The 288358-nt window shown below is 36.8% G+C and overlaps 3 protein-coding genes across 3 annotated transcripts; 1 reads left to right on the plus strand and 2 right to left on the minus strand.

The window, feature by feature from the left end:
- Window positions 1–7331: 7331 nt before the first annotated feature.
- LOC129245173 (prostatic spermine-binding protein-like) lies at window positions 7332–7613 on the minus strand. The gene has a single exon (XM_054883194.1). The coding sequence runs from the start codon at window positions 7611–7613 to the stop codon at window positions 7332–7334; it is 282 nt and encodes a 93-aa protein (XP_054739169.1).
- Window positions 7614–9454: 1841 nt separating this feature from the next.
- LOC129244179 (uncharacterized) lies at window positions 9455–122827 on the minus strand. The gene is made up of 10 exons (XM_054881793.1): window positions 121936–122827; window positions 118240–118582; window positions 111060–112069; window positions 49235–49386; window positions 48370–48511; window positions 43260–43397; window positions 17951–18118; window positions 16576–16741; window positions 10629–10795; window positions 9455–9777 (listed from the first exon to the last, which is right to left on the minus strand). The coding sequence occupies exons 1-10, from the start codon at window positions 122825–122827 to the stop codon at window positions 9455–9457; spliced, it is 3501 nt and encodes a 1166-aa protein (XP_054737768.1).
- A 130071-nt stretch (window positions 122828–252898) lies between these two features.
- LOC129244180 (calcium-binding mitochondrial carrier protein SCaMC-3-like) lies at window positions 252899–253804 on the plus strand. Its single transcript, XM_054881794.1, has one exon. The coding sequence runs from the start codon at window positions 252899–252901 to the stop codon at window positions 253802–253804; it is 906 nt and encodes a 301-aa protein (XP_054737769.1).
- The last annotated feature ends 34554 nt before the right edge of the window (window positions 253805–288358 follow it).

The raw sequence follows: 288358 nt of genomic DNA on the forward strand, positions 1-288358 counted from the left end.
AGTCTTTTAGTGAATACTAATTTTCATATACATACATACATATACACTAACAAATATGCTGAAAAGCTTTGATCTCCATTTTTGTTTGTGTTTTTATTATTTACTTCAATTTGCCTTTATTTCTGTGTTTACTTTTTTGCAACTATTTTTTTTTTCATTTAATTTTCATTTGTTTTTATTTTGTAATTTGTTTGTCTTCTTAACTCATTTGTTTGGCAGTTCTTTTCCAATAGTACAAATTTTTTGGTATTGAATTGGTTTTATTTTTATTTTTTCATGCTTATCAGCTAACTAGTTTCAAGTATTTTTCGTGGTTAAAGTAAATCGTTTCCAATATACACAAGACATATATTTTAATGTTTTACTGTGATTTTAGTTTTCTTGTTACTTTGATTTTATTCTTATTTAATGGGAATTTCATTTGATGAATATGAATGCTTTTCTAGTGAAATTTATTAATATAAACCATTTTCGAGTATAATTTAATTTGTATTTTTTAATTCCTCAATGCTAAATTACATCATACAACTATACGTAGTTCTAATTAATATTTATGAATTTGCCTTAAGAGTTTTTTGTATAACTATGTAAGTACCTAAGGATGTATATTTTTTACAATCATGACTTTTTACCTATGCATGTATGTGTGTGTGTGTGTGTAAGTATGTGTTTAGTTGCCTCTTGTTTATGTTGCAAGTAGTTATGAGTACATTTGAGTTACAAATACAAATAGCACAATAATGCACTTGGGCACCCCAACTTGACACACCCCAAGCTGTACCCTCTTAGTTGTACTTGATTATAAGTATATGCGACAGTGTGTCCAAGAGCAAAATGGTTATGTCCAATTAGAAAAATTTCTAAGATGATTATACAATATTTACAGCAAGCTTTATATGTATATTTAACTAGTTTTTACAAGGATTACCCGCTTTGTTTGTATGTGTGTTCGTATTGATTACGCGGCATTCGGTATTGTGGTGAAATTCTTGATATACTTATGTGTACTATGCATATGAATATCGTTTGGTGCTCGGAGACCTCTTGGTATGGCAGTGTCAGATCTCATTCTGAATTGATGAAGCCTATGCTTGATCTGTGCTAAGAATTTGTTGAGGACATTTCTATAAAATACAATACAAAAAAAAAACTGAAAAACCCATATCAAAACATTTGCAAAACAAAATGAGGCCCTGTGTCTTCCAGTTTTATTAACAATGGGATGGAATCAAAAACCAGGCTAGAAAAGATTTTGCAGCTGATAAATGGATAATCGAACGAGACTCAAGTCTAAGAAACGAAGATGAATGTGTAATGAACTACTTGCAAACAATACAAACAGCACTCATACCTATAGCAACATTTTCAGAGTACGCATATCATTAAAAATCTCAAACTTTACGACGGCAATGACGAATATGACAAAATTAATGGAAGCAAGATTGCGCCCATAAAAGAACTGACGTAACGTTTCAGTAGTTTGAATTTACGAAATAAATTAAATTGAAGCCATGTAATATTAAAAAAAAAATACAAAAAAAAGCTGAAAAAAATAACGACCTTTTTGAAAACGGAGTCTCAAATATAGAAAGAAAGTGCTTTACGACCTTTTTTTTAAGAAACTCCCTTAACATAAATTTTAACTACAATGATGGATTTTAAAACACTGTTTTTTCAATACAGTCTATAGTAAAATATGGGCTGAAAAGTCTCGGGCCTAACACATAGATGACACTAGTTTTCTTGCATTCACCTCTTTTTCAGTTAGTACTAACCTTAATTTGGAACTTCGTGTGTTAGTTTTACCTTGCTTCTTGATCGGAAAAAATACCGTTCAAGCGAAGCAATGGCTTAAAAAGTGCTATGGAGACTTTGCTCCATCAGATACAACAATTAACCATAGTTTAACTTCAAACGTGGTTGTAAAGACTCCGATGACGCACAACATCCAAATGAGGCGGTAACAAAACAAAACATCAACAAAATCCAAAAAATCGTCTTGAATGATCGAAAAGTGAAGTTGCGTGAGTTAGCTGATATCGTGAAGATATCAAAAGAACGTGTTGACTGTATATTGCATGAGCATTTGACTATGAGAAAACTCTGTTCAAAGTGGGTGACGCGTTTGCTCACTGTTGACAAAAAACAAGAGCATATAGATGATAACAAAACAATACCAAAACCACATTAATTAAACTTCGAATTGCTCCCACATCCATCGTATCCGCCAGATTTGGCTCTAAGCGACTACTGGCTGTTCGCAGACCTCAAAAAATGTTCGCTGGTAAGAAATTTCGTTAAAATGGAAAAGTTATCGCTCAAACTGAGACCTATTTCGATAAATCTACAAAAGTGGTATTGAAATCTTAGAGCGGCGCTGGAATTATTGCGTTGTTCTCGATGGAAATTACATGGATGAATAAAGCTAATTTTGAACAAAACACCATAAAATATTTGTTTAAAAAAACTGACACACTAAAGACAACCTGTTACGCACACAAAGCTCTTTAAGTGATTCAAATTCAAATTTGGTATTTTCACTGCAGTTGCGAGAGAGATTTCACTGCTCGAAAAAGAAGAACAAAGATGGAAAAAGATATAAATAAATCTAAGAAACATAAACAATAATCGCAATCACCAATAATGTGACAAGTTGATGAAAAAAAAGGAAAAGCTAAATAGGACTGAGTAAATTATTAAACTAATTTAAAAAAACATATTTTACATAATTATAAACGTCATATTTTAATTAGAATAGGCTAGAAAAATGTCAGAACTAAAACTCGGAGCTAGATAACACAAAAAAAAAGAAGCTAAATCAATTTACGAAAATGGTAATCTTGTCACACTGATCACCACCAATTAGACGAGGGTGACGTCACAAAAATCAGTTGATATTGTCAAATTTGCCGAGGGCAAAGTAACGGTACCACGATAGGCGCCACCGCATTATTCGCTCCATCGTGCATACTGTATGTGAAGTATTCATGCTAGTGTTAATTTATCTCCAAATATAATTAAAACATTTACAAAGATGTGGATACGGTCATACGGTTAACAGCCTCTTAACGAATTTGAAATAATCAGCTGATTGGCTGACGTCACATAGGTCATGACAGCGGTTTGCTTACGAAAAAAAAAAGATTGTGTTGGTGATATACGCAAAAAATCAACACAATTGACAAGGTTTTGTTTTTTATTTAATTTGAATAATTTTTTTATGGAAACTTAGTTCTGCCTCCCACAAAACCCATATGAATCCAGACTTGTCACACTGTGCAAATTTGAAAATAATTCAAAAAATTTGCATCACACTTGAAATTTCACACTTTTTAATTACAACTTCTAGTATGATAGTTGAGCGTTCCTTACATGTGAAAATTGCACAAAAGAGAAAGCAAAAAAAAATCTCAAAAATCAGTACGATTCTTGCGATTCAAAATTCCTTGGGCTATAAAGCAACATCCTCACGATTTTTCTAAGAATTCTGATAGAAAAGTGTGGAATTTGTACGAAAATTTTAAGCATTTTTTTAATGGGCACAAGGGTTGAAACTTGGGTTTGCATATATGATTTTTGTGGGAGAATCAACTAAATTTGTATAAAAAGTTATTAAAATGAAAAAATTCGAATTATCATTATATACAGGTTGGCGCACGAATCGTGCTACAAAAACAAAACGTAATAACTTTTTTTCTGTGTGAGTAATCGGCTTTTTTTTTTTTATTTTGCAGATTATTATTTAGATTTATTATACAAAAAATGGAGGCTTGCGATACCGAAAAGAGGATTTGGGTAGTGCAGCGGTACCATGCTTTGCAATCCATCATTTCCGTCCAAAGGGAATTTAGGCGGGAGTTTGGCGGCACTCCCCCGAGCAGATGGACCATTATGAGGCTGGTGAACATGTTTGCTGAATCTGGAAGCATCGCACGCAGACCGTACTATCGAGATCCCCATGTTCGGGTCGAAGCCACAATCGCGGCTGTAGCATCGTCAATTCAGGCAAATCCAAGAGTTTCGACTCGTAACTTGTCGGCGCAAATTGGAGTTAGCAGACGGTCATTGCAGCGGATAGTTCATGATGACTTAAACTTGTTCCCGTACAAAGTTCAAATCACAAGCAAATTAAACCCTCTGGATTTGCCTATTTGCCTGGAATTTTGCCAAAAAATTATTGAAATGGCCGAAGAAGACAACAACTTCATAAATTGCTTGTTTATGTCTGATGAGGCCCATTTTGATCTAAACGGCAATGTAAACAAGCAAAATTGCCGTATATGGAGTCAATCAAATCCGCAAATACTCCATGAGATGGAATTGCACCCAGAACGAGTCACAGTGTGGTGCGCAGTTTCATCAAGGTGCATTGTCGGGCCATACTTCTTCGAAGAAAACGGTGTAACAGCGACTGTAAATGGGGACCGTTATTTAAACATGTTGAAGGAGTTTTTTTATCCAGAACTGCGGCGAAGACATATCCCTTTTAACAGCATTTGGTTCCAGCAAGATGGAGCAACTGCACATATAGCCAGACCGGTTATGGAGGAGCTCCAACGAAAATTTAGAAATAAATTGATATCCAGAAATTCCACTTTCCGCTGGCCCCCAAGGTCACCTGACCTCACTGCACCAGATTTTTTTTTATAGGGTTATCTCAAACAAGAGGTGTATAAAACAAAACCAAGTAATTTGACTGAATTGAAGCAGTCCATCACAAGAATAATTGAGGCGATCCCGACTTCAACCCTTCAGTGCGCAATGAACAATTTTCTCATCAGGTGTCGCATATGCGTGAATGAGCATGGAGGTCATTTACGTTCTATTATTTTCAAAACTAATTAGTTACATAAAATAAAATTGAATTATCTATACAATAAAAAACAAAAAGTTAAATACATTGATTAGAAAAAAAGTTATTACGTTTTGTTTTTGTAGCACAATTCGTGCGCCACCCTGTATTATTTGAAGCACATAAATACGCGAAAAATAACAAAACAAAACTAAGCCAGCTCAAGGCTATCGGCTGAGATAAAATTCAATAAGAAAGAAATTAATTGTCAAAACTTGTCAATAAAAAATCAATTTAATGCAATGTATACGAGGTGGTATAGTGTGGTGTATTGCTAGTGAAACCAGAACCAGAAGTACGAAAACTGGGTGAGCCAACTGAAAATATTTCCAATAAGGAGCTGTAAGTGATACTAATTGCCGTTAGATAAGTTAGTTAAGAGCTTTTCTGGCAGAAAAATAGTCACGCTAGATGTACCACTTGTATTGCTTTGAATCTCCTATTTAAATTTAGTGTTTATATCAAAACAAAAAAAAAAAATTTTCCAAACTTACTTTTCAAATTGAGGTTTTTTTGCGATTGAAAATTTTTTTGTTTACATGTTTTCATGTTTTTTACCTCTATTAAGAGCATCCTCTTGACAACATTACAAGTGCTTTATAACAACGTATGCCAACTATGTTTTGTTGAGTTCTGCGCCTTCAGCTCTCTATATAAGTCAAACAATCCACCTGGCGGAACACCAGGTGCTAAGCAAATTCAGCAAATATTTAGGCAATCCCAAAGGAAGAAAATAAATTTTCAACTTTGGCCATTGAAAACATAAAGAATTGCTTTCCGTGAGTAACGCGCTGTGATCTGGTATTGGCTCCTAAAGACAGTTAAAAAAGTCACTACGCAAAGCTTTTCCAAATGAAATATTAAACAATTTCTATCCTAATTATTTTCAGGAGTTTCCCGAATACCCTATCAGATGAAACTAGTGACTTTCTTAGATGAGTATATAGTTACTAATATAACGCGTAGAGCTATCTAGTTGTAGGCACTGACCCATGCGGGTCAAAGACGAAACATTTGTTTGGACAGACATTTTCAATTAGCTTGTGAGTTGGAAAGAAATGTGAATTTATCAATGGTCGTGACTTCGAATATTTTACATTACTTATGAACGAAATTCCTGGGTAATATGTAAAAATCGGGTGACTGGCTACTCTAAAATGGGTCATAGGTATAGCTATAGCTATAACGGTCATGTGGAGCGGCCGAAAAGAAAAATATTGCCAATTAGGCACATCTTTCATTGACCTATTATTTCTTGGTGTAAGCAAAGTTCGTAGCGAATGGTAAATAATGAATAGGAAATATGGCAGGGGTGACTTCGTCAGGCTATGCGTTTTTTCGGTAAATTATAGTCTCTCTGGCTGCAGTAGTGATGTATGATATGAAAACATTGATGATTTTTACTATTTCGAATTTGCTTTATTGCGTTCTCGTGGGTAAATTTGACGCTAGAAAGCCCGAAAATATGCTTCTAACTCTAACTACTTGTCTAATAAATTGCGGCTGCAAATTTCTAACAGAGAATAAATTGAAAAATTTAATGTGGTGAACCCAAAGGCAATGGTTTAAGAGGTATTGACATATTTTCGAACATTTTATTTAAGCCGCTCAACTTAATCCTCCTGTCTCACAATTCTTCCAAGAATTACTTATGTCTGCAGCTAAGGGCTTGGGTGTAACTAAAGATTGTGGGTAATAATTCATTTCTGTGCTTCAAGAAGAGTTGTGGTGCACATTTAACGCATAATGAATTTTAGACTAAAAATATGATGAAATAGAACACAAATATAATAATTTCAAAAATTTTCTTGTATTGAATTCCTAAAAGAAAATAAGTGGTCTGAATCACGCTGCACATTATTCGAAGAAAAGTATGTTAAGCAAATTCCTTTTCTAATCTGAGCCAAAAGCCTTTGAAATCTGAAATAGTTAGTTCCTGTAATCTCTGTAGAGCTTTGAATGGGAAAGTTATACTTGATAAAGAGTTTCTCTTTCTCTACAACGATAAACAGAACCAAATAGCGGTAAGTGCAAAGCGATTTATAAATCACATATAAAATCAGAGAGTTGTGCACTACAAAGGCAAAAACGAAAACGTGAAACAACAATCACAGGTTTGACTAACTTTTTTTACAATACCTACATATTCACACCCCTGAATTCATATGTGAATGTATATGTGTGCATGACTGGGAGCTTGTAGAACCCTCTTTATATGCTATGCTTATGTAAATACAAACATTTTGTGCCAACTAGATATGTGGCTCGTAAATTGAATTCGATAAATATCTATCTCCAACGCTAACACATACAAACGAAACTAATGGAAAGTAATTACAAATACATAAGTATATCTAAACTCTAACTAAACATACCCACATGCATGTACCCAAGTATGTACAAATGCGTTTTAGTGACTTGTTTGCCCCCCTCAAGTGAATGCACCAAACGATAGCTGCCATCGATATTCCAGAAATTCTCAAATGGAGGAATACTTGGCTGCCCGATCAGCGTGCCGATCATGAGCTTTAGCACCGTCCGAAGTGGAAGCATGGGGCTTACAACCGTCATTACCACCAACACCAGCAGCCTCACAATCTGCATCGGAGTCAATCAAATTGTCATTTTCATCATCTTTGCTATTGTTGTCATCGTTCTCGTCATCATCATCATCATCATCATCGTCGTCATCACCATCTTCAGCGCTGTCCACTTGCATACAGGGCTGATGGCGTCGCGAGGGTGGCGTTTGTGTAGCCATATTCAAGTGCCGCGACCACGTATATTTTGTGGACTCTACTTCTGTTGTGGCAGTAACAGTTGAAAGTTTTCTAGTTGCGGTTCGTATTTCCGTTGGATTTGATGTTGTTGTTGGCGCTGCTCCTGTTGTTAGTATTGGTGTTGTTGTTGTTAACACATATAGGTGAAGGATTAGGGTGGGTTTAGTTGTGTGAGTTCATTTTAGCATTTCATAAGCAGTATATAAGTACATATTCATGTAAATATTTTTTATTTTTGTTGGTTCCCGCAATTGACAGTAAAAGATTTTTATATTGAACTAGCAGTGCGTGTTAACAGTAAACATCCATAGTACATTTAGAGTTTGAGTTTTTTTTGTGTTAGAAAAGTGAGTTAATTTCAAAATAAATTCTACACATTTATATCAGAGACTGTTTCTGGTGGCAAATTAATGGGCGAGAAAATAAAGAATTCGCGGAGAGGCCGCTAAGTCTGCTGAGGGCTTGCTTAAGATTCTTTTTTTTATGGTGAATATAATATTAATGAACAAAACGTTAGCATATTAACATCAGCACCAGTTTTGATTTTTTTTTGTTATTCTTTTGAATGTGCATTATTTAGATTCATTGTCTAACAAAAATCATATATGTTAGTCCAATGTTTACATTTTATATAAAATTTAGGTTAGATTTTCTGAAAAGATATTTGGTATGCAGTCCAAGGTTTAATGCTTCTAAAAAATCCCGTTGATTTTTATAGTTGTTTCCCCTGCCGATGTTACGCATCCACGAAATCTTTGATCTATATGAAGTAAATGCGCCACACCATAAGGACAAAAACTTATAAAAAATCAGCAGGCTTCTTAGCAACTTGAAACTTGTACTGGAGACCCAAAATTGAATAAGCTATTAAACTGCATACCAAAAAATTCGAAAAAAGCAAATGAATTTGGAATTTAGGAGTCGGTGCATGATTGAACATAGAAATTTGATACTCTGGCTCTTGGATTTCTTTGGCTGTTAACTAATGTTATATTCAAAATAATTATTTTTCGCTACAGTCTCTGATACTTTATATTCGTTGAAATTTAGTGCATATTTGAGAAAAAAAAAACACATATACATACATGTACGAGTATGAAGTTATTAAAAAAATTCGAATTTTGTGCAATGACAGTGACGGAGATGGCCACGATGACGTTTTCTAAACACTGATATTGATAGCGATGATGATGATGTGGTTGACGATTATGATGATGACAATGTTGATGGTAGTGACAAAGGCGGCAATGCAATCAGAAATGAAAACATTGTTGCAAGCGGAAATTGAAAATGTTGCCGGATAGTTGTTGGCTTTTCCCACAGCAATGAGCAAACATAATGAAACGTTGCCTTTTTTGTAGTATCGTAATTGTAGTGGTAGTAGTGGTGTTAAATGTGAATGTATGTACATATGTATGTTTGTATACGAATATAAACGCGCTGGTATATCGCATTGATCAACGAATTTCTGAATATAAAATTGAGTGATTGACAGACATGCGATACTTCGAAACATACACACACATACAAATTAAATTTGTTCTGGTTCATAGGTAAATAAAATCGAGTGGGCGGCTGGCGGCGATTAAAAGTGTAGGTGATGCAGTGATGCAGTAAATATATTGCATGGAAGCCTCCACTGTTGGTGACAGTATAGTTGGTAGTGTTTATTTGTAGTAGTGGTAGTATTGGTGGTGATGTTTTTGTGTACAACGACAATGTTAGCCACAATTTTAACATTTAACGACAACAACAATGCGAGTCATGTGAAACATGATATGTACATCATACCGATCGACTGATGGGGCAGCTCGCTCCCGTGTTATATGATACTCTCACGATTGCGTTCCATCTCCTCGGTCTCGTTCTCCGGATCGAGACTGGATGTTGATGAGACGCCACATATTTGCATCTCAATCTCGGCCAGTCGATTCTCTAAGTCCCATTGTTGTTGTGAGAGCTTCGTATTAAGTGCTTGATTCTCCGATTCTACGGTATGTAAACGTTCACGCAACCGTTTGATCTCGTCTTCTAAGGCTTCATGTGAACCAAGTAATGGCGTAGTGCCGCCACCACCGATGCCACCGCTGGCAACGGACAGGCCGCCACCGTATTCTAAATGCGAACTGGAATCGCAGATGTGTCCTAAGTAATGGCGGCAATTAAATTGTTAGTGAGAAATAAAGTAAAGAGAGTGATGAGAAGGGAGAGACAGTAAAGAGGAGAATTGCTTTAATGAAATTGTTAAATATATTTTGAAACTTTTTTCATTGTACTAAATAATACATTAGCAGGACATTTAAAAAAAGTATTTTTTTCAAATATACTGAAAAAGATTAAAATACAAGTTAATAAAAATTAGTGATGAGCAGCATCGATAATTTTGAATTTCGCGTATCTCGCTATCAACTATTTTAAGTGCTGGTTACTTCATTTTTAATCTGCTTAGACTCTAAGGGCTTCAATGCGGAAAGAAAACAATTCAAAAAGGAACCAATTTAGTGTTACTGGCGCCAAAAAGGGTAGCAGAGTAAATATACTCATCTCATAACTTTTTATCGGTACTGTAAGTCAGCACTGAGGACAAAGTTAATGCCTACTGCGGAACTGACACTGAGTACCATGAATTTATACTGTACTAAATTTTCGATTTTGAAATACTCAGCATCGATTATTTTCAAAATCGTATATTTTGTCGACTATTTTGAAAACCGAGTACTTACTACCTTAAGTATCGATTCTGCCGAGCACTAAAAAAATATGATGTACTGCGACTTTTCTTAAATCAATACAGCTAATATAAAAAAGTGACATATGCTATTTATCAAATTAATTAACCAAAAACATACTTTAAAATTGGCGAAAAAACCTGAATTTTTTAAAACTACCACAAATTGAATAACTTAACAAAAATGAAAAATTATTAATACATTTTTCAATTTAATATAGTTTTTGTAAAATTCGTGTCTTTCATTTAATATTTAAAAAATGCTTACCTGTACGACTAGGCTGCGATTGGGGGCGTGTCGAGGGATGCGATGTTGCCCTACTGCGCGGTCGATCATCTGAACTGTGCACACTAGGGCTGACCGAGCCGGGTGAGTCGGTGGCACGTGTGATGCGTTCCGTATATGTAAGTGTTGAGCGGGGACTGGGAGCACGACTGAAAATAAAGAAATGGGAAAGCGAATATACATTCATATATATTCCGAAAAAATAGTAGTATGAATAGCTATATTTGATATCAAGAGAATTCCTTTTATCGCTTAGTATTGAAATCGCCTTTGAAATGGATAAAATTTATTGAGGAAAAATACACATCTCTAAGTTAAATCGGACAGTCATAACTACATCCAATGAAACTAATCCAAGCTCCATATTTCTTCTACATTTTGACTTTTAATTTTGACCAATTTTTGATAAAAATATAGCCCTAATTTTTAACATAAAAAAAGACTCACGAGAAAAAAATGTTGTTCAAACGTGGAAGTCATCGCCGAGACAGAGGCGTATTTTGGAGAGTTCGACATATCCTAGTTTTTGTTTTTTTGTTAAAAATATGATGGAGCTTTGGGGGAAGTGTATCTTTCTAAAAGGGGACTATGGTGAAAAATAAATACTTAAATTTTTGAAAAAATTCTGTCTTCATTTTTAACACGAGTACTTATTGAACCCCTCTCATAATGTGGCTACTTAAAGAAATTTTCGTATCGAACAAAACTCCAATATCTGTAAACTCTGTTACACCTTCTAATAAATTATTATAAATAGTGTGGAAAAGTGTTAAAAACTCCTTGTTTCTATTTTTCAAAAGTGGTTTGGAAGTGGGTGATGTATGCTGCCACATCCCAGATCAGGTAAAACTTTTGTTCAGATATCTAAGGAATTTGTTTAACGCACTGCAATTGGTGGTAGTTGTGCTACTCGGGAAAACACCGGTCTATTTGTGAGGTAAAATATGCTGGCGAAATCGTGTTGGGTATGGCCACACAATTCGCGCAGGCATAAAATAAATAATAAATAACGAGGCATCGCCGCAGACCTTGTGGAACCTTTGTCTGAAAGCTAATGTAAAATGAGGGGGAATAAATTTCATATTGGTATCTTCCAATTCATTCGAAAGTCTTCAACGAAGCCGTTTTTGCCTTTGACACAGACGTTACTCATCCCTTAGACGGTGGTAAGAGGAAGCCTTCTATTGCAGCGGTTGTTGGGTCAATGGATGCTTATTCATAACGCTATGCGGCCACAGTACGAGTGCAGCAACATTGCCAAGAAATTATACAGCAATTAAGCAGTAAACAGTTAACGAACTATCGATTATATTTTATAAATCCACTGGCGGTTATAAGCCTCATCGTACCACAAGGGCGTCTCTGAAGGGCAATTCCCTTACGTATTGCCACATGAGCTGATCGTTATAAGTGGGGCATGTATCAAACTGGAAGCAGAAAACCGCCCTCTTATAATATTTATTATTGTACATAAAAGGCATCATAGTCGTTTCTTCTGTGCTGAGAAAAAGGAACAGAGTAGAAGATCTGGTAATATACCAGCTGGTGCCACGGTCGACGTTTGCGTTACATATCGAACCCAGCTTGATTTATATTTGTAGCCAACAAGGAATACAAGGTACAAGTCAACCTTCACATTATCACGTTTTATGGGATGACAATCACTTTGAATCCGATGAATTACAGTGCTTAACATATAAACTATGTCACACTTATGTGAGATGTACCCGCTCAATGTACCCAGTTTACTAAATTCGTCTTGCGGAATTCAGAGCCAGATAAAATTTAATTGAAAAGGAGTATGATTCTGGCGAAAGATCTCATTAAAGCGGTACCTCAGAAGATCGCACACCTGGTGCGATGGTGCACGCAATATCGGTACATGCTCACACAAATTAAATAATGCATTTTGCTTAAGCCCATTTTGCGAACATTCTTAACTTACTTATATAAGCTTCTGAGTTGAACGTTCCCGGATGACGCTGCCGTACTCACAATTGACCCCGTGCTCACAATTGACCTCTCCAAAACCTCTAGAAAGAACTTGATGAAATAACTCATTGATTGAAAGAGTGGCGCATTAAGCCAAACGAGACAAAATCTTTCCATGTCCCTTTTACACTAAATCGAAAAACGCGGGTGAGCAAGCTCACTAATATAAGCATCCCATAAACTAACGTCACAAAATGTTTCGGCATGCATCTTGATAGAAAAGTCACATGGAAAACCCGTATTTTCTTCAAATGGAAGGCTATAGGAATACAACTCAGACGCCTAAATTCGTCATCATGTTTCTCTCGAAAGTAAACTTTACTTAGCTATCTTGAAACCGATATGGATATATGACAATCAAGTTTGGCGCACTGCAGCTAACTCCAACACCGAAATACTTCAAAGATTCCAGTAGAAAACCCTCAGATTGATCTCAAACGCTCCTTATTATATCGCATGTGTACAAATTCATTGTGATCTCAAAGTATCCACAATAATTGAAGAAATAAGATAATATGCCACATCACACAACATACGAATCCAATCGCACTCAAACCTTTTTGTCACAGAAATAATTGCAATTCCCATATCCTTCACCAGACTCAAGAGAAAATCTAGAACATACATCATATTATATGTTAATAAATTAGTGTAAGTTATTATTTAAGGGGGGAGCCTGGTTTATAAGGTAAAAAAAAACAATTTTTTTTTATTTCGTTTTAAGCGATTCCTAATATATTTCAGAATATTCACACAAAGTTACAGAGCCTAATTCTCAATATTTCCGTAGATACAAAGCCAAAGGTAGGCGAGCGTTAGGTAGTTACGCTGTGACCGGACAGCTATAGCACATACTTTATCTTCTTTTCTCGACTTTTCATTTTTATGATTTCTTTGAATTGGCGTACATGAATGAAAAAAAAACTAATGAACCTTTTGAAATGAATCATAGCTTGTTCCCTTCAGTATTAAATTCTCTTCTATTTGAACTAACAAAATATATAAAAAAAAAATTTTAAGATTTTTATACCAAGTTGAAGTGAATTTTTTTTTATAGCAAGGCATTTTTTTCTTTAAAACCTCCAAAAAGTTGAAATTTTGGAATTTCTCTCAGTTTTCTTAGTTCATCTAGAATAAAAAATCATGATAATTAGAAATCCATTTGAATTCTTTGCTTTAGATAATAATTACGAGCTGTATCTTGTACGCCAGTTGGAAACTCCAGCGTTGCAGCGCTCTACTAATTTCTACATTCTTTTCAACTTATTTTAACCAGTACAAACATTTTTTATACTTTTTAAATGTTCATTAGAAGATAGAAAAAACTTTGCAGTGCTAAATTAATTTTTTCCTTAAAAAAAAAATCGCAAAGAGATGCAATTTTTAGACCTCATAAAGCAGGCTCCGCCCTTAAAGTAATATTTATTATCTTAAAATAAATTAATGAAAAATTAATGAATAAATTAATGCTTAAATGAATATAAGAAAATTTGTTTGCAGCAAAAATAAAAAAATGGCGGCGCTACCGCTGCTCATACGGGGCTCCTTTAATTTGTGCCGTGAAAGGTACAGCCTCTTGTAATTAATTGAAATCAACCAGACAAAAGTGTTTGACTAAAATAAATTAATTCGCTTTGCACTAACAAAAAAATGAAAATTTGAAGTGAAAATGAACAAATTTACACTTTTTTTAATAAACAAATTGGTCAAAATAGTGATAATTAATAGAAAATTTGAGGTACATGCAAAGACTAATATGTTGAAAAATATTCCGGTGAAATTTTAAGTTGATATCTGGATTATTTTTTTAGTTATCATTTTTCTTTCGAGGCTCATTACTTCATTGACTTTATAGGGGCCTTTTAGACTTTCTATTAAAATATTGAGAATATATTCCTTAGGTTGCAAATGAATTCTTAAACCAGAAAAAAAGAAGAAATGGAGTAATTGAAAGTTCCAGGAGTGCCTCCGTTAACATAAAATTGGTAAATGATTGCACCACTGGGTGTATTCCATAAATGTTTTTTCTCTTACATGAATTAAATAGCTTTGAGTAAAAATAGTGCTTAATGTTTAAAAAATAGATCACTATGAGGAAATGGATTTAAAAAAAAAAAACGAATTTATATAGATATACTTATATACATCATTAACACAAAAGTTTCGATTTTTAACCAGTAAAATATTGGTGGATTTCATTACGCATTCTCCTACTCGACTTTTTACTTTATTCGAAAATTGTGGTCTGTGATGCTTGAAACATTCGAATCAGAGATTATATTATAAAAAATAATATCAAACCTAGACGAAACCAAAACCTCCTGTAGAATGCGGATAGCGCTCAAAATACCTAAATAAATCCAATCAATATTTTATTGGTTTACGTAGCTAGAATCGCATCAAGGCAGTCTGAAAGTAATGTGAAACTTCACAAAAAATGAAAAATAGTTTCTAACATGAAACTCAAGCCTTGCCTAATTATAAAATTTCATCATAAATTGTAATAATTTTTTAGTGAGTTTAAGCTTCTCGCATATTTGTTACATTGAGAATAAGGTAATAGCGTCTTTATATTTTCTTTTATTTTACAAAACTATGTTAATTGTGTTTTTGAGTTATTAATTTTTTATTTTAATTTTAGAAATGGAATATGCAGCAGGCAAGAACATTTTCGACACCTGCTTCTTCTTTGCTTTTCCTCGAGGTCAAACAGCTGCCGAAGCAGCCCGGGTCATTTGCGACGTGTATGGAGAAAATGTCGTATGCGAGTCTACTGCACGGAAATGGATTACAAAGTTCAAAACTTGCAACTTTGACACGTCCCGCAGCGAAGGTTTTCTGAATTGGATGAAGAGCGTCTCAAATCACTTTTGAAGGAGAACTGTCGACAAACCAGCCGTGAATTGGCGGAAAAAATGAACTGCGATCACAAAACTATTCTCACTCACCTTCATTCAAAGGGATTTCCTGAAAAAGCAGGAGCCTGAGTGCTTCACGAGCTCAATGAAAAAAAAACAAAGAAAGTCGCCTTCAAATTGCTTCGCAGCATCTCGCCGGCCATCGAGCAACATGCGGTCATAAATAACGCTTTTTGTACCGAATCGACACGCGAGATGAGAAATGGTGCCTATAGGTACATCAATATGAAGAAAAGAAAGTAGTGAGTGTCTCCAGGAGATGCGCCAATGCCTAGAATCAAGCCGGATCTTCATCCAAAGAAGATCATGATATGAGTTTGGTGGGACTAGGAGGACATGGTGCTCTGCAAAATGCTCGAAAATAATGCTACGGTCAACAAGGAGCTCTACATTGTTCAGCTGCACCGTGTGAATGAGACTATTCGACTGAAAAGACCTGATCCACATGGCCAAACGTATTACTTCACGACAACGCCAGGCCCTACGTTGCACAAGTCGTCAAAGCCGCACTCCACGAGCTCGAATGGCGGATCCTTCAGCATCTGCCGTATTCCCCGGACTTTGCACTGAGCAATTACCATGAGTTCCGCTCCCTGCCCAACCATATTGAAGGCGTTACCTTCGATAACAAAGAGGTCCTTAAAACTGGTACAACAACTTCTTTGACACCAGACCAGGCGATTTTTGGCCGAGAGATGGCAGAAGATTGTGAACAGCAACGGCGAATATAAACTTGATTAACTTATTCATATATTTATGGTTTTTTGTTTAAATAAAAGTGTTCGGTAAAAACGCTACGAACTTATTCCCCAACCCAACACTTGCCACAAAGTAATTACTACTAAATTATTTTTAAATCCCCAGTAGCAAAAAAGGTAGTTATAAAAGTGTAAAAATCATTTCAGTTGCATGTGAAGTATATTAATATTAATATATAAGAGGAAAAATAAATTTTACCTCAGTTAACAGTTTGCCTGACTTATCAAGGTTAAAGAGTATTAAAAGTTGTCGAATCTTACCTGTAAGGTACACTTTGCTGTTGCTGCTGTAGCTGTTGCTGTTGTGCAAAAGTGAGTGCTGACGGTGGTGGTAGCCACATATCTTCCAAAGTTGTGCGTCCGCAGCTCTCCACCAAGCCCGGCGTCGATTGGCATCGTCCCATGGCAACTACATTAAAGTATTTTACTATGTTTTCAAACACAATATATACAAATAATAAAATACGAATCAATTTTTCGGGTAGGAAACAAATGATGTGCTGATAAAAGATAATATAATATTGTTTTTTGTAAATAACAAACAATCAAAGTGGCATTTTGGTATTGGACTAAGTACTAAAATATAACTAAAACTAAAATTAAAACTACTTAATTTAGAACTACTTGATGGACTAAACATTAAACTAAAAATTCATGTCAGGTGTTTCAAGTGTTTTGGACATTGACGTAAATTCTTTTCAAAATTGGGTTATTTGTAGGCTTGAGTATAATAAGAAGTAAGTACACAGGAAAAATTTAGTAATTTTAAAAACTGAATTTGAAATTTTGAAAATTTGGTATTTAATTCCAATTTATTATTTTGTATTTTGTATAATTAAGACAACTTAGTCTTTTATATGTGCATCAACTAATATTTAAAGTTTTACTCGAACACATTAAAAACACATTAAGGAAGGTAAAAATAGAGTTACATATACATGTAAGTCTAGAATTTGTAAAGAAATAAATATTTATATATCTTATCCCGGAGAAAGTAGATCGGAGGTAAAGATAAAATGAAGAGAAGAAAAGGGCGCAGATGTAGTTTCCAATGAAGATTGTTGTCAAAGTTTTTTAAAGTGAAATATCTAAAGCGTTAAGCTTTAATAATTTTTGTGTTTTTTTAGCTTAAATTTTTTTTTAAGAGAGAGGAGGTATTTTTGAAAAATTACGAAAAATAAATTTATGAAAAAATTTATATTTTTTAGAATGGTTTTTTCAAAAACTACCAAAAAATTAAATTTTTTTTTCAAAAATAAAAGAAAAATATGTGTAATTTTTTTAGAAGTCCCATTTAATTATAAACAATTTAATAAAAAAAGTAAGTTTATTTATTATTATATTTCACTTGAAGAAAGTTTATACCAAAAATTTCAACGCTGAATAATTTTGAAGATAATTGATTTTGTTTTAATATTTTCAGTTTACTTCTCATTATATGCAAGCCTACAAATAAGCAAATTTTTAAAAGAATTGACGGCAATGTCCAAAATACTTGCCGACTTGACATGGAATCACGCTATAGTAGTTTAACGAGGCGGGAGACTAGGTTTATAGGGGAAAGTAATTTCTGTTCCTTGGTATTCGTGCATTATTATTTTACTTGAATAATTTTTGACATTTTCAATCTACATACCTTTTTCGAGAGGCGCCTTTTTGTATTTCTCCAAACGTTTTACCGCTATGGATTCGAGTCGCACGCGCGCCGCCGGATACTCTTTCAACACGTCCCACATATCCTTTTTACTCAGCACAAAGAGATCACTATAGCCAACCGAGCGTACCGAGGCAGTGCGACGATTACCTTCATAATTTTAGTGAAATATATTTACGAAATACAAAAATTGTAGAAAAAATTAGTGGCTGTATAGTATTAAGAGATATGAATATGGCTGTGAGCTAATGTAACGTGCAAACAGAAAAAGAAGACAGAGAAGAATGAAATGCTGCTGCTGAATGCATGTTCGTGTATGAATTCATGTGTTGGAATGTGCAAAATTATAATGTTTATGGTGTTTTAGCAATAATTCTTGTAATTTTTGTTTTTTTTTTACAAATCAGTAACTAATTATATGCTACTACTTTAAGCATACTATAAATATTTTCCTCGTCAAGATAGGATATTTCTCATTTTAGTTTTATGTGTATAGAGTTTATTACCTTGACAGCTAGGATAAGCCAGAGAGATTTCATAGATTTCATAGATTTAGCTGGAATAAATTTATAACTTTTCCACATGAATATATTTTGGTCTAAAAATTTGGTTGTGAGTCGCTTGAACAACAGCAAATCATGAGTTGACCACACTGTTTTCGAAAATGGAATAATGGGCATTTAGACGCTGCACTTTGGCTCCATTGGATTACTTGTTTCGCAGGATTTGTAAGTATAAAATTTGAAGGAATGAGAGAGAGGGAGCTTTACACATCGGTCTTATGATCTTTTGTGCCCAAGAGGAGATATTTCGTTAGCCATTCGCACACGGTTCAAGAGCCGAAATATGAAATTGAAGTTGGAATTAGTGAGATAACTGACGAGACTCACGAAAATGTATTAAATAACTTAATTGGCCGCATGGATTACTGAAAAGCCGGTTGTGGAAGTCATTTTAAGCTTTCTTGCTTGTTTAATGGCAAAATATAATCTTTCCCAATATTTTCCAATCCCACAGCGGGTTAACAGATGTCTGTCGTAAGAGATGGCAAAATACCCAGCTCAACTTGTTATTATGAGCATTAACTCAACGCTAATAGGCTGAGTGAAAAGGCTTGGTGACAATGAGGAAACTGTCGTCATTGCAGCTTCATTTTATTGAGGAAGTTGAGTTCAGAGAAATACTCTGAATGCCTGAAGGGGACACAATAGATGTTTGAAGTCGCAATAACAATAACAACATGGGTACACAGCAGAGTGGGCCGAAAAACATTTTTTTTAGGATCGAATTCTAATATTGCGGAAAAGTTGCACTGTTAGACTAATAAAGTGTGTGCAAAATTTCAGTCCAATCGAACTATATCTTCTGTCGCCAGCATTGGCCTCAAATTTTGAAATTTCAGTTTAAATTCTGAACAATTTTAATTTTTTTGAAAATACTATTTGTTATCATACCGGAATATGTTAAATACAAATTTTATATGAGAAGGCCCACCGAAGCAATTTAATTCATTACACTCCACTCTGTTTGTTTGATCAAGCAATACGTTTATGGAGCTCCCAGTAGCTCGTCCTTGTACTGCGAGTTGAATTGACGTTACAGCAATTACTTTGTCTATTTTTTCTTCCGCTTTATTTGAAAGATATTGTTTCGTATAAAAGCATTTAACTATAATCTTTTATTAAAAGTTTATATGACGACAATGGCATTAACCAAATTTCCCCTAAGACAAACGTTTAATTCCCATTGTTTGGAAGTCCTAAAGATTTGCCATATCATCAACTACCAAGTTATGAAGATGTTATGAGATGTTGTTTTTTTCAAAGACGGGAGTCAGGAGGAAACAGAGAGCCGGCCTTATCGATCATACCCGGACAAGTTGCCAAGAAAATCATTTGTATTTATAACAAGGCTTCTATTCCCACAGTTTCACATTCACGCATAATATACATGATAAATGAGTACAATAAAAAGTACAGAGAAATTAAAAAGGGTTTGTATTCTGCACATAGAAGTCCTGCTTTGAAAAAACGTGCTGATGACTTCAAGGCGAATGCCTCCCGACTTTTTGATATTTCAGCTTGTAAGTGTCAATATTTTACAACTTGCTCATGTCCAAGAGAAAAAAAAGTTCCTCAAAAAGAGCAAGCTTTTCTGTTAGACCAAAGAGGTGCTCGCATAGGCCTTATCGGAATGGTGGACATACCTGAAACAAAGAAACTTATAGAAAGACAACGACGCCACGATGAGATGACCAATCAAATTACTAATCAAAAATTCTGTGGTCCAGAAAACTATCCCTCTTGCTCTACGTTCGGCTGTAATATATTGGAAGTGAATGATGGGTTAGAAAGTGACACCTCTAATTCTGATACTAGTCAGCCGAACTTATTCATTGGTTTTGATTCCCCCTCTACTTCTCAAATACGCATGAGATTACAGGAAACTGGAGTTATAAGCCAGCGATATGGCGTGAGTGATAGAGCGACGGCAATGCTTGTTAATTCAGTACTTAAAGATGTTGGTTTGATCTCTTCCGAATCACGTATATTCAGGTCAAAAGGGGAAACAAATTCTACCGTCAGGTGATCAAAGAAGAACATATCGATGGCTTTCGAGAAAAGTGACACAATTTAAAAATACAAAATACTGAGTTGGGTCAGTTTTCTAGATAAGTGACGCGTCAATTCGATCACCTGACAAAACGACACTAACGCCATCTCTCAGAATTGCTTCAAGATTCGCTTATGACGCTTTTCCAGATAAAAATATATAAACTCTGTAGTTGATTTTTGCTTTTAACGGCAAACTCCGAATTTTGAGTTAATTTTGAGTTGTGTCGCTTTTCTCGAAAACCATCGATATTTAGATTTATCTGAGCCTGGAGCGCAATATTTGCTCACGTTACACCGAAATCAGGCAGCGCTGTGGATGTTACATACAGCATTTATGAAGCGGGTTTGAAAGAGGATGGTTTCGAGGAATTAACAATGTGCTCCGGAATGTATGCATAGAGAAAAAAATATCCTGAAAAAATAAAATTTTTCAGAATATCAACTGAATTTTCAAAATTTGAGGCCTCTGCTGGCGACAGAAGCTATCGTTTGATTGGGCTGAAATTTTGCACATACTTTACTAGTCTAACAGTGCAACTTTTCCGCACTATTAGAATTCAATCCTAAAAAAAAATTGTTTTTCGGCCCACTCTAGTACACAGCGTACCCACAATATATACAAAATTCGTTTTTCGGCGCCATGTACAGATTTTGAGGGTCCATATAAAATTCTGAGTATGCAGTTTTTTTCTACTTGACTAGACTTACAGTTTGATGTGTATTTCGAAGAAAGTATATTTTCATTTTTCAAATACAATCTGACCAAAAATCGTGTACTGAATACTAAGTCTTGCAATTACTTATTTTCTGCAAAGAATTTGATCAGCTGTAAGGAAATAACCTTTCAGTGTCAATTAAATTGAAATATTTAACAAAAAAGACTGACGTTTAATGCTAGAGAGAGAATTTTATGCAATTATTTTCAAAGTGTTGGTGGAATTAAGCACCCTATACTGTTCTATCATTTCTTACACATATACTATTTTATTCTCGTAACTACTTTCAAAAATAATCACTTAAAAACCGTAGAATATGCAAACAAATTTTTGTAAATTTTTATGCGAATATTTTATTTATTATAATCACTTGTGAGCTTTTAATATTGCTAATATGTTTTTCTACCTACACATATTTGATTACAGAATAAATTAAAATAAATGCATTCTCTGTTGATTTTCGCATTTGCTTCAATAATGTAAATTGAGTGCGATAACATATTTTTTAATGCTGATGCGCGCGCTTGAAGAAAAAATCTATGTAATCTAAATAATAAGGAAAAAAAATGAATAAAAAAATGGTGTAGGCATGTAAATGGCAAACATTAATGCACACACATGAATTTATGGAAAAAGTGCTCTAAAATGCAGGAACCGGAACGGAAAAACGATTTATTGTATGTGGTTGCATTAAAAGTGGAATAAAAAATGAAAATAAATGTGTCGATGCAAGAAAAAATGTTGTACTAATTAAAAAATAAATAGGGATAAATGCTGGAAAAACAGTTCAGTTACTGCCAGGCAAAGCAATACAACGAAGAGGATTAACGCTAGTAAAATATGCAATGTAAAGTTGGAATATTTATGTTAACTGTTTTTTTTTTTTAATATTATTTGTTGTAGTTGTATAACGGCCACGCAACACCGAAGAGCTGCTTATTGTTTGTACCGGTTTTGTGGTGTAAATGTATGGGTATTGTCTTACTGACGAATATAAATGATAAGGATTAGTTCAACAACAATTTATTAACATTTATAAATATTTGTTTGCTAATTTAACCATAAATTTAAAAAAATATAAATTTACTGTATATTCGCTACTGATTGCGGAGGGACACATACAAAACACACAGTCAAATAGAGAGAGAAAGTGGAGTAAGCCAGGGTCTTTCAGTGCATACTGGTGTAAGTGCGATAACATTCATACAGTTAAAATAAATTAAGAGTATATCACAAATAAATATCAACACACACAAAATTCTAATAAATTCTAATAATATAAAAAATGCAATATAAAAAATTAGTAAAAGGATCGCAAACAATCTATAATGATTATCAATATGGGTTAGAAAAAATAAAATAAAAATTAAACTAATAATAAATAACATTTGATCCACTAATTTTTGTCATTATGTTTGAAATGTGTAAGAGGTTAAGTACTTGGAACTTATCGTTGAAAGAGGGCTAAAGTGGATGCTCAACATTGAGGAGAGAATTATGGAGCAACAGTCGCTTTTTAGATGAAGCCTCCTGTAAAGTTACGTTTTCGCTTTATAACACAATTATAAAGTCACTTTTTCATTGTACGGAGTCCTTGTCTGGTTGGGCTCGCTGGAAAGGATGACATCAGTTAAAAAGCTGGAGAGGGTCCAAAGGTCTGCCCTCAATGAAATCAGAGGAGCACTTCATAGCACTCCTATTCTAGCGCTCAACGCTATTCTGAATGTGGCGTCCATGGACATTGTAGGAAAACTGCCGCTGCACGCGCCGCAATCAGATTGGGGTTCGGGCCATAAGCTAGACTCAAGCTACGAACACTCTATTTATATATATAATTGGCGCGTACACCCTTATTAGGTGTTTACCCGAGCTTCTCCTCCTATTTGTGGTGTGCGTTGGTTTGATGTTGTTCCAAAAATGGAGGGACCTACAGTTTCAAGACGACTCCGAACGGCAGATATTTTTATGAGCAGCTTTTTCATGGCAGAAATACACTCGGAGGTTTGCCATTGCCTGCCGAGGAGCGACCGCTATTAGAAAAATATTTTTATTAATTTTGGTTTCTGTGTGAACTCCGAATGGTAATCACGCACCAACCCATTCTGCTACGGCGGACGCCAGTACGGACACTCTAGTATTCTTAATATATTAATATTCATTGTACAGTCTCGCTAGATCTGAGCGGATCGTTGGGATCGTTGTTTGTGCGTTCGTAAATAGTCAGAAAATGCCTCTATACGCGTTTTTTCACAGACTATTTATATAATAGGACTATGAATAAGTTCGTGCGGTTTTACAACAGATGGCGTAACTTGATTATTATTCCATCGATCCACATTTCCAAATATTCATTGGAGAGCTACTGTCGTAAGGCACAAACGTCAGTATAAGTTTTTTATTTGAAGCGTAAACAACAATATTTTTACCACACTTGAAAATGTCGAATTTCGTACCAAATAATGTGTTTTTGCGGGGAATTTTTTAATATGAAGAAAAAAGCAGCCGAAAGTCATCGTATCTTGGTGGAAGTTTATGGTGAGCATGCTCTAGCTGAGCGAACGTGCCAGAAGTGGTTTGCACGCTTTAAAAGTGGTGATTTTGGCTTGGAAGACGAAGAACGCGAGGGTGCGCCGCCAAAGTTCATGGATACCGAATTGGAGGAATTGCTCGATCAAGATCCGGCTCAAACGCAAGAAGAGGTTGCAAAAACTTTGGGAGTTGATCAATCAACCATTTCCAAACGTTTAAAAGCCATGGGAATGATCCGAAAGGTAGGCCATTGGGTGCCGTATGAATTGAAGCCAAGAGACGTTGAACGCCGTTTTATGGCATGCGAACAACTGCTTCAACGGCACAAAAGAAAGGGTTTTTTGCATCGAATTGTGACTGGCGATGAAAAGTGGGTCCATTACGACAATCCAAAACGTCGGGCAACGTATGGATACCCTGGCCATGCTTCAACATCGACGTCGGCGCAGAATATTCATGGCCTGAAGGTTATGCTGTGTATCTGGTGGGACCAGCTGGGTGTTGTGTATTATGAGCTACTGAAACCGAATGAAACGATTACGGGGGATGTCTACCGACGACAATTGATGCGTTTGAGCCGAGCACTGCGAGAAAAACGGCCGCAATACGCCGATAGACACGACAAAGTTATTTTGCAACATGACAATGCTCGGCCACATGTTGCACAAGTGGTCAAAACATACTTAGAAACGCTCAAATGGGATGTCCTACCCCACCCGCCGTATAGTCCAGACCTTGCGCCATCCGATTACTATCTCTTCCGATCGATGCAACATGGCCTGGCTGACCAGCACTTCCGTAATTACGATGAAGTCAAAAAATGGATCGATTCGTGGATTGCGGCAAAACCGACCGAATTTTTCACAAAGGGAATCCGTGAATTGCCAGAAAGATGGGAAAAAGTAGTAGTAAGCGATGGACAATACTTTGAATATTAAATTTGTAACCATTTTACGTCAATAAAGTTTCAAATTTCGAAAAAAACCGCACGAACTTATTCATAGTCCTATTAACTGACGCTTGCACCCTATTTTGGGTATTTGGCCGAGCTCCTTCTCTAATTTATGGTGTGGTCGCCTTGATGTTTTCCACAAATAGAGCGACCTACAGTTTTGTGATGCCTCCAAACGGCAGCTGAGGAGCTTCTTCATAGCCTAAATATATTTCAAAGTTTGTCATTGCCCACAGATGGGCGACAGTTATGGGGAAACAAATTTTTCTATCATTTGGTGTTTCGTGTCCGAGGTTTCGAATCTGTCTAATTCCGAATGGTAGTCACGCGACAGCCCATTGGGCTACAGAAGCCGCCTGACTAAATAACCCGGACGAATAACGAAGCTAACGTGGGGCCCTCCCTGTTCATACGCTCAGCGGTAAGGGCAGAAATTTTAAATTTAAAACCTAATTGTTTTACGGGACACCCTGTACTAGACTATTTGGATCAAAGGGAAATTAGCGATTTGGAGCCTCCCCCATTCCATTAGCGGCATGCCAATTCAAGCAGTTATGTAGTTAATTTATGCTTGAGACTTAGACAATTTCTAAATACATAATTATAGTATTCGGGGCAATTTGGCGTGGCACAACATTAGAATGGTTTGAATCGATGCAATAGTTATTTGTGCTCGTACGTAATTTGCATGAAATTAATGCCTTAAGTGGAATAGAACTCTTGTTCTTGTTCTTAATATATACAGATGCAAGGAAGTTAGGAGTCAGCCCCACAAATCGTGCATGAGTGAGGGGTGAAATGTGTGGCAGAATAATGCACGACTGAGGAGCACTAAATGGGTGCACTAAATTCACCGTTAGCTTAGTTCAATTGCGCTTCGGCACAGTTGGCAGAAGTAATATCCGAAATTAAAAATGCATCGATTTATAGCGCAAAATTCGCCATTCACGTGGGGGTTATTATGTGCGAGTATGTGTGGGTATAAGCATATTCGGGGGCAATGGAGTTTAGTAATTAATTGTACCTTCAGTTAAACGGCAAAATGAATTGCGAATGCTTAATGTAATGCGATGAATGGGAAGTGGTATGGGAAGATGGCACATCTACGAAAATTGATTTGTATGCATTGAATGCATGTAAAGAATTTTAGACAAAAAAAAATAAATTTATTCCGTTGAATATTTCGGATGCTTAGGTGTGGCAATATATTTTGTTGTTTTTAGCGAATATCGTATAAATTTTTCTTCCGAAATACTCTACTTGTTTCCTTTTAAAATTAAATATTACGAATTTTGCCAATTTATCTATACTAAAGGGGAAGACTTGTGTGTTTGTATTTTTCGAGTAATCTATGGAACTACTAAATCAGTTCGGATCTTGTCTTCTCTCTTGAGTGCTCTAGGATTTTTTATTATTTTAATACCTCGAAAAATGTACATAATAATACGTAAAAAAATGGGACCGAGGATACTATAATTTAAACTTTTGAACTAATATACAATATGGGTTTTATATTAGAAGTGGTTGCACAAAATTTCATTCCAAAAATACTTTGAGACTTACCACCTTCTTTAATATAAGTTTGAATGAAATCCGCATTAAAATAGTTCAAGAGCTAAGGGGCAGTGTAGGGTTATCATCTTAGAGAATAGTTAGATTTAAAAATATTGGTGTTGTCAAGTGAAATCAATATAAGAAAAGTCGCTTAACAGAGTCTTTTATCATTAACGTTTGTAATCCAATTGTTTTAGATATAGCAGCAAATATTGGGAATCACTTTTTTCCTTATTCACCCCACTCGGGTGCATAGGGCCTCGAGAAGACAATTTCATCGCACACGGTTCTGGGCTGTCGTCCCATCTGATATTGGCAATGGCTACCTCGCACAACTTCCGACCTTCTCCAACTAATCTTTGGCTGACCGCGACCTCTATTCCCTTGCGGGTTCCAGTCCGATGCCATTCTCCTGATGCTATCTGCTGATTTTCTAAGCGTGTGGCCTATCTATTGCCACTTTCTGCGTTTGAATTGCCATAAGCCGGGTTCCTCATTCGCTGATCTCCATAGCTGTTAGAATATTCTACAGATGATGGAGCGTCATTTGTTGATGAAAGATTGTAGTATTGGTGTGATGGTGTTAGAGACCAGCCATGTTTCACTTCCGTACAACAATAATGACTTCACACATGAACTGAATATTCGCAGTTTAGAGAATTCGCTATTGTATGCATTCGCCCGAACGCCACTCTTGCTTTGTGTAGCCTGTCATTGACACCTTCATATGTTGCACCGTTTGCAGAGATATTTCAGCCGAGCTAGCAGAAGGTTTCGACAAATTTCATCGGGCACCCCTCAACCATTATTTGTCTTGCATGTAGCCTTCGTCTTGCTCTCCAGTCCGATAGTGCGTGCCAGCGAGACTAGTCCGTCCGCCTTCGCGTGCATGTCACTGAGTTTGTGAGTGATAGTTGTAATGGCGAAGAGAAGAGGCGTTGGTGGTGAATGGGTCGCTGCTGTTGCTATTGAGAAGCACTGACAGTTCGAAGTTATCGTAAAGGGCTATGATGAGGTGGATAATCTTAGAGAGAACTCCTTTTCTACTCAACGCCAGCCATATTTACCATCGTTTGATTGCGTCGAATGCCTTCTTAAAGTCAACGAACAACATGTTAAGCGGGGAACGTCACTCAACTGATTGTTCTACTATGATGCGAAGAGTGCTGGCTTGGTCAGCACAGCTTCGGTGAGGGCAAAATCCAGCTTGTTCGTTCTTTAAGGACCGTTCGATACATTGGAGTCTGATATATATTAATTTTATTGCCAGAAAACTTACTTTTCCAAGTGTTTTTTTAACCGCATATAGATTTTTTTTAATGTCGTACATTCTAAACGTATTCATTATCGGTACGACAGTTATAATTATAAAACTTACAATCACAATATTCTCTTTAATCCTTTGTTTTATGTTGATTAATCCATTTACTAATGCAAACCGTTACTGAGTATTTTACGTCTTAACTTGAACCCAAAATTCTGGAGTAGACCGGGTGGGGTCAGTATTATTGGGCATAGGCATAAGTTTCCGCCTTCGTAGAGATGTTGCTGCTGATACTATTTTTGTGTTCGCCCTAGTAATATACTGGTGATTTCAAGGTGTATATGTGAGGTCTCGATCGCATTCGTTTGAAGCGTTAAGATCCCTTTTTATCTGACGTTAGAAATGTTTACGTTCGCATTTGCGGGAAGTAATGTCTCATTATTACCTTTTCAAGAATAAAAGGTAGTTTCGCTCCATCAAATACAACTTCCAAAAGTGGCAATTTAGACGTGAGTGATAAAGATCGCGAAAGGCAACCAAAAAAATTCGAAGAACCTTTGTCTAAAGAGTTGGATGTTGACAGATCATCCGCCGATAAACGTTTGCACGCGAAGGGAATGGTCCAGAAAGCAGGGAACTTGATGCCACATCAATTGAAGGAGAGGGATATCGAGATACGTTTGGTGACGTGTTAGATGCTTCTTGAACAGGAGAAAATAAAAGATTTTCTTCATCGCATCGTTCCTGAAAAAGGGATCTATTATGATAACCCTAAGCGTCGAAAAATTTGGAGCCTGCCAGGTGAACCAGGTGCAGGGACAGCGAAAAAAAGTATTCATGTTTCAAAGGTTATGTTGTGCATCTGGTGGGATCAGAAGGGTGTCATCTATTATGAACTCCATAAACCATCTGAAACCTTCACTGGCGATCGTTACTGCAGATAGACTGCAGCTAATGCGTCTGAATCGAGCTCTCAAAGAAAAGTAGTCGAACTGGGACGGTATACAAGACAAACTGATTTTTCTTCATGACAACACCCGGCAATACGTTGCTAAATCGGTCCAGAAATATTGCCCCATCCGCTGTATTCCCCAGACATTGCACCTTCAGGTTACTATCGATTCACTTCTTCACTTCTTGCGAGAGCATCTTAAACTGGCTCAATGAATGGATCAAGTCAAAAGATGTCGAATTTTTCATCAGAGGAATCTGTATGCTGCATGAAAGATAATATTATATAATATTATATCATGTATTACTTAATTTTTTATATTATTCATAACTTTGGCTAAGAAAGGACGGACACTTTTTCCCATGCCCAATAAATGAATATTTTTTTAATCCCGGTCTTAATTTAAATATTTAAATTTAAATAAAATTTTATAATAAAAAAAGAAGATACAACCGCGAGTAAATACATATTTAATAAATCCGGTACTCTGAAAATAATTTGAAAAGGTAATAATGTTCGAAAGTATTAAATTTGGGATTTTAGTTTATTAAACTTTTATTTCCCTTTGTTGTGTTTTAATTTATTTCTATGTTTTTGTACGCTTACAAAAACTAATTTCAGCCGCAAAAACCTACGAAAAGACAAATGCGAATTTGAAAGCATTTTCCATTCGTACTATTTGTATCATTCGCACTTCACCAGGTACTATAAACGCACATCGTATGCTTTTCGAACTAGTTTGAGTTGCATTGTGACATGTCAAGTTAATAAAATCGAGGTAAAAATATTCGCCAATTGCAAATTGCAATTCTATTTTCACTCATTTACCGTTGCAAACGTATATATTTCATTAACGTTTGTTCATTATCAATAGGTAATTTTAATGAAAGAAATGCAATGATAATTATGTACCAATAAACTTTTACACGAGCGTGCACTTGTGTGTTCATATGTATGTATTTGTATGTGCCGATTGTGAGCAATCGCATATTGCAGCGGAAAAACGGTTGCATCAATAATTTGCTATCAATGAGCAATTGTTGCAAATGCGCTCGAGCGTGAATAAGCAGACACATTCAATTGCGAAAAAATATGCACAAATAGATGCACACATATATCGTACATATACATACATATATATCTATAGAGAAACATAGCTTTATATTTACGATACAATACTAGAGGAAGAGTGCTGTCCATTTGTGAAATTATTTACCTCACATTCTTGCAGAGAACACCTAAACTAACCAGCAAAAATTTTAGTTCATGAACCGGTACTTGAAGAAAGAAGTCATACTAGTTTGAGAGTGGCTAGAAGTGTACCAGTTGCAAAATGACTCAATACGGATATATGCAAAACAAATATTCTTTTCTTATATTTGTTGATTTTATTGTTTTCTTTTTTAGTTCTAAATAGCATTGTTTAATAATTTTTATTTGAAGTTGATTTCATTCAGTTTTGAAATAAATAAAAATTTGTAATACGGAATTTAAACAAAAAAAACCATCGACTTAAAGTAAACAACTCAATTTAATGAGCAACCAATTTAATTATAACAAGCAATTTTATGTTATATTTTTTCAGTCGACACACCAATGGTCTCTGTTACTTCTCGCACTTTCTTTCGTTGAGCAGCGAGAATCTTGTCGTGGATTTTTTGAATGATTTCCTCGGTAACCACCTCTGCTGGGCGTCCTGGTTGGTGCTCATCAGGAACATTTGCTTGCCCACGTTTAAATTCGTTGAACCAAGATCTAACTGTGGTCATAGATGGTGAAGCGTCTCCATTGGCAGCATCCAACTTTGCTTTTATATCCACGCATCTTTATCCCATCCACAGGCAAAAAGCGAATTACCGAACGATGTTGCTCTTTTTCCATCTTAGCGAAAATCACGAAACACGAATAGCTGCCAAAACCAAACTAACTTATCAATCAGTCTGAAATTTGTTTTGCCGTCGTTTGATAGATGGCAGCCCACGATGCTAACACCAACTTCCCTCAGGGACGTCCTCTGTTTTCAAACAAGGGTGTTTATTGAACCGCCCGCGTAAAATTTATTATAGTAGTTGAGTAGGTTTGACTAGGCGATGCCATGTCTTCCACCAGCAGCTCACAATCTAACTAATTTGCTCGCGTGGTTGTTTTTGTTCGTTATATTTATTTTATATTAGTTGATTTATTTTTTTATTTTTTATTTATTGTGACGTTACACTGTGACTGTCCTCACATAGTCCTTCTACTGGATTCTTCTATCTGCTGTGTTCACTTTAAGGTGGCACAAAATTAATCATCTTTCGAAAGATTTATAATTTTTGCAAATGGCGTCGTACGCCAATCATATTTGACATTTGTGAACTAGACAGTTGCAGTATGCAAGCAGTCAAGCAGTGGAGCGCGCAGAAGTCAGAAAAATTATTTCTTTCACCTAAAATTATTATTTTTTATTTAGTAAAAAAGTTATTTAAAAATAAAAGTGGTTACTTTGAATCTTCTTCTTACGCAGTTTTGGGCCGAGTGTAACAAAGCGTGCCAGTCGTTTCTTTCTCGTGCTAACCGGCGCGGGTTGGAAGCACCAAGTGAAGCCATGTCATTCTCCCCCTAATCTTTCCAAATATCATCCGCAGCATCTTTATTTCAAACACTCCAAGGGACGCCTCATTGGATGGTGATTATGTACTATATGCTTTACTTAAAACACCGATGCGATAGATCGTTTTACTGCAGGGTTGTCGCACAACTACCTGTATATGTACTATACTTGTATGCCTGCCTCGCGTGTTCTTGAGTGCATAAAAGTGTCTATCTACCTTTAGGTGAGTACACTTGCGTGTTGACAGCAGCTTTTGTTTTATTAATTGTTACTGCCATCATTAATGAAATTGTCCTTCCATAAACGTTCATACAAACGCTTGCTGTTTTCACAGGTATACCTGCATACACTCATATACATACGAACAATTTCATGATACATTAATTGCACTTTGCATACTTAGATATGTAGGCACATTACACGCCACGCATACATATGCACGCAGGTTCAACAGCTAACGCACAGTTAAATTAATTAATTAATTAAAAATATTAATGCGCCAGCAAATTTGCAAATGAAAATAAAGTGAAAAGTGGCAACAGCAGTGACAATACACAAACAAAAAAGAACTGAAGCCTTGGAAAAGCTTGATAAAAATTAACAGCGGGACTTCCGTCACTGTGAAATTATCATATTTACGACCCGTTGCCGTATTGCACATTTGTTTCAATTAAATTTGAGCTTTTCCCCGCTATTCACTCCCAGCTGCTTTTTCGCGATTAAACGCAAACTATACAAACTGTCAATTCAATGTATGTTTTCGATGCATTCAAAGTAACCGAAATACCATAATTGCTTTAAACTTCTTGCGCTCGGTGATTCTATAAGAATAATTTAAAAACTGCTAAACATTTTGCTCTAAAGCAATGCTGGTTTGATGTGTGCAGCAGTGTTTTCTTTAACATCTATTAATTTTTAAAAATTGAAAATAGTTGCTAAGGCGCACGCACCCGCCGTTAAGTTTATAAGTCAGGTTTGTCAAATAGTGGAAAATAAAAGTATTCACAAGGGACTTTGTAGAGGAATTTTTCAGTGCAGTGGCATCGTACGGCAATCGTATTTGATGCTTGTGATCTAGACAGCCACATTGTATGATACAAATATACAAGCAATGCAGGGCGTAAAGGTCAAAATAAAGATTTCCACCAAGATGATAAAATTCAACAGCTGTCTGATATTCAGGGTTGCTATTTCTGTAGGAGTATCTAAGCAATGAATGCAGGAGCATGAATGCAAGCCTCGAAGAATTGGAGCAGTTGATAAGGAGGTGCTGAGATGAAGGGGTGTGAAGGAGGTGCGGGTTCAAAATAATACCAAATCAGTCTCACTGCGTGCATATTTAATGGGGAAATGGCAGTTAGAGAATTCACCACATTAGAAAGTAGATACTTTGTTAGCATTAAGCCGTGGTATATGCGGCTAGCCAAAGGAATCCCTTATTGTACCAGAAAACTAGCAGTCGAATCCTTTTCCTAGCCCACTGACCTGCCAAATAGTTTTCTGAAACGTCTCTGTGGCCGAGAATCAATATGAAATCGAATGAAAAGTGAAACATTCCACGACCAGTCTTAAGTGCACCATCAAAGAACCCAGCTACTCCAGCTCGACACTTACTGCAGTGGCACGAAGCCCAAGTTTTAGCTTTATGGAGAGCTTCTCTCAAACATCTCCTCCCAAACTTCAATGCTCAACTTCGCGTATTCCGGAAAAAGTCAAGAGGGACCTGCCTTCAACTTTTACACTAAGCTCACTCCTCCCTCGAGGGTATGTAGATGGTGAAGGTTCCAATTGAATGAAATGTTAGTGTACATTAGTCAGTTATCGCGGGAGTGAACTCGAAGCTTAAAAGAATTCTTCAAGGTCCGTAGAAATCAAGGTTACGACCCGTGTTTCTCAACCTGATGGCGCTATATGCAGCGGCAATTTTGCCATGTTGCACATGCAACACATTGTGCATTGCCTTAAGCGCTAGAAAAGGGTTCGTTAGAAACTACGTGCTCATCCCAATGAGAGCAGAACTTTGCATTCTCTCCAGCTGCTTAGTTATGCCGTATTTTCCAGAGAGTGCCATATTTTTCAATGACAGCTCTTTAGTCACATTCAGCGTCTGATGCCTTCTTGATACTCTCCTCGATAATGGACTTCCAAGTTAAGATTCTGCCAAGTATTTTACCGAGGAGCTTCACCTTCACCGAAGGGCCTGCCATTGAGAGGGGAGGAGTTCTATATCTCTTCATACATAAGACGAGGACTCCCAGATAGCTTGAAGTCAGCGGCCAGTTTGGCCACTAACATTAAGTACCAAATCGTACGTGAAGGCAATTATCCGACACTTATTTTTCTCCAGTGCCTGTAGGCAGCAATTAAAAGCGATCATACACGGTATGATGTGAAGCTCAGTTTTACCAGCTCATTGGTAGTTCCAAGCTTTTTTCCATTTGAATTTACTTTACAAATTACTTGAAATTCTTTTTAAACAGTCAGGACTAATGTATTGGAAAAGAAACTCAATTGAATCAGAATAATATTGATGGCCCTATAATGAGTTAATGATAGCGAATGTACATATGTACTTTTTATATACTATGTATAGTATATGTATGTGTGCTATCAATTATACAAGGCTGATTGAAGGCATTCAATGAAATTAATGCAAATTTGATTATTCTCGTAATATTTCACAACGAGAAATGTTTCTCAAGCGACTGGCATGGGATGCAGTAATTTTGCCGTGTTTTGTAAAAGAATGCTGCAACAACAACGTTTACAAATATGCGCACACATACACTCTCATGTTCATCAATACGCAACGGAAAAGTGTGCGGAAACAGGCATTACAGGATTTTAATACGACATAAAAATATTCGTTTCCAATTCGATTACTTTCCGTTATAATTGTTATTATTAATTACAAACTGATAATGAGCGAGTGTATCGAGTTGTAAGAGATTCAGCAATTGCGGAAATTTAATATACAGTGCCGGAAGAAATAATATAGACGACTAACCGATAATTTTTTAATCGCACATTTAAAATTGATTGCATAGCATAATTTGTGGCTTTTTTACACAACTTTTTATGCCAGTATTTATATTTCTATTTCTCAGTGCCGAGAATCTGCATGCGATCAGCTCCGGTTGAAAAAATAGAAACAACGCGCGTTTGGTGATATTTTGTACAAAGCAAATATTTTATATTTAAAGTTTATTTTTATAATTTAATAACAAAATATACACCAAGAGTATAAATGAAACAGAAATCCTCAATCCAATTCTTCCAAAAATTGGTTTATTTGAGTAATAAAAATTTAACTGAAAAAATAAAAAAATTAATAATTTTTGAGATTTACTCCATGTTAAAAATCTTCAAATAGAGTTTTTAAAGTGACATAAGGGAAAAACAAAATTTGTTTGTTAAAAATGTTTAGGGATAAAATAAAATTTTTTGTTGAAAATTTTTTGAATACTTCTTTTTTTGTCATTACCGAGGAAACTTCTCAAAATTTTTTTTTATAGTAATATAAGATCAGTCCAGTGCGTATTTTACCCATAACTTCACTTTTGTACGATTTTTGCATACAAAAAATTATTCGCGGAATATAACGGAACTATTTATATTTTCTTTGATATATTGTGCATTCAACAAGTGATTTTAATCACGTATAGAAGCACGTGTTGTTAAAAAATAAAATGGAATCTTCGAACGCGTATAAGATGAATATTTTGTATTTTTTTTATAAAAGTGATAAAAATGCAACAACTGCTGCTGCAGAAATAAACACTGTTTACGGAGAGGATACCGTGAGTGTAAGGACTGCGCAAAAGTGGTTTTCAAAATGCCGAAGTGGTAACTGCGGCGTGGAGGATGCCCCGCGCGCTGGTCGTCCTGAAGTCTTTAACTCCGACGTCTTGCTCGAACTCGTGGAAGCTAAGCCAAGTTTGACAGTCGATACGATAGCTGAGAGGTTAAATTTATCGCATGAAACAGTTTACAGGCACCTGCTTCAGTTGGGAAAGGTTTCAAAGCTGGGAAAATGGGTTCCGCATAGACTTTCCGCCGCCAACCTTCAGCAGAGAGTGAATGTGTGTTCTCAGCTGCTGCAATGGCTCGAAAATGAAAATTTTTTGAACTGTATCGTTACTGGTAATGAAAAATGGGTCCTTTGCAATAATCCTGTTCGCAAACGCCGATGGTTAGATAAAGATGAAACACCAGAACCGACCCCTAGAGATGGCCTTCACCCAAAGAAGATTCTCATGTTTATTTGGTGGGATATGACCGGTATTGTTTATTATGAACTTCTGGACCCAAACCAGACGATAACTGCTGATTATTATTCCCATCAGTATCAAACCTGAATGAGGCACTTAAAAAAAATCGACCGTCTTTAGTGAAGAGACGCAAAGTTTTGTTTCACCACGACAACGCAAGACCTCATACCGCAAGGCAAACATTAGGTAAGCTGAACGAGCTCGGAGCTAATGCCGCATCCACCATACTCTCCGGCTATTGCACCATGTAATTATCACCTTTTCCGTGGACTTCAATCCCATATGAGTAAGGAGAACTACTACTCAAAAGAAGCTATAAAAGGGATATCGAAGCGTATTTTGGCTCCAAGGAAAAAAAATTTGTTGAGCAGGGAATTAAAAATTTGCCCAAACGTTGGGAATACATTGTAAATAATGAAGAAAAATATATTATTGATTAATAAATACTTTAAACATTTTTTTTATTAATTTTAAAACCACCATTAAAAAACGCACGAACTTATAGACTGACCTGATATATAAAGGCTTTTTTGTAACTTATTTTTGGAAATATTGTACAGAAGTCTCACGGAGCTAAATCTAAAGAATCCGAGGAGTAGTTGATAGACTGTATGCCATTTGTGATGTTAAAGTTTGTTATTAAATTTAAACGCTGACCCGACGAGGTTTTAGACAGGATGCTTTTTTAAATAGATGTTGGAAAAGATTGTGCGAGCCGCAGAATTTAATCTCTCAGAGAAACGCATATAATTGCTGGCGTATGCCGATCATATTGACATCATCGAACTTAACAACGGCACTATTATGATAACATCCGATGAGGCGTCCTTGATAGCATTTGAGAGAAATATTTTACACAAAATGTTTGGATGAGCGATGAAACAATGAGCTATATGAGCTTAATGGAGCCACAGACATAGTGCAGCGAATAAAGATCCAGCAGCTTCGCTGACTAAGGGTGGATACAAATGCCTCTGCTCCGAAAGTATTCGATGTGGTACCAGCTGGTGATGACAGAGAAGGAGAATGGTATTCTCTGCTTTGTAGAATACCAGACTTGGTTTCATTTGGTGTGTACAACTGGCGCCGGTTATACGAGAAGGAAACGGCTGGCGCGCTTTTTGAAACTCGGCCAATAACGCTTAGCCGATAGTTATTGTGCCAGTAATGGAAAATTTATATTTTTGAATTCTCTTGAAATTCTGCTTCCATTTGATACCAATATTCCAATTTTTTAGAATTAGGATAATTTTGTTTTTTAATGCGGGATCCTAACTGAAGCTTTGAGGTATTTTCAAAAAGATCCTGGCGTCATGGGGAAATACACAAATTTACTGAGTTTGAGTCATAGCATTGCGCTCATATCGATTTTCTCATATGTGAGAAAAAAAGTTAAAATTTGTCGCATTGGGAAATATTGCATATATATTCACACAAGCTAATCAGACACAAATGTGGTATTGAATACGATGTTGTTTTGAAAATTTTTTTTTATTCAAAAATTTGTTTTAAAATTTTCTTAAATTTGGTTTTTTTAAAGAAAATATGTTTTTTCATTCTAAAAGTTTTTTTTTTTACTTTTTATATACAAAGAAAGAGCGTTTAATCACATTTACAACAAGACCAATTTTTTCAAAATCGGTCACAACTTTTTTTAAATGTATGGTTTTTAATTTTTTGAAGATTTAATCTTTGACCCCTAATGGCACCTGTAATTAAATTCTGTACGGAAAAAGTGATATGCTATTTAAATAGATGGAATAAGCGGATCACGACCATATTTTTACTGTCTCGTTTTCGGAGGCTAACTTTGAAAATCGGAGAAATTTCTTTTTTACTTATGACTTAAGAAAAAAATTGGTTTGGTCTAATACCCAGCCGAGTGCTGTACAATGTTAAAGCTGAAAGATTGGATTATTAGATCATTATTTTTTTGTTTATTTTCATTTCGTATAACTTTCGGAACTATGAAAAAATGATATATGGTAACTTTTGAAAAAAAGGTCACGAAGTGTAAGATGGAAATATTAAGCTAAAAAAAAAAAAGGTAAATAAAAGAAAAATTAATATATTATGCTTTCTTTAGGTTGCACGGTTAAATCACAGCCTCAAAGTAGAGTTACGAGATAAATCGTCAAAACCGTAAAATTTTTTACTCATTTCGTGCATCCCAGATGAGGTTTTATCGATTTTAAAACAACATTTAGAATTTGCTCTTCGTGCGAAGCTCATTTCTCGACCGACGGTTCAAAAGTACGACTCCATTAGATGCAATAATTCAGCTCCTACTTAACGAAATGTTAAGACTGGTTGCTGAGGTATGAAGGCAGCCCGCAAATTCCTGCGACAGACCTTGTGTAATGATATCAAATGCAAAATATCGAACCAAATTCGAGTGGCTCTATTTCACTGAAAACTTTCTGTATACATACCATATACTCGTATGTATGTACATCAGTACTCATGCATTTACAAGCATAACGTTAGCACAAGTAGACAAACCACAAACGCTTTTACAGCTACGATAACAATTATAGGCTGGAAAACATAAGTACCTATTTATATACAACATATTCACATACATATACATAAGTATGTATTGGTTATAAATAGCAAATATTCACAGAAATACATACTCGCCCATTTGATTGAATAACTATGCACATTAACTCACATACAGACATACATACACTTGAAGCAAGCATGCTTGTGAGTTCGAACTTGGCTTTTGTAGCATATTCGCCACATTGCGCCTGCAATTATAATGCAATTAAATTACAGTTATTTTACGATTAATGAGGATTGACATGTACTCATTGGATGGCTTAAACAGCTGCAATTATGTTTGCACAAAACACTCATCCCTACTAGAATGCATATTCAATTTAATGATAACAATTACGTGAGCGCAAGTGACTATATGTATGGCAATGCGTCTGAGCGGCTCGTACCCCAATGGAGTTCCAAACCGTTAAAGGAATTTATGTGTCATGAAAAATTGAGGGGGAATTTTATAAACGAGCAATTTAGTGGCAGTAAATATGTCGAGATGTTCAAACAACTGAAAAAGTGTTGCCAACCAACATCTAGAATATGAAACATTGTAATGTATAAAAATAGCCATGCTCGAGTGAAACTCTGCCTGAAAGAAGCATACAACTGCTTGGCTCTATGTTTTGAGGATAAAATCGAGATGCTAAAAACAAATTGAAGAAAAAAGATATAGTATGGTTGGAGGATGGTTCCGTACTTAAGCGAGTTTGGTCAAATTTTCTTCTCGCCGTTCATTTGACGAGCAAATCCCTGCAGCACTCAAATGTCTATGTCAAATTAAAATCGTAATCTACGTATATAAAATAGCTATGCGGTGAAGCAATGAGTAACTTAGTAAATATTCCGAAGTTGACTCAATGACTCCAACTCACTTTGACCACTTTTGGGGCTTGCTTTTTTTCATAAAAAAAATTAACCAAAATAAGGTTTCTTTTACTTTTATTTAAAAATTTTATATGTATTCTTTAAAAATAAAAATAACAAATGACAAGTAGTGAGTGGCAAGCACGATTCGTTCATGTGCCGAAATCTGTGAACACCACTCGAGTTGGTGCGTTAAAGTATGTCCACCAGATGCGAGCACTGTTCGTTCAAAATCAATAAGCGGTTAAAAGCTGACAACTTTTAAAACTTTTTAAGACGATCAACTAACACATTTGACCCTTTGTGTGCATTCATTTTGACATTAGACTTTACTGATTTGTGCTGCCTTGCCTTATATTTTGAAGCCTAATGACGACGTTACAATTTGGATCGCAAACTAACGTGAATTTGTTAAAATTTTCAAGCACTTATCTCCATTGCCTCAAGCACCAATTATATATAAAAGTATATCTTTATTCTAGATGCTACGAAAAAGCATTGATGTGTGCAAAATATTTCGGAGGCAAACAAATCCTTATATAACTTTTTTTGTAAGCTTTGTCAGGCAAGACCCACCAATAAGAGTCGACCCGATAATAATGGCAACACCACTCCCAAGACGCAAAGTGTGAGTGTACTAATATATTTATATATTTATATTATATTATTATTTATATATTGATATGAACAGAAATGTGTCTCAATCAGCTGAGCTTTTGATTCACTAAGTAAATAAACTCAATAACTGAGTTGAGCAATATACCTCTGATGCATTATAGCAACCTCTCCTAATAAGAACCACTCATTCCAAGAGTCACACGACTCAATAAATTTGGGGAACTAGCCCTTATCCCTCCTAAAACCAATGTGTACTTTTCAACAATTTTATAAGACAGAGCTGAGATCTTCTAATTCATTAAAGGATTGTCCACCCAAGATGACGAGTCTACGTTTGGATAGAGCAGGGCAGTGACACAGAAGGTGCGGGATCGTCTCTTCCTCTTCCTCGTCTAGACAACTTCTGCAGAAGTCATGTGGTTGCACATCCATTCTCTAGGCGTGCCTACCTGTTAGGCAGTGCCCCGTAATAACTGAAATCAGTGTGTTAAGACTGTGCTTATCTCTTTTTAGTAGAAGTTCCGTGCGTTTAGCATTGAGAGTCGGTCAGAGCTATAGCACGATTTTACAAGTGGCTTCATTACGCCATCTTTCACTCGCTGTTCTTATAATTTCTTCACGGATACTTAGTTTACATTTCGTGGCCCCTCATGGCTACCTTGGAGGTTGTCGATTGTTTTGCGAGGGATTTTATCGCCGCCTGGCTATCAGTGAAAATGTAGATATCATCTCCAGGTATCGCATCACACTGAACCATGTCACGTGCGACAGTAAAAGTTAACCAGGAAAAATGGCATGTACACTTGAAGCTGCAGGTTTAATAAGTAAGGAATACTCAGTTTTTTTTTCTCATCAATTTAATTTTTTAAGTGACTTTAAGACTTTGGAGGACTAAATTTTCAAAAACTGGTTTTTAAATACTTATATTCACTTTACGATATTAATATGGACATCAATAGAAGGAGGATATATCGAACTATTGAAAATGATTATTTGTCAGGACAAATACAGTACAATAACGTCCTTTTAAGAATTATTTAATGACAACAATTTTTGAAAAAATATATTTGAACTTTCATTCCATGAAATAAATCCGTAAGCTTACGTTTTCCGCCTTGTAAATTTTAAGTCGTTTAAAAAAATAAATTGAGCCCAAAATGAAAAACTAAATACGCAGCACTACTAAGAATAGAAAAACGACGGCATTTCAGTAATCATTAGGCATGTTCTTTTGAGTTGCGTAGAAGAGATAATATCAGAGAATTAATATCAGAGAAATGAAAGAGAGCTAAAGCAAGCCCAATTTCGAACAATTTCATTTAAACATATTTACACACATTTACATTTTTCACACTTTTTGAGATCACGCCTTCTACCGAATTTCTTACTTTTTTTAGTTGGCTATTTGGACTACGCACTTTTAAAAATTACGGTTCGATGGAAGATGACTGTATTTACGACCAGGAGGATCCTACAGAAAAGAACGAAACTTACCTATATGCACTATCACCATTTCTTTTTAAATGGGATATGTTATTACTTAGTGATAAAAATCTAAATCTTTGCGCATTACGAACTGCTTAGAAAGTCAGGTTGTCTATTGCGGTTAAGTTCATTTTTAGTCATACCAACAGAAATATTAATTATGGAAAAATCATATTTTAAAAGTTTCTAAAAAATTAAATTGCTTATAAAAATCTAAAATGGGTACAAATAACATACAGATATTAATGAATAATATAAATAGTTGTTACACGCACTTTCATACTAATAACATTGAGGGAGAGGAGTCACATACATATGTATATTATAAAAATGATTTGACCAAAATAGCATTTTATAAAAAATCTACTTGTGTAGCTATATTGTTAACGTTTTGCTGTTGCATATTAATTAAAGACAAATAGTTTTTTCTTGTTTTTGTGAAAGACGTTTTGTTGAGGAAATTGCTTACACAGAGTGGCTTAAAAATACCAGATCAACTTTATTGGCATGTGTAGGTGTGTTATTATTTTAGTTTTAGGGTCTCGCAAAACAACTTTAAAAGTAAAATACTATAACAAACGAAACTCTTTCTTAGAGTGTAATTCATGTCTAGTGAAGTTCCCTAGAAGATGTCATAGGCAGTCAGCCTCTTTAGGGAGCGAACAGCAATGTATTTAATGAATTCAATCATTAATTCCTCAAGGTCTCTTCCTAGGCCATATTAAGTATAAATGAATTCAAAAGTGATGGAACTCAGTGGCTTAAAATTTCATAAGAGCCAATTGTGACTAATTTACGTGGATTTTCCATCAACATTATACCTTCGGTGAAGAAGTGGCGGAACGTTAATAGTGAAATCCAAGATACAAGTGTTTTATGAAATACTTTTTTTTAGCCAAAGATAATATTTCTGGAATACTCTAGAGTGTCTTAGATAGCTATGGGAGATATCAAAGACTCAATAAATTTTGCTGTAATGCAATAAATATTTTTTCATCGTAATCCAAAAATATTTTTTCCTTATTTATTTATGATTATCGGACTCTTTCACCAATTTGTGAGTATCTACTAATTTTTCAAATTAATAAAGGCCCAAGTAATTATAAAGAAATTGAAATTAATTGGAAGTACTATCGAAGTGGCTTCTTTGAATTCAACGCTACACGATTTTTTTGGCTTCGTGACAGTCAATTTTTGCAAAGCGGGGTTAAGAAAATTTTTTTTTTGCGAGTTGATTGGAGACGGTCAGTCAGAGTAGCTTCCCAAAGTAAATGAGGCAAGGCTTGGAAAAAATGTTTACGAATTTTCATAGCACATATTGGTAAATCATATACAATCAGCCGTGAATATAGGAAATAGACCCAGTGGTCACCTAGAAGTATTTGTTTATTTTTTCATTTATAAGTAATATAATTGTAAAAGATTATACCACACATATAAGCCAACTAGCTATAGAGGCAATTGGCCTGAAGAAGAATTGGCAGTTAAGCCTTTCGAATGGCCCTAAATAGCTAGCCGTATGGAGTCAAAAACAGGAACCTCAGAAAGATTTCTTGGGCATGCGCTGATTGTGTATGCCATTGTAGAGAATTGATATTTTACAGGAACGAACACTCCTCTAATTCATAGTCCTACTATAGCCACATATAACAACTATGGAAGAAAGTAAGGGAGGAGTTCATAAGGTTTTCATACCTTCTACCCTAAAATAGCTGAGATAGATAAAAGTGCTGTTCACCTTAAATTTAAAATTGGTCAAAATATTGATGTGCTATTATTTCGTCGCGGGGTGTATAAATAGCACCATATTTGTTTGTGTGTTCATATGTATGTGAGGAAGGATACCTTTACATTATGTTATTTATTTTTGTTATTGTGTGCTATTAAAATGTAATTGGGATTTTTATTATTGCCTACGGGTTGCACAATTTCAAGAAGAATTAACTCGGTAGGGCATATTGTAGAAAAATGAATATTTGAACACCTAAGCGAATTATAAAAAAAAACATACACACATATATGTAAAAAATTTATAAGATAACAAATACAAGCACCATTAAATTGCACTTAAGTTGTGTGTCGTAGATTTAGAGGGTAATGATTGTTGTTTTGTATGTGTTTAGCTACTAAAGTTAAAGGTACTTGTGGAAGGTAAGCAGTTACACAATCTAATGGGTGTATCGTGATATTTCTGCTACTTTTCTTTTTTTGAAAAGGTGTAAGCATCGACTGCTAAGGGAACTCTCACAAATTTCAAAACATTCTTATTTACGTGTATATTGTTCCGCCTGGCGCACTAAAACTGATATTTACCAAGTTCTTTACCTGCTGTGCCCATATTCAGTATACTAATCTCGCCAAAATAGGAACCTGCCTTCAATGAAGCCATCACCGTCTTCCCATTATCGGCCACCACCTGCAGACGGCCACGATTTACTATGTACATCTCCTTCCCAACCTCACCTGGATTGAGTGGTAATTGGCAAAAGTAGGTGGAGTGCAGAGTGCCAGTGTTTGTTCAGCATAAATGTAGTTGCCAGCAGATAAGAGCGATGATGTCCGGTAGAGTGGTTGAATGTAGCATTGGTTACCGCGCAGTTGTAGAGGGTTAACAGTTTGAGTGGTTTGCATTGATTTCAGTGGTTTATGGTAGTTCAGTGTTGAGTGTTGAGGATTTCGGCGGTCAAGTGGTGCACACATAACCATGGCAATGATAGTCGTTGTGGTAGCCGAGTGTGGATCACGAAATCCCCAATAGCGTTGTTAAGATGTTCAAATGGGTAATTTATTGGTGGTGCGAGAATGCGAGGATGCACACATAGCGTTATTGTTGTTATAATACCAGCATTTGTGCCGAATCACATGAAGCCATAGGAAATAAGTAATTGCAGTAACAGTGGTTGTTTTTGTTGGTTGTATTGTAGGATGCCAGCCAACAGATCATTCATTATTGTCGTCGTCAAGTGCGTAAGGACATTGGCATTTATGTTTGCATAAGAAAGTTGCATGAAGCACAAAACAAACACACACACACACATGCCCGCGCACGCATACATATATGCACATAAGCACAAGAATAGCCAGCATGTCATGTTAGTATCGTATGGCAGTTTGTTTGGTAGCAGAATTTCGTGACCAAAATGCAACGCGTAGTTCATTAGTCAAAACGTCAGTTCGGACGGGCAGCCAAACGGACATAGAATTAGCACGCATGTGTGTGTGCCAAGCATGCATATGTGCATTTTCACATCCCATTATGCGGGTGTGTGTGCGTTTTTGGCACATCATTTGGGTTTTTGCACATTTTCGTTGTTGGTTTAGTTGTTGTTGGCGTTGTTAAATTTTCGTGTACATTTTTGTTATATCCAGTTTCCAGCATTAATACATATCCGTGAAAGTATTGTTGTTTTTATATTAGTTTACGATGGCATCATCGTTGGCGCCACAGTTGGCAGAGTAATTAGTGGTGTAACAAAAACAAAAACAATAACAAAAACCAAGGGCACAATAGTTTGTTGTTATAGCGTGCGTTTGGCCAATCAGTAGCGATTTCACGGTGTCGTTGTGGTGTTTCAGCGTGTAGAATAAATGAAAAGAAAATATTTGTTAGTAAATTTGAGTAGCTAAGGGGTATTTATTGTTGATACACACACATATGCATGGTAGATTAATGGCTCATACAAATATTTCACCTGACTTATTTTTGAAGTGGAAACGGCTATTAGCTTTCCAAGTACAGTGTTCGCTAGTTGAGCTTTCTTGTGCCAGATGGGAAGCACTAATACCTAAACGACTAATAATGCGTTAAAAACTATTAGCACGCAATGTGTATTTGTAGCATGCCTATGTGTTTGTATGTTTGTCATCCAGTATTCACTTTGTTAGTCAAAAAAAAATTTTTTTTTGCAAATATATGACAATTTTTGATTTATGTTGGAAGAAATACTGCCATGGTTCAATGAAAGTGCATCACATACTGCAAATTTTTATAATTTATTTATTTATTTTTTAATTTCGCTTACTTTTTTATACATATATATAGCTTATACTACACCAAAAGACATATTACGCAAAGCTTAGAACTTTGCACTAAATTTATAAAAACTCAGCAAATTTGCATAAAAATTTCAAACTTTTTACTAGGAATTTATAAAAAAAATGCGGGTATGCAGTTTTGTAGACGATTCAATTTTGGTGTAATAAAGTGCAAAGCTCAAGTAGTTTAAAAATCTCACTGATTTTTTGAGAATTTTTTTTAGTCGCGGTCTTGTGCATTTTCGTCATTTAACACTAACTCCACATTTTTTGTTATATGAAAGCAAAAAACTCAACGCCATCAGCAAAAAAAAAAATTTCAAAATCAACGCAATTTTTTAACCTCTTCAAATTTGCACTGATCTATAAAACTGCATATCCAAAATTATCAATTGATATGAATAAATGAGTATTCAAGAATCGGTCTTAGTTGACTGTGGTACCGTAATTTGATAGTGAAATTGTACAAAGGATCTCTTGAATTTCTTTTACAAATTCTAAATTTGAGTCTGATTTCGAACATAAAGGATAGCTGAGCAATAAAGGATAGCTTGGGGTCAAAAAAGACATTAAGATCTTTAAAGTTATTGCCACTATTAAAAACCGATCCACTGTTCAGCAAATTATTGTAGAATACGCGTAAAAGTGTACGAGAAAACTACCTGAAGTGGCGTTTTCAATTCCTAACACAACACTCCACAGAGGGCCAGAAGGCATGCAACAGCGGCCAAAATTCAACTTTAAAATTTTCATATTTTCTGCTAATATATAAAATATTCAGTATTTAAAGTAACTGTTGGTTAAAGCACTCATTAAATGAATTTATGACATTTTAGAAACCATTGTATCTTTCATTTGGTTTCTCCTGTGTGCACTTAGGAAATGTGCTTAAAATGTATAGTTAGGTTAGCTGAGGTTAGGTAGTGATGGTTGCCCAGAGAGTGCGCCCACTTGGACGAAAGAAGTGTGGTTCATCCTTTGTGATACCATTGCAAGAGGGCTAAAAGGACGATAGGACGAAAGGGAAAGGGGTGGGGAGGGTTGAGTGTTTGTGGACTATGAACGGTGACTAGTCTGCGGTTGTATTAGCCTCTTTATGCTGCTGATGAAGTTCAGCAAATTTTTGTTATCAAGACCTCCTATATATCAGCAGGCGCGGAAAAGAAGTGAGAACCAAGATGCTTAAATCTTAGTCCCGCGACAGCTGGGCAGCTAAGGAGCAGATGCTCATCCTCCATGCAGCTAACGCAAAAAGGACTCGAAGTATTTCCGAGTCTCACGGCATGTGTACCCCGCGGGCAGTGTACCGTGAGGATGCCCACGAAATTTGAGAGATGAGATTTTGTCATCTTCAGAATATCCCTCGAACGCCGCCTATCCAAATGTGGCCAGAAGGACTTCGCGACCTTACACGTTCGTGTACTTACCCATTCCCTGGCCAGTTTCGAATGCACCATAATAGAGCCTGAGGTCCTAATTGTCGCTTAAATATCGGAGTAAATATTTACCTTCTTAACAGTTATTACGCAAGTAAGTAGCCAGTCAGCTGCTTCTTTAATTGCGGCCACCTCTCCTTGGAACACACTGCAGTGATCTGGTAACCTGAATTTGAGTTTGATGGGGATCTCTTTGCAGAATACTCCTCCTCCAACCCTACCGTTCAACTTCAATCCATCCGTGAACAGGTTAACCAGGCCCTGCCCCAAGTGTTGCCCCCGGTCCACTCCTCCCTTGATGGAATATGGGTGGAGAAAGTTTCGCTTGGACTAAGCGAAGGCGCGCACTGATCCGTCGACGAGGGGATGAACTCAAAGTTTCTGAGGATGCTTGAGTGCCCATATGTTAGCTTGAACTTATAGCCCAAGCCCCTCAGTCTAATTGCGGTACGTACAGCGGCAATTCTGCCTGCGATGTCTATAGGTACCACATTTAACATTACATTAAGCGCTAGAGTAGGAGTAGTTCGAAGCACCCCACTGATTCCAATGAGTACAGACCTTTGAACTATCTCTAGCTTTTTAACTGATGTCGTCCTCTCCATTGAGTTCCACCAGGCAACGGCTCCATATAACAAGATTGGCTTTATTATGGTATTATAGAGCCAAAATAAAACTCTAGGCGAGTGGCCCCGTCTTTTGCCAATTGCGCCCTTTTATCCATACAAGGCGATTGTTGCCTTCCTTACTCTCTCCTCATTGTTGGGCTTCCACGTTAGCTTACTGTCATAGATTAGACCTAGGTACTTCACCTTGCCAGAAAGCACCATCTTAAAAGGATTCACCCGCTGTACCTCGAACAATTACAATTATTAAATCGTACAGGGTAGAGTTTTGTTAAAGCCTATCAATCTTAAGGATAAATTATTATACTTCTAGCACGTAACCATAACTTAACTCCATCTTTAATCAAACAGGTGAAATAATACCATTTTAAAGTGGACTATTAGAAACAAAAAGGCGTATCTACTTCAAACTACCGATGCTTGTCCTAGCATCTTATCCACATCTTAAAGCTTGAAATATTCAAAAGTATTGATTAGCCCGGAAAATTTTCATATGCACGTGAAATTATAAGCTTTTGGGTTCCTCATTAATTTAATTTTTGAAATGGTTTTAAAGTTTCGAAGGACTAAATTTCCAAAAAAAGAATTTAAAGCATACTCCCTGATACTGATTTTAGGTGACTTATTCGGTTACTGAGAACAAATTCCGTTTAATTTCCAACTTCGTTTTTTTGTGAAAAAATAGTTGGATTTCTACGTAAAAAAAAATTGAACTTTCCTTCTATAAAATAAAGTATACTTAAAAAATGTAAACTTGTCTTAGCGAAAAGAAAAACAAGTTTTTTAAAAGCTCCACATTAACATCATAGAGTGAGCATAAGTATATTTTTTTGTTTTTGAAAATTTCGTCCTTTGAATAAATGACAATCTAAGTACGCAGCATTACTATATAAAATCTATAGCTCCACATGCATATAAAATTTTCCCTGGATACATTTTATTGTCTCACGGTTCAATATAAACTAATTCCAAGTGAATTTTCCGAGATTTCAGATAAAAGGCGTAACTCCATTTGAATAGATAATTTGAACTCTTGTGCTTTTCTGCAGCTCTGCAAACTATTACTTAAAAATCAAGCTCCGTATAGCAGTTTAAAGACTCACTAATTTAATTGCTTTTTTCAAAATGATTCACCAAATGTAGTAAACCCATTCTAATCCCCAATTGGAACTGAATTCGAGGCAATGCATTCGTATGGGCGATTAGTATCAATTACCACTACCAGGCACTAGGCATTGCGGCAAAAACTCCCAATAGCCATTAAATACCAGCTGCCTGCATATGTGTGTGTGTATATATTGCAACAAATTTTGTGTGTATGCCTTTGAAATCACTTACCCTTCCGGCAAATATAGTCACCGGGTGAGAAGAGTACCGGCCGCAGACGTAGCACCAATTCGCATAGGAAACCCGCTTCGGTATTTTGAAAAATTTCAACTCGCTTAAGTGTATCTAAATGGACGTTAATTGCTATTTCAGCCTGCAAAAGCGCAATAAACATTTGAAAATAAATTTGTGATTGGTAGAGAAAAAGAGAACTCGCTTCAAAATTAGTAAGAGAAAAAAAATCAGAAAAATAGCGATGAAAATAGAAATGTGAAAATTGTACTCGAAATGCGAAACTCGAAAATATAATTACGAATAAATCAACTCAAACGAAATGGCAATTTAGTTGTAAATGCGTGCGACTGCAAACACGCTAGGCTACGTGTTGCTGCATACGCGTGTGTGTGAGTATGGATTTATGTGTATTAAAGCGGCCACTATGTCACCCGTAGGGAGATGGGGCATCAAATAAAAATACGACAATTGCCAAATGATACCAAATGCAAATTTTCGTTGCCCAATAACCAATAGCCGTGTTCAAACCATTCGTTCGATAGAATGCGAAATGCACAAGCCAATACTAGGTATGCACGTATGTTTGTATGCATCTAAAATGTGGGAAGTGCATGCAGGCGAATGTCTGAAGTGTCCTTTTACCAGTAGTTGATTAGATGTACGTATCGCCAGAAATGTTTCCTACAGCAATGTAAAAGCAGGAACTATTCATTCGCTATAGGTTCGAATCGCCTGCATTTACGTACCATCAAGTGTTGCCTATATATAGGCGCCACTGCTTTGTTGTTTTTTATTTTTGTGTATGTATGTTTATGCTGGTGGATGTGTGCGTATGTACATGAATGCATTTGACCATATTTACCTTTAATTTATCAGGAAGACAGGATACAGCTCGCTCCTCGTCGGAACATTTTTGGGTCAGCCACAGGTAATCAAACCATTTAATGACTTTCACCTGCAGATGATTGGGCACACGACGCATACGCATATACGTTTTCACGCCATCCAGTTTGGCTGCATTCGATTAGTAACCAGTGTAGCAGTGGTAGTAGAAGTATTAATAGAGGCAGTCGTATTTCGATGAGACGAGATGTTGCATTGCGGCGTTGCAGGTATTGAGGTACCAACGAGCCAGGTAAGCATTGAATTCACCAGCACAGCCAGGGAAGCAAGAATTTTGCAATTCAAATATAAGTTTGCCATTTACGAACAAGCAGCAGTCAGCATATACGAGCGCGTGTATTTAAAAAAACGACAAGTTGCATTAATTAGATTTTTTGGGTTCATTAAGTAAAGGTATAAATTGAAAGTTTTGATATATTTAATTTCCATGATTTTACTTGGCATAAAAGAGTCAATACTCGATATACAAGGTGGCGTTAAATTAATAATCCAATTTTTGTTTTTGAACAACCTTTTTACTAAATAAAAAAATTTATTTTTAGTGATGCAAATCTTTAAGTGGACTTTTATGCGCTCCATTGCATGTCTGTTTGTATACCACAGCCGTCTAGTGCACAAGTGTCAAACACGAAGATCGTTTGAAAAGTCCATGAAAAATCAGACTACTGGTACATATCGAGGTTGTGTTTCGGTAGTAGCATCTCTTGGAAGAACGTGCACCGAGTTTCAGCCAAATCGGCATATTTCTTTGTGCTTGGCATTCGTTTAAAATGAGGAAGTTGGGTGATTTTCCATTACCATGATGACAGCGCACCAGCTCACTCCTCATCACTTGTGGTCGCAAAATTAATGAAAATAGGGTTCCAATTCGCTTCAAATCCCACCTATTCTCCATACTTGGCTCACTCGGATCTCTCAAACTACTACTTGCTCCCCAATTTAAAGAAATGGCTGACGGGAAATGATTTTTTTCAAACGAGGAGGTGATAACAGAAATGAGTGGCTATTTTTCTGAATGGACAAAACGTATTATGCGAAAGGGGTAAAAAAACTAGAATAGCGGTTAATGAATTGTTTAAGCCTAAAAAGAGACTACATCGAAAAATAAAAAAAAGTTTACCCCAAACAATTCATTAGTCTTTATTTTTGCATGGATTTTCAAAAGACCACCATATGATTGTTGTACGACGCCACGGGGTTATTAATTTTGCGCCACCTTGTGTATATAAAAAAAACATTTTGAAGTGAATAATTTTGAAATTATTTGTGTAGTGGTTTTTATTTGTGTCATTAATAACGAACTCATTTTTATAAAATAACTAAATGAAAGTGAGAATATGAAGTATCCTTAAAAAAAGGTAATCCATTACACTGTATGACAAAATCAAAGTTTTTTCAACAACAAGGTTCTGTTACTTGTATATTTGAAATTTTTCTAAAACATTGTTTTCAATGTACGCAAACGAAATTAACCCTTACGCATTTGCCGTTTTGTCCTATTTCTGACATTTAAGTTGTTATTTGAGAGGTGTGTTAAGAGATAAGTAGTAGAGTTTCAAGGCAAACATTTTTGTGGAAAATGTTAACCCTCTAACTGATTTCCTATGTCGATTTGCCATAAGAATGCATAATAGGACGAAAACTTTTACTTCTCTTAAATCAAAATTCATACGTAAACTTTCAAATATACTTATTCTGTCCTCTCTGCCAAAGCCCATTATCGGAGGTTTCTTATTTTCTTTCCGTGTTGTACAGTGCAATCAGCAGTTACTCGATAACTTGCGGTGCATGTCCCAAGAATTATGAAACAATAAAAAATACGGAAGAGAAATAAGTAGTGCTTTAATTAAACCTTGTAATGAAATGGCATTATTTACGACCGGAAATTTGACAGCCTTCACGTAATAGTGCTCCTATTTTACTTAAGAGAGGGGATTTGAAAGAAAGGTGGCGTGGAACTCATTGCTTTTCTACAAACATCCCAGACTCTTTCCTGAATCGCAACACTCTGTCTTGGCGAAGAGAATGTAGCGCGTTCATTCTCAGTCCATCCGACTGAAAAAGTATGGTGAAGGCCAGACAGCGACAGAGAAGGCTCTATACTATCGTCATCCTCCAAAGAAGATGCACACAATGGATCCTCGACAATAAATAGGGCGCCCATATGTCGCCTAAATGGATTATGCCACATAATTATTCACATCAGGGCCCGCAGCTCACTTTTGATTTTTTTTTTCAGGAATCTGGGAAATGAGTTTTGTAAATCGCACTGATTTCAAGTAGGGCAGGCCTTCATAATCCTTTAAATCAGTCTCCATTAAATGCTTCTACGCAAGTATTTTTCAATCCACTTCACGTTATTCGTTTGACTACTTTAAATGGCTTATTACGACTGACACAACTTACGCAACTACATATAAGGCACTCACACTTATTCTCACACACATACACCTGCATACATATATATATATAATATGTATATATATGCATCGAAACAACAGCAGTGCATTAAGAAATTGAGCGAAGTGCATCGATTATAAAATTTTTCGAATTTTTAACGATAAAATGAAAGATTTTATTTTATTCCTTTTTTTAGCAAATTTACACCTTGCGTGGTACAATCGCAACCTACGGTCGGCAGAGAAGTGTTACGTAGAAAATCACGCGAAAGCGTTGTAGAGTGGACGCCATGGCGTTGGAGATAGGCAGTTAAATGACATCAATTTTTAATTGTGACAACATTTCCGGTGATGAGCCACAGTGGAAATGAAATGCTGCTGCACTGAAAGTCGGTAAATGTGTGTGTATGTACGTAAGCAAAAGCCGTATGCACGCAAGTAAGTATGGATATATATCTTTGGAAATTTATTGCATGACTTGTAAATATACAGAGGAGTTAATGACGCTGCGACAGCGGATCGATTTAATATTTGCTATTAACTCACATCAAGATTTACGCACACCAACACAAATATGTATGTATGTATAGAGTATGTATTATGATGAAAGTTATGTGAAGTAAAGAAAGCGCGTATTTTCAATTTTTTTTGTTTTTGTTTGCTTTCTCGTTTGTAAAAATTTGCATTTCTGTGATGCCATGTTTTAAATTTATTAAATTTTAAAGTATTGACGCAAAATTTTTAAATAGAAGTTATTCTTTTTTTTTTGATGTTGGACTAAATAAGCTTTAAATTCAATTAAATTTAATTCCAGTTTCTGTTGAAATGTTTAAAATTTATTATCAAAACATTTATCAATTATCGGCAAACGATCCGTGCGCCGAGTAGCTGGCGCATAAATGCCAAGATTTTGCGAATAACGTGAAATTAATTGTTTGGACTTCCTCGCAAACTTGCCAAAATATATACATATGTATGCAACTGAACTGAACTCAACGACGATCCAGATTTGCTTAAAAGGGTCTCTCAACCATTATAGAAGCAAGGCCGAAAAACATGCCGAATTCGGCCAAATGTGAAGGTTTTGCTAACTATTTATGTTTTTTCGACTAGAATGACATGGTGCCTCACGAGAGTGAGGGTTTAACTACTCAACCGACATCATGCAATTTCGCACACTGGCGTCACCACCTAGCTCAGCTTAAGATATAGCATAGCTTTTATCTCCAGCCCCTTTTCTAGCCTCTTCGGTCGTGGCGCCTCCCATACACCACAAAGTAATAGGTCTATGGATAAGTTCGTGCGGTTTTACAACAGATGGCGTAACTTGATTATTATTCCATCGATCCACATTTCCAAACATTCATTGGAGAGCTACTGTCGTAAGGCACAAACGTCAGTATAAGTTTTTTATTTGAAGCGTAAACAACAATATTTTTACCACACTTGAAAATGTCGAATTTCGTGCCAAATAATGTGTTTTTGCGGGGAATTCTTTAATATGAAGAAAAAAGCAGCCGAAAGTCATCGTATCTTGGTGGAAGTTTATGGTGAGCATGCTCTAGCTGAGCGAACGTGCCAGAAGTGGTTTGCACGCTTTAAAAGTGGTGATTTTGGCTTGGAAGACGAAGAACGCGAGGGTGCGCCGCCAAAGTTCATGGATACCGAATTGGAGGAATTGCTCGATCAAGATCCGGCTCAAACGCAAGAAGAGGTTGCAAAAACTTTGGGAGTTGATCAATCAACCATTTCCAAACGTTTAAAAGCCATGGGAATGATCCGAAATTCAAATTTCGAAAAAAAACCGCACGAACTTATTCATAGTCCTTATTTGTGATAGCAATATTTAATAAAAAGTTAGGGTATTGTTTTAAATATTTTTTTTCTTTGACGACCATCAACTTTTCAAGGTGAAAGTTGTAAATAACAGTACAGATGAGTTAAGACTTAGAATTTCAATACCTAGTTTTTATAGAGAACGTTTACTTAAAAAGTATTTATTTAATGGCGTTGCCAATTACTTTTTAATTCAAAAAGTATTGGAAGATTTATAATTTTTGTAAATGGTGTTGTAAGTCAATCACAGTTGACATTTGTGAACGAGATGCAATCTACATTCAGGTAAGCAATGGGGCGTATAAAGTTCAGTAGTCAAATGTACGTGTTTTAGATATTTGTAAAAAAATATGAACGGTGCTCGTCAGATTTTCAAATTCAAATTTCAACGCTTTTTCCGTCTATTGGTGTAATTTGGTCTCCCCGCATGACTTTGAAAATATAAGTATTTAAGATTTTCGTAATTCTGAGAAATCAATTTTTCATACAGTGGAATAATCCTTCAAATATGAAAGAAATGAAAGTGTTTACACCTACGTAATTTTAAGGTATAACCTTCGTATTTCTCATAGTGTAAAACGGAAGCCGAAAAGCAATTTAATATTTTTTCCTTATCCTATTCAAAACCTTCTGCTCCTTCAATTTTAATGAGTTTTCCGTATTAGGATTAAATATATAAATTAAAGTAAATGCAAAATATTTTTCAATTGGTTTTGACTTTTTCATATTAGGAGCGATTGCATGTCAACTGATGGTGGTTTGGCCATTGTCGTCTGTTTTTCCAAAAATTTTATTTGAGTACAGTAAGTAAACTGAAAAAATATTGGAAAAAATTTTATAATTTGATATCTAATCAAGGTGGCGAATTGAGGAACAGAAGTTTTGAAATTGAAATATATTCTTTTTAACATTTTCATAATTTTTCTTTTATTTTTTTTTTGGAATAAAATATAATTAAAAAAAGATTTTTCAGAAAAAAATTAATTTTTTTGTTAAAATTTCTTTTTGTCAGATTTTTTCTTAATTTTTATTAATAGCCCTGACTATGCTCAACAATTCATACAAGTTTTATAGAGCGATGTAATTAACTTTTCGAGTTGTATTCCAATATGTACAGCGGTGCAAAGCACCATGTTCCCGTTCATTAATCTACAAAATGACACTTTGAACGATTAGCAAAGGGACGTATGCTTCTTCTTCTTATTCCTGCTTGCCGCTATAACCACTTCTGTGATTTTGCCCGACTTTAAAAGAAGCACGCCAGTCGTTCCTTTCTCGTGCTAACCAACGCCAGTTTGACACACCAAGTGAAGCCAGGTCCTTCGCCACAAGACCTTTTCAACGCAGAGGAGGTTTTCCTCTCCTCTCAGATATTTCACTTAAAACAATTCTATACTAAAATTTCTAGCATTGCGTAAGTCTCAAAATTATCAGATTTTTCACTTACTTTACTTAAAACACAGTTTACTATCCATTATACTTAAGCCAACAAAAACCGATTTATAGAAAAATTCACGACAATATACCTACAAACCACTTGGGTCACTTGACTATCACACAAATTTAGTCCCTAGTGCCTAAATGGAATCCGATTCTTGTGTTATCATCTTTTTTCGCGAATTTCTATTTTTAATCATTCACTTAGCAACGAACTGCGACGGTTCTCAAAAAAAGAAAACAATGCTGATAAAGAAACTTGAGCCCTGGCCACTCTGTGCGAAAGAATAAATATTGGGCCAGAATATATCAAGTTTGCTTTTTTTCAATGGCAAAAATTTGATGCTGTAGAGACTTAAGTTTCGGCCAAAATCTTTAACCAAAATAAAAATATGCTTGAATATTGTTCAATCCAGGCTGCTGCCCCAACTTTTGTTTTGCGTGCAGTGCGATTTGGCTCTAAAAATGACGTTTCCTATAGTTGTATGCCACCTTCCAATGGTAGAAGGTGTTTAAGCGAAGTATTTTCTTTCTATTGCCAGCCGATAGGCGAACGATCTCAGAATATTTTTGATATCTAGTGAATTTAATTTCCGTAAGAGTGCTGAAACCAATATCTGCTGCTAATATGACACAGCAAAATAGACTAGACTACGACGTCCGCGTTTCATTTGTATAAACGCACCGAAGTGAAGAAGTTTGAACTTTGATTTCGAACGGAAATGAAATTTCATTCAATCACCTCGAAATATTTCGATAAAGTCACCAAATTTTGTTTAGTGGCATGTGAATATTAAATTTGTATTTCAATTTGTACAGAATATTGTTTTTGCATCTAAATATACGATTTTATTCTCTTTTGCATACGAGTTCGCCTTTTTTCGCCTGTTTTGCTTATAATTTAGTGGAGTCTGAAACTCGGCGAATATTCTAGCAGACACAATGGCTGTCAGCAACAGTTGTGAAATAAAAATTTTAAATAAAGCGCTGGAAAAAAATAGCAGAGACACAAAATATAAAGTAGTATCAGAAAATTGGTTATAAGCGAAGCAAATTTAAATAAGGCATAGAGCCGAGCAAGGTTTTTTTTTTAATTTTTCAATGCTTTTGGTGTTAACGCTTCTGCGGTACGCGAATGTTTAGCATGCTCCAAACTATATCAGATGAAGATGCGCTTCTAATAGCTTTTTTCCCCACTAGATATTTCGACAAGGCAGTTGCCTGAGTCCCCGAAAAATAGGGCAAATCATCAAGCAATGAACTGGAATTGCTTACATAAGTGGCAGGGTCGGTGAAGCAATTCATTCATTGGACTTATTGCCTAATTCCTAAACAGACGACATGGGGAAGTGCTTTTCCACCTGATCCAAATACTCATAGGACATGGATGCTTCAAATCATATATATAAATATATATATTTGGTCGAGCTGCTTCTCCTATTTGTGGTATGCGTCTTGATGTTCTTCCACAAATGGAGGGACCTACAGTTTCAAGCGGACTCCGAACGGCAGATATTTTGATATGATGATATGCTTTTTTTGATATTTATTGTTTTAATGGCAGAAATACACTCGGAGGTTTGCCATTGCCTGCCGAGGGGCGACCGCTATTAGCAAAAACTTTTTCTTCATTTTGGTCTTTTACCGAGATTCCAACCGACGTTCTCTCTGAATTCCGAATCGTAGTCACGCACCAACCTATTCGGCTATGGCAATCATACTTATGTGGATTTCAGCATGAAAACATTTCTTACCGCACCTTCTGTACGAATGACATAATTGAAGACGCAGTATATTGTTTCTTCGTCTATCCCCAGCTTGAAACGGAATGGAATGACTTGGGCAATAAGCTGGGCAAGCCACATATGGGTAAATCACTTGAGGAATATTATGCTTGAGTCAAAAGAAAACTAGTCCGCTCTTTGCAATATAGCAAATAAAATCTTCACCAAGTTGCATCGTGTGGAGCATCTTAGCAAATGTCCGTAGAAAGGCAAAATGCCACTTCCCCTTCGCAAAGTAAGGGACCTCGACGTACAAAAGGAAACGGCGCTGGATATATCTGTACTTTATGTCGCTCAATCTGTTGAAAGTATCTGGTATATGAGTGTACTGAATACGCATCTGGTTTTTCCGACAGGGAAGTACATACATACATATGTATGTACACATGAATTGTACACACAAAACATTAGCCGCAGCGGAGAGTAAAACTTTGACAATAAAATTTAAACTTTTACATCTGCAAGCGAGGCAAAATGTGTGGTGGCCATTGAATTATGAAATTAAAATATGTTAATTTGTTTAAACAACAGGAAAATAAATAACTAAACTAAGAATGGGACGCTCAAAGGCACTAGAACCAAGAGACCGTCTCTACGCTGACAGTTTCTCTAACATTTTGACTGCATTTTCATACTTTCGTACGTCCAGTGTATTTTAGATTTTATTGCAGTGACAGCGAAGAACTAATTCTATAGTAGGCAAAGCGAATGCGACTTTGCGGTTTGCCAGCACTACCACAATCTCCACCAACAGTACTAACAATGCCCTCCATCTCTTTTTCTCTCTCTTCTAGCCGTAAAATAGTAATCTTATCCTGTTGGTGCCGCAAAAGTGTAAGCAAAAGATAGGCAGCATAAGCCACCCAAGGCAGTTTGAATTGAGTTGAAATAAAGCGCAACATGTGTTCGCGGCAATTGCAGAGCAATAACGGAAAATCACTGACTGCCGCAATGCACACCAAAATCGTCTACAATACCACCGTCACTTTAATATGCCCTATATATGTAGGTATGTGTGTACGTACATATATATGAGATATATTAAACCACTGCAAAGGATGTTGCGCGTCTTTTCCTCCTCTCTTTCGTCGCCACAATTCGTGAACACGCTACGATAAGGTGACCTAAGCAGCAGCAGCGGCAGCACAAACGGCGGCTGGCTTTACAACTGCAACCACTTCACTGTAGCAAGTAGCAAGTAGCAAATAAGAAGAGTTCATATTATGCTTGCAACACGAAATCTGTTTGCCACATGCCACAATTGCGATGCAGTTCAATTGATTGCAGTTGTGGAGACAAAACTTTGTAGTAGTTGAACTGAATTGAGTTTAGTTGAATACGGTTGGCTTAAGTGGCGCGATGTCAGAGTGTGCTGCTTTGGGGCAGACAGCGGCAAAGTAAGAAATTGAAGTTACAAGTTTTAGTCGCCATGGCATCAGCCGCAATGGCGATAAAGTTTGCGGCTACATTGAGGACATTGAATTTTCGGTTACCTCACAGCAATTCACCCTGGGCAATTGAATGCGTCAGTTGTGTATGAGTGTAGTTGTGTATACAATTGTATTCCGTTGCGGCAATTTGTTCTACGGATTTTATTGTTTTCGTCGTAAAGTAGTGGCCGGTTTTCTTGTAATTCAATGTACATCTATTTTGTGGTGTTAAGGAAATCCTTTCGTAGTATTTTAGTAGTTGTCTTTGGAAGGATAGTAACTAGTAAGGCACACGATTTGGGTGGTGCTGAAAGCTCCCTTGTAGGTGAGCGGTCGTTTAATTAAAGTATAATATTTTTAGTATATCGACGGGTCAAAAACGACTGCTTCTACTACGTTTGAGAGTCACGAAACGATTCTATTCGCCTGAAGGAAACTGATTAGGTGCAGCGATATTAAATCGACTAATGACTAGAATGTACGCGACACCCTCTTCCGTCACGATAACAGCATAGAAATCATGTGCGTCCCAGGACATGCCGGTATAAAGAGCAACGAGATAGCATAGGTATATACATGCCAAAGTAGGTTACATGTTGCCACTTATGTTTCTTCCTCATCTTACTGTTAAATACATTAAAGAACATACACAAAACTATTACCACCATAGGCTATTAAAGAGTGGTCTAACTACCAGCACCATCAGAGAAAGCAGAAATTACTTGGTAAAAAACCCATCAGATTCTTCTTACCTCATCAGGACGTTCACTCGTTTTAGAATAGGTCCCACAATAAGGAATCACTACTATATTCTTAACGTAACGATCAACCACCGAAGCGATCATCTTTGCAACGCTGCCATAAAATCAGTAATTCACACCGTTGACGTATGCCCTACTTTAGATGTAAATATCAAGAAAAATAGTATTTCGAAATACGAAATCATCTGACCTTCCCAAAATGACTAATATGGATAACGTCAACGCTACCAATAAATTTCTAAAATGATTTAACATCAACATTGTATAACTAAGCATGCTGCTAATTATAAAGGGTTTTTCAAAATGCACGCCTAGTTGTTGTTTTAAATACGGCTCTTACCAATTACATGCGAAAAATGACATAATTTAAATGTCCACCATGAGCGCGTCATTCACGAATGGCGCACTGTTAAGAACGTCGAGCTACTGACGTTGAAGATTGTTCAAAAACACTTTGTCGTACAGCAGTAATATTCTCAAAAGAACGTTCAGTTTTTGGTTTACCAGTCCATTTTCTTTACTCTATGAAACAAATTTCTTAAAATGGTTTCACCAACCTTTGAACTGTCGACTCATTCGGCTGATTATTGCCACCAAAATAATCACGCATGTTGCTTTGTGTTGTTCTTAAAGAACATTTCATTTTCACAAAAAGCTTCAATAATTTCAACGCGTTGTTCTACCGAGTAAAATTGTACAGCCGTCTACTCGACAAATATTAAAGATGACACAAACAGAGATACCGTCTAGGAATTATTCTCACCTGGCTTCTAAACGTCAGTCTAAAGGCTATTTATTTTTATTTTGTTTATTGTAATTTTACATTGTGAGCCGCATATCCTGCTAGGCAGCATTCCTTCACATAAGTGGATCTTTTGTATAAATAATTAAAAAATATATAATATTTTTAGTATATTTTGAACCGAGGGGCGACGCTATTAGAAAAACTTTTTCAACATTTTGGGTCCCTCACCAAGATTCGAACCTACAGTCTCCCTGAATTCCAAATGGCGGTCATGCACCAACTCATTCGGCACGGCGGCCGCTGTATATAATGCAAATATTTATAAGAATAGATTTCTCTAAAGAAATCATTGCCTGCAATCGCGGAATACCATACATTCATAAATATTGAAAAAGAATTTACTAGATACATTCACGCAGGAAATGGGGAGGAAATTCAAGACAGTCATTTGAGTTATTTTATATTGAATGAGCGGACTCAAGTTGGCTTACAGTATTTTTTAATACAAAAAAGTTCTCATTTTGGTTAAATTTACAGTATTAATTTTTTCTCCAGCTTCAAAAATTGTGTCTTTGTGCTTTCATTTCTAGTTTCAAAATACATTCTGGAAAAAAATTATATAATAGTTACTGTAAATGAATTATATTTGACTGGAAGTTCATTGTTGAGAAAAAATTCTGTAGGCTATGAATCTACACAATTAAGAGAGTGAATAATTTCATAGACGATCTCAAAGCTTTAAGCGTATTGATATTGGATGTATGGTTAGGCGGATGTGATTTTATAAAAAAAATATGAAATTTGAAATAAAACTGCCAACCAAAGAGTGTTGATCTCTTTTTTCAACACCAATTTGATGCAGTTACGTCCCTTATGAAAAAAATGCCAATAGCTTAGCTACATTTTTATATATGCATAATAATAGTAATAATAATAATTGGGTCTTACACCCTTTGTTGGATATTTGGCCGAGCTCCTCCTCCTATTTCTGGTGAGGTTCTTGATGTTTTGAATGGAGGAGCTTTTTCATGGCAAAAATGCATGGAGGAACGACTGCTGTTAAGTTGCCCATTGTCGTAATTAAGTCTTAAATTTAAAGTTTCTCCCTAACCGCTGAGCGTGTGAGCGGAAAGAGGCTACACTATTCTGACGGCAATCGAAACGTATTTCAAGGACAATGATTGGCTTGCAACTACTTGGCGTACATTTTGTTCACGTCACATTATACGATGCCCCAAGAGAAGTTTTGATTCGTTCATGGGTGCGAAGGTTGCGAGCAATAAGTTCGATTACAAATAGCTTACGGCCGGGGATAAGTCGAACTACAAGTTTGTACGATAAGTCGCATTAGTCTGTGTAGAAGAAAAGTTTGGGAAAGCATCTTAAAATGCATCCCTTCAAAATTCAAATCGTGGGAGCTCTTAAACCTAGCATTTGGAGCGAGTTCGTACCGTAAATAATATCTGTTGGTGTAATGAAACCCATTTTCATTTAACTGGAAATGCATATAATCCTAAAGGACAAAACCTTCTATAAAAACATCAGCAGTTACTTCATGGTCCCAGGAGCCGTACGTTTACATGACCATGGCGATACTGCGTAATTTTTTTCTTAGCAAACTGATAAGTCATTTCGTTGACAAGCCCTGCGCATCTAGGTCGCCCCAACTTACCCATATGGACTTTTTCTGTGGGATACTTCAAAAGTTAAGCTTATGAAACAAACCCAGCGACCATTTCAGTACTAAAAGAATATAGCGTTCGTGAAGTTAATGCCGTCCCGACTTTCCAGCGATTGGCATAGAATACGGAGGCCAGATGTCAAGAGTGAATTCAACTTAACAGCCAAATTCTTCTTCTTCTCTTCACACTCCGTGGAGGACCATAGTTTCGTCAACAATTTCTCCACTTTATTCTATCCATGGTTTCAACTCGACGTCCATTTCCTTAAGACCTGATTCGACGTCATCTAACCATATCTTTCGTGGGCGCCCACTTTTTCGTCCTCCAATGGTGGTTAAAATAAAATCTTTCCTAATATTTCGCTCTTTTGGCATGCACAGTAAATGCCTTGACTAGTTGAACTAAAACGTTTTACAGTTTGTCTTTGATGAAATTTCTTCGGTTTCATTGTGTTAGCGAATACGGTCAGTGTCGTCTATTGTTTAATCGGACGATATATTTTCCTTATGACGCGTCTTTTGGAGCACAGCAACTGATGAATATGATTTGTTCATATTTCCGCACCATATGTAAGGACGGGTCGTATCAGTGGTTTGTACATTATTATTTTCTGTACTCTGGACAAATCTCTTGAATTAAATAGTTTTATGTTAGAATAATAGGCCTTATTTGAAGCCTGGACTTTCTCGTTAAAAATTACCGCCGATTAAGTTCAGTGATATTTTTGAAAATAGCAGTCAACATTTAGAGGAAATAAATAAAAATATTATATAAAATCCACATTTGCCTTCTTTGGTCGCCAAATATCTGTTGAAGTGCGTGAAATAGTATTAAATGGCAAAACTCAAAGCTAAGTCGCTGAAATGGTTAAATTAACTCCCGCCACTACTCAACGCATTATTGGGCATTTTGTGCGCGAACTCCGTGTACGAAATAAGCAAAAACTGTAAATAACAAAATTTACAATGACATTGATTCTAGATGGATCTTCCGAAGAGTGCATAGAAATCCGCATGAGAACATGACAGTGTTGCCGCAAATACAAATCAGGGGAAAAAGTACCTTAGCGCCATTCTAAATGGTCCGCAGATTCCTAACAGAAGCTGATTTCCATGAACGCATAGCTCGCAACAAGCCATTTATCGGCGCTAAATCCCGTACTGCCAGATTAAAACCGGGCATTTAAGTTTTATTGAAAGTAATACAGATATGCAAAAGTACTGCGATATCTTTAAAGTAAATATGCTTCGAAAAGCCACAAAATTAAACATTCGGGACAATTTTTGCGTCTATCAGGATAACGACCCCAAGCATAAATCGACGATTGTATAGAATAGGCGCATTTAGAATTGCAGGCATATCTTTCAGAAACAGCGCAATCGCCGGACTCAAATTTTATTCATAAACTATGGTTGGTTCTAGGTAATATGAAATTCGAAACCAATTTGACCTGAAAAAGGTATCAAAAGAGGAATGTTTGCAAATACCTTCCCTTGGTGGAATCGGTGCCATAGAGGCTCCAAGCTGTTAACGATAAAAAGTGATACCTAACAAAATATTAATTCACTACAGCGTTTAACTGTTTATTACTATAATAGTTTTAAGTACCTAATAATTTTTAGAACTGTATCAATTTGGCTGTGAATAGCATTTTTACAAATTTCGTAGAAACACTGATTTTCTATTTCTTTTAAAGTCAATGAGGGAACAAGAAAATGAATTAAAACATTCTTGTACTACAGTTTTTTTTTAATAAACGAGCACCTGAAGTAAATAATAGCAAATCACGAATAAATTGAGAGAACAAACAGTTACAAACTCGTAGTTGACAAATAAGGTGAATGTTCCTATTTACCTACACATAAACACCTTTATGTCCATACGGTTATGTTTGCGAATAAACAGCAGTAACTTCATTCGCAATTCGGCACAAGAGCACAAAGTGTGTCGGCAACAATTGCAGTAGAGGTAAATGATATACTTATAAGCATTACTACATACATACACTGTACATAAACAAGTTGGGGCATGTGAACTATTTGCGTATTTACATATGCGCAAACATATTTCTACACTCCTAAACGAGGAGTGCACATTTGTTTGAATAGTAGCGCGGAAACTGCTATTTGTCACTTTTGTAAATGCAGATGTATGTGTATATGTATGTATGTTGGTATATGCACTTGCATTGTAAGGCTGCAGCCAGACATGGCAAGCGAGTACTTTCAGCAAGTCTATCAAACTAAACTATTGTGGAAAGTATTAACAAGATTAGCCGAATGGTGAAACACTTGAACGAACGGAACATTTTCTATTAAAAAAATAACCTGTTGTTCACACTGCAATACAAAAATAGTACTAAATGAAACTTTGTCATTTTCTGCTGAGCATGCAGGTAACTGCACAACTGATGAGCCGTTCAGGCAGGTCACCGTTGAGTTGCAGTCTTTGTGTAAAACGATTGTTGGGTTTTCTATGGCCTGCTCCCTGATGGATGCGTCCCAGCGAGCACTGGGCTGCAAAACATTTAAGGACAAGTATATCTGAAGTGATCAACACTTGTTAATGACGCCTTGAGTATTAACTGAATACCATTCAATCGGAATCTATGTGGTGAGACTCAATAGGTATTTCTAGTCCACACCGCTCAGGACTTCTACTTTTGCAGGTAACAAAAAAATGCCTTATATTCATATGTATAAAAATCTTTTACTAAAAAAGTAACTTAGAGTAACTTTTCGAACTACTTTCCAATAGTTTCAGTCAGACAATGCACAGTCTATCTAATGGAAGTGTGTCCAGCAAAATTCAAACTTAGGATTTGAACGTAAATGCTGCAATTTTACCTTTTTGTTAGAATGTTGAAAAGCGTATATTATTTTTACAAATATAATTCCATGAAAAGCGATTTAAAGTAGTGTTTTTATGTACACACCCTAAACGTGCAAAAAAGCCACATGCATCAGCAGCAAAATATTTGAAGTAGACGAAGATTTACATAAATAAATGGAAAATAAAAGAAAAATACCTCTCCAAAATAAGATCAGAAGATAAGTGATTTGTTTGTGACAAAACCGAACTTATCGCTACATGACGCTGAATCATTTTTATAGAGAAGTAGTACTAATATACACAAAGATACGATTCGAGTACGTTTCCATGCAGAAGGCCTAAAATTGTGGACCATATAGCATAGGCTTAGGAAAATTCAGAAAGGAATTGCGGAAAAATAATGTTCACGGATGAATCTTCCTTTTGAGTGAAGATTCATGTTTGGTGCTGCTTTTGCGAAAAAGGATTTGGCCGCTTATTTGTGTTTACCGCGAATTTCAATACAGTTTTGATAAGCAAAATTTAATTAAAAGCATTTTAACCGTCACCTGCGAAGATGTTTGGCAGAAATGGCCAACCTTGGATTTTACAAGAAGATAACAATCGAAGCCGAAGGTGTGTAGAGTGAAAACAGCCAAATGGGATTGAAATGTTGGATTGACCTCCACAAGCGCCCGATGCCAACTCTATTGAACATTTTTGGACACATTCGGGTGATTTGAAGAAGATAACCACGACAATTTGTGCAGAAATGAACACAAAATATGGCTAGCAGACGGAAAGCCATTATAGCTAATGGTGGTGACAATGCATTTTATTGAATGTATTGCGTATAAGTATCATTATAATTCCATTAATTGCAGTTACTTCAAATCGAATTGGTAAAATAGTTTACAAGTTATGGCTTCTAGTTTTCCAACTATTTGACTTCGCAATGGCTTCAGCAACTTCACCATAATTCGACCCATTACATATACCATATTTTCTACGAATTTTGGTATCGGGATCTTCACATTCTCTGTGGCATGCGCAGCTGTCACTAATTAGCAAGTTCGAGAAGTGTTCCCTCCATAATTTAAGAATCCTCTGGATGTCAGTCACCAAATCGCCGTCTTTGTTCTTACAGGAAAACGCCCCTGTCTTGAAACCTTCTGTAAGCCGCCGAACTCTCTGCTAGCACTCACGTATTTCGGTTTCTGGTTTCTTCTGTCGGATAATACGTCTCTTTTCCTTTGTTAGCTCTATGTAGCGATCCCACATGGATGAGATTCCTCGTCGTACTAACTGTTTTTTCGAACTCACCAGAATCCGACTTCTTCTTCGGCGGGTGTACGTAGAGAACGAGAAATGGTGCTCCAGTGCTCGTGCATGCCGGCTGTTGGGCAGTATATTTTGAGAGCAGGAGTGAGAATCGAGTGGCGAATCTTCTGGCAGACTGTTGTGATTGCAGCTTTTTTCCGTACTACATACATATATTTAACATTTTAATATTTAAGGGTTCTATGCATAAGTGGAACATTTGTGAAAAAAACATCACGATAGACACCACAAATAGGAGGAGGCGCTCGGGCAAATATCCAATAAAAAGGTATAAGCGCCAATTATATGTGTATAAAAATTTTTAATTTTAAGCAAAAGAATTCAATTGCTGGGTGAGCTTAATTGAATTAGTTGTCAAAATATAGAAAATTAAAATAAATTGTTATACAACCAGGAGTATACAATTGCTAGCCTAGCGACAACGTGCGTGCTACTCTCAAATACCTTTAATTTCTTAAGTAAGTCCAAATGATACGGACTGTTCTGTTTATAATTTTTTTTAAATTATTTTATTGAAGCTAAGAATCGAAATAAAAATCCATATTGGTTCCAGTTTTTTCGAAAAATTTGCACATATCTAAAATTTTTCTCTTTTGATATTCTCTAAACCACTACAAAATTCTAAGGTTGTTTAAAAGAGGAGTGAAGTCAACTTTGTTGTGCCCCTGAAGTAGGGTTTTGCAGAAATATTTTTTTTTTTTTTAATTAAGTTGAAAATATGAGGGTCTTAAGTATGTAGAAGTGGCAGTCAGTCTCTAAACCAACTCACTTAGACAGTTTATTTATGAGGGTGTTAGAAAATAAAAAAAAAACATACATACAAATTCGCCCATCCCTACAACCTGTATTAGGCTGCTTAAAAAGTTAATTTTTAGAACCGTAGAATTTAAGCAAATGAAGTTGTGAAAATGTCTCAAAGGAGCTGAGATCTATTTCGGAATTCGAAGGTGTAAAAGTAGTTCCTCAATTTCAAGCTTGTTTTTGCTGGATAACTTTAAAAGTGCAAAGTTGAAAAGTGAGGTTATGTACTTACTACATGAAAATGCGCTACTTTTAAAATAAATTTTCAGCCGTCTATATTTAAGTTGGACGTTAGACCTTTGTCCATATTGCATTCTCCCCACATTGCAACTTTTATGATAAACAACAGATTTTTATAGAAACATATTCAGAACTTTGTGCCACACTATCAGCCAGCGCTTGACTCATAGCAATGTTGAGAGCTGTTTATCTTTACTAAAAATTTGAGCGCTGAAAAAAGAAGAAATAAGCAATATCTGGACCATGGGAGAATCATTGAGGAAGCGCAGGCAGCAAATTTATTCCGCTGCTGCTTTGAAAATAAACAGCTGGTATATAAATTTTACCTTCCCCAGTTCGCATGTACATACTCGTGTGTATCTACATGCTTAGCTAAGCGCTATCAAAGCTTCACTCACACAAAAAAAGAAATTTTTCAGCCTAGTTGAAATATAGAGAAATTTGCTGTACGCTGTTTTATTTTATTCTTCCGTTCCTCTTTTCGGTTTGTTTTGTTTTTCCCCCTCTTTCATTGGAGCGCTTTTCTATTGCACACACACATACAGACATAAATACAGGCCAAAAAGCTTAGCACTCTTGGTGGATTAGTTGAAACTCGCACGGGAGCTATAGCAATTTGTCTATGTAGTTCTCGTCGTCGCTTTCAAATCACAGCCACTAAACAATAATAACTCATACGCCCCGGTGTGTTAGCCCAAATGCACTCAATTCACAAATGCTGCAAGTGCTGCATCAGTGGCTCGGTGCTTTGTTTGAAAATTCCGGTTCGAGACAGCAGTTGCCCATGACAGGTATTCCCCCTTCTGGCTTTTTCGCTGGTTTTTTTCTGCTTTTCCTTTTTGTTTTTTGCTAACTTGCACGTTTGCATTTAGTCTCATCGCTGGCTGACACCTTTTCCGCAAAGGCTGTTCTTTCACCATACAGTTCATGCAGTGCTTCTATGCTCATATGAATGCGAGTGTTTGCATTCTTCAGACAGAGCTATACATACATACAAACTGTTTTTGTATTTGTGCTAGGCTATTTTTTCCACATTCTCTGAAAAATATTTATATTTGCTCATTGCTTTGCATTTTAAAACTTTTGTTCTGGCATATTTTTTGTCTTTAAACTAATTCATCTTCATTTTGTCTTGTTTTGAAAATAAATATGAACGAGATTTCGCTTAGACCTTGTGTATGCGCATTTTGCTTAGGTGTACTTTTCGCATTACTCTAAGGAATATAATTGCATCCTTCGGGTGCATTAAGTGTGAAAATTTATTGCTTGTTGACATATAAGTATTTAATGCTGTGTTAGTATATATATATAAATCTGTATACGCGAGAGTTTGATAACAGCTGTTCACAAATTTTGATTTTTTGTTTTCTGCATGCCACAATTCATACGTAGAATCGCTCACGAAAATTGTGGAGTTATTTTATACTTACCATTTTTCAGCGAAATAACCATCAACAAATACGAACCAAATGGGTTTAAATGGATTCAAAGGATCTTTGGGGAAGTGGGCTATTTTATGACTCAGTTCCTCACGGGCCACGGATACTCCCAAAAATACCTATTCCGCACGGGTAAGGTACTGACCCCAGGTGCATATATTGCGGCGTTCTTTAATTGCGACAGATGGCTGGTGTAAAGAAATACCCTGTGGGAGTAGATTGGCGACATCGCGCCAACCAATGTGGTCGGCAAGATGTTTGAATGCGAGGCTAACTGGAGTGCGATTAAAAGATACGTTGAAGGCGTATTGCGGAAAAAAGATAGATCTCGACGCAGTACAACAAAGCGAAGCCTCACACACAGAGACATAAGAAGACGAGCCTACAGCATGAAGCTGGCTACAAATATTGTGGACCCAAACGTGGGTCAAAAGAGTTTGTCCGTTTTATGAGCGTCGTTCTAGGCCTTCCCGAAGTATTGCAGAAGAAGAAGAAGAGAAGGGAGTCTCCCCAGAAGAGGAGGAAGGATTGCTTTATTGGCCACACCACATGATGCAGGAGACGACGTTCGCTGTAAGTGCGAAAGCTTTTTGAACCCTACTTCACCCACCAAAAAAAAAAAACAAAAAAAAACTCGAACTAGTTGAGCTCCCTGGCTTTAGAACACTTTTCTCCGATAGTACCTCGAGTCTTGAAGATAATTATATATTCATCTTAATAGAATTTAATGTTTTTATAGTGCTGAGTTAGAAAGGAGGTTTTGAGGAAGATCCTTGGTGTAAAATAATTTGCCACATATGTAGAGTTCGAGAAGATAGCAGAATAGTTGAAAGCGTGTGCCCTTTGTGGGAAAAATGTTTCTGGCAATCATCAACGCAATTATAGTTGCTTTCACCTAAAAACTGGAGCAGCGTATAAAAGGGCATGCCAGTGAAAATTGCGAGTGATTCACGATTTTCACATGTCGTCGTACTTTGACTGATTATGGAAATGGAAAGTCTGAAAGAAGAAGTCTGCTTAATTGTGCGGCAATAATTTTAACAAGCTAACACGTGATTATGCCAGGTAACTTACTATTAAGTAACTCCGGTTCAAACTAAACTCGGGACCCATTCAGAGTGTAACCACAAAAATACCCTCAAATTTCGTTGCAATTGTTTGAAAATAAAATTTCTCATATTAAATGAAAACTGGTTTTTCCAGATTTCCGGAAAATTTTTAATTTCAAAAAACCCTCTCGGCGTTACCCGGAGAAAACGATTATCTAACGAAATAACTTTGGTTTTTTGATTTCAGATGATTTAACACCGAGTTATGAGGGGCACCGCAAAACTACTTTTTTTTTGAGATGTGTCCGAATAATTTCTGCCATTGCCGTGTTTTTAAATATTTTTGGATGAAAATTTCACAAAATATACTTCAAACGCTATAGTTTTATGTGGTAAAAGATTTGACGAATAAATTTTAATTGTGTCATCAAAAAAAAAATCATAAAAATGTGCCTTTTTTCCATGAATTAACTATATCCGCCCAAATTGTTGAAGTGAGTGCAACAATTTTTGAGTAATATTCCTTCGAAGAAATTTTCTTTGTTTTTATATAAGTACGTACCCTATGATCAAAAAGTACCGGGAATATTTAATTTAAACGAATCGTGCACGTGAGAACCGTCCCATATTTTTTTCTTATGTAGGTAGGACTCTAAGATATACATCTGTCACTATTTATCCGTTTTGAAGCATTTGAGAGATGCTGTACGTCGCAAACGGCCGGAAATGTGGGCAAACAATTCTTGGATTTTGCACGATGATAACGCGCCATCGCACCGATCCCAAATTGTGCTGGATTATTTGACTAAACACCAAGTAAATAGTATCGTGTAAGCACCGTATTCACCTGATATGGCCGCGTGCGCCTTCTATTTGTTCGCTAATTTGAAGTTATCACAGATTGAGGACATCAAAGAGAATGCGACGAAGGAGCTGAAGATCATCCCTTCGTCGGCCTATCAGGGGTGCATGGAGAAGTGAGTTAAACGTTTGCCTGAAATTTAACTCTGCTTTGTTTTATTTAAACATGCCCGGTACTTTCTGATCATAGGGTATATATGCATACATATATTATTATATATTACACCATAGTGAATGACTGTTGAATATGTTGTCCTTTATTGACCAATTGCAGCAGTGTTTTATTTATCGCTATACTTACTTAATTTTCATAATAAAAATTATATTAAATTTTTAATCAGATACCTTTGCATGAGTTGGAGAATGCATTAAAAATATCATGAGCTGGAAGAAATATATCGAATATTTCGCTTCATTCGTTGAAACGGAGAATTCGGTCTGGTGTAACAAGCATTGCAAAAGGAAATTACAATTTTTTCAAAAATTTTAACAACTTTCCAGGCAACAATAAAGGCTCTTTGCAATTTCAAGTTTTGTTATTGTTATAGTTGCTGTGTTAGGCTGCTTTCGTAAATAAAAACCACAACACTGTATTCTTCGTAACTTTGCAACTTTATAACTACCCATATACAATTCCATAATAAAATACTTTATGCTTGAAAAGTTACCCATTCGCCACGCTGAGAAAAGGGGTAAATAACACATACAAGCAGACAGATATATCTGGGTCGCCATGTAATTTATGCGCTTTTAGTGTACGCACTTCGCTTGTGAAAACACAAAGGTGAGCCCAGCATAAGTTATCTCAACACGCACCCTACACATATTTCGCGCCGATTCAGGTCGTCTCACTTTCACGTGAAACATCAGCAAAGCAAGTTGGTGCGACAAAAGTGCAGGGCAGTAAAGAAAGTGTTTCGATTTTCAAGTGAAATACGGTTCACTCGCGCCACTGATGGCTGATGGCACTCAGTTTTGTACCTACAATAGTTCAAAAGTTGAGAGCGTTTCGTTACAACCATTGTTAACCCTGAGCGGCAGCAGCAACTTACCACACACAACAATATCACGTAACAATTAAATTTATTATGCGAATTTGTTTTTTTTTTTTCATTTTTTCAGCGCCATTCACTCCCAACGCCTTTCTTTATTACACTGCTCAAGCAGCTCCCATTTCATGTATGTACATAACATAGATGTAAACTCTTACAAACTCAATTGCACTTTTACGAGTTTAACGCATTCAGCGTCCAGCATTCACACTTTCGCCTTTCCGTTCTACCGCCGCCAATAGCTGCGAGTATAGGTGCATATAACCTTCAACGGGTTCGTTACCAATGCGATTATGCATTTTTGTTGCTGAGAATATAGTTACGTTGTATTTGTTATTTGTCTTATTCATCTGCTGCTCAACAGCACAATTTGTTGTTTGTATTTTTGTTGTCTTGGCTGCCGTTGTTGTTCGTTGCAAGCGAATCAGCGTTCATGTACGCTTGTGTATGTGTGAGTGCAGCAGATATTCTAAAAATAGCGTCAAAAATAATTTCTATGCTATTTTGAGCGTTGCCTTCATCCTGACGACGACCTAACGTTTGTCTCTTAGCCCTTGCTCCCCGCTCGTCTTTCACTCTTTCATTCTCTCGATGCAGTTTCATTCTTGCAATGCCACTGCAACAGCATCATCAGAGCGTGTACTCGCTCTCTCTTTAGTGCTGTCTCTCTTTTTCTTACCGTACCATCTTTGCTTCTTGAACTTTCTCTCTATTAAAGCATCCACCTAATAGTCAACTTTTCAAAGCACTGAAAAATATACGAGTACTTGGCTGGTGTCGCCTTAAAGCGTCACATTCTCGTCGTCCTTGTACTCCGTTACTGCTCTGCATTCAACTTATGGCGCACTGTACGAGTTAGAGAGGATGAAGCATCCCAGGCCGGAAATTAATTAGCAAAATTCTAAATGCACTGATAACAAATATATTTTTGTACCTGAGCCATTCCAGGTAATTTGGAGATTGTCATACATTTTTCTGCAAATTTGTTTATTTGTAAGCCTAAGTATAAAAATAAGCAAATTGAAAAACTTTGTGTGTCCAGCTGGTCCCGTTTAGCATGAAAAAAATACTGGTGCGCTATTTTAAGCTCGGCCGAGATCGCGTAAGCGGTTATCACCCCAATCAAGCAGAAGAAGAAGAACTTACGTATATTGAAATTTTAACAAATTAATTATTTCCTTTTAACCCTTACTTTTTTGTCATATTTCTGGCTTTTCGGTTGAAATTTGAGCTTTGGGATATTAAAAGATTTATATCAGCATTTCATGTCAAATTTTTTTTGTGAAACATTTTAACCTTCTAACTTCTCAATGCATGGGTATTTTTTGCTCTTTCCGCAAAAACGACAAAAAGTACTTATCTCTTGAAGATGTAGAGGGTTAATATATCCCGAAAAATGTTACCTCGTTATTTTTTCATATAAAATTGCCCAGTTCATCATACATGTAAAATTTAGGGATCACAAAATGTGCAAAATCCTGAAAACTTTGATTACTTCTAAAATAAAATGCAGACGCAAACTTTTAAGTTAAACATTTGACATTCTCTTTTGGCATTCTCACGGATGGCTCCAGCACCGACCACGGCTCCGGCTCTGAGGTCGACGTGGAATCCAGCGGAACAAAACTCCACTTTGCACTTGGAATGCATGCATCTGTGTTTCAAGCGGAGGTGTATGCAGTTCCAGAAGCGATGAACTTTGTTGTGGAAAAACGATAGAGAGGCAAATCTATATGTGTCTGCAGCGACAGCCTCTGACTCCTTTGCTAGGATGGGCTCTGAGGCCAACTTCTTTGGCCCAGAGCCCGCTTTGCCACTCCCTTCTGCAGCCATCACAGTCACGGTTAGTAAATGGCTGAGAGAGGCTGCAGATGGACTAAACTGATGTTACCTGTCATGTCCGACCGACAGTCGCAAACCTTCCTGTCATTAAGCAGAAGAGACTGCAGACAGCTGGTTGGACTGATGACGGACCACTTTCTGTGGGCGAAGCACATGGAAAGGTAGGCATCTCAGACAGTGCCCTCGGCCTAGCTTGGAAGAGGAGGATGAGACGGCGAACCATTTGCTGTGAGTCTGCCCCGCCTTCGCTCGAATCAGGTTTGAGACCTTTGGCACTGGCGTGTTAAGAGGCGACCATCTTGGCTCCTTGGCACCACTCAGATTCCTTTGGACGTAGGGTAGATTTAAAAAAAATTAAAAGGGAATCTGAGTGCAGTACAATGGACTTAATTGTGTCCGAGTGCTGTACTTGCTAGTTGTCTTGACAACAACAAAAAAAGTTAAACATGCTCCCTTGCCGGAATTTAGTTATTTTAGAAAAAAAAAATTGTCTCAGTGGCATTTATATTTACCAAAAATTTTTATATTCCAAAAGATTTTTCTCTTTCATTTTACAAACTCTTAAATTTTTCCTACCCAGTTTGCATCTTCCTAATCGATATTTCCGTCGTAGCTTCGCCGCCAACAGTCGCCACAATTTCTATTTTTAGAATATGGGTTGCTCACACACACACACTGGCTCACGCGTATGTATGTTGTACATATTTTATAGCTACCAACAGAGTGTGAAATGGTGTTTGCGTGTGTGCTGTATTTCTATTTTTACTACCTATTGCTATTTCCTACTACTACTTCTCTGCGGGCGTCCGTTTGCAGTATCAACAAAAACATGGAAATGAAAATAAAATCTATACATGTATGTGCTGTATTGAGGTGAGTATTTTTGTTGTTTTTGCATTTTTCACATCATGACGCTAATATCCTTGAAAAGTGCATTTCCCAAGGATATCATTGTCGGTGGGTAGCGCAAACAAGTGCACATACAAGCAGACATAGAAAAATGCACGTATGCGTATATGCCATTACCTTGACGTGCCACATACCCACCTAGCAATGGCAATGGAAAGTCACTCGTACGTAGCATGAGCCGCAAGTAATGTTAGTGCTTTTATATTAATATGTACGTGTGTGTGTGTATGCAAACACGGGTATTGGGTTGTGTGTGTGAGCACTTGCAGTTAAAAGTATGCATTGTATGTGGATAAGTGGTTGTATGCAACTTCTTGTTGCAACATTGAAACACATTATTGACGGCAGCGTGCCAGGTAGGCAGCTAAGCAGTCAAATAGGCAGGCAGGCAAGTTGCCAGCTCAGAAGCTGATTCAATTTAGGTGTTGTTTCCTGACGCTAACGCTTTGTTTTCATTCCATTTCACTTTGTTGCTTTCTTTTTGGTGCCTTAAATGTAGTTTTGTGTTTTTTCCTTCTTTTTTTGTTTTGTTTGTTTTTTCGTTCTTCATATAAGTTTAGTGCTGTGCTAGCTTTATTTGTGTGCATTGTGATGTTGTTTATGTTACGTGGCCTTTTGAAAACAGCAACATATCCAAAATGGTAACAAATAGTTTGGGGCGAAATTACGGTCGTTGAATTTTACTTTTTATTATTGTCAAACAGATATTTAGGGAAATTTTTGGGTTTGCTGTAAAATGTCTTGACTACGTTCTACACTTTTTAATGGGTGTACAAAGAAAATTGGGATGATGAAGGATGATAAATTATTGTTTGAAATAGAAGCAAACGCTGGGCTAGTAAGCAAACATTAACTACATATTCTTATATATTCTTAGTAGTTATACTCGTATATAGTTGATGGTATTCAATTTAGCAATGACATATCGACTTGTTTTACTAACTCTAAATAACTTTTGCATGCTGACGAGTTGAAGATATTTTCAACCATTTCGAACTCTTTAGACTCTACTAAGATCCAAACTGACTTGGATAATGTCTCGGCCTGATGTCGAACCGATGGTCTAGAGTTAAATCTAGGTAAGTGTTTTTACTTATCATTTCTTAAATTGTGTGGAATGTCATAATGCAAGTTCAATTCCCTGAAACAAAACTAGATGTGCGCTAATTAGCTTAAAATATCTGCAATGTAAAGGAACTACGCTTTTGCTCGCCTCTATGTCTGACATTGTTAAGGGTGTAATTGATTCACATTTTCCATAGAATCCGCATTCACATTCCACTTAGAATCCGCTGTAATAGTGCGCCCGAACTGACTGAATTTATTATTCTCTCAAATTCTGTAGCCAAAGATTTTTCTTTGCCTAAGACGAAATTCAAATTATTTTTAAATGAAGTGTGCTTTTATAAAGTGTTGCACTTATCTCTAAGTAGTCTGCAAGTAGCTTTGTTAATGTAGTTGACTGGATAAATAAAATAACACAGGCCAACAACCAAAAAACTTTTCCGATAATTTTAACTAATTACTTTGTAATTTGGTGTCCTGATTACGAAAAAAATTATTAAAAAGTTATATCACCCATCAATTTTTCACATTTTACAATTAAGTAAAAATAAAGTTTATGTACCAAAATGTATCGGATATATTTCACAGTCCTGCGAGGTACAGTTTCTAAAACGGCTATGGGTGTTTCTTCAAGTTTTTTTATGCTGAAAACGAATATAACCTTGAAAATGCTCCAGCACGTCAGGATTTTTGGCAATTTGAGGTTAAATAGTCAAAAAATGCAGATTTTGCCCATTTAAAAAAAATTTTTTTTGAGCAAGGTAACATTTTTTTTAATTTTCCACAACGGCATCGCAAAGTACTAGTCTTTAGCTTTAAAATCCATTTTTAAAAATATTTTTGAGATTAATATAAAAAAGTTATACTATTTTGAATTCGTTGGTCGAACCAAAGATTGTTTGAGACTTTACAAATTTCTGTGAGGTCTTCGCTAGGCCTTGTTTTCCAATGTTGACCACAAACTGTAGGCCAATGGAATCAGATTTAAACTTCCAAACGTCCAATATAATGCGGCTGTGAACCCAGAAGTATTGTTTTTTAACCACTGATGGGTGGATTTTGCTGGAGCGGAATCTTGCTGGAAAATCCAATGCTCTCTATTAAAGAGAGAAGGGGTCAGCTACTTCACCACGTCTTCTAAAACATCCTCCTAATACACTTTTGCCTCGGTCTTAACCCTTTTAAGCAGAAATGAAGAGATGTAACGCCTTTACGAGGCATTCCCCACCAAACACTTACGGAGGCTGAATGATGGCCACGCTGAACCCTTGGAAACACATTTTTTGCGTCTTTAGAAGTTTTAGCATAGATTTTGTCGCTTTTTTATTAAAAACTTCTTCAACAAACTTCAAACAAAACTTTCTCATCTATGAAAAGAAATATATCGTCCCCTTAATATATAAAATGAGTTTCAAACTTTTTGTCGAAAGTAGCTCTCACTCAAATCTCGTTATGTCTGTAAATATTTATTATTTTTTGACTGACGTATTGACCCACTTTGTGGAACTAGAATTTGACAAAATTTTGACCACGTATAAAATCGACGATGGAAAATCCAAAAATTCAATAAAAAAATAATAGCTTATGAGCACATAGGCTATTATTATACTAAGGGGACGATATATTCATGGCTGTTCACCGTATGTCATTTGCATTGTAAAATTAGTCAGAAAATGTATGGCAAGACTAAGTATATTTCAATTGAAATTTTAACAATTCTTGACAAGTTTGCTTTAATTTGAAATTGTAAAAAAAATTGTATTAATATGCTACATTTTCCCACCTTTAAATTTTGACTCCTGATCACAAAGGTAAGTATGTGGTGTGCCTCTTGATGTAGTTCCACAAATGGAGGGACCTACAGTTTCAAGCCCACTACGAACGGCAGACATTTTTATGAGGAGCTTTTTCATGGCAGAAATACACTCGGAGGTTTGCTATTGTCTGACGGGAGTGACCGTTATTAGAAACAACTTGTTTCTATCATTTTGGTGTTTCATGCACGGAGATTGCAACCTACGCGCTTCCGAATGGAAATCACGCACCAACTCATTCGGCTCCAGCGTCCGTCAGTTTCTCGGACTAGCATTTGTTATTTGAATAATATTTCCTTAATATAGCTTTAGTGTCAAAGAAGTGCTCATCTCCTCTCATTATCCGTATAACTCTCAGAATTCTTAATACAGTTGTTGTAGAATTTGAACCGTTAGAATTTTAAAATTAATAATTTCACAATACGGAATTTTAGCAGCCACAACTTTTAATACATAATTTTGAATACAAATTAGTGTACTATACAAATTTTCTACCCAATTCGTGTTAAATTATAAAGGGTTCTTTAATAGGGGCATAACCTAATTTTTGCAGAGTCCCATTACTGAACTTTCTATACTGTAAACGATCTAGAAGATTCACTTTTTGAGTGAATTTGAATGTTTTTTAAATGCAGCCCTGTCACGAAAAATTGATCAAAAACTAAGCCGAGAGAATCCAAATTATTGAGAGTGGTTGAGAGAAATGTACCAATTTCGCTTTAATTTTAAATTTATGTACTTGTGGCTGTAGTCGTTTCATTAGGAACTAGAATTTAAACATTTAACACACACGCCCTAGATTACCATCCAATCATAAACAACATAAAAATGTGATTAATCAATCCGCAATCACCTTTGCTCATTTTTGAATTCCATCATCTAATCATACCACAAAAAATATGAGGATGTGTTTGTGTTTAAATACTAATTATTATGCTGGCATTGAAAACAGCGTTAAGCGTACTCGCGTGTATTTATTTCAGATTATAACTTTAAATTAAAAAAGTGGAATAGTTCACTTGTCACAATTTACATATCTGGTTAGTCGTCACTTGGCATAACCACAAAAAAGTATGTACAAACATAACCACATTCATAGAAGCTCTAGCTAGTAAGGCAAATGCTATATTTGTTTGCCAACAAAGACTTACTTATTCACTCGATTGTCGGCGCACCAAACGACACTGACACGCGCTAGGTAAACAAAAATGTCACTGCCAGAACAGGCTATCAAAATGGAGCGCAGTGCCGAATAGCAACAGAAGCAACCCATTGTCCGTTGGCCTGGCCGGTTGTTGTTGACAACTGGCAACTAAAAGCTGACAAAGGACAAGTAACGTGAGGTGTTCGGCTCAGCCACTACGTATGTATGGGTGTAAGTGTGTATGAGAGTGACCATTTTACGTTGTTGGTACTTTTGTTGGTACATTTTTTATGTAGTATTTTGATCGGTTTTGCCGCAGTAGTTGTTGTTAGTTTTTCCTGTTGTTGTGATGAGTGTTAATTGTTTGCTGAACGTAAATTGCGCAAACGTGACCAGAAACATTTCGTAAACAATGCGGTTGACACGAGTACGAAAAACGCTTAGACCTATGTGTATGCCACTGTATGACCGAGTATGGGCACGTGCCTTGTGTATGGGTATGAGTGAAACGCCTGCAAGGAAAATTTGAAGCGGCGAGAGAAATTTCTTGCTATGAACCACTTCAGAAGAAGCGGAGTAACAACCTCTTAGTGGAGACCTGGTAGTGACCGTATAGGCCACCCGTGCGTAGGCTTATTGAAACGAGAGCAAAATGGGAGAAACTAATTGAGTATTGAATACAATTATTCAAAAGACCGATTTATGCTTATTTCTTCGGATGAAATTTTATCTCACTGAAATGTATGGCTAGGTACAGCTAGGTCAACAAAAAATATGATATACGACTATGAAGAGAAAAACACCCGCCAAAGTTCGCCATGGGTGTACACGCCTCAACTGTACATTATTAGCAGCTAAAAATTAATGAGGATTAATATCTATACTGGCGACCGCTGTATATGGGTTCGAAACTCGGGGAATGAAACACCAAGTGCCACACATTTTTTTCTAATAGCTGTTGCCCCTCGGTAGGGCCAGGCAAGCCCCTGACTATATTCCTGTCATGAAAAGGTTGTCATCTGTCAACAACAACAATTGCTCTGCCAACACGAGGAATTTTCTGACACTGTCCGATCTGCAGAATTTGTTCAACAAATGCAAGCCACAACTGACGACGACTCTTAAAAACCAATGAAGGTCCTTGCGAGGGAGCTTAATGTTTCTGAGAGTCTTATTTGTTAAATTGTCCATGAAAATCTCCAGCATAAGTCCTACGTTATGCGCAGAAGACAGTTTATATCGAAGTAAATATGAGAACAGTGGGCACTGCGATAAAAACGCCTTCTTAATAAACGCTTAAGATGTCAACTAGTGAAACGCTTGAGATGTAAACCTCACAAATGGCAGATGAATATGTTTCCATCCTACAGAGGCTCCTGTTGTCATGTTCACGAAGTTTCCAGCTGCTGTTACGGGTTTAGAAATTATGAGCTACAAAGAGCATGTCCCGCCACTGTATTTCTTTACCCAAGATTTCAACCTGTACGCGGTGACAGCCTGTACATCTTTCAGCGAGACTTTGATCCTTCACACAAAGCGATGGCGACACGAGATGGGTTAACTGAAAATTTCCATGACCATATAACGCCGCCTAACTCCCAAGACCTTAACCCCTGGAGGCACTGGATTACTAAGTTGAAGGCTGCAATTATTACTGTTATGGTCAATATGAATGTTAACCAGAAGCATTTGAAACAATCGTTTCTGGATCCGGACCGAGAAGGTTATTACAGCCAATGGAAATGCTATTGAATGATTTTATGGACATATAATAAAATGTGATGCAAAAAATATCTTAACTTTCGTTAAATTTTGTTCAAGGTAAAAGCTAATTAGATTTACACACCCATACGCACCCTCTGTATATACATATATATTAGGCCGGGTCGATTTGTGGGGAGGCAAAAAAATCGCTCATTGCTCTGTGAAAATCATATCCTAGGGATCAAAATAAGAAACTTTGCCGAAGGAACCATACCTCTAAAACGAATTCTGATGTCCCCCAATTTGGGTCGAACTTTTTAGTTTCTTTTCTATAACACACTTAAATCAATTTTTTCATTTACATATGTTCTGACTAAATAAATTTCTTAAGAGATATTATTATTATAAATAAATAATAAATATTATTGTATTATAAATAAAAAAAATAAAGAAAAAACATAGCCATTTAGCTGATTTTTTCATGTAAAGGCCAAAAATGGTGATATTTTGAAATGATTGTATGGGGAAACCCCCCAGGGGAGTTCCAGGGGGTGTGCCACTGGCATGTGTGGATCGGTCGTCCAAAGTTAGTGGGGGTCGGTCATGCATTTGGACTCGATTGGAGCACTCTAAATGGGTCAAAGTGGAATTTTAGAGGTATGGTTCCTTCGGAAAAGTTTCTTATTTTGATCCATAGAATACGATTTTCACAGAGCAATGATCGATTTTTAAATCTACCCGCCCTAAGATATATATATATATATATCATATATATTACAGTTACATAGCAATATACAAGATGTAACAAAATAACAGCACTGATTCGAGGCGGTTAGCTGGAAGTCAATAAAAGTGTAATTTAAAAAAAAAACCCGAACAAATTATTTCATTATAGGGAAAAATGTTCTTATGCTTTAACTCATAATAAAATATTTTACGCTTTCGTAAATCGATTTTTATTTATATTCTCAATTCAGCCGAAACTGGTGATTTTAGTCTCAAAGAGGACTAGACCTTTTTGTGTCTAATGCGGACTAGTTCACTAACGGGTGTAATACTGACGAGTAGGTATCTTTATATTAAAAATACGAATTTCTATCATTTAAAATAGATAAAAGAAGAACTAGTTGAGTTTCCAATCAAACAAGTATTAAGGCATACATCGTAAGTTAAAAACTACTAGGTTTTTACTACGGGGCGGTATCTTCTAATTATGTTCTATAGTCTAAAATACCTGAGTGGAGTATACTACCTCTCAGGAAACAAAATTTCTGGAGTTTTTGCTTTATACTACCAAGAAGTCTATCGGCCGAAATAAAATTCATTCTTCTTGGATCTTACCAAGATAGTAAAAATAAACCACATTTTTTTTGTATTATTTTGGGTGCTGAGATTCAATAAAGAAAATTTTTAATCTCTATGTACGTTTTTTTTTTGCTTGTTTTGAAATGGCCTTTAAGTGGCGCGTAACCAATTGTGCCACATTTACGCCACTACTGCAGCGCTAAATTTAAAATTTTAATAATAACAACATGTGCGAATAGAGCAGCAACTAATACGAGGTGTGTTCAAAAAGTATCGCGAATTTTCAATTTTCGCGGGTTACGTATATTCGAATTTAATTTTTCTGTACCGATATGTTGGTACTCATGTCTCTCGCTCATGCCGACGAGTTTGGCCATTTTGAATGGAATAAAAGATGGATCAAAGAACCTGTATCAAATTTTGTGTGAAAAACAAAATTAAGTGCGCGGATGTATTCCGAATGTTCATACGGAGAAGCTACTTTGGTCCAAAGCAACGTTTATCGGTGGTAGAAAATGTTCTCAGAAGGCCGAGAAGATGTGAACGACGAAAAGCGTGCCGGACGCCCGAGCACTTCAACAACAGACCAAAAATTGATGAGGTGAAGAAAATGATATTGGGTAATTGACGAATCACCGTTAGAGAAGTTGCTGAGGACCTAGACATATCGATTGGCTCGTGCCATTCGATTTTTTTCAATGATTTGGGTCACCGAAAAATTCGTACCAAAAAGCAGCATCGCATGAACATTGCTAATGAGATGTTGGACTCTGTCCGCGGCGAGCCAAAATTACTCCAGAGGGTCATAACTGGTGACGAATCGTGGGTTTATGGTTATGACGTGGAAAACAAAGCTCAATCATCGCAATGGAAGCTGCCGCATGAGCCACGACCGAAAAAAGCGCGCCAAGTTCGGTCGAATGTAAAAGTTTTGCTTATCGTTTTCTTCGATTGCAGGGGCGTTGTGCATCATGGGTTCTTGCCACAGGGTAAAACGGTCAATAAGAAATATGACCTGCAAGTTATGCGCAATTTTCGCGAAGCAATCCGCCAGAAATGCCCGGGTTTGTAGAAGAACAAAAATTGGCTGTTGCATCACGATAACGCCCCTGTTCACACATCGTTGCTTGTGCGCGACTTTTTGGCCAAAAACAACACACTAATGATGCCACAGCAACCGTATTTCACAGATCTGGCCCCCTATGACTTTTTCTTGTTCCCGAAACTGAACAGGCCCATGAAACGACGGCGCTACGGTACGATTGACAAGACAAAGGCGGTATGGAAGCAGGAGCTGAACAAGATAAAAAAATGATTTTTTGAAGTGCTTCGAAGGTTGGAAAAACCGTTGGCACAAGTGCGTAATATCTCATGGGGATTACTTTGAAGGGAACAAAATAGATATTAATGAATAAATAAATAATTTTTGAAAAAAAACACAAAATTCGCGATACTTTTTGAACACACCTCATATACATATATCATACTGCCATGTCAGAACTTTGGTTTTCACCTATTTTGCAATTTTTTGGAATTTTTTGTAAGAAGAAGCGAATGTTTGCACTAAAAAACAAAATCAAAGCAATCAGAATGCCGTTGACGCCAAGCATTGTTCGCGTGAACTTTTAACCCAAAAATACCAGTGTGTGCGTATGCAGAAAACTGGATAAAATGTTGGAATAACCTCCGCAAAAAGAGCAACGTGCTGAGTAAAAAATAGCGATACAAAGACCATAACGAAAGAAGAGGAAAAAACGAACCGACGCAACGCAAATTTCGTCTGCTGTGCTTAATGCTGCGGAAATTATCACTGCTCTCCATCTCATGCGGCAAGCAGCTTGTGGCATGCGGTACGTCGACGTCAGTCATCAGACGTCACATACTGCGCGGCCAACGACTGATGACTATTGTTGTTGCTTTTATAGTCAGTCGCTTTGGTTACTCAATGCTGGCACACATGCAGTGGTTTTTATTTGTTGGGTTGCTTTTTTTTCTGTTTTTCTTTTTTCATTCTCATTGTTTGTTGCGTCAATGTTGTGGAATTTTAAATTTAAGTATTAACACATGCACGTACGAGTTGGCATGTATGGTGGCAATTGTTGCCCGATTGTAGTAGCAAATTCAGCGATACGACAGCACCGCTACATCCAGCGGGAGCTTATCTCGAAGGACTCAACACAAAAGCGAGTAGAGCAAAAATAAACAAAAGAAAGAAAACCAAAAATGCCATTATGCTTTTATGTATAGTATGTAGTATTTTCAATATAGCGTTAAACCGCAACGAAAATATGTTGCAAGTGCAAAAGTAATAATGTGGCACGTTGTAAAAGCAAAACTACCAATTAAGTTTGAATATTGAAGGTGTGCGAAAAAGAGCGGGCGAGAAAAGGGAATGCCCAGATAACATTTTACGTTTTTGTACATAGACTACTATAGACATATGAACATGGTTGCATATTTTTAGGGTTAGTAGCTAAGCGGAGTAAAAAAATATCGAACATGCAGCAGACATGTTTATTCATATTCTTATTCCATTAATATTTGTATTTATTATTACTCGTACTCATTCTGAAACCATATTCATTATTCATATCCATATTCATATTGTATTGTATATTCATATTAATATTCAAACGCATACTCCAGGACATGCTCCGCTAAACATTCATTTTCATATTCATATTCGTATTCATATTCATATTCATATTCATATTCATATTCATATTCATATTCATATTCATATTCATATTCATATTCATATTCATATTCATATTCATATTCATATTCATATTCATATTCATATTCATATTCATATTCATATTCATATTCATATTCATATTCATATTCATATTCATATTCATATTCATATTCATATTCATATTCATATTCATATTCATATTCATATTCATATTCATATTCATATTCATATTCATATTCATATTCATATTCATATTCATATTCATATTCATATTCATATTCATATTCATATTCATATTCATATTCATATTCATATTCATATTCATATTCATATTCATATTCATATTCATATTCGTATTCATATTCACATTCATATTCATATTCGTATTCATATTCATATTCATATTCATATTCATATTCATATTCATATTCATATTCATATTCATATTCATATTCATATTCATATTCATATTCATATTCATATTCATATTCATATTCATATTCATATTCATATTCATATTCATATTCATATTCACATTCATATTCATATTCGTATTCATGTCCAATTGATAATAACATTGAAATTACTACTCATATTCATATTCATACCCATTTTAATACTTAGATTCTCATTTAGGCCTATTACGCTTGTCGATGAACGCAAGTATGCTGTATTTTTTACTGCAAATACCCAGCCCGTATTAAACGAGGAAACATAATTGCCTTGCTTGTTTATGTAACATACTGAGCACCAATAAAATTTCACATATACCTATACACTTTATGTGTGTATATATATATATATTTCTGTAAGAAGTACACCACTAGGCAACTGCAACAACAGAGATGCAATTTTCAACAAAAACTCATTTTCAAACTGTTCGTTTACGGTAGGAAGGTGTGAAAACTGGAAAGGAACGAGTAATGTAAAAAAGTACAGAAAGACAAGTGCACAGTGCTGTGTCACAGGACATGGCCAGTTTGTTGTGGCCTATGCAACAGCGGTCAATATCTATCATGAACACAATAACGATGTATAAATACATATATGTGTATGTATATGCAGCCGAGTTAATGGCACTAACGTTGGAGTAAATTGAGTCATTTTTTAATTGTTTTCCGGATCGTTTAGTAATTTAATGTCACAGTAATTAACTTTATAAATTCTCCGCAAGTGTTGATGTTGTTACTGTTATTCGCATAATTGCTGTTTTTGTTATAATTTGTGGTATTTGCAAATGCTGCAGGCCAATAATGCAGTTGTAATTTATTATATTTTTCCCCCAATTTAAAGTTATTGCACTGAAACTATTAATTTATGCAATTTTTGGAAATATTTCCATGAATTTTTATATAACATAATTCCAAAATCTGTTTAAGAAGTGAAACAAGATATATGTATTTACACATACATCTATGCATGCCACGCGCATGAAGAATTTGATTAATAAATTTATAACGCTGGGGCGTATGAGTAACATTTCAATATGTGACGCTATTAATGAAATTCTCTTGCATTTAACCACACTACCGATATCACTATTTAAGTGTAAACAATATAATTCAATCAGCTTTCTGCTTCACAAGCAGTAACAACAACAACAATATCAACCACAAAAACACCTAACAATAGGTGTAGCTTCTTTGCCAGGTAAACGAAGGAAATCATAGTGACAAGCGGTAACTGCAGACTATTTTAACATGCAAAATGTAGGTAAATGATTTGCGGCAATCTGCATGTGACAAATCAATACATACATACATATTTAAAATGTGCCCACACACATGTATTAAATGCCCTCATATACATACCTATGCTGTAAGCCCAATCAATTGTTCGCTGTGCTGAGGACACAAGTTGCTTTCAAGGTGCTGTCTGGTGACCACAAAGCATTGGTAAGTTTTCACAAATGAATGAGTGTATTTAGTGTAAGTAAGTAAATATGTATATAAATACGTAAGTTGCCACAAATACATCAACAACTCTCGCACAAATAAACATATTTCAGCTCATACATTCGTACATACATACATTTATAAGCACAAACCATACGAGTATATACACGCAAACACATGTTTGGTGATAAATTGCAGTACTTCAAATATTTCCATTGCCTGGACAGCATGTTCGGGTGACCAGCATATGAATACTTTGGGACTTAAGCTCACATTTAATACTCTCTGAGATAAGTAAGCGAGGCATGCACGCACTGTAAAGGCAATTGAGTGGGGTGCATAGCGCATTCGGTTAGTCCATCAGTCTCAGTTGGTTACATTATGTAAGTGGATAGCTTTTGATTTTTGCAATTTTTACTCAAAGCTGTTCTTCGTGCAAGTATACGTACATTTCTTTCCAAATTTTTCTGGTTTTTCTATTTTTTATTTTATTTACTTTAACATGGCTTTTATTCCAAATGAAATATTTCATTTCATGTTTACGGCCGCCGTAGCGGAATAGGTTTTTGAGCGACCGCATTCGGTAGGGCGTGGGTTTGAAACCCAATGTGGGCGCGAAACAACCAAAAAATAATGAAAAGGTATTTTCTAACAGTAAGCGCCAGTCGGCAGACCATAGGAAACCTCCTTATGTATTTCTGCGGTGAAAAAGCGGTTCATAAAAAAACGTCTGCTTTACGGCGGTGACATAAAGACATCAGTCCCACCTGTTGTGGAAAAACAATCCATTATATATAATATATATATATATTTGCTGTAACTGCGTTTGAGAGCATGATTTAGAGAATTTTATAAAGAAGTTACCTTTAAAATATAACATTTTAAAGTGCAGCGAAATGAAAATTTCTCATACGCAAGCAACCAAAAGTTTTTGGCAAAACAAAAAAAAAAAAAACAAAAAACCAATACAATTGGAAATATTTCACCAGAATTGAACGACTGTTTAACTGGTGATATCGGAAGTTGCAATGAACTGGTAATCAAACCCTAATTTTATAAGAATACTAATGAATTAGAACAAAGAATATCCTAGATGCTAAAATATAATAATTTCTCTAAATCAGCCAATTTATCTAACATATTTCCTTAAAAATGACCAGGATTGCTAGTATTTTTCAGGTAGAAGGCTTTGTGATCCTACAGGCATACAAAATGCTTAGGGATCGTGGGAACGTGAGACGGGTATATTAATATTGTTTTCGATAGTCAAGCCGCTATTAAAGCTCTGACATCGTCATGGTGCACAACCAAACTAGTTAACTGCTGTAAGGAGCAGATCAAATCTCTTGTGTCTGCAGGTAGCATTTCTCTGATCTGGCTTTCTGGGCATAGGAACGTGGAGGGAAATGAAATTGCTGATGTGCTTGCCAGGACAGACACGCAATTGGTCTCAGAGAACTCCTACTCGATCATCGGCATCCCCCTGACAGTTGCTAAAGGGGAACTGCACAAATTATTTCTCAGGAAAGCGCAGAAAAGATGGAGTTCCATTTCTTGATGTGCTATTTCAAAAACCCTTTGGCCCTAATACGATATACGAAGAACTCAGAAAGTTCTTTGGCCTCCTCGTCATTCAATTTCCAAACTCGTAGCTGTGTTTACCGGTCACTGGACGATCGGCATACACGCAGAAAAGGTAGGGCTACCATTTAACTCCCATCGCAGAATCTTTGGGGACCTTTCAGAGGAGAAGACTGTTGAGGATTTTCTCTGTAAATGTCCGAGTTTGGCAGCTAAATGACTAAGGTCACTGGGAGCTCCTTTCTTCGACAGCCTGGGGCAGTGTGCCAACCTAAATCCAATCAATCTTCTCCTTTATAACTCAGCTCTGGCTGACTGTAGATATCTGCCTGTTGGACATCTCAGAATGGTATCAAAACCACGCTTTAGTACTACTTGGGGAGTGCCAGACTGATAGTCCAACCATTTCAACTACCTACTTACCATCCCAAACCCTTACAAAAACCTTTCTCGAATGAGAAAACTATTCCAACACAGTGCAACAAATTGTCAAAATGTTGTTCCTGGGGTCTCATAGTAAATTTCTGCTACAGGTAGGTAGTTGGTAAGATGGCAAGAGTACCCTAGGGACACTTCGAGTAGCACTTAAGTGCCGTTTTGATACCATAATGTGGACCACTACCTGCGAAAAGATTTATGGAAGAGGAGAGAAAAGGGATATAGGCTGGGGAATTTCCTCAAGTCATCCCTAAAGGGCATGCTAAGGAATCTCAAGCGCCCACGCCGAGAAAGTGTTCAACAGTATCTTTCTCTGCAGGATCCCAACAGCTTGTGCAATAGGGGTTATACGGAATTCCAAGTACCGATCAGCCACTCTGCTATATTTCTAAGTCCTTTTTGTGTGTTTGGCCGAGCTGCTTCTCCTATTTTGTTGTGTGCGTCTTGATGTTTCCAATAAGTAGAGAGTCCTACAGTTACGCTGCCCCGGAATGGCAAATAGCTTTTATGCGGAACGTTTTCAAAGAAATACTCTCTAGGCTTGCCATTGCCTGCCGAGGGGCGACCTCTATTCTTTTCCTTTAACAAATGCTTTTTAAGCTTCTCTTTTTTCATTCACATTATTCTGTTGTGAGTTATGATGCACACCGAAAACCCATTTTTCGTAACTCTTTCCTGATTCATTGTCACTCGCGCTGTCCTGAGGAGTGTATAAAAAGCCGCTCTTAGCCAGAGTTAGAAAAATCCAATTAGGCAGAACTTGTCTTCATAATCACAAATTATTCGATGGTGATGAAGCGATACAAAAAAGTTAAAGAATAGTTTGGATGAAACCTCTTTTAAAAGCCTCTTCTTTTAATTTACCAATGAAACTGCAGTTTCGCATATCAACGATCTCCTATTTGCTTATTTATAAGAAAAAAGCGCAGAGCACATTCGCGTTAGGTATTAGAGTGAACTATTTACATACATTTCAATGGCTATGACTTCGACTTGGTGTACCAACAAGTGGTTAACTGCCAATTTATACGAATTATTAATGACATTCTGAATTAATTTGCGTGCCTGCGCATAAAACATGCAAAACGCATTAGAAGTGTGGCTCGTTAGACAAGTTAAGAATACATTTGCTTATTGGAATGAAAAAGCTTATAGAAAAAGATTTAAAATTGAAGTGCCAAGAAAAAGCAAAAATGAAAAAAAACAAAGTTTGAAAAGGATGAAGGAAGCGCAAAACGCAAACTGAGCCAATTTAGCGAGTTCAACGGTAGGAAAATATATGCAAAACAGCAGAGGGTTATACGCATTATCCTCGTTTTATTAGACTAGTTTACAGCTGTAACAAGCAAACGGCAAGCAACCACCACAACTCTATAATATTTATGCAAATAAATACAAATTTCGTGAGTCAATTGGGGGACAAAAAAGCAACAAACCAAGCAACAGAAATAAGAAAATGCGTTGGCAAAAAATGATGGCATGAAAATAGATGATGATGAAAAGCTTATGTTAAATATTTTCTGATAATTTACTTGCTTGTTTGTCTGAGTAGTCTGTGAAGCAGCCGATGAACGGACGAATGAATAAATAGAATGATTGATGGATGTGCGAGACGTGCGTGTAAGTAAGTCTGTAAATAGGTAACTATTCTGTTTGTGAAGGCTCAGAAAGATACGAAAGCAATGTTTCAAATGAACTGTTCGGACCGTAAATTCTACGCAAATGCGGAAGCAGCATAGCACATGCCGGGTGGCGTCCCCAGATTGTTGAAACAACGAACGCCGCAAAACCGGTGCGACAACAATGTTGCAAACTCATCCAGAAGTATCATATTTGTTTAGCATAGCAAGAAGTTTCTAGTTCGACCTTTACCGGAACTATTTGTGTATATATTTACTCGTATACTTTGCTTTATCTTATTCTCTCGGCGTATATGGCTCTTTTTTCTAATAGCGGTCACCCCTCCGCGAACAATGGTAAACTTCCGAGCATACTACTGCCATAAAAAGTTGCTAATAAAAACCATTTGCCGCTCGGAGTCGATTTAAAACTGTAAGTCACTCCAGAGAGTGGAGAAATGTCAAGACGCACACCATAAATTGGAGGAGGAGCTCGGCCAAATAGCCAATAAAGGGTGAGTACCAAAAAAAAAAACGTGGAAAATTTCTTCAAAAGAGCATCACTCAAAAACTACTGCCCCCATTTAACATTTTATTTAATCATTTATTTAAGCTGAGTGTTGCCAAATGTTTGTATTTTTTTATTTTTTCAATTTTTCTTATATCGTTGTCGAAAAAATTCGAGCTGTTGGAACAAGTTAGTGATGTGAAGAATAAAACCCGTGCGCGTTGCTCAAAAACAGCCGAAAGTATTACTGTTGTAGCCGAAAGTGTTGAAGAAAATCCAGGTTTGTCCATTCCTCGTCGTTTTTTGGAATTAGGATTGCGCTATCGAGAGATGGTTAACGATTTTTTAAGGCCGGAATCGGATGGTATTGATTTGGACAACGTTTATTTTCAACAAGACAGCGCTACGTGCCACACAAGCAACGAAACCATTGATCTTTTACGGGAATAACACCTCTTATTGGAAAACCCTGTGGTAAAATTGCCAGTCCGAGAGCCACAATAAAAGTCAGCAGAGGCTGAAAAAGTATGAAGAGCAGTCAACGTAAGAGATTATTTCCAAGTCACGGTCGGGGGCAATGTTGGTGGTGCCGTTATGGCCGACATCATTCATTGAGAATTTATTTCTGAGAGTGCCTGTACAATTCAATGTTGGCATCTTAAAGCAGCTGAATCTTACACCACGAAAACGCGCTGACGCATTCCGCAGGCATCCATTCATTACGCTAAAGCTTTTGGTGAAAAAGGCGTGTTGGTGTTGTTGTACCCATTTTACAGCTCCAGCATAGCATCGCTCTCTAAACCTTTTTCCTCTTCCACGAGAAGAAGTCACAATTCAATAGAACTCATCATGGTGACTTATAGGAGGTGAAGGAACGATGTCAGCGGGTTATTTTCGTGTTTTCTCCCGAAGGGTAACATTGGAATCATTGTGGGGAGTTAGATAAGACTAGTGCAATGGTCGGTAATAAAATTTATCTCGTACTTTAAATTGCTTCTGTTAAATAGGACAACTTATTTAAATTAATTGCCGCAATTCATGGAACTAATTTTGATATCTGAGTAACCGACGGAATAAGATATCTTCACAAAAACAAATATTACTTTTGGAAAAAACTACATTTTCCATCTTGGAAACAACGAGAATTTTCAAAATTACAGAAAAACTCAAAACCTCAAATTTTTAGTGACGGTAGGTAGGTGGGTACGTGAAATGGTTGAAGTACCAGTCTGGCATTCTCCAAGTAGCACTCTAGCCCCACTTTGATACCATTCTGACACCTGCAACAGGCAGATATCTACAGACAGCCAGAGCTGTTGATGTAATTGATTGATGGGAATTAGGCTGGCGCACTGGACATTTACAGAGAAAGTACTCAACAGTCTCCTTTTGTGAAAGATCCCCACAGCTTGTGCAATGGAGGTTAAATGTACAAACAGATGCAAACAAATGGTCAGGTTTGATCTCCCCTTTGAGTAGTTTGTTTCTGCACCATGGCATGGTCAGAGCCTTGACCGCGGCTCGACAACAGAGGGAAATGCTAATATTTCCCTTGCTTCCACGTTCTCTAAACATTTTGCATGCCTGCAGTATTGCAAAGATTTTAGCATTCGGTAATTTTAAGAAGATACATAAATTAGCTGATTTAGAGGAAACCCCTGTTCCGACTCCCGATTCTATCTTGGAGCCGTCCGTGAAGACAGAGGAGCACGTTTTAGTGTAGATTTTCCCCTTGATCCAATCATGCCTAGCACGACCCCCGAACTCCAACTAGCCGATAGAGAGATCTGCTGTTCGAAGATCGGAGAAATACTGCATTAACTGCTCAAAAATGCTACCATATCCCTAGGCGATCTCTGCCTTTATACTGATTGCACTTTGAGCTGCGATGGACATAACATAAAAGTCGATGGGAAATAAGTGCAAAACGACATTCAGGGTAGCACTGTGGCAAGTTTTGTATATTCCTGTGACGCCAATACATGCAGCCCTTTGCACTCTCCCCAGTTTAGTAATGTTCTACTCCTTCCGAAGAACTTCCCACCAAACCATCTATCCATACGTTAAAATTGGCAGAATCACAACTTCGAGCATCCACAGCACAACCTGTGACTTGAGTTCCCATTTTTTGCCGAACATGGACTAACAAAATAATGGACGTAACTTTTGAAACAAAAAAAAATATAAATACCCTTCCTTAGCCTGGCGTTACGTTTTTAGATACCTATTTTACTTGCTTTTCCTAATTATAACTGTTTCTAGTTGAATGTCAATTTTAATTTTATTTTCAGCCCTGAAAAAATGAATAACCGCAATCACGTTTTATTCGTTTGTTGTAGCTGCCTTACCATGCTCTCCATTGACTGTTGTTGTGTTTGACAAACTCATCACCTATCATCCCCTATTAGGCTGGCACTCACACTGTGTTGTCAGCGGTTGAATGGCTGCGGTTCGAATGACGTTGATAGCAACTGTTATTGCTGTCATTTGCATTGTTGTTATTGTAATTGTCGCAGTACGAATTCAATTGCTAAATGTTGGCGCAACTGTAAGGTGGTTCTCAAAAATGTATGCAAACAATTTTAGCTACAAACTGAGTCACAAATAGTTTTCAAAGCGTTCACATGGTATGTCATATAGTTAGACGGTGTTATTGCTGTTGTCATGCTTGTTAAACAGTAATTTTTTTATTGCAAAGCAAATGTTTGTGACAGGCATAAAAAGCGTGTGGCATTTAAACACACACAAACACACGTTAGCATAGCCGGTGGACGACAGAGCGCTTGACAAATTGATAAATGACATTTGAACATTGCTTTGCATACATTTAGGCGCTCGAGCGCGAAAAACCGGTGTTGGTTTGTATATCGGGCAGTGATACAGAATTTTTAGGCTTCTGATAAAGTAGTTTTTGCATACGAACCTTTGAATGAGCTGACGAGGCATAACTCAGAGAATGTTAAATGTCATTTTAAAGGAACTTAAATTACCAACAACAATACCCAAGTACAAGTACGTAGATACATATTTATACATCAGCAAGTGTATGCATGTTTGCTCCCGCAACCAAATGTCAATCTTGCGAGACAACTGCTTTCCGAAGCAATTAAGCGACAAAACTTAACCGAAATACATACGAGCACAGTGAAACCTCTCCTAACGGACACCTCTATTAGACGGGCATGTCTCTTGGGTGGCTATTTTTTCCTGTACCAAGTTTCAAGTATACATTTCGGAACAAGTTACTTTCTCTTAAATGGACACTCTCTTGGCCGGACGCACACAATTATTTTTCATAAAACTTACGCAAAAAAATCTATCGAGCGGACGCGAACTTCTCAGTCTTAGTCTTCCGAGGAAAATAATTTGTCTGCCAGATATTAACCATTAGGTAAGTTTTACTAATCAAATCGTGCCAACATAATTAATAATTAACTCATAAAAAATAATTCATTCAGTAAATTTGGTGTAATGTCATCACTAAGTATATGTATGAAATTTTAAAGAAATAAGTCCGATTTTTCTTATTAGACAATTTTTAAAAAGCGCTCATCGTGAAAAATAAAATATTAATTACTACGTTGGAATAGTAAAAAATTTGGAAAACCATCTGCAAAATAGTTTTCTTTTGAAAAAAACTAAAACACTTACATCAAGCGACAATTTTCCAGTTTTTTATGCAATGAATCTAATATACTTATCATGCTTTATGTAATTCATTTACTGAAATATAGTACAGTGTACTCTCTCCTGCCTACCGACCTATTCTCTCCTTGCGAACATCTCCCATAAATGGACAGTTGTTTCACTATTAAAAAATCCTTAAGGGGTTTTGAAAAATTGTCCCTCTTGAGCGGATAACCCTCTTATAAAACGACGCGGTCACTTGTTTTCCATCCCAAAGAGTATTTCAATTTCCCATATTTATTCACATTATTACTTTATATGCACTTAAGCATATCATCGAAATCTGCACTTTTGAAAAAACCGCATACACATATTTGTTTGAATGATATAATATCAATTTTTTTTTATTAAAACAAGAAATAATATTCAATTAAATAAAATATTAAAAAGTTTTAAAATAAACAGCCTCCACTTTAGCGGGCATCTCTCTTAAGCGAACAAAAGTTGACTGACGGTGAGTGTCCGCTCAATAGAAGTTTCACTGTATAAATATATATTGCATAAGCACACATACATACACACTGTATGGGTATACATTAGGCATGCAAATAAATTTTGTAAAGTAATTTCGGGATCCTGGCAAGCGCCTTGGGATTCACCTTGGACTCTAACTTTTTTAATATGAGAAAATACTCTATAATAGAAAGCACTTGAGCACACCATGAAATAAAACCCTTTAAAATTTAAGATAGACTGAATAAAAAAATTACACATTTAGAATATAAAAATTGTTAGCAATATTTATAATAAAAATCGTCGGTAAATCTTGAGTCAAGCCCTGATGTCCAAACCTTTGCTTGCAAAAGTATTGAATTTACGATTTTTCACATCATTCAACCAGAAAAAAATTGGAGCTGAAAACTAACATTTAAACAAACAGTGGGCGTACGAGCAAGAAAAGGTTCTTTTTTAATAATCTTAAACATCGCTTATCTCGAAAACGATTAAGTTTTGTACATCATGTCATCAGTCAGGTTATGTTAAGTTGAGTGGCAGTCATCCGTCACACTTAGGCCTGAAAATTCCCTTTGTGATGACACCGAAGCTCATTCTTAACACTCCTGTGTCTGCTCTGAAGCAACATGCGGATTTAATGAATTTTGATAATTTTGGCAAACCTTTTTGTGAGATCTCTTCAATGCATCAAGAAAGTGAATACGAATGGAGAAAGCCTTTTTTGGTATAGAGCAATACATGCACTCAGGAAGTGTTCCACAGTTTCTTCTTCTTCAATATCTTGACAGCTTCGACAAAAGTCATGAAGTGGTACCCCCAGTCTATTTGCATGTCTTCCAATTAGGCAATGTTAGTATCAATGTTAGTCGTGTTTCTCATATCGGGTCTCATACGATTCAGTATCGCTTTTGTGTGTCCGTTGTTCCATGTTATATAAGGAAATTAATGTGACCTAAATATTATTGTCCTAAAGTCTCTAGAACGACTTTTTCGCAGCCCTGTTCGTGGATAAACTCATAGCTTATACTACTAGAATACTACTAAATACTTGATTGAAAACAAATTTTAAACAACAAAAAAACATATGTACTTAGCTTTATTGCATGAGTTGATTTGTTTGTACGATTTTTTTCATGAACTTTTCAATTCAAATCTATTCACAACTTATTGTGAAAGCAAATTGAAACAAGTTTCTTGCATATTGAAAGGAGTCCCGGGATCTTAGGATTGACATCCCTGGTTAAATATGTTTAATAAATATACGCATACATAAATATTACTCCACACATCCATTGCTTGATGTGTAGCCAAGCTTCGCCCCCTGTTTGTGCTCTCAATCTGAAGCAGTACCAAAAATGGAGAAACTTACAGTTTTATGCTGCCTTCGAATGATAAATGGTTTTCATGAGAAACTGTTCATGTCCGAAACGCTTTTGGAAGTTTTCTATTTCCTACCGAGAGCCAACCGTCATTAGAAAAAAATCATTCATCATTTGATCATTCAGTTAATTTTTCCCTTCCACAATGAAAATGAACCAATGACCAATCTCATGGCAGCCACACATAAACTTGCACCACTATGGTAGCTGTCGTTGTAGTTTGAAAAATGTTCGTTTAAAAGGAAAAATGTGAAAGCTAACGAGCCGCTTGCGTGTAAGGAAAATGTTCAAGTAGGAACTACTAGGTGGAAACGATATCATACAAAATTATTATGCAAGTGAAATAGTACTGATGTTCTCCGCACAGTTACCCTTTTCAATCTAATCGCAATGATTGAAGAAGTTGAAGTTATAGAATATAAAACATTTCCACAGTTTGTTATGAATAAAAAAGGTATAAGAAAGAAGTGAGGACGTCACAGATTTTGGCTGTGCATTAATCAAGGTATAAACGTAAGCTTTTCTTGACAATAGAATGGTGCTATATGCACTGGAAACTCACGCTGTGTAGAGTATAGTTTTGCAATTTTTGAAAGAGTGTTGAATGAATAACAAATCGAGAACAACGCCTGACAAAATATTATTACACGTTTGACAAGCGTTACCTCTGCCAGAAGTCACATTTCGCATGCTTTGAAATAGATAGATTAAATTTGTCGGGGGTTGGACAAGTCCAATCACTCAGTCAGGAGACCAATGTACTACTCCCGCATAGATATCAGCAGAAAGAATGGAGATAGTAAAGATAAAGAGTGGGTGGTAAGACGGATAAATTAGTTTGAGATCACTCTTCCACAAATCTCTTGGATTCATTGATGAATTTTAAGAGATCCGGAAGAGGAAGAGTATGAACTTTATCCATACACAGTATATCGCAACCCAATATCCTAAGTCTGATTCTGAAAAACGCCGGGTAGCTACACAGAAAATGCTCTGCAGTGTCGTCATCCTCACGACAGGATGGACATATCGGGCTGTCTAGGACCCCCATGGCAGCCATATGCTGAAAATATTGAAACAGATAATGAAAAATAAATAAAAATTTTAAAAATTGTAAGCATTTCTCTTGAATTTTTTTTCGCGCAAATCAGCAGAGGGTTTGAGTCTTTTTCTTGTTCACTCCGACAAAAAGTAAACAAGAAAACTGAGAGTCTCCACAGCTACTTGATTGCTAAGATTATTATAATTATGTAGCTCAGTTATATTCACGGTAAAATTTTACATTTATAAGGACTGCGGACGGCAATTTCTTTCGATACCTCTATGTTCCGGAACCCACACAAGGCTGACCTTGAACCAGTGCTAAAAGCTGCCAGGCATTCCCGAATAACCTTTGATCTTAGTACAACTGCCTCCATTGATTTGATAAGCGCCTTGATAAGAAGATATTTATCGTTCTTTATCCTTTATTGCTAAGACTTCTGATTGGTAGAAGTTACAGTAGTTCGGAAGTCAGACAGTTAATTCTAATCCTAGTTGTTTTGAAAAAACTCCATGGCCTACTTAATTTTTAGCTTGGATCTGTGTAAAAATTTATTTCCTCTCTTCTCCGTGGTCATTGAGTTTGCTACTCTCTTCTTCATAAAAACGGTTTACTTCGCCTAATATTTATTAGTAGCTGGTACTTTTTCTTTCAAACACCGTAATTTAAACACTCTTCAAGATTGTTAAAGCCCGAAAATAACTTCTTTATAAAAAAATGCATATATTTTCATACATCAGCCAAAATACGTATTTATTTGTGATAAATGTGAAATAGAAAAGAATAAAATAGATAATATCTACATACAACTTCTATACACTGATAAACTTTCAGCCTAAATTTACAGGCTTGACTCACGTTACACTTCTCAACTGACATCAAACGCTCCCTTCATTCACTCACGAAACCCTCGTGTTAGTTATTTTATCTCCGTTTTTGTGACACATTCATTTTCGGACATTTAAATTTATTTATGATCCATTTATTTACTACAGTTGTTGTATTTGGACAAGCGCAACGCAATAAATTACAATTTCATTTTATTTTCATGGGCATTTTAACAATTTGCATAGTTTTGAGTTTTGCGCATCGACATCAATGAAAGCAAAAAGTGTCAAAGTGTCATAACTTAAAAACAAAAACAACGAATATGCTCACAAAGTTAACAAAATAATCATGTGTAATATACAAATATATGGATTGGAATTTATAAACTCTTTTATTGTTCCGGCACACAATTTACGGTCATTTAAATGAAAATATAAACTCAAATAAATGTTTATCTGTGCATATATCTGTGTGTGCGCGTGATGCTTTTGTTGCAACTGATTGATTTTGTTAATATTTTATTTGCTTGGAAATGTATTTGGAGCAATGGAGCCTTATATCCACAAATGGGGTGACTTACAATACAATTTTATGCCGCCTACTAGCAGCAGATGGTTTTGTTATGAGGACCTTTTTCATGAGAGAAATACATTCGTAGACTTGTATATACTTATTTATTACCATACTAAAGCCAGTCCTGCAATATCGAGTCTTTGTCTGGTAGAACTCGTTAGATAGGATAACTTCCTAAAAGAAGCTGGAGAGAGTTCAAAAGTGCGCCTTTATTGGGATAAGTGGGGCGCTTCACATTTTCTATTGGTTGTCGGTGTGTTAGCGCTCAACGCAATGCTAAAAGTGCAACCCTTAGCACTGCACAAGAAGCTTAGTTGAAGCTAAAATGATTGAAACTTATTATGAAAATGCCCGATCTTTAAAAGCAATACAACGAATAATTCGTGATTTTTTTGGTGTAAATAATCGTCTGAATGAGCCGGGAATTCAAAGGTTGGTGAATAAATTTCAAGAAACTGGTTCTGTCGAGTATAGAAAACGGACTGGCTGACTAAAAACTGGACATTCTGTTGAGAATATTGGTGCTGCAGCGCAATAATCGTCTACAGCTCAGCATTAATAAATGCTTTCCAAGCGTGTCACTGTTATTGACTCCTCATGTCCCACATCAAGAACACCCCTGTCACGTGTAAGTGAAATAAAAGACTTGGGAGCAATATTTGATTCGAAGCTTACATTTATTAGTTATATAAATTTAATTATTTCGAAATCTTACGTCATGCTTGCTTTTGTTAGGCGTCATAGCTCCGATTTCTCGGACCCTTATACGCTAAAGCTTTTGTATACGGCGTTTGTGCGTTCGAAGCTGGAGTATGCATCCTTCATTTGGTCGCCGTATTATACGTGCCATGCTGCTAGAATTGAACGAATCCAAAAGTATTCTTACATTTCGCGTTGCGCAACTTACGCATTTTGAACTCTATCCCTACATTTGAAGCGCGATGCTTATTGACCAACTTGATGCATTGCAGGGCAAGAGAATAATCCTATCTTTATCTTTCATTTTTGACTTAATCAGTGGTGCTGTTGGTTGTCCGGTGCTTCTTAAGAGGATCTTCTTTAATATTCCGGCCAGAGCTCTGCGTAGGTCGGAGTTCTTCTATGGTCTTTCAGAATCCTTTCATGCTCAAAATGCTCCTATTACTAGAACCTTAATTGGGTTTAATAAAATCTCTACATTTGTTGAGATATATTAGATTTTTCATTCTCAAAAGATCACCTATTAAAATCTTTGAATATTTGTTATAAATAGTGTAATTGTACTTTCTTTTTTATTGTCTATAATTTTATACGTCCACTAAGACTATAAGAATCTATTATATTCATTGGTTTAATAAATAAACCGACTGTTTGGCGGATTTCACCTGTAGTTGTGGTCGTACTATATATTCAAATGATGCCATTTTTCATATGTAATTGTTAAGAACCGTATTTTGAAAACAAATAGTGAAACCCGAAAGAATAAAGATAAATTTTTACATGTTTTATTTTAAAGCAATACCTAGGCATGTCTTTTGAAAGACGCTTTAGTTGCCCAAAAGTAGGCGTAGCGACACGAATTTTTCAAAATTTTACAAGAAGTACCGAGAGAAATTTGAAACTCCTAAAACACTCAGGCTATAAAGTTAATGGTAAGTCAAGGAGGAAAGGAGGGAAGCAACAGAAAGAAAAATATATGATAGAAAAGAGACATAGAGGTAGCTAGACTTGTGAGGATTTTCCAGATTCTTTGGTAAATCAGAAAATATCATGCAGTTTGAGAGAACGAATTTTTCCCGTTCTCATGAGATCGGCCCCAAAATTCGCAGCCTTGATCTATCAAATGGAGGGCACTCATGGAGAAAATACTCAGTGCTATCCGTCCTCAATGATTCCATTCAAGGTCATATGCTTACCCAATGGATTGTGACTTGTAATAATACCGACCATCAACCGAACGTCTTTTCTTCCAAGTTTTAGAAGAAAGTTCGACAGTTTTCTGTTCGCCCTTATCACAAAACGTTGATCCCTTCATGACTCCTGCAGAACTGATTCCGATTAATCGCTCTGGTCCCTGTTGGGTAACCGCTGATCCACAATTGGCCAATTAATCGGCAATTTCATTCCCTTGAACACCGCAGTGACCTGGAACTCATACAAGTACAAACTTTTTCTGCCTTGGAGCATAATTAAACTTCTTTTTGCATTCTTGAACACTTTTTAAGGTTTGCTTTGCGTTCTCCAGCGCTTTTATTGCCGCCTGACTGCCACTAAAGACTCCAACCTGTTTCCCGTTATCCATTCTGCTGCTTTCAGAATGGCAAAAATTTCCGTTTGGAGAACAGTTGCCATTCCTCTCATAGTGTAATGATACTTTTTAATATCGGTTGAATACCATGCGGTTTCAGAACCTATTGCATTCTTGGACCCCCCTGAAAAAAATTATCCGACAATGGATTACGCCATTGCTCAGTGGACATTTTATATCAAATCTCCTTCAAAGTGAAACTATAGGTCGACCTTAGGTAACAAGAAACGTTGGATACTGTGCAGATAGCATCTTAAATATTTCTCTGTATCAATTTTACTCACTTCGTATTTGTTGTTTGAATTCACAATTTGCCGCAATTTTGAGATATTTTGCTTCATTTATAACAGAGATCGTCCAAATGTGCGTACAATCGGAAAAATTGTGTAAAAGTTTGAGCAAACCGGGTCTGTAGAAGATGTGGAAACACCAGTGCATGCTCGTACAGCTCGTACTGCAGAAAATATTGCTGCTGTTTGCGATAGTGTGGTTGAAGAGCCGTCCACCTCAACTCTTCGTCGTGCCCAAAACTTGCACTTCTCACGCTTGTCGTTGATGAACATTATGCACAAAGACTTGCATTTACACGCTTACAAGGTGCAATTGACTCAAGAACTAAAGCCTCTTGACCATTTCAAGCGTCGTCAATGGTCAGAATGGTGACTGGAAATGGCAACAGTGAATAACCAATTTTCGAAGAAAATCATCTTCAGTGATGAGGCACATTTTCACCTCAGTGGATTCGTCAATAAGCAGAATTGCCGCATTTGGGAGAATGATAATCCAAGAGTGATTGCCGAAAAACCAATGCACCCACAAAGAGTGACTGTTTGGTGCGGTTTATGGGCCGGCGGCATCATTGGGCCGTAGTTTTTCCAAAATGAGGCCGGTCAGGCAGTTATTGTGAATAGTGTTCGCTATCGTGAGATGATAACGAATTTTTTATGGCCCGAATTGGAGGATATGGATGTGGACGATATGTGGTTTCGACAGGACGGTGCCACTTGTCACACAGCTAGCGAAACAATGGCTTTTTTGCGCGAAAAATTTAATGGCCGAATAATCTCACGTCGCGGCGATGTCAATTGGCCGCCAAGATCATGTGATTTGACACCGTTGGACTTCTATCTTTGGGGTTATTTGAAAGAAAAGATGTACATCGATAAGCCAGCAACAGTTTAAGAGATAAAGGATGAGATAATTTGGCATACTAAGGGTATAGAACCTCAATTATGCCTCAGCGTCATCGAAAATTTGGACCATCGGATGGAGGTGTGCCGCCGAGGCCGCGGCGACCATTTAGCCGATATTTTATTCTGTACATAATTAAGCCATACCGAGGCTTTGTTGCTGTTTTCATTGGGGGGACTTTTTAAGTGGCTGGTCCCAAACCTAGCGCACAACCAGCTATCCTGGAATGATTCGCCTTCTCACGTTAGCTCACTCCCGAACGGGTGTTCGGAAGCTACCCAGAGGATATGTGGGCTAATCCACGTTGTGAGCTGCTTGAACCATATGCAGAAGAATCATCCTGGCCACTCCCAAGTGAATGGCGATCAGTAACTTTCCCCACTTGCGTGGACTTCTACACATGGAACCATCGTCCTGGCAGACTCTGCGTAAGATTTTTGGACCTTTGCATGTTGGCAACGGCGAATATCGCAGGCGATGGAACGATGAGCTGTATGAGCTTTACGACGACATAGACATAGCGGAGCGAATAAAGATCCAGCGGCTACGTTGTCTGGGTCATGTCGTCCGAATGGATACAAACGCTCCGGCTTTGAAAGTATTCGTTGCGGTACCAGCTGGTGGTAGCAGAGGAAGAGGATGGCCTCCTTTGCGTTGGAAAGATCAGGTGGAGAAGGACTTGGCTTCACTTGGTGTGTCCAATTGGCGCCGATTAGCACGAGAAAAAACGACTGGCGCGCTTTGTTAAACTCGGCCAAAATCGCGTAAGCGGTTATCGTGCGAATTAAGAAGAAGAATTGAGCCATATCAATATTATCATAATAAAGAGAAATGACAATAATTTCCTAAAAAACTTGCATTTTATTCAAAATCAACACCGGCCCTTGAAACTTAACCACCCTTTACAACCGTGACAAAAGTATAATATCCTTAGGCACAAATGCGCTGGTGGAAAAACAAAACATTAAAAAAAAAAGTTATTCAGGACGCAAACTGGAATTGAAATATACTGTAGGCTGTCAGCGTAAGGTATTCTTTTCGCTAATCATAGAAAAGTGTGTATATATGTATATGTGTGTAAAGCTTTGTGTTATACCAATGCTATGACCCGAAGAAAATGTATGAATATTACGATTAGCCAAATGCTACTTTGAAGAGGAAAACAAATCTTGATAATTTGATATTTCGTTACATTTTATATAATTTTCGCATTTGTTGGGTAACTTGTCAATACTTCTACTAATATTTATGACTTCTTTGATAAATCATCGTTTAACCTCATTAAGTACTTAAATAAATATTGTCTAATATGCAGAAAACTATTGACACATGACAGGGGCGAAATAAATCAAGTTTAATAGGCCAAACTTTGCAGTTAAGTGGGTGCGAGTAGATTTATTGGATAGCTAAGCTGAAGAAAGTGTTATAGAAGTACCTACTTAAGTATGTACTTGCATGTATTAGTGAGGTAGAAGAGCAGGAATAAGTCGATTGTTGATAAAGTGGAAAAGTTTTTCGTCGTCGTTTTTTTAGACGTTTGCCGCAAATGAATTATGCTGATTATGAAATACGTAACATACATAGTATGCATAGTATGCACAGCCAACCAAACAGATGATCCAAGCGCACGAGCTCTATGCCCCCAGCACAGTAAAAATGCTTTGTCACTTAAAGTATCATTAGATCTAATCAGATGGTAATTTTGGGCTCTTAATTTCCGTAAACACATGCAAACAGAAACAGCTGTGTAAAAAAGGTAGCAAAAAGCTGAAGGAGTGGCTGCAAAAAGGTGCAGAGGGTCGAAAGAAAGTGTGCGCAGAAAAAGATGTGTCAGAAGGGTATTGTTGCCGAATTTTCATTAAGAAATATGTGTTGTTATATTTAGTTAATGATGAGCAACTCGAAATTAATTCAAAAACACGTTTCAGCTATTAATTTGACAGCAAATGTACACAAATACAGACATACACCCATGATATAAGTGGGTGCAAAGGTGGATAACCGCTTGGTAAACATAATCTACAACCAGCAACAGAATATACCCTTCCAACTTCCCATTACTCTTGTAAAATTGACAGACTCGACCGAAAAATTTAGTACCTGAATTGTGAGCTCACAAAGGGGTATGAGTGAAATTTTTCCTAATTTTGTTTTGTAGCTTCTTTGTTTCAGCGCAACGTAACGACTGTAAGTAAAATGAAAAACCTTGTACCCAAGTCAAGGCTCACAGTGCAATAAAGAAGGGCACATCGCTTTAAAAGTTATGAAAGAGAAAAAAGTGCTTGGTACAGCATTACTAATAGCACCAAGCGATAATAAACAGCATTTCAAATGCATAGTTGCCTCAAGCGCTCGCACCTGTCCATTCACACACACACGAACACTAACGGCGACACATAAGCACTTCGAAGCCGACTAACTAACACTATCGGCGCATTAACACGTCAAACAGAAACTCTATTTTGTTGCATTTGTATATGTACGAGTTTGCGTTTGACTGAGCGCCTGAAGGCATAACATTGGTTGATACTCATCCTCCCGGAAATACCATCACAGAGTTGTTGATTAGCCACTCAGCGCTTGGCGTAAAAGCGAAATGTGTTGTCACTCATACATGCATGATGTAACCAAAATTGGGTATGGGAATAAGTTTCCACCCCCATAAAAGAGGTGTCGCTGCTGCTATTTGTGTTCGCTCAAGTAATATACTGGTGATGTCAAGGTATCTATGTGAGGTTCCGATTGCAGTAGTTGAGATTTGTTTGAAACGTAAATATCGTTTTTTATCCGGCGTCAAAAATGTCTACGTTCGTTCCGAAAAAAAAACAGCATTTGCGGGAAGTCTTCATTATTACCTCTTAAAGAAAAGTGTAGCTGAAACGTGTCGTATATTGATCAATATTTACGATAAGCGCGCTCCATCAAATACAACTTGTAAAGAGTGGTTTGGACGCTTTCGAAGTGGCAGTTTCGACGTGAGTGATAAAGATCGCGAAGGGGCACCGAAGAAATTCGAAGATACTCAACTATAAAAATTATTGGATGAACACGCACGTCGAACCTTTGTCTAAAGAGTTGGATGTTGATAGATCAACCGTCGGTAAACGTTTGCACGCGATGGGAATGATCCAGAAAGCAGGTAACTGGGTGCCACATCAATTGAAAGAGAGGGATATCGAAAGACGTGTAAGATGCTCCTTGAACGACAGAAAAGAAAATATTTTCTGCATCGCATCGTCACTGGGGATTAAAAATGGGTCTATTATGATAATCCTAAGCGTCGAAAATGTTGGAGCCTACCAGGTGAACCAAGCGACAGCAAAAAAAAATATTTATGCTACAAAGGTTATGTTGTGCATTTGGTGGGATCAGAAGGCTGTCATCTATTATGAACTTCTTAAACAATCTGAAACCATCACTAGCGATCGTTACCAAGTGCAGCTAATGCGTGTGAATCGAGCTCTCAAAGAAAAGTGGCCGGAATGGGACGGTAGACATGACAAACTGATTTTGCTGCATGACAGCGCCAGGCCACACGTTGCTAAATTGGTCCAGATATATTTAGAGGGACTGAATTGGGAAAATTTTGCCCCAAACATTCCACCTTCGGATTACCATCTGTTCCGATCTCCGATCAATTTAGTCAGCCCTTATTGAAGAGCGGTTCACTTCTGCGAGAGCATCGCAAACTGGCTCAATGAATGGATCAAGACAAAAGAACTCGAATTTTTCGTCAGGCGCATACTTCACGTAATAGCTGGTACTATTTAATTGTTTAAATAACTCGTAACTTTGGCTAAGAAAGGACGGAAACTTATTCCCATACCGTATATATATCAAAATTTTTCGGGAACTCCACGGTCTTCCATTTTTCTGAAAACTAATTTATTTGTAGGCTTGAGCATAATAAAAAGTAGGGTGATTTTTTTTTAATTTAGTATTTTTGCATGATTTTATAATGCAAGGTTCTGTATTCAGTGACAACTGAAATTTGGCACTCCTTAATCTATTGTTGCATTTTGGAAGCAGGGAGAAAGGGGAAGAATGGGATCATCCCTCTATTCAAAATCACAGCAAGACGCATTGACAGGGCTATTTGAACAGTCTAATAATATCTAATAAGAAGTTAGTGGCCAATAGTGCATTTCTTTAATTTATAGGTACAAGTTTTCAACTACTAAATATAATTAAAAATTGTTTAAAAACAAAAAGTAGTTTGTATTGTAATATATGTACCGTCTTTCTTAAAAATTCAGCGCTTAGTGTAATTAATGCTACCTTGGAAAACGTGTCGACCTATGTAGAAGAAGGCAGCCTAAGGATATATTATCGGACCCGATCTTGGAGATCTGAGCTTCAATGAGCTCCTGAGTATAGAATTGCCAGAACACACATACCTCGTGGGATACGCAGACAATATATCGGCGATCATATCAGCTGAACCAGGATAACTGGAATGCGGTTAAAAGATACGTTGAAGGCGTATTACGGGAAAAAGATAGATCTCGATGTAATACGACAAAGCGAAGCTTCACAGACAGAAACATAAGAAGACGAGCCTATATAACATGAAGCTGGCTACAAGCATGAAGGACCCTGAATTGGTCCATTTTATGGACGACATTCTGGGCGCTCTCGAAGTAATGCAGAAAGAAGTTCCGAGAAGAGGAGGGGGGACTGTTTTATTGGCCACGCCACACGATGCAGTAGACGACGGTCGCTGTAAATGCGAAGGCATTTTCAACCCTAGCTTAACCAACAAAAACAAAAAAATGCAAAAGAAGGCTTAAGAGTGGCCACCATTTGCTTTTATACAAGACCTCAAACGATTAAACCATTCAGATACTGTAGCACATACGATTTCCATGGATATTGACGTCAAACCAAAGATTGTTGAAGACTCTCCAAATTTCTTTGAGGCCTTCGACAGGCTATGTTCTCCAATTCTGATCGGAAACTGTACTCCAATGTATTCACATCTGGAGCGGAATCTTGAGCGTTGGACGCTCTCCATTGCAAAGAGTGCTGCTCGACTGCTGCACTTCTCTTCTGGTCCACTTTTGCCCCGCTATACCAAAACCTTAAACGCATTTTTTTCAAACCGAAATTTTTCCAGCTAACAGAATTCATATAGCCCGCGATATATGATAAGACCTAAACATTTTGATCAATTTTAACAAGTTTTGCTTCGTTTTGTTTTCATTTTTGAACTTGCATTATTTTCGTATAAAAGTGCAGGTTATTATTGTCTAAAAAAACTATATAAATCCAATTTCAAAATGTTTGAAAAATAAGAAAAACCTCACAAACTCTTAATTAAAATTTTTAGAAAGAGTTTTGGTATGCAGTTTTATAGCTTATTAAATCTTAATATAATAAAGTGAAAATCAATGATCATTCAAAACAAAAACACGAAAAATAGGCAAAACTGATCAAAGTGGTATACGCTACCAATATAACTGGAAAAAATCTTGATTGATTAACTTCAAATTTTCACTGCCTATACACAATTATATTATGTAGGACTCCTAGATATTTATAAATATTTTTTGGATTTTTTTTTTTAATTTACTATGGATTAAAAAAAAAAAAAACATTTTTGCTGACTGTATGCAACTTTTTTTTAATTTGTTTTGAATTTAAAGCTTTCAAAAAAATTCTTTATGAACTTTCTTTCAATTTTGAACTTAAAACAAACATTTTTGTTTTTTTAATTTTTTTAACTTTCTTTTCATTTTCAACTTAAAAAAACCTTTTTAGCTTTTAAGAGATTTGCTTTCAATTTTGAATCACTAGATGTATGATATTTGTTTTATACAAAATTTTGGATTTTTTCCCCCTTTAGAACTTTTTTCTAGCGTTTTTGAACTTGAACTTTCCCTTAATTTTGAACTTTTCAAAAATCCCTTTACTAACCTTTTGAACTTTTCAGAAATCCATTTGTTTTAACTTTATCGAAATTCTTTTAGTTTTGAACTAAAGAAAAAAACCTTTCCCAACTTTTTTAATTTTTTTTTTTATTTTTAAATTATGTAAAACTCCCTACATGTAAAAAACGTTTGGATTTTTTTTTTCAATTTTGATTTTTTTAAACACAACCTTTTAATTCACATTTTTTGAACTTTTTCGAACTTTCTTTTAATTTTGAACATTTAAAACAAACCTTTTCTAATTTTTTTTTCAATTTTGAATTTGTTAAAAAAATACATTGTTTTTGCAAAAATGTATAGCATATACCAAAAACTCCCACGTACGTCCTTGAACTTGATTCAAAAAAAGTTTTATCGAAGAAAAGCTGAGCAACCGCAATACTGTTTTATAGTACGTCGGAAAACATACATTTTATAGGTGCAATAAAGTATCTATTTCAGAATTTTTATTTATTTCATAGACCTGCTTTAAAAATTTTTGGAGTATGTTCTTTTTCTGCCACTGCAATGACTTGAAGGCTATAAATAGAGGAAGGGAAAACACGTTTTCTAGCTTAAATATATTTCCAGTCACTCATCTCCATTACTTAGCCATTGTCATTTTCTTGCCTTTATCTACAACTATTTAACTAAAAAATGATTTCATGAGCTGGCTATATTTTCTAATAAATCGTTTTATAGTAGTTGCAGCCTCATTCCTTCCATAAATCTTTTAACTCATTTCTTTTATTTATTTTTTTTTTTTTGCTTTCTGGCAAACTAGAAATGAGTATAATGAAAACCTACTTACTGGCGCGAGAGCAGCAAAAGGAAGAACATTATATCTGCATCTTTATTCAACTGGAAATTCATCAGCAACATCATCGTCGTCATACTCAACGTCACTCATTCCCACTCCCACTCTCGACATCAGCGAAAGCGTTGAAGTTGAAATGGGTTCCGATGGCCTCTGTTTGCAACATACCAGCCATTTTCATATTTCATAGCCACCGTTTTACCTTCGTGTACGAGTATGCTGAGTATGCTTGGGCGGTTCAAGCCCCTTGTCGTTTACTGAAAATGAAGGTTTCAAACAGCAGCAGCGCTCTTGTTTTTCTCTTGACGGCGCATCGCACATTTACCTTCACTATCAACTCTGACCTACTCTTCATATTCTTCAGCACTAAACTCGACTCCTTTCCACTCCACTGTAATTCTTTGCTTGTTCTCGTCTCTAGTGACTTGTGTTTGCGCTATATGGGTTTTGGTTGTTGCTGTTGCCACTTGTGCTGTTCTTATTACTGTCTATTTCGTTACATTTGTTGGGTATTATCAAGCGACAATGAAGTCAAGTGGAATTAAGATTTCAATACCCATTTGCTCATAGAACCATTGAATATCCTGCCCTTCCACACTCACGTACTTGCTAAGCTCCTACTTTCGTTCAACCATTCATTCAATCATGCTTTTAACTCTTAGCTTGTATCGTGCAAGCACGCCTCTTTAGCGTTTTCCTCTGCCATTCTTGCGCATATGAATGTTACTTATGCATAGTTATTGTTGCTGTTATGATTGTTGTTGATTATGCTTTGATATTCACCCTTTGCCGTACACTAAGTCACGCTTTCAATATTCTGTATAGTTAGTAGTCTTATCTGTTTGGCAAATATTTTTTCACTCTTCAGTTAAGCTTTGTTATTATATCTTATCATGGTAACGACCTTTTAACATTTATTCTGGTGGTGGAAAATAGTAGATACCCACATATATGGGTGCTCCACTAAGGCCACCTATTTAGAATTTAGCGCCATTTATGTGTGTGTCGAACTACCAGCGCTGTTGCTTGACAGCTGCCATTTGTGAACTTTGCGGCTTAGTCGTGGAGAATTACATACATAGACGCACAATGTAATTACTACCAAAAGGGTGAGAATTTTCGCAAGACAGTCCAACAATGCATTAACTCGCGCCGCAGTAATGGGAATTTCAAACCAAGAGCAAGCGAAATCATGCGTTGTTGTAGAATTGTTTGAAAAGGAAGATACATATGTAAATGCCAATGTTTCAAGAAAAATTCCTACAACAAGCTAAAATTGGCTTCGGCTTAACTTACTTTAAAATCGACAATAACTAATGAACAACATCTATGATACTCCACTCCGCTCTATCCTAACTATCAGCAGATAATAAAGGAGATGACTACAGCGGTGGCGAAACCCATTTTCCTCTCTCGCGCGTTGGTCAGCTGGGAGATGGATTACATAAAATCCCATCCGCCCTACTTGTAATAAAAGCAGAATGCTTCTGAACATTTCACCTATAAAATTATAATATAAGAATGTCCAGTGTGCTCTAAAGTTTAGGGTGTTGCGAATAATGGGCGGAAGCCATGGTACGCTCTAGAAACAGAACAATGGGAGATAAATAGAGAAAATATTCATAGATCACGGAGATCGACATTTGCCACAACTTCCATACCTTTCAATAGAAGTAACTGAGAAACGGATACCCTTCCAGGCGCTGATGAGATCACAACCATTATGGCTGGTTTGAAAACGGATATTTGGGGAGAGTCCGGTGATTTCTTCCAGCTACATTCAATGAGGTAAATTTGCAGACATCCAGACCACTGCAGCGTTAGTAACTCGCCTCCTAGTCAATTCCCTGACCAAGCTGTCATAAAAATGTTTAGATCAATAATTACCAACCCAAAATGTACACAAGAATGTCATACAGTTATATAACAGCACATTGCCAATCTGTGCTTAATCCTGAGGCATCGTGAGTTTAGAGAAAGCAGATGAGTGCATGAAGAAAGTATCTGATGAAGGATTTGGGTAATCGAGTTCAGGAATAAAAGCCTCCCTGGGTGAACTGTATAGTAAAGTATAGAAGAGAATATCTACAGCTACCAACAGTAAGTGAACCAAGATTATCGCGCTCGCTTTGGTTAACACTCGAGTTTACAAAGGCCCTCAACAACGAATATAACAGTTTCCCGGAAGAATTCTAACAGCGCACTACCCTATTGGCGCAGAACGATTTCTATAAGTGCTGTACTTATGTGTGTGTCATGATGCAGAAGTAGAGTAGAGTCCATTGAGCGCTCGGAAAGTATAGTAACCCTTCGAGGAAAGCGCTTTAAATAGATTTCTCGTGTGCCTCGAGAACCAGGACAGTTTAGGCACAGATTTGATGGAGTAGTAGATTGGATTCGCCAAAAAGAAAGGATGGTTAAAAGAAATTTGCGGATAGGACTGGATAAATTTTTTAAAACAGTTTAGGTACAGATTTGATGTAAGAGTAGGGAGCTATAGAGAAGATAGTGCAGAAAAAATCTCTCCTGGAAACCCTAATGGGTGTTAACCTGTCTTATCTAACCTTACCTTATCATAATATGTATTTCGTGAGAGTCAACCAAAATTAGGTACAGTATAAACATTTTTTTTTTGTTTTTGGTTTTCCAAATGATAAGATCTTATCAACTGAATATAAAAAAGAAAAATACTTTCTTGTATTGTAACATTTTCACGGTATACGTCTGAATTTTTGGTGGTAAACGTAAATTCTCATTATTTGGATATTGCAACTGCTAAAAAAGAATCCTCAGCATAATACTCGAAGGTAAGCCTCTTGTGATATAAATAGGGCAGCTCTGAAAGCCATTCGTAGTAAAAAAAACCATATATTAATAAAACTCGAGCAAAGTATTCGTACCAGTTCTCATATACACCCCACTGTGTATTATAAACACATCACTATTTTTCATACAAAACTATAGTCCGCATTCCAAAAAAAACCAGGTGACACAAAATTTCAAACTTTGTACAAAATTTTTCAAAATTTCATCACGACTTTCAATATTTTAACCAGAATTTTAATGCAACAAATTGCAAGTTTAAAGAGACCACAAAAACACCGCTGATTTTTTGCAATTTGATGTGTTGTCACGAATTTTTTTCAATGGGCTATAAAACTGCCTATCCGGAAAAATTCTAAAACTTCTGGTAAAAGGTGGAAAGTTTTGATAAAATTTTAAGCAAAATTTTAAACTGTTCAGTGCAGTTAAGTTCTTAATGGAAATAAACTATAATTCGAATAAGAATCTAAAAGTGTTTGTTTTTTAAGACAATCAATTTAGAAAAACTTTTATGCCAAGTAAATATAAGTTCATCTTGATTTCATTACATATTTGAAGGTTTAGAATTTTTTAATTATTTTGAATTGTTTTCTATTACTCACCTTGAAATTCCTTACGTGCCGCACTCACCGACGTCACAATGTTCGCCACATGACCCAGCACCGTCGCGAACAGCATCAGTCCGAATAGCAATTGTAATATCACAAAGACGTATTCACCTTTCGATCTGGGCTTTGGCAAATCCCCGATCGTCGTTAAAGCTAACGTACACCAATAATAACTTTGTAAATATTGTTTAACTACATCGGCCGATTCGGAATCATGGTATACCCAATTCCTCGAACCGAATCCATTGTTCTTATGTATAATATGATACAGACATCCGTTCCAATGGAATATCACAAGTAGGTAGTGTATCAGCGCTGTCGAACGAAATAAGTTCGGATAGTTTGTATGTCGTTCGGTACGATCCATAAATGCCCAAAATCTATAGATTTTCACCAAACGAAATGAACGCAATATCGAATTGAATCCGATTGATAGATATAAAAAATCCAATGGCAGCAAACATAGGCAGTCAATGTAGAATGTTGTCGAATTCATATAGTGTTGACGCAATTTGGTTGCATCCGTTTGTAGTACACCATCCTCCAAGTAACCGGTACGAAAATGAAAGAATATATCTATGAGATATAAAAAATCTGAGAAATAATCGAGACAAAACCAAATGGCAATCGTTCGTCGATTGATCTCTTGAAAGGCGAAACGATAGATTATAACCCAGAAATTATAGAGGAACGCTAGTGATACGACCATCGACCAGTAGTAGCACAGACGCCCCGCCGGATCGAACACAAAGTGGAATTTACGCGAGGCAGTGGCGGCACGAAATCGTTGCGAGGCGGTTCGATGTGGTTGCTGCTGATGATGTGACGCTGCGGACTGTTGTTGTTGTGTTGATGATAAATGCGATTGATGATGCGCATGAGGATGGTGCGCATGCGACACCGATGCCGAATGGTGCAGCTGATGTGACGAGTGATGCGATTGTGAGGGGCCGCTATGTGGCGGGGCAGTGGTCGTAGAGGTACCGGAACGTGAGCGGGGATATCTGATACAAAAGAGAAAGAATAGAAATATTACCAAATGAACCAGAAGAAAATATCTCATTTTATATAGCAATTTTCAATAAGTCATTATCTTCTGGAAAATTCACTGATGCTTGGAAACTCGCTTCCATAACTTCTATATATTCAAAAGCGGGTGCCTTCACAAAATTTCACACATGGTGTTGATCGACAAGCTCGCTTGCCTAGGTTTACATTATACTTTTCTTCAATGGCTTAAATCCTTTTGAGTCGAAGGCAGTGCGTTGCCACATTCGATGTTGTTCAATCTGAACCTTTTTCGTCACTTCTGATGTACCATGAAGTATCATTCTGGGTTCATTGCTGTTTATCCTGTTTATAAAGGGCATTCGCTCTTGCTATTCTTTCGCCAGCTTTCTATCATACGCCGACAATATGAAGATTTATTCAGTGGTTAATAATACTAAAAACTAAAACTCCAATCCTGAGACCACATCTTTCTTTAAATATATATTTAAAAATTGCGTCTATGTTTCTTTTTCAAAATCATATAGTTATTAAAAATGCAGTAAAGCTTCTATGGAGGAATATTGCAATCCCTTCAAGAATTTAAGGATCTTGGCATTATCTTTGATGTTTCAGTTATATTTTATGTTCAGTAATATTAATTTTGTCGTTACAAAGGCATAAGCTATGCTTGGTTTTGTACGGCGTAATAGCACTGAATTTACCGATTCGAACATCATAAAACTGCTTGATACCTTTTTGTTCACTCAAATCTCAAGTATGTTGCAATAATCTGGCTCCCTTTCCACCAGTTCCACATTGATAGGATAGGATCTGCCTCGTGCAATGGGTTTCTCGGATCTAATGTCTTTGTATATTGCTCGTTTAGCGCTGCTCAATTTGAAATCCCTGAACAAAAGAAGGTCAATCTAATCCTTAACTTTTAGATTTTGTACTACACAGGAGTTTATGGCCATCACTCAATTTTAGGAAGAATAAATTTTAATATTCTGCTGAGGTACCTGTATATTCGTGCTTCGTTGTCTTTCTGTGCAGACAATTTTAGAGTGAATTATGCACGTAATGCATCCATTGGAAGGGCTATTTGCGAATTTAACCAAATCTCAACGACCATCGATCTTGATTTTTCTTTGCTTAAAAAAATATGTACTGATATTCTGAATACGATGCTTTAATTTTAGTATAATTGTTAATTGGTCTATAAGAAATTACTGTTTCAGAAACTAAACATGCGAATAAATAAAATAAATTCACATAAAAGCTCAAAGCCAACCGCGCACATTTGCAGCAATTTGATTGAAATTTGGCTGAATTTTAAAAGGAAAATTTTAAAATTTGCCACGTGACTTCAACTCGCGTAAATCACCTCGAGGAATTCAAATAAATCTTTGCGGAAAAGGCGAAGAGAGTTACGAGTGTGTGTACGAGCAGGCAAATTGATTTTATGTATTTGCCACTGCATGTGCACCAATCTATTTGGATTCTTAAATGCGTCAAGCGAATGCAATCCATAAATTCGTTTGGATTTAGTGTGGTGCATTGAGAGCAACGTGAGAGAAAAACTTATACGCTTAGCGCGACATTTGGAAATCAAATGTTGCCAATTGCCTGCAGGACAGTGAATCACAAGCCAATCCGATTGGGGTTTGGCGCATTTTGGTAAACTAATGGGCGTGTGAGGATGTGAGGAAGACCTGCCCTCATCTTCACAATAACAGCAGTGTGACATATTGTCAAGATTTTTGTATTATATTTATATTTTATCCAACTTTTTTTATTTTTCTCTTGTTAAAATATATGTAGTTCGCGCTGCAATAAAAACCATTTAACTCAATGTTCTAACCTTGGTATTAATTTTAATAAAATTCAATAAATTTCCATTATAATTTCAAACCTTTCGATTAGAATTTTTAGAAAAATTCTAGGTAAGCAGTTTTGTAACTCATTTAATTTTGGTATAAAAAAAAGTAAATTTAAAGTGGCTCGAAATTCGCGTTTATTTTTTCTTAATTTTAAATATATATATTTTTTTTTGTTTGGTGGTATGACGCATGCTCGATGAAGGGTCACACTACACGACGCGCGTCTGCCATTACTTACTCTACTCGGCTCTAGAAGTAGCCTATATTGTGGAAAACACTATAAGTATGTCGTCTGGAGAACAATAAAGAGATCTAAAATCATTATCGGTCTGAGAAAAATATTTCTTTATAGTTGGCTCCTGGGCCGAAAAAGGAACTAATATACGATATTATCTAGCGGATACCTTATGATTTTCTTACACGCAGCCGTATTATGTCAAGATTTTAAAATCGGAAGTGGCAAAGGAATGGGTAATCCAACAGATTGTCTTGACAGTCAGGCTGCTGCAAAAGACACGAGAAATATGCACTCAAAGACTATGTATGTGAAGATAAACCAGCTAGAACATAAACAGGTATCAAGACATTGCTACCCTGGGCTAACGAAATGGCGAAGTCTGTATCTGCGGCTCATCAAATGGAATCAGAGTCAATTGTTATTCCAGATTTCGTAAATACTGTTAAGTAAACCGAGCCATAAGCTACAATACTAAGTGCTTCTTGAAGAGGTGGAACAGGAAGTAGCAAGATTTTTTATTAAGCTGAAAAGGCAGAAAATAAAACCGGTGGTTAGGTCGATCGTCGCGTAGTATTCATTGTGCCAACGTACGGCTACCAAAGGCATCATCTGCAATCCAATATGTGTCTCCTATCGGGAGGAGGATAAAAAAGAGAAGAGCATTTCGTCTGACTTTATTCGATATTTTTTGGGTTAAGAAGGCGTATATTTGGGTCCGAGGTATTGATAATGGATCAGCCATTGAATATTCTTCATTTTTTCAGCGTGTTCTCATTCAATAAGGAGTGTGGCAGCTGTAAGAAGCCATTTATCTTGTAAGCAGCGATGTGGAGAAGAAGGAGACTATACAACTCTACTTCCGGTATAATCTAGGTGAATGAGTTAAACGCTGCTTTATTAAACGAAAGAATCTCACGTCCGTGAACATCAATAAGCTGAAATTATTTATTCTGAGAATAAAGTGGTTTTTAGAGATGGCGGTAATTCTAAATCCTCTGTGATATCATAAATGGCAAGAAACCTAATGTGACCCCCAGCGAAGACTGTCGAACCTAATCTAACTAAGCTAAGCTAACTAAGTATTCCAGAAAGATGTTTCATGCGTATTTACTAGAGCGCATACTTTAGACTGTTCAATATCACATTGTTTAAGATTTATGACGTCTGACACTCGACGTCTAACGCAGGCCATGGCAATGATCAGATCGTGATCGCAAAGACCACGGATAAACATTTTTGATTAGTTTTTGAGCTCATTCTGCTATATAAAAAATAACTTTGACATACAGAGTGCATAACACTATCAAAAAAAGGCAACACTGGTCAAACTGTTGAGGTATATTACTATCCCGTGTCATGACCCTTTGAGGGATCTATGGAGGTACACAGGGCTGCGTCTGCAGCGCCCTGCATCATGAAGAATAAATCAAATCACTAGAAGAGTGAATATGACTGGAATATTCCACTATTTCCTTACTGCTTGAAATTTCCTTCTGGGTAAATTTACCTTTCATTCATGACACCATAATATTTTAACACATTTGGTTGGTGCGCAAAGAAGCGTCGGTGTTACTTTCACAAATATGTGGCTGTATGTTCAGCAATACCAAGAGATATAAATGCATTACACAAAAAGGAAATCAATAAAAATCCTTTTATGCGCGAATATTTTTCACCACAAATAAGAAGCTTAACTAGCAAATAGTTTTAGTGGATTTGTGGTTTTGAAAATTGAAAAAATTTTATAAAATAATTGAGAAGCTCTGCATTTCCTATATGTGAGAAATGTCAATTAAGGCGGAATTTTATAATCTTATGAATGAAGATATGTAGAATTGGGTATTAAACTTAGTCAAAAGCATTTTTTGTCAGAAATAACCATTTGAACATAAAATGTAGCTCACCGGGTTGTTTCCCCATAAAAGTTGTATAGAAAATGAATTTCATTGTATTAGTAGCAAAACCAATATTCCAATTAATTACTGAATATCATTTGATTCAAATAGTTTATTTGGCTGATTTGCAGTAGCTCATCTATAAAGTCAGTTTGATAAAGAAATTTTGAGTTGGCTATTTTAGCAATATTGCATTTAGTGTATTTGTGCGTGGCCGTCCGGGGTTTGTCTTATTTTATTTATTTATTTATTTATTTACTTTTTTATTTATTTTTGTGTTAACTGTCATAAAGTGTCACGGATATTCAAGGATGAAGATGGAAAAGGCCATCTTGAATACCTACGCGTCTTTTTACACCAAACATTTTACTGTTTTAATTACTAAAAAAATTGAGTTAGTCATAAAATATTAAAGTGCTTTAAAAAAAATTCTGGCATTAATTGCTACCTTTTTTCTTTTATTTATTTATATTTTTTATTCTTAATTGCACTGCATTTTTTTTAATAATTTGTTGAGTAAATCATATCTTTGAACTTTCAAAGTTTTTAAAAAATATTGTAATATATTGACAACAACTGCTAAGCACTTTTTCTTTTTTTGACTTCTTTTATTCTGTTTCGCAGTTTCGACAAACGCAGCTCTCACTTTGATGGTTTCAAGTTTTCGATATATTGAAATATCCTTCAAATCAAAAAATGATTAACTTTACATTGACTTAATATATATTTTTTACTCAGGCTTCTGGACCATTGTAATGTTTTCCGAGCGAAGGTAAATAACTACTCCGACAACCAAACGGCAATTAGGGCCTTGGGCTCGTTGTTTGTGCTTTCGAAATGAGTCACAGGATTTCCAGGCACAGTGGCAATGAAAACTGCTTGGCTGATGAGCTGGCTAGATAGGGGAACGTGAACGCTGTTTCACCGCAAAATGAGAGAATCTGTGGTGTATTCCTGGAAAGATGGGCTTCATGTCAACGTAGCGAGCGTTGAGTTAGTGCGCAAACGTGTAAAGTCCCGAGATTCTTCTAGCCACGAGTAGATCGGAGACATTCAAGGTAATTTCTATGGGTTTTCTTAGAGCAACCTTAGCGGGAATTGTCCGTTACGTATCCATGCGATGAGACTTGGGATTGTTTCAAGACTTTTCTGCAAAAGATGTCTGGAAGATGGGATGAAATCATCTCAGAATCTTCTTCACACCAGCGAATATAGCAGGTTTACACACCTGATGAATTTCATCAATAGGTCGAAGCGGTTATTACAAATACGACGATTTAGCCACTGGCATATCCTGTACCTACGCACAAGCAAAGGTGGGATTAAGAAATTATACTCCATCGGAAATCACGGCATTCAATCTGCTTTTAGCTAATTCCATGTGTCAAAAAGTTCTCATTGTTGAGAGTGAGCCAATTAGACTACATAGCAGTAATAATTATCGATTAATTAATATTAAATATTTGAGCGCACTTGTTTAAGGCGAAAAACACCAAATTTCATTTAGTACGTCAATGATATGAACTGAGTCTGAATCATGCTGTCGATTGGTGTTTTGGTGTAGGGCAATTAAAGAGGTTTTATGAAAAATCGAAACAAGAAATTATGTATGACAATGTGTCGTTAATAATAGAACCACAGATACATCCGACAATTAACCTGTTCTTAAGAGCCGACTTCAACGTTAAAAGGAAACAGAAAGCAACTGTAGTTCGACAGACAATAACAATTGTGCGGAGGTATTTTCGTGCATCCAGACATTAAAAATCTAATTGAAGATTCAACTTTCCACTGTGCCAATTCTCCTCTATGCTGATCGTTTTTTTTCTAATGATTCGCTTCAAACTCATTAGTTTTTATTGATACATACATATGTAGATGATTTCATACGTCCTCATTTCATTTTAAGTACTTTTTTCTAACGCCTCTGCTCTGATACGGCGATATTCTTATATACCCTATAAAATTTATCAAGTGAATGTGAATGAGCTAATCTGTAAATTGTTCCAGGGCACTGGGCAGTCGCAAAATATTAATTTATTATTAACTAATATAGCGAACTGAAATATTTCGCTTTGCAAGCTGTTCAAAGTTCATAGTTAAATATAATCAGCACTAGTATGGCCACCTTTTGTGAATGATTTAATGCTAAGTAATCTATCAAATCTCACCTATCAGTGCCGTTGCAGAAATTCCCGCTAAATTGATTACTCCCCGCGAATCCACCGGCCAATGTGTTGTCTTGGGAACCGCGCGCCGTCGCCGATCGTTGCCACGAATCGAGCAAAGGCTGCTCGCCGGACATCGCTTTCAGGCGGCCGCGCGATTTGCGTCGCTGTTTGTTGCTGCTGTGCAGTAAATCCATTTCGGAGGCAGTGCTTACAGTGGCCACATGTGGATTGGAGGCACGTGATGCACATGGTGTGGCGAGGCTGTCGTGTGATGTGAAGAAACCTTGCTGTGAGACGCTCTGACCGAATTTCGGCTGTGGCATGCTAAATTTCGATCCGAGATCTATGAGAAGCAGAAAAAAGAATATATTTATAAAAAGGTTTGTGAGTTTAATAATTTTATACAAAATTTAATAGAAATTTAAGAGAAAATTTGATAAAAATGTGTATAAACTCATTTAAAATATGAACTGGCTGGGTTTTATAAGAAAATATTGAAGGAGCCGCAGCCTTTGCTGAAAAGATTAGAATTGAACTAAATGAGTGAGAGAGGCGGAATTGAAAGATTTTGAACGATAGACTGGATAGACTGGAATTCAATTAAAAGGAAAAGTATGGAAATAAAATTAACTGAATTCAGAAAACCAATATTAATAATACTTTTGAAGTTGAGTGGTGTGGGAGTGGAGTCGAATTATGTGCGATGGAGTGTGGAGTGTGGAGTGTGGAATGTACCAAAAAAGATAAAAAACGAGTGGAGTGAGAGTGTGAAAGCTCATAGGAGTAGAGTAGAGTAGAATAGAGTGGAGTAAAGTAGAGTAAAGTAGAGTAGAGTGGGGTGAGGGTAAGATAAAAATAGGAATATATTATTTCGGGTGTTTTTCAAGAGCTTGAGAACTTAAAATGGTAATACAAAATAGAAATTATATTGGAATTAATTTTTTTATATTATCATTTGGCAAATAATTTCATAGCATTTTTTTAATATGATATCCGGGATATGTTCGTCGCGGCTACGAGTCCAATAAAGCTGGTCGTAAGGCGTCAATCGTGGCTTGAATATTGCAATAAATTGATTGCTAAGCGCACGAGTTTTTCCGTCTTTTTAAAAATAAATGTTGTCGATGTTTAGCTGAATAATTTTGGAAACAAAAATTCAGTTGGTATGGCTCGGTAGGGCTCGCCATTCACCGTAACAGCAGCTCCTTCCCCATTTCAAAAGAAATAAAGACCGATGATGCCGCCAGTGCTCTGAACTTCGCTTCGCAAATAAATTTTTTTTTCTATTCGCCAGCGTGGTTCTGCCTCCCGATATATTGCATATATTTATTATTTATATAATTGATAAAAATAAGGTGGTTTGGAGTGAATTGTAGTTGAATAGAGTGGCGTGGGATGTGCCAAGCAGATAGAAACGAAAGGCAGTGAGGTTTGGGATAAAGGCACGAGTGAAATGAAGACGGTCGGAATGGAGCAGATTGCATCCAGTAGATAAAAAAGCAGAGGACTGACAAACAAAAAATAGATAGTAGTGGAAGGAGACATATGGGAAGGAAATTGGAATGAACAGGAATGGATTTTAGGGGATTGCATTGGAGTGGAGAAGGCAATAATAGAGCGTGATATAGGAAAATATAGGTTGAAGTAGAGTGGGGAAAGGTGAAAAGTGGAGTGAGGAGTAGTAAGATGGAGGAAGCACAAGGTAGGTAGCAGTGACATGGATTGGAGTAGAGTGTGACATTGAAATAGAGTGAAGGAAAGAGAAGTGAGATGTAAGAAGTACATGACAGCGAAGTGGATTGGAAGGGAGTGAAGAAAAGTGTATTTTAATAGACAAGATTAGAGCAGAGTGGTATTTAAGAAGTAGATTGGAGTGGGTTTGGGTGTAGGATATTTGGAAGTAGAAAACAGATAAGAGTATAAAATGTGGAAGAAAGTGCTACTGATGAGAGCCTGATGAGAGACTGAAGAGAAATTCAAATTTTAATGGATTTCAGTAAACAAAAATAACGGGAAATAACAAGACCATCCAACACTGGTTACTCAACACGAACTAGTTAGTAAGATGAAGGATATTTACGTGTTCAACTTTGCCGAAGACAATGCTGATCCAGATGGTCTGAATACTTTTTTTGCGAATTCCTGAAGTTTTAAAATTTTTAGTGAAAGCACGAATAGTTTATCACGAATATTATGCATAAAATGTCATAAAATATTATTTCTGTCACCAGACTTCTATAAGAGAATTTAAAGAGGAAATTTTTTGTAGTACAGTTTTATCCTTTATTTCCTACCAAAATGAGTATTTATGACCCTTCTTAAAAAAGGTGTAATGAAAGTTCATTAAAAAAGTCTGTTAAGAGGGAAAAATGATCCGCATAAATTTCAAATGGACACGTTTACAGGAAGTAATTTGGTATGGCTTAAGATAAGTGCACGAAAACAGCTTTTTACAACATAATTTTTAAACATTTTGGCAGGATATATTAAAATAAGAAAATAATTGGAACGTACTTTTCTCCTAGGTGTTTGGCCGAGCTCCTCCTCTTCCCATTTATGGCGTGCGTCTTGATACAGTTCCCCAAATGGAGGGGCCTACACTTTTAAGGTGACTCCAATTGGCAAATGGTTTTATGAGAAGCTTTTTCATTGCAGAAATACACAATTTTATACAAAATAAAATTATTATTTTGCCGTTGGCTGCTGAGGGGCGACCGTCATTAGAAAAAACTTCACGCACCAACCCATTCGGCTACGGCGGCCGAAATATGCATTAAAACACTTAAAACTGTAAATAGTTACAAGGGAGGTTCAATTTTCATCGAAACCTTTTTTTTTTTGACTTACTGTAATGTAAGGGATGAAACAAAAACTAATTTAATGTAATTCTCCCAATCAAAGTAAGGATTTTGTACGAATTTAGTCCTCTCTGTTTTAGTTTGTATTTTTATGCTCCCAAGTGCACATAGTAGAATGTGTTTACAATGTATCAATACCGAATGCGCACACATTAACTTGGGCATATCGATTTTGCGCAATCATCATACCCTGTATTATTTTTCGGTTTAGTGATCCTCAGTAAAATTGTCTGTCTAAAATTTCTGCATAACAATTTAATACTCTAACTGACTAGTGAACTTCTAATACGCTTGATTCGAGTAAAATTTAAACGCCCATTTAGGTAGGATATAGAGGATTAAATGAGCTGCAAAAGCTCTTCATTAAATTCTTATACAGAAGCCTTAGCCACACCCATCTCATCATATTTAAATAGTTTTATGCATAATATTTTCAATAAACTATTCGCATTTTCACCCAAAACGTTACAGTTTAAAAAAATCACTCATACCCTCTGGACTAGTAATGCCTTCGACACAGTTGATCCTGGAGGTATCCTCTTGTTCGTGTTAGGTAACATTTTTGTAAAATTGTTGGTCTGTGAAAATGAAGACATTAAAGCATGAGCGTAATATAGTCAAGTAAAACGGCGTGAAAATTAAACTTTCAAAGCTTTGTTTCGTGAAAGCTTTTCCAAATAAAGCTTGTGAAAGCTTGCATCTTTCCAGAAAAGCTTCTGACTGGATAATGCAACAAAGTCACATATGTTAGTGAATATTATAATATATGAATGAGCCTTTTCTACATTTCCTAGCATGCCACTAAACACTACACATTTAATTTGATTTCAAGGCTTACCAAGAAAACTCTGCCGATCGATTGAAAAGCGACGCAAGCTACCCAAATCGATAAATTGTTCATCGCCCGTCAGCGTTGGCGTAATCGACAACTCTGTCGTGTGAAAACCCGTATTGCTTTCGCCGCCACCACCGCCACCGCTAAAGCCCACACGACTGCTACCGCCACCACCACCACCACCTCTACTGCTGCCACCACCACCTCCACCGCCACCGCTCGTGCTGAAGCAACCCAAAGTGTTGCCATAGAAACTGCCATCTAACTCAGCCATTTGTTGTTCATTGGCCGTGAGCGGTTGTATCGAGCGCGAACTGTGATCACGATATAGCGGACGTGGGGACGGCACTAAATGGCGCAAAGTACCGTTCAAGGAGAGACGCGGATGCATTATCTCGGGATAACTGGCACGCGGCTTTTGCGAAGACTGTGGCTGTCGGCTCAGCGAGAAGTAATTGCGTGGATTTAAGTTTGAAGATGGACCGCTGCCAGTGCCAACATTGCCATTACCACCATTACTTTTGCCTGCACGAATAACGCCACCAATATCGCTGCTCATTTTCAAGCGCCTGAACGATGCGATTTTGGCTTTGAATATCACTTTTTTAGTTTTACTTTGAACTGCCTTCGCTTTGGTTGTGTGTGTGGAGCATTTGCTTTCTGTCACTTTATTTGCTGTAACTGTTGTTGTTATTTTAGCTATTTTACTAGCGTTTTTCGGTTTGAACTGCTTGAACCGATGCCGCTTGGTCGTTACCACTTGACCACTTGCTTCCGGCTCGTCCGCATCTAAGATCCGCTGCCCATCATCGTGACTATGAAAATAACCGGAAATTGGTGAAGTTGGTGGTAAGTCTATATATTTAGTTGTTATATGGGATTGTTGTTGTTGCATTATAAAATATGTACGTATATGTAGTTTGAGGAGTCGATAAATGGTTTATGGTGCGGGCGAACGGGCATTTGTGCAGACGCATATGGGTACAAACGGAAGGCGGATACAGGTAATACGATGTATTGGCGTATTTGGCGAACAGTAAGAGGATTAAGACAGCATGTTTATATATATGTGTGTGGGAAAGAGAGAGAGAGAGAAAGAAATAGACCGTTGGAAATGTGGTTATTCAATAATTCACACAAATCGCTATGGCTAAGCGAAGAGAAACATGTGAAAAGCATTCACATAATGAAAAAACAAAAACACAAACGAATAGTAACAACGAAAATGTGTTAGGCTAGGTACAAGCAAGGTAGTGGTGGCAGGCGGGCGATTGGCTCTACTAAGCGTGGTATAAATATCTTGCTGTCTGTGTTTGCTGACTATTTTGCAAATTGGACCATTGACTAGCTGCTTAGGACTACCTGAAATGAACTATAACAAATAAAAAAAAAACAACAGCAATAGTGGACAACACAGCATTTTGGGCATTGTGGATATAGCGGTGGATTTGGGCGGCAGTTTACTAGTGGTGGTGGTGGTATTGGTAATGCTAGTGATAGTGGGGTTGGTGGTGATCTTAATAAATGACTGTGGGAGTGTTAGTGGATTCACACTTTTGAACGGCACAACTAACATGAAACAACATTTTTTTTTATTATTCTACATATTACAGTTTTTTATATCTTGGTTGAAGTTGTTTTATTTTTATTTTTTATATTTATCTTATTTTTTAGCTTACGCAGCTGTATCTGATTATTTGCTAATAACACTGGTTTACAAATTTAATTTTTTTTGCGCAGCCCATGCTACTATTCAAATCTTTTGTAGAATTGCTCGGTGATTCCGAAAATCGAGTTACAATTGAAAAAATGTTTTTAAATTTTGTTCCTTTATATTGAAACCTGTTCTTTTAAGAAAAAAAATCAAGCTACTAGCGAAGAAACTACGTAAATAAATAACTAGAAACTACGTAAAAAATAATAAAATAAAAATAATTGTGTATGATCTGGTGAACATAACCAAGTCGCGGATTGTCAATGTATACCTACAGCGAGCTGCATGCGCTGGCGGATATGCTACGAATACTAATACATTTATTTATGATACTTTTTTAATAATAACTTAACTTTGCTAACATAATTTATACTTAGTTTAACTGTAATCTTTTCTATTTGATGTATTTGTATATTAAAATAATTCGTTCTACGCAACGTTTACTGTTTATTTTGTTTATTTATTTAATTAACAAAACTTAGATGCTAGTGCAAGGGCATTGACTCTTGCGGGTAGTTTAGTTACACCGTAGGCATAATCACCTTATTACATGGGTCATTTCTCATTAATTTTGTTTTACCACTTAATGTCCAAAACTTTACTGTTTTGAAGATTTAGATATTAAAAGATGCACCAGTTAATATAAGTCATCAATAATAATTGAAAAAAGCCTTGACTGTTAAAATGTCTGCGTGATAAAGTTTTTACTTCACGATTTTTCTCTAAGTGTTTGCCACTTCACATCATTAAAAAAAAATGCATGGAAGCTATTCCGCATAGTTTGTGGGCTTATCAAATGTAAGCTAATGGTGATGTGAATATGTAGTCTACCCCTGCCAAATGTCAACCTCACCTTCACGCGATACTCCCTGTCTCAAAACTAATGAGGCTCTGACGACCGAGTATAGGTGGTATAACCTAACCATCCATGACAGAAGAAATAATGTTACAAACAGCGCTGATACCACGTGTCTGGGCCACCGGAATCAGAGAAGTAGGCTGATAACCTGCAAATCTTAAACTCAAACCTATCAACGAAACCACGTGGTCCTTTGTGCCCTCGCGGAACCATAGGAAGTTATATACATATATTCCGCATATTCATTCAATAACTAGTATATCTTTTTAGCTATCCGAAAAAGTATATTATAATACAGGGTGGCTGATGAAAGCCGCTACCAAAAAAAAATTGAATAACTTTTTTTCTTTTTAAGTTATCTGTTCCATTTTTGTTTTCATTTGCAGATTGATCTTTAAAATTTATTAAAATGGATAACTGGGACACGCAAACAAGAATTTGGATAGTCCGCCGCTATCACGCACTGGAGTCCGCAGTTTTGGTACAGAGAGAGTACAGGCGGATGTTTGGCGGCGATCCCCCGAGCAGATGGACCATAATGAGACTGGTGAATAATTTTGCTGAGCAAGGAACAGTCGCAAGAAGGCCTTATCATCGAAACCCACCAGTTCGGACGGAGGAAACGATCGCTGCTGTAGCTGCAGCTATACAAAGCAATCCAAGGGTTTCAACAAGAAGCTTATCTGCTCAACTTGGTGTCAGCCGACAGTCTTTGCAAACAATAATGCACAAAGATTTAGACTTATTTCCCTACAAAATTCAAATGGTTAACAAACTGAATGCAGCAGACTTGCCGATTCGCTTGGAATTTTGCCAGAAGATCCTGCAAATGGTGGAAGAAGACCAAAACATGTTAAACTGCCTTTTCATGTCTGATGAGGCCCATTTCGATTTAAACGGCAATGTGAACAAACAAAATTGTCGAATATGGAGTACTTCTAACCCACAGATACTCCACGATACGGAATTGCATCCTCTTCGCGTGACAGTGTGGTGTGCGGTTTCTTCACGCTGTATTGTCGGGCCTTATTTTTTTGAAGAAAATGGTCACACCGTTACGGTTACTGGAGACCGTTATTTGAAAATGCTGAAAGAATTTTTCTATCCAGAACTACGCCGAAAGAGAATTCCTTTCAACTCTGTGTGGTTTCAACAAGATGGGGCAACGTCTCACATAGCCCAGACTGTTATGACAGAGTTGCGACGAAAATTTCCCAATAAACTGATTTCAAGAAACTCCGAATTTCGTTGGCCCCCCAGGTCGCCTGACCTTACTACACCTGACTTTTTCTTGTGGGGTTTATGTAAACAAGAAGTTTATAAAACAAAGCCAACAAATTTGGATGAACTAAAACAATCCATTGGGGCAACAATTGCGGCTATTCCTGTCGCAACTCTCAAAGCAGCAATGAACAACTTTTTACTAAGATGCCGCACTTGTGTCAACGAGCATGGGGGGCATTTAAATTCAATTATTTTTAAAACTAGTTAAGCTACATTTAATAAAATTTAATGACCTTCAACTTGAAAAAAAAAAATAAATGAATTCCATACACTAAAAAAAAGTTATTTGAGTTTCTTAATGTAGCAAAATTCATCAGCCACCCTGTATTATAGGAATAATGTAAATGTGTAAACGCAGCAGGTAGTCTAACAGAATGAGAGATCGTTTCCAGAAGACCTTGCCTGAGTGCATAGCCCAATCATTTTTCAATAGTGCTTTTTTTCTTAATTACGCTTATGGGATTCATTCGGGGAAAGTATGCTATACCGTGATCGTGGAAAAGATCTGCAACAAAACTTGGCTAGAATTTTTCGACTTTTCCTTCTGCTGATTGCATGACTTGGCTCGTGAACTGAATTCTCTGATTTCTGCCTTGACGCTAAATCTTCTCTGTGATATTTTCGTTCTTTTTTTATTTAGGTGGCCCTATGTAGCATATAGAAATTATCTAAACAATATGAACCTGAAGTAACTAGAATCAGTTTCCCGGTAACCCCTTATAAAAGCCAATTTTATAGCATATTTATATACAAGGAGGCGCAAAAGTAATCATCCAATTTTGTTCTTGAATAACTTTTTTACTAAATAAAATCAAGGGTTTTTGAGTGATGCAAATTTTTATTTTGACCTTCACTTTGTCTATTTTGCATGCTGCAGTTGTCTATAAGGCTCTCTTCATGTTCGATCTGGCACAGAGGATTGGCGATGACAATGTGCAATGAGGCGTCGCTTGGAGTGTTTAAGAAAAAGATTCTACAGAAGACCCTTGCACGTTGGCGACGTCGTATCGTAGGCGATGGAACAATGAGCTGAATAAGCTATACAACGACAAAAACGAATCGCGGGAAATTAAGATCCAGCGTCTTCGTTGGCTGGAATGGATACAAATGATCCGGCTCTGCAAGTATTCGATGCGGTACCTGCTGGTAGTAGCAGAGGAAGGAAGGTCTCCTCTACGTCGGAAAGATCAGGCGAATAAGGGCTTGGCTTTGCTTGATGTTTCGAACTGGCTCCGGTTAGAACGAGAAGGAAATGGTCAGAAAAGCGTAAGCAGTTACAGCGCCAATCAAAAACAAGAAGAAGTTGAAAACAGGCAGAAGTTTTAATAAAAATATGTGTGGAGTTTTATTCCGCCATAGTATGTTTAATTGCAGATAGTTATCTTTAAATTTTTGCCCTATTAAAGCTGGAAATTTTTTCATAAAAACCCCGAAATGACTCATAAATTTCTCAGAAACTGTAAGACCTATCGAAAATTGGTGGAAACACTGTTTCTAGTGAATTTTGTTGTCTTCTCTTTTCCTTTATTTCTATCAGGGTTGTTCATGAATTGCATAAGATGATGTAGATATGTACGTGATTAACTGCAACCACTTTTTCTTTTGGCCGAGTAACGGTGAATTGCGCATATCTCGAAAATTTGTCCTTAAAAAAAATAACTCGATTTTCTTAACCTGATCGTAATTCTACAAATGAATTGGACACTGACATTAATTTCTACGCATTTCTCTGTAAGCCAGTGTAAATTTCATTTTCCGGCAACTTTTTTGGTTTGTGTCCATAACATGCCAATAACAACGTGCAACTTAGTTTCTACAAAAACGTATTAAACACTTAAATAAACTTTCATAAAAAACAATTAAATATTTGGAAGACGATCACAGCTCTACTGCACAGAAACACACACTCCGTCAAACATCCACTTGGGCGCATTAGAAAATTATTACATTTGAAACATTAAACACTAATGACAATAGTCCATATATTAATAATAAAGTCAATAAGGTTTGTATGGTATATTTTGTTTGTGTAACTTATACGCGTTTTATGGCACTAATAAATTTATCACATAATTTAGTGAATTGCTATTTCGTTGTCTCCAATACAAATAAAGCTTAGCTTCTTTAATGAGCTTAAGAAACCGCTATAAATATTGTATTTTCACTACGAAATAAAACACATTTGGAAAAGAAAAGTAACAATGTATGTATGAATATTAAAAGAACTCTTACTATTGAACTGTTAATTAACAGATTCTTGTAACTTTTCAGCATTCACACACAGGGTGATTCAGGTAGCGTTTGAAATTTGAGTTATTCTTTTTCTTCTTGATTTTTTTTATTTTAGCAATTAAAATATCAACCGTCATGTGTCAGAAATTACATTTATGGTGCCATACTTGAGTCGCTTTTCTCTGAAACAAAACTGGAAAGTACTAAAATCGTGTAACGAAATGGACCAGTACGGTTTAGTCAGTGATTGTCGTCGCCTATTTCGTCTGGGTTGGGCTCAAAGGAGAGGAGTCTTAAGGGAGTGGGTTTGTTTAAGGGGGTATGTGAATGGGGTAAACACCTCTTCTCTCTGCATATAATCCGGATTTGACAGTTTTACGTTCTTTTTACAACCATTTGATCATAAAAAACGCGTCACACTCGTAAAAACCAAAGCCGAGTCAAGTTTAAGTAATAAGGAAAATTTTCCTAATTAGCAATTTCATCTATTGGAGCGGTGAAGAATGCTATCCATGGCTTTCATATAAAAAGTTTATATATTTTTTCAACACTGAATTTAATTAGATCCTTGATTTTTGTTTATAGACTAAACTAAACGTTGAACAGCACTGGATACCGCTTTTCTGTGTATTAGCCTAATATTCAAATTTATTGCTTCTGGAGCAAATTAATGCTCCCTTTTTTAAGTGTACCAATCAGCGGGAGTGTTGCAAATTTTTCTTATTCGTAAATTTATAATGTAATCGACAAGAGAAAAAGTTGCATTATTTAACAGGTTTCGATTTAGAAAAATCCAGTAAAGTGTATTAGACGTCTAACATCTACTAAAAAGCAAAAAAACAAAAAGAAAGATTTAAAAAAACGAAATAAAAATAAAAACTAGCTGAATAGGGGTTGCAATTTCGTACTATAAGCAATAAAGTGAAAGCGCACTTTTAGGCATTCTACCTTCGTAATTTGAAACTGATTGTTATTTTCATACTTATATGTAATTCAAGGCAAGAGATCCCTACGTAGATGAATTTCCTAGGACCACACTTTTATTTACATTTTTATGCTTTTTCTCTTCATTTTCTTGTCGTTGTCGTTAGCCTGCAGGGTAACGCTTGACAGCTTGTCTTCGGCTTGACTACCTACAACACCCCAGAGCTATTACTGCTTGCTCACACGAGATAATTTTCGCGTGTTGTTGTTTACGCGCACACACTGGCATCATTAAATATTTATTTAATTTTAACAGCCTTGGCAAAATGTAGGCGCATTCGACATTAAACTGGTGGCTCTACAAGTATCCCAAAAGTACACGCATACAGATGTACGAGTAGTAGTTGTAGTAGAATATGCGAATATGTACCCAGTATGGAGCGGAATTGCATCAGTTGCAAAACGGATAATTTGAAGTCTATGCAAACAGGTTTTCTTCTATTAAATATGAATACTTCGAACGTTAAGAATGCGTTAGACAAATAAAAGTGTTCATGGAGCCAATCGTGCGCTTATCTAGTGAATCCTAAAATTCAAGCTTATCATTTCTGCAATACTGCATTGGCCGTCCAATCAATCCGAAGGTAAACTATGAGGTAACAAAGTATTGAAATAAAAGATAAAATGTAAATGATTAACAAAACTTGAGTTTAAATTTCATAAACTCTGCAATTTTTATAAATAAAATTATATCGACTTCATATAATAGAACAATTAATTTAAATAGGAAGTTTTTTGTGAGACAGTGAAAGTTTTCCCAATCAGACGAAAGAAGATATATGCACCCTTTAAAACAATCCTTGTTCACTTTTTTTTATACTTATATGGTGCAAAAATGTCCTTTGCAAAATGTAACCTAAACATCTTGAAATTTCCCAATGAATTATTTTGGGGGGAAAAATGTACTTTCCCTCTATGAAGTTAAGTATACGCCATGGATTACCTCTATTCAAGTTTACGCGTTTGAAACTTTAAAGTTCTTTTAAAATACAATTGATGAAAAAATTAAAACCTGAGTAGTAATAAAATACATAGTTTTACATGCCTGTGCAGTTTTTGAAAAAAAAAATTTATATTCTTTCGTCTATTTTCAATTACTTTTGCAACTTATCCCAAACTGGAGATTTTCGTCATAAATTCCATAATAAATTTTTTTGTCTATAATGGACTAGTTCAGTAATTGGTATAATGTTGATACAGAGGCTGATATGATTATGAGAGTGTAAATACCTGCTGGTATGCCTTTACCTGGTGAAATAAAAGTAATGATGGGGTGGAGGACTTACGAAATAGCAGCACACTTACATTTGCAAGCAAATAAATTCAACTGAATTTGCTGAGCTAAACTAGAAATTTAATAAAAAGAAAGAAGGAAATTGCGGTAGACTTAAATAGCAATGAGCTTTTCGTACGTGACTGATATTTAGCTCAAATTAGGGGAAATCTGCAAAATGGACTTTAAAAGTAAGAGGCCGGCTGCGTATCAACAAAGTATTAGCAAGCGTGTGAAATTATTTGAATTTTGCATCAGATATATATGTTTGTATAGGTGTATCTGTAAACTTTTAAGAACCTTAGTGAATGTCATTGAAATATTGATATGACGACTTTTTTTGCAATTGATTAGGAATAACAAAACATCATTTACTTAGATCTGAAAACTAAGTTCCTTAGAGGCAAACAAATAAATATAGTATCTGCACGTGCTTTTCTCAAAAATTAACAAATTTAAAACACAAAATGTGTTGAATCATTTGGGAATATTGGAATATTAGATTTGAAAGGCATAAAAGAAAAGAAAAAATACTGATTTGATTATTTGATAACTCATTTGTTTTCCTATTTTCCACAATAAATCAGAAAACTAATTTGAGACCGCATGAATTAAGATTATTTTTTTTTTCATTTCATTGCAGTGCGGAGCTCATCATTTTCTTAATGCAATAATAATCGTATAATAATGAATTTTTTTTCAAAATTTTATAAAAGAACGGTGCTAATTTCTTTTTAAAATGAAATCTTTTTAACTGGATTGCATTTATTTTATATTGCATGTAGTTAGAGCTGACCTATTAAGACAAAACTTGTGTGTTATATGAAAACAAAATTCAAAACTCTTTGGTAAGAAATTTAAATTCAGATGTGTTTTTATGTAATCACCTTTTCATACGATACCCAAATTACAATATTTATACATATACAAGCACAAGTTTCTATATTTTTCAAATATAAATATAACAAGCGTCTTAATAAACACCTATGGCGGCCGTCGTAGCCGAATAGGTTGGCACGTGACTACCATTCGGAAGTGCATGAAACACAATGGTAGAACAAACTTTGTTTCTAATATGGGTGACAGCTCAGCAGGTGACGGCAAACCTTCGAGTGTATTTCTGCCATCAAAACGCTTCTCATAGAAAAATCATCTGGCGTTCAGAATCGACTTGAAACTGTAGGTCTCTCAATTTGTAGGACAACATCGAAGCGCACACCACAATTATGAGGAACGGCGCGGCCAAACACACACAAAAGGGTGTAAGGGGAAATTATATATATGTATATTATATAATATAACATTCTGTGTACTAACGCGAATTAAAAAATCGAATTAATGCTTTATATGCAACCGTAGGCATTGTGGGGTACACTTTTGAGCAAATGGCTGACATGACTGCGCTGTGAAAAGTGCTGCATTGTGGTGAACCACTTCTGGGAAACATCTTCACATAAATGGTAATCAGTTTAACTTTTATGTCAGCAATTTTTATAGGTTGTTTCATATACCCTCATTCGAGATGATGAACACCCCGAGTGTCTCGTTAAATAAATTCAATGTTTCTCACCACATATTTGTTAGTTTAACAGCATGCATCCAGAGGCACAGAAAGTTTATTCTCATTGACCGTTATATGTTGTGAATGAAAGTGAGTGCAGCTATGATATTATCGCTAGACCAAAATTTCCTACCAAAGAGAAAGTGCGGAAGTATATGATGAACATCTCGTGGATTTCCGTCGTTCAAAATCCATAAATTTTCCTTGTTTTCGAAGTAATTCAATCGTAAATGCGCCTCGAACGGCAACGAAGATCATAAAATGGATGCAGGACACAGAACTTGGATGGTGATTTAGATACTTTCAACATGGCAGCGCATTCTTGAATTGTGTTCGGTAAATTTAAATACTAAATATGTATGTATTCCGCTGAATTTGAATGAAGCAGCATTGCCTTTATACACCGTCAAAATTTGGGCACACCTATTAAACCTCCGTTGGACCACTTTTTAAAACCTTCGGTGGCGCAACCGGGTCTGGTCTTATTTCTTCCTCTCCGGGGATCCTTTTTAAAAGGTTATATCGATAAATCGATAGAAAATTAAATTCTAGGAAGCTACCTGGAAGCTCACGTCGGTATACCTATATATAAAAATGTTAAATTCACGTCCAAAGTCGAAAAAGTCTGGCCAGACGGGGTACCCAACGGAGGGTTAAAATACCCTATAGTATATTTTGTAAATTTTTCTAATGCCAACTTTCAGAATATTCATTTGAAATGCTTAAATACAGACATAGGAACTTACATTTCTAAGAAAAAACTCTCAGTGAAGTGATGCTTGAGTATTTTCACTTTCTCACTTTCTGCGTGAAATTTTTATTAAAATTTTGGCTTAATTTGAGAGTAAATACGGAAACTCTGAAGTGCGTAAATTCATAAATAATTTCAGTACACATAGATATATGAACATGAATGCATAGATGCAGAAATATCACTTTGTAATTTCTTTTCATTGTTTACTCCCCTCGGGAGCACAGGGTCTCAACAAGACTCAGTCTTGCGCAGGTTCCTGCCGCTATACTCTGTTAAAGAAACTATTAAAAAAATTGCAAGCAATCGAATATGTTTTCACAAACTCTCAAATACATTCAGTGTAAAATTTATATTTGAAATTTGTATTTAACTAAAACTCTGAAGGATGTAACATAAATATACATATATATATATATATGTATATATATAATTGGCGCGTACACTCTTTTTGGATGTTTGGCCGAGCTCCTTCTCTTATTTGTGGCGTGCGTCTTGATTTTGTTCCACAAATGGAGGGACCTTCAGTTTCAAGTCGACTCCGAACCGCAGATATTTTTATGAGGAGCTGTTTCAAGGCAGAGATACACTCGGGGGTTTGCCATTGCCTGCCGAGGGGCGACCGCTATTAGAAAAAACTGTTTCTTCATTTTGGTGTTTCACCTAGATTCGAACCTACGTTCTCTCTGAATTCCGAATGTGTAACATAAAGTATTAGGTAAATACACAAAAAAACACAATACATTTTCTTCACGTTTTAAGTGGTATCGTAACACTTTGCAGCATATTTTTACCTTCAAGATTTTTCAAACACTTATTTTCTTGTAATACTGTTTTTAAAAAATTCTTATTGACTCAGCACAATTAAACTGCTTGTTGCTAACATGCGCCAAAAGTTTACGTGAACTTCGCTAACATGGCAAACACATTCCCGCTTTAATGTGAAGACTTGCAGTTAATCTGCAATGTTAATGTTATTTTTTATGTTTCTCTTTATTTGAGGCACCTGAAAAATGTAGCTGGCGCAAGCAACTTTCACATACCTGCACTTTGGCATATCTCATTTATTTAACATTTTTTACATTTTATGCTATGCTCATACATGCTAATGTGCACTTACATCATCAGAGAATGTCATTAACATTCTCCGCTTACACTACTGGGCTGTACCCAGCCACATTTGTAACGCATCGCATAAGCATGCTCGTACACGCACCTGGATTTCGGTACGCAAATACCGTCACGCAACTGTAATGGTTTTGGCTTAATACCACGATTGAACATTAACTTTTTATAACCTCAACTCTTTCGATATTTACTTCTCAATTTTAATGTGTCATTTAAAATGTATATAAACAATAACGAAGTGCTGTACCTGTAGTTCCATATGGTCTTTTATATTTGCAATAAAGTATAAAACAAAGTTTTTCGACAATTATTTACGCAAACATAAGTCTTGATAAAATTCACATCTAAAATACGAAGGGTTAAAAATTTAAACAAATGTACTCATATTTGCTATTTGGGCTACTTGAAAACTAATCTTAAAATTTGCGAATAAAGAATGAAATAGGGGCAGTCTCAATGGAAAATTAATCAAAAAGTAATCAATCAAACCAAAATTTTTCTTCTTTTTATTTGCTTCCTTAAAATAATACACCTATCGTTAGACAATAAGTAAATGTATTTATAATGAGACAGAATGAGACTGATATTGAAAGGCCAATGGTCTCAAGATTAGCTAGATGAAATATACATGGAATTTAAATCGATTGACTAACTAACAAGGACATGTACGATTAGTTGACAATTCATAATTCATAGGTTTTCAAGGTCTGTTGGTGTTTGACGGTTAAGCCGACTTTGGGTAGATTTCTCTTTATTTAGGAGCCTTCTCATCACAGGATTTGTATGCATTAATAGTCTGCTTATTTTTCTTCTGCTACGCTTTGTATTGCCTCGTTAATAGTATCGATGTCAAGGTTGCGATGAATATATGCGTTGGGTATGTACCAAGATGCGTTAGTCATGGTCCTATTTTTTTTAGACAGAACTCGTTGTAGTTTGCTTAGATTACTTTTTGCAGCAGTGCCCCAAACCTCGATTCCATATATCCAGTTCGTTCGGTACATAAGTACTTTATTTTGTAATGATAGTTTGACTGAGGTCTTAGCAGGCAGTACAATTTCTTAAAACGATTTTTAACTTCCTCTCGTTTTTCCTTTATGTGCTGTACTCCTGCCAGTTTAAGGGGTTACATGCGTTAGAACTTTTTTCGATATTGCGAGGGTATAGAAATACAAAAATCTGGCTGGACAGACATTAACTACAACTTTATTTTACAAGAACTTTTTTAATTTTTACAGATCCATCAACACTTCAAGGAGAAATGATGCCGACCGTCGAGCCGTCATTGTACTTTGGGTCATGTGAATTTTTATATACTAATTTTATTAAAGAAAAATTAAAGTACATTTTTTTATATAGCTTATGTATTAATAAACAGTATGTACATTTTTTTATATTTATTTCTATTGTTATCCCTTCTAAAAACAGTTTTTCTTTTACCGCATTTTTGGCACTTCTGGACCAACCCCCTTAATTTTGAGTCAGTGGTAATGCCAAGATATTTTGCTTTGGTGTCAATATGCACGTCGGAATTGCCAACCGTAACTGGTTCGGGGGTTATGCTTCGGTTTGTGTAGTTTACTTGTATTATTTTACTTGTGTTAATTTCGGTGTTCCACTTTTTGAACCAGTTTAATGTCACATTTAACTCGTTTTGTGGATTTTTTTGCTAGTTTTGTACCTTTAGGACTGTGTCATCCGCAAATGTTCGCGTTCATAGGTTGAATGTCTCAACGTGCGTCATAGTATTTAGCATAGAATTTCCTGTCTTGGATGTAACTCTTAAACATCAGGTAAAAGTCATTAAGTAGCCATGGTTTTAATTTATGGAGCAACCCAGTGCCATACTTTGTCAAAAGTTTTAGCTACGTCGAGGTATATTGACATCATTCATCATAAATTTTTTGAACCACTCTATGAACCTGCTGGATTGTTGAATGATTTCATCTAAATCCAAAGTGGTGTTGGGGTATCAGCTTCATGCTCATTGTAATTGGGTTTACGCGATCAAATAGTTTTTTTTTTCCTTGTTCATTCCGCTCGGGCGCATAGGGCCTCGACAAGACTTGTATTGAGTTGGTTTCGTTAATCTGTTTTGATTTCTGACAGGGTAGGTGATTAGCCTACCGCTACCAGTCCTAAGGGGTAAAAATAGGTAAATGCCCACCTGTCGTTGCTTAGGAATAACGCCTTCTTACTGCTTGGAGCGCCATCTATGCGTCACATTTTTCTACCCGAAGGATCACACAGATGGCTGAGGACTCCGTTAAATTGGTGTGTCTGCGCGATTACCGTAATTTCCGGCTTCCTCTTGCTGGCACCACGGGTGCTATGTGTAACTGCTTGTTTTTGCTTGTTTTAGCAGCCACAATGCAAATAATGCGCTGACTATTGTACGGGAGTAAGGATGAAGAGGATAAGCTTTGGGGTTTGAGGAATTAAATGTTTTTTTTTTTTTTTTGTATTTACTATCCCTGTTAGTAAATAAATTTTGAAAAGTGTGAGAACCGTGCTTTACGTGGGATTCGAACACACAACTTCTGGGATGTCAGGCTAGTGCACTTACGCTAGACTACCGAGGCCGGTCAAATAGTAGTTTTTCGAACATTTTTGAGATTGTCGGTAGCAAGCTGATTGGTCGATACGATGTAGTTAGTGTAGCGTTTTTGTTTGTTAATTTCAGCTACTTTTCAGATCCTAAGGAAACATTTAAGGCTTATAGCATTTCTTGGATGTTTGCCTTGACGGATTATTGCCTTGTCAGGCATATGCTCCATAATTGCTCCTGAAATTTGATCGTATCCAATTGATTTATTGTTCTTTAGAGTTTTTATTATTTGTTTTATCTCTGTAAGTGGTATTTTTTTTAATATGGCTCTGAACCTCGTCTGCTGTATCAATGAGATTTTTGTCGTTATTATTGTTTTTAAATGCATCTTTAAAATGTTGAGGTTTCGGTCCCCTTTTCCAAAATAATAAATAAATAAAGTTATAAATATTTTATAAATAAATTAAAAAAATAAAATGAATTTCTTGGAATTATTATTGCCAAAAATAATTTAATTGGGAATACTAATGTAATTTATTACATAAAAATGCCATTTATTTCAGAAATATTAGTGTGGTTTGCTTATGTGAAAGGGGGCAAACTACGCACTAGCGCAGCAAATTCATTCTCGTACCACTTGACGAAACTAAAACAACTAATTTTATTTTCGTGGGTTCAGATTTTCCATTTCAAGTGACTGAGCTGAATGAATCGCAAGTAAATTCCCTCAATTAATAACATTTACAAATGTCTAGTTATTGGGTAGCTACACCTCGTATAGACATATTCAGTCTACAGTATCAGCTGCTTTAAGAAGATTTAAGGTCAATCAGAGCAGGCCATTGAATGAAGCAACGTAAGAAAAAAGAATAGAAACATGAATTTGCATAACTAATTGTGAATATGAATTAAAGTTTTTCCGTTTACCTGGCAGTCGAGAATAAAAATTAAATAAACTAACAAACCATTTCGTCGGATTCAAATGAATCTACATGCATGCATACATATATAGGTGTACGAGTATGTATTAATTAATGGTTATGTGTCTGTGCTTAATTAATCCTTTCTGGCATATGTTCATTTAAAGGGCTTTGTTTAACTAAGTGGATGCTTAAATAAGTGCATTTTATCCACTCGAACAGCTCACACTTCGTTAGCGTGCATATGTAAATACACATATAAATATATTCAGAAGTGTGAATAAGAGCATATAGAGCCTATAAATAAATAAGAGTATTTAAGCCCGAGCCACTTGAACAATTCGTCGGCAGTCTACTACTAATAGTAGACCTCTTCAAGCTCAAATGAGCACGATTCATTTGTATATTACAATATTTATATACATGCGCACATAGATATACATATACATATGTAAGCGTACTGACTCTGGAGGAAACCCCGTAACTAGCGAACAGTCGCAGGTGGGTTTTCGCCAATTTGGAAACACTTTGCCACTCAAGGTGCGAGTTACGTTATCTGTATTCAACGCGAGAAAGGAAACTGTAAAGGCTTGAACACAAATGTCAAGTTTGTGAGAATCAAAGGAAGTTTTGGTAGCAAAACATACTCCGACTTCGACTTACCACTGAATCTCCGCCTGGTGTCTGGTCGATTACATTATCAAGATTATGTTTTGTGTTGCGGAGAGGAATTAAGGGTACACCAACAACATAAGTTCAACTAGTTCCATATTTGTGTTCGAAAATTTAAAATTTCTTCTAAATCCATAATGTTATCAATCGACAGGTAATTTTTGAAGCAATCGACCTAATTCTCTTAATTTTTTTTGTTTTGAGCAATTATCAAATTATGCTTTATCCAACGCGAAAAAATTGAGTTCGTAGCCAAATGTGAATAAGATGTGGAATATATGCGCTGTAAATTAATGCCCAAGTGTATTGGATAGAGCAGGCCAGTGGCACAGAAGGTGCAGAATCGTCTTTACCTCTTCCTCATCTAAGCGGCTTCTGAAAAACGGCATGTTTCTGCGCGCCTATTCTCTGAACATGTCTGCCCAAAGAACGGAAGTTAGCGTGCTAAGCCTGTGCTTATTATGGCTTAGCACAGATCTGTTCACCTGTCAGTAAAATTTGCATTAAAATGTTTTCACTCATTTCAGAGATTAGCATGGAAAAGCAGCAGCCCGGCAGAGATACGGCAGACACAATATTTTTGTAAAATGAGGTGAAACAATTTTTTTATCAAAAGTATGATGCAAGGTGGGGCAAATTTAATCATCTAAATCTTTGTTTTAATAACGTTTTTATTAAATAAAAAAAATGATTTTGAATGACGGAAATCTTTAATTTGACCTTTGCGCGCTCCATTTCTTGTCTCCTCGTATACTGCAGACGTTTACTTCACAAGAGTCAAATATGATTAACGTATTTCGTCATTTGTAAATTGAATATTTTCAGATAAGGAGATTAATTTCGCGCCACCTTGTGCTTGGCATAATTTTTTCAATACATAAAATTATGAATTTAAGGTATTTTATAACTTTTACATTATTTTGTAATATTCTTTTTGAGGTTAATTTTTATCTCTCAATATTATGAGAAATTTTTGCATACTAGAAATGCACTCGGAGCTTTGTCCGCCGAGAAGCGTCCGCTATTAGAAAAATATTTTATCATTTGGTGTTTCCTGCCCAAAGTGAATTTCGGACTAGAGCTCAACCGAATAATAATCAACCATAAATCACTCGGCTACGGTGCATAGAGGGGTATTTACTTTAGAAATTATAAAATGACTTTAATTAAATAAAAACTACATTTTATCTTCAAAAATGTAAAATCATTTAGTCGAAAACCATTGCTTTTACAAATTTACTTCTTTATATTTAATTAATCACTTTCAAAATCAGTTCGATCATTACGATCCGAGTCTTCTTCGTCATTGTCACTTAAATGGTATCTATAGATTTGTAAAGTTCTTCGAAAATGAGAAGTTCATATGATTCTATTAAGAGAAATTGGCTTAGCCTATGTGGCCTGGGTCTACTGGAGCTCAAAAATTAATCCGAACTTAACAATAATTTACACAAAACATCTCGGTGGTATAGCTCCATTGAACAGTTTCTCGGAAAATGTACCTTGTAATGCACACAACTAGCCGACTGGTAATACCTAGGTATAGCTTTTGTTATCACTGTTCCGTTATGAATCAAAAGTTTATGTATAAATAGTTTTTGAAACAGTGGATGCCAGTCATAAGAATTGATATATATTTTAGGCCTGGCTGTCACAACCAGCCATTGTTCGTGAGCTCAGTCACCTCAAAGTGAATAAAATATTTATGTATCGCACTATGAAACGTTACAATGATACTGGTAGCATTGCAGAACGCTATGGAGGTGGACCAAAAAAAACCGCAACAACGCCAGAAATGTTTCGGAAAGTGAAGGCTCCACTTGAACGAAATCCACGTCAAAGTGGAAGAAAAATTACCAAAGCACTGAAAATATCGGAAAACAGTGTTCGACGCATATTGAAAAATGAGCTCAAGGTCAAGGCTTACATGCTCCAAAAAGCACACGATCTTTCACCCCAGCAAAAAAAAAGTTCGGTGCGAAAGAGCAAAGGAGTTGTTGCGCTTGCACGAACGTGGCGAATTTCCTAACATTGTTTTTTCTGATGAAAAAAATGTCCTAATTGAGCAGTTCATAAACACTCAAAACGATCGTGTTTACTTGACCGAACGCTCATACGAGAATTTGAGCCTACGTATGGCCACTCAAAGCGATTTCCTATCGCAAGTAATGGTTTGGGCCCCAGTGACCGCTGATGGACGCTCTCCAAAGTCCAGTGTCAAAGTGAATGCGACTTATTATCGGGAAAATGTTTTAGAAGCTGCTTTAGAGCCGTGGACACGCAATCATTTCGGTCGTAGACCATGGACGTTCCAACAGGACCCGGCACCGTCTCTTAAAGCTCGCGTGAACCAAGAATGGTTAAAAAATTATTTTCCACACTTCACACACGCAAATTCGATGGACTATTCCATCTGGTCCATTTTGGAGAGCAAGATCACATTCCTGCAGCATGGAACTCATTTTTTGACCGTTTGGAGGATATAGTCAAGGCAAAAGGTGGTCATATCGAGCTAAAGTGAATATATATATGTTAAAATTGTAATCATTTTTGAACAATTTTGTCTTCGAAATCAATAAAAACTAATTTTTCCATCAATCATTTCGGTACCAATGACAGGCTCACCTCTCTTTAGAGAGATGTCTAAACCTCTCAAAGGTGAAGACTTTTGTCTGTTCCTCTACTTATACATACATATCTCTTTCATGTCTTTACTTTGATGTGTAAAACAAATTATTAACAGTTGACAATATCTCACTGATGAAGGTACAAAATCCTGTCCTATCCTTTGCATTATGTCAAATAATGAAGTCATTGATGCAATTTTTAACAAAATGGAGGAAAAATGAGGAACAGCTTTTAACAGTAAAAGATAAGTAAACATATGTATCTGCTACGGGGGAATAACAAATGACTGGTTAGTTGATGGTATGTTTTATTTTTATTTTTTTACGATGTCTCATTTAAAATTTCAGAAAAATAGGCCAAAATTAAGATGGGATAATGCAAAATAATTGATGCAATACCAATAAAGATACCGCCAGCGGCGCAATAGGAAATTCTTTACTCAAAACTTTACAGCTTTTGACGTCAGCGTCCCTGTGGAAATTTTCAATGACTTCCAAATTGCATGTAAAATGAACACTCCATCTCTTTGTGATGGGTATCAGAGATTTCAGACCGGACATTTCTCTGTGGAGAATGAGAAAGACGACCAAGATCGTCGACCGACGAGATAAATGTGGCCCTGGTGGATCGAAAAGTTTACGGAGACCCACAAAATATTACGGAAAATGATATGTAGTGAACATTCGAAAACGTAGAGTCTAGCAATTTTAAGATGATCGTAACAAGTGACGAAACTTAGTGTTTTAACTATGACATGGAAACCAAAAAGCAGTCCATGGTATGGACCCAAAAGTCTTTCGATTTACTTCACCAGAGCACAAACTGTTGCTCGTTTTTCATTAGATGCTTCTCAGAAAACTATCAAATAACTATCAAATGATTTACTGAAAACTGCTTACCAAAAGTGTTCAAAAATTTACTTGCAAGTAGAAAAAACGAGGAACTGCACCGAGGAACTATTTCTTACAGAACGACATTGCGCCAACTCACAATGCTGAAATGACACGTAACTTCGTTGGGCATTCTGAAGAAATTCTACAACGCCATTGTGAAATTAGAGGTGATTATGCCGAGAAGATAATAAAATAAAATAATGAAGATTAAAATAAAAAAGCAAAAAAAAATAGAATCTTTTTTGAATTCAATTTACCGAACTTTGCCCTCCGTATATGAAAAAAAAATAATAATATTAATTGACTGACAAAACCTGACACATTAAGAAAACTCCCAAAAGAATATCTATTTTTTTTATACGACTCAAAAAATTAGTCCAGCACGTAGATTTCTCTTCCATGATTTGAGGAATTTCTCATAGCAGGTCTTTGAAAGCATGCACAATTCCCCTTTTGAAAAATATATTGGCGCAAGCACAAGAGAATCACACATTGACTGCATTCCGTAGGCCAAATAATGCAGAATACTAATTATTCAAAAAACAATTTGGAAAATTAGTCGACCACCGCACAGTTCTGGCACTTAGCGAAGTGTTTACTTGATTGCCTAGCAATTTTTGCTTTAGCCGTAAAATCTTCAAGCATTCGAACATCATACAGCTCGTCACTATACAGATAAATGAAGTTTGGTAAGTGAGATATCACAGAAGTTTCAAAACTCGTTTCTCACTTTATGGCTATAGTAAAATATGCTCTCAGCAAGACTCAGTAACAGACAATAAAATTATATAAGACACACCAAGCTCAACAACTGTCAAATTAAAAATAAATTCGCGTACGACCATTAAAGATTGCGATGAAAATGAATTTTCATGAAATACACCACTCCGCGGGTGGTAGCGGCTATACAATTGCAGATTTATATATGTGTAGAAGAATATACACATATACATACATACAAACATAAGCAAAGGCAAGTACAAAGTTGAGAGTTGCAAGGATTTAATGACTGCTACTTTCCGTAGAAAGAGTGAAAGGGGTATTACTACGAGAACCAAACGGGTGTTAAAAGTTCAAAGCAAGCCATCAAGTAATGACTTTTCAATTCTTCTTTACTCTACAAATTTTATTTTTTACTGCCGGTTGGCAATTTTTCAATTTACTTACACTTTAACGATCTGTAGCTGATGATGCAAAACGAAGCACAGCTTGTAAACTTTTGGCAACAAAATTGCATATATTTTAAATGATTACCCTTACAAAATGGACAAGCTGGATACATAGGTATGCACGTAGAATAAATACAGACGACAGCTGCAGTTCAATGGTTACTTATTGCATGACGAACTGCTTGACCCTTTCTAGCATTACTTTCACAAATTTCCCTCCAATGAAACACGCACTTGCCTTTTGCAGGGTTAAGAAGTTGCAATATTGTTGCACTTTTAAATTTTTACTGCCAACATAAAAAATTCGTATCTATATAATACTTTTGTTGTTGCTGTGCCTCTGTGTGTGGGTGTGTGTATTTGCTTTCGCTTATTTTCTGCGGAAATTACATAAAGTATCTGGATGCATCTGAAGCTATTGGCAAGTGTCGAACATTTTTTGCAAATTTAATGTAAATGCGATACAACTTTGAAACAATTTTATTACACATAATAAATAAATTTATGATTTGCCGGATTCCGGATGCAAGTTTTCAAAGATGCAAGCTGCTACTATGTAAGGAGCAGTGCGCTACTACGTTCGATCACAATGCGAAATACTTTGAAATAGGAAGAGCCCCACAAACATACTGAGCGATTCTCTGTCAAGTGATTCGAGAATTTTGGATATTGTCGTCGATTTTTCCGAAACAGGTTTATTTGTAGGCTGGAGTATAATAAGAAGTAAACTGAAGAAATTTTGGCAAAAATTAATTATTTGAGATTTAGGCAATGTTGAAAATTTTAGTACCAAGTGAAAGTGAATGTGAAATATCTTTGCCTCTTTTTATGTTTTTATAGATTTTTATATTTTTGAACTGTATTTTGCACTGATTTGTTGAACGCCTTTGAATATAACTCGAAAAGTTATGTGAATCCTGCTATGAAACTTTTACAAAAATTTTCAACAAAAAAGTAAAAAAAATATTCCCATTAAATTTTTTAGGAAGTACCTCAGGAAGTAGGTCCTAAAAAATACAAAAAAATTATAAACTTTTTTGAGCGAAAATCTGTGTACAAATACAGCGTTCGTGAGTATATGGGCTAAATTGTCAAAAGATTTCCATTTTCCATAAAAGTTTTTTAGGAAGTAACTTTTATCCCGAAAAATTAAAAAAAAAATTATGAGCAAAAGCCTATGTAAGTAAAGCGTTTGTGAGCATAAAAGTATAAAAATATTATAATAATTTTTTTTAAGAAGTATATTTTATCACTATGATGAAAAGAATAATGAGATGGCACCTATTGTGGTACCGTTACTTTACGCTCAGCCAATTTGACAATGAGTTACGTCGTTTTAGCACCATTATGGCCAGATTACCATTTTCGTAACTAGATTTAGCTTTTGTTTTTTGTTATTTAGTCTCGGAGTTTTAGTTCTAATTAAAAGCAATGTTTATAATTTTGTAAAATATACATTTTTAAAAAATTAGTTCAATAATTGACCCATTTTTATTTAGCGTTACATTCTTTTAACATCTGGTAGCATTGCCCGCGATCGCAGTTGGTTTTGGTGTTCTTCTGCTTTCAGCAGTCAAATCTCTCCCTCGCTACTGCAGTGTTGCCTAGCTTTGGATATAAAAACACACTAAAATGCCCATTTAAAGAAAATAAAATACCAAATTTTTATTGAACTACTTAAAGAACTTTGTATGCGCGACATGTTTAAGAGAAATTCTTTTGTTAAGGCATTTGAGGTTATGTAACTAGATAAGGTACTCTTTTTGTAAAAATATCATTATGGTTTCTTTACCATACTATCTTCTGGTATTTTTGTTTTGCTTATTTTTACTATGAATACACCTATTAATGCCCTATGTCCGACTAAGGGTTGATGCCCGTTGGTTTTAATTCGCATTCAGTAAATTCGAACGCTTTTTAAAATGTGTAAAAAGGTTTTCAATCTTAAGAAGAGTTGAGAAGAAGATTTAATATTCTGGCATAACCTAAAAAAGGCATAACCTCTTCTCAGAGTGATCTTTTTTAACCTTCTTTTGTTTAATAATACAGGGTTTTTTTAAGTTTCGGTAGCTTTGAATTAAAAAAAAGAGACAAACACCAAGCTTAAACATTTTCGCATTTTGGTTATAAAAAAGCACTAAATTTATTGCGAAGAGCAAATCGTTGGCAACACTGCACAACTCGGCAAACGTGACGTCACGCACTCTCGGATGGGCCCAATCTGGTTTCTATCATTCTTGTTTTATCACAAAAGTATAAAAAAGAAACGAAAAAAAATTATAAAAAATAATGAGCGAAAATTTGTGTAGAAACACAGCGTTCGTGAGCATGTGGGCAAAATTGAAAAGATTTCCATTTGCCATAAAAAATTTTTAGGAAGCAAATTTTATCACAAAATATCAAGGGAAAAAAATTATGAGTGAAAATCTATGCAAAGGTAATGCGTTTCTGAGTATAAATGCCAAAAACTAAATAAAAAATTTTGTTAAGAAATATATTTTATACTAAACATAAAAAACAGATTTTTGTAAAAAAAGAAAAGTAATAGAAATATTTTTTAAAAAGCTTTCGCGATGTATCTTTCTTGTAAACGTTCTATAAAGGCACTAAATAAAAATTTTAATGCACAAATTCTATATGTAACGTTTTAAAGGTGGAATGAAAATTATGAATAGCTACTTTTGTTCTGGTTACTTTTAACTGTCCTATACGTACATACATTTCGTTCATACACATTTATGTTGTTTTTTTTCGATCAAGAGCGGCTTTGCTTATTCTTCTATTGAAAAATTATACTTAAGTATCAGCATTTCTTTGTATTGAATATTCAAGGCTTATGAAAATTTAATAAAAGAATAATAAATAGAAGTATAGCGCAGGAATTTATTCAAAAATTTTTAACAATTTATTCGTTCCTTATTTAATTTCAATATAGTTTTTATGAAAATATATTTAATTCCGCTACAAAAATTATATAAATCAAAGTTTAGAACTTAATGAAAAATTCAATAAATTTCCATGAAAACCTTAAACTTTTCAGCTTGAATTTTTAGAAAAAGTTGAGATTTGTTTTATATGTACTTTTTCTTTTTTATAGTATAGTGCAAGTGTGTAGTGAATTTTTAAGCCTTGATTTTTGACAAGCTTTTTGCTGTTGGCCGGCATTTTCTCAATATAACGCATGGTTAACATGTTTCTTTATATAGAAGAAGTCACCAAATACCGTCTGTGGAAAAAATGTCCGAAGCCAAAGCAATTTTTGGGTAACTTCAAGCCTTCACTTTGTCAGACTGAAATTCAATGAGCAATAAAATTGCATGCCTAGAAGTTTTCTAAAGATTCTGACTAAAAGTTCTTTGTTAGTGCCATCAGATTCTGCCAAATGGCAGGTTCAAACCTCTTTGTGTAGTAACCTCTTGTCTACTCCCTCCCCCTCCTACCTTTTTGCCGCTGCTCTAGAATATCACCATTCTGTTTTTATTTTATTAAAACCAAAACTTTTGTAAGTCCTAATTTCAGTTAATTTTTTTAATTCAAATGTCAAATATTTATGTACTGAAAAGTCTCCATGTTTTACCATACCTTCTGAAATATTTAAATATTAGGAAATATATTTTTATATAAAATTAAAGAAACAAAATGATGCACGAAAAATTTAGCGAATATTGCAAACAGATATAGAGACTTAATTATGTGACCACAATAGGATCTTCCTTCTCTTGACTTTAATTTTCACTTACTATTTCATCATCAACTTTTAGCCAGTTGTATTTTTTTTTTTTCTAAATAAAAGTAATTGACAGCACAAAATGTGTTGACACTCTACGTTACGTTCTTCTCAAAGATCTCTTTCATAAACTAGTCGAGTATGGAGTTTCTTTTGTTTTTTACATTTTATTCTTTAGATGAAGGTTTATAAATGAAAGTAGAAAGAAAAATAAGAGAGAAGCGCTATAAAAGCATTTCAGTAAAAATTGCTTTTCCCCCTTTTGTCATTATTGTTGTTGCTGCTGCTGCCGATTTCCTACAGTTTAAGTTACATCGAAGTGACAGCAGCTGCTCGTTGACTCTTTAAGAAGTCAGTCAACCGGTCAGCTAACCATCCAACCTGCCTACCCGTGCCAAGCAACCAAAGAGCAGCCCTACAAAGTGCTGAACAGCCAAGCACTGTCAAAGGACCAATGACGGTCGGCAACGCAACTTAACCGTAAATGCTGTGGCTTGTTCTGGACGCTTATCATTTTAGCCAGTAAAGCGTGCTGCTAGGTTTGCTAGGAGATGAACGTGTTTTTCTGTTTTTTTCTTCTCATCTGTTAGGCCATTCGCCATCTATAGCTCATAACATAGTTTCCTGTAATTGTAAATTTCGAGTTTCCATCAGCTTATATCTGTGCATGTATGTAAGTATATTGGGTACCTAGCGCCCTGTCTTGGTTGCTGTTACACTGTATTTGACAGACTCCCAGCCATTCGCTGTTCCATGCGAATAAATGCACACCTCTTCCGACATTGCTAAATAATTTGTTCCACTTCATTTTGTAGGCAGGTAAAAAACACTGAACGTTATTAAAGTAGCATATATTCACACACACACATATATACATATATATACATATGTATATGCTTGCACATAGTTTATTCTTTTCTGTTGCTTAAGTTGCCACCACTCAAGTGTAATGCAACTCGGTTGTCCATAAAGTTTTTTTCTTTGAATTTTCATAACAGTTTAAAACATTTTTTTTTTGTCCCTTACTTATTTTGAGTGAACCCAAAGTTTCTGTTATTTTTAATTTTTTCTCAATTCCTTTGTTTTATTAATTAAAGTTACTTGCTCGACGTCAAGCAAAGTTTGCCTTCAACATCTTAACTCTTTATGACAATTAAATTCTCCGTTCTTTGCGGCGAATTTTTTGCTCTGCTGCTTGTCACAACGAAGTTTTTGTTTTTTTTTTTCACCGTTTTTAATAAAGATTCAAAAAGTCGTTGAAAGCTCTTGTTGAATGTTTAATGGGAAGCTGTGCTTAGCTGTGCACTAATTGGATATTACTGTCATCAAGATGCAATCATGGATTTTTAAAAGAGCCAAGAGGTGAAACATATTCGTTTTTTTGTTGTTTAGGATAGTTTAAGCATGGTTAGTAGGAGGTCAAATTAAAAAAAAGAAGATATCAAAATATTTTTTTAACACTAAAGCAATCTGCTTGTATGATCAATTTTGATGCAGTTTCGAATTCATAAATTTACGAACAATACGTTTCAAGGAATTAAGCCAACTTCAGGTTTAAAAGGGGGAAAAAATATTAATATTTTTTACCATCACTTACTAAAACCTATTACTTTTATTTACTTTTATAATAAATGGTCTTTATCAAAAATCCTTCAGCTTAAAGCTGAAGTCGAATTATTTCAAATATTAATAATTAATGAACAGGACACACCTAACTCGTATTGGTACCTGCCCACAGTATATAACACACAGAGCGGTAAAAGGGCCTCACTAAAGAGGATCCCTTCTTAGACTGGCATGAAATTGGATGAATGAGTGATTCAAAATTACAGTAAGCATAAGGACATTAACAAACAAGTCAGATCTTTAAAACCGGAAATTTCAGCAAGGAGATTCACCTCTTTAAACTTACCCAGCATTACTTTAGTGTAGTCACTGTCTTTCTCACTGCAGTGAAATGAACCACTTGCCAAATTTGAGCGTAGCATATTTTGTTTAGTACAAGCTGCGAGATACATAAATCAAGCCTTTACCAGGCGCGCCCTTCGCTCCTTAGAGCGACTGTCCCTGGAAGCACAAAATCTTACCAACCATATTTGGACGTAGATCAGAGAAGACCTATTATGAAGAAGAGATTTTTCGCAATAGATTAGTTCTTATCGGAGTTACAATGAGGCTGCTATGCTTCATTAAGACCAATCTGATGTAATCTAATCTAATCTAATCTAATCTAATCTGATCTAATCTAATCTAATCTAATCTAATCTAATCTAATCTAATCTAATATAATATAATTTAATCTAATCTAATCTAATCTAATCTAATCTAATCTAATCTAATCTAACCTAATCTAATCTAATCTAATCTAATCTATTCTAATCTAATCTAATCTAATCTAATCTAATCTAATCTAATCTAATCTAATCTAATCTAATCTAATCTAATCTAATCTAATCTAATCTAATCTAATCTAATCTAATCTAATCTAATCTAATCTAATCTAATCTAATCTAATCTAATCTAATCTAATCTAATCTAATCTAATCTAATCTAATCTTCTCTAATCTAATCTAATCTAATCTAATCTAATCTAATCTAATCTAATCTAATCTTCTCTAATCTAATCTAATCTAATCTAATCTAATCTAATCTAATCTAATCTAATCTTATCTAATCTAATATACTCTAAGGTCTTCCGATCCTTTCCAATTAAAATCAGCTCCGTCCTTGGCGACATCGTCATGAAAAAGTAGTCAGTTAGAAGCAAGTCAAATAATCAAAATATCATTGGGAAATAGTTAAAAATAGTTAAGAAAAAGTGCATTTAAATGTAAATTATAGTTAAATGGAGTTGAAATTCCTACACGGAAGTGCACCAAAGAGTGTCATTGTGTATATGGTCAGGCACGTTCGTGAACATTACGCGCGTGTGCGTCCATACTTGTCTACAACTGCCTAACTATCCGTCAATTGTGCCGTCATTTGTATGCAACTTTCGTTTCATTTGTTGGTCGCGTATTTGTGGAATTGTTTTAGCTTCATTTGTATTTTTAGTGTTGCTCAGCAATTTTCCTTTTTACAGGGTGCGGCATAGTAAACGAAATACGCCGAAAGTGACCAACTGGGCCGACGCTTTTGTTCACATAACATCATTGGGTCATTCTTGTTCAGAACTGTAGAAACTTAGCACACTTTGTGCTACCGCAAATATAATACTTGGGAAAGGTAGGGAACATTTTTCTTTTCCACTGACGATGCGACATGGAAGACTGCAAAGCTCGGCAATGGACGTTTTGCGCCACTGAAAATTCCCGGAACGTATGGGTACAAAGGAGACGATATTGATTGGTCGCCCACACCTTAGAATGTGATTCCATTGCATTTCTTTTTGCGGCGAGTCTCTAATAGCAAAGTTTACGCTAAAAAACCAAGCATCATAAAAGGGCTCAATCACAAAATTCGCGCCGAAATGGCGGTTAACCTGTTTAAAACGCTGGTAATTGTGATAGAAAATGTCAAAAATGAAAAACTTGGTTTTGTTTTACTTTTAGGGGGCTCATAGGTGAGGGAATTTGTGTATGACTATCATTCGATACTACATATTCGGGCCTATTCGGGCTTTCAAACTGCTTACTCAAAAATTTCTAGAAATGTGTTGAATTTCGTTAAATTTACATTCGGAGCCCTCAACTCAATCGCCTGATGTCTGGAGAGGTGTACTTATAAACTCACGTCGTGTCTCTATTAATTATTTAGTCTTTGGAAGCTTCCTTTTTTATTGCATGAAATTCAGGTTCTTTTGGACCAACTTTCAAGTCTTCTCCTAACTCTCGATGTCGACGACCTGCCACTACGTTTGTCATCCTCCATGGGCTAACGATCTCTTCTGAAGCGTTCGTTTTTTAAAACTGTAAAAAATCGAAAACACGTGCAGAGGTATCATAGATTTACTCAAGACGACTATTACAAATAAATGTCAGGCAATGGTAATACAATTTTGGTAGGAATATTAATCACAGATGTGGCAAGCTAACAAAAAAAAAAACAAAAAATTGAACTCTGGCTTTTGTTTTGAAGACACCTGGCGGAACTTTTTGATCAAGGTGGTATGTTTGAAATTTTTTGAAATACATCGACCACAACTCTTTGAGTAGTTAAGATATGTGCTGACTATGAACCTAATCGGACCGTATGCACAGTTTTTCGAAGTGGCACTTTTTTCACAGCACCAGCTATCGAGTGCGAAAAAACTTGCTAACCTTTGCAGATACTTACTCCCAACAACTCACTAAACTTTCAATACAATATAAACTACAAACATACTTGCATATGTATATAAAATACTTTAATGGCCAAAATCAGCTGATCACCCTGTAGTTGGTTTTGAAAATGGGTGGCTGATGTTTCGTTTTGAGGGTATTTGTTGTTACTTTCGCTTTGCTTTCGTTTGTTTGGTGGGGTTCATCTGCTATTTCCTGCTGCATGGGTCTCTATACATTTACTACATATGTACATACACACAAACATATGTATATACACATTGTCGCTTTCAATTTGCACCGAATTTCCTTTGATTTGAAAAACTTCCACTCTTAACATTTTGTTTTATTTTATTTCATTGAGTTTGCCTTTAACTATACTTGTGTGCCTTGAGGAATTGGTTTTTATGTGTCTTCTACTTCTTCTTACTGGCCATTCTAACTGGTCAGTACTTAGATATACATTCCAGCTCAAATTCCTAATTTCATTTGGTAGATAATTCGAATTTTTGGTATATTTTTTAGTGAAACATTTGCTAATGGGTCGCTCGCAATGAATTTTTAGCGCATCGACTACCGCAAACCGACAGCAGCTTCTATGCTACAAACAAACACCGTAATTTTGACCACCAATATTTGCACTCTTCATGCCAGGGCCACAGTAGATAAATAAAAATTGTATAGAAATATAAGTAAACGTGCTATGTTTGAAGTAAAGAACGCGTACGTTAGGTCACTCAGCTATCTTTTTAAATATTTTATTTTTACTTATTAAATGAGTACATAATAATAAGGTAACCTAATTTTGTTTTAAGTTTTATTAATTTTTTCTAAATTAATTTCAATTATTTTTTCCAAAAAAATATATTTCATTCTAACATTCACGCAATTTCCACCGAATTATTGAGAATTTTTAGAATATTTTTGCCTACATAAATTCTATTATAATAAAGTGAGTTTGAAATGGCTCAAATCCTCCTGGATTTTTTATAATTTTTTCTTGATGATGTTGCGGATTTTCTCTGTAGGACAAATATACGCATTTGTTTACATCATTTTTGATGACCAACATTTTTTGCGCTATAAAATAGCGCACCTAGAAGTTTACTGAAAATTATGTTTAAAAAGCTAAATGTTCTGTTCAAAATTTTAAGAAACTGTAAAACCGCCTAGTTTAGAGCCATAGTTTTATATATGCTGGAAATTAGTCAAATTTTTATAAATCTAGTACAAAATTTGAAACTGTTATCAGCATTGTGTTTGTTATAGAATGCATTTTTATAAAAAAATCGCTGAAATTAAAAGATAAATAAATAAAAATCAATACTTGTCAATATGTGGTGATCTTATAATTTTGCAACAGACTATATAGTCCCAAAAAAAACTCAGTTTCATTCTCATTGCATCTACATACATTTCTATTTGCTACTTTGGCTTCCACTATCCACCTCTTTTGCTTAAAATTGGCCTACTCGGAAACCGGCTGTGCGCAATGACCTTAGGGCAAATGTTAAATATGGTCTTATTTATCCAGCAAATATGTCTGCTAGGCATTCACAAGCATTCAACAGTTTACAAAGTTTTCGAATACAGCAAATACCCAAGAAAGCACGTAGCCTGTTCACATGTCAGCATTGGCAATTGTATAAACACACTCGTACATATGTACTATATGTATGTAGTCAAATATCAGAATTGCTTACTCAAGTCTTTTTGTTGGTCACAGCTGCAGCTAAATCGGAGGCAGAACAACTTAAGTCGAAATTTGCAATTCGCAGTCAGAACCAATAGGACAACAATAGTTTAATCCAAGTAAGCTGAAATTTTTTTCCCCTTCTGACCCTGTGTAGTTAACATAAATGACACTAACAGCTGTTACACATACGAGTATATGCATTTGTACAGTGATAGTTCGTTTTCTCTCTGGATGCTATTCATATCAAAGTAGCTTATACGCCATGGCAACGCATTGAAATATGAATAGATTTATTAAATATTATAAATACTCAAAAGGAAAAACTTGAGCATTTTTTCAATGTCGTAAAAGGTGATGAGCAAAATTATGTAAGCAAAGTGACGACGTCAATTTTGAACCTACATAAATATAGTATCTTTACAAAGGGCAATAGTATGCAATAAGAAGTAATTACTTGCAGTGAAAAATGTATCCCAAGATATCACGCAGTCAGAATAATCAAAACCTTGCATAAATTTTCTGCAACAGCATCATAGTCTAATATAATACAGATAAATGTTTAGGTTAGTACAACGGGAGGATTTCCTCAAGGATTTGCTCCTATACTTGGACCTCACTAAGTGGATCTGACTTAGAAACAACAAAAAAAAAAAAAAAAAAAAAAAAAAAAAAAAAAAAAAAAAAAAAAAAAACATCTCATCATTTCACGAGATAGTGGTATTAAAACGGTGCTGGTCACTAATTAGGAGCATTTCAGCTAGGAAATGTTCAACCACCTCAACAACAACAACAACGGCTAGCTCTTCTTTTATGCTTTTTATCCAGTGGTATCTACATGCACATAGGTATATACACCAGGGCGGGTCGATTTAAAAATCGCCCATTGCTCTGTGAAAATCGTATTCAAGGGATCAAAATAAGAAACTTTGCCGAAGGAACCATACCTCTAAAACGAATTCTGATGTCCCCCAATTTGGGTCGAACGAAAAATCCCACTTTGACCCATTCAAAGTGCTCCAATCGAGTATAAATGTATGACCGACCCCCACTAACTTTGGATGGCCGATCCACTCATGCCAGTGGCACACCCCCTGAAACTCTCCTGGGGGGTTCCCCATACAATCATTTCAAAATATCACCATTTTTGGCCTTTACATGAGAAAAGAAACTAGAAAGTTCGATCTAAATTGGGGGACATCAGAATTCGTTTTAGAGGTATGGTTCCTTCGGCAAAGTTTCTTATTTTGATCCCTAGAATATGATTTTCACAGAGCAATGGGCGATTTTTTTACCTCCCCACAAATCGACCCGGCCTAACATACACACATATTAACAGTATCCCACTAGAAGAAAATGTGTATTTTTTATACTTAGAGAGGAATAATAAATTAAAAAGCGCTAAAGCCAATTTTCTCAACTATGACGTTCCTCCAGCAAACGCACCATAAATAGAGGTATAATTTGGGGTGCTCCAAAAATCCAAATGAAGTACTAAATATGAATACCCATAGTTTTAACGTTTTAATTAAATTTCCGGTGCCGCAAGTTCAATTAATTTTTTCCTATATTTTGTTTGAGTATACACGCTTTTTTGCCAAATATGCTATAAAACAGCTATACACATCTACATTTTGTCGCATTTTTACACAACCACAGAGAAACTGGTATCGATATATCGATAGTAAGTAATATCGATAAAAGATTTCGGCTCCCTTTAAATGCGACCTACTCTTAAGGAGGTAACTTAAACAAACCAAAAACCCTGGGATGAATACAAAAAAATTTCTTTGTCTATATTAGTTCAAATTAATTTTCACCCCATTTGCGTATTTCGGCATATATTCTCTAACCCTTGCAACGAAAAGTTCTTAACCTAAACTTTTCGATTTCTCCAAATATGTTGCCTTCAGAATCTGGGTATTGGTAACATTAATATTTAGGAAAAATTAAATATGTCTGCTGTCTATGCCAATATTTTGATTTTTTCCAGGAATATATACCATCAACTGTCAAAAGACTCAAAACTTGCGATTCTCGAAAAATGTCGCAAGTGCCTCTTTGCAAACACCAAAAAACGGACACTTTTTGTATTTAGTTGGCCAAAGTGGCCCTATAAATCACTTTTTCCACTTTCCATTCACTTAACCCAATTTCAAGTGAGAAATCCTCGTCACATATGCCAACTTTGAAATCAAGCGACTATTAAAGTCGGCGGTTGTGCCTGGTAACTTCCAAATTGGCATCAATAAACAAACCGCACTTGGCATGACCAATCAAGTTTGGCTTATCTAAATAGTATTGCTAACAAACTCGCAAAGAAGGAGCAACAACTCCTTTCTTAAGACGAGAACCCATCTTCGGTTAAGGAAAGTGGGGATTAGTATTAACAAGAATTATCAAATACTATAGTTGGAAAATTCATCAAGCTTGACACACTTCAAAGCACTTTCAACAAACAAGCAGCTTTAAGAACCGCTTGAGCTTATCTATAAATAATCTAAGATTTATCATAGGAATTCTGGGAGGGCATTGTGGGCCGAAAAATCCTCTAACAAAATTGGTAATTTGTGCGTTTGAAATCTGCAAAGTCTGCAAAGTAGAGACGCATACTGAGCAACGTTCTGCATTAATGCAGAAACGCCAAGAAATCTGGGTGACCATCGAATAACTAGCGCCATTATGAATTCTAGTGACTTCGAGACCATACAAAAGTTGATGTCAGAGGTAGGATTAAAAAAAATTCTCTGAACTCTCAAAGGTTCGCAATATACCTATTTGAAGATTGCAATTGTCTATGCGCAACATTAATATTAGCTGCTTTCGATTCACCCATCACTTGAAAAACAAAAAAATCCACAAAAAAGTCTTTTGAGTGCAACTTATGATTTGGCAGCACTGCGTTATTCCCATTTTGACAAACTTTTATATAATAGCATTGCTATTCAAAGCATTCCGTTTGAAACTATGCAAAATTGATGCCGTCATGGGACGTTCCATAGACAAGCGTCCTGATCCTCACCATACGTAATTCCATTGTTTTTAAAGCATCGCACCTAATGTATGCAAAATATAATACAACAAATGTTGGGAGCACTGGCTTAAGCCTATCGCTTGTGAGCGAAGCGACTATAAACAAAGTCACTTTATAAGCTATCACATAAAAGATTTTCAATTGGCGAGCAACAGAATTCTCTAGCGGGCAGAGAAAAATTGAATCGAATACGACAAATAATAATAGCAACCTTGATATCATGTCTATCACATACGATTATATCTCGCATAATACAGGGGTTTGAAAGTGCATGAGATTCCTCTAGAAAAAATTGCTGCGAAAAATTGCCAAATTATTTTCCAAAATAAATTTTAGAACCAATCATGAGAATGGGACTCCATTTAGTTTTAGGGAGTATCAACTTTTTTAAATTATATTTTGCTGCAGGGTAATTTCGCTATGCTATATGTTCCGTACTAGGTTGCTTGATAAGTTTTCCAAACACAATTTAATGGTTTCAAATGCACTTTATTATTAAGTACAGTCTATCTGAATATTAATACACTGTTCTAATGAGATTCCGATTTATGAACTCCGTCCCAGAAGTGAAAAACTGGAAAAGCTGCTATGAACTCATAATTCAATGAAAAACATTTTCCGGGCATGAATTTTTTATGTCTGAAAACAGATGAAAGTCCCTAGGGGCCAAATCTGGTGAATGCGGTGGATGCTCCAACAACTCCAACTTTAATTCACGGATTTTAGCCATTGTCGAAATGCTCTTTCAACACGGTGCATGATGATGAAAAATAATTTTTTCTTTTCCAAACTGGGTCTTCTTTAACGACTTTTTTTTATTTCAGCTGGTCTTCTTATTCTTCTTAATTGGCGCAATAACCGCTTACGCGATTTTGGCCGAGTTTAACAAAGCGCGCCAGTCGTTTCTTTCTCGTGCTAACCGGCACCAGTTGGACACACCAAGTGAAGCCAAGTCCTTCTCCACCTGATCTTTCCAACGCAGAGGAGGCCGCCCTCTTCCTCTGCTACCACCAGCTGGTACCGCATCGAATACTTTCAAAGCCGGAGCGTTTGTATCCATTCGGACGACATGACCCAGCCAACGTAGCCGCTGGATCTTTATTCGTTGCGCTATGTCTGTGTCGTCGTAAAGCTCATACAGCTCATCGTTCCATCGTCTGCGATATTCGCTGTTGCCAACGTGCAAAGGTCCAAAAATCTTACGCAGAATCTTTCTCTCGAACACTCCAAGCGTCGCTTCATCGGATGTTATCATCGTCCAAGCTTCTGCGCCATACGTCAACTGGTCTAAAAGGTTGAAATAATATCCACAATTTATTTTTTTACCAGCTCGCAAGTAGTTCACAAACGAAATTCCGTTCGCATCCAAAAAAACTGATGCTTTTCTTTTGATTTGGAATCATGGTGATAGACCCAAGTCTATGAGTTGACGCGCAAAATTTACTTTATCCTTTCGAATGGGGTTTTTTTATTCTTAGCGAATGCGGCAACCATGCAGCTTTTTGACACCTAATGACTTTTTCCATTGTAGAAATTACTGTCACACGTCGATACTAAATGGCTTGTAAACAAAGAATAAATTGACAGACTGAAATTAAACTTCATAGGTTCATATAAAGAGTGTACCAAAATAACAAAAAAATTACCCTAGTAGCAAAGTCCTCTCTTATCGAGCCGCAAAATATATTGAACAACCGAGGATCTATGCATTTCATTTTCCTTCACTTAAATCTTCCTTTTTTCTAATATATGATTGTATGTACACATGTTACATTCCCATCTTTGCTCTAGATTTCTATTGCTGTGGTGTTTGCCGATATTTGTACGAGTACAAAAAAAATTACCTCGAGGATATTTGCCACACAAATTGCCAAACACGCCAAATTAAAAGGCGAGAAAATTGTGGCAGACACTATCAAGTAGCAATGAAAAGACCATCGAAGCAGACATTGAATGCACGCGTACAATACATATATGTAGGTATGTATATACTTAAGGTTGCCGATGAGCTATTTGTACAAAAGGAGGAGCTGAATAGCGTCAGCTTAATCAAATATTTTCATGCACCCATACATACATATATTCTTAGTGTTTTTTAATCTGATAAATCAGCAACAACAACGGTTATTAGTGAGTTTTTTGTAAAAATGTTTGTTTTCTGTTTTTCTTTTACTTGTAAAAATGTCATAAAATAATAAGTAGCTAATATTTTTTTGAGGATTTCATTTCGCAAGCAAGATGAAATAACTAAAACATATCCACTTTTAAGCGGCTGCAAAGAATTTTTTATGACTTCTCATTTTACATTTCTTAAATTATTCCCATAGTTTTGCTGTGACTAATTTGATTTTTGTGTGAATAACATTGACATTTCAGCGTATTTTTTTTATTTTCATTTTCTATTTCAATTTATTGACTCAATATTCATATGAGACCTTACAAATCAAAATGTGGTAAAATGAATAAATAGATGAACAATACATTATCCGAAATAAATTATTAATATATTCTTAAAAGGAGTCTCACTTAGAGAAAAATCGATAAAGTTTTGTTTATTAAAGTTAGTAAATTCAATAAGAGTGCGTGTGATGGGCCGGTTCATGGCATAACTGCTATTAGAGACGTCAACGAAAAATATTTTGGATCGCCGCAGAATTTTTATTCATGCATGAAATTTTATAGATTCCAATAATAAATGGCAGTCAATATTTCTATTAATATCATCATAAAGAAATGTATGATATATCATGACATATTTCTTCTACTTTGAAAAGTTTGTGTTCCAACTAATTTGCAGCTAGAAATACTCGGAGGTAAAAGTGAGTCAAACTCAATTTGCAATAAAAATTACACGATAGCAGCAACACAGATTTGATTATTCTTGAATTTGCTTCCAAAACTCTCTCTATTTCTTGGGAATTCTCAACATTTCTCTATGTTGCACAAGCGAATATGAGTTCACTTCTAATCAGATTCTCATCAGAAGCTTTTGCTACTGTGAGGCAGCAAAGCTCTGACATAATAAATAGATCAAGATTTTTCGGGCACCTCAAATTGGGCTTACAACAGTATCAACTGGCATTCAAAGTATAATTCATTTTTAACTCTTTTTCACTTTCATTGATATAAATTAATAAAATGTACATACAGATAAAGGAAGCATTCGAGGTACTTACCTACCAAAGATATTTAAGGTACAGTGAAATATTAGAATATTCGTTAGCTTAACCGATTTGAAAAAAACTTCAAAAATTCAGATTATTACAAATAATATTTGTTTCTAAAAATATTTTTCCCAAAAATTTTCATCAGATTATAAGAAAGCTCAAGCTTAAAAGTATGTAAAAAATTGTATCAGCGGAAACAAAACAAAGCTCACGTGAATCTAAATATATTTCCGAGATATTCTGACGAAGCCTCTAAAATACATAAATTTAATAATTTTGGTAGAAAAACAGTACCGGTTTTTTTAGGGAGATTGATGCACCCTAATATGTTTGGCCTAGCTTCTCCTTCTAATTTGTGGTGTGCGTCTTGATTTTGTTCCACAAATGGAGGGACCTACAGTTTCAAGCCGACTCCAAACGGCAGATATTTTTTTTATGAGGAACTTTTTCATTTCAGAAATACACTCGGAGGTTTGCCATTGCCTGCCGAGCGGCGACCGCTATTCGAAAAAACTTTTTCTTCATTTTGGTGTAAAGGTACGTACTTATAAATGATTGGCGCTTACTTCCTTTATTGAGTGTTTGGCCGAGCTTCTCATTCAATGTGCGGCTTGAGGCTTTTTCTACAAATAGAGGGATCTATGATATAGTTTTACACCGCCTCTGAAGGGCAGACGGTTTTTTAAAAGGAAGCTTTTTCATGGCAGAAATACACTCGGAAAAATACCCCCGAAAATATTGAAATTGAAGCTAATGTAATTACTTAAATGTAACTTAACAAACTTAAGAGCAACCTGTGAAATGAGAAACATGTACAAATAATTGTACCAGCCTTAAGAAACTTAGAGCAATCGATTTTTGATTCACAAGTTTCGTAAATTACGTAAATTGAGAGCGGTGAGAGAATCATATGTAATGACTAAGATTAATTCCCCTTTTAATTCACTAAGCCTTCAAAATTTGTGTATGGTATGCGAAAACAAGTCAATTCGACAAGATAATAATTTATAACGACATAACGAATACGTATTATCAAGTGAATGTTTGTGCCCGAAAGCCTGCCGCTAGCAGTCTCAATTCCTGAGACAATGACCGCTTAGCTAAGACAGCCATATATCATTTTGTCACTGCCATTATGCTCTCTCGAATTCTTGCATATTGTAATACCTTGCAGGCAACAATTATTCAACTGGCATTAACTTGACTATAAACGTCACATTGCTGCACTCAATTGGCTTTGCTGTGAATATGCTTGCACATATTTTCTAATGCATCCAACTCACATCGAACAAGCATTCGCTCTTTAGTTTAGAAATGTCTTTCCACTGGACATTTATTCAATAGCCAACTTTAGCTCATTGGATTTTGTCTACATATGGACGTGCTCACTCACACAAATCTGTATATACAATAAATAGTTTAAAGTGTTCAAAGTTCTTCTGACGTCTGTCCAAAGTAGTTTTCCAGATGTGTTGTCAGAGGAAATTGTAGTGCATGCGCTCGATGTAGCTGCATATATGTATATGTATGTGCATATGTATATGTTTGTATGTGCAATTCTGCTTGCAGTCAGTGACAGTGTGCCAAATACATTTTGACTTTGCTGTAAAAACTAGCTTGTTGCTAATTTCTCATGCACTTTCCGCAACCCCTCGCTGGCACTTTTATGGCTGGTTGGCAATATACGACAATCAGCTAACACTAATCCTTTCATACATACACATTCACTATACCATTCACTTTGATATCGCAAGCACTTGTATAAGTACTTAAGTCCATTGAGGGCAAAAACAGATGAAGTATCTACATATCTAAAAAACATATGTACATATTTAGGTATGAGTTGCATAGATGTTTGGCTCTATTTCAATTTGTTGGTTATTTGGCGAATTTACTGTCGTTGGCTGAGTTATACCTACCCTAATATACCAGGCAAAACAAAAATAAAACAAAACAAAAAAATGGGTTGACCGCCGTGGCCTACTGGGTGGATGCGTGACTACCATTCGGAATTCACAGAGAGAACATAGGTTCGAATCTCGGTGAAACACAAAAATTAAGAAAAAAAATTTCCAATAGAGGTCGCCCCTTGGCAGATAATGGCAAGCCTCCGAGTGTATTTCTGCCATGAAAAAGCTCCCCATAAAAACATATCTGCCGTTCGAAATCGGTTTAAAACTGTAGGCCCTTCCATTTGTGGAAGAACATCAAGATGCGTGCCACAAATAGGAGGAGGAGTTCGGCCAAACAGCCAAAAATAGTGTACGCGCCAGTTCTATATAAATATATACCAGGTAAATATTATCATAGAGTTCTATCTGCCCTACGGTGAAATACCGAATTAGTCAGAAAAAATGCTAATTTCGACTATAATTTCCTAACTGTAATCGAATTAGTCCGAATGAGACCAGATTTGTACCAATCTTAAAACGATTTATGCATGACTGTTTGTTTTAGTTGACGTCAACCTTTTAATTAACTTTTGTAAATCATTAAAACGAATACACATGTATGCATGTTAAGTATGCAAGTGAATATATCATCCCTTTTGTCCGTTAGAAGATTCTGGGTGAAATATTCGGATTAGCTTATCACGCCGTTTTGGAAGTGACCGTCCACGAAAGGCAACTAAGCGTGATGATGGGGATATGATCAAAACAGCGCTGCGCGTTCGATTCAGAACTGCTCCAGAAATTGCTGCAGAGTTAAAACATAGCCATAACATAGAAATCAGCACTTCAACTGTGCGGCGTCGCTTGAGAGAAGCAAATTTAATGAATCACATACGCGCTAAAACCCCTTCTGACAGCAAAAATGCGGTTCGCCTGCTTAAAATCCTTCCAGGAAAGGCGAAATTGGACGCATAACGACTGATGTAACGGGTTGGCGGGCAATAACATGCTACGGTGTTGGAAGAATTTTGCTTCTTGAAGTATATGTAAACTCTTCTACATACGTATATTGAAATCATTAAACAAGGTGTGTAGCGTGGTACATGTGCACATTTTTAGTTTCGTCTATTTTCCATCCTCCTTGTTTTCATACTCACAAACAATTATAAAAGTTTTAACCTTAAAAAACAAAAAAAAATAAATTTTTTTTCGAAAATCAGTTTTTACGAAAATAAATGATCATTACGGGTTTCAGCTAACGTCGATTCTTGCGGTTCTTCGAGCGTACCACAGTTAAGATATATGTATATATGAATATGTATACTGTGTATGTATGTATATATGTATATATAATACTTAACAGTTGTTAACTGTTAACAGCTACAGCTCAGAAAAAAAAAAACAAAAAAAAAATATTTTCGAATTAAATTAATCTTGAAATGAAATGAATTACACTGTGCGACAGTGAAATTATACTTTATGGAGACCTAGTTCAACTTGTAGGTATAGTAAAACTAAGAAAAATGGTATAGGAGAAATTTCCAATACACCCCCAAAATCTCATTTTATGGCCATAAAACCGTTTTTCAGTAGGTTGATGTGAAGAATAACTCCTAACTTCGCCAATTTCCATCCGATTTCAAATTTGCTTTTTTAGTTCGAAAGAACAAAAACAAGCCTTTTTGACAGTGTGTTGACATTTTTTCTGAAATGACAACTGACGAGACTGTAGACGGAAGTATTTGGAATTTTTTTATTTTTTCTCTATTTTTTCGACTTTGACATAATTTTTACGATATTATCAGATATTGAGGATTTTTTTTAGTAGCCTACTGTTATAGTAAATTTAATTTTGCGTCAAATGAGCTATATTTGACTGTAATTGAATTAAAGTTAATAGAGTTGTGTGAGTTTTAAGATTTTATTTTTTTTTTTTTACTAATTTAGTATGAAGGTATAGCTTACGCTAAATGGGAATAAGGACGTGTTTTGATGCGTTATTATAGATACGTAATATTTATTAGAGTGTATATGTATACATAAGAGTACACTGTACTGCATCAATATTCTCCGATGATGTGGCATCATCAGCCTTATCATAAACCAGATGATTGTTATTTTTGTAAAACGGACGTAAACGGTCATCATTATAAAACTCGAAAGCACATAAAGTATGCTGATGTTGCAACTGTTAAGAACCCCGTAGTCTTGGACGATATGATTGACTCAACTGCAGGTCATGAACTGAAGGAAGTTCAACTCATTGCTGATGATGATCAAACTGATAACAATAAACCTGATGATGAAGAGTACTTTCCGTCTGGTTCTAAGTCTTCAGAATGACACATTATATCAAATTCAGATTTTCAGGATCTTTCTCGTGATTTACTTCTATCGGGAAGACAATCTGAAGCGCTCGCTTCTCGAATTAAACAATGGAATTTAGTTGATGACGACTTCAGATGATTGATGATGATCGAATTTCTTACAGAGAAGTATTCAAAACTGATGAAGAGAATGACAAATGTACCGTACCATACTAAACTCCAAAGGGCCGTTTCCAATGCATTTTTATGTTTGGAACCAGTTCCGTTGTGTACTGCACCGTACCGCACCGTACCATACCGTACAGTGCTGCACTGCACAATACTCCAATAAATATTATGTGTTTATAATGACACTTGTTATCATTTTCATGCTTCGAAACGCATACCAAATCTCGTAGTAAAAAAAAAGAAAAAATCTTAAAACCCACACAACTCTATTAATTTTAATTCAATTACAGTCAAATATAGCTCATTCGACGCAAAATTAAATTTACTATAACAGTAGGCTACTAAAAAAAATCCTCAATATCGGATAAAATCGTAAAAATTATGTCAAAGTTGAAAAAATAGAGAAAAAATAAAAAAATTCCAAATACTTCCGTCTACAGTCTCGTCAGTTGTCATTTCAGAAAAAATGTCAACACACTGTCAAAATGGGCTTGTTTTGGTTCTTTCGAACTAAAAAAGCAAATTCGAAATCGGATGGAAATTGGCAAAGTTAGGAGTTATTCTTCACATCAACCTACTGAAAAACGGTTTTATGGCCATAAAATGAGATTTTGGTGGTGTATTGGAAATTTCTCCTATACCATTTTTTTTTTAGTTTTTCTATAGCCACAAGTTGTGCTAGGTCTCCATTAAAGTATATTTAATTTTTTTTTTGTCACACAGTGTTATTGAATTTTTATGGATTTTTTGAAAAATTATCAAGTAGTGAAATAATTTTTCTTTTCTTAATTTTTTTTTGCATACATAGGTATGCTAACATTAACCTCCCCCAATACATAGTTCTATGTTTTTTATTTTCTTCACATCTATATAAATATTTTATAATTATAATTTTTTTCTTAAATGAAACCGGAATCGAGTTAAAAGAAAAAAAAAGATTTTGTTTTATTATAATTTTTTTTTAATAATAAGGAAGCTAAAGTGAATTTATCATAATAAAGGAATAACCTAATGTAATTTGAAGCACAAAAATCTAGAAACAGCCACATAACGAGGAGGCCTTCTACGCGTCGTTGAACTGCTATATGGACACCAAAAATATTATATGTAAGTGCAATTGCTAATTCTTTTGTTTTATATTAACATTCACTCTCCCGCTCATTTAAATTCTTGTAGACGTACTTATGTATGGAAGTATAGTATATATGTAGCAATTTGCAATGACAGTTTTTTTTTTGTTTGAGAGAACCTATTTATGCACAATAATGTATATCCATACGTACGTATACTCGTATATGCTTTGATCTTTTCGGTTATTCCATTTCATTCCTTTTGTTTCCTTATTTACATACATTGAATATTATTTAATATTTTTTCTTCGGGTTAATGACCACATATATATATTATAGAAAATGTTGAGGTAGGGCAGTTTTAGTTAGTTAATATATTTCAAAATGAAAATAATACCAAATTCGATTTGACTCATACAACGAGCAATAAATACGAGCAAATCATCAAAAAACCTCACTAATAGAGATAAACCAATTAATTTCGACTTTAAAAACAACAAATCCCCTGGATATGACCTCATCTCGGAAAAAAATTTTAAAGCATATGCCTGCCAGAGCAATAATTTATCTCAGGAACGTTTTTAATGCTGCTATTAAATTCAAATACTTCCCAAAGACATGGAAAATTGCCGAAATTATTGCGATCCCAAAACCCACTAAAGACGCGACGTTTGCAATGTCGTACCGACCAATAAGTCCACTGCCGACAATATCAAAAATATTTGAGAAGCTACTCTTTGATCGCATAGAGCTCATTATAACAAAAATAAATTTAATTCCCCAACATCAGTTCGGATTTAGGCGAAAACATTCGACAATCCATCAAGTGCACAGAGTCACTCACAAAATTAATAAAGACTGCAACAATAAACAAGTATGCGTGGCTGTATATCTCGACGTAGCTAAAGCCTTTGACAAAGTATTGCATGCTGGATTACTGCGCAAACTCCAATCTTGGTTGCCATATGACTACTTTTTAATGCTAAAAAGTTACTTCCAAGATAGAAAATTTCAGAAATTCACCAAGGCAGTGTAGTAGGACCCACTCTGTATCTTATCTACATACATCGCAGATTTACCGGAACCGGCTTCAGGAAATAGCATGATTGCGACGTTTGCAGATGATACTGTACTAATGGCATCTCATAGGGACCCGAAAATAGCGCAAACAAATTTACAAAACGACTTCAACAAAACACTCGACTAGTTCAAAAAATGGAATATAGAAATTAATGGCGACAAAACAATTCAAGTCAATTACATGAATAGAAAGGTAACCATAGACCCATTAAAGATTGGAAACTCTGACGCGATTACTGATACGAAAGCTAAATACTTAGGCATTACAATTGACTCTAAACTAAACTGGAAGAACCATATAATAAGAAAAAAGAAACAAAATTAAAACTCATTTTCGACAACTGTACTGGCTAGGACCTCAGTCAAAGTTCAAAGCAAAACAAAACCTTAATTTACAAAACGACAATTGCACCAATTTGGAAGTGTGGTATAGAAGTTTGGGGCACAGCTTCTAAATCCAATTTGACAATACTGCAACGTGCCCAGTCGCAGATACCTAAGACAATAACAAATGCACCATGGTATATACTAAACGCTGACATTTACCGCGACTTCAACATCGACACAGTTGATGAAGCAATACAAATTGCGAGTAGCAGGCACATAAGCAGACTTCTGACGCACACAAATTCGACGATGAGGAAGCTTCTTGCTGAATAAAAATTCAATAAGAAGAGACTAAAACGAAAAGCCCCAACAAACCTCTCGTAATATAATAACAAGAAATATGCAATAAGCAATCAAAAAAAAAAGTTTCTTTAGGCTGGTGTAATCATCTTGTTCGTTAAGCTCCGTTTACGTAATTACACTGGCTTCAATTTCGATAATTTTACGCACAAACTACGCTCAGTCAAACTAGCTGCCCATTGCCAAACTGGCCGTGACATATCTGGAAATCACAATATACACTACCTAAAACCACTTTTTTTATATTACTAGACTTTTGGCGAAATATTCTGCCATTATTTAAATTATTTGCTTACGCTCTTTACTGGCACCCCTTTGTCTGGATAATCCTAGAAATCGGTGCCAAATGAATTGATGAAGAAGGCTTATAAATTTTAATTAAATTTTTACCCATACAGATTTACAAAACCCATTGTGTATTTGCGGTGTGCGTCTCGACGTTTTATACAAATGAAAATGGAAAAAAAAATATATACATATCGTCCATTCGTCATGATTTACCATGGCAATACAAATGAACACCAAAGAACGATTGCCAATTAAGGAGACCAAATTTTTCTTTCCACCAAGCACTTGCTAAGGTCGCTGAGTACGTTCAGGCATTTGGCAGCATTTAATTAAATTGTTTTGTATTTCTTCATCTAAGAAATATGCGCTAAATAGGAAATAACGTATAGAGAAAATCGAAAAAAAGTTCAGTGCTGGGTAAAAGAACGTGCAAAAAGGAGTAGAGAAAGCAAAAACACATAAGAAAACAAATACGCGCGTGTATAAAAATTAAAAATAGAAACCCAAAGCGATCAGAGGTGCAAGCCGGTTTTAATTGAAATAAAAAAAATTATTAAATCTGTGAAAAATTGTATAATTGCAAACAACAAAAACCTCACAACAAAGTTGTTGTCAATAAATTGCGCTGGGTGGTTGCCTACAGCAAAAACCAATTTAGCGGCTCTTCAGATCTTAGGATCAGCTATTGCGAACTACATGTCGTCGCCCCTATGCCTGTAGTATGAATGAGCGGATTTTCCAATTTTGGGTCAATGTGTTGACTAGATTAACCTTTGGATGTTCTAAGTTATAACAAAACCCAGGAAACCATGCATATCACAAATAAGTTCTTCAGAAACCAAACCTTTTAATTTTGCGAGAGAAACATATTTTCCAACTTTTTACAGTTTTTAAACATTTTGCATATTTATGTTTCTGGCATGAAGGGGACGATATGTACATATACGTACTAGGGTTGTCCACAAAAAGTTAGAACTATTTTACATATATTGAGAAAGAGAAACTGTAAAATTTGAAGGTGGTTGATATAATATTTAAGGGGGTATTCTGCTCTATAAGAAATGTGAAAAAATTCAAAGACCTTCAAAAATATGCCCTTCAACGGATGTTTCAAAATTTGAATTATTTTCGGAGATACAGGGGATTTTGTGACGTGGCGTCTAAGCCGGCCGAGTGGAGCGAATCGCACAATGAACAGCAGATCTTACCGGACGACTTGAGGACTTGCTCTTTCCAGAAAATCTTTTGTATCCCACACAATTTTTATTTGTTCTATACATAGTTCTGCCGCAGCCAAATGGATTGGTGCGTGATTACCATTCGCAATTCACAGAGATAACGTTGGTTCGAATCTCGCTGAAACACCAAAATTAAGAAAAACATTTTTCTAATAGCGGTCGCCCCTCGGCAGGCTATGGCAAACCTCCGAGTGTATTTCTGCCATGAAAAAGCTCCTCATAAAAAAAATATTTGCCATTCGGAGTCGGCTTGAAACTGTAGGTCCCTCCATTTGTAGAACAACATCAAGACGCACACCACACATAGGAGGAGGAGCTCGGCCAAACACCCCAAAAAGGGTGTACGCGCCAATTATATATGTATATATATACCATATATACCATATATATATAGTTCATACTTCTATAATATATATATATTAATATACAATATCGCCGATTAATCCAGAGTGAGTAGTAAATATTATGATCTAAGTTGTTCTATTGGAATTGTTGCTCAAACTTCAAATGCGATTTTCTCAAAACTACTTTTTTTGAGATGGTCGTCAAGTTCTACTTGACCGATCGCTTTGAAGCTTGATAAGAATTTTTTATTCTGTCTATCGCGCCTGCCTCGGATTTTTTTGTTTTTCTTTGATTTGGCGTAATCCGATAGCTACATCCTAACTAATGAAGAATTTTTTTAATTTGTTTGCTTTAGATCACTACAAGGGTTGGAATCATGTCAACCATGGAGCACCGTTTCTTATGTTGCCCCACTCCGCCGGCCTGTAATTCTACGATTATTTTATTTTTTTATTTTTTTAATTTTTTTTATACAATACTTTTCCAATAATAATAAAAACCATGAAAATGAATAGTAAATTTTGTTTTTTTTACCTTAGTTTTAAAAATACCTAAAATTAAGACATCTAGACCAGAATAACCCTTTAATTGCACTACACAGTCAAGGTAATTAATAAATTCTATATAAATCTCTAAAAGTTAATAAACTTCAATTTGCTGGTATATGTATTATATATTTTAGAATAAATATTTTTTACGGAACCCAAACGTAGACCATAAATGGAAAATATTAAATATTTTTTGATAGTACTCACTGCTACGAGGGTTGTACAATAAGTTTTTAGAAGCAGGTGAAATAAAAGCAACTTAATTAATTCCTATTACTTTTCAACATAATCTGCTTTTAGCTCCATTAACTTTTCCTAGCGTTTCTCCAACTTTTTTAAGCTGTCAAGAATACGATTTCGGAATATCCTTAAAACAGATATGTTTTCCCCGATTATCGATTGCTTAGGGAAGAGCTCATACAATAAAGCATTTTTCAACAAAAGTCACTAGAGCCCAAATCCGTGGCATAGGGTGGCTGTAGTAATAAATTAAACTTTCCTGCCATGGTTTTGGGCATTGAAACTGCACAGGTGAGCATAATTAGCACTCAAAACTAACTTTTGCCATTCGTAAATAAGTAAATAAAATAAGAAAAACTTTCTTGATTCAATCGACAATAAAAATTAAAACTACGTAGTCGATGTATAGTGTACCCTCTCCTAGTGGTAGAGGTAACCTATTAGGTAACCTATTTAAGGGGCTCGTGGTGAATATTTAAATGGTGTCATTTTTCATATATAACTGTTATGAGCCGTATTTTGAATAAAAATACTGAAGACGAAAGAATCTAAATGCGTACATGTTTTACTTTAAAAACACATCTATAAGGCAAATAAATAATTGGCACGTACATGTCTGTTAGTTGTTTGGCCGAGCTCCTACTATTTTAATTTACAAGCATACTCGGAGGTTGCATTGCCTGATAAGGGGCGACTGTTTTCTGAACGGAGATTTGTCACACACTCCTGAGCACAGCGACATTGCCAGAAACTGTGAGGCGGATGAGCTGGCCAGACAAGGGACATGTGAGGTGGTTTTGCCGCGAAGGGAGACAATTGGGTCAGGGGATCCCACCTGCGGTCTGCTCCTGGAAAGATGGGCTTCGCGTCAACTCAGCGAGCGGTGGGCAACTACACATACTTGTAAGGTCGTAAAATCCTTCTGGCCACGTGTGGATCGGAGGCGCTCGGGCGAGCTTCTGAGGTTGACAACATCTCAGCTCTCGACCCTCGTAGGTTTTCTCACAGGACACTATGCGCGGTAGAATCATCTCAGCACCTTCTCCTTCGTTGCTCTGCTCTGGCGGGCCTAAAATCTAGGCATTTTAGCTCTTACTTCTTTGCTACGCCTGCTGATATAGCTGGCGTTGGCATTAAAAATCTGATAACCTTCATCAGCAGCATAAAAAGCGGTTAACGCAACCGCGATCATAATCCAAACACTCCATGCTCTTAATCATTTCACCACCACCTCTCTGCGCCGTCCCCTTTCAACCCTTCGGTTTTCTCCTTCACCTTACTTCCTTCACAATGGTATCACAAAGGACGAATCCGTTCATCTTCGTCAAAGTGTGCCCACTGCTTGGGTAACCGTTCCAACCTACCTTCGTCACACACCAACAATTCGGCTACGGTGTCCAATATCTAGGCGCGCCTTTTGAAAAGCGCTGTAAATAGTCGATAAAACGATGTTTTCGAAAAAGTGTCTTTTTTAGTGCATTGAGCGCATTTTTAGCTTTTCAATTTTGAAAAACAAAAAATGATTTTGAACCAAAAATTGTACTAGTTTGGAGGTTATTTAGAAAAAGTCTTCGTCTCAGGTTGGTTGCTCATCGCATTCAAATAGATTAGGTTTCACGAATGAAGCAATTGTCTACAGTAGCTTAGATTTTTAAAGCATTATTTATGGTCTTCGCTCACATTTTTCCAATATCAAATTAAGGGGCGAAAAACCGGTTTAGATCGATCAAAAAATCGATTTTTTTTATTGCATAAATCGTTAGGATAACTACTCAAAAATATGTGGTGAAAATTTTAAAGCGAAATTCGCATTATTCCTGATTCCATGAGCACTTAAGTGACTGCCCGTCGGTTCGGCACCATAGCGCGCGTTAGTTAGAACAACGTTTTTCTCGAAACTGCTTTTTTCAACTGGTGGGCACTCTAGCTCAAAAAGTTACAGATCAATCGGTATAAATTTTTTTCGAAGTATTCTTTATTCAATCCTAATCCATATGAACATAATTTTGGGTTTATATTATTATTAAAAATATTTTTTTAAGCAAAATAGTTCAAAAAATATGGTATCAATATTTTCAATATTTTTTTACCACAATTCGGTTCATATTCTTAGGAAATATTTTGTTAATAAAAAAAATTGCTGTTGATTTCAGAGAAAAATTACAACTTCAGGAATTCCCACCAGCAAAACACTCGGATGGCGATCGTCCATGGACAGCACGCTCTAACGTCACTATCTCCCACTCTCTCAAAAAAATTTAAAAGTGTACCTAAAAATATAAATAAAATATCCTCTAAACTTAAACAATTTCTCATTATTCCTTCTTTGTTCAAAAAGTTCTCGAAAAACACCAAAATTTTGGCCTCCTAAACCTCCTTAAATTACGTTGCAAGTGATAACGAGAAAACATAATATCGAATGAAATGGGCAATCGAGCTGCAAGCAAGGGTTTTTTAGAAACCTAAAATTAAGGGATAACTTTTGGTGACTTAAGGGGGTCCTCTAGTTTCTCGTCTGTTTTTTTTCGGGTTTTTCAATAATTTTTAACGGGCAAACGATCAAAATAATAAATCTCATTGTGTTCACATAATCTTTAGTAACATTTAAATGAGCTTTACAAATTTTTTGAAGACAAAATATATAATAGAATAAAAGTTATAGTGGCCGACAAGAAGACATAAAGTAAAAGAGGTGCTTGACGGTGACCAAGATTGCGGCTGTTTGGCTTATCTGAAATCGAAAAACCAAACGACATTTTAATCTTCATATTTAAGACTAGCGATTGAACTAGAATGAATTCTTAATTACAAAAATTAATTTTTGTATACACTTTTGAAAATTAAATTCTATTTTTTACTTATTTTTTCGCTCATAGGAAAAAAACTATAGAAGCAATCATGATAATCCTAGTTCAATCGCTGGCTTATAATATATTAAAGATGAGGTATATATTTGAACAAGATCGGTTCAGTAGTTTTTGAAATATCGTGGTCACTATTTTGAAAAATAGTGTTTCGAGAAAAACGCGTTTCAAAGTTCGCGCAGCGTTGAGCGCGCTAAGTATACCTGCTCCGTTCAAGGCCGTAACTTGTGAGCCACTTCGAATATCGAAAAATCCTTCAGCACATACTTTTAACACATGTTGTAAATGTGATTTATGAAAAAAAAAAATTCGATATTTTCGACTCAAGAAACAAGAGGACCCCCTTAAATTTTTTTTACCTTAGTCAGTAGTCCACTAAAAACATATTTAGCTCAGTTGTAGTAATAATAAGAAACTGTGAAAAATTCTATGAAAATCGAAAAATATCGATGTAGGTACATTTATTTTATTGATGCTAAGAAATATATGGATGGATTTTTGATACGGACATCCCTAATTATGCCCCACTAAGATATTTCTTTTGTTTCATCAAATTCAAGTACTTTAAAAGTCACTAAAAGTTTGCTTTTGAACTGTTTTGTATATAGGTAACATTCATAAACCAAGAATTGTATCACTTTACTTTAGTTATAAAAAAATATATATATATAATAAAAATCCCACTTTTATAGAATCGATACAAGAAATACACAAAAATTTGCGTTTAATAGACTAAGAATGTTTTCTACTGATAAGAAACATTTCTACTGATTTCCATAAAAAAAAAATTTGTTTGGCTTGAGAACAGAAAATTGAAAAGAAAAGCATCAGGATTTGCGATTTGTTTTTGGGTATTAACACTGCACACATACATATTTACATACATACATGCAAATAGTAATTACGTGCAGCTCGCTGTCCACTTGCATATTTCTCGCATTTCTCTTTCAAAATGCAGCGGATCACACGAGTGCTAAAACATGTTTTGGTTTTTCATTCCGCTTCTATTGTTGATTTTTTTCTTCCCAGCTTTGTGTGCACATGTATGTATGTATGTATTGTTTAGTGTTTCTGTGTGTGCGCGAGCAACGCTAGCGATTTCACGCCAATTTTCAATTTCCCACAATACAAACATAAGCTCCTACAATCATGCCGTATATACGCTTGCTACAAACAAATAAAAGGAAACAAAAAAATGACGCATGCAACATTCTCTCTTTTGTCTTTTCACACGATCTGCCCACTGATTTGCTACTTTTTGCTCCTACGTGTATTTCATTGCTATTGTTTTAGGAAAGTTTAAGCCTAGGAGTTGTACCCTCGCTTCCACATTTTGATCAAATGTTTTCATCGTTGCTCATTGGTGCAGAATTCGTAGCCATATTTTGGCATGAATTCGAAACAGTAGATATTTTGCCTTAATTTAACCGTTTGAGCCCCAAGTAGCGCAAGATTTTACAACGAAAAGACCCAGTACAATTCGAATACTGCGGACAACTGACGATGCGTTCCCCGAGTGTTGAAGTTGCGTGCTCAGATTTGCTGAAGGAAGTAAGTCACATATCTCCTTTCTATGTAAATAGTAACTTTTAGAATACGTAGAATAATATGCTATAAAAAAGAAAGAATACATTAAAAAAAAAATTGTATTCGTACTGGTATTTCTCAACATAAAATAAAACAAGCGCTGTCGCGCTGGTTGGGTCTTTTAGTACTCATTTAGAGAACGCACTGTTGTGCTGTTTGGCATTGTTCTCTCTTTTTTATCTTAAAATCGCATGGGCTACTTCTAAAGAAGCCTGAAAAGTTCAGCTTTATCCCATTTGGGTTTTAAGTCACTTTATGACGCTGAGCAGCAAGAACTATCTCTGTTTCTATCCCATAACTAACCGGGCTCATGTCTTTCACACTTAGTTCATATATATGAATCCAAATGAAATAATAATAACTTTTTCTATAGAGTTCTGTGATCTGTGTTTGAATGGCATGCATGTAGCCTCACATTCCCCAATCACAGTAAATTAATTACTTTAACTCTGCGGCAACAACAGATTTCTCCTAGCTAAGGACACATCTGCAAAAGTTAGCTGGTCTCAAAATACACAAACTAAATGAATTTTATTGAAAATTTATGTAACAGGAATGTTGCAAACAACTCAATCATGCATGTGCAATTAGTTTGAAGCTATGTTTTCTGCTTGCCTTAGGTGAAATACATTCATAAGAGCAAATAATAGCCATCAACTGCCTCCTTCTTCACCACATAACAACAGATACACGTGTAGTAGGGTAGAATTAGTAAATTTTCGTACAATAATTAGATTGCATGTTAGAATAAATTGCATTACCTACATTATCCACTTTTACACGCACACTCACTCACATGCCTACACTAGGCGACAAGAAAAGGCGCGCGCTTAAAGGTAATAAAACACAAAGTTAAAATTTTAACGTTTATTTAGCTTTAATTTCATAATATGATAACCCAACCGTATTTTTTAGGTGTGGCCAATATCAGACCGATAACCGGCTCTCAGCGAATTTGACAGAATCAGCTGATGGGCTAACATGTCACGAAGCGGTTTGTTTACCAAAAAACTAGGATTGTGTTAGTGATACTCGTATACGAAAAAAAATCAGCGCATCCCTTACTAAGCTTACTTCGTTGCCGTCTGAAGAACGCCCGATTGGACGAGCGTAAGAAAACATGTGAATGAGCAGAATTCTGTTGCCGAATCCCGTTGACGTAACAACCAAAGTTGCTCGCACAATTTTGTTTTTCACTATAACCAAGGGCCAAATCTGGTAAATCTATCATCAGTCAGCTATCCTAGTAAAAAGGCAAAAACGCTTTGATTTTGAAAATGAGCTCACATAAACCTGCAAAATTTTGGAAAAGGGTTATTTTTTTGGATGAAAGCAAACATTGCATTTCGGTATAAAGAAAAATTGTGTGGAGAAAATCTAGTATAGCGCTGAAAGAAAAAGGAAATTTTTTACCAACAATGAAACATAATGGGGGTGGAGTGATGGTACGTAGTGTATGACAGCTGGCGGCGTGGGAAACTTGCAGTTTATTGATGCAAAAAAGAATAAGTTTGTTAACTTAGATATTTTAAAACAAAATTTAAAGCAAGCCGTTGGAGTGTTGGAGTTATAAAATGATTACTACTTTCAACAAAACAACTATCCCAAGCATAGGACTCACAAATTAATGTTAAAGCTTCGCAATAATGTCACCAAACTACTGCCAACATCTCCTCAATCACCAATTTAACCCCTGTTGAACACTTATAGGTGCTTCTATGTACAAAGAAATATAAAGAAGCACAACATGACAAGCAAGAGGTCTTGAAAGATGTTCTGTGGGAGGAGTGGAAAAAGGTTACTGTCGAAGAGTCTACCAAATTGTTAAACTCTACGCAAAATATACTTAGCGAATTGTTAAAATGTCGTGGGTATCCTAGAAGATACCAAATGAATATGAATATTTTTCAGTGTTTTTTGTTAAAATTTTTAAAAATGAGAGTGGTCTTTTAGAGTCTTTCATTTTTGCGTTTCAAATAAAATCTAGTACTTATTTGCTAAATAGCCTGATCAAAAAGATATTATTTAATAAATTGTCATTACATAAGTTAAAACTAAGTAAAATTTATTTCATTTACTTAAAAACCTTTTATTTCATGCTCCTTTTTCAACTACCCACAAAGGAGCGTAGACTTACGACACTAAGTGTAAGTATAATTGCGGTCTATGATTAAGGAGTCTATACGACGATCAGCTTTTGCGGATATGTAATGAAACGCTGTTACTAAATATGCAGAAACATTGTGCAGGAGTTTGTGGTAGATGACAGAAGGCAGCCAAGGCTGGTAAAGCTTCAGTCCATCGATGTGCAGTCATCAATATGCATATCTAAGAATTCAGGGGCTATGACCACACTAATTGTACCCATGTGGCAGCATATGGCAATATCAGATTGCAACAAATGTGGTTTGCAGTAAACAAATGCGTGCATACATATATATTCGTATATATGTAAGTTGTTGATGTATTGCATGAGCACAATACACATACAATTATTTCATTTAATTTCAATATTTGGCCAGACGTGCATTTGCCTACATAGGTACGTTTGTATGCATTTTGTGCGTGGTCACACATAAAATAGAATTGAGATAACTGCTCGTTAGTTATGTGCTGAAAATATTGAATTCCCATACGTAGAAATATTAAAAGTGGTGGCCCAATATATGGGTATAAGTAAATGCTTTTCAATACGTGGAGTAGGGATTTCTTTTCGTATATATGTAGAATTTAGGGTGCGCTGAGGTCAATCGCCACCGCAGCATTATATTGTGGGTAGGAAAATACGGTCTTGGGGTATATGGCCCCCTCTTACATTACATTGAAAATTCCTTTTCTTTTAGTTTCCGTATGAGAGGGAGGAGATGAATGCTAAAAAATAGAAAATAACTTTAAGAATACTTTTAATAATTAAAAAAAAACTGCTTTACTGTATTGCAGGCGAAGAAGAACTCAAAAACATTGTCAATTATTTAATTCACGCGCGCTGTTCTTGCACAGTTTTCAGCTCGTTGGAGATCAGTGATCAGATTATACACTAATCTGGCTGGATTCTGACTGGCTTAATTTTCTTATTCCTAACTAATATTCAATAAATATATTCCTTAACAAAACTATTCATATGAAATCAGAGTTCTTGATTTCGTATGCAGTGGGGGAAAACTCAACAAATTAGAATACAAATTTATTATTATTTATTATAAAATTAATGTTTCAAGTGCTTAAAAAATCGCATTTGTTTTTAAACATTTTGTTACGATGGTTTTGGACAAATTTTTGTCTGGAGGAAAAGTTCAGCCATCAAAGCAAAAGAAACTTGATTTTTTTGTTCGTTTTTTTTTTGTTTGGTTTGATGATGGAAAATGAAAAGTTCAACGAAGAAAGCAAAAGAAATTTTTTTGTTTTTTTTCCCCTTTTGGTTTGATGACGGGTCTATTAAAAAAATTTTGAGCAAGATAATTTAAAAAATTTTCTTCAGAATCATAGCGATTTGATTTAAGATCCCTTTCAACCCCATTTGTTGTAGGAAGTTTTATATTTTATGAACCAAAAGTTCGCGGAGGTGAAAAGTAAGCGAATGAAAAAAATTGCAACTACAAAGATTTTTCATATACCGTAAGAAACATCCCAAAACGAAAAATAAATATATTTTACGGGGTAATGCTATCAGTTTTTCAACTATATTAGGTGTATGTGCAATTAAGTAACTTTTTTATTATAGTCCTGTCCAAAATAAAAGGCTTTCTTAAAGTATTTACAAGAAAATTAATACTTTTATATTACGAATATAGGGATATATATAATATGTAAATATACAATACATATTCTAAGGGCTTTAACAATTAATATCACCCTGGACATATTGAGCTATCTCTATGTAGAGGTGGCAATTGTCCCCCTGCATGTATTTTACTATCTTCATTGTAGTGTGTATAGATTTACTTCATAAATAGGTAACAGCCCTATTCAAATATATTTTTTGATTAATGCCCATATTTAGTTTTTATTATTTTTTCGGTGTTCTCTAACACATTTTCGTGAAATACGTCATAAATTTCACGTCGCAGGCCGGCCTTCAATTTAGCCAGAGTTTTTGGCTTGTTGGCATTTGCCTACGAATGGTATCAAATAACGATTACGATAGCTTCATCACCGCGAACAAATAGTCCATAGTCCGATATTCCATAAATACAAGAGGGTCTTAAAAGTATTTTTTTTTAAGCGCGGTATGAAAAAAATTATTTGGGTTGAAATTTTGTGAAATATGACAATACATATTGAAATGCTTGGTTTTCAATGGGACCAACATTAGGCGAAATTAAGCAAATATTTACATTTATAGGCCCTTAGAAAATGATGGTACACCAATATTTAAACCAGTGTTGACTTTTCCTCTTTTTTGTTTTAATATACTTTTAAGAAAGTAAACGCGCTCAGATGTGACTACAACACATCGTGAGCGATCTGCGGACGCAAAAGACTTTATCATATCACAAGCGAAGAGATCCGTTCATTATGAGGGGCAAAGGCATGTGAATAGAATGGCTGCTGACCGCGGAGCAAGAATCGTAATGGAGAGTAAGCCAATCGCCTGGAAGACCGAAAGAATGGCATGAATGTTGGGCGTCTGAGTCGCAAGACGACTGAATTGTATACGTATGGATCTTTTACATAATTTTTTATTGTACCAGGTTGTTCAATAAGTTTTGCTGTTCGATAGGAGTGGGCATTGCCACTAGCCTATTTTTTTTTCTTTTGTTATCTTGGTACAATCTTCATATGAACGTATGTGAAGTTTCATTTCAATCTGTCAATTCATTCTTTGATTACAAGCCAATTGAAAAAAATCAAGAAACGTGGGTGATTGAATTTTTATTTTTGAAAGGTTTAAAAGCAACGGAAACTCATGAACGAATATTAAAAGTGTACTTTGCTTCATCAATTAGTACAATAGAAAGATGGGTTGCTGAATATAAACATGGTCGTAGAAGCCTTGAAGACAATCCACGTCAGAGACGTCCAAAACCAGTAACAACACCATCAGCTATAACTCCAGAAAAAATACAGGAAATCGTGCTGAAAAATCATCAAGTGAAACGAATTTAGTAGAAGCCCTCGGCACCTCATTGGGCAGTGTCAGCAATATTTTGACTGAAGTATGTATTAAGTTTCAGAAAGCAGTGTGCACAATGTATGCCGCATTCGGTAACAACGGAACAAAAACACATTCGAATGCGACTTCCTCAGCAACATTTTGAGCGTTTTCGTAAGAATAGAGTGGATTTTGGGTGTCGATTACTTAGCATGTATGGGACTTGGGTCTATTACCATGATCCTAAATAAAATAGGAGGCCTGGCTTTTCATCTCCGAAACGCGTTCGCGTCCAAAAATCGGCCAAGAAAGTGTTAGCACAAGATTTTTGGGTTGCGTAAGGGATTTCATTTGTAAATTATTTGCAAACTGGTAAAACAATAAATGCTGAATATTATTGTAACTTTTTAGATCAACTGAAGGAAGAAAATTGTGAAGAAAGGCCCAGTTTGCAAAAGAAAAAAACTATTTTTTATCAGGACAATGCACCGTGTCACAAAAGCATTTTAACAATGGCTAAAATCCATGAATAAACGTTTGAGCATCCACCGTATTCAGCAGATTTAGTGACTTCCATCTGTTGCCAGACCTAAAAAACTTCATAAGCTTTTTTTATCAAATATGAGGTCATAACAGCTGTGGAAACGTATTTTGCTTCAATGAGACTATACTGAATAATAAAGTGCATTTCAAACGATAAAATTGTGTTTTTCTTATCGAGCCGCTAAACTTATTGAACAACCTAGTTTATGAATTTCTAGACTTAAGAGAACTTTTGTTGAAATAACAAGACCTAATCTTGAATAAAGTAGAAGTGGAAGAAGAAGAATAAAGTACAGCTAACTGTTTAACAAAAACAAAATTGGATTTAAATAAATGCAAATTAAAAAAAGATAGCAAAATAGACAAAATCGTTCAAAATATATATGTAGTAAAGTTTTTTGCGGAGTGTACACCTATTAATAAATATGTACATGCATATATCGATGCGTAATTATTCGATTTTGGCTTCTAACCGATAGCATTTGGACAGTCATTTGCATAAACACTTTCAAAAACGCACATTTCTCCATTTCACTTTAGCTTTGACTAATCGCTTGCAAATGTAATTGTCAATGCAAATGTAATTGACGCATTTATTACAACTATGTGTGTGTATGTGTGCCCATACATTCATACGTTTCTAACTGTGTTGGATAAATTATTAAATATGCATATCTTTTTTTCTGCATCACTTGATCAGTGTTGATGTGTGAAATTTCATGAATAATTAGTTGCTAAAATTATTGCATCTAATTTATAATTTTAGATTTTCGAAATTCAATTTATGTCATACATATTTATTCAAGTGTTGTTAAAAATAATTATTAAAAAACCATTTGCCATAATTTAATGCAGTAAACTAATATTCCCAACTTAATATTTATGCGCAAATAACTGTCATTGGAATCATTGTATGAAGATATTTGGTCAATTGAAATCGAACTAAGTAACTCAATCAGTAAAAACAATTTACTACTTCGCCAATTGGCGCCTTTACTTTATTTGACGTTCGTAATGTTAAGTTTACAATTAGCTTAGGTTAGCCAGGTTGCTCGTCTAAGACAAGACACTCGGTGGCTCTAAGGTTCATTGCGATGCATTTTTAAAATTTCCACCCATTTGTCAACCAAATATTCACTAAGCCATTTGGAATGGCTGCTTTGCATGTGCAGGACATTCACAGAGGAGGTTTTGTAGCGACTGAATTTCTTCTTCATCGCCACAACTCACCCTGAGGTACACCCATTCTACTGGCTAGTATGCCAAGTAGTATGAGGACGCTGGGAATTGATCTATTGAATCCAAGCGGACCTTTCGTGCTTTTAAGATTCAGTCTCGGCCAGAGCGCTTTGGAAACCTTGCAGTGAGTAGTCAGAGACCACCTTTTATTGGTTTCCGCGAGCATGCTCAAGTCGCAGTTGTCGATTTAGAAAGAGAAGAAAAAAGTCGATTGGCAATAGCCCAATAAACGAGTCGCCTTTGAAGCACTACTTGTGATAAGCTAATTCCATATTTTTATCGCAAGGTTTAGTATTTTTAGCATAAAATTATTTATAACGTTTTCACTTACGACCTTTATTTATTCTTTTTATAGTGAGTTGAAAAATGCATCTCGCTCGGGGAAATTTTCATGCGATGATTTATTACGATTTCCAACGTGGATTATCGAGATCAGGAGTGCATTAATGAACTTACCTCGACTTTTGGTGTTAAAGCACCACACTTAGCCACTGTGAAACATTGGTGCAACGAATTCCAACATGGCCGCAATCCGTGCAGGATGAGTTTCGCAAAGACCATCCGCAAACAGTTGTTGTGCCAGAAAATATCGATGCTGTGCATCAGTTGATAACGCAAAATCGTCATGTGGCATCCATGGACATTAGTGTGATGAGCATGTATTTAATATTGCATGAAAATTTGGTCGTCAAGAAGATTTATTATAAAGGGTGTTTTTTTTAGAGGTTAGGTTTTCAAGTTGGCACTACTTTTTTCGTAGATGGTCTTTTTGACAGCTGTCACTTGATTTATGCTCAGTTTGGTTTGCCATTTCATAATGAATAGACTTACACCTGAACAACGATGGCAAATTGTGCAAATTTATTACGAAAATAATGGTTCGGTTCGCGCGACGCATCGAAGAAAATTTTGTTCAGCGATGAAGCTCACTTTTGGTTGAATGGGTATGTCAATAAGCAAAATTGTCGCATTTGGAGTGAACATAATCCACAAGCCATTGCTGAGACGCCGTTATATCCTCAAAAAGTCACTGTTTGGTGTGCTCTATGGGCAGAGGGAATCATTGGTCCATATTTCTTTAAAAATGAAGCCGGCCATAATGTTACAGTCAATGGAGAGCGCTGTAGAGCCAGACTTCGACTTTCGTGCCTGAACTGGACGATGTTGATGTGGACGACATTTGGTTCCAACAAGACGGCGCTACATGCCATACAGCCAACGCAACAATCGATTTATTGAAGGAAACTTTTGGTGAGCGCATTATCTCGCGCCGTGGACCTGTGGCGTGGCCTCCAAGATCGTGCGATATAACACCGCTGGACTATTTCTTGAGGGGCTATGTGAAGTCACTTGTCTACGCAGATAAGCCCGAGACGATTGACGTCTTGGAAGAGAATATTCGGCGCGTTATTGCTGACATACGGCCCCCAATTGCTGCAAAGAGTGGTCGAAAATTGGGCCTCTCGGTTGGAATTTATTCGAGCCAGCCGCGGCGGCCACTTGCCCGAAATCATTTTTAAAACATAATGGCGAACCCTTATCTTTATAATAAAGCTAAATTCTTGGCCATAACATTAAATTATATACGTTTTATTTCATCTTGAAAACCTAACCTCTAAAAAAACACCCTTTACTTGCATAGCACATGATTTGACAATTGTTCAAAAAAAAGAATCGCGTGGATTGGTTTACAGAAATGTTGAAGAAAATCAAAAGCGGTGGTTCAAAGCACGTTTATGACATCGTGTGAGTTGACGAATTGTAGATCCATGCGTATGACCTGGAAACAATACAGCCAGCAAAAAAATATGGATGTTGCAGGACGAGCTTAATTAAACAAAAGTTGTTCGCAGAAGAAGCACTTCAAAGCAAATGGTCACCTGTTTATTTCTTTTTTTCGGGAAAATCTGGCCATGTCACAGCTGTACCACTCGAGAAACTAAAAACAGTAAATTCTAAGTGGTACATAATGATTTGCTTGGCAGAAGTTTTCGAAAAATTAAAAAAACTTAGCCGCCGGGATTTGTCTCCCACTTCATCTAGACAATGCCAGCTCGCTCGTATCGGCTCACACAAGTGAGTTTGTGAGCACCCAAAATATCGAATTAATAGGTCATTCGCTGATGGTGAATGACGCCTTTTTTGTTCCTGGATGTCAAAAATAAAATCCGTGGTCAACATTTTTAACGCATGAAAAAGCTGGTGGGACGTCTAAACAGCTCGTTTTAAATATATCCACTTCTGAGTGCAAAAGTGCTTTGAAAATTAGTTCAAGTGCATGCACTATATTTTGAACAACAAGAATGCCGTTTTCCTTATTATTTTACTGTATTTTCAAATAATATAAAAAGCAACCTTCGCATTTAAGCTCGCAACACAGTTCAGCCCACATGATCCACATCTAAGAATGCCTTTCAGGATGTCGGTGCAAGCCTTTTGGATGACCTCTACGAACGCAAAACGTTTCCCTCTCATGGCCAAATGCAATTTTCCGAATAGGTAGAAGTCCTAGGGAGCCATATCAGGCGAATACGGTGAGAGATTTCTGGTTCAAATGGCATATCTAGTCAAAAAATCAGTCCCAAGAGTGGATCGATGAGATGGTGCATTATCATGCAATAAGCGCCAGCTTCCTGCTTCGCGGTATTCAGGGCCAATTCAACAAATGCGATGCAACAAACACTTCAAGACACCAAGATAGAAAATTGCATTGACGGTTTGGCCGTTGGCACCAACTCCTTGTGAACAATTCCCTTAGAATCGTAAAAACAAATGAGCATCAATTTGATTTTTGACTTCTTCAAGCGCGATTTTTTAAGTGGCGGCTCGTCTGGGGCCTTCCATTCGGCACTTTGACGCTTAGTTTCAGGTTCATGCGGGAAACACCACTTTTCATCACCAGTTACAATGTTGTAAAGAAAGTTCTCGTCTTTTCTCGCCTCTTTATTGATGAGGTCTTTCGAATGTTGTATTCTGAGCAATTTTTGGTCCTCAGTTAACTTGTGCGGAATGAAATGGGCACAGACCTTTCGTAAGCCCAAATGATCAGTTAAAATGCGATAAATCGATGTTCCGAAGATATTTAACTCCGATTCCATGAATTTCAACGATCATTTCGGCTCATTTTTGATAAATTTACGAACAATTTCGATGGAGTCTTCGGTGATTACTGATACATGCATTGCCATTTGTGCTCTCACGACCATCTCTGAAACGTGTAAACCACTCATGAACTCGAGCACGAGATAGACAATCATCACCATAAGCTTTTCCTATCAATTCAATTATTTCGGTAAACGTTTTTCCGATTTTAAAACAAAATTTGATATTAGCTCTTTGTTCGAAACTTATTTTTGTACCGATGACACAAACATACTGACACTTCAGACGCAACAACTTAGCTTCCACTGAACCGAATATCACCAAGCTTTCACTGAAAGTCAACTAGGGAGGTAACTTCCAACGCACTTACTCAATAAAAAGATGGCGCCACTAACATTTTTATGACGCCAGACTTGTTTATTTTGGAATTCCTCTTGTACTTATGTACGTAAATTCGTAGAAGGTGGTGCAAAATTAATCATTTTACTAATCATTACTAGGCATTTCATTTTAGTTTGAATGATTTTTTACTCAAAAAACAGATTTTAAGTGATGGAAATGTTTATTTTGACCTTTACATGCTCCATTGCTTGTATGTTTGTATGTACTTTAGCTGTCTGGTTCACAAATATCAAATATGACTGACGTATGACGGCATTGGCAAAAATTAAAAATCTTCCGATAGGCTGATTAATTTTGCGCCACCTGATGTATATTCTGTACTGAAGAGCAAGCTCATCAACAATAATTACCATCTACAACAACCAGGAGTAGAACATAGAAATCCACTTTGCTGCGGTCATTGCTACAAAATTAAAATAAAAAAAGCCAACCACGAATATATCAGCAGAATTTTTCATTGTTCACATACATATTTATGCGCATAGCTCGGTATGCCTTATAATTTTTCACAGTAATTGTTGTTGTTATTTTCCATATTACTGCCACTACTATTGTTTGGCGCTTTGACTGCTACTGCTGCTGCTGCTGTTGTTAATGCTGGAGAGTTGATGCATGCTGGCGTATGAACACGAACGTTAGGCTGTCAACAGCAGCATAGCGAACAACAACTAAACAAACAGAAGCATGACAGAGCAAATGTGGCAACCATTAACGCATTCAAAACTCGCCTGACGTGCTATACGAACGAAGGAACAAGAAGGGACACACACACACATATTCATATATATATTAAGCCTGCTGTTGTTGCTGCTGCTGTTGTTGATGCTCTCGCTCGTGTACCACAACATTTATGTAATTTACAACACTGCTGTTGTTGTCATTCATGCATGCATACTGGCTTAATTGCGAACATTTGTTGCTACCAGCCATCAGCCAGCAATAACAAGCACCATCAGCGTCAACACAAAACGACAGCAGGCCACCTTTGCCGCGGAAAACATTAGGATGCTTCCAACTTCCGCTGCTGCTGGTTCTGCTGCTGCTGTTGCTAATCGACTTGTTCAACATTCGCTGGTGTGCTTGGTGGCGGTCATATGCTACCCATTATACTCATGAACAACAAATCCCGCCTATTGACCTTTTTGTTTCTTTTAGCTGTTCATTCGTTGTTGCTGTCTTTGTCGTAGGGCTGCCTCCATTATAATCATCGTTATCATTTACATACATACATATCATACATCTGTGAGCATGCTATTAAAATTTAGCGAAATTATTCGGTGAATGCCCATGTCACGCGCATACCATAAATGCACGACAATGCACCCATCCGCAGCAAATGCCAGGAACACAAGCCAACAAACTGGTATCCGTGGCGCGCATGAGACAAATCTTCTTATATCTCAATTTTGTAATGAATAAAAATTAATGACAAATGAGGGTAGATGGCTTATATTTTATATTCCACATTCATTTCAAATCGAAAAACTTAATTCTTTCAACAACGAAGTTAAAGGTGAATTTAGTAGAAGTTTTCTGGTAACCCATACAATAACAAATTTTCATATTCACATAATACGACTAAGTATAGTAGTTGATTATTGGAGGAGTTGTATGCTAAACTCGTCACGGTAGCAAACTCTAGGGGTTTGATGCTTAACAGGAAATGAAACAAACGCGAGACAGTACGAAATCCCTGAGGGATGCGCATTATACGAGAGTTGCTATTTATATTTCGGCTTTGGGCATTTCAAGTATTGTCAGGCGCCATCTGGCATTTCCATTGCAAAGTTTGACATATTTTGCCATAAATGCACTCAGCAGCGTTTTGATGTATGAGTTATATTAATAGTATTTTTACAGTGGCTTTAAAAATGCAACTCGGCAAAAAAAATGGAACTAAACCGTGAACATTTTCGTAAAATTCAGGCAAATCTAAACATCTCGACGTTACAGTCATTCAGCGAGTCGACTATTGACTCGATTGATCTTATGCAACAATAGCGATTCACCCTATTGCTTATCTCGTACTCGCCCAGAACTAGCCAGCCCTATCTGCATTAAATTTACGTGAAGCCTTTACAAACGAACTTCTGAGCTTCTAAAATTCGGAATCAATAGAAAATAACAACAAAATGCGCGGTATTTCGGTAAGAATGCTGTTTTAGTGTCTACTTTATTTGGTTCATACAAAAACAGAAATAAAAAGAAGCCAGCCTAAACTCAGAATTGTTGGTTCTGTTCAATTTAGTACTTAAAAAGCAGTTATAGCTGGTTATAAAAGCAGCAATCTCAACCACTGAGTTCCGCATAATATTTGTGCCTCTTTTCCATCGAACAATTTTCAAATCTAATTTGAGTTATTTTCCTGTCAATAAAACTGAGCTGTACAAGGCATTTATTTTATGTCGCGATCAAATGAAATAAATATCCTGTGTACGATATGGCTTCTACTCCTATGACTTTGCGATTGGTTTTACGAGTATCATAAAGCAAAAGAGGAAATGAAGGGGAATGCACTGAAATTGCATTTCTGGCAGCAGTGATTTCAAGTTGAATACTAAAATTGCTTTTCCAACGACAAAAAACAAGCACTCGCCCACATTAAGGCTGATCGCTGGGGGTTGGTTGAGAAAGTGGCAGTTTCAATAGTAATCGTTTGGCAAAAAGAAAATATACAGATTGCACTGAGAAAATTTTTGGATGAAACAAATACATACGGATAGGGGGTACAAAATTAATCATCAAATTTGGTTTTTGTATAGCTAAAAAAAATTATTTTGATTGCTGGAAATCTTCATTTTGACACCCTTCATTGCTCGTCTCTTTGTACACTGCAGCTCTCTAGCTCACAAGTGTCAAATATGATTGACATGCGACGCCATTCCAATAATTATAAATCGTATTAATTTGGCGCCACCCAAGTATTTGTACTCTTTTGTCATAAACACAGTTTTTTAAATATTTTATTGCAGAAATTAATTTTGTTCAATTATTCTTTGTTTATAAAAATATAGTTAATACTACAACAAATATCATGCTACATTAGATTTAACATTAAAACAATCCCTACTTGCTGCGCGGTGAGACTCAAAGAAATAGGAAGCTGGACAAAAACGTCGTACGGTTACAGTAAGATCCTCCTACAGGGACCCTCGCTGCTCAAAAACAGATCCGACTACACAGTCCCCGACCTTAACATCAAGAAAGACTTTACGGTACGTTTTCCACCGAGAGCCGAATGGAGCAAAGGGAAGGTGATTGGAAGATACGACATCGAAATCTGCACAGACGGTTCTAAGATGAACTGTGGCGTGGGAGCTGGCTTCCATTCGGAGCCACTCAACCTATATCAGTCAATTCGTCTTCCTGACTATGCTAGCGTGTTCCAGGCAGAACTTTTAGCGATCAGAGAAGCATGCAAATCACTAAAACTCTACAAGGAAGTTGGTGCAAGAGTAGCAAGAGGCCTTAGACTCCAACTCCATTTTAGCCAAACTAGTCCTGAAATGTAGAGAGGAGCTGGAATTGCTTAGTCATTGGCTTGAAATTACTCTGATATGGGTTCCCGGTCATAGGAACATACGGGGAATGAAATAGCGGATGAGCTACCAAGAAAAGGTTCGACACTAGACTTAGCAGAGGCGGTGACAGTATTCACCCCACTGAAGACAATAAAAGCAACTATTGCTTCACACTATCATGCTTTAGTCGAAAGAAGAACTAGATGTATTACAACAAAAACACATGGCCGTCATACAAAATCCAAAGGACTAATACCCTGTTAGGATGTTCTCAACCAAACATCTCAGGCATCACTGCAACACTTAAAGGCCGCTGGAAAGTAGGCGATCATGCAGCTAGACTCAATCTACCCCCATCTGCGGAAGCTGTCAAGCGGAAGGGGCGACAGAAAGTCTTTTCACTATTTATGTGATTGTGCGGGGCTAGCTAGGGCACGACTTCCATCCTTCGGGAAGCCTTTGCTACAGCAAATTAAGGAGATCTCAGACATCGAGATACAGGATTTGCTGTTATACTTGGACCTCACAAATGGATCTGACTTGGAAACAAAGAAAAAAAAAAAAAACAAAAACAAAAAAAAGGCATCATCCCACGAGACAGTGGTAGTAAAATGGTGCTGGTCACTAATTAGGATTATTTCAGTGGAAATATTCAACCACTTCAACAACAAGAACAACAAATATCATCTACATTAAAGTTTCAAACTTTGATTGAGAATTATAAAAATTCCTAAAATTTTCATAAAAATTTAAAACTTTTTAATCAGTATTTACAAAAAAAATGAGCACGCAGTTTTAGAGTCCATTTAATTGTAGCGCAATAAATAGCAACTTTGAAGTCCCTCAAAAATATCGACTATTTTTAATAATATTTTCCCTTAACGGTATTGCGCATTTTAATTTCGTCCATATCATATAACGAATTAATAATTTTTTTATATAAATTTAATTATATTATTTTTATTATTTACCATTCCTTTATTTAATTAGGTACGATCGGTAGCTACCCCGCACTGGCAGGGCATAGTGATCTATTGCAAAAATAACAACAACAACGTCCTTTGCGGATTAAACACCTATGGTTACATACATAGATAGGAAGTAGCCCAGTTACTCCATAAGTATTATAATATTGGCTGTAGACACTTTAAAAAGTTAGAATACTCATTTTTTCGATTTTGCTTAAGAGTTGCCTTAATACTTCAAAAATTACCTGCTCAAAGATTTCAGATGAGAAACAATTCGAAATTCTTGTATTTGGTATATTTACGCAGCTCCTCTCTGTCCTATGCATACCTTATAGAAAATTTTAAGTGCGTTAATCTCAAAACTAACTCTGCAGTTAATACAATTATTTGTTTATAAAAATATTAAAAGAATTTTTGTTTTTTTCAAAAATTGAAATTTGTTTTTCTTTGCAAAAGTCGAAATAGCAAAAACTTGTTCTGTACCTCTTGCGGCACATACACATGTGAGAAATTTTTTTTTGTTTCACAATTTAATTTAATTCATTTATTTTACTTTTAATAAACTACAAACTACCTTAGGTTAGGTTAGGTTGAAGCGGTTGTCCATTGTGAACACACTCAGGCTCGTAGCCCATTGTGATGCCGCCTGGGGAAACTAGCCCTTATCCCTCCTGAAACCACAGTGTACTATTCAAAAATTTTGCTAGATCCTTGATTTCGACAGAGCCGAGATCTTCCAGTTCATTAAAGAAATGTTTGCCCAAATTGGCAAGTCTACGTCTGGATAGAGCAGGACAATGGCACAGAAGGTGCGAAATCGTCTCTTCCTCTTCCTCGTCTAGACAACTTCTGCAGAAGTCATGTGTTTGCACACCCATTCTCTGGGCGTGCCTACCAATTAGGCAGTGCCCAGTTATGACTGAAGTCAGTATGTTGAGACTATGTTTGTCTCTCCTTAGTAGTAGTTCTGTGCGTTTAGCATTGAGAGTCGGCCACATCTGTCGGGCTATTTTGCAAGTGGCTTCGTTTCGCCATCTTTCATTCGCTATACTTACAATTTCCTCGTGGATATGTAGTCTACATGTTTGCAAGGGTATACCTATATCAGTGTCTATGTGCTCATCAGTCAGTTTGGTGCCGATTTTCGCGAGTTCATCAGCTCTGCAGTTCCCCTCTATGTCGCAATGGCCAGGAACCCATGCTATCGTTAGGTGAAATGACTCAGCCATCTCGTTAAGAGATGTGCGGCATTTCATGGCTACCTTAGAGGTTGTCGACTGTTTAGTGAGGGATTTTATCGCCGCCTGGCTATCAGTGAAAATGTAGATATCATCACCAGATATCGCATCACACTGTACCAGTGTCACGGCTTTCATTATTGCCATCAGCTCAGCCTGAAAGACACTACAGTAGTTGGGGAGCCGAAAACTGAAGGAAATCCCCAGATGCTCGGAATACACACCCCCGCCCACCCTGCCATCGAGCTTTGAGCCATCTGTGTATACATGGATGGACTCGCCCTGTCTTACCACGTCACGCTCCCACTCTTCCCTCGTGGGTAGGAGGGTCACGAACGTTGTAGTGGCAAGTGTAGGCGGAATTGTGTAGTCCACCTGTCTGGGAAGTCCCAACGTGCCATCCAGGATTTTGCCGTGGCCATAAATTGTGTTTGACCACTTACTTAAAGTGCTCAGCCTTATTGCTGCACTGCGCGCCATGTACTTTGCCTGCAGGTCTACTGGAAGGAAGTTTAGTATCACATTTAGTGCTTTCGACGATGTGGTTGACATTGCACCGGTGATAAGAACAGATGCAAGTCTTTGGACCCTGTCAACCCTTTTGATGTTCACGCCCTTCTCCAGGGCGTTCCACCATATTGCAATACCGTAGTAGAGAATTGGCCTAATTACTGCTGTGTACAGCCAGTGTATCATACTGGGCTTCAAACCCCATTTTTTCCCAACGAGCCTTCCACAGGAGTATAGCGCCGTCGTAGCTTTGCGTACTCTGTCTGCGACTGTGAGACCCCAATTTAGCTTCCTATCTAGTACAAGTCCTAGGTATTTAGCGTTTTCTGTTACTTTAAGGGGTTTTCCCCCCAAAAGAATTTGTTGAAGAGCAGGTGTTTTGTGTTTCCTGCTAAACAGTATCAGTTCCGTTTTTCCCGGATTTACTTCTAGTCCTCGACTCTTGCACCATAGTGATAGTCTGTTGAGGGCTCTTTGTTGAAGATCACACATAGTTGGAAGGTGTTTGCCAGAGATTGCTATTACAATATCATCTGCGTATGAGATTACCTTACCTCCCATTTTTTCTAGCTCCTGAAGGAGATTATTGACGGTCAGGTTCCATAGAAGTGGAGAGATTACCCCACCCTGCGGTGTGCCCCTGATCGGAAATTTCTTGATGAATGTTTCACCCAAATCTGCGCGAATCGTCCGCCCGACTAGCATTCGCTCTATGAGCGAGACGAGCGCTCTGTTTACTCCCATTTCTGTTAGCGATTTGGTAATTGCTTCCGGGTGTATGTTATTGAAAGCACCCTCGATGTCTAGAAAGACAGCCAGGGTGTATTCCTTGTAGTGAAGTGATTTCTCAATCGTGTCGACCAGCGAGTGAAGCGCCGTCTCTACTGATTTGCCTTTGCTGTATGCATGTTGGGAAGGTGATAGCTTGTTGCCAATCTTCCCCTTGATGTGCCCATCTAGCAATCTTTCTAAAGTTTTTAACAGGAAGGATGATAGGCTGATCGGCCTGTAGTCCTTCGGTCTCGTATGTGTGGTTTTTCCTGCTTTGGGAATGAAGACCACTTTTACTTCCGCCCATTTCTTGGGGATATAACTAAGTCGTACTACTGCCTCAAAAATTGAGACGAGTCTAGGTGCAATCATACTAATTGTGTGTTGCAGGTCGGCGGGGATGATTCCATCTGGTCCCGGCGATTTATAAGGTTTGAAACTGCCAATGGCAGATTTTATATTGTCTTCCGTAATAAAGTCTATTGGAGGACCCTCATTGAGAACTGTAGGATGAGTTCTACCATCTTCATTGCATAGACAACCTGGGAAGTGTGTCTGCAATAGTAATTCTAGTGTTTCTTCACTATTAGTTGTCCAATTGCCGTCCTCTTTGATGAGGTAACTAGGGTTGCTGTGGCTCATTGATATAACTTTCCTGAGTCTACTTGTCTCAGAGGTACTATCTATCTTTTGACAGAAATCTCTCCAAGACGCCGTTTTAGCTGCCCTAATGGCATACTTAAATCTGCGTTGACAGTCTTTGTATCCATCCCACGAGTTAGTTCTTCTCGCTTCGTTATACTTGGTTCTGCATTCTCTTCTTAGGTCTGCTATGTCTGTGGACCACCATAGAGGTTTCGGTTTGCCTCTTTTCGTCCTCGGAGGGCAGGCTGCTTTCGCAGCCTGTTGAAATGCTGAAGTCAGTTCATCAACAGTAGAGTCGAGTTGTAGCTCGGAGTTAATTTGGTATGTCATGCCCGTAAGGTTGTTGGCTACAATATTTTCGAACATACCCCAGTTTGTGCGTTTGCGATTCACGACCGGTTTACACAGTTTGATTGGTAATTCAATGCTATACGTTAGGTACCTATGGTCTGAGAAGGAGTTGTCTTTAGACACTCTCCAATCTCTTATAATTTGTGACCCCCGTTCATTGACACACGTAATGTCCAGAACTTCCCTTCTAGTAGCTGTTACGAAGGTAGGGGAGTCGCCTATATTGCTAATATGAAGATAGTTACACATGATGAATTCAAAAATGTACTCACCGCGTTCGTTAGTGTCTGTACTACCCCAGACATGATGGTGAGCATTTGCATCTGCGCCCAGGATTAGTGGTATGCCACGTCTCGCGGCTTCCTCTGTTGCACCTCTTAGGAGTGGAGATGGTGGTGGTTGTACCGCGTCATGTGCCATATAGGACGAGGCAAGCCATATTGTCCTTCCGCAGGACTCCACTGATACTACTGCGTTGTCCGCATCGCTGAATTGCATTAATAAGAATACATTAATATGTTTTTTCACTAGTATACACGACCTGGGTTTACCTTTGTCGGTGACATAGACCAGTTTAAAATCTTTGTTACTCAACCCGCAAACCCGATCTTTTATGACCCATGGTTCTTGGATGAGAGCGATTTCCTCTTCTCTTTCAGCGAGACGGAGGATGAGTGCGGCTGAGGCCGCCTTACTGTGGTGGAGGTTGATCTGTACAACCCCCACCATCGTTGGTGTGCGTTGTTAGATGACAGCCAACCACGGTTTGGTCAGCGATCTCCTCGTCAGAGGAAGTGGGAATATATTCCTCGTCCTCCAGAGCGTCTGAGAGATCGGAATATTCCCCCATATCCTCTAGGGTAACCCTTCGGAAGAGTTCGCCTACCATACCGGAATTGGATGCCACCTCGTCGTCCGTTAGGTTGTCTAACGCAACCGTCTTCTCCTCCGCGGATGACGTCAAGTTATCTGCGGAGCTGTCCTTACTGGCTACATCCTGTCTGTAGACATGGAGTGTCAGTGATTGGAAGCCGTAGTTCACCTTCCATTTCAAGTTAGCAAGTGGATCCAGTGATTCCTCATTTAGGATGATCACCGCTAGTCTCCTCTTGCCATCCACTTCGCCGATCTTTGCTACTTTCCAATCGCTGGTAGGTAGCTCGGGGTTGCCTAGTTTGAGCAGTTCCAACACTTCCTCTGGGTCGGTGTGGAACTCTGGTATCCAGGCTCGTGATCTTGGCCGATTGGGGATGTCTTCACGGAGGACCACGTCGAGGCGGGCCCCTGGCCAAGGCTCCCCTATGCGTTTAATTGCCAGAGTGTACAGATCGACCGATCGTTGATCCGCGCACCTGGTTAATTTGACGCGTGATTGGAACCAACCCGCGTCTGAGCAGCTGGGTGGGGGTCCTGGATTTTCTTGCAGGATGTCCCTGTAGACTTTCCATAGACTCCTGCTTATCAGATCCCAGTTTGCTTGCGTGATCGCACCGTCATGGGAACTACGATCAATCACCGCCCTTATATGACTTCCTTTCGCTACTTCCGCAAAAGATTTTTTAAGAACCTTGGTTGTTTGAGTGGCGGACACCTTGGATCTTTTGGCTTCTGCCGATGTCCCCTCACTCGACCTTTTGCGCTTACCTTGCGCAGAGTCCATTTTAGCCTTCTCCCGGTGTTCGGCTATGAAGGCTTCAGCCCACGCTTTGGAGTCTGACTGCTCCTCCGTCAGATCCTCTAGTTTAGTGTCCTTCAGTCTCTCCAGGATCCTGAAGGCTGAACGCTTGGTACGGTAGTACCTTTCTGAACCACTAATTTGCTTCCGGGGGTGGGTACTACCCGGGGCAGTGATTGTGTCAGAAGGGCGAGCTCCAGAAACCATTGGCTGAGCCATGTGGTCTGGTGCCACCGACGTCGATTTGGGTGTTACTCCTTCTGGAGTTCCCGTGTCGCCTGGAGTGACGGAGACAGCAAGCTCGGCTTGTCTTGGGACAGGGCCGTCCTTGCTTCCCGAAGGTTTTGTTGCGAGGGGGGGTCTACTCCTGACCCCAGATGTGGATGGGATGTCATCGCCAACTTGTCTTGAGACAGGGTTGGGATGGCTACCAGTAATAGGCCTCGCTGCCGTGGAGGCGATCCCCGAAGGGACGGAGTGAGAGCCAAGCCCTGGCTTAGCCACGGGCTTGGCACCGCTCGTATGTGTGGTCTTTCCTGACGAAAGACCTGACCTTCCTGTAGGGTTGGGTCTTGCTTTGTGTGTGCCTTTATCCGAGGCTACGGTTTTTTTGTGCATTTCATATGTTCATTATCGTCCGCGCTGCTCGACGTGGCAAGCGTGGCGGACTAAGATTTTTAGGGGGGAAAGGGGAAACGTCGACCATGGCAGTCCCCTCTGCCATGGCAAGGTCATTCTACCTCCTGAGGTGACCCGGTATCAGGAGGGCGCCGTTAGAATACAGCCGGATACCCCTGGCTGCAAACCATCCAGTGGGCACGGTAACGCATAACACCCTGGATTAGGGGGGAGAAGGGAAAGGATAAGATGGGATACCAGGGTTAGGGACGATGGGAACGTCGGTACGGTGATCTCCTCATAGGGATTGGCTAGCCATTCAGTGCCGAACTGGCAATCCAATCCCCATATGGAGCTTCCCTCTTAGTTCGTGGTGAGTTAGCCTTCATGATATGAGGGCTAAATCACCACTTAAGCCTCATCCCCGCGGCAAGGAGACCAACATGATGAGGACAAACTACCTTACAGATGAGACAAAACAGTTCAAATGCTTTCAATAACTTGCCTTGACTTGGTAAATGAATTTTTTCATTCATCTCAAAAGGCACCCTTGGTCGCGAAGTGCAAAGTCCATAGTGAAATCAGTGTGCAAAACATTTTGATTATAACAACGAAATAAAGATGAAATAATCACTCCGATATACATCAATCTACAGAGCTTTTGACGTCAGTTTGATGCAAAATTCTATACCAGCGCATAAACAAAGAAAGCAGGTACCAACTCCAAAAAATATATCATTAATTTAACAAAGTTTAAATAAGCCGAAGGACAACAAATGTATCGAAAATCAGCAGTTTGCGCCAAAATATTCTAATATTAACTGGTCTGATCGAAAAGCTATTCACTCCCTATACACAAACCAACTGCAAGATCGAAAGATTGCAATAACTTCAATATCCTGAACGTGAACCATCTGCAATAAACTACATAAAAAGCGTTGCCAGGTCGATGAACAAAAAATAAAAAAGATAAATAAATAAACAAAAATAATTATTACCTATCATAACATTGTGGTATGTTTTGATCACCGGCTGCGGAAGGAGGATTTGAAACCAGAAATGCACTCTCTTCAAGATAAAAGAAAAATAAATAAGAAAAATTGGAAAAAACCAAGCTAATGTGTAACGAGCTTGAGGCGGAACATGGAAAACAACCAAACTTGCAACTGGAAAATCAACTGGAATCTGAAATATTATAAACACCAATAGCGAACCCTACCACGACCATATGAAGCATTTCATACCGATGAAGAAGAATTAATGCGGGAACCTGACTGAATTCTAAAAAAAAAAAACACCATCTAAGCAAGAAGCGCAAAGCAGACTTACTACCAAATAACGTCGGACGTATGGCGAAAAGAAACTCCGGAATTGCGAGCGTGTGTTGCAAACGCGTTACAGACAAGCATTTAGACTTCGCTCAGAAACGAATGCCGTGAGAAACTGAGTGGGCCAACGTTGTGTTCTCCAACGAAAAAAAAAAAAAAAAAAAAAAAAAAAAAAAAAAAAAATTCAACGTAGATAGCCCAAACACGTACAGTTGTAATTGGTACGATTTGTATAACAACGTTGAACATAAGTATGTCGAAAAGACACTCTGGTGTGGGCAGCGTTAGGGCGTGGGCGGTCTTTTTCTCAAGAGGAGAAGTAAATATTTGCTTTGTCTCAAACAAAATGAATTCTAAAATATACACGGAATTGTTGAACGATGCTCTGATCTTAATTTTTGAATAATAAAATGTACTAAAACAGGATTTTCCAACAAAATAACGCTGCTGTTCACGTTTCCAAAGAATCGTTGAAATGCTTTGAAGAGCACAACATACCGCCTAGGAAGTAGTCTGCATGCACTCCCGATTTAAGTCCGGTTTATAACCTCTGAGGGTGCAGATCGGGCAAAATTTGTGGAAAAAAAACGCAAGCACACTAGGATAAGGCGTTACTAGAGCTCAAATTGGCCACTAAAGAAGCTTCAAAAGATGTGGGCCGTACTTTGCAGCAAAATTTAGTGAAGCCAGTGCCAAAACGAATTTTTGAAGTTATTTATAATTAAAGTTCTGCAAATATGTCTATATTAAGAACTACGTTCATGCGTTTATTTTTATTATGATACTTAAATGCAATCATTTATGTTTAACAATAACAACGAGACTTGAATTTTACATGCAATCGAAATTTCCTTTAGGTTTGCTTCCCATATTTAGAAACATTTTGCATTAGAGGTTACCGAAAAGTGATGTTTTAAATGGGCATCATCGCGTCAAGATTTGATGCTTATCACTCCCTTATATGCAGATATAGAGGCAAATGCTCCTATCGTACAAGGTGACGGTATTAACACATGACCCTCGTCACAAGGCTGCCATTGCCTTGGCGAAGGATGTCAGTACAGGTGAAAATTGATGTTTATACTCGACGTTACTGATAAATTGGCGGGGCGCAATACGTGGCGCCAACTATTGCTGGAGGAGGTGCCGGAGACGTTAGAGTTACGCGTGGAGGGTCCACAAGTTGTGGGGTGATTTCAGCCGTTGCGCTAATAAAAATTGGGCACTGTCTTTAAGGTGCTAGACTTCCAGTGGCAGCCTCCACCAACGTACGAAAGGATATATGGTGTTGTTAGAAGGCATCAATACAGAAGGCTAATGTTGTTATAAATATTCCTTATGCAAAGTATAGTCATGTGCCAAAAATGGTACACTTCCATCAATGTTTTGCCCAATATTATACTTGAGCCTTCAGATGTGAATTTGATTCCAGTTAAATTGCAGTAGATTTCCTTGAATGAACAGTACTTTTTACAAATGGAAGCTAACAATGTCGCATCAATAAATGGCAATAGCGCCAGCGCTTGAAGTCTTGGCAAAACCGTAGTAGTTCTCCGCGACCGCAATGCACCAATCAACGAGGAAAGAAATTTAAATAACACGCTTCAAAAGTTTAGTGCACGAATGACAGCTAGCCCGATGCATTTGAGTCTAAGTCTATTACCTTAACAAATCAGTGCCAAAGATCTCAAGTTTGATTCCAGCGAAGGCGGGGCAGACGCACAGGAAGTGGTCCGCCGTCTCATCCTTCTCTCCACATACTGGGCAGAGTGTCTGTCTAAGATGCCTTCCTTTTCCATGTGCTTCGCCCAAAGTGGCTCGTCATCAGTCCGACCAACTGTCCCAGATCCTCCTGTCATTAAGCAGAAGGGACTCTAGGCAGCTGATTGGACTGATGACGAGCCACTGCACATGAAGGGCAACATCAGTTTTGTCCATCTGCAGCCTCTCTCACCCTGTCAGGCTCGCTTGTGGATTAAAGTAACTCGTTTACTAACCGTGGCTTTGATAGCTGCAGAAGCGAGTGGCACAAAGGGCTTCGGGGCAAAGAAGTTAGACTCAGAGCCCATCCTAGCTAAATAGTCAGTCTCATTTCCCGCGATACCCACATGTTCCGGGGCCCATGTTAGCATCAGACTATCATGTCTACCGACATAGTTCAGCCTGCATTTACAGGACTTGACTATCCCTGATGTGGTTGGACGGCTGTCTAAGGTCATAACCGCAGCTTCTAAAAAATCCTAAAATCCTAATGAGGTTATAACAAAAAAACAAAAAAAAAAAACATTTCGACGGCTTTTAGAAGTATAAAATAATACTTTTTTATGAAGCCGAAATCCTGTCATCATAAGCTATACTTTTTTCCCATCCGGTCTATCGCATGCCCAGGAGTGCTCTAAAAATGCAGACTTAAGTGTTTTAAATTTATACGCAAATTTGCTTACTTTTTTATATATTTTATAAAGATTGATAATTTCATATGAGGATGACGATTTTTTATGAGGAGCTTCTTCATGGCAGAAATTCATCCAGAAGTTTTCCATTGCCTACTGCGGGGCGACCGCTATTAGAAAAAAGCTTTTTTCTGTTTCTGGGCGCAACCCCCAGAGGATTTCGAACCCAGCCGCTAGATAATAGTTGTATTTCTAGAAATACTCGTCCCTTCCCTCGTCTTCCTCTTCTTCTTCTTCTTCTTCATTGACGTGAATTTCGTAACAGCACGTCTACTGCAAGAAAACAAAACTACAGACAAAAGTTAGACGCATTCCCATGGCAGCCGGTTCTACGTTACTGGAATGACTCGGGTTTTTCCCGATCAAGGGCTGCCGCCCCAGTAAACTAGCCCTGTCTAGTGTACCGTATCCCAACCCAATCTCTCGTCACAGGAGCAGTCCCTTGCAGCACGTTTCCTCCAAATACTTCTCTTCAGGGCTGGCGTCGAACCCAACCCTGGACCAGAGGTATTTTAGTGCTGCATCTACCACAAACGACTCCACCTGAACTCCACCTCGATTAGGTGCAATAAGTGCAACGGGTGGTGCCATCTTCAAACCCGTTCAGGCAAGACTCACAGGGAGTGGTCCACAAGGTATGTGGCCACGTGTTGCTCCCGCCATCAGGGGGCGCCTGCCTCAACGGCGCTACCATTCTTAATGCCGGCACTTCAAACCGCTCCCACCAACAACACCTCAACAGTAAGGAGCCCTCATGCGCAACACAACTCCCCCAATGACCCACAACCCTGCTGTTCCTAACCCAGTGCGGGGCAAACCAGCAGCTCTTGTATCCCGCACAGTCTGCCCCGTGTGAGCAGGGTCCCTCGGAACCTGACAACAGTCCAATGCAATTCTTGCAATGGCTGGTGCCCTTTCGGAGGTGCTCTGCCCTGCGCACCACCCGTGAGTGGATACGCGACTTTGTTGCCCCCTGCTGCAGAGCTCTACACCCGTAACCGTCCTCTGGGGCGCGGCCGTCCGTCAACGACAGGCCACAACAACTCTTGCGAAACGTACAGCAGGACTAACGCAGACAACACCACGCGTCCCTCACCCCCCGAGTTACGATCACACTCTCGCGGAGTTTTAAACTCCTACAACTGAACTGCAACGGACTTACGAGTAAGATTGACGAGATAGTCGACTTTATGAGCCGACATGGTATCAAGATGGCTGCGGTCCAAAATATAAAGCTGCATGCTAGCTCCCCCCTGATCATCAGGGACGGCTACAACGTGCACTGAAAGAATCGCGAGCGAGACCACGGCAGAGGCTTAGCGTTCGTAGTCTACCATACAGAGCAGTATCGTCTTATCAATGAAGGCATCGACTGAAGGGACATCACCTTAGAATATTAAGGGATAGTTGTCCGGTCAGGCGATACCGAGCTCGAAATCTATAATATTTACAAACCGATATTGGTGCGCTCATCAGGCGAGAAAACCGATTGATAGTAGGTGACTTTAACGCGCATCACGATCTTTGGGATTCAAGCCTGACAAATGATCGTAGGGGGCAGCTATTGGCAGAGCAGATAGACGATTGGACGTTCAGCCCTGTAAACGACGACGCCCCCACCAGGGTAGTGGGCAATTGCAGCAGCTCGCCTGACCTAACAATTGCTAGCGCTGGTCTGATAAATAGCATAACCTGGCGACCTATGCTATCGCTTTCATCAGACCACTTGCCCATTATCATCTCGATCGAGAGACCGCCGACTTCGTTTCCGCGGATCACCGGTCATACGTCAACTTTAACAAAGCTGATTGGACCAGATTCGCGGAATTTACTGAGGACATCTTCGCAGCCCTACCCACTCCCACCGATGTGCGCGCAGGCGAACGCGCATTCCGCAAGGCGATCACAGCCGCCGCAGCTCCCTTCATACCCGCTGGACGGATCCGGGAATTACGTCCCAATTTCCCAGCCGAAGCAGCCGTTATGGCAAACGAGCGTGACCGTCTACGCCAGGCCGATCGCGGGGATCCTCGAATAAAGGATCTCAATTCGGAGATCCGGCAACTGGTCACCCAACATAAGCGGAATGGGTAGAAATGGGTAGAGCATCTGAAGTCCTGTAACTTCACCTCTGGTGTGAGCAAGCTCTGGTCCACCGTAAGGTCCCTGTCGAACCCGACGAAGCACAACGACAAGGTGGATATCACTTTCAACGGTCGTACTTCGTCAGTCCCGAAGAGATGCGCGAGCTATTTTAGCCGGCAATTTATACTGTATCCTCCGGTCGACAGATCCAAACGTTGTGCCACCAGACGGTTGCACAAACTGCCATACAACAGTGCGCCACTTGCTTTTTCCAGCGATGAGGTTCAGGGAGCCATCAAACACATGAAACCATCCAAAGCCATTGGCTCCGACGGACTAAACAAGCTGATGCTGAAAAAGCTTGGTCCATTGGGGGTAGAATATCTCACCAAGGTTTCAACTTGTCTATGGTCACTCTCATCATTCCTGATAAGTGGAAATTAGGGAGAGTGGTCCCACTACTGAAGCCAGGGAAACCCGCCAACCAAGGGGAGTCCTATCGTCCGATAACTCTCCTCTCCCCAGTAGTGAAGGCGCTTGAAGCCCTTCTACTTCCACTCCTTACAGAACACCTGACTCCAGCCTCACACCAGCATGGTTTCCGAAGAGTGCACAGCACCACCACAGCACTCACCATCATAAACACCCAGGTAAGCCCCTGCGAGAGGACTGTCCTAGTAGCGTTGGATTTACAAAAGGCTTTCGATACAGTCAGCCACGCCACGCTACTAGATGACATTTTACAGTCGACACTCCCGCCAGGGCTGAAGAGGTGGACCGCGAACTACCTGAGTGGTCGTCACTCGTCGGTGATATTTCGAGACCAAACGTTAAAACAGAGAAAAATAAAGCAGGGAGTACCGCAGGGTGGTGTCCTTTCACCCTTGCTTTTTTAAATTCTACATTTCGAAACTCCCCCAGCCACCAGAGGGAGTCTCACTGGTCACATACGCCGACGAGTGCACGATAATGGCGTCGGGCAATGACATTAATAGGATATGCACAAAAGTAAACGACTACCTCGCCCGCCTTTCTCGCTTCTTCACTGCGAGAAACCTAAAACTTTCTTCCACTAAATCCACGGCGACCCTATTTACTACCTGGACAAAGGAGGTCAAGCTGCAACTTCAGTTACACGTCTATGATACCCCAATACCGACGGTAAACAACCCCAGAATATTGGGAGTCACCTTTGACAGCTTGCTCTCCTTCTCAGCGCACACAACCGCTATTGCAACCAGAGTACACAATCGCAACAAGGTCCGCAAGTCGCTTGCCGGCAGCACTTGGGGCAAAGACAAAGAAATGTTGCTGTCGACTTTTAAGGCAATAGGCCGACCGGTTCTAAACTATGCTGCGCCTGTCTGGTCGCCTGGAACCAGTGATACGCAGTGGACGAAGCATCAGACCTGCCAAAATACTGCTTTAAGGACCGCGACAGGATGTCTTCTGATGTCCCCTATACAACACCTGCATGACGAGGTTTATATGCTACCTGTGAAGGAGCATAACAAACTGCTCAGCAAGCAGTTTCTGCTAGGGTGTCACCGTAGGCCTCACCCATGCAGACACTTGCTTGAGCCTGAGCCACCTCCCAGGCACATCAGAAAGCATTTCCTCAACTACGCGGACGAGATCTCAGACAAAACAAACAGACAGCTACTGGATCGGACAGTGTACAGACAGGCCATAAACGAAATTCATCGGGAGACACTCACCACCTTCTTAAACTCCCGAACACCGAATGCCGTTACCGGAGTTCAACCACCAGCAATCGCAGACGAAGAGCTCCAACTTCCCCGAGAGTCCCGCGTAACCTTGGCGCAAGTACGTTCTGGATATTGTAGTAGGTTAAACTCCTACTTATCCAGAATCGACCCCCACATACTAAACATATGTCCAGCATGTGAAGGCACCCCGCACGACACCCATTAAACCCACTCATCTAACACCCCTCCTGGGTCTAAAATTAAAGCGGTGCAAATTACAGATGAGCATATCAAATGGCTTCTTTGAAGATTTAAATAAAATAATTTAAGTAAATTAAAATATATCTAGAAATTTTCGAAACATTCCTAAATTTTGCTAAATATTATATATGTAGATATTAATGTCTTCGCTCAGCCTCTCTTATGGTCGCATCAGCAGCATCCACCATCTCGCGTGCCCCAAAGTCCTCTGGAGTCAACGCTATCGGCATTTGGCATTCTGCCTGTTCGAAAATATTGGAAACGGGATTCGCTTTAGGCGATGAAGTGGGCTTTATGTAAATTTGTGAATCTTCCTGTGCGCAAACGACTGGTGTATTGAGAGCGAATTTAGATAGAATAACTTTATATAGTTCAGCTGAGATTTTGATAGAACATTTTAGTTGAGGTGCTGGTGGTGCGCCTGCTTTTTCCGACATTTTGACGAAGAGATGATGTGCTTCCTACTCTAGATTTTACACGAAAGAGAAGTTTGCACAATGACAGCGCTATTTATACGATAACTAGAGAAACATATGTTTACCATTTCGTTGTTAGAATAACGCGACTTTGTAACAATTAATAACAGTAAAGTAAATAGATGAGCTTTTTTAAATTAGCAAATATTATTTATGCAGGTCTGTAAATCCATTGTTATACCTCAGGCAAAATATTAAAATTTAGGACATGCAAATTGTAGGGAAAAAATGTATTTAATTTAACTTGAGCTGGCTGATAATTTTTGGAATCAAACACAACTATAAGCGGAAAGAGTTAAAGCTTCTAACATCAGATTCAGTTTTAACTTATAAAAAGTGAGGGTAGTTTTTATCCGATTTAAATACTATTTATGTCGAATGTAAATGAGGTTGGGAACAATGCGTGTAGCCAGTTTGGGTGAATTTCATTGAGGCGTGATCGAGGTACACCCATTTAGGCAAAAATTGTATACGTACAGCACTCCCTCCGTGTTCCCTTAAAGTATGCTACGTTTTTTTATGGGAAATGTGTGAATAGTTGTTTTACATCATCTTTCTTAATTTTTTTTTTTTTTATTTTCCTGAAAGCTGTATAATGAGTGAAAGAGAGAGTGTTATTTACTCTCACTCATTTATTCTAAATTCAGCTGTTGTTTCGATCAGGCGTGGTTGAGTGAAAGGAGGGTTTGTTTTAGCTGTGCCAGCGTGTTAATACGTGTTTTGAGAATTTCTAAGCATCAGTAAATATTCTATTACTTGTATATTTGGATTTTCAAAAAGTTTTCTTCCTTATTCTCAATTTATGATGGACTCACAATAAAGTGAATTGCCAGCAGAGGCTGAAGATGATGTGGACAAAATGATAACTTCACGAAGGCTTTTACGAATAAGTGAATGAAAACAGCAACGATGGTGGGATAAGTTAGCCGTATACATGGCGCACAACGATGATGAGACGAACCACTTCATACAGATTCATATGAAGATCCTGACTGCGTTCCAAATGAGGAAGAAGCTTCAGATGCAGAAGCAAAAGCTCGTATTGAGTATGACGCAGGCGCAGACATGTAATGTGAAGAGAGAGTCATTGAATTTCCAGCAGCAATCAAAATACCAACATTTAACAACGTTCGTCAGCAAGCAGGCCCGTCGAAACATCTGGAATGAGCTTCTCACATAGAAATCTTCAAACAGATAATTACTGAAGAAATGGTAGACATCAATGTCTGAGACACAAACAGACTAACTGAAGAGGTCTTCAGAAACGTGAATGACCATTGTTACAGTCAAATAACTGTAGGTGTCACAAATCCCATTACAGCACACCGCTGAGCTATGGAAAACATATTGGATTCCATTTTAATTGACTTCATAAAGCCAACGATGTTGTGATTGTAGATGAACAATTGTATCAATGGGGCATCAAGGACTGTGAAAGACGTGTTCTGCAAGTGCTCCTACAAAAGTGACGATAAGTTTGGGAGAAGCCCCACGGTAGTGATAAAAAGTGTGCAGGTGTGCTCCCAGGAGTTAGGGTAGTTACCAGTGAATACAGCCATTTTATCGAACTCCAAAGTAGTGAAAAAGACAAAAAGAATTAAAAAAAACCCCCATTAAGATCGCGACCAGTAAGATCTTAATTATGGCAAACTTGCAATGGGCAGGAATTTAGTTCGACATGGGCTGGTTACTGTGTTATTCTAGGACTTTAGTAGGCAAGGTTGACACTTTGCCGAATTGGCTCCTGGATTAATGTCACGGTAGCCCCCGTCCCGTTAAAACCTTGGCAGGCCTCAGATAACGCTCTCTTAGCCTCACCATTCACTTGGCCGTGTAGGTCCAGTTGAATTTTTTCCTGGTTAGTGCTGAGCCGGCTCTGAACACATGTACCCATAAAGACATGTGTCAACCGTCGCATGGCCTCCCTACATAGTATAAATAACCATGGGGTTATATGGCAAATACACTACGATTAAAGATACCGGATCTGATTGGGGGCCCTTTTAAAATGGAGACACAACAACATACAAAAACAACAACAAAAACAGCAACATTATTAAGTGGCAACGAATCAGAAGAAAAAAGCGGCAGCAATAACGGCAGTAGAGATAATGAGGTCGGATTGGCGAAAGCCAATGCATTCCGGAGGGCATCAAAAACTCTCAGATCTCTCGTTATTGCTGCTGTATCGCGCGAAAATGAGACTGAGGGGATGAAAGGTAATATCGTGGACAGCGCGGATAGTAAGCGAACGGTATTCTGCGGGCTAGGCGAGAAAATACGTAGCCTAGGTAAAATGCTGGAGGATAGCAAAAGGCGCTCTATACACCAGCCTATGAGAGATGCCATAGAGAGTATCAAGGCACTATACGAGCTGGAAGCCATCGAGCAGGGAGACCAAAAAGCCAAGGAGGTAATAAGGAAAAGCAGCGGTTCACAAACATCCCCATGGCTAACGCACAATCCAGACCCCAAGAGGAAACTAGATGGTGCGGTTTTGACTCCAAAACCTAAGTGGACCAACTTGGAGAAGAATAGAACAGGCGTACAGCAAGTTACCGAAACACCATCTACCTCCACCACACGGAGGGAAACTCAAAAAGCAGATGCAACTCAGTGGAGAACGATGGCTAAAAAAACCAAGCCAAGGGATGCAAGACCAAGGAGAGTTAGACCTGACGCGATAGTGATAGAAGCGAAGGGTGAAACTTCCTATTCGGAAATACTGAAGTCAGTAAAATCCGACCCCAAACTCGGAGAACTTTGTAAAATGGTCTCAAAAATAAGGCGAACGCAAAAAGGTGAAATACTCATCCAGCTATCAAATGCGGGTGAACAAACCAAGTTCACCTCAGTAATAGGCAATACACTAGGAGAAAGAGGGGCAGTATGAAAGATTCCCCCTTCGTTAACAAAAAAAAAAAACCCCGATGCAATGGAGAACGGTCGCAAAAAGCAAGCAAAGAGAGCCCGCACGGCTGCCAATAGCGGGCGGGATGCACCCAATTCCCCGCAGCAAATAGCAAAGTGCATCAGCTTAGAATCGTCGAGAGGGCCAATAGAGGTCAGGCCCAAAGAGCAACAACACTGATCCACCCAATCAAACGAAGTGGCTGCTAGAAAGAAACAAAGCGCGGCAACCGTAGACATGAATGCGCCTCTAGGCGTGGAGAGCACCCAATCACGGGAAGGCTAGTCAACAGTGGTCAAACGTAAGACCAAAATCACGCAAAAAAGATCAACGAAACCTCACGCATTGGTCCTGAAGAAAGTCGGTGGACTTTCATACGCGGAAATACTAAAAAAAATTAAATCGCAACCTGAGCCCAAGTAACTAAGCCATATCGTAAAGGCCATTAGAATGGCGACGAAGGACGAATTATTATTCGAACTAAAGCAGCAAGCTGATCCAGCTACTGAAAAGCGCAAGAGAGCAGTAGAAGGTGTCCTCGGCGAAAGTGCACAGGTTCGCTCCCTAACACAAGAAACGGCTATACAAATAAAAAGATATTGACGAGGTGACGTCCAGAGAAGAAGTGTTAGAGGCGATAGAAACAGCCTCCCTGGCAACAAATAAACAAAAAAAAATATTCAAAATAAAATTGCGCCATATTTTATATGTCTTGAATTTTCTCTCGAATTCAAAAAAAAAAAAATTTGCATAATTTTCCCAAATAACGCGTATTTTTATCCACTTTGAACTTGGGCAATGTTACTACAAAATTAAATGGGGGCATTGATGAACATTTTTTTTAATTTTAGACAAGATGTGAGCCACATGAATTTTGTTGTAGAATGACCTATATTTTTATAAAAAAATTTCTTTTAATTAAAACAAAAACTTTATTTCAAAAAATATTTATGAATCTTAGTGTAGCAATAATAGCTCCTCTGTATTTGACTTTCTACTCGGTATTCAACTGAACCACCGCACATTCATCCATACAATATGTCAAGCAGACGTTCGCGTGGCAAGCCACAAACTTGCGCGCGTAAATAGGATACAGTAAATAGGTGCGGCATTAGATGCTCAAACTACTTATCATACACATACATACACATACCTATGAAGATGCGTGGGCGTGTTTGTTGGTGTAACTGCACAGTCTATGCTAAATTATCTTCAAGATTTAGAATGACACACAAACCAAAACAAAGAATGCGAACAACACCCAACGAAGATTGATGATATTCTGATGTATGCAATGCGACGAAACTGCAAGGACGCTAAAGTACATAAGTTGTGCCAGCGAAAGTGTAGTAGCGAAAACAAAACAAAACAAAAAAAGGAATTCAAAGCACTCAGCTTTGCAACGATATGCAAATAATTCAGTGTATGTATGCGTGCGAGTGTGGGTGTTAGAGAGAAAGAGGCAAAACTCTACTACCGCAATGACGCATCATGTTAGTGTGCATTCTCGTGTATTGTATAGGTATGTAACTATGTGTGCCAACCAAAACTCAGTCGATTCATGTGGTGCCACCGCTTCAAGTTGGCTGCAAATTTATTGAAAACTTCAGCGGCAGCATAACTTTCTCAGCTTTCTTAAACTTTCTCATTCACTTCGTTGCATCCATCCATCCAGCCAACAAGCGCAGCCAGCAGCCAGCAACTAACAGCCAACAGCCATCTTCCAAGTTGATTTAATTTGCTTTCAGAGAAAGTAAAATATTTTTTGAAAATTAGTTTAATTAATGTTTGAAAATGTCAACGCGTACACACATAAATATAACGGAACTGAAGTCAACATCAGCAGCGCTGTTTTTGCTATTGTTGTTGTCGTCACTTTGCTTAATAGCTGTCAGAGTTTTGTGCATATCTTAGCATCATAATTAAGTGCATGTAAAAATATGCTACCTACACTTGTGTGCACAACAATTGCCGCACAATACATTTCAAAGCTTTAACTATGTATTTATTTATTTTTTTAATTCATGTTTGTTTTTAAATGGTTCATATTACTTAACATAGAGCATAGTATACATATATATAATATCTCAAAGTTTCTACAAAATTTTAGAAAATTCAACAAAAGTTCATCAAAAGCAAAAAACTTTTTATTCAGATATTTTAAAAAATTTCTTGGCATGCAGTTATGTAGCCCATTTTTCATTATATTTTCTTTTTTGATGGCAGTAAATATTTTCTTAAAATTAGCAGCAAAAAACAATTTTTGTAAATCAACGCGTTATTGTTGCCACTTCACACTTGCACTCTATTTACCAAAGTTTAATGGACTATATAACTACCCAGAACTTTCCAAAAATTTTTAGTAAAAAGTTTGAATTTTTGATAAAAATTTGAAGATTTTTTGGTTTGGTATTTTTTTCAAAAAATTTTGAGCAAACGGTTTGAAGTTCTGATTAAAATTTGTTGACATTTTTTTTTTTGAGTTTTGGGCACAGTTTGAAACATTTTTAGATTTTCATAAAAATTTGTTGACATATTTTTTTTAATTTTGCGCACACTTTCAAACATTATGATTTGTTGTTGTTAGAGTTATAAAAAATATAAAAAACAGATGAAAAATAAAAAAATTGTCAAAACTTTGCAATTTTTAGTGCTACTACTATTGTGAAGGCAGCTGTACATATACACATATGCCACAATACACACACATGTGCAGTTGTCCCTTTGGATGTCAAGAATGCCTTCAGCTCGGCATACTGGCCCCATGCTATGAAGGCTCTGGAAGAGAAAAAACGCCAGCATACCTAGTACGGGTTATAAGCAGTTATGTGTCAGAAAGAGTACGCACTTCTATACGATACAGATGAAGGTCCTAAGAGTTATGCAGTGACGGGCGGAATACCGTAGAGATCTGTACTGGGCCCGATCCTATGGAATGTACTATATGATGCGGTAATGCAACTCCCAATGCCGAGAGCAGTGCAAATTATAGGATACGCAAACGACATCGCGTTGACCATAGTCGCCAAAACAATTCCTCAGATTGAGTGCAGATGCGCGAGACAACAACAAAGGTCAAAAAAAGGCTAACGGCGGTTAAACTCCAGCCGGCAAGACAAAAAACAGAAGCAGTTGCCATTACGAGTAGAAAAAAGTTAGAAACGACCACACTAATCATTGATGGGTTTAACGTCACAACACAAGCGGCACTAAGATATTTGGGTGTAATGATCGATGCTCGACTAAGCTTCAACGAGCACATTAAAAAAGCAGCCATGGTGACGGTGGCACTGTCAGGAATTATGGCCAACGTAGGTGATCCCACTCAGAGCAGAAGAGCTACCTGGCTAAAGTTACCCAGTCTACACTCATATGTGGGAAAACCTTGATCCAAAAAACATACGCAAAGAAGGCGGGAATAGTTTTTAGACTAAGTGCCAGTGTCGTATGAAGCAGTATGTGTTATATCGGCTGTCATGCGACCAGATATAATGGGCTCTGAACTGGGTAGAGTCTACAACAAAGCCAAAAGCCTAAACATGCGACTAACGGCGGAAGAGCGTAAGGGAGAAAGAAGGGGAGCATAAATGAGTGGGAAAATCGCTGGGACCTAGTGACAAAAGGGAGGTGGACGCATAAACTCTTCAGAAGCGTGGGCATGGGTTGAGAGAAGACATGGTGGCACGGATTACAGAGAGTATCTTCAAAGACTCGGCCACGAAGACGCAGCAGGCCACTCGTTCTGCGGCAACGGTAGTGAGAACGCGGAACATATCTTCTTCTCCTATCCGAGATACACATCTGAAAGAATGTGCATTCAAGAAATCATAAAAGAAACAATAACCCCAGGCAACATTGTAAATTACATGCTGCAATCCAAATTGATGTGGGCCAAGATGAGAGAATAATCCGCAACTGCGTTACAGGAACTGCGGAAAAAAGTATGGGAACGCAGTAAACAAAGAAGACAAACAAATAATGAAGGGTAGACAGAGACACAAACATATATGAAGAGCGATACTGCCCAGCTGGGTCCTGCGATGCAATGCTAAACGGCGGTACCGCAAGGCAAACTAAAGCTACACAGGTCGAAGTTAGGACTTAGTACGTAGGTGTACGGTTTCGCAAGTCCAGTTTAGTAGTATTACTGACTGTGTGTGGTCCCGAATGAGGTGCACCTTTAGCGATCAGTATGAATCGTGTATGCCGTCTATGTGGACGGTATCTATGTAAGATTCCCCCTTCGGATAACAAAAACAAATAATATTAAATATTTACGAATATCAAAAGTAACTGCCGAATTTGTGCTTAAACTTGGTAAGTTTTCTATAATATTATGCTCTCCAAAGAGAAGCACAGAAGAGCTTTGCAAGCAGACTTTGGCTACACGCAGCCGAGTGCGTTTGTGACATACCGACAGAAGGTTAGATTTCCAATGCCAAAAATGTCAAAATTTTTTTCATCCAACGATCGCCTCTCGGTGCGCAATTGCAAATCTTCAAACGTCTTCGTGTATTTACCTTGAAGATGCTTCTCATAGAAACTTTACACGATATTCTAAGTGACATACTATCCCTCTTCTCTGGAACCACATCAAGAAGGTTGGCCTCAACCCCTTTCACGGCTACCATATATACACCATTCTGTACATATGGGCAGGCAACGCGCACTGGCGACTGTCTTCTGACATAACTACATATTTTGTCGTTCAAAGGTACAGCAATTTTTTAATGAAAATAAAGTTGGATGCTTACATGCGCATATAATGGATTTTTTTTTCTAAGCTTAATAGAAGTTGGTAAAAATTTCAATTAGTTTTTTATAGCAAAAAAATATTTAAATAATTTTGTATAAAAAAAATTGTAATAAATGTCCATACATTTTTTTTTCGAAATTTGAGAAACCAACTACTTTATTCACAGCTTTTTTGTCACTTAATAAATTTCCTATTTGCTGTCAAAAAAAAAATGTTCTAATAAATTATTGCTGAAATATTGCAAAAAATATAAAAGGTCACATACATTTTTCCTACAAAAAACTAAAATTAACGCAAAAGCTTTCATGATGATATTTCACAATATGCTATCGAAAAGTCAACTTAGGGTGGCGCACTTGGACAACTTTTCTCATATACCTAAAAAACAGGATGATGTAGGGAGTGTGACAGAATAGAGGAAATTTTTGAGAGAGACAGTTTTTTTAAATTTTGTTTGCCCATTTGAAGGCGCTATATTGACGCGTCATTCATTGATAGGTACAAAGAAATGTTCTGAGCAGTGTATAGGCTACTTTCTATACTGAAAATAGATATTAATCTCTAGGTGGTGGTGGCGTCAAATTGTTTCTAAAAATCTTACCTAAGGATTGGTTCGGTTCATATTTGAAACATATCCCTCATTTACTTCAATAGCAACTTCTTCTCAGCTGTACTCTTTTCATACGGCTAAGGTTCATATCTCTTGGTTCCTATGCCTTTTTCCAAGTAAACTAGGAAGTATAAACGGAATTACAGTTTAGGGCAGAAGTGTTACATACAGAGCCGTCACCCTAATTGGGGACAGATTAGAGCTGTTAGCGGGGACCCAAAGGCCAAGGGAGCGCCACTGAACTAAATTGTGTTGTCACCTAATAAATATTTAAGATAAATATGAATACCGGGTGGTGGGCATACAAAAAAATGCTGAAACTTCAATTTGAAAACGAAGACTTAATAAATAAAATCAAAACTCTAGAGAAGATGTATAGGCTATTAGTAAAGGAGATAATTGCGCTCAAAAGCGAAAGTGAAATTAAAATCATCCAAAAAATATACAGAAAAAAAACATGAAACCAACGATCACGAACTTGCCGGGAAAACTGACTGGATATTCAAAAAGAAAAGGCCAAGGAAAACTAATGGCTGACTTTTCCGCAGAAATGGTTAATCAAAGTGGATAATGTAAAAGAAAGTACTATTGCTCGAATTGTTATCAATGGTGCAAATGTCTTAAAAAATGCTTGCCGAACTTAAGGCAACTTAAAAAAAACTGATCTTTGTATAGATAATAAATAGTGGTTTGGTAGTCACTACCTTTGATGCTCTTGATTATCGCTCTGCTGTAAATTTGCTAACTAACAAAAATATTTCTTGGTACAGTTACGAAGGCAATCAAGCAAGGGAAATAAAAGTAATAGCAAAAACGCTTCATCACTCATGTGATGAAGAAACTATTATAAATGTGTCCTTGCTACGACTCGACTAATAAAGGGTTTGCGTTAAACTTTTACAAATGAATGAACGAGTGAATGTTTATTCTCAAAAATAATTCAATATTATACTCATGTTACATTATGTACCTTTTACTTGAGAAAACTTAACGCAGTTTTGCATCCTTTCTTCTTGAATGCCCGTTTTGATTTAAAAAACTGTTTTATGCAGCGCTCTTATAAAAATAAATAAATAATTGGCGCGTACACTTCTGTTAGGTGTTTGGCCGAGCTCCTCCTCCTATTTGTGGTGTGCGTCTTGATGTTGTTCCACAAATGGAGGGACCTGCAGTTTCAAGCCGACTCCGAACGGCAAATATTTTTATGAGGAGCTTTTTCATGGCAGAAATACATTCGGAGGTTTGCCATTGCCTGCCGAGGGGCGACCGCTATTAGAACAATGTTTTTATTAATTTTGCTTTTGCTACGGCGGCCGCTCTTATAAATACAAAACGAAAATAGAAATCAAAAGGAAATATAAATAAAAAGGAATAGGGAGAAGAATGAGTGCGCAACGTTGGTTCACAACCCAGAGTTGTATTAAAGAGTATAAATGAAAAGAAAGTTTAAATGGCATTTTCCAATAAAATTATATAAAAAATCAAGTTTAAAAATGATATTGTATTCGGAAATTTATTGTAAAGATAATTTCGCGACCTCTCAACTGCGCGGCGACTTCTCAACTGTGCGGCTGCTTGACAACTACTGATATGCTGTACTACTACACGCATCGCCAGCTCAGCCAGCCACTGTTACTTGTATTCAAACTTTAGACGCGTTTTTCTCTAAACTATATTTTTCGAATTGGCGTACACGATAACTCGAAAAGTTATTGACCGATCTCCCTGAAATTTTGCACACATCCTTTTTATGATATTAATTTCAATGTGAATTAACAATTCGAAATTTTTGGAAAAAATTATTTTATCGAAGCAAAAATGGTAGAAAAATTCGCCCCAAAATTCATTTTTTTAAGCTATTTATTCCGCGAATTTTTGCCCCCAATTTTTTTTAATTCATATAGAAATTATGACATTAATAAACAAACAAAAAATTTGTATTCAATTTTGTATTCAGGTCACTGACGCCGATGCTACAATGCCCGCCGATTGAGAAGCCCCGCTGTGACCTTCCTGGAAGAACTGAGTGTATATCCGCCATTTTAAATGATTTAAATTAAAAAAAATATAGTATTTTAATGTATAAATAAACTGTGTGCCAATTTTGAAAAAAAATATATTGACTTCTTCATATTAAATAATTTTAATGAAAATCAGTGAAAATGTGGCCGTTTACAGATATCTGTCCCCTTAAATGGAAGTCCAAGGAACCGGTTTGTAGGTTTCTTTTGATATTTAATTCATGTGAAGACGTAAAATAAATTAAGCGACCATTCTCAACACAATTGTACGAATCAATAAAACCATTTAAATTACTTCCTCGGTGCAAAAATTGTCAGTCCTTTTGTCATACAAAAAGTTTCTGTGGAAAACCCCCACGACGTGTGAATTGCGCTTGCTAACATTCGACTGCTGATTGTCAAAAGCGCCAGTCGATAAACCAAAAAGCCACACCCAGCTAACTCTCGCGGTTCCATCATTGCAAACGAATTGCAAAAGATTAGATCGAGAAAACTATAGCTGTATCTGATTAATCAAATGCGAGCAGAAAAATTCACCCGGTAGCAACCTTATGAAGAACGAATAGCGAATATATTGTAAAATCCTTTTTAAAGCACGTTAAATTCGTCGTTAAATTAGTCTAAGAATCGTGAATAAAAAAAAATATAAAATAAAGGTTAACAAAATATAATTAAATGCCCCCAAGAAATGGTTCTTTCAAAATTGTGTCATCGTAATCTAATCGATGCTATGAAGGCCTAAAATGCTACATCTAATTACCTGGTAGCGTAAAGTCTTGCTCTGTACAATTGATATAAATAAATAAATAAATAAATTAGGCAATCCTTATATAGACTGAAACACCATAAAATTTCCTCTTTAATATTTTTCCATTTTTTATACATTTTTACGGCCCTCGTTTACTTTTATTCTTTGTAATATCTACACGTACTTTGAATTTTGCTAAATGTAACCAATTGTTGTCAAATTATTAGGCTAAAAGTTTGTATTATACAAATCTAGGCTCAAAGAATATTACAGTTTTTCAATGCATACTTTCGAGCGCGATGCTTTGAAATCCAATGCAATTTGTTTGGGCGATATATGGTGAGGAAAATGACGCTTTCCTTTCAAGAGTTAAGATTTTTATAGCCGCCTCACGCAATAATTGCCATTTTGCTGAAAACTGATGCTACTTAGTTCACCTTCATTTTCATTTTCTGTTAGTCGACCTTCGAGTTCAAGTTGCGGTAGACGCGGAATTCAAGCAGCTAATAAACATTTTTGTTTAATAATATTCCTTCCTGAAGAAAGGAACGTAGAGTTCGCCGAACTAAAATTTTTTTCTTATAAAAGCGGCATTGACCTTCTGTGTATGAATGCTTCAAGGCCATTTACGTTTCTACAATAACAATGCGTCAAATACTATTTGGAAACAAAGTAAAGTAAAATAAGACGAAAACTGCGGGAAAATAGAAATGTTTAAATGCACGTCTAGAAAGGGAATCAAAAAGAGATGGAGCTCACAAGGAAGTAATAACAATTTTCTATGTATTCTCGTGGACGTTTACTAAGCACAGCTGTATTACAGAAAAAACCCTGCTTCTAGGCTGTAATTCAACAAAAAAACAAGATTTCACAAGAATTAAATGGTTGGTACATAATTTCTTAATTTTTTTTCAATTTTAAATTTAAAAATATTGTGAGTGGAAATTGTAATCAAAATTACAATAATCTAAGATTTCAAATATAAACTTCAAACCCAGTGGCTTGTTGCGCTTTATTAATTTTTTCTGTTCTGGAGAAGAGAACGTGAAGTGCGGTGAATTTAGCCAAAAAATTTTGTGCAACTGGAAGACTAAATTTTGGTATTGAAAAATCTTCACTCCTTTGTGAAGATATTAAAAAACTTTATTAAGGGAAGCGCGAAATTAAACTATGTTGTTGTTGTTTTAACAGTAATGGTAGCCCTGTCAGTGTAGGCATATCATCGGTCGTCTTCGTCTAGCTCATCTCGGGGTAGGCCCAGGAAACATGCTGTTTCGACAGGTTGGGTCCAAAGGGAGAGGGGTGTTAGATGAGTCGGTTTAGGGGGCATGTGAAGAGGTGGTTAGTGTCGTGCGGGGTACTTTCACATGCCGGACATATGTTTGGAATGTCAGGGTCGATTCTGGATAATTAACCTGGTACGGTATCCAGAACGTAATTGTGCCAAGGTTACGCGGGACTCTCGGGGAAGCTGAAGCTCTTCGTCTGCAATAGGTGGTGGTTGGACTGGATAACGGCATTCAGAGGTCGGGAGTTTAAGAAGGTGGTAAGGGTCTCCCGATGAATGTCGTTAATGGCCTGTCTGTACACTGTCTGATCCTGGAGTGGTCTGTTTGTTTTGTCCTGGATCTCGTCCACGTAGTTGAGGAAGTGTCTCCTGATGTGTCTGGGAGGTGGCTCAGGCTCGAGCAGGTGTCTGCATGGGTGAGGCCTACGGTGACACCCTAGCAGAAACTGCTTGCCGAGCATTTTGTTGTGCTCCTTAACAGGGAGCATGTGAGCCTCGTCATGCAGGTGTTGAATTGGGGACATCAGGAGACATCCTGTCTGCAGCTTCGTCCACTGCGTATCACTGGTTCCAGGCGACCAGACAGGCGCAGCATAGTTGAGAACCGGTCGGCCTATTGCTTTGAAAGTCGACAGCAACATTTCTTTGTCTTTGCCCCAAGTGCTGCCGGCGAGCGACTTGAGGACCTTGTTGCGACCTGTACTCTCGTTGCAATAGCGGTTGTGTGGGCTGAGAAGGAGAGCAAGCTGTCAAAGGTGACTCCCAAAATTCTGGGGTTATTTACCGTCGGTATTGGGGTATCATCGACGTGCACCTGAAGTTGCAGCTTGACCTCCTTTGTCCAGGTGGTAAAGAGGGTCGCCGTGGACTTGGTGGAGGAAAGTTGGAGATTCCTCGCAGTGAAAAAGCGAGAAAGGTCGGTGAGGTAGTTGTTCACTTTGGAACACAGGCCATCAATGTCATCGCCCGACGCCATTATCGTGCAATCGTCAGCGTATGAGATCAGGGAAACTCACGCTGGTGGTTGGGGGAGCTTCGAGATGTAGAAGTTGAACAGCAAGGGAGAAAGGACACCACCCTGCGGTACACCTTGCTTAATCTTCCTCTGATTTGATGTTTGATCTCAAAGAATCACTGAAGAGTGCCGACCGCTCAGATAGTTTGCGGACCACCTCTTCAGCCCTGGCGGGAGTGTCGACTGATAAATATCATCTAGTAGCGTGGAATGGCTGACTGTATCGAAAGCCTTCTTCGGGTCCAACGCTACTAGAACAGTCCTCTCGCAGGGGCGGTTTTGGCGGTGAGTGCAGTGGTGGTGCTATGCACTCGTCGGAAGCCGTGCTGATGTGAGGCTGGGGCCAGGTGTTTCGTGAAGAGTGGGAGTAGGAGGGCTTCAAGTGTCTTCACTACTGGAGAAAAGAGAGTTATCGGCGGATAAGATTCCCTTGGTTGGCGGGTTTCGCAGGTTTCAGTAGTGGGACCACTCTCCCTGCTTTCCACTTGTCAGGGATGATGAGAGTGGCCAGGGACAGATTGAAGACCCTTGTGAGGAATCCTACTCACAGAGGTCCCAGATGCTTCAGCAACAGCGCGTTTAGTTCGTCAGGGCCAATGACTTTTGATGATTTCGATTTGTTGATGGCCCTCTGAACCTCATCACCGGAGAAGGTAAGTGGCGCACTGTCGTTCGTCAGTTTGTGCAGCCTTCTGGTAGCACGACGTTTGGTTCTGTCCACCGGAGGATGCAGTATAAAAAGCCGGCTAAAATAGCTCGCTCATCTCTTCGGGTCCGACGAAGTGCAACCGTTGAAGGTGATAGCCACCTTGTCGTTGTGCTTCGTCGGGTTCGACAGGAACATAACGGTGGACCAGAGCTTGCTCACCCCAGAGGTGAGGTTACAGGTCTTCAGGTGCTCAACCCATTTAGTCCGCTTATGTTGATTTACCTGTTGCCGGAACTCCAAATTGAGATCCCTTATGCGGGAATCCCCGGGATCGGCCTGGCGTAGGTGGTCACGCTCGTTTGCTAAGCTGGCTGCTTCGGCTGGGAAATGGGGACGAATGTCCTTAAAACTTCCAGCTGGAATGAAGCGAGCCGCAGCAGCCGTGAGCACCTTGCGGAATGCGCGTTCGCGCACATCAGTGGGGATGGGAAGAGCGGCGAAGGTGTCCTCGGTGAATTCCGAGAAGCCGGCCCAATTAGCTTTTTTAAAGTTAAAGTAGGACCGGTGATTCGCGGAAACAAAGTCGGCAGGTCTCTCAATCGAGACGATAATGGGCAAGTTGTCTGATGCAAGCGATAGCATAGGTCCCCACGTAATGCTATTTATCAGATCCGCGCTAGCTATTGTTAGGTCAGGCGAGCTGCTGCAATTGCAAGCTTGAAGCTTCTTGGTAAAGTCTGTGTAACTCGGGCGGTGAGGGACGCGTGGGGCTGTCTACGTTGAACCTGCTGCGCAATCCACTATAGTTGTTGCGGCCTGATGGTGGTGGGCGGCCGCGGCTCCGGGGGCGGTAGCGGGTGCAGAGCTCTGCAGCAGGGGGCAACGTAGGCAGTTGTCCACTCACGGGTGGTGCGCAGGCCGGAACATCTCCGAAAATGGCACCAGCCATTGCAAGAATTGCATTGGACTGATACCAGATTCCGAGGTATTACGGTCTGACACACGGAACAGACTGTGCGGGGGACCAGGAGCTGCTGGTTTGTCCCCGCACTGGGGTTGGAGCAGGAAGGAAGGGGAGGGGTTGAGTCGGGGGAGTTGTGTTGCTGCGATAGGCTCCTCTCCGTGGAGGTGTGGGTTGTGGTGGCGGTTGGTGGTGCCGGCCTATCAGGGGGAGTAGTAGCCGCGGAGGCATCAGACGCCTGCTAGCGGGAGCAACACGTGGCCACATACCGTGTGGACCACTCCCTGTGTGTCTTAAGGCCTGAACAGGTCTTAAGGTGACTCCACCTGTTGCACTTGTTACACTTAGCCGAGGTGGAGTTCGGGTGAAGCCGTTTGTGACAGACGCAGCAATAGAATACTGGCCTAGGGTTGGATTCAATTCCAACCCTGAGGAGAAGCATTTGGAGCAGGATTGCTGCGAGGATTTGCTCCTGTGACGTGACAGGGCTGGTATACAGGGCGGCAGCCCTTGGTCAGGAAAACCCCGAGTCATTCCGGTAACGTAGAACCGGCTGCCATGGGAATGCAAATTAAACTATGTAATATTGTCTGCTTGCGAAATTAGAAGAAAACACCGCACACGTTCGATAAACAATTCAAAGTGATATTCTTTATTCTGTTCTACCCGAATATTACTGCTTAAAACTGAGATTAAAGGAATAGTAGAAGCGAAAAAGCAGTAAGTGGAGAGTTAGAGAGAGTATAGCTGAGCAAACAGGTAGGTAAATAGAAATAAGAAGAACTGAAAGTGAAGCTGTAGAAATAAAGTCAATGAACGAAAATAGGGAAAGTGAGAAACAGTAATGTAAGCCTAAGTATAGTTTACATATTTACATATTTATTTATTAAAATTCAATTATTTAGAAGTGCAAACATTCATTTTATTAGTTTTTTAACATTAATTTCAATTTATAAATTTCAATTTAATTTTATTTTATTTTGTTAGAATGTTTGCCAGAATCTGGTTTGACAGGGATTATCAGCGAATTTCGCCGGCCACTAGACAATAAGGGTTTTTTTTCGGTTTTTTCGTGGATTTTTTTTTGGGAAGGAAAGAAATATTCGATTGAAACGAAACTTTCAGGTTTTATTGTTATATATATTATACATTATATATTATATATATTCAACAATCTTTTCAAATTTTTTGATTAAAATATATGCCATACAATATTATGCCTGGTACAAGCATTTTGCCTAGGCGCCCTGAGTGCCCATGTGTCGTGCGGCGGGAAAGATGCAGGTCATAATTTTCATCTGAAACCAAAAACCTAAAAAAATTTTTATTTTAGTATAGTACAGCTTCTAGTTAAACCAAAAAAATTAAACAAAGAGTGAGAAATTCAACAATTTTTAGCTAATTAAGAAAAAAATCATTTTTTTGGCAAAACAAATTCACTTTACATAAATTGTTTAAAAAGTGGCTTAATTATAACTCCCTTAAGGTTTTTTAGGTTCAACTAGAAGATAATTTCATTCCGAATACAATCAATGTTATCTCGTTTCAATAGGACGTTTAACTTTTTCCCTATCTTTCCCGCACATTAGGAAAACTCGTAAAAATAACAAACCGAGAAATCGCGTGTCAAAGTTTTTGTATATAAAAAATCGTAATTTTCTTGAACTTACGGCAATAATATGCTAATCAGCGATTCCTGGTCTATAGAGTTGCCCTTCAGACTCTTCAAAAAATTGGTTTTCGCCCTGATGTTCAAGTTTGTGGGCTGTTCTGGCCTCCCTACTTGACAATGATGCGCGCCTGTTTTGTCGGTTGACGCGCTCCTTGTCGACTTCCTTGGCGAAATTGTTGCATTGCTTTCCAATTTTTAAATCGAGTAACTGCATGGTTTTTAATACTGCACTGTAGCCTTCATTGAATATTTCTCCAGCGATGTGAGCAGCAGTCTCGATGATTTTAAAGCCTGAGTTAAGGTGTTTCGGTGCGATACGCCACACAGTGGAATTGAACGACTCGTTTGCATTTTGTGTGTGCCCACCTAAACACTTCGTTAGCAGATCGTCCTTAGATAATTCCTCGTACACAAGACGAATGTGTTTCTCGATATGTTCGTCAATTAGACGCTGCCAGGGTGTTTGTCGCTTCAGCTTTATGCAACTCACACCAGTTTTCGACGCCTTTTGGGCATTTGTCGTGGCTAGGTAATTCATCTCTAGACCACTTTCGGCAAACGTTAGCAATGAGACGAATAAGTTGTAACATCGTCCGTAGTTGCGGATGCCAATTTTTTTTCATTACGGCTAGTATTAGCTTCTCCATCGTCCGGTGACGAAACATTATGAAACTGATTGCCGTGGAATCTGCGCTTCCGTGGTTTTCCAGTCCGTTCACTTGAAGATTTGTTCCCTTTTGGATAGCTCTGCATAATTTCAAGATGTGCACGTGCCGGAAAACAAATTAAAACTAAACTTAAATGCTAAATGTGGATTTGCTCAAGCCGACGCAAACAGGTAATATATATCCTTATAATACATACTTTATTCCTACCATAGCTACCATAATGACCTTCTACGAATAGATAAAGTGTCTCGAAAGACTGCTAGCCCCTTTGGATACGTACAATAGGTACAATACATACAATAGATCGAGGGGCGGAGCGCGGGCACTTCGCGAGATCCGGCCGCTCGTATACCTACTCGACGCTTGCTCACAATTTCTTCTGTAACTCTGAAAATATTTTGAATTTGCTTCTGAAATTTTGAGGACACATTCTTGGATAGTTTGGGAAGACATTTATGTAAAAAAAATCGATTTTTTGAAGCCTCTGAAGAGGGCGCCCCCCATAAATAGAGTTTGTGGTAAAATAAAAAATAAAAAATACGCATACCTTCTGATTAAAAATTAAAGACTTCAAAAGTACAAACTCGTAAACAAAACAAAACTTCACCAAAATCGACGCATTTTTTGAGGTCCTTTAAACTTTCACTTTACTGCACTAAAATTAAGTGGGCTATAAAATTGCATACTCAAAAGTTTTCTAAAAACACTGATTTAAAAGTTGTATATTTTCTTAAAAATTTAATGTATTCTTCTGAGTTTCACACGACGTTTTAAACTTTCGCACACATAACTTTTGTTAAAGAATAAATTATATTCTAATTGAAAATAAGTTAAAAATTCTAAAATTCACCACTGAAGACGATCAAATCGCACAACGGTAGCAGATCTTATGAAGAGCAAGTAGCAAGTGAATTGTACAATATAATACTTTTCCTCAAACAAGTTAAATTATGAAATGAAAATTTCTTATTAGTATCCTTTTACATATGTGCGTATGTATATATTAGCATCATCATCAGGTAGCGTTACAGCCCGGGGTGAGCTTTATCTTCATCAAACAGCCTTCTCCAAGTTACATGATTCAAGGCAGCATACCACCAGTTATGCATTCCCAGTTTCTTCTTATCTTCGACGACGTCTTCGAACAGCGATTCCTAGGGCTTCCATTCAATCGGGTATGACATTACCTAACCATTGGAGTCATTGCAATTTGACGAACGTAACGACATCTTCCCCTATGCAAACCCGCAGCAGCTCCTCGTTTATCTAATTCTATAAAAACCATCCTGAAGCCGGATTGGATCATACACTTTACGTTAAATTATTCCTTCGAAAGTTCGGACAGTGTTTTCATCCTTGATGCATAGCCAAACGCCAAAACTAGTCTTATTATTGTAAATAGAATATTTACAGCTCGAGAGTAATCTGTATTCTAGTAGTTTCTGGTTGGTGTAGTTGCGAATATTCTAATCTAAAGCGAACAGATGAAGTGAACAGCAATTTGAGGGTGTGAGGGTCCATTGAACTATAACGCCATACAAAACCAAAAAATGAGTAAGAAATATATTCACAAAGTTAAGGTGGCCTTTGAATGAAAGATGGAGTCCCAGATCGCACCTAGATCTTCGAACTTAGGAACAGAGTGAAAGACTTTATGGCCTTTAGAGCACATATCACGCCGTCCAAGTAAAAGTTTGTAGTGCCGATCTATTAACTACTTTTTTGAGCTCTATCAATGCTAAATGTATCTTTATTTCTCTGTATTACACTATAAACTGATGTTTTTTGTAATTTCAACACTTTTGTCATCTTTGTTCCTGACGACGTAGGATTTTCAACGAATTTTTTTATTATTACTTTTTCTTACGCGGACTCCATCGCCAATAACTTCGCGTAATGCCAGTAAAAACTCCTCAAATTTCAATCTGATAATTTTTTAATGCAAGAGTTTTATATCCCAGTGTTTCCTCCCTTTTGTATTCTTTCTTCTAAGAAGATTAAATACAGTTGCAAAAATTAGTAAGTCTAATGAGTGCAGTTTGTTGCCAGCTGAACTACGATTTCATTTCCTAGAAATGTTGTGTAGTAGTCTTGAATATATTCAATTTTATGTTCTGTCCTCCGCTTCATTTCAGAGTATTCACCTTCCAACAACGCTTTGCGAAGCATCGCAACAAATTGTTTCACAGTTTACAACAAAATACTGCTAATTATCAAGCATCAATATCCGGTGAGTAGCCCATAATTAGACAATAAATCGAAGGTAAACGAGAAACCAGCAATCAACAAAAGGCAATCGGAACCAACTCATAGCTAGCAGCTGAAAGCTAAAAGCTTCGGCGGCACACATCCCACACAAACACACAGATTATCAGCAATCTCGCGGCCAAATTTCAATAATTACTTTTGCGTTACAATACAGTACAGGTGTGAGCATTAGAATTAGAGCATGTAAAAATTTATGGTACTTACAACAATTTTTCGATTGTTGTTTTCTAAAATGTATTTTTGAATATGATATTACAAAACAAACAAAAAAAATGGATAAAAAATATTTATTTTTTTGTTTTAAGTTTTGGGACAAAATATTTCTTTAAAAAGAAATTTTACTTTTCTGATGAAAATATTAGAGAAAAAATATTTTTTGTCATATTTGAAAGGCAGTCTTTCTCAAATTTTTTTCTGTAATAGCTAAAAGTTTCATAATGGTATTTCATTTACTTTTCTACATAGTTGTAGTAAAGTACCTACAGCTACTGGTTCGCTCGTGCATTCAATTATCCAGAAACCACTAGACCGGCTAATATAAAATATTACACTCAGGAGCTGTTGAATGATGTCAAAATTGACTCAAAGGGGTCATAAGTGTTCTAGTTTTGAAGATAAAAGGCGACTGACTCCAGATGACTGGTTCTTTTCTACCCGATCTTTCCTACTCCCGTTTTGATGCAAGTGGCAACGCGTGGATGAATTGGAAATCGACCCTTTCCTATAATTTCTTCAAGCACGCAATGTGTTATGTCTCACATGCATCGCGACAAGCACAAAGGAAAATTAAACTGGCGGTCAGGTCCTGCCAGCTGCTTGAAATCCCCACATTACGAGCCGGAAATGTTATTGCGTCATAAGAGCTACGCTCCATGATTTCAGTCGTGCCAACAGCGATAGGGAAACTGAAACCCGGATATCGTTGAAGTTTATTCTTCTTTCATACAATGACTACAGCCCCACAAAATTTAAGCGGTAAATGTATTGGGCAAAACCATTCTGGCCTAACAATCGAAAAATTATTATTCTGAAGAACGGTTCTAGCCATACTCTCCAATGGAAATGTCAGATGACGCCTGACAATACTAGTGGACACTCCACGTCTAGAAATATAAGTAGCAACCTTCGAACTAACATAAATTTCGTAGTATGGATTCCACATTGTTGAACCGTATTCAACGAGAATTCGAGGAACGACAAATGTAAATTCACTTTAGAGGTTGGGGATCTTAAGAAACCTCAGTCTTCCGTCAAATAAAACCGCTCATCCCAAATAATAAAATCAAAGTGTTTGAACAATGATAGTTTGGCATCAAAGATCATACCCAAATATTTCACTTTGTAATGACTATCAAAAGTGTAATGACCCTAAGTGTAACTAAACATGAAAACTTTGAGCTTCCGGGGTTTTTTTCTACGAAACACTTATTCACTTTTAGATATAAATTCACACACTTTATTACAATACATAGTTCCATTCCCTAATTTTACTCACATTTGTGCGACCGAGAAGCGACCAAAGTTTGTATCGCGACTAATAAGCACTAAGTTATCGCAATTTTTTATATAAAATCAATGCTTTTTATGCTGCCGGGTACAACTGAATTCGTAAATTAACGCCTATCTACACTTCAATGTACGCAACTGTACATTTAAATGTTTGTACGCCAATCATGAACGAGAGAGAAATAAAATACGCAAATATCCTGTTGCGGTGAGTTTACCAACCGCTCGCCAACATTGGTGTTCTTTCATACCACTTCGCTGTGCTTAGACTTCAGCGCCTCCCAACATTTTCACCATATGGGGTGTTTGCTGCTAAAATACCATCCGCCATCCGCTTAGTGGGTGCTCGGTCAGTGACCACCACAGCAAGTGCATACAGATAAATAAAGCTAAAAAAAGCACAAACCAAACTACCTCCAACAACAACAATCACGCTTGCAATTTAGCGCTGCATTTGCATTACTGCATTGCGGCTGCAGCTGTGGCTTTAAAACCAGCGTCGACTGCAGTACCAGTAGACGTTCGTTGCGAAGTGCAGTGGCGACGTCGACGCCGTCATTGACAGTAACGTTGGCTACAGCAAAGTAAGCAATAACTTTAGAATCACCGCAGGCAATTTGCATTTTACAACCAAAGCAAGCGAGTGAGGAAAATCAAGAAAAAAAAATTACAATAAAAAGTTACAAAAAATGGGAATAAATGAAAATAAGTAAAAACGTAAATATGGAGCTGCAGCAGCAAAAGCTAAGTAAATATGTAGTTGAAGAGAAGGCAACATATACACATACATACATACAAACAGGCGGCGATATCGGAAGCGGTGACATGGAGGTGTGTGCAATCGCTAAAGAAGCCAAGGAAATGGCAAGAGAAATAAATGAAAATAGTTGACACCATTCTGCCGTAATCAATTTCCTGCTTGTGGGCAAAAATAATAGCAACAACATCGATTATAAGAGGTTAGCGCCAATACACAGCTATTGCCACGAAGCCACGAAGTCACACCAGCGGCCATCCTGTACCTTTTGCATGGCGCTGGTTGGGTCAAAGCACTATAAGGCTTTTCTGCTTTACGTTGTGAAATATATTAAAATGTTTTAAAGCTTCTTATTAAAAATGAAGTTATTCATGTGGTTCATGTAATTTTGTACCTTAGCTAAAGATTAAATTAAATTATATTAAATATAAAATTATAAACGCATGCCTTAAGCTAAAGTATGTGCCAACGTACTGGAAAGTGTCAGAAGTAATAATGATAAACCTTGCAAAAGTCCCCATGAAGAGTCATCATACCAACCGATCTCTTTGCTACCTCTAATGTACAAACTACTCGAAAATATAATTTTGCAGCGGTTCAAGCCTTTGATTGAAAACCAACGCCTTATTTCTTCTCACCAGTTTGGATTTCGAGCAAAGCACTCAGCAATTGAACAAATGCATAGGACCAGAAACGTGATGGAAGGAACGACAATCGAAAAGAAAAAAGTGTGCGTTTCCATATTTCTCGATGTTTCCCAGGCCTCCGACAAAGTATGGCATGACGAACTACTTCTTAAGCATGCAATCTTACTTCCAAGGGACTTTTCGGACATATTTACTTCGTGTCTAATTAACAAATATTTCAGGATTAAGTGTCATAGCTTTTATTCAAGTCCAAAGCCAATTATAGCCGGCGTTCCATAAGGCAGCACCCTATACTTTATATACTTTTCACATCAGACCTACCGGTCTCTAAAACTAGCACTGCGGCCACCTTTGCTGAGAATACGAGCATTTTAGCAATCGAAGACGATGAGACACAGTCCACTCGTAAACTTCAGGAAGATGCTAACAAAATCACCGAATGGACTATGAAGTGGCGTATAAAATACGCCTAAATATGATACATATCAGGCACTCAAATTCCATACTCCAATACTGCGAAGCACTTGGGAATGTCGCTTGATGCCAAACTCTGTTGGAAAGAGCACGTTAAAATAAAGCATGCGGAATTAAAGCTCAAAGTGCAAAAATTAAACTTGCCTACTGGAAGAAGTTCTCCTCTTTCCATACAAAACAAACTTTTAATTTATAACCAAGTGTTTAAACCCGTGTGGACTTTTGGCATACAGCTGTGGGGCTGTGCCAAACAAACTCATCTTGAAAAAATTCAACAATTTCAAAACAAGTTGATAAAAAGCACAATAAACGCGCCATGGTAAGTCAGAAATTCTGAATTACATCGTGACCTCAAAATGTCATCAGTATCAGAAGTTGTTAAGCATTTCGCTGCAGCTCATGCCGAAAGGCTCAAAAAATATTCCAACCCGGAGTCTCGGCACCTTGGCAATCCAGATGAGTAATGTCGGAGACTTAACAAAAAAAAAAGCAAACTGTCTTGTTACAGAAGTTCTAATGGCTGGCAAACAGATGTAAATTTCTGTAAACTGTCTTTAATTTATAAATACTATGGAACCGTGCTTCTCAGCTGCTAATTATATGCATTATGCTGACGATTTCAAAAGTTACTATGAAATCAATCAAACGCATGCTCTTCAGGCTGATCTGGACAGCTTGCATTTATGGTGTGTAAGGAATAGACTTTTTGGATCTCAAGAAGCGTCTTCAAGTAACGAGTCTACAGTAATCACTTCAAACGACTAACTACATTCGCAACACTCGTTTAGATTCGGTGAGGGTTTTCTCTGGCTTTCTCAATTCTAAGTTTAGTTTTTGTAGTTGAGTTTTTATTTATATAAAATATTCGCCCGACCGTAGGCATTTGGGAGTGCTTAGGTTCGAATCTCCGAACACGAAATCACAAAATGATAGAAAAAGTTTTTTTTTCATGGCGGTCGCAACTCGGTAGGCAAACCTCTGAGGGTATTTCTGACATGAAAGCTGCCCATAAAAACCCATTAGCCGTCCGGAGACTAATACTGTAAGACTATAGAGCTCTCCATTTGAGAAACAACATCAAGGCGCACGTCACAAATATGAGGAGGAGCTCGACACCTAACAGAAGTGTACGCGCCAATTATCTTTTTATTCAGCAATGTGATAAACATCGCTTTCTTTTAATTTTCAGGATATCGTTTTCTAAGTCTAAACAGTTGCGTCTCATCACTATGAATGAAGTCTCGCATCTTGGTGTGATTTTTAATTAAAAATTCCTTTTCCTGAGACATTGAAAGTATTTGATTTCTAAGTCGTATTCTACATTTGACTTCATTTGGCGTTTTGGTGCAGACTTTACCGATCCATGCTGTCTACATATTCACCTCACTTGTGCGTTCTAAGTTGGAATATACAATCTTTATATGGAGGTCATATCAGATTTTCTTCATTAATAGGCTTGAACAAATTCAAAAAAATTTTCTTCGTTTTGCTCTCAGATCGCTTCGTTTTCCTCATCCGATTCTTGTGAATACTGCAAGATGTGCCTTAATAAACTAGAAGGATAATTCCTTTACTCTGTTTTATTTTTGATAGCAGTGGCGGTATAATTGACTATCGTCTTCTTTTACAGCGCATTTATTGTACGTTCCACAAAAAAAACCTGCCGAATAATGATTTTTGGAGCGAGTGAGAACGGCTTTTGCCTCTTATGCTCCGATACATAGAATACTGAATTAATTACAATAAATAAATTTTCGAATTCTTTGGCTTTTGATTTTTCGCTTTTTACCACATTACCTAGCGCCAATGTTTGCAAAAAAAATTCTCCGGTGCAGGGTAAAATTCAAAAAAAACAAAAACAGGATACACCTCTTTTCGTGGGAGCGTATGAGTGGGAAAATTGCGAGTGACGATAGGAACAAAAACTCGCATGGGAGCGGAAGATTGAAATACTTTGTTTCGTAAGTGGAAGGGTTTTACAATTTTAGGTTATTTTTTTCCAAGACTCTTCTGTCGTGCACTAGCTTGCGCAACATCGACCTCTTAGAAAGTAATCTTTGGCCGACCGCGACTTTTGCTCCATCGCCACTTTCTGCGTTTTATTTGCCATAGGATGGGCTCCTCATGCATTGATCTCCATAGAACGTAGTTGCCAGAATATTCTACAGATTATGCGAAGACATTTGTCGACGAAAGATTGTAGCCTTTGCGTGTTGGTATTGGAGACCAGCCATGTTTCACTTCCATACAACAATACCGACTTCACACATGAGCTGAATATTCACAGTTTAGTGCGTCTGGAGATTGGAGAAGAACTCGCCCACACTGTATGCATTCGCCCGAATACCGACCTTGCTTTATTTATAATCGTAAGGGATTTTTGAAGTACTATGTATCTATATTCATCTATATTTACTAAGAATAAATGAATTGTATATAGTTGTATTGCGAGAAGTCACAAAACAATGGTTCGAGTGTCTCAAATCTATTACTTGACAAGCTTAGATTATGAGAATATTACGGCTATGGAGTAAAAAATGTTTACTCACACTAATTATGGAACTTAAAGTGCAAACAAAGCAGAGAGGGAGAGAGATTGATTTTGAACATAAAATCTTGTAGTATATCTTTAAAAATTCCTCAAATGAATATAAGCGCGCCAATTTACAAATCATTTTTACATTACAGAAATTTTACATGAGACATTACATTCGTTACAAAGAGAGTACGCAATGCGTATGTTAATATTTCACCACATTCGCCGACATATTTACATATTCATCTCTTAGTTGGACATAAATTAGTACACGTCCTCAGTGACATGCGACAAAAACATCCCAGACAAATTATAATTGTCGCATTCATTATTGAGTGATTCAGAAATGATTGTGCTGACAATGACAGTTACCACTCCTCTCTCTCTCTCTCTCTATCTTACTCACACTGCGAACAGCTCAACAATACGAGTAAGCACAACCATGTTATGTTGTCTGTGAATATTTAATATGTCTGCATTAAAATTATGCATGTGTGGAGAAGCTATGCATGTATAGTACGTAGTTGTCTGACGACGAGGCGATGGAATTAAACGTAAAAATGTAATATTGTAATAAAATTAGTGTAATAACAATGAAAATATGCAATTAAAAAAAAAATTAAAAACAAAATTTAAATACCTGGAATAAATAATAAGAAAAAAAGAATTAATAGAAAAATGGTGGAAGAGCGTACATTTCGTCCCCTTATGCCAGAAACATAAATGTGTAAGAATGAAAATGTTGGGAAATCCAATTTGAAAGTTAATTTCTTTTGTAAAATTAGAAGATTTCGTTTGTGACATGCTAAATTAATTGTAATTTCCTTGCGTGCCTGGTATTCTGAGTTTTGGTATTAAGTAAAGTATTCAATGGTTAATTCATTAATTAAAAAATAGAAAATTTCTACATTCATGTTTCAGTCATAAGGGAAACGATATGTATTTAAAAGAGTCATCAGTCCTATCAAGGAGTCTGACGAACTGCCCCATTGGTGTAAGCTTGAAGTGAGTTAGTGGCAACTAACTCCATTTTCCCCATTTTGTAGAGGAAGGGCAATTTAGATGAAATGGCAGTTGTAATGAAAATCTACTCAAAATAAAAAATTGTTTTAAGTCAAACGTTTTTTGTTTTTTTTTTTTGTTGGGACAACTAGCATGTGCAGCTCTCAGACATTAATTAAGTCCATTGTACTACACTTGGATTCCCTTTTAATTTTCTTTAAATCTAACCGATCTCCGAAGAAATCTGAGTAGATCTTGTGGTGCCAAGGAGCCAAGGTGGTCGCCTCTTAACACGTCAGTTACAAAGACCTCAAACCTGATTCGAGCGAAAGCGGGGCAGACGCACAGTGTGTACGAAGTGGTCCACCGTCTCATCCTTCTCTTCCCAAGCTGGGCAGAGTACACTGTCTAAGATGCCTACCTTTTCCATGTCATTTGCTAACCGTGGCTTTGATGGCCGCAGAAGGGAATGGCAAAACGGGCTCTGAGGCCAACTTCTTTGGCTAAGGAGTCAGAGGTCTCGTGTCCCACGATACCCACGTGTCCCGGGACCCATGTTAGCATCAGGCTGTTATATCTACCGACATAGTTCAGCCCAGATTTACAGGACTCGACTACCCCTGATGTGGTTGGGGGGCTGTCTAAGGCCATAAGCGCAGCTTGGCTGTCGCTGCAAATACATATAGATCTGCCTCTCCATCGGTTTTCCACAACAAAGTTCATCGCTTCTTGAACCGCATACACCTGCGCTTGAAACACAGATGCTTGCATTCCAAGAGCAAAGTGCAGTTTTGTCCTGCTGTATTCCACGTAAACCCCAGAGCTGGAGCCAAGCTCGGTCCTGGAGCCATCCGTGAAAATGCGAAAACTAGGTTTGCCGGACTCATTTTCAGAGTTTGACCACGACTGAAATAAAGGGATAAAGATAGCCTCAAAAAAGCTACACTGGCCGCAAGGCGGGCGTGGTAGAGCAGCTAACTTTTTTTATTCAAATGTAAATTTGCAAAATTTTGCGTAAATTACTTTAAACTGTCTACTTTGGTTTATAGATTTTGGCATTCTAAAACAAAAATAAACTGTATTGCTTCTGTTATTTTTGTATACGGCGACCATCTGCTCAATGGGCCTTGGTTAGCCGCGTCTCATTGATTTGAGCTAGCAGCCCTTCGGGCAAAAGCCCTTTGAAAGCATTAAAATCATTAAATATTAGGCGAAATACCATATGATTACAGTATTACCAGCCTTGCCTAAACTATTTGAAGAGCTTAGAGTTGTGTGTACTTGCATGTTTGAAGTTTGAAAGAGTTTTCCATAAAGGTAGTCAAAACAAAAATATCTACTTACATTTATTTGAAAAAAAAAAACTGCATACTCGTATAACATATAAAACAATTCGAAGTGCAAAGTGAATGTGCGCGTCAAACGAGGTGACGTGACTCACTCAAATACCGAAAATAAATGCAAATTTTTGACAAGTGCCAATATATTTTTATTTTTCAATGGTCACAGTGAAACAAAAAATTAAAATAAAAAACAAAACTGTAGTCACTATCAAAAAGGTGTGACTTTGCTTTCAATGATTTTAAGGTATTGCCATGGTTTACACCTACATACGTCTCTGTTCACATCAATAGCAGCTTTACTTGTTGCAAGTTTCAACAATTTATTTATTTTTTATTTAGTCTTTTATAAGATATGTTTTATACTGCCACAAAAGCCGTACAAAGTAAAAAAAGAAACATACTTGCATAAAAAATCCAAACTTTTTTGTCAGACTTTTTAGAAAAATGCTTAATATACAGTTTTGTTGCTCATTTAATTTTGGTACGGGTTTGAAAGAGCTCAGTGATCGCTTTGATTTTTTATTTGAGTGTTTGTGCATTTTCCACATATAAAAAATTTTGCCGCATTTTTTATAAGAAAGAAATTGCATAGCACCTTCAACAAAAATTTGCAAAAATCAACAGAAATTTGAGCCACTTAAAATTTGAACTTTCTTACAGCAAAATTTGCCCACACATGACTTATGCAGAAGCTAACTAAATGAGGAAGAGGAAGAGACGAGCTCGCACGTTCCATTGTGCCATTGTCTTCCTCTATCCAGACGTAAATTCACCTTTTTAGGTAAGCAAATTTTAATGAACGGAAGATCTCAGTACTGTGAAAATCAGTGATATTCTAAAATTTTTGGAAAGTTCACACTGGTCTTAGGAGAAATAAGTACCAGTGCTCCACGCGGCATGACAATGGGCTATGAGCCTAAGTGTGTTCCATAATGGTCAACCGCTGCAACCTAACCTACGGCAAAATTGAAGAGAATAAAATTCTACAAAATTTTTCGAAAAATTCTGACTAAATAATTTGATAGTTTGATGAAAATTTTTTAAATTTTGTATGGGATTTGTTACAATTTCGCTATAATTTCATAGAAAATTAATAAATAAATAAATAAGTAGTCATATCTTTGCACCATGTCGCGCTGCTTTTATTGTGAACATAGGTGTACACACATACTGCATCACCATTTGATCCACTTCACCAATATGTAATGCCCATTTCAATTGCATGCATATTTTTGCATCGTTTGCTTTTATGCGTCCATACACAAGCACATCAATCAAATCGAGGTCCAAAAAGTTATTGGTAAACCAAAACAAAAAAAAATCTTTAAAAATCTATAGAAATAAAACAAAAACGAAAAGATTGAAAGCTGAACGTTAAAATCTGAAAAGAGTCAACAACTGAAATGAATGTTGAGCTGGTCGATCCGACGAAAGACCGAGCAACCAATCGCCGCACAACCACTCAGTCAGTTGGTTATCCTGCTTGTGCAGCAACCGGTCATTGTTAACGGCTTCAATGTGAAAATTGAACTAAGCCTGGCAACCACTTTTTAAGTTTACTTCGATATTCGGTTTTCACTTCACATACACATACATAAGTATTTTATATTTGTAGATCCCATATACACATGCACAATTTATGCTACCATCTTTTCCGTCAATGATTCGTACGTTCTCAATCACATTTTATGGTAATTGATTGAATTTCATTTCAGTACTTTTTGAATTGCCAACATTTTTTCCCTCTATTGTAAATGCAAGTAATTGTATGTATGTGTGTGTGTAATGGTGTGCTCGGGCTTACTTGCTTTTTCATGAGATTTCTTGCAGTTGTTTTTGCTGTTATTTATTTTCTCTTATGGTTATGTTATTCCAACTATTATTATTATCTCTGTCATCCTGACATTTTCTCAAGTGAGGCTATAACCAATATGTCACAATCCCATAGCCCATGGCGACTAGTAAAGCAGACAGCATCAACGAATATTCGATCAACTTTGCCTTGGTCATCAGCTTTGCTCAATAGATGGGCTTAGTGTGTGTCGAGTTATTGCTGCTACGTTCTTGCTCTTGCCTTTTGAAGCACCATAGCAAGCTGCCATCACTCCATTTGGCCACAATTTCTTCTGCCATTGTGGTGAGTTTGAGTGAATGTTATCTCTACATATACATAAGTACACAAACAAACTTAAAATGCGGTGTATTTGTTTCCCAGTTGGAAAATTAGTTTTTATAGCAAATGCATCTAGTTACGTTTATGAATAAATGTTGATGTAATCCAGATAAGTTGGCACGCCCTTGACGCATTCATGCACAATCAGGCAACCAAAACTTTAAAATTCTTTCTATGCACTTTTCTAGAGTAAATCACATCAATTTTGATAAAATATTAACAGCAGAGCTAATGAATTTTGACTATTTCGAAAATAATTATTTATACAGGCCCTTCTGTGATGATGCTTCAATATCAAAGGAAGGACCAGCAAAACAAAATCTGACCCTTTTTTAAGTCACACACACAGATTGCAACCCTGTGCATTCGCAAAGTAAACACCGCAAAGCAAAAACAAAAAGTGTTGCTTATAGTAAGAGAAACTGGCAGATTTTATCTGAGAAGACCACTAAAATTTGCCACTTGCTGGTAATGTACCCAAGAGAGCATAATCCATAGTCGTCCTTGCTTTTGATAGTTTCTCATAAAATTTCACTTTATAGTTTGTTAAATTAGTGTTGAAAAATAGTCGCAACAAATATTGCTTAACAGGATACACTTCGTCTCCTATTACAATAGTAAAAAGGATGCTTCTATTTCATATCCTGATAAACAACGTAGCTCTAGTTTTCGCACCATTAAATCCATTCCAAGTTCAAATCCATTTTAAAATTGTAAAAATCCAAAACACATGCAGAAGTAGATTTACTTAAGACGGCGCAAATTTCACAAACGTCAAGCAAACCTAACAAAAAGACTTAGACCGTAACCGGCGGTTTTTCCGGGAACTTTTTCATCAAGGTGGTATATCGTCTATTTTAGTGCGCTTTGTACGAGGGGTGCCTTGTCGGGAATTGGCAACCCTGGTGTTGCAATCTGGCAACTGACAGCTGTGTCGCAAAGTTTGACATTTTTTGGCTTTTACGTACTCATAACGTTTTGAAATACCAGCGCTATTTGTGTTGTTTACAGTAACTTAAAAGATTCATATCGGTCCAAAAATGGAATTAAATCGGGAACATTTTCGTGCGATTATTTTTTACAACTTTCGACGTGGATTAACTCAGCAACATTGCATGGATGAACTTACTTCATTTTTTGGCGATGAAGCTCCATCACGGACCAGTGTTTATCGATGGTATGGTGGATTCAATCGTGGTCGTAGTTCACTCCAAGACGAATTTCGCGTCCAAAATCAGTTCTTGTTCCGAAAACCATTGATGCTGTGCGCGAACTGATATTGCAAGATCGTCATGTGACTTATCGAGAGATTGAGACAATCTTAGGCATTAGTGGGACCAGCATACATTCAATCCCACACAATTTGCCAATCGCTCAAAAAAAGGCTCGTATCGATTGGTCGAAGGAAATGCTCAAAAAATACGATCGCGGGGCTTCGAAACACGTCTATGACATCGTGACAGGTGATGAATCATGGATTTATGCGTATGAGCCCGAAAGTAAATAGCAGTCGACTGTATGGGTGTTTCCAGATGAGCCAAATCCAACAAAAGTTGTTCGCTCACGAAGCACTTCCAAGCAAATGGTCGCCTGTTTTTTCGGAAAAACTGGACATGTCGCAACCGTACCACTAGAACAACGCAGAACAGTAAATTCTGAGTGGTACACAACCATTTGTTTGCCAGTTGTCTTCCAAAAAATTAGGAAAACCAATCGCCAAAGACGGATCACTCTTCACCAGGACAATGCGAGCTCTCAGACATCGGCTCAAACAACTGCATTTTTGAGCACCCAAAACATCGAATTAATAGGTCATCCGCCGTATAGTCCTGACTTGGCACCGAAACACTTCTTTTTATTCCCGTACGTAAAAAAACAAACTGAGAGGTCAACGTTTTTCGACACCTGCAGAAGCGGTTGCGGCATTCAGAATGTGTGTTTTGGAGGTACCTCAATCATAGTGGCAAAAGTGCTTCGACAATTGGTTCAAACGCATGCAAAAGTGTATAGATCTTCATGGAGAATATTTTGAAAAACAATAAAGTGATTTTCGATGATTAAAATTTGTTTTTGTTCTCTAATCCCGACATATAAAATCAACCCCTCGTAACATATTTGCGCCTTAGCAACGAATTCTCCAATGAAATTTTGTTTATTTGGTCCATAATTGACTCTCGTTTGATGACGCAGTAATCCAAAGATCTCTAAAATCTGCTCTATTTGAGAGCCCCCGACTTATATTCGACCGAAAAATTTCAGTGCATCAGCTTTGCCTAAGATTACAGGGACTATTTTATGTTCTCACGACAACATGAACAAAGTAGAATTAAATGGTATATTTTCTTTCAAATGCTTTCGTTTACTTTTCCATTAATTTCTTAGCAAATTGAGCCACAGTGAAGCCTGGCCAGGTTTACAAGTATGCATAAAAAATAATAAGTTTTTTTTAAATGGCATTATTTCATGTTTGACTTCTCACTTTCCAACTATAAATTACTCTACTTACTAATAAATCAATTCGGGCATATAATCAGTGTTGCAGAAATCACTACCACTGCCAAGAAATATAACGCGCGCAAATCTTTTTTGTCCTTTTCCACAGCTCCAACAAGCTGCATATGGTGTGCTCGAGTTGTTTTTGTTTTCGTTTTTAATTTAAATAATAATCTCTCATTCGACGTGCCACTTTTCCTTTCCACCAATTGGCATTTTAAGTGGAGCGACATGTTAATTCAACCATATTCCATGGCCTTGAGCTTCGCACTCACCAATCAAGAACAATGCATGACCGAGAAGTAAGAATTCGTCGTAATTGAGGATAATACCCGCTTCACTTCAATCTACTTATAAAATATTCAATATTTTCGCTTTTCTTGGAGTAAGCTGCTGGTAGAAGCTGCTGCGCGTTATGCCTAAAAATACGCTCAGTCGTAAGTTCAAAATAATAAAAGAAAATATGACTCGCAGAATTTAATGAGTGCGCTTCTCATTACGTACGACCATACGCCATGAATGGCAAGTCAACTTTTCGCTGGCTAATAAGTACACACATATACGCGTATGTATATAAAGTATGGTGTTTATATGTACAATAATGTATAAAATTATTTTTCCCAAGAAACGTCAGCGTCTTTTGGCTTCCATTTTCTCATGATTGCCGGGAAGCAACGCACGGGTTATGGACACTTTTGGAATTTTTGCCTTCAATTCTGGGAACTTATGGATGGTAATTAAATTATGATGATAAAATTTCGACTCAAAATAAAATGCCAAGTAAAACAGCGCAATTTCGTTCATATCTTCCTTTTACCCCTCAGTAGATAGCAAAAAGTATGTCGTTGTAAAATCTCTTTGATTTTTTGTTGCAAAGAAAGGAGGGTAGCTGGCCATATTTACTCGTAAGTATGTATACAAATAGTAATTAAAATTTAAGATAACTACTTATAGCTGTATAAGCAAAAGGTTGTGAAATATTTACGTTCTTGCCCAAAAAAGAAAACTCAAGAAAAGCGGAGGGCTTAAAAGGTAAGTAATGAAAATGTCAGAAATATCTGACGTAAGCAATTTCAGGAGCATTTTTTATCTTCCCCATGCATTATTAGTTTATGTGGCAACCACTAGTAACGGGGTATCGGCGGTTGGTAATGTTTCTCATCCCAATATTGAGTAATCTGAATCAGTCAAGGAGGTACAAAAACTTTTGAACAGAAAGGTGCAATGCGTTCATTCGCGGTCTTAACCAAGGTCGCTTGGATCGCGGACATCCTCTGATAAAATTAATAAAAATACGTATTGGTATCATACTGAATTCGACGAGAAAAAACTAAGTTCCGAAAGCCTTGCAATTTTTATCGTCGATCAACGCTATAGACATAACGATTGCGTACATAGAATGCGTCAGGTCAAATTCATTTAAAAAAATTTTTTTTACCTAAAAACGCGAACGCAGTGCGAGCTTCGCCAAACAGTACAAAACCGGTTCACCTGACCTAGTATTCGGCGTGATTATCCTCAAACTTAAACTAAATTTACGTTGCGATCTTTTATGGAATTTTCTAATTGATGATGTCTCCCAAACGGTAATTAGAGCTGATTTTCTAGCTTTTGCCTAATCTAAAAGGAAGAAATTTCCTTAACCGACGAGGACCGAATTACTTAACAAATTACGAACTTGACAAAGCTTCCACATATAGCATAAAAACTTAGAAAATTATCTAGCTCAAATCAAGCTTTTGAAAAAAAAAAATTATTTCCTCGATCGCAAAGCCGATTTACAGTTGATTTATGAGCTTAACAAAGTTTCTTCATATAGCAAAGAAACTACAAAATTTAGTTTATCATACAATTTCGAAGAGTTCAGTGATAACCCCGCTCAATTCTTCTCAACAGCAGCAAGAAAATCGTCCGTAAAAAACGGAATAGTCATCGCCGGCCAACCCGTCTTCACGCGATCACAACGTCTCTCAACTAAATAGCTACAAAAGTTGAGTTTGATTTGCTACTGAAACTGGGTATTTCTCATCTATGCAGTAATAACTGGGCGAGCCCCTGGCTTATGGTGCATAAGTCAAATGGTACATGGAGACCGTGCTTTGATTATCGGGCCTTAAATGCAGTGTCGGTTCCGGATATCTGTTGCTTTTCCTGTATAATTTATCGAGCATATTGGCCGGGAAATGCATATTTTTCAAAATCGATTTGAAGAAGGCTTTTCACCAAGCACCGGCATAAGTAAAGCGACGATACTGACTCCGTTCAGACTCTTTGAGTTCTTCCACATGACCTTTAGTTTACGAAAGCATACGCAGTCGTTGCAAGGGCTAATATGTGAAGATCTTCGTGACTTAAATTTCATATTCATTTATCTCGATGATATCTGCATTGCGTCTACTTCTGTAAAAGATCACTAAAACCGCCTTCGTCAAGTGTTTCAACAGCTGAGAGAAAACAACCTTACAATCAACGTAAGCGAACCGGAGTTTGGCGTTTCGGAGCTAAGATTTAAGGGCATTCCAACTCCCTAAGTAGCATACGGTTGGTACCGGAGCGCCTTGAACCATTACGCAATCTTTTGCAACCAACCATCGACAGGTAATTAAAGCGCAAATGTCGGGTGATGTGCCAAAAGAGAAAGTTGGTATAAGTTTTTGTGTATTAATAATTTAAAATTAAAGTAAATTTTTATGTTTAAGTTTAAAAAAAAAATACAAGACGCTAAACTAAACACGACCGTGCTTGAAATTTTTTTTTATAGTATATCTATATGTGATCGAATGAAGAACGTCTTCCGCAACGCCGTTGGCGCTATAAATTTTGCCTTTTCTAAAACAACTGGTCGCAGTATCACTATCAGCTTACCCCAACAGATATTTTAGAGATTTTAAAAATGTGATGGGTTTAGGGATGATAGAGAAGGTAATGAGAGAGATCAATATAGCAGCCAAGCTCACAACATTTCGTTAGTGATCTGGTTCTATTTAGTGTTTATGAAGTAATATATTCTCCTTCGTCTGCAAGTGATGCTTGCTTAAATTTTTCAAACCCAGACGTGAATTTGAAAATCAGAATTCCTTTTGTAGGCAAGATTTCTTTTCTCTCTATGTATAAAACGTCGTAACTTTATAACCATTTATTTAATTTTAAATACTGATTCCTTGTTTTACGCAGAATAAAACGTTCCACACAAAGTATCGCTTAATGGTTTGTAAAATTTTAGAAAAGAAGGCAACAAAATTGAAATTAAGAAAAAGGTTGTGCTAATTTCTAACTGATTGAAAACTTTTCCCAAATATTCAAATAGCGCAACATCTGTAGGTAGGTAGGTAGGGTGGTTGTCGTAAGACACACTTAGACCTTCAGCAGGTCCATTGTGATACCACTGGAGCTTATCCTTACTCTACGTGTTGCCTTTCAAACCATCCGGTTGCTTTAATAAACGAGCAGAGCTTCGTTAGTTTTAGATGGGCTATATCCGCTACATCGGTTAGAAATGCTGTATCGAGGGTGCGCAGCCTTCTCCTCGCTAGGCTTTCACACTCACATAAAAGGTGTCTGACTGTTTCCTCTTCTTCTGTATTTAGACAGCTTCTACAGAAATCGAAGTAAGGTAGTCCTAACCTTCTAGCGTGGCTGCCTATTAAACAATGACCTGTTAATACACCTATCATTTTTCTTATAGATTCTCTGTTGAATCTTAGCAAGATCTTCGATCGGCCGCTGTTCCAGTTCGGCCATGTCTGTCCGCTTAGTTCGCATGTTGTGAGGTTTTGCCAGATTGTATTTACCTTTTTGATGGTTTCCCTGTCTATAAGTAATTTACAAGTGGCTATGGGCATGGGTATCAGCGCCCTATCCGGTTCGAGATCGAGCGTTGTACCGGTTCTTGCAAGTTCATCCGCCTTGCAATTTCCTGCAATGTTCCTGTGGCCTGGTACCCAGATAAGGTGCACCTTGTAGCACTTAGATACGTCCTCTAGTAGTTTAAAACATTCTGTTTTTGACGAGTGCGTTTTTGATTCTAGCGCTTTTATTGCTGCTTGACTGTCCGAGTAAATGAAGACTTCATTTGTGGATAATACTCTCGTTTTTATTACTTTAAGCCCCTCTTTTATGGCAGTGACTTCCGCCTGAAATACACTGCAATGATCAGGTAAGCAACATCTGTTACTGATTTAAAAAATACCAATATTCCTTTTTCCAAGGATATAATGAAACTTAATTTTGCAAAGAAATTAAAGAAACTAAGGCTTGTTTTGAAGGTGAAGTCATATGAATTTGGTGTTTTTAGGAATAATTTGAGAATTTAAGGATATTAAAAAAATGTTTGTTACTTACTCGATCAAATCTCCGACCTCTACTAGGGCATTTAAAAAGTTTGCATAATTTTTCGTTTTATTTTATTTTGCAAAACGAAGTTATTAAAAAAATGAATCGATACACACTGCTATTTACTTTTATAAAAAAAAGTTCACTCTACAATACTATATAACAAAAAGTTTCAAACTTGGTCCAAAAATTTTGTAAAATTCCGTCAAAACTTGGAACTTTAGAATTTTTAAAATTTTTCTGGGTATGCAGTGATATTTCAAGTGACTACAAAAAAATTTTATTTTTATTTGTTTAAAATTTGTTTTTGTTGACTGGTCGGTGCTAGGCTTTTCCTTACATCAAAAACAAATCGAGCATGGAAAAAAAGTGTGACACCACGCAGAAAAAAGTAGTCAATAATCCATAGTATACTAAAATTAAATTAGCTATAAAACTGCATACTCCAAATGTTTTTAAAAACACTGATTAAAACTTTTACATTTTCATGAAAATTTTTTGAATATCTTTAAATTTGCACAATGTGACAAACTTGAATTTTTGTGGTTTTTGTTGAAGAAAGAAATATACAAGGCGTATTCATTAAAGGTGGTGGCAATAGAGCAACAACAATGTTTTGTACGTGTGACTCTAATGGCAAAGTATTGAAAAAGTAGAAGGAAAAAAATTAATTCGCCTTGTTTCATTCTGTGCTGACAGCCACATGGGCACGGCGAAAGAAACAGAACAAATCAGCTGATTTACCGATACCGCCTTTAATAGATTCGCCTTGGAAATATATTTCCCTAAAAATTATTAAAATTAAATAAGAATCATGTAATTTGTCAAAACTTCTGACCAAGTGCTATATTAACTGTACACAATCTATGTGAACCGAACCACGCATAGAGTTCGATTTCTCTTTTCTCAGTTGCAGAAACTTTTGAGGTGGTTTCTAACTAAGCCAAAAGTTATGCAGTTTATTTTTATAAATATCTGCAGCTAAGCCTTTAAAACCTCGGAGCTACATTGTTGATAGGCGGACTCACCATTGCTGTGTTTTATTTCAACAAATAAAAATCTTTTTTTTCATCTTCTTTCAAAATTACAGATCATCTATTTAGATAGCACTGGAAATACTTTTCAGGAAACCCAAGTCCTGAAAGACCTAAATGTATTCCTTCTTGCCTCGTTCTCAAATCCAGCGGTGAGATCAACAATTAAGCGCCTTCCAATCACTTAAAGTGTTTTAAGCTGCTTAATTAAAACGATTTAATCATTCGTCGCTAGCAATGAACGAAAAGCAACAGTCGTCTAGCAAAAGAATTAAGCGCACACACTTACTGAAATTACTATGCGTTCGAGCGCCTATAGGTATGCAAACACCAAAAAAAACGAGCAAGTTTGCGCCTTGGCAGACAAGTGTGGCATCAACAGCACCTGTACACGTATATGTATTTTACACACTTTGCCTCAACGTGACTACCAAACTGAGCAAACAAAAATGCCATCAAAACCGACAGACAATCAGGTAGGTGAATAGGTGAGTGGGTGAGTAGGTGGTCGAACGCAGTGGGTGGATGGTACTTACACTTGGTACTTGGTGGCAGTTGGCAACTGGTGGTGCGCACAGCTGGAAAGCAAAAGACACACGCGTCGCTAGAACATAGAGCATAGCTGTGCATTCTTTAAGTATGCAACAACAACAAGTTGAATATGCAATCTTAAAGCATGCTCTTATTATTACTTTCATTCTCAGTTTTCTGCTATCTCCACTCTTACTTCATCCACTAATAACTAAGATGTACTCGTACTTGGTTTACTTGCAGCATCCGTCACGTGTTTGCATTTGAATGGTTTTTTACTTTTTCTTACTACTCACGTGTACGAGGGCCGTTTGAAAAGTCCGTGCAAAGTAAGAAATATGGCACTACTGGCGCATATCGGAGTTATTTTTAGTTAGTAGCATCTCTTGGAAAAACGCACACCAAGTATCAGCCAGATCGGTATATTCCTTTGCGTTTGGCATTCGTTTGAATCGAGAAAGTCGAGTGAGTTTCCTTTTCCATGACGACAAAGCACCAGCATACGCACAGTCAGCAGTTTTGGTCGCAAAATTAATGGAAATAGGCTTCCAATTCGTTTCGAATCCCGCCTATTTTGCATACTTGGCTCACGCCTATCCTTCAAACTACTATTTGCTACCCAATTTGGCTGGCGGGAAAAAGATTTTATACAACGTACGGCTATTCTTCAGACTTGGAAAAATTGCATTTTTCAGAAGGGAGCAACAAACTATGTAGAACAACGTTGGACGAAGTGTATAAGCCTAAAAGGAGATTGTTGCAAACATTTTTAAAAAGTTGTACCTCAAACAATTACGTAGCTTCTATTTTTGTAGGGACCTTTCAAACAACCTCGTTTATACATTTGTGTACATAAATATTAGGGATTTAAGTTTTTAAACTTTTTCTATCCCGTAGTATTCAGAATCCCGGGATTCCTACAACTTAAATAAATTGCATCAGTACTACTCGAGAAGCTTTTCTATCATATAATAAATAACTTATAAATGATTTTTTTTAATTAAAAGATAAAATTATTTCATTGGTAGTAAATCAAAATACCATAAATAACAAATGCCTTTGGAGTTATGAGTACAATGAACTACAAAAGCAAACATGTTTCTCTCTCTTTAGTGCAGAGTAGTACGGTGCATTCTCAAGGATTACAGGTTACAAAGTTTGGCCATTAGAAGTAAAATTGTGAGAGTTACTTCGGCTGCCACGTCATCGGAGACTCGGTAGTAGAATTTTGTGGTAGAATTTCACATCACACACTCGTCCAATCAGTCGCTGTTCAGACGGCAGCTGCCCTGATTTTTTTTTTCGAATATCACAAACACAGTCTTAGTTTTTTCGGAAACAAATCGTTTTAGTTTTTTCGTAAGCAAACAGCTGTCATAACCCCTGTTACGTCAGCAAATCAGCTGATTTGATCAAACTTGTAGAGAACCGATTAACGGTTCAATGTCTGCCGCATATAGTGGCGCACTCTCGCTTCTTATTTGGAAGCCCCTTCGCTCAGATGCTGAGTTAGTATTGTGCACATTTTGAGTTGAGGTTGTTAGTGCATAACATTAAGTATCGAATGAGTGAAGTGTTGGAAGGATTTCATACTTAAATATGTATGAATTGTTTTTTATATTAAAAATAACGCAAATACAAAAACGTTCAAACACATCCATATCTGCCAAAAATGTAATCCAATGTTACTTTTTTACGCCGCTTGCTTTGCTTCGTAGAAAATTACTAATCCCGTAAGCCCGGAATTGTTGGTGATTTAAAAAATACGGAGACCCGGAGTTCCGGAACTGGCATCCTTAGCATATATGTATGTATACACATTAATTTCCTACCCATACATACTTACAAGTAAAATTTTCTCACGAGCCAGATTGTTTGCTTGCTAGTATGCAAACCTAAAAACTTTCAAGTCTTAACTGTTTTTCTACTACTGTATTTTTCACTGCTATACTATTAACTATGTAATGCGTTTGTTTGTGTGTGTGTGCCTTTTTCCACTTTAATACCTTCCACTTGAGTTGATAAGAGATTTCCACTCAACTTAGAAGTAATGCTCACTCTGCCCGTATTTGCTGAATAAGCTTATACAAACATATATACAAATGCACATAGTTATATATAAGGTACTTAAATACACATAAATATATTTATACATTTTGTAAATGTATTTAAAAATTCCGTCTCTCTTACATAAAAGTTTTTCATACTTAGGAGCAGGAAAAGATGTAGTCACTTGAAGTGTAAGATATTAATAAGAGCTTTTATTTAATTGAGTTCATTGAGTTAAATCGTTCAGAAATTATTTAAATGAAAACATGGTAGTCGTCAAGAGGTAGAAGAAAGTTTCTCTTCAAACTCAACCTGTAGGCAAAATTGGCTTTTATAGCCCATTAAAAAGAACCTAAATTAATGATCTGTCTCGTAGATCGATCCAATAGGTTATTCATTAGGATAACATTTCAATTAATGAAAGAAGTACTATACTAAAATATATTCGTTTGTGGAAGCCTGCGCAAGTACTGAAATTCATTAGAAGCTTTCAAATATGGGCACGCAGTAAAACTCAATAGATCACATAAGGGGACGCAGTTCACTACGGCACAATAACAACTGAAATACTTTTTTATGTCGGTCGTATATTGTTACCTGCCATGCCATGAAAATCTTGATCTGTCAGGAATTTAAGAAAATATATTTTCGCGCAACCTTACGTAAACTCCTTTAAAAAGAAATAAAGCGAACGTAGAAAAACAGGGAAGTCGGCAGTGTAGCTTTGTAATAGTTTCAATCGAAGTTCAACTTCGTGCGATATCAATAGAAATCTCAAAATCCGAGTACGTGGATACTAAATACGTTCAAGACCTTATTTATGAAGCACCACTAAGAAGACTAGCAGGGTATGATGATATCATAAATATCCTACTGAAATATCTGCCTAAAGAAGCAATACTACAATACATCGTACTTTTATAATAAACTCTAGCCTCAATTTATACTATTTTGTCAGCAACTCGAACACGCCTAAAATCATATGAATACGCAAGACCTATAAGCCAACAAAATTTGCTGTTATGTAGTTACCGACCTATTAATCTAAGCAACATTTTAAAATGAAATTTTTCAGTCACTCAACGGAAAACGTCACTACATATTTATAAGTCAAAATCAAATAACCTCAAATGAGCAATTTGGATTCGAGATGTATCACAGCACCACCCATGGGATGCGAGTAAAACTTATCTCTAAACACATAAAATCTAAAAGAAAAAGTCAGCTGGTCTACATTATATCGAAAAATCATTTCATTCAGCCTGTCACAATGAATTTATTAATAAATTAATTAACTACAAATACAGAAATACTCTGGGAGGTTTGCCATTGCCTACCGAGGGGCGAACGCTATTAGAAAAAACTTTTCCTATTATATGATGCTTCATGCCCAGACATTCGAGCCTGTGCTCTTTTGAATGGTGATCACGCACCAACCCATTCCGAATGGTAGTCACGCATAATAACTTCGTCGTAGTTGACCAAAATAAATATTAATAGCGCTTTACCAATTGTAACTAAAGCATTTGGACATCGTCATTCTCAATTATACCATGCAACAAAAACCAAACTTTCTTGTTATCCACAAAAAAGTTCATATGCAATGGAAACTTTTTATTTTATTTAGGAATGTTAATAATTCAGATTTCCATTTTCTCATAAATTAGGCTAGGTTAGCCTGGTTGGCAATAAGCCACACATAGATATTTTGGTCCTTAGCGATACCAGATGGAGACAGACCTCTATGAATACCGAAAGTAGACATCATGTAGGATGTCAGCGCTTTTGGCGAAACTAAGTAGAGCTGGGAGCTCCGCTTTTGAGACGTCCTCCAGACCCTCGAACAATGGGGCTCCCAGACATTTTAAACGCGTTTTGAACAATGCCGGACAGACGCACAGAAGGTGTCCTAAAGTTTCCTCAACATCCTCTCTGCATTTCCTGCATTTGTCCGTGTTAGCAATACCTATCTTGTACGCATGTGCAGCCAATAGATTATGACCTGTTAGCAACGTAAGTACGAAATGAGTTAGTTTTTTGTCGTTAGTTCTACACATAACTTTTGCTGTTTTTCATGTGGTCAGATTAGTCCACCTTCCACTCGCCTTTTCTTGTAGTCGTCCATTTCCTTGTATATACGAATAGTATTTAGCGGTTTTGGTATGTCGTTCTCTTATTCAAATGGTAGTCTAACAGTACTTTTTGCCATCTCATCTACTATTTCGTTCCCCATAATGCCATTGTGACTAGGTACCCAATAGATATGCAGCCTACTGTATGCGGCTAGCCGTTCTATGGTCTCCCTGCTCCGTCGAAGATTTTTGGACTTCATACAATATGAGCTTATCGCTTTTATTGCTGCTTGACTGTCCACGTATATATTAATTGTTGAGTTCTTTCTTGTTCTAGTGTAGGCTAGCTCCGCGGCTTTCCCCACAGCAAAAACTTCCGCTTGGAAAATTTGCTGTGGTCTGGCAGCTTGGTAGGCTGCCTTGTCCCTAGATGTGAAAGGTCCTATAGCCAGGCTTCATGCCTTTGTGCCATCCCTCCTCATCAGTTGTAGTACGAAACCTTCTCTCTCAATTAAAGTACGGAGTCATGTAGTCTGTGCAACCTGATCCCCACTTTCCTATTGAGCTGTGTCCGAAGGTTCTACAGGTGAATACCCCATCTCATCAATTAAACTTTTTCAAATTTACTCAGTGTTTTTGTTTTCTTTTTTTTTTGATTTTTTAATTTGCTCACTTTTTTATTTTCTCATCAATTAAATTTTTTAAAGGACTTTCAAATTGTACAGAGGAAATGCAGACAGAGACTCCTTTACCTATACTTTATTTTATAAGGGTTTAACTGTGTGTTTACATTTTTATAAGACAACAAGAAAAACTAATTTAAGGTATATAGGTATATTTAACATATATTTTTTCCAAAATAATTTATAAGGAAATATTAGGAATATTTGAAGATGCATTTTTCAAAGGGCATTATTGCACTGTATTATATACAAATATAAAAATTTTGTTAAATAGCTGAATGGATTGTCTTTCGTTTAGCATCCATTTTAATATCATGGAGTGAGTTTAAGTATTTAAAATTATTTTCTGAAAATTTACTCCTTTCAAATTTCAAAGTCCTTTAAAAAATTTAGTTGATGAGAAAAGGACAAAGTGATTAAGCAGCATTACCATATAGAATCTATAGGTTAACGTGCACATATAAATTTTCCTATCATTTTACTGCCACATGGTGTCGTCAACATTTTAACTAGTCATTCATCCAATTATAAAGTCAAAAGGGTAAGAAATTAACCATTTAATGGTTCAACAAGTCATTTGAATATTTCCGCTTATTAAAAGATCTACTTTTAAGGATAAAAGCCTAAACACATAACCCAAAAGAGTGCACTTCCTATTAAGTATGCAATCAACTAAACAGAATCAAGCAAAACTTGGCAGACAATCAAGTAGGCAGTCAAATAGCTAAGTGATAATAACACCAACAACAGTGTGACTATTACATACTCTACATTTATGGCTGGCATCATAAGTACTCATAATATTTAAACTCTTTCACAGTCAGAAGTGGTACTTGCACACTCGCTGCTGCCGACCCCGCTATGCTACCCTTTGAAGAGGATACTTTATAGACTGCAACCTTATCGAGTGTTACTTACTAATCCATTTTCATTTCATCACATTCATAATTAATAAAGAAAAGTCAATGAACATAAAAACTGAGTCATGAGAAAAATAAGGAGAGAGAGAGAGAAAGAAAGAGAAAGGGGGAGAGGTCGAGAAGTGTAGCGAAATTATTTCGCAGCCGATTAAAGCTGCAATTAGTGGCGCCGTAGCCATAACGCCATTACCTGTAACCATAACCATAGCCGCAACAATACAGCATTTGTTGATTAGTCAAGCCGTAACCATTCACAGCTGATATTGACATATAATGAGTGACATCATTTGCATTTTGACATAAAAACACGGATAATTTCCCACTAAGTCTATTAATTTTTCGTCGTTCATTTCTAATATTCAGATTTTTATCGCAAATATCAAAATAAATGGAAAGTATTTACAGCTGCCTATTACGGGGAAAAACCATAACTCAATAGATACAAATGGCTACGGTTATGGTTACGGGTTTGTGGTACGGCACCTACACCCGTTTACAGTAATCCCTATGTGTTGCTCAGAACAGCTGAATACTATGGTTACGGTTATGGCTAAAGTCATACACCACTAATTGCAGCTTAAGAGTTGAGCGCCCTTATGAGTGCTTAGCTTGTGCTGGGACGCATATCAAAGGATTAGCTAGGCATTGTAAGACGGCCGGCATAGTTTTACACATGCAAACACGCGCATGGCGACGTGATTAAGAGTATGCAAACCGCTGTCGGTTTTAGAAAAACAAAGGTTTGCGGGGAAGCAACATTAAAACCAACGAAGTGAAAGCCTTTAAATAGCTTAGCCATATGTGTATGTGTGGGTAAACACTTGCATACAAACAAGCAAGCCAATACGCATACACATGTAAGTAGCAGCTTACAATGATATTAGCAGCAGCATCCCAATGCCACTTTCTCCCATTGCAAAGAACTTTTCTACAACACCTACGCATACCAACACAACAGGCGTATAAATTTGCTATAATTCCTGAACAAAGCCACAGTAGACACCATATGCCGATAGGGTTTAGTAGCGGCTTAACAGGACACAACTAATGCCAATAAGGTGATGTATTTACTGCTTTTTTTTTTGTCTTTTATTGCAAACCAAAAGGCAAACTAAACAAAGGCCAAAGCAATCAGCAACACACACAACCAAGACGTAAATTAATATACTTCACAGAAAAATTGCTTAGCCATATGGAACTAAAGTAAATAAAAAATGTTTGGTTCGCGACTAGTTGGGATTGAGAATTAGTAATGACGTAATTATCAAGAGTTGAATCGAAATAGCATAAATTATTTCCATTTCTGAGTAAATTAAATACTTCATAATACAGGGTGTTCAATTAACAGTGCTTTATTTGAACACAATTTCGTTTTTTTTTGTTGTTTGACGGGCGTATAGCATTGCCGTTTGGCAGCAGTCATCTTTAGTCTTTGTGATGTATAGAAGGCATACAAATTTTGAGAATCTATTACAGAGATGCTGAAAGCTCTGGGAAGCCGATTAGATGCGCTCTTTGACGCCGTTGAATTGTTGGCTTATTAACGTGTGTCTTTTTTTTGTAGGGAAAAGATTCGACAATTACAAATAGTGAGCCGACACTATGTTACCAAATTCATAAAACATTTCGTCAGAAAATCCAATTTCAAGCGGCATAAGTTCGATGTCTCCTTTCTTCATAAACCAAACCAATTTTAATGAAATATTTAAATGAAATTTGTTTAACAAATATCACCTGCAGAGTTTTAAAATACTGTTTTTCTATCCAGTGAGATGCGATACCGGCAAATGATATCTCCATTTTCATGACATTATTGATACTGATTCTGTAAAATAAAGTTTATGATTGTGTATGTTTTCTTTCTTTAAATAATTTTATTATGCTTATTCAGAAAAATATTTTACAGTGTAACAGGTGATAGTGTCAGCAGTAGATTCTCACTATATGTTTTTTCCGACACTGTATACAGCAGACATATCGACACTGTCTAAAATGAAAAGCTTAATTGCTATATTCGCTGATGATATAATTCTTTTGATATCATCGATATAAAACCCGATAAGACAGTCCAAGATAATAAGATAATAATTTATAAAGGTAGTCCTGACATTCATGTAGACATTAAGACCAAATATCTAGCAATCACTATCAAAGCTAGAATGGAAAGTTCGCTACAAGAACAATGACAGTCATTCGGCCGATCATATTGTATGATGGGTTAATGGAAATATTCAGCAATGCTCAGCGCAAAGAGAGAGACATTTTTATACGTGTGATTTTGCATCTTCCTCTAACTCATGGATTTTGTCGACAAATTAAACACATGGCTGTATTGCTCCCTCTAATGCTTCTTAATAGTCAATAGTGAAGTAAATTTTTTTCACATATGGCAAATCACAATTGATGTAATTTGTAGTTAGACTTCACCAATCAAACTTGATGTCATAATCAATCGCTAATAAACGAAAATTGAGCAACTAAATTTTTTCGTTGCATTTTCTTAACATTTCATAAATATGTTAATAATCTTATGTTTTTACAATTTTCCGAAGTCTTGCAACTTAGTATAGGACTGCTAGGGGAACATCTCGGATGCTATCATGAATTTAGCCCCTCATCTCACGAACTGAGTGCTCTACTTTTCGTATGGCCTCCTTTCGTTTGTTCTTGTCCGTTATTTTCGACTATCAGCGATCTGAAAAATTTAGTTGTAATAAGTTTTTTTGGAAATGCACAATCATAGGGATGACACCCTTCAATTTCCAATGCTGAGGATATGCGTGCGATTCTAGGCTGGAGAAAAAAATTATCTATTTTGAGTTCTGTCATTATATGTCTTGCTCTTTCATATACATTTTTTGTATATAAAAATAAGAGCCGTATGGCCTCTATTGCACTGGTTTATGCTCAAAGCACAATTATTAAATCAAATCAGCTCATTTCTTTATTTCGCAGCAAAAGGACCACTTTTGTTTTGTGAATATACTAGAAGGTGATAAAAGACTAAATGCATATAAAAGAATGAATAGAATACAAGAATGCGCCTTCCCAATTCGCCATGACGTCAGCGGTGTGAATATGCAAACAAAAGGAAGAGAAATTACTTGTTTGGGAAGAGGAAGAGTGATTAAAACCACTGGAAACTGCCACGAGATATTATAAGCACACACGCATTTTCTTGCCATGGCGCCATCGACAAAAAACGCTAAAAACACATTTGGAGATAGCGATATTGTTGTAATTCGTGCTTTCACGATTTAACACGCGTCACCCAAATTTTATAATTTTGTTTAGTTTAAAAATCACGAATCTTAAAACCACTTATTCACCAAGTCATTCACTGAATGCGCAAAAATCCAATCACTTGGCAAAATCGCGAAAAATAAAGGAAGGATTTTCGGAAGGCGTCACCTTTAGCTTCTGTGCACCGTGAATTTTGTCGTTTTGTGCTAGCACTGAGAAGAACTAATTATTCTCATGAATGAAGGCGGATCTGTTAAAGATGTTTTAGTAGGACAGCTGAATTGGTTTTGCTTTCTTTCGCCGTGTACACTAGAATGTTAGCACAAAATGAAATGGTACTTTCTTTTGTCGTGACATTCTATCGTACAAAAAGTTATTCGTGATCCAGTGCCACCACCTTTAATAAACTCGGCCGGACGTAAATGTATTTTGTAATAAATCCAATCACTTGGATCACCAAGGTGATATATGGTACGTCCAAGGCGAATTGAGTACTATAGGTGGCCTCTTCCCAAACCAGTTACTTAATTTTTCGCGTTTTTAACAAGTAAAAAACAAGCAACATTGTCTGGTGAAAACAATTTAAATTCAAAACTCAAACTTTTCACAAAAATTTGAAAAATGCTATAAGCTTTCCTTCACAATTCCACGGCTTTTAATTTGATTCTCTATAAAGATTTTTGTTATCAGCCATATAATCCATTGAATTTCAGTGTAAAAGAGTGCAAGTTTTTGTTGCTAAGGCAACTCGTTGATTTGGTGATATTTTTCCTTGATCCTGTCTTGATCATTTTCTGCATACAACAAATTGACGACATTTATTGGGAATAAGAACGAAAAGTTTGTGGAATTTTCCTCGTTTTTGTATTAAGTTGGAGTTGTATTTTATTAGACAATGAACTACACTTTTACCCAAAAATAGTTTTCTTCTTCTTCCACTTTACTTATGATTCGTTTTAGAAGGAAATTTCTCTTAAAACTAGAAATTTTTCCAATTATACAAATAATTTAACAACAAACAATTCCATACGGATGCAATTCAGTCATTCAGCTACGATTAGTGATTCTGTACCTTAGCCGTAACCGTAATCATAGCAATCCGCTGTTCTGGTCAAACACATGGGCATCACTGTAAACGATTATATGTGCCGCACCATAATGTCGTAACCATAACCGTAGCCGTATGTTATATTGAATTTTGGTTTTTCCCCGTAACCGTAGGCAGCAGTGAAATACTTTCCATTTGTTTTGATATTTGTCATAAAAATTTGAATATTAGAAATTAATGACGAAAAATGAATAGACTTAGTGGAAAATGATCCGTGTTTTTATGACAAAAAGCAAATGATGTCATTAATTTTATTTCAATATCAGCTGTTAATGGTTATGACATGACTCATCGACAAATGCTGTAATGTTGCGGCTATGGTTATGGTTACAGGTATGGCGTTATAGCTACGGCACCACTAATTGCAGCTTTACTCTATATTGCGATTTTTCGTACACGGTCAGCACCTATTCTCTCCATTGACTTTTGACCCTTTGCAGATGGCTTCAATTTCATATAATGAAGGTATTTCTTTATCAAGCCTTGTACCCCCACAAACCGCTCTGAGCGTTTGCATTTCTATGCTGGTAAGGATAGGCGCAGTGTTGTGGTCATATCTGCGTGCTTTTCGACTGTATATATCGTGATAAGGCTGGCACATGTTTTGTACTTATAAACACGTGTTTTGATCCTAACACTCCTGTTTTTATTTCTCCACACTATATCTCTCAGGTACACAATATATAGTATCTCTCCACACTGTATCGAGTGATAGGAGCTCAGGTACCCGGTAATTTGTGTTGTTTTTGGTGCTTGCATTTTGACCTACTCCATCAAGTTCCAATGCGATGTTATCGTCGATATCAGGTACTGAAAACTGATGACTTGCTCTATGCTTCGCTTCGATCAGTTCACACCTCAAAAGTTGTTTCGACATGGTCATGGTTTTTGCCTTCAACATTGAAAATCAACAACAAATATTGTTCCTAAATAAACCAAATTACCTTTTAAATTTAAGTACATCGCAATACAATCAAACTTCCATAACCCGAACTTTTAAAACTCGATTTTTCTACTACTCGAAGTTAATCGAGTGACGGTAGCTTTTAGAGAGCAATATAAGCAGTGAAGGTAATTATTTATAATTCGAAGCGAATGACACTATCAGTAACGGTCCCTATAAGGCTTTGAATAAATTACAATTTTTTTTTTAATGAAAACTCCAAAAGGAAATTAGGTTTTCAGTCACTAATTTCTAATTATTTTAATGCATTGCAAGTTTTATTTATATTTGCAGTTTCTCAAAAAAAAAAAACATCATAATAATATTCTATAACTCGAAGTTTCCAAAGTCGAACATTTTCATCGAATGATTGTGATTCGAGTTATAGAAGTTTGACGGTATATACTAATTTTATAAATTTAACGCATTAAAACGTTCATTAATTTTCTGATCACTAGTGTGTGCATTCATTTACAATGCTTTATGAGTTTTAAATTTGATTTAGTACAGTAGATTCTGTTTTTATGCGGTTTTTTTTTTTAATTAAAAAATGCATGTCGACCTATTGGGAATTGCACATAGGTATAAACAAGACTCTAAACCAGCTAAGCAAAAACTCATCACAGATTATATCAAAAATGTTAATTCTACAAGTATGGAACCGCCTGCATCACCATCCAGATCAGACGTATACATTTCCTCAAGTGACGGAAGTGATTTTACGCCAAATCCTAAACGAATGCGCAACATGCGGGTATTGTCTGATTCTATTTCTGACGATGTAAATTTATTTTTCAATTCTGACGTTTCTTAAATAAAGATATAATTTTCAAAAATACAATTTCTTGTTTATGCGATTTTATTTAATTATTTCAGATTAATGCGGTCTATGAAACGTATCTATAGTTATAATATGGGATTTGTGCCCTTTTTTATGCGATTTTATTACATTATTCAGATTTATGCGGTTCTTAGCACTTTTGAAACGTATCTATAGTTTTACTATAGAACTGGTAGCTTTTTTTATGCTGTTTCTTGCGGAACGTAGAACATAAAAACAGAATCTACTGTACTTTGCTACGAATAAGATGACTAGATTTAGTGCTATGTCGCGAAGTGGCCTTTCTTTCCTTCCCTTTCTCTCGCACTTCCAAAATACAAAGTAGAGCTAAGAGAGCCTCAAAACAAGCGGTATATTTGACCTTTGTTATTACATTACCGTAATCATGCAGATAAAGAGCATTTCAAGGTCACGAAGTAACATACATTCAGTAGCAGCGAAAAAGCCTAAGCAATTGGTTTCCTTTCTAATAGGCCTCCAAGAGTTACTGGGAAAACTTTGTTGTTGCTTTCAGATGCAAATTTTTCGTTAAATTAATCGAGCATAGAGGTAGCGAGCAGGGAAGGTACGAATAGAAGAGTCTAATGCTAACTAATAGGAATTTCCAGATGAGCTACAAGTAAAAATGCGCTGTAGGAAAATACATAAAGACTCCCTTCCGAGAACTTTGTTCTTTGTTCTTGATGGATGTGACAACTGAGTGTCGTCAGTATCGAAAATAAATAAGCATGTAAATGTGTGTGTGCACTATTTTGCTAACATTCTTGCGAACCTGGGGAGCCTGTATTTTGTACCTGCAAAAACAGTATAATATTTGGTGCTCGAATTGCAGCGAACTCAGTTTCTGTGTGCCTTTAGAGAGGTAAACTGCTAAACATAAATATTCTGCGACGCTATGGAAGGTAAAAAAAATATTCAAACCGGCTTGTGGTGGCGTCACTTGGTTGCTGGTGGTCTTGCGGGGGCAGCATCACGCACCTGCACGGCTCCATTAGATAGAATAAAGGTATTCTTGCAGGTTCAACCACATAAAACTGCGATATCGGACACTGTCAAATATATGCTAAATGAAGGAGGCATCCGCAGTATGTGGCGTGGCAATGGCATGAACGTTTTGAAAATTGCTCCCGAGAGTGCGATTAAGTTTGCCGCATATGAGCACATGAAACGATTAATACGTGGGGACGAAAAGCGACCAATGACGATTAGCGAACGTTTCATGGCGGGTGCAATGGCGGGTAGTATTGCGCAAACTGCCATCTATCCAATGGAAGTATTGAAAACCCGGTTAGCATTAAGTAAAACTGGTCAGTATAAGGGTATTTTGAATGCTGCGAAGAAAATTTATTTGCAAGAGGGTGCACGAAGTTTTTATCGTGGTTACGTTCCAAATATGTTGGGTATTATTCCTTATGCAGGCATTGATCTTGCAGCGTACGAAACTTTGAAGAGGAAGTATGTAAGCAGTCATAATGTGGAACAACCAAGCTTCCTGGTGCTATTGGCTTGCGGCAGCGTCTCTAGTACCTTGGGACAAATATGTTCATATCCATTAGCGCTAGTACGAACGCGACTGCAAGTAAAAGGCGGTAATACGAATATGCAACCAACTCTCGGACTATCACTAAGGCAAAACGATGATAACATGATCGGTGTCTTTCGAAATATCGTGAATAATGAGGGTGTATTTGGATTGTACCGTGGCATTACACCCAACTTTATAAAAATGGTACCAGCAGTGTCCATAAGCTACGTGGTGTACGAATACTCAAGTCGTGCCTTAGGTGTGAGTATGACGTGATAGTTTTGCTTGAGGTCGAAAAAGTCTGTGATATTAAATGATATGTGATACTAAATTACGAAACGAAAATATTATTAAAATAATGAAAAAACAAGAACAAGCGTCGTAGACTTACATATAATGTATAATTTGGTTTATATAAATATAATTTTATGTATAGTACAATAATAGATCATAAAGTATGTAAATAAAGCATCGCATATTTTAGTTTATTTATTTATGTACTTAAATTAAGTAAAAATGTATAATAGATAAAATTCTGCTTATATAATATTTTTTAAATAAATAACACGAAAAGTGGAAATACAAAATATGCATTTTTTGGACTAAGTGGGCAATTGAATAATAAAGTTTGGCATGTTTGGCTACAAGGGTGCGTGGAATGGGCGGAATAGGCTTAGTCACTCAGGAATGTCGGGTTTTTGCTCCTCGCACTCTACCCTAGTTATGATGCATATGCAATGAATGCATCCTATCGGAAAATTTATAATTTTTGCAAACTTTTTCCAATTTTATATATTTGGGCAGCTCACAGCTGCACTAATAAAACCATTATTTGTGACAATCAGGCATTTATTTAGGTTTTTTCAGAGTTTCATACAAATTCTTGATTTATCCTGAATACCTGCTAAAATTCGTGAAAATGGAAAAAGTTTCATCAATTTTGTTTTCTGTTGTTTGTCTGTACTTTCATGGTTTAGGAGAGAGCCTTTGTTTAACGTAAATATTAATTTATTCATTTGTTCCTCGAAATATCTAGCTTGTTTGCATTTACATACGCATAAATATATTTAATTTTCTTTGCATACACAAAATGTTAGAAGACTTAGGACCTACATACATAAAATATAATATAATTATATTTTCAGTGTATAACAAATCTCGAGTAGTAGCTATGGGAACAGTAGCAGAGTAACAGAAGCGAGAACAGTAACTGGAGTACCATAAATAATTTTTTTAAATAGCGCTCCGGCGCTATTATCCAAGTTCTTACTACTACTCCAACTACAGAGGGCACCTAAAATTTGTTTTGACTACTGCTCTGAGCCAAGAATGATATATACTAGGTTTGGCCAATAACCATGGTGAAAAACAAAATTATGAGGGCAACATCGGCTGCCGCGTAACGGGAGTGATTCGTCAGCCGAATTCCGCACGATCATTTCACGTGTATTCACACACTCGCCTGATCAGCTGTTGTTCAGATAGCAATGAAGTAACATGAGCGTGTTGATGTTTTTTCGTATGTCACTTCGACAATCTAGTCATCGCCAGCAAATCTGTCGTTGTGCACACTTTTTTAGTATTTTCGTAAACAAACCAATTCGTTACCCGGACTACGCCAGCCCATCCGCTGATTCTGTTAAGTTCGCTGAGAGTCGGCTAACCGTATAATATTGGTCGTACCATTAAAACTATTTTCATCATGGCTCTGAGTAATGGCACCAGTAACGAAACGTAGGTTTGAGCAGAGCAAAACAGTTGATCTCGCATTTCGTGCTACCTGTTCCACTACTCATTTGTTCAAATTCAGAGCCGTAGCGAGAGCTAAGTAATGTTTTTGTTGTTATTGCTGATACGAAGTAGTTAACGCGAACACTGGAGTAAATACCCGAATACAATTAATGAATTTTCAGTATTATACATTTTTAGTCGATGTAATATTTATAACTTTCATTTTAGAAAAGGTCAATTAGTAAAAATATATTTCACCGCATTCAATAAACAAAATATTGAAATGTAGTTTAAAGATGTCCGGATGTATATTTTAAGCCAAACCTAATTTCTGATTTATAAACGGCAAAGCAAACACCATAATTCTTTTTGTTCATCAGCTTTTGCAAAAATTTTGTCATAAGAATAATAAAGAATAATTTGGCAACAACAACTGATGAGTATCGCTTACTCGTTTTGTACCCCGACGAGTTTTTGAGTCATTATGGAGATGCACGCATTTACCCAAAAAAGTCTGGCACCACCCATTTTTCAAAATTTTACCTTCGTTGTTATAGTAATTTTGCTCGAGTCGTTGTGCGCACTGACGGAAGGATGAACAGACACACATGCCAAAATTGTATCATTCATGGTATGAGCCTTTTGGCACGCATGCTATGTTTATAAATCTGCCTCTAAGTCTGTTACATACAGCCGTTATGTGAACTAAATTATAATACTCTTGTGCACAAGCGCGTGAGTGTAATCAAATGTGTTAATAGGCTACAGGTAGTAACGAAATACTCAAGGATGATTTATTACAAGGTTTCGCCATCCGAAACAAAATTGTCAGAGTAACTTCGGCTGCTGACGGGCTATATACTCGTCCGTTGCTGCTCAGTTGGCAAAGAAGTACTCGTAGTATGGGGAGAGACTACGTTGATTTTCTATCACCAACACAATCTTACTTTTGTCGTAACAGCTGTCACATCCCTGTTACGTTAGCAAATCAGTTGATTCCTCCAAAATTTGTGAAAACTGGTTAATGACCTGATATTAGCCACACCTTTTGAATTCACGCCACCGTGCGAAATACAGGGCGCAAAACTAATGCGCCAATTATTTATTTATTTAGATATTTAATACAGGTAGCGGAAGTACTTAATAATTTGCTTTACCAACGAGAGTTGAATTAGCAATATGTAATCAATCATAGCCTGCAACTCTGATGGTAAAGTGCAAACTAATAAATCTGTCAAATAAACATTCACCGGATAATTCAAAAAACTCTTTTCTGATGATGAAGTGATTAAAAGGAACTCAAGTTTTCCAACAAGTTAGCATTTCTCGACGAGCTACAACTAGGAGAAAAGTTGGATAGCCTCCACGAGCTGGGATTGACGGAACATGTATCCACTTTCTTCACCTGGGTAAATAAAATGTCCAGAGGAGGCTTAACAAAGAACAGCACCGGCTTCCTGAGCACCGCTAAGAAATTGGAGCTAGTATTAAAAAGTTGTAGCAATGCAACTATTCGGCACAGTGAGAGCTATTGGAAGAGCTTATTTTGTGTTAGGAGTACGTAAATATCAGCACCAACGTGAAAAAGCTTTTTATTTTCAAAATAAGAATCTATGAATTAATTAAAAATTTTCTTAAATCAATTTGAAATTAAAATATCATTAAAAAGCCCATTAAATAGAATAATAATTAATTTAAGTAAGTGCATTTGATTAGTTAGTAGTGTAGAAGAATAGTGACTTCGGGGACAAAACTCCAAACTGACGTGCACTTCTTCTACGAAAGAGTTCCTTACGATTCATGATTTAGGTACGGAAACTTTTCCCGTAAAAGATCAATGGTTTCATTGCTTGTGTGGCACGTAGCGCCGTTTTGTTGAAAATAAGCGTCGTCCAGAACAATACCATCCAATTCCGGCCATAAAAAATTGTTATAATACCTGTCAATATCGTAATAACACCTGTTACTGGAAAGCCCTTTATCTTGACTCCAGTGCCACCTAGCCGAATATTTAATGCAATGCATGACACTGGGTTGCTAACTCTAGAAATTTTTAGCAAAAGTGGAAGAAAAGTAAAATTTGTAGGAGAAACATTTCGTTTTCAAAGTTAAGTTAGCAATAAGAGCTTATTTAGCAATATGTAATTAATCACAGCCTCCTGATGGCAAATGGAGAGAGGTTATGAGGAGTTTTTTCATGGCAGAAATACACTCGTTAGTGTGCCTTTCGAGGAGCTTCCGCAATTACAAACAACTTTTTCCTCCTTATTTGGTACTTCATGCCCGGGGTAGTTTGTCAAGTAGTTAAGAATGTAAGAATAATGTCGACTTGGGAGTCAAAACTCCAAACTTACGTAGGCATAGCATAGTAAAGAGGCTACAGAGAAGTGTGTGCTTGGGTATTACAGGTGCCATGAGCACGACGTCTGGTGATGCCCTTAATGCCATTCTGAACTTGCAACCTCTAGATCTTCAAATTCGAAAGGAAGCAATGAAGGCGGTCTAAAGGCTCAAGTTAAACGGAGTCTGGGGAAATGAATGAACCACTGGCCACTGTCAGATATACCACCAGTTGTTGGACGGGTGCACACTGTTCTCGATGCCGGTGGACAATCAGGTGCCTGTCGTTAGCTTCGGTAGGAAGTATGATGTTTTGATCCCAGATAGAGATCAATGGTTAAGTCCAGAGAACCTATTAACGGGATATCAGCACACTTTCTACACCGACGGATCCTAAGCCAGTGATGGGAGCGGATCTGGATGGTACTTAAACGAAGGCACTAAGTACTCCTATGCCACAGGACAGATGTGGCGTACTGGCTAATTGAGAAAAAGTGGCGTGGTAGCACTATTGGAATTTGTAGTGACAGTCAAGCTGCACTGAAAGCCCTTGCTAACCCACGCTGCTCTTCGAAGTTAGTCGGTGAATGTAAGACAAAACTGAACAGTGTTGAACTGGACACAATAAAGTTAGTCTTATTTGGGTGCCTGGACGTTCTGATATTGCAGGGGGCGAGATAGCTGATAAATTGGCAAATGAAGGCTCTGCAAGTATGCCACTAGGCCCTGAACCCTTTCTAGGTGTCAATTCCGCATCGATTCAACTATGGAATGACGACTTCATGAGGTCTACCCACAGAGGTCGTTGGTCTGAGTTGAACTCGTGCAGAGTAGCCAAGTGCTTTGTGAAAGAACCAAACAGGAAAATAGCGACTTGTCTCCTAAAACTCAGCAGAAAGGACTTGAGAGTACTGGTAAGTGTAATCACAGGGTACAACGTCTGTGGCCAGCTTATGGCTACCATGGGGGTCGTAGACAGCCCGATATGCCTATCCTGTCTTGAGAATGACGACACTGCAGAGGACTTTCTCTGTAGCTGTCCTGCATTTTCCAGAATCAGACTTAGGATATTGGGTTCCTTTACACTGAGTATGGACAAAGTTCATACTCTTCCTCTTCCCGATCTCTTAAAATTTATCAATGAATCCAAGAGATTTGTGGAAGAGTGACCTCAAACTAATTTATCCGTTTTTACCATCCACCATTTATCTTTCCTATCTCTATTCTTTCTACTGATATCTATCCGGGTGTAGTACAATGGTCTACTGACTGAGTGCTTGGACTTGTTATGAACTCAAAACTCGAATACCACAATTGAGCAGACCTTTACTAATTGAAATAAAAGACAAAAGACAGCATTTATTGTATACCTGATATTCCGTTACCCGAATGAGAAATAAATAAATATTACAGACATTTATATGACATAATGAGTGAATTTTAAATTTTTGTTTTTATATTATTAATTATAATAATTTTTACACGAACTAAAATATGGCATACTATTTCCCTTCTCACCTTGTGCCTCTCGTTCTCTCTCCAACTTTACTTTGTTTTTGACTTTCTCCTATCTATCATTTCCTTGGTGTCAAATTAAACTTCATAGCATAATTTGCGCTTTCAGACAATTGTCAATAGACAAGTAGACGTCTTTATGTGAGTATTAATGTGTATTCATTACATGTATTCATACATATACATATTGTATGTATGGCATCCTTCTTTTTTGTCTTTCATGAACTATCTTTGACTTCAATGCCTCAGCTGTCTGCCATGCTGGCGCCTTTCGCAATACCCACACATCACGTACAACCGAAGTCAACGGCAGAAATCACACTACAATTCAGTAAAATCTCAAACATAAATACATTCTTATGTATGTATGGATGTACATATGTATATAAACTAGCATTCGCATACGGGTACAACTACCAACACAAAGATCTGTGACCACAACGAAGTGTGATGTGGTAAATATACATACGAGTACACACTTGCATATGTATGTATGTTGGTAAGTATGTATTTGTAGGATATGTCACTTGATTCATTTATCGCGTATATAGCGTTGCCGCTTAGCACGCACTCCTTTATATTTACCCATACACACCTACAAACGCAAGCATGTGAACAATTGTTGGTGAAAACCAGCTGTCGCCATATTCGTTTTGGCTTTAATCGTTTCTCTAGCTGTCTGAGGGTCTTTTACTGATTTAGCCGATTTATCTGTCTATGGCATTGTCTAGTCTAGCATTTCTTTTTTTTTCTTTTGACTTCGCCTTTTTTTGTCTTGCCTATTTAGAATTTTTGCCATTGTGCGCCGGTTCTGCTTTTAAAACTTCTTCTACGCATTTTATATTCACTCCATTTTCCGCGCATTCCAAACTCGTGATATACTGGCGTATGTATGTAAGGGATTCAAATAATGCGCCTTTCTCGCTTATTTTTTGACGCAAATTAAAAGATACAATGATAGCTGCCGTAGCCGCGTACGCTTATATGTGCCATGCCATGACTTTGATACAAAACAAATTTTTTCTCGGCAATCACCGTGAAATTTTCAGGTGAATTTCTGGCACGGGGAAAGCTTCTAATAAAAACCATCTGCTGTTCGTGAGTGGCATAAAATTGCATTAAATTATTTTTGCGCTATTTTTATACGTATACAAATATAAATAAATATATAAAGGGTGGTTAAATTTCAGGGGCCGATCTTGAATATGAACCACACCTAACTATCAAGTTTTTTCTGCATGTCATTTGACATTTTTCAATTTCAGACTAACTCCATTTGAACTATGGAGTAACGCGTTAAAATTGTTTAGGCTTATTATGAAAACGGGCGTTCAAATCAAAATGCATATCGAAGAAAATCATCTTCAGTGATGAGACACATTTTCACCTCAGTGGATTCGTTAATAAGCAGAATTGCCGCATTTGGGCGAATGATAATCCAAGAGTCATTGCCGAAAAACCAATACACCCACAAAGAGTGACTGTTTGGTGCGGTTTATGGGTCGGCGGCATCATTGGGCCGTATTTTTTCCAAAATGAGGCCGGTTAGGCAGTTACTGTGAATAGTGTTCGCTATCGTGAGATGATAATGAACTTTTTATGGCCCGAATTGGAAGATATGGATGTGGACGATATGTGGTTTCAACAGGACGGTGCCACTTATCACACAGCTAACGAAACAATGGCTCTTTTGCGCGAAAAATTTGATGGCCGAATAATCTCACGTCGCGGCGATGTCAATTGGCCGCCAATATCATGTGATTTGACACCGTTGGACTTCTTTCTTTGGGGTTATTTGAAAGAAAAGGTGTACGTCGTTAAGCCAGCAACCATTCAAGAGCTAAAGGATGAGATAATTCGGCACATTAACGGCATAGAACCTCAATTATGCCTCAGCGTCTTCGAAAATTTGGACCATCGGATGGAGGTGTGCCGCCGAGGCCACCATACGTAATTGAGCCACACCAATATTATCATAATAAAGAAAAATTACAATAATTTTCTAAAAAAAATGTACAATATTTTAATTAAAAAGCAATACCGGCTCTTGAAACTTAACCACCCTTTAAATCGTCAACCGTGACGAATCTATTCTTTGCGTTCGAGCGATGGGAGAGGTATAATTATTTATTCAAACTTTAGACGCATTTTTCTCAAAACTATATATTTCGAATTGGCGTACACGATAACTCAAAAAGTTATTGACCGATTTCCCTGATGAATTTTGCACACATCTTTTTTACGATATTACTTTCTATGTGAATTTACAAGTTTTTCAAAATTTTTCGAAAAAATAATTTTTTCGAAGCAAAAATAGTAGGGAAATTCGCCCCAAATTCGCCCCATTTTCGAATTTTTTTCCCCATTTGTTTTCAACTCATATAGAAATTATGACATTAATAAGTAAAAAAAAATTTTGGTTTTTTGTATTCAGGTCACTGACGCCGATGCTAATATACAATGCCCGCGGCTTGAGAAGCCCCGCTGCGACCTTCCTGGAAGAATTGAGTGTACATCCGCCATTTTAAATGATTAAAATAACAAAAAAAAAAATTATATTATTTTAATGTATGAATAAACTGTATGCCAATTTCGAAAAAAATATATTGATTTCTTCATTTTAAATAATTTTAATACAAATCAGGGAAAATATGGCCGTTTACAGGTGTCTGTCCCCTTAAGGTTCTTATTTTGAATTTAGTTTTATTTTAGGTGAATCTTCGATTTGATTTTAATATATTACACTTGTATCTTATTTTATTTCATATTATTTTAATATTTTATATTTTGTAATATAAAATGTTTTATTTTTTATTAATATTCCACTCCATATTGCTTTATTTTGGTGGACTTTATATTACTCTATCTTACTTCACTTTATTTTATACTTTTTTAATTTTTTTAATTTCACTTCTTTTATTTTATTTGAATTATTTTTATGCTTTTTTATCTTCTATAATTTTTTAAATTTTATTTCATTTCAGCTCATAATATTTTATCTTATATTATTTTTAATTAACTCATTTTTTTATTATATTTTATTTGATTATACAATATTTCACCTTTATTTTTTTTTTATTGTTTCCTTAAATTTATTTCATTTCACTTTATTTTATCATATTTCATTTTATTTAAAACTTTATTATGATTTGTTTTACTAAATTAATTTAGTTTTTTGATTATATTATTTTTTAACAAAATTTTTGTTAATTGGACTGATTAATTTAATTTAAGTTTTTTATTTCATTTTTAATTTCATTGTATTTTAAGTTCACTTCGCACCAGTTTATTTTATCAATTTCTAATTTTTTGTTTTAATGTAATACATTTGTTTTTTTTTTTTATATCATTTCATATGCTTTCTTTGCTTTATTTTGTTTTATTTTATTTAAATTTATTTTATTTTGTTTTTTATAAATTTTGGACTTAACATAATTTAATTTTAGTTTATTCTATTGTAGTTTATTTTATATACTATTAAATTTTTGTTGATGTTTTGGTTTTGTTTTATTTTTCGCTCTCAATATGGAATGTTCTTCTGAAGTAATGCGATGATGCATTCGGCATTTTAAATCCACTCCCACAAAAAACAATTAAAATTTGATTTTTATTTTATTTTACTTAATATTATTTACGAAATCCACTGAAACAGAAATTAACTCACTTGTTACAGAAATCGAGAAGCCAATTTATAATAAAAAATTCACACTCGCAGCCTTCCTTGATATCGAGTGCGCGTTTAACAACATCCTACCGGATACCATAATAAAGGCACTAACTGATTTCGAGATCTCTGGGCCTCTGGTTGAGTTCATCAAAAACATGCTCTTGAGCAGATTTGTGATCGCAACCCTAGGGACCTCAAATATCAGGAAAAAAGGTAGTAGAGAAACACCTCAAGGCGGTGTGCTGCCCCCTCTCCTCTGGGTGCTGGCATTAAACATCTTGCTAAAGAGCCTAGAGGAGAGAGGAGAACACGTCGTAGTATATGCGGATGATGTTGCCGTGGTAGTAAGAGGGAAATTTCCCAATACACTTAGAGAAGTCATGCAAGATTTACTAAACATGATTGAAAACTGGTCAAAAGCAAATGGGCTAAGCGTAAACCCCAATAAAACTGAACGCATCCTATTTACCAGGAAACATAAAATTCCAAATATAGCTCCCCCGACTCTAGGTGGAACGGCACTGTCATTCAGTGATGAGGCCCGCTACTTAGGTCTAATACTAGACAGAAAACTAAGTTGGAAAGCAAATGTCGAATATAGAGTAAAAAGAGCTACAATAGCACACTACTCTTGTAAACAGCTGATAGGACTAAGTTGGGGTCTCTCCCCATCTATCGTATATTGGCTTTACACAGCAATTGTCAGACCAATCCTAATATACGGTATACTGGTATGGTGGCCGGCTTTAGATAAGTTATATATTAAAAGAACCATGGGACACGTACAAAGAATGACCAGTCTTTGCATCTGCGGGGCCCTTAGAAGCACGAAGCATTATGCTTAATCTTTAACCAATAGAGCAATTCGGTAAGCAAACAGCCGCCAAAGCGGCTCTCAGACTAAGAGGAATCGGCCTACTCAGAAGGAACCAGAAAGGGCACTCTTCAATTTTAGAAAAATTCCCCTGCATTCCTGGCACAACGGATTTCTGTAAGACCAAGGATATTAACTGAAATAAATTCTTCGTCACGACTTATTGTTAAGAAAAATGATATAAGGGGCGTTCCATGAAAGTAGTACCAGTTGGCCCTTCAATTTTCTTTATACTTTGAAATTTTGTTGTGTTTGTGACTCTTTGGAAGCATGCCAAAGGGTTTTGCAAAATTTCAATTATTTTGCAAGTTATTGTTTATTGAATTTTTATGCTAAATTTTTTTCGATAATTTTTATCTTGAAATATATTAGTGATACAAAAAAAAGTTGTTTGTAAAAATTATAGGGAAAAGGTTGAATTTTCATAATATATTTTTTAAAAAATAAAAAAAATAATGTTTAGCTAATTTGTTTAAACAATAATTTTTTATTGTTGGTTTTCTACTCGAAGTACACTGTGGAATTTTGTAAAAAAAATTTTTTATCAAAGTTTGAACCCTTCTTAAAAGATACTGCAAATTATAGAGATGGGTTTTTTTTTGTTCTCGAGAAATTAATTTTTGAATTTTACACTGCATGACTCGGCCTAGTAGCCGCGCGCGGCAGCTCCCGCAGCATGCTTTATTCTTTACCAATACAGTATAAAGAACACAGTTTTACATCATTTTTTTTTTTTAATATTATTCCAACTTACTAAATTAACATTTTTTATTAAATAAATACCGTTTTCCACACCACCCTAGGGGTACAGTACGTCAAGTGCGTTTTTAATGTAAATGTAAAAAAAAAGGTGGTATCCCCAGTATGCCTAATCCACCATTCCCTTTCTCTATATTATAAAATAAAATAATACATAACATAAGTTGTATACATTTTTTCAATATAATCAAAAAAATGTTTTGTGTTATATTTAGAATTTTAGAATTGATAAGAATTATTATGAAATATTAAGATAAACTATCATTGAAGTAAGAAATTTTCTTATTTACATTTAATTTTTTCATTTTCAACTGGAATAAAAGAATGAAAACCACGTGTGCCACTGATTGTTTTGCATGTTAAAAATCGTTTACTTAAGAACTTTTCAAGAGCTTCATTGGAACAAAAGTCAAATGTAATTGAATCGAATTTGTTTTTAACTATGTTAAAAAATGCTCCAGGAGTTGCTATTGGTACAGTATCAGGTCTTCGTAGACTTTCTCGCCTAACGTACCTTTTTATTGTACCACCAATTCCATCACAAGCATTTTTTCCATGAGACGTTGCAAAAAAGTGCCATTCTGCTTCTATATTAAAATCTTGAAAATGATAGACTAAATTGATAAAATTTTTTCTGTTTTTATACTGTGATGCTGCACCATCGGAGAAGTAATAAATTTTTTTTATTTTGTCTGATCCAAAATTCTCTTTAATAAAAGAACTTAATCTTCCAATGATTAAAATTCCAATGATGACTCTGTATTGCATTTTGTATTAAAAATGTAAAATTTTCAGAAAAATCCCCAATTACAATTATTTCCCCTTCTTTCAAATTTGTTTTTAGATTTTTTAAAAAATTACTTTGTTCTTTAGCTACAAAATTATGCAGTAAAAGGATACCAGCTTCTTTGCTCATTTTTTTGAGGAATATTTTCGCCTCCTCCGTAATTGTTTCTAGAGAAGAACGATCGGTGGTAGTCCACAGTTGATAAGTTATATTATTAATATTTCTCTTTTTGAGAGCTTCTTCTATTTCAGTAGCAATTTCATGAAAGCCAGGGCAAAGATCACATTGTTTCATATAACATTCATTTTTAGGCTTACTACAAATCATGCATTCTATTATTTCTTCATAAGTAGTTACAGATATATCTTCAAAAATACTTTTTAAACCGTTTAACATTAATTTAAAATTCTGATGTATTTTACACACACAAACCGTGTGTGTTCCATTCCTATCAGCAAGTACACATTGCTTTGGTCGCAAGGAAGCAAATTTACTAAAACCGACTTTTATTTCTGGATATAAAGATTTAAATGCTACATATACTTCTTTCAAATTACATAAAATAAGACGTTTTTGTAACTTAATTTTTTTCCCGTCTTCTTGTTGAACTGAAAGGCAATCCTTTTGCCCTGGCAAGACACGGCTTATTTCATCGGAAGTATAAAAATTTATTATTTTTTCAATATTTTCAGAAGAAAAAGTTCTACGGGTACTTGGAGCGGGGGGATATGATCCGAAACCGTAAAGATTCTGTATTTTTTTTGCATACTTTGCTGTACTATAATTAAGATTAAATTCACGTTTTAAAGTACTTAGGTTCCAACTTAAAGGTGTAACAGTCAGCCAATGAATTTTTTTTTTTAAATTAGATGCAGATTTTACTTTTAGTTTAATTAAATTCATTATTTCTATTCCAACATCACCTTCTGCAAATTCGATGTCAGATCTACCCGACACAGAACCTAGGCTACTTGCAGTTTCAGAAACTTCACTAAGAGCAATATTATTAATATTATCATTAAAATCAATGCTTACGAAACTATTTTCCGACGGCTCCTTTCCCTTTGATAACAGCATCTTGCAAGATAAGCAAATATATTCCCCCAAACCTGGATGTTTTTCTTTCAGTGATGCAGACGATTTAGCAACATTCTTTTCGATCCAAGAATGATTGGGTAACTTGAAAGGATTGCAACAAACTTTACTCGGCATGATGATTACTTTGCAAAATTAAATTTTTAACTTGGAGCACTAACAAAATCTAAGAGACGTTGTTCACTCAAAAGTAAAATTCAATCTAACTGAATTTGAAACACAGTCACTCGCTTCACAAAGAAAAATGTAATTATCGTTAAAAGCTCATTAACACAGTGCGGAGTGACAATTTTAAAAACTTATTCATAGTGGCTGCGGGGGATCCGAACCCATTAATCAAATGGGATACGAATATAAAAGGACCATAAATTATATTATACTTATTCCACAATTTTCCTAAATTATAAAATAATTGTTGTCAAAGAACCTATATACAATAACCTTACATAAATTACTACCCATCATGGCGATGAAAAACTATGACTCGTACGGCAAACTAAATTCAAACAATATGACCTTTCTTATTTCGGAAACTTCTAAGATTCTATTAATAAAAATTAACAGTAATATTAATAAAAAATGTTAATTTATTAAGTTGGAGTAATATTAAAAAAAAAATATGATGTAAAACTGTGTTCTTTATACTGTATTGGTAAAGAATAAAGCATGCTGCGGGAGCTGCCGCGCGCGGCTACTAGGCCGAGTCATGCAGTGTAAAATTCAAAAATTAATTTCTCGAGAACAAAAAAAACCCATCTCTATAATTTGCAGTATCTTTTAAGAAGGGTTCAAACTTTGATAAAAAATTTTTTTACAAAATTCCACAGTGTACTTCGAGTAGAAAACCAACAATAAAAAATTATTGTTTAAACAAATTAGCTAAACATTATTTTTTTTATTTTTTAAAAAATATATTATGAAAATTCAACCTTTTCCCTATAATTTTTACAAACAACTTTTTTTTGTATCACTAATATATTTCAAGATAAAAATTATCGAAAAAAATTTAGCATAAAAATTCAATAAACAATAACTTGCAAAATAATTGAAATTTTGCAAAACCCTTTGGCATGCTTCCAAAGAGTCACAAACACAACAAAATTCCAAAGTATAAAGAAAATTGAAGGACCAACTGGTACTACTTTCATGGAACGCCCCATAAACATCTATACAGACGGCTCCGATAAACTCGGAGTTAGCCAATCATTTCACCTACCTGATAATTTCAGGGTGTTTCAGGCGAAAGTTAATGCCATAAAAGAGGGACTTCCGGTAATAAAAACGAGAGTATTATCCACAAATGAAGTCTTCATATATTCCGACAGTCAAGTGGCATTAAAAGCGCTTGAATCTAAAACACACTCGTCAAAAACAGTCTTAGAATGTTTTAAACTTCTAAATGACGTGTCTAAGTGCTGAAAGTGCACCTTATTTGGGTGCCAGACCACAGGAATATAGTAGAAAACTGCAAGGCGGATGAACTTGCTCGAACCGGTACAACGATCGATCTCCAACCGGATAGGACACTGATGGGTATCAGCCTATAGCCAGTTGTAAATTACTTATAGGCAGGGAAACCATCAAGAAGGTAAATACAAACTGGCAAAACCTCATAACATGCGAACGAAGCAGAGAGACCTTATTAAGATTTAATAGAGAAGCTATAAGAAAAATGATAGGTGTATTAACTGCTCATTGTTTAATAGGCAGCCACGCTAGAAGGTTAGGACTCCCGTACTTCGATTTCTGTAGAAGCTGTCTTAATACAGAAGAAGAGGAAACAGTCAGACACCTTTTACGTGAGTGTGAAAGCTTAGCTATGCTATGAGGAGGCTGCGCACTCTTGATACAGCATTTTTAACCGATGTAGTGGACATAGCGCATCTAAAACTAACGAAGCTCTGCTCGTTTATTAAAGCTACCGGATGGTTTGAAAAGGCACACGTATGGTAAGAATAAGCTCAAGTGGTATCACAATGGACCTGCGAAAGGTCTAAGTGTGTCGCTACGACAAGCACCCAACTTACCTACCTACCTAATATTATTTTTTTATTTTGATTTATTTTACTTTATTTTAGGGTAGGTTCTTGCTTGGTATTAACTTATTTGATTTTACTTTATATTATATTTTTATTTTATATTTTGTAAATCTTATTTTATGTAATATTTCATTTTCACTTATTTCATTATTTTATTTTATATGTTTAATTTAATTTATTTATTTATTTTATTTATCTAATTTAATTTGTTTTATTTTACTTGACTTTTTATTATTTTTTAATTTTAATTTCTCGTTTCTTTGTGTTATGTTTTAATTTAATTTAATTCTTTTTGGTTTACTTTATATTACATTTTTTATTTTTTATCTTTTAAATTTTATTTTATTTTACGTTACTTTTTATTTTCACTTATTTTATTATTTTATTTCACTCTATTTTAAATTTTAATATTTTTATTTTACTTTATTCCATTATGTTTTATTCTACTTTATATTTTTATTATATTTTTATTTTTATGCTAATTTATTTTATTTCCCTTTTTCTATATTATAATCTTTTACATTTTAATTTATTCACACCGAAATTGCATTCACTTCGTCCACTCTCATTCAAACATTTTCCTATCCACTGTCCTTACATTTAACTGCCCTCTCACTTTATCATTCCTCTGTTTAGTTGTTATTGCCTGCTGTTTATGTTATTATTCTACCCATTTCGTGCAATGACAAGACACTTGCTGTGTTCGTTCAGTCTGGCGATTGTCACCACATATTTCCTCCCATTGTTTTGCTTTTTTTCTGTTTTGGCATTAAAAATATTTCGACGTACTTTTGCGAATAGCTGAGCGTCTAAGTTAAAATTCTTACTTTTAAACGTTAGCCCATTTTTCTTTCGATCCTCCCACGCATGAAAAGTCAACTCTGGCCTAATGTTATTTTGTTTTGTTGGTATGTTAATACGCGTGGAAAGCTTAACAAGCATGTCGTTATTCACATTCATCTTAAACTTTGGTCCTTCCAACTTTCCACTCACATTCTCTCCATCCATCCAAAACCTCACACCACAACACTACATTCCTGCGCGTCTGCTGTTGGTTTCCTTAGCAATGCAAGCAGGAACATTTGTTAAAAATCAAATATATGTATGCATGTGCACTAGGGTGGTCCAAAAATGCATGGGAAAAAATTTATATTAAAATTTTTATGCTGCCGCCCCCCATAATGGTAAAGAATGAAAAATAAAAAGACCCGTATTTTTTTTTTTTTTAATCAGACCATATTTAATGGTGCCGCCGGGGCTTTGAAATATCCCATGTATTTTGCATGGGAAAAAAATACTTTTTCGTAGATTTCATGTAAAAACCTGGAAAATGAATATATTTTAACCGGATACCTCAGTTTCTCTTCATAATTGGTCAGGGAATAACAACCAATTATGAAATAATTAATTTTTTTCTCACAAAAAAATATCATAAAAGTAATATAAAATATTGTTTTTCGATTTTTTCTTAGATTTTCGTTTTATGGGGGCTTTTTGGGGTTCTATAAAAATAGTTAATACAAAAAAAATTAATTATTTCATAATTGGTTGTTATTCCCTGACCAATTATGAAGAGAAACTGAGGTATCCGGTTAAAATATATTCATTTTCCAGGTTTTTACATGAAATCTACGAAAAAGTATTTTTTTCCCATGCAAAATACATGGGATATTTCAAAGCCCCGGCGGCACCATTAAATATGGTCTGATTAAAAAAAAAAAAAATACGGGTCTTTTTATTTTTCATTCTTTACTATTTTGGGGGGCGGCAGCATACAAATTTTTTTTGGACCACCCTAATGTGCACACTTATTTATATGATTGTCATGCAAAAGTTGAAAAGTTTTTGCCCTTATCGCTCTTTTGCATTTCGTCTTCCTGTCGCCAAGCCTTTAATCATTCCCCAAGTAAGCCGTTCATCCTTCATCTTTTTCACTGCCCAACTCCTTAGTTGTTTTAAATGGTAGCTCCCCATGCCAATTCACTAAGTGTCAACAGAAAAGTTTACTCCCTCCAACAACAGAATGCCTAGATATGAGCCAAAAATTTCATACTAAATTGTGTCAAGCGCCTAGCGTAATTTTCGCTTTGTTCAGCAGACAAATTATTTGAAGCGGTACAACTGCTCCCCGAAGCCATGGAAGCCTTATTAGATTATCAACTTTGTATGCCTTAGCGACCATTTGAATGCCGCTGCAGACTTGTTCATTTGTAATTTGTTATGCAGGGGCATAGTTCAAATTGTTACATACACCTTCATAAATATACATATAAGCTCCTTGCTGTTGCTTTGCAGCCGTGGCTCAGAGGTGGCATTTTAAAGCGCCTATTGTCTGCCAGGTTGTTTATGCCAGCTAAATTTAATTCTATTATTTCAGCATGCAGAAGCTTATGCGCTATAAATATATATAAATATGTATCTGAGTTCACAATTTATTTGCTTTTTGTTTGGTTTTTTAATTTTTTTATTAAAATACTCCAATACCTCGACCAAAGTTTCACAATTTGTGCAAAATAAACAAAAACAAATCAGTAAATGTTTCTTTTAATGTCACACTTTTTAGAAAAATTCTGGTCATGCAGTTGTGCAGCTCATTAGATTTTAGTAAAACATTTTGCCAATTTTAATTGACTCAAAGTTCGCGCTGACTTTTTATAATTTTTCATATAAAGAAAATGCCCTACACCATCAGAGAAAAAATACGAATTTTGGGCCACTTCAAACTTGCTTTTTGTTATAGCAAACAATTTTCAGCTCTAAATCTGCGTACTCAAAATTGTTCTTAAAATTATTTATTTATAAAAAGTTTGAAATTTTGATGAAAATATATTGATTTTCTTTAAATTTTGTGGAAATTTTGAAACCTTAAGATATATAGATTTTGTTGTGTCAGTGCAAGATCCCACGCTGTGGAATAGTATATATGATGAAGTGTTTCGCCTGCCATTTCCCACATATGTACACATCATTGGCTTTGCGGATGATATATCTCTGGTAATCGTCGCCAAACTGGTGAGCGATATTGAGTTCAAGGCAAATACTGTTATTTCAACAGTAACAAAGTGGATGGATAGTGTTGGTTTACCCATTGCACCGGAGAAAACCGAAGCGGTTCTCATAAATAGTCGTAAGAAACCTGAGATAGCCTCCTTCAGCATAGGCTCATATACATTTAAATCGTCTCATCAGCTGAAATATCTCAGTGTCATTATTGACGATCGGCTCAGTTTTGGGACACATGCGGCGTATATAACCCGCAAAGCATCAAGAACGCTCAGTGCACTCTCTAGAATGCTCCCGAACGTAGGGGGGCCCAGAAGCAGCAAACGCACACTACTAACTAGCGTCATCACTTCAACTCTGCTATTTGCAGCACCAGTATGGGTAAAATCCGTAGAGATAAAAGCCTATAGAAGACCATACGAAGCATTGTACAGACTTTGTGTGCTGAGGGTGATAAGCGCATACAAAACCATCTCGGTCGAAGCTGTAATGGTGATCGCAGGCATGACGCCCATCAATATGTTGGCAGAAGAGCGAGCAAGAGTGTACGCTCTAAAAGAGCAGGGTCGAACTATCATAGCAACGATCATGAAAACAGAGACGGCTTTCTCCTCACTCAAGTGGCAAGAGCGTTGCGAAAACTCCACAAAGGGAAGGTGGGCCTATACGTTAATCCCAAATATGGGAAATCGAAGCTATTGTGAGCTTATCTTCCACCTAACACAATTCTTGACAGATCGTGGCTGCTACTAGAAGAACCTATATTGCCTTAGGATACATGACTCCCCTTTATGGCCAATATGCCACGATGAGGAAGATGCAAGGCATGTGTTTTTCGTATGCCCACGATGTGCGACTATCAGAGGCAATTTAGCTGCGCTATCAAAAGATCCGATAGTACCAGGAAACATAGTCGACATTATGAATTTCGGCGCCAATCAATGATATGCAACATACCTTAAAGCACGCAAACAAACACAAGCTAAGTGGCAGCCAAACAGACGTTACTTGACAAAGAAACGGACTCTAAAGTCGAAGTGTTACAAATATGGTGGGAGGGGGTGGACAGGCGCAACTAGGGTGGTTTCCTTTGGGAATAAAAAAATTAGAGGAGGATTAAAGCACATGCAACTGTTATCGCACCGCATGTAACTGACGTAGAGCCTAGTGCTCAACCGCCTTCCCGACGATTTACCTAACGGTTGTACCGGGAGGGGATCGGTTCATGACGGTGGGAGGTTTAGTTTGGGTTAAGTCCTACACTGATGGGGTGCAGGCCTTCGATGCTTCCTCCTCGTAAAAAAACAGAAAAAACACCACTCTCATACTACAGCACAACTCTGTCACAACTCAGCGATGCTTTTCGCAACTTATCAATAAATCACCTAACAACAGTCACTTCGCTTATCAGTCTTACATCGTGAAAACTGCACGGCAGCGGAACCTAAGATGCTCTTAGTGATATGCGAAGATCATAAATTCTCAGCCGTGTTAGATCGATCACTCATCCACCATTTTCCTATTTTTGTCCACTTTTTATATGGAACCACAGAACTGTGCGACGTCCTAAGTTATATAAATAAAAGTACTTATATTAGTCCCAGCTTCTCTCCCAACTGCTGCTGCTGTTCCTGAGCCAACACCAAACAGCAGCTAGTTTTCCGTGAGCAATCTTTTCACATCGGGAATGAACTCAGGGCTTTACCATTACCCGTCGAGGTCGAACGTATACAGATATCCTTTTTTCTATCGTTTGATGTTTCACGCTTGCAGTGCACATCGAACCTATACCAAAAGAACGTTAATAGCAAATATTTGACTACGAAAACATTTGGCCTAAATTTTAATTTTAGTTTACAAAAAAATTTCGTTACAAAAATAATAAAGTAATTGAACCGTAGAGCTTACAACAGCATATCAGCCACTATTTGTGTATTTGCAATCTGCGCTTAATCACTGGCATACCAACCTAAAAATCACCACCAATTATCATAAATCAGTCGCTGCTCTCGGCTGTTGGCTCTGTACATTTCCGCAATAAAGCCGCCGTTAACTGCCTAACAGGCTCAACGCCCCAAAAAAAACAAAAACTATTACTGTTATCTGTTACAAAAACCAAAGAGAGAAAAAAAGGCGGAAAAAAGTAGAGAGCAACACATAAATAAGTAGAAATAATGCAATTTTCCTGCGAAACAACAACAATTGCATTTAATGGCCAATATGGCATATGCGGGGGCTTATGCGGCTAATTCTAATAGCTGACTGACTGGTTGACAGAATGGCTGGTTAGTTGTCTGGCTTTTGCTTTTATTGGCAAAGGTCGGCGGCAAGTACAAAACTCCGAATATAACAGCAACAATAAAGACCAATTGTGGCTTACCGGCAACAATTGCACAATAACAATACGGTAAAAACAAATAGGCAAAAATTCAAACGACAGCAATAGTTATTAGCATCAAACGGAGCTAAAGTCCCTCCAGAAAATGCAACGGCAGACGGAGGCTTGATGGCAATGTTTTGAAATTCAATTGGGGCAGTATTGCAATTAACTGGCAACAATGCAAACTTGCATACAATGCCAACAACAACAACCAGTACAACTCTCAGCCAGCCTGCCCTGTCATTGTTGACTTTCACCGATGAAATGTCAGCAACAGCGGCGAAGCAAAAAATCGGAGAACCCATACATTGAGCGGGCAAGCCCTAGCATGTAAAGCTAATATACACCGATGTTCACAATAATAGCAGTGCGACTTATTACAAATTTCTGATTATTTAGTTATTTTTTTGGTTTTTGATGTTTGTCTAGTGTTTTAGCTATTATTTTTTTATACAAATATATTTCATGCTACAAGCAAGCCGTATACCAAACTTTGTATAAAATTAAAAAAAAAAAAAACAAAAAAACTAGCAATTTTGAACATTTTCATTAAATCTTTTATGTCGGTATGTAAACGCTGAATAACTTTGTCATTTACCAACCAATCGACTTCAATATACATGTTTTCCATACGTCAATTCAGTACAATTTCAACCATGGATCCTTTTACACCGATACAACCGAAAGCGACGATATAAACCCCGAAATGCTTGACAAGGTGATGTTCAAGCGCAGAAAAAAGATCGCAGTTTGTGATTGCTAATTTTATAACCCACTTAATTTTATATTAGTACAATAAAGTATACGTTTCAATTGGCAAATCGCGTTGACTTGTTACAATTTTTTTCTTCGCGGTCTTGTGCATTTTTTCATATAAAAAAATCTCGGGCATCGTAATATGGAAGTAAATGGATAACACCGTCACCAAAAAATAAAATTTATTAAAACGCAACGCAATTTTGAGCCACTTCAACGTTGCACATAATTATATCAAAATTAAATGGGCTAAATAACTGCATGTCCAAAATTTTTCCAGATAGTTTGAAGATTTCATGAAAACTTGTTAAAATTTTGTATAAAATTTGAAACTCTGAGTTATCGATTTTTGTATTCTTTTGAAGAATTCTATAGAAAAAGTTCGAAATTTTCATGAAAATTTATTATATTTTTAAAACCTTGTACAAAGTTTCCAGTTTTTTCCAATAATTCTGACGATAAAGTTTACAATTTTGATGAAAATTAGTTGAACTTTTTTTTAATTTTCTACAAAGTTTGAAACTTTGTGTTAAATGGATTTTTTTGTAGTTTGAAATATTTGTTTGTTAAAAAATAAAAACAAAATATCAAATAAAGAATTAAAAGTACAAAAATTGAAAATAAGAAAATTAGTCAAAACTTTGCAATTCACTGCTGTTCACTGCTATTATTGTGAGAACCACTGTATGTAAGTCAGATCGAAGTAACTTTTTGCATATGTGATTGGCCAACTCTAGACGAGCAAACATTTAGCTTTGCACGTGCAGCGTTGTGTATGTATGGGTGTGTGCAAATCAGAAGCGCACAAACCCGCTGCTGTTGTCATTGTCAGTGTCATTGTCACCGTCAGCACCGCTTGCAATACGAAAGAACAGAATTCAAGCAATATTACATGCACACACACGCACGCATACCCACTTACATACCCCGCATTCTACATTCAATGCATTCATATTGACCAGCTGTGCCCAGCTGCAACGAACTTTCTTGGCTCCTGCATGATGGGACTGGCCATGGCTAAGCCATTCAAACTAGCTGATATGCTAATGGAGTGTATTTGCGTGTGGAGGTTTACGTAACCCAAGTAGCTAATATACATGCGCGTTGAAAAATAAATATTATTCTTTGCTATTGGCGGTGTGTTTATTGACACATGCACACTCTTATTAATATTGGCAATGTTGCAACTATTTCTATAAGCTTTTGTTGTCAGGTATTGGAGAAAAATATTTAGCTGGGACTGAGAAGAAAATGATAGATAGCTTCTTTTTTTCGTATTTATAATTAAAATTACTTTTTAGTCCTTAATCACAGTGACTTACTCACCATAGGTCACTGTGTCCGAGTAGGAATAGGCTTCAATCCTGCATTGGAATGGATTTATTCATTAACAGGAACAGTTTTGTTTTTAATAGCGGTCGTCAGGCGTGTCTAATCTCCGGGTAGCTTTCTCTTATTTGACATTTGCACCTTCTCATTTCATAAGCATTCCGCGCTCTGGCAATGCAGAATTTTGCATCACAATGAAAATAAAAATACCACACGTCTCTCATCTTAAGATTTTAACCTTTATATTCTTTACATTTTTCTTATTTTTTAAATATTAAGTGAATATATACAATTTATTATTCAAAATTTTCGATTACATTTGAAAAAAAAAATAAATTGGAAAACCATTTTTTCCCCCTCCAACTTGTGTTTTCAAACATCATCTTGCAAACCTTAACTCGTTCTTTTGAACAATTTGAAAATTTACATACAGATTTACGTACATCAAAAGGAGATATATATGTATGTATACATTTGTGCTGAAACTCTTCATCTTTTTACAATAATGGGAATATTTTTAATGGAAAATTGTTTTCGTTATCTTTTATAAAAACAAAGTTCTTTGCAAAACGAAAATTATTATAAATTCAAGTTCCGAGTTTTATTTATAATTCACAAAAATTTAACAAAAAATCAGTTCCGAATATATGGTTTATATGAAAGAAAATTCTCAAAGTCAAATTCAAAAAAGTTGTCAAAAAAAAACTATCACATTTTAGTTATAAATATATTTAGATATTGTTAAAGAAGTTACACCTCCATATCGCGAAATAAACGTTAATATTAAAATCGCTCCCTACAACCATCTACCGGAAAAGTAAGGGATTTCTTTTTCTTCAAACTATGATAATATGTCTTTAAAAATCCACTTCCTGCTCAACCATGTAGACTTTTTTAGGAGCATAAATATGGGGAGATAAGTATCTTCACCAAGCCGTTAACACAAATGAAAGTCGCTTCAAAGGGTAATAATCGACGAATATTGTTGTTCTGCCATCGTGGCATTCCGAATTATACGAAAGACTAAACTTTTTTTTTTAAATATTTAATAACGAATACACGAAAATACGGCAAAGTTGATTTGCCTTCATACTAATTAATATAGCATCATTTTTAAAATTTCTTCATAGAAGTAAAAATAAAGTAGAGATAGGAAAAGTAAAATATATTATATTTTAAAAGTAAATGCAAATACTCGTAGGTTTGTTCACTTTATATATAATAACAAAGGCACTAATCTTCGCTGTTATAAAACAGGCTACCGACCTCCGGTGAAAAAATAGGGGCTAACAAAAAACCAAAAGTGAATACCTAAAAATAATACAATACAAATCTGCATCAAAGCTACACATTAGCCTTTAAAATCCCCGCTATCATAACCCCGGTTAAATTAGCAATTGAACTGATGCCTTTAAAATTGCTGAGAGCTAATTAACAATCTAATGTTGGTCACACTTCTGAATTACTTTTACCATGCCTCCGCCCTCTGTTTGTTGTTATGATGATGTTCTTGTTACTTTATGGCGTTCAATGTGGATGTATCGTACTCTTTCTTAGTATTTCATGCTGTTGTACAATCAGGCTAGGCATACATAGATAATCCACAGCAAATCACCAAAATATGTAAGGATCTTCTTTTGATGTATGCATTGGGTTGGGGAATAAGTTCATATCGTCTTTATATTATATTTTCTTTTATTTTACAACGATTTCTTTGCTGTTTGGCAAAGTATAAGTATTCATTCGATAGAATTGAATTTTGCTCTACAAAATTAAGCTAATTGTGTTTTTGAGTTACTTACTAGTTATTTATTAGTTTTGAGGCTTAGAAGTTGAATACCCCGAAGGCAAAAGTCAACATTTTCGACACGTGCTCTTCTTTGCTTTTCATCGAGGTCAAAAACCTACCGAAGCAGCCCGGTACGTTTTCGACGTGTATGGAGAAGGCGTCATAGGCGAGTCTACAGTACGGAAATGGTTTGCAAAGTTCAAAAATGGCGGCTTTGACGTCGATAGGAAGTCTCGCAGTGGAAGGTCTTCTGAATGCGATAAAAAACGTCTCAAATCACTAGTCGTGAATTGGAGGGAATAATGAACAGCGTTCATAAAATGACTCTCAATCACCTTAATTCAATGGAATTTACCGAAAAATTCAGGTAAAAACGAAAAAAGTCGCCTTCAAATTGCTTCTCAACATCTCGCCTGCCATCGAAAAGTTTTCGTTAAAAACGCCACGAACTTATTCCCCAAGCATTGAGTTTATCGTATTTAAAAAAAAAATTTGATTTTTCGGAAAGCTTTGTATGACGTATTTTTCAATAAAAAATTGTTGGGCAATTTTTGGATTTTGGAAATTTTTTTAGTGTGACATTTATGTAAAATCAATATATCAATCCTTTTATGTACTTCTCATGAGGAAACTTTTTTTTTGCGCTGCGCAATAAATTAAATAAGGCAATCGTACAGTCGACAATTTCTTTAACGTTACTATGGAAAAGAGTGTACATTAACCCCAGATAGCACATCCTATTTCTTAAATGCTAATGCCCATCTTTGTCAACCTATTTTAAATTGATGTGCAGTGCTTCCAATACAAAATATATTCGGATTTTTTATGTTTTCAATTAAAGGATTTATTTTTTGTATATAATTGTAGAATTTTTCAGTTTCTGCATAAGATTATTATATAGAAGCGAGTAGCTTACTGATTGTGGACAAACCGCGCTCGCGTGCGGTGGGCATACTTTAAAGCAACAACCCGAGTGATGCTTGCAGGTTTCGACATGTTTATATAGGATTTTCCAATAACAAGTGTTATCTATTGCTATCGAGAGATGTTTAACGATTTTTTATGGCCGGAATTGGACGGTATTGATCTGGACAACGTTTTTTTTTTTCAACAAGACGGCGCTACGTGCCACACAAGCAACGAAACCATTGATCTTTTACGGGAAAAGTTTCCGGACCGTGTTATCTCTCGAAGAGGTGATCACAATTGGCACCGAGATCTTGTGATTTAACACCTTGTGACTTTTTTCTTTGGGGTCACGTGAAAGAGAAGGTTTACGCCAACAGACCAGGGTCGATACAATACCTCAAAGATGGAATTCGTGAGGCTACCGAGGTTATAGGGCAGCTACTTTTGCAATTCGGTTATGGAAAATTTCATGAAAAGGATATTGTGCTGTAAGGGTGGTCGTGGTGGTAGTTTGCCTGATGTTATTTTCCACTATTAACGGCAAACCTTCCTCTTTATAATGAAATAAACATCCGACGAATTATATTAAAAAACAGCATTTTTCTTTGAATATTAAAATAACACCTCTGATTGAAAAACCCTTTATTATATACGACACATGAACGAATCGTGTTTGCTAATCGCTACTTGTCATTCATACCGGCTTCTGCTAATGGTTTCTTTTCTTATATTTTATAAAGCCGAAATTGTGCAGTTGGTTTATATTTGGAGCCATTTTTTATATATCATACAATATTAACTGACTAATTTGATTTTGTAATTTTGAAATAATAAAACTATTTTTTGTGCTTTTTTGAATTATTTTTTAAACTTTTTAAAAAAATTTGATGTTTTTAGTTCCTTTTTGGTGGAAAAACCCGAGTGGTTAAATAAACAAATAAGAACTTTTCGATCAACTTTAACATAAAAAATTTGCGTTGCCGATTCGATGAATAAGTGCCATCTAGGGTTCAATGTCTTCCTTTTCTCCTTCAGCTTATTGCTTCGCTGAAAAACAGAGTAAACTCTGCCATAATTACTTTCGCATTTCGCTCCCGTTGCCTTTGTAACACGAAATTCTCGTTACGCACGCACAATCACAACTGCATTGGGTCAATCGCAACACCCAAAGAAACACACAAATGAATGCAAATTCACTGCACGCTTTTCCTTTGAAGCAAAGCCCATTACCACGCACTTTCACTTAATTTTTGCTGCATGCTTTTTCTCGCTCTCTCCCTCTTCTCACTTTCTGCCTATATAAACTCAATCATTTGAGCTGCATAAAATTGCATGTAAATGTGTTGACGCGTTAACGTACGAAAACAGTAACAACAACAACATCTATTGCAGCACAGTCACTGCCATGCGAGAAGCTAATGTGGTTGTGCTGCGTATCGCCATACCTCTCGCCTCTTCATTTAGACCCGCAATTCCACAAATATCCGTGGTGTATCATATTGGCCTGCGAGACAGCACTTTAGTCATCTGCAAGTCTCTCTTTTTACATACAAACACACAAAGAAACAAACAAACACTCTCCGGCGCATGCAAATACACCAATTCGCTTGATTCACTCAACTTCATTGCGTTGCTGATGCGCCAGTTTTGCCGCTGATGCGTGTTGATGGCATCCGCCAAATGGCACTCCGTCATGTTTACATACATACATATGCACAACCTTGCGAGTCAGCGGCTAGCCGCAATACCCATCCACACTCGACTCGACTCTATTGCTCAGCCTGTGAGTTGAGTTACAGCATTTGATGCAACGACGTGATAAGAATTTTCATTTACAGGCTTTGCAGTGCAAACACTTTGAAAGTATGTGATTCTGTGGGTGTGTTGAAGGCGTGTACGTACGAGTATACGTACGTAGCCAGTTGGTTAGCTTGCGTGGAATAAAAATTTGCCAAAATTAGCCAAAACATTTGCCTTACATATTTCGCTTGCGAAAAATGACTCCTTGCCGCCTTCTAATTTATGTTCACACTCCACTACATTAGCAATTCTGCCTCTTTTTTATTTTTCCAACAATTCTATCATTTCAACATTCGGTAGCTACCACTTCAAGCATTTAAAACGACCGTTTATTTTTCATTAAAAATTCTTCCCTTAAAATACTGAAAATAATACATCGAAAGTCACATGAAAATGTTGGCGAAAGAAAATGTACTCCCTTGTAAAGCGTCGCTGCGCGAAAATTATACTCATCACATTGTCCCGCCTTGCAAACAGTTTTTAATCCTCTTAAATGAAAACGCTGAGTGGGCATCAAGCGTAGCTTAATTTGATTCTTAAGACAATTACGCCATAAATTTGTCCAAAAAAAAAAAAAAAAAAAAAATTCTAACAGTCTCCTGACTAACTGATGCTCATCAAAAGGAAGAAAGAAGCAAGAAGAAACATTTGAGGATATGATTGCTATAGAGCGCTTGTGTATGCCGCACACCCGCACGTACTCGAATGTTTTTTTTTCGTGGTGTTGCATTTTTATTTTAATTTTTCTTTGTCCACTGAGAAAAATAGAATTTTATGAGGCAAAAGTGTGCGCACGCAGGAAGAAACTAGAAACGAAATGAGCGTAATTTTCTTAGCACCTTGTGGGAAGAGTTAATATTTTTACTACTTATTTCATTTGGTGATGTTAAAAAGTTTTTAGCAACATGGTAGCGAATTGTTTGAGTCCATAAATTTTCAGTAGGAGTGGTAAGTCGTTTAAAAGTTGCTGCTCCGCTTGAAACTTTGGATTTTAACCAAGCCGTTATTAACCATTATTAAAATACTTGATTAAAATACCAATGGCAAAGTGTTTTTCATCTAGCACAACAAATGGAGCTAAGACATTTTTCTAAAGAAACATTACCCTATATGCCAAAGCAAACAAACCCTTGTAAAAAATCCAGAAAAAATTCACCGTCTCATAAAGTTGAATGAATTGCTGCCCATAAACTAAACTAATTTCGACAAAAAATTAGTCGACGTTTTTCAACGGTTTCCAGTTGATAAAGGTCATAAAACACAAGGGGAAAAGGATACCAAATACTGAAAGTACACGGATATTTAAAATTTTGCTTTCATAAATTCGGACATAAAGGCGACCCTAACTTCATCCCTGCGCGGTTAGAAACCGAAAGGGATTACCTGAGCAATAAGGTGGGGAAGCCACTTAGGGTTGACAACCTGGTGAACCTGGTACTCACGAATCTGCGTAGAAAGGCCGCTCAACGAACCGAGTCAAAAGAAATTTGGTTCGCTGTTTAGAATATGGCAAATAAAATATACACAAACTTGCGTCTTCGGAAATGAAAACATTGAAAGGCAATAGTCCGTTCCCCATCAGTGAATCGGTAGTTCCATGTAAAAAGGGAAACTGAGCAGAGGTGGGTTTTACGTGTGGTTTGACGAGAGTGTTGTTGCATGCGGAGTGGGGAATGCCACTAATATAGGTTTTCTAACAGAACAATGAACCGAGGCAAAGGTCGCAAATCGTGGTTCCAGAGAAATAAAGTGTGCGCAGTGGATTGGCGCGCACCGTAGTACACCACTAATAGGATCAAAAGCTCGTAATGATGTGAGTGACAATTAGGTTATAATTACAATGCAGTGGCACCTAAAATCCTTAGACCTTAACTCCATACAAAACTCATGGAAAATTTAAAACAAAGGATAAGTCGCAAATGCTAGCCAAATTTTCGAACAAAGAAATATTATGAAATTTCAGTTAATCATTTTTAGTTATGTTAACAAACTACGATTGCTTGAAATAAAAATAAAATAAAATAAAAGGTCACAAACAGCTAATTGCCGACACTGTATATAAAATAAGTATTTGAGAGATGGTCAGGAAACAAAAGCGGTAACTTTTGGCGCAGCCCAAGGATCTATTTTCGGCCCTGATCTCTGGAATCTGAACTACGACGAGATCTTGATCATCGGAGTGCCAGAAGATACATACCTAGTGGGATACGCGGACGATATAGCGTTGATAGTACCAGCCCGACATACTGAGGACGCAAAGAGGAAACTGAACCAAGTTATGATAAGGACGCAAATATGGCATGAGGACCATGCCCTGGAACTCGGCAAACATAAGACCGAAGTCATCCTGAACTTGAATGTAGGCTTAATTTCTGGGCCCAGATATGGCATCCGGCTACCAAAGCAGCAAAGGTCACGACAATGCTAAACTGATTAATGGCTAACATCGGCTAAAATAAAGATAATCATGGCGGCCACAAACTCAATTCGCCTGTACGAAGCGAAGTATGGGGAGATGTGGTAAACTGCAAAGGCAAGCGCAAAGTACTGGAGCGCAATGAACTGCAGCACTCAGAGCTGTATCAGCCTACCGCACTATATCTGGCGCTGCAGTCCTTGTGATCAGCGTAGAACTCCGAGAAACCCGCCGTCATTAGCGTCGCGGAACGAAAATGCCAGACCATGCTCCGGTGGCAAAGCCGATGGCATGCTGAATCGAGAAGCAGAAGGATGGCGAATTTATTCTATCAATAGACAAATGGGTCCAAGGAACTTCGAGGAAGTGAATTACTTTTTCACTTAGCTTCTCTCAGGCCACGGATTCTTCCGGAGATACCTATACCGTATGGCCAAGGTAAGCGATCCCAAGTGCATATACTGCAAAGCGACGAGCTATGACACGGAAAGAGATGCCCTAAGGAAGCGGACTGGGGATATCACGTCGAGCAATATAATTAGCAAAATGTTCAAACTCGAAAACTGCCGGAACACAGTAAAAAGTTACTTCGAGAACAAACTATTGAAAAAAAGAAACCTCGACATGAAGCCGCACAGATAGAGACACAAGAAGATGATCCTATAGCGGGAAATCTCACACGAGGGAATAGAATTGGTCCTTTATGGATGCCGTTCTGAGCCTTCCGAAAGTAATGCAGAAAGTAGTCCCGGGAAGGATGTCTCCCCAGAAGGAGAGGAGGGGTTGTTTTAGTGACCACAAATGAAGAGTGGAAGCTTTTTGAACCTTACCTCAACCACCCAAAAATTCAATATACGAGTAAGGGAATATTTATAGCTGAACAAACGTGAGATAACCAACCCGTGTAAACCGATAGATCATGGCGAAAAGAGTGGGAGTTTTGACGCATTCGATTTAAGGAACCATTAAAGTAACTACATCTGTAGCATCTATTCACCAGGAAGTGTTTCTGTAAGCGGCGCATCTTTAAGCCAGCGGCGGGCTATATTAAAGTATTTTTGATACTGTGAGCTGATTTTGGGCGCGGCCGTTGTGCCTGACGACTATGGCCAAAGTTTACGGGACAGGCATAAAACTTGAATATCCGATCCATTTATAGGGCGAATGCTTTTGCCAGGTTGGTTAATGTAAAGAATGGCATCATCACCATCCAAGAGACGCGATGAATAGGGCTAGACAATAGGACCAGCCATGGAGCGGAGCGGCCATAGTGTCTAATTTGCTGTGGGAGAGACTGCGCCGCCTAATGCGTTTGTTAACTCTGAGGGATCTCACGCCCCAACAGAGGAGAAGAACGACGCAACCACAGACCATTTCTACGAACGGCTTGAACGCCACTTTGGGTGTAGTCCACTGCACGACATAAAAATCACGGTTGACCAAGGGAGGTAAAGAAGGCAATTTTGATTTTATAGTCAGAAAATTCCGCCTACGCGACGAAACATCCTTTAATGGAGTGAGACAGATCGAATTGTCGAAGGTCGAAACATGATAGTATGCAGTACGAGGTTCCAGCATCAAAAGATTCATCAGGCTACATGACTGCCTTCTAATGGGAAACAAGAAACCAAATCGATTATGTTGTAATAGATGAAAGACTCGCTTCTAATGTTTTGGGCGTACGTATGATCCGTAAATAAAATAGTGGCTCGATTATTATCTGGCTGGAGATCAAATTAGCACGTGCCTACGTGCAGCAAATCAGGTGCGTCTAATTCACAAAGAAAGTTTGATACTAAAACTCTGCAATCGAAGCAGATATGTCACTTGCCTCTCAGAGATTACTGAGAATAGCCGACACGAGAGAGTAATGTGGTCACATCTCTCTCAATCAGCGTACCACTCTCAATGTAAGACATTACTTGAATTAACTATGGCACTAAGACTTATTGATAAATTTTTGGCAACTTAAAACTTTCTTACTTAATTTCAATATTTTTTTATAAAAATTTAGTTCATTCTCGTGCAAAAACTATATAAATCCAAGTTTCAAAATTTGGGGAAAATCTTAAAAATTTCAACAAATTTCCATTAAAATTTCAAACTTTTTAATCAAAATCTTTACTTTAAACCTTATTAAAACTTTTAGTTTTAAAGGGGTCATTGTTTGACAATTTTTGTTTTGCTGTTTTGACAATTTTTCTTTTGCTGCATATAAAACAAACTATGGAGCACTCAACGTCGAAGTCGAAGTCTTTCAAATTTGAATCAATCTGCATAAGTGAATATCACCATTGTGTGCTGCATATGTTTGGGAGGTATATACAAATTTCGGTTATGAACTCGAATATTTTTTTATAGTACATATTAAAGAGTTAATACATTCCGCATTATATATGCCTCTTTTAAGGAATAGGAATACATCGTATGCAACTGCACACACAATCAGATTTACTGTCTAGTATTTTCATATATTTATGATAATCATGAGGAAGGCACAAGCAACAGAACCACATAGAACAGAAACTTTTCCGCAAACATTAAAAAACAAATTTCTACACCCAGCCATGATAAAGTTCCGCCAAACAACTGTGACGCGCATTCATAAATGTCAAACTGATGAAGCGCCAGCCACACAGTAAGGTAATGCTCGGCTTAGCTTAGACAGAGATGAAGTGAAAGCCAGCAACTGCAATAACAACAGCTACAACACAAATAAATAGCTAAATGCGTTGGCGTGATGGCTTTAAGTGTGCGTCCCCATTTACTATTGTCAGCATGAAAGTCAGCAGCAGTATAGGTTATGCGTGCGGCCGTGTGTTGGAGTATCAGTTTGTTTGATACAGCTAAACGTACATTAGTACATATGCATATGTGCGTATATGTGGCAGTGCATTCATAAACTTGTAAAGGTATTTGTAGGAAAATACATTTATGTCTTTTATGCCATCCGTTTACGTTTTTATGAAATCAAATAAAAGCGCCGCACAGGGTAATTCCCCCATATAAGTTGTGGCCAAAATTAGGAAGCGTACACTGATTTCATTACAATTTTTTATTTTCCTTATTTTCACTTAGAAAATAGGAAATATAGTATGTGGTAAAGATTGGCTCACTGCAACGCCTACCCCTCCATGGGGGAGGTAATACTCATTCCGATTTATTGTCTTACCCATAGAAATATAGATCTGCATATGATGAAATTTTACTAGTTACACGTCCACCAACCGTATAAAAATAAATTAATATGATGTCGTCTAATAGAAGCCTATCGGCAAAGTTCAAACTAAAGTTCGGTTATAAAAAAAACTTAAATTTTGTTAACTTTATGAAAAAATAAAAAAAAAAACGATTTGAAGCAGTACTTTTATGGATGCACCCTAACTGCCCAAAAATGTCACGTGCATATGCAGGAAAATATTTGAAGAAGTCGAAGATATTCATAAATAAATAGGTGCAATGGTATGCCGAAGTTAAAAACATTGACGACTTCCCTGGATAAGGCACGAAAAAACCTCCGAAAAAGATCAGAAGATCATTGATTTCTTTTTGATAAAACCGCACTTAAAGTTGCGTAAAGCTGCAGCAGTTTTAAGGAAAAATGGTTCTAATGTATCCAGAGATACTGTACGATTCAAGAATATCAGAAGACCTCAAATTCCGGAGCACATTAAAAAATCCCCTGCTCTCGTTAAATAAAAAATAAATAATTGGCGCATACACTTCTCTCAGGCATTTGACCGAGCTACTGTATCTATTTGTAACGTGCATCTCGATATTATTCCACAAATGGAGAGACCTACAGTTTTAAGCCGACGCCGAAGGGAAGATATTTTTTTATGAGGAGGTTTTTCGTGGCAGAAATACACTCGGAGGTGTGCCATTGCTTGCCGAGGGACGACCACTATTAGACATTTTTTTCATTTTGCTGTTTTATGCACGGAGATTCGAACCTACGCACTCCCGAAAGGAAGCCACGCATCAACCAATTCGGATACGGTGGCCAAACTGAAAAAAGTACCAGCATGATCTAAGGCAAATTATTATTATTATTGAGCAAACGAAATATCAACGAATGAATCTTAGTTTTGGACAAATAGTACTGCTTGACTCTGGTGTACTGCTGATAGTCGAGTACTTTAATTAAATTTTAAATATCCAGTTAAGGTTCCTATTTGGCGTTGCTTCTCCGAAAAATTACTTGGCCGTTTATTTGTGTTTACTAGCAATTTGAATGTAATTTAGATGAATAAAATTTACCAAGAAGCTTTATTATGATTAGTGGCGAAGATATTTGGAAGAATTAGCCACTTCGGGATTGTATGCGAAGATAGCGATCTCCAGCATCGAAGCCGAAGGTGTGTAGAATGAAAACGGCAAAATAGGATTGCAATGTTGGATTTGCCTTCACAGTCGTGATGTCAACTTTATTCAAAATCTTTGGGCATTACATAGTTAAGCAAAAACTAAAAAAAAAAAATAACGCACATACGGACGGTCAAACAGTTATCAAGGCAAATTTGTCTGATTTGGAATCGATTAACTCCACAACTTGCGCCGAAATTAACGCAAAGTATGACATAAAATATGAAGCCATTATAACGAATGGTGGTGGCTAAAACAGTTTCTAAGTTATGGCGGTCACGCTTCCATTAGGCAGACTGTCTATAAGTGTATATATAAGGAACAAGTTAATGACACATTTATTCAATCTTCGTAAAACTAAAGTCTAAAAACAGAATATGCTGCAAAAATTGCGAATTCGTCTTGAGCCACTTGCTGCGAATTTCTGTTTTTTGGAGGAACTTTCGTCCTAATTCCACATACTTATGCTACTATTAATTGAAATTTTGCATACGACTTCAACCATGACCGTGTTTTTTTTTTCTTTTTCATTGTGTTGCTTTCTTTATGAAACCGCACCTTAATAATAAGTATTTCGGTTTACAACATTTCACTATCGAACTCGTATTTTAAACTGAAATAAACAATCTTTATTATTTTTGCATGGGACTATGTACAACATACATTTTTTAAAGATAATCCCTTTCAAACGTTGGCCGCAACTGCGTCGTAATTAGGCCATCCATAAAAATCAATTTTGAATGACTCGCTGAAGGATTTCTGTTGATATCTCGTAATATTGGCTTCCAATGCCTGAATCGAAGCTGGTTTATACACAAAGCATTTAGATTTTACATACCCCTCAAATAAAGGTGCTAGATCCAAAGCAAGCTGAGCAATAACCTTCCGCCAACAGCACTGTGGAATAATTTTAGACGCCTTGGAGAGAGTCGTGAGACGAAAGATAGCTGCGCAATCGTTATTGAGGAAACGAATGAGTTTTGTTTAGTAGAACCACTAAAGGAGGAATATGATTGTAAACTTTATGAAGAGTTTTCGTGTGATTTTAGTAGTAAGTTTAAGTTTTCACATGTTATTGAATCCAAAGTATGGAGTTGCTTTTTTCAAATAAATCGTACGAGACAGAGATTTAAAAAAGATTTTTTATTTTTCATAGACTTCGCATCGATTTCCTAGCCCTTCAAAGGTTGATTATACAAGGTGGCGAAAAATAAATCATCCATTTTATATTTGAAAAATTACTTTACCTAATAAAAAATATATTTTAAGTGCTGTA

This window comes from Anastrepha obliqua, chromosome 4 (genome assembly GCF_027943255.1).
Source record: "Anastrepha obliqua isolate idAnaObli1 chromosome 4, idAnaObli1_1.0, whole genome shotgun sequence".
NCBI classification, from domain to species: domain Eukaryota; kingdom Metazoa; phylum Arthropoda; class Insecta; order Diptera; family Tephritidae; genus Anastrepha; species Anastrepha obliqua.

Excerpts from the sequence above, each read along its gene's own strand:
- LOC129245173 (XM_054883194.1), bottom strand. The coding sequence starts at position 7,613 with ATGGCTACACAAACGCCACCCTCGCGACGCCATCAGCCCTGTATGCAA.
- LOC129244179 (XM_054881793.1), bottom strand. The coding sequence starts at position 122,827 with ATGCAACAACAACAATCCCATATAACAACTAAATATATAGACTTACCA. Across the intron at positions 43,398-48,369 it reads TGACTATATTTGCCGGAAGG|GTGAGGTTGGGAAGGAGATG; the intron begins GTAAGTGATTTC and ends CACTCAATCCAG. Across the intron at positions 18,119-43,259 it reads ACTGAATATGGGCACAGCAG|GTAATCGTCGCACTGCCTCG; the intron begins GTAAAGAACTTG and ends AAAATTATGAAG.
- LOC129244180 (XM_054881794.1), top strand. The coding sequence starts at position 252,899 with ATGGAAGGTAAAAAAAATATTCAAACCGGCTTGTGGTGGCGTCACTTG.